This window comes from Haemaphysalis longicornis, unplaced genomic scaffold (assembly GCF_048455015.1).
Source record: "Haemaphysalis longicornis isolate Haplotype H1 unplaced genomic scaffold, Haemaphysalis longicornis Haplotype H1 scaffold_2, whole genome shotgun sequence".
NCBI classification, from domain to species: domain Eukaryota; kingdom Metazoa; phylum Arthropoda; class Arachnida; order Ixodida; family Ixodidae; genus Haemaphysalis; species Haemaphysalis longicornis.
This window is the reverse complement of record NW_027526295.1, coordinates 130,891,305-131,178,197: the sequence shown is the minus strand read 5'-3', so window position 1 is coordinate 131,178,197 and position 286,893 is coordinate 130,891,305. Positions and strand designations below refer to the sequence as shown.

At 49.0% G+C, this 286,893-nt stretch overlaps 4 protein-coding genes and 1 long non-coding RNA gene across 17 annotated transcripts in view; 3 read left to right on the top strand and 2 right to left on the bottom strand.

The window, feature by feature from the left end:
• Positions 1–5,147, bottom strand: part of LOC144169224 (uncharacterized) — a 9,722-nt gene extending 4,575 nt beyond the window's left edge. The window contains exons 1-3 of one of the 2 annotated variants that reach the window (XR_013322395.1): positions 4,833–5,147; positions 4,374–4,461; positions 3,167–3,290 (exon numbers count right to left, since the gene is read on the bottom strand). This is a non-coding gene — a long non-coding RNA (uncharacterized LOC144169224). Of the gene's footprint in view, positions 1–216; positions 3,291–4,373; positions 4,462–4,832 lie in introns of those variants that run through there. The other variant, XR_013322394.1, reaches the window with a different exon arrangement.
• Positions 5,148–5,472: 325 nt separating this feature from the next.
• On the top strand, positions 5,473–103,620 carry LOC144169222 (rho GTPase-activating protein 23-like). 4 transcript variants are annotated; one of them, XM_077698278.1, is made up of 23 exons: positions 5,473–5,783; positions 59,616–59,730; positions 61,633–61,798; positions 63,749–63,781; positions 64,582–64,759; positions 66,348–66,402; positions 66,922–67,951; positions 72,853–72,918; positions 74,008–74,116; positions 75,492–75,555; positions 78,683–78,709; positions 79,700–79,834; positions 81,428–81,505; positions 82,309–82,506; positions 86,370–86,577; positions 86,773–87,227; positions 89,383–89,472; positions 90,549–90,674; positions 91,303–91,426; positions 91,916–92,282; positions 92,467–92,876; positions 94,804–94,958; positions 96,107–96,242. In XM_077698278.1, exons 2-22 carry the CDS (start codon positions 59,683–59,685, stop codon positions 94,950–94,952), a joined length of 4,116 nt encoding a protein of 1,371 aa, XP_077554404.1. In that variant the 5' UTR covers positions 5,473–5,783; positions 59,616–59,682; the 3' UTR covers positions 94,953–94,958; positions 96,107–96,242. The 4 variants fall into 4 exon arrangements, with proteins under 4 accessions (XP_077554404.1, XP_077554403.1, XP_077554401.1 ...); XM_077698275.1 differs by lacking the exon at positions 94,804–94,958 and having other exon boundaries at positions 5,475–5,783; positions 96,107–103,620; XM_077698277.1 differs by lacking the exons at positions 72,853–72,918; positions 94,804–94,958 and having other exon boundaries at positions 5,474–5,783; positions 96,107–103,620.
• A 5,646-nt stretch (positions 103,621–109,266) lies between these two features.
• On the top strand, positions 109,267–147,271 carry LOC144169221 (proline-, glutamic acid- and leucine-rich protein 1-like). The gene is made up of 17 exons (XM_077698274.1): positions 109,267–109,458; positions 110,091–110,155; positions 114,672–114,777; positions 117,232–117,369; positions 118,852–118,923; positions 121,860–121,919; positions 122,513–122,678; positions 123,821–123,956; positions 124,768–124,858; positions 125,749–125,843; positions 128,801–128,896; positions 132,432–132,573; positions 132,671–132,779; positions 135,766–135,821; positions 139,321–139,817; positions 144,216–145,260; positions 146,756–147,271. Exons 1-17 carry the CDS (start codon positions 109,357–109,359, stop codon positions 146,816–146,818), a joined length of 3,039 nt encoding a protein of 1,012 aa, XP_077554400.1. The 5' UTR covers positions 109,267–109,356; the 3' UTR covers positions 146,819–147,271.
• A 6,356-nt stretch (positions 147,272–153,627) lies between these two features.
• Positions 153,628–272,115, bottom strand: LOC144169219 (uncharacterized). Of its 9 annotated transcripts, none has more exons than XM_077698265.1 (42): positions 272,002–272,115; positions 268,523–268,621; positions 267,929–267,997; positions 263,158–263,388; positions 261,456–261,611; positions 258,590–260,230; positions 256,556–256,807; positions 255,652–255,873; positions 251,288–251,593; positions 225,872–226,022; positions 223,226–223,521; positions 221,323–222,659; positions 220,854–220,959; positions 220,401–220,495; positions 218,054–218,074; positions 213,916–214,044; positions 205,613–205,785; positions 204,408–204,572; positions 203,714–203,893; positions 202,329–202,541; positions 200,379–200,429; positions 199,021–199,253; positions 197,985–198,104; positions 196,716–196,901; positions 195,016–195,231; positions 193,324–193,731; positions 190,298–190,501; positions 188,391–188,534; positions 183,223–183,357; positions 180,764–180,808; positions 177,779–177,865; positions 176,623–176,850; positions 175,888–176,127; positions 173,774–174,179; positions 170,995–171,387; positions 168,911–169,107; positions 165,171–165,275; positions 164,550–164,709; positions 163,642–163,864; positions 161,274–162,292; positions 157,098–157,242; positions 153,628–155,154 (listed from the first exon to the last, which is right to left on the bottom strand). In XM_077698265.1, the coding sequence occupies exons 1-42, from the start codon at positions 272,035–272,037 to the stop codon at positions 155,046–155,048; spliced, it is 10,932 nt and encodes a 3,643-aa protein (XP_077554391.1). In that variant the 5' UTR covers positions 272,038–272,115; the 3' UTR covers positions 153,628–155,045. The 9 variants fall into 9 exon arrangements, with proteins under 9 accessions (XP_077554391.1, XP_077554395.1, XP_077554393.1 ...); XM_077698269.1 differs by having other exon boundaries at positions 213,916–213,969; XM_077698267.1 differs by lacking the exon at positions 180,764–180,808.
• Positions 229,114–242,927, top strand: LOC144169218 (uncharacterized). Its single transcript, XM_077698264.1, has 2 exons — positions 229,114–229,480; positions 239,859–242,927. Exon 2 carries the CDS (start codon positions 239,915–239,917, stop codon positions 240,983–240,985), a length of 1,071 nt encoding a protein of 356 aa, XP_077554390.1. The 5' UTR covers positions 229,114–229,480; positions 239,859–239,914; the 3' UTR covers positions 240,986–242,927.
• Positions 272,116–286,893: the final 14,778 nt, after the last annotated feature.

Here is a 286,893-nt window from a genome sequence, read left to right as displayed (position 1 = left end):
TTCTTTACAAGGATTTAACCTATAACCACTCCTCCCTGGCTTGGCTCATGTACAGTCATGGACAATTCAAATGCGAAACGCAGAGCGCATGGCCGAAGATACTGGTGTCGTCACCTGGCAGCGGCCGTGGGAAATGCACGGACATGTGCAGTTGAGATGATGGGAGCGAGGCTGCGTGTCCCAGTGCGATATGTTGCCCCCTCCTCGCTCGCATGCTTGCCTTGTCACCATGCCACAAGAGCGCTGCAAGCACTGCATGTACTACCGCCGCTGCAGCTGAGGGTCGCGTTGAGAGCAACGCGGCGTGTAATTGCTAGCGGGTGTGGCCAGTGCTTGCGTGGGAAACGCGTGCATGCTCTCGCAAGGCATACTGTTGAGCTCATCATGCTTTCTTGAAGAAAACCAGCGCGCATAAATGGAGACAAAAATAAATGCATGCCGCCTAACTTCTGATGGCACCGCATTGTTTTGCGTTCGTAGTGCAGTGGCTTGGGAATTGAACAATGAGCTGGCCGCCAACAAGAATGCGCCTTTGTGCAACGGAGTCCAGGCTGAGTCACTTGGCGGATTCAGTGCTTGTAGCAAATAGATATACCACAAGAATTCATGTCCAATCATATACATTAACTGCAAGCATTGTGTGGGCTGGAAAAATCACTGGCAGAATTCTAATATTCACAAAAATTAAGAAGATATGCAGGTCCAACCATTCTATAGGCCAGTTGCTCTTGCACATCAATTTTGGCGGCCCAATTTTTTTCGTTTTTTTTGGCAGGCACCTCACTTCTTGTAGAAATCCGCGGAGCGGGCATTGCTGAGCCTGGTGTAGGCATTACCCAGGTGTCCATCGTTATTTGATCAAGTTACTGCCTTCCATATGCAAAGCTATGTCGGCAATGTGACACCGGCACACACGGGGAGCAGGCGCTCGTGTGAGCCGAGCACACAGTCACACAGTCACCGCAGATACTATCTCGTGCCGCATCGCTAACAATTGTTTTCAGCGCTCTGGCGGCATGGTGACAAGGCAAGCGTGCGAGCGAGGAGGGGGCAACATATCGCAGTGAGACATGCAGCCTCGCTCCCGTCATCTCAACTGCGCGTGTCTGTGCATTTTCCACGGCCTCTGCCAGGTGACGGCACCGGTATCTTCGTCAATGCGCTCCGCGGTTCACATTTGAATTGTCCATGACTGTACAATGCTTAAGCTTCACGCACATACTGTACTTGGTACAGTTTCATTTACTAAAATGAAGCTTCCAGCCTCTCCCTGATGTGTCTGCAGTCCACCCAAAATGCACAGCAGGAAAACCAACTTTTTCTAATGACGATCGTGGGTGAAGTGAAAAAACATTGAAATGCTTCCCGTGGTCTGAACTGAACCTAGGTCCCTCGTGTTATTTATTTATTTTTTATTTATTTAGATAAGTGCCCACAAACAGCATGACGCCTTCAGCGTGGTGCACAGAAGAAACAAGGGAAAGGATAGAAAAGGGAGATGTGTACAATGGGGAAAAAAGAGTATAGTAAAAATAACATCAATGGATCAAACATTATGAGGCTGACTCACACGATTCTACAACGCAAAAGAAGACACTCAGAACACACTCAGAAGATGTGTACCATAGCGAAAAAAGAGCATGAGAAATGAAAATAACCTCAATGGAACAAGCATTACATGGCTGACTCGCCTGATTTTACAACACATAAGTACACACTCAGGCTGTAGATGAATTTTTAACAGCTTGCACAAAAGTGCTGTAACGATCAAAGATACTCAGATCAGGCACTTCAAGTGAGTTGTAAAGGAGTTGCATTCTCTGGACAGGACTTTTATGATTGACGTCAGGATAAAATAGCGGCGAGGAACGGCATCGTGTGGGGACATGAAAATTGATGGAAGTTAGCAAATCGGCAGAGTCAACAGCTCCATGAATGAGCTTGTGAAGAAAGCACATATCGAGGAGTGTTCTTCTGTCACTCAGTCTGCTTAATCCAGTGTGGTCGAGTATTCTGTCATACGTGTAATATATTTTCCTGAAAAGGTAACGATCATAATAGATTCTAACAAATCTCATCTGGACTCGTTCCAGAGACAGTGACAAGTATTGAGGAACAGAGTTCCATACGACCGAGCAGTACTCTAGCCGGGAACGTACAATAGCCCGAAACAGGGACAAATAGCAGGTAGGATCAGTGAACTCTTTCGTGACACGTGTTACGAGTCCAAGGGATTTCATTGCATCGCTGGCTGTTTTTTCAATGTGGTGTTTAAAACTTAGTGATGAGTCAATGTGCACACCCAAGTCCCGCACTGTTGACGCTCGAGCAATGGAACCCCCATGCAGCTTATACAAAAATTGAATCGGCACCTGTCGACGATGGTATGATATCACATTGGTCTTTGATGGGTTGATGCGAAGCATGTTTGCTGAACACCATGCTGACACGGTGTTGATGTCATCTTGTAGAAGAGAGCACTCGCTAGCCCTGTCTATAGGCCGAAAGATCTTAATGTCATCAGCAAAGAGGAGCATTTCAGAGTGTTGCATGCGCTCAGCCAAGTCATTGATAAAAATCAAGAACAACAAGGGGCCCAGGTTGCTTCCCTGAGGCACTCCAGAAGTTGAGCGAAATTCACCAGAGAAACAGCCCGAAACTCGCACAACGTTTGTACGGTTAGACAAGTAACTTTCAAAAAGCATCAAGTACATCTTACATATGAAGCTGAAGTCTATCCCGTTGCGCCATTCCAGCACAGTCGAAGCAATTTGGATTTGCATGGACATGGAAAATTACACAGAAAATGCACACCTCCATCTAACAACAACGGTTGTACGCTACGGAAGGTCATTGATTGCGTGCATCAGTAAAGCTCTAGAGAGCACAACTGCAGTGCAGCAGACCATCCCAATAAGGAACAGGTGCTCAGTACTGGGCTGGTTAATTCGGTGTTGGACTTGATTTTGCAAAGCTTCACGTAAACCGTTTTTGTCGTTTCAGCAGATGGGAAGTTGATTTTTTATTATTAAGTCTTCCCGTCAGTAACTAGGCCACAGCTACATATTTGGTTTTCATACTACCAGGGTGGTCTGCGAGCACACGCAGTCTGCCTGCTGCTAATTTCGAGTGTACCACAAAAACAGCCACTTGTGGAGGCATTGACCTGCTTTCCATGGGTACCCAGAAAGGATGTAGACCAAGGCTTGCGCTCCAGGCCCTGCACCAACTTCATAGGGGCCAGGTCCAAGCACTTCTTTTTTTCCACTGGAAGCCCTCCTATGTAGATGCTGCAGGAACAGGATTAAATGCTGTGTCAGAACAACTGAAAGTTGGGTAGGCTAATATTACATCTTTGAAAAACAAAATGCGTAAAAGATGCCGACGTGGAATAAGATCACACAGGACAACCCACTACAAGAAAAAGAACACACACCGCATCGTCCTGTGTGTTGTTTTCTGCAAAAGCAAAAGTCAGAAATCTCTGCTGCATTGTTAATAACAAGGATAATCCGAGGAAAGGGAGAAATGAGTGCGGTGTTAACCATGCGCAGCTTTTAGTTCGTTGTGCAACTGGCATGATTTACAGTATTCCGTTGTCATGTAAGTCCGTGTATGTGGGCCAGACAGGACGCTGTCTAAGTGTCCATCTCAGGGAGCATTTGTTTACGATCCCGAATTCAACGGGTGCAAATCTTCCTGCGCATTATAAAAAGTGCGGGTGTCGTTCTTTGTTTGCTGAGACTGTGATGTTGCACAGGCATAATGATCAGATTGTTAGGGAACGGATTCAGGCCTTCTTTATCGATGAACATAGCAACAAGTGTGTCAGCAAATCGTCTATAACTCTACACGGGCAGGAGCACGCGCTAATTAGCACCATATTTCTTCAATCTATTAATTCTTTCGTATATAAACTTTGTGTTTTTCAACAAAACGGCAGTTGCCAGTAAGTGCTTGTGTGTGTCCCTCCTGCCTGTACACGTTATTTGTGCACTTTCAAATTTTCAATGGCTTCATGCCCTGCCACATACCATTTGTCCCATACGCAGCTTCTTCCATTAACCTTCAATGTACACTTTACTGACAGTTGCTCCTGATGCCTCCTCATAAAGGGCCCGAAATGCCGCGTAACCTTCACAGCCCTTAGGTTGATCTGATTCTGCCGCCGTCATTTGGTCTATCCTTTCTCTCTCCCTCTCCCGTCTTTTCACGCTTTTTTTTTTTTCCTTTGGCCGCAATATCCTTACGTTCTCTGTACAGAGGCGACGTGTCCAATTCCTCTCCCGCAACGCAACTTAACTGCACGAAGAGCTAGAACTCTGATGCGTGCTACTCGCGAGATTAACGCTATCAAACACATGCATACTTACGATCGAGGCACTGCACTTCAAACATCCAGGACAGCGCTTCGGGGAGTACACGCCATCGGTTCGATCAAACTTGAGCAGTTATGGGCTCCTACACAAAAGGAACAATGAAACGCTTGAAACTGCGGCCGGAGTGTGAAAGGACATAGCATCGTAATTTGAATTTAGCGTGTGCTGCATACTTGGGCGAGAAACAGGGAGTGGGAAAAGAATCCACACGTACGTTGGATACACGAAGCAGGTGTTGGTTTGCGCGCCAACGTCTGGTTTGTCGTTTTCCACTGTGTCTGTTCCTCGCCCAAGTATGCAGCGCACGCTAAATTTGATTCAAGATTATACAAAAATCGTTAGGAGGCCGAGCTAGGCGGCCACGTAAGCAAGAATTCACGCAGATTTAGGGTACACAGTACAGTGGTATAAACACAAAAACTACAACAAACATAAAATAACGATGTTACTGACCTTGCTCGGAAAATGAGCGCATAGATGCCCTCTTTTCCGCTCTTCCGTGTCTGTGACAGCAAACACCAGAGACCGGCATGGCTGATCTACGCTGAGCTCAGGTACAGGAGGCGATGGCTCAGGCTGCAAGTCTCTCTTGAAATGTCGCAGTAGATATGCCGGATACGGAGATCGCACAATACTAGCATTCACGGTATATTCACGCCACGCATCTGCAGCTTCATTTGGTAGCAATCAACACAAACACACGCTGGGTACTGACAGCACAGATAGTTCACTCGGGGGGCCCAGGGAAATGCTGCGCCTACTTCAGCGTTGTCCCTAGGCGCCATGGAAGAAGAAAAGTTTTTCTTCCTCCATGCTAGGCGCTCAAAAACAAGTCAAGTGACGTCACGATTTGATCACGTGATCCAAGGATTTCTTTCCTCCTTTTAGCCGCTTCGGCCATTACGGCCGCCAGTGGAGAGTTTTAGTCATAGCCGGTACTCAATCCTAGTGAATCCAAATCCAAAGCCCTCTACTCTTCTCCCCTTTTCCTCTTGCTGCGCCGAAAACTTCCGACGAGGGTCGCAACGCGGCGCCACTGCCGCGAACTTTTCGGTGCTTTACGCTGCCAAAGCCTGAAAGGGCTGAACGACTGAAAGCGCTGAAAGCATGCCCTCCTCCACGGCCTTCGCTACGGTGGCTAGCGAAGGCGGAAGGAAGGACGCGAAGCAAAAAGAAAGTCGGCTCTTTTTTTCTTCGGTCCTCTCCTCCGGCTACTCTCGCCTCCAGCGCCGCAAGGGTAAACATGGCGGGTCCGTGCGATCGGGTTACTGCAGTTTGTAGATTTGTTGACCTTTAGGTTTCGTGGCCCCCGGGAACCGCGGATCGTGGCCGCATTCGCTATGAAGGACCATCTTGGGATTACGCACACCGAACATGCCGCCCACCGTGCGCCCTGTACCAAAGGTAAGCCTCGTCGACGCACGAAACGGGAGCAGACCGCCGTCGGGCTGGCTGACACATCGTGTGGGGGGACGACGACGGGCGCGATCAATAGCGGGTCGTCAATTTCGGTTTGGCCCCCGGCGATGATACGTGACAACACGCCGGCCCCTCACACTGCCTCCGATGGCAACAGGACCTGGTTCCTGTCCATCCGAAGCGTCGGGAAGCGAGGTCGTGTCCGCACTACTACGGTACGCGCTGCGTCGTCGCTCGCAGGGTCCAAGCGGGTCAGCGTGATCGGTCGGCCCGTAAAAGCGTTCAGCGAGCGGCGTTTCAGTTTCGTTCTGTAGCTAAGGGCTGCTGGATTAACCGGGTCGTTGCGCTACGTTGCGATCGGGTTCCAGGTTCTCCAGAACGATCCAACGTTTCGATTGAGCTCGGCATGGTTGGAAGCGCTCCCCATGCACATCTAATATGGGTAGGCGAAACGGCGACATCGCGCTGCCTGTTGTAAAAACCGTTCTCCCATGCACATATGCGTGTTTTTTTTTTTTAATCTATGTGTTGCACCTCGGGGCTTCCCCTCTTTTGTATGGGTTTCTGTCGTGGAGGGGAACCCCGGGAATTTTCTCGTGGTCGTCGCGTCGCGCGCACGGCACCCTCCGAGTGCTCGGCAGGCTGAGCCAAGACTGGGAGGGTAGAAAAAAGTTTTCGAAAGTAGATCAATACGCTAGCGCGCGTCTGTCTGCCCCCCACCCTTCGAGAGCGGCAGCGCAGCCCTGCTCGTTTCTTCGTCTGTCGTCCCTCGTGCCCCTGTCAGGACGACGAAGGAAACTGGCAGGCATGCGGTGGCACTGAGGGAGGCGCAGGTTAACGGTACTTTTTTATTCATTCTCGCACCCGCTCTTTTGTGCCTTTTCGCCTCGGCGAAGAATGTAGGGTCGTTTCGGACTCAACGACCGACTGGGTAGCCGAGAGACGCGTTTTTTTGAGGCACGCTCGCGCGCACGGAGCTGCATTCGGCGATGCAGAGCCTACGACTAAAATAAATGGGGACGACGGCGCAGACGATGAGAAAGAAAAATGCCGCCCGCTTGTCTGTTGCACTTACCTGCGGCTCTCTATTCCTGCTTTTGCAGTAGTAACTCGATAACCGTGTCGCTTGCGCGTTTCAAAATTCCTGTCGCAGTGCTGCTGTTGATTTTTTTAACTCTTGGACGCGGGCCCCCGAGTGTGCAGGTTGTGTTATTGTCGCTTCTATTCGCGTCGCTTGCTACGAAGCTGAAGAACGAGACGAACGCCAACGACCACAAAAATGTGGAAGCTGTCGGGAATGTTTCCGTCTGGCCGCCGGAATGCGACTGTTGGCGTGAGCGCTTGCGTCGAGCGCTGCACATGCGATGTGCTGCTGCCCGTTACCAGCTCAATGAACGCTCAGGGGTCACGACACACGCCCCCTTTTGACGCGCTTATTATAATTACAATCGCTATGCGCGGTTTGAATCTGGCGGTCTCTTCTTCAGTTTCGGGCGCCTCGGGCGAATATGAGAAAATGTACGTATACGTCTTATCTTTTATGATTGTTGAAGGATGACCTGACTTTAGGAACGACCTATCAGCTGTCGTCGCCTGCGACGTGCGTCCATCGCCATTGGCGAACGACCATGCGACATTAGGAACTTGACCGCAAAATGCCTCGTAATCTTGTTGTGCGAAAATTTGTCCTCACGTCTCACGTGACATAGACGGCAGGAGAAGAAATTAGCGCAATATTCGTAATCGATTCTCCGCAAAGTTCCTTATATGATGCGTTCGCATAGCAGGATTTGTGGAAGGTCTGACTGGGCTGGCTACCGTTTTCGATTTATCGTTTCAAATCTTACACTATTACCGTTTCTTTGTAAATGATCGCTTCCCGTTCGTTTCTCAGAGATCGTCTTCCACATGTTCGGCCGTCAAAAGCACCGGTGCGGCGCCGTACGTGTACTGAATCGACAAACAATCGGTACTGCGCAATCTCGTGCTGAGATCTGCTTCGAGTGCGTACTTGTTTTGCTTAAACAGGAACCACAAACTGGTGCAAGGAGAAACTCGGCATGATCCTTTAGCATCGCATATTGCTGAAATTTTGTCGTACTATCCAGAATTTTTGGGAGACGTTGGAGCTCGCGAAAGAAAAATGATAAGAAATGGCGGGGTTGCGCATCTACTGTCATTGGTGCGCCCGCATGCTCCTGCCGCCTTAGTTTAGCCAGAGTCCTTCAATACATTGAAGGACTCTGGTTTAGCGTTACTGTTTACGAAGAATAACGGAAAAAATAGGAATAGATCTGCATGAACCATGAGGACATTGTAAAAGGAGACAGATGTGATGGTTATCATGCGCCAACAGTTACCTGACTTTGCCTGTATTTATTAAAATCCTGACACGTTAAATACACGTTAGACACGCGTGGAAAACACATGTAGCGAAATTTGTGCAATTCACTACTAGTAGTAGTGCTTGTGTTGGTTGTATAGTAGTAGCAGCAGCAGCAGCGGTAGTGCGACGCACTGGTCACCCTCTAGCGCGGCGGACACCTGGATAAGCTTATTCAATCGCGAGCATGCCTTATTGAATTTGCTCTGAGAGGAGGGGTCGGAGGAGTCGACCTTCAAGTCAGTTCCTGACACGTCGGGCTTAATTATTTGGATAGGCTGAATTTACTTTTCTGGCGATTGTGCTTGTAACGTTTGGCCGTAAAGAAAGGAACATTTTCTGATGAAAGTTTGTGGGCCTTAGAGATATTGAGGGGTTTGTGCAAGCATGGTTAACCCTACCCCATCCTCTTTTTTTTTTTTTTAGTTTTGTTACCCTTAGTGGTAAAATGTCAATATATTCGGTTTTGTTGGGAGACTTACGCAACAATAGGAATGTGCTCCACAAATGTGCTCCACAGCAGTTTGAGTTTACGATGATTTCGCGAAACCCGACTTTCATTTATACGAAACGAAATTCCCAAGAATAGCGGAATTCGTTTTAGTTTGCTTGCATAGTCACTTCGCACTGGCAGGTGATCCTTCATTGGGGCACGAGAATGAGTGTGATAAATTTGTGTGAGCCTTAGATGGATTTGTAAAACTCGTTGTTTTCCCGGACGCGGCGGCGCTTTTCTGACGGAGACGAAAAGTGAAAACGCCCGTGTGTGTTGGAGATTTTGGCGCACGTTAAAGATCCCCAAGGGGTCAAAATTAATCTGTGGAGTCCTCCACGGCCTCATAATCAGACCAATCATCGGAAAACACGTTCGAGACACGTGGTTCATTAACTTTTCTCGGTGGCGAGAAATTTTAAAATCGTAGAATTTGCTTTCAAATGTTTTATGTCGCGAACCAAGGCTTTTATGTATCAAAATACGGAGGGATTTGAGAACGTTTGTTATTGATCGTTCTGTTAGGAATCGGTGGTAACCGTACACACAAAGCAATATAAGAGCACGTTTAGCCTTTGTAACCGTTTTAGAGGGAAAGTTTCCAGAAGTGACGAAAGAGGGTGAAAGAAGACGAGCATGAACATGGTATCTCTGCAAAAAATCTGTAGACACAAGAACCATATCGATAACTTACCGGGCCCAAGGAATATGAGAAACGTCTGAAAACACATTCAGGCTTTCTTATGCGCGCACGCGCACACGTGCGTCTGTAGGGGCGAAATTTAGGATTAAACTTAGGGCTTACATTTAAGGGATGCGCTATCAAATTTTCATGTTTCGGTTTGGTTTGAGCGGTGACAAATCAGTCAAGCATACCAGACGCGTTCGTTTCGTAGGGCGTTGTTCCCAGAGCGTGGTTCCTATAAGTAACTAAATAGTTACTGTGGCAACGCAAATAACCGGGAGCAAAAAAAAAAATGAAAATACGGAACCTGGCACCGTGAGACGCGTCAACGTCGTTAAAACAAATACCGCAGACCGCCGCTTAGACAATGTTAAGCCGAGCGCGGTGTACACAAGTGCTGCAAAACTTAGCAAGGTTATACTTTGCTCTAGCCGCCAAATATGCGTTTCAGGAAATTCCCGTCATATGAACGAGTGTCATATCGAAAGAGCGCGTTATGACTCCGCCAGCCCGTTCTATGCGACTCCGCCAGACGCGGGTGACACACGCCGTATAAACTTGCCCGTTATTGCATCAAGTCCGCCTCCGGCATCAACCGGCCTGCGCTCAAACTTGTAAGCCATTTGGTCGCGAACTTCTCCGCTTCATACTCGGAACGAATTGCGTTTTTTTTTTTTTTTTATCGTGCGGCAAACTTTGGAGTAAAAAGAAATCAGTTCTGAAACACACCGTTTGTTTATTACGACAGCCGAACCTCGTTGCAACGACGTAGTATCGAGACAGTAATTTATTTCGTTATATCCGGTATTCGTTGTAACAGTATAGCTAAAAATCAGTTCAAACCAATGGGTGGTCCGGCTCCCGCAAAACTCCCCGATCCAGAAACGCCATATATTAATCTTCGAACCTACTCTAAAAACAAGGTAACCCTTATCTTCCTCCTTGTGCCATTTCGGGCTGAAAGAACCAGAACACGAAACGGGAAATTACAACGGAACAAAGTTCACTTAACACAACAAGCCTGCGTTTTTTTTTTTTTTTTTTTTTTTTTTTTTTAAAGGGAGGGTGTGATTTCATGTCTGGTAGTTATTCACGGCACTAAGCAGGATGAAGTTTTCCTCAGTGTCCACGAACGAAGGGGCATTTTCTACTTCCGCAGTTTCGGACGCCGGGAGTTTTTCCAAGTAGCTTCTCAGCCTACTGATGAAATATTTCTTGGTTATATCCGATATTGGGAACTATACTCTCAGAGTTTAGCTTTCGTTATAAAAGAATAAGTGTCGTTGAAATGAAGGGTGACCAACCAATGTTCGTATTCAGTTCGCCGCAGCCTATAATTCGCTATATCCGTGTTCGTTATAACGAGCTTGAACTGTATATGACGCTGAAGAAGATACAACTCGTCCAATACAACTCTTTAGTTTGTTCTCATGTGTGTTGATCAGCCGTAACTATAATTAGGGTTGTTCGTTTTCGGGTGTAATAAATTTTTAAAACCTGGGGTGAAAAATCGGGTGATATTTTTCGCACTGATAATCGGGGAGAAAGGGGGTTTTTTGTTTTGTAAAATCATTCCAAACTTCGGGTTTTTCCTGTTAAATCTACAGACCTGTTAAATCTACAGACGTACTATGTAATACACTCAGTTTGTTTTATCAGAAGGTATCACGGGCGTCTTTTTTCAGGGGAACATTGCCTTGACACTGGTCCAGTTACTACTTACGTAATTAGTGTGCTAAAATTACTCATGTGGACCTGAGTGCATGTTTCTAATACACGTCTCTAGGTCGAATGCCACAACGCCCGCCCCTTTAGTCAGCTGCAGTCATGTCTGGGCTGGTGTTGGGAGTCATCTCGCGTTCAAAAGGCCCCTAGGTCGGTTCCCATCCAAATCCAAGTTTACTCAGTTTTCTTTTCAGTTCATTAATTACTTTGTGCGTCTGCAAAAGCTTCCAACTCTAACGCGTTATTAAAACTGGTGCTTGTTTCAAGCTGGTTATTGGGGAGAAGACATCAGGGTTTTTTCTTGCGAATACTCTCAGAAATTTGGTGTTTTTTTTTCGGAATGAATCAATAATGATGACAGCAAAGAGCATCGGTAAGTTCTAAGAAATTAAAACATTTTATCCGCAAAAACCTGGTCATCGATTTTTTTTTCACACCCTCGTTTACATACATTATCGTCTGCATGCGAGATATGTCGCTCTCTGTTCGAGACCTGCGGGATCTTTGAGCCTATCTCAGCTGGGAGAAAGTTCTCTCGACATCAAAGCTTCTATTAGCTGGGAACTACAATGTTAGCGCAGGATGCTGCATTTGCCAGCCTGCGGTAGCGGCATGACAACACTCAGAGTTCGAAAGCTGCGTTTGTGGGGCTTGCTTCCAGCACGTATACTGGTTGAGAACGGCGGACCGTCAGCCCACGGTTGTGGAGATCGCTGCTTTGAAAAGGTCCATTCGTGGAGACATCGGGTTTAAACCGATTCTCCTGAAATATATTCGGGGTGTAAAAATCGGCTCTTACTCGAAGACGAATAACCCTAACTATAATCCGTGGCGATATCTGTGTCAGCCTATCGCGGCAGGGTTCGTGGATGACGTCACGAGTGAAGTTGACACGTCATGAAAGGGAGCTTGATTGATTTTATCGATTGATGATGAGGTTTAACGCGCCGACACTACACAGGCGATGAGGCGCGCCGTAGTGGAGGGATCTTTAACGTGCGCTTATAAATGCCGAACGCACTGACGTTTTCCCTTTTCGCCTCCATCAGAAAAGCCGCCGCCGCGGCCGGGATTCGATAACGCGTCCTCGTGCTCATCAGCAGAACGCCTTACCCACTGAGCCGCCGCGGCTGGCTGTAAAAGGAAGCACCGATGAGCCTAAAACTCTGTGTTGACGGTTCGTCGCTGCTGGAGGGATTCGCGCCTCGCCAGGGTGGTCCATCTAGGCCGTTATGAAACTGGACAATATCCCACGCTTCTCTCTCCCCCTTCTCTCTCTTGGTATTAGCTCACGGAGAAACGAGAGCTTTTGGCGATCCTTATGCACGCGCTCCATTGGGTATTTGCAGTGCTCCAAAAGGCTGTTTACAATTTCTTCGCGTGTACGCCATAAGGGTCACACGGATCTCCATCAGCAAGACAACCACTGGTTGTCTTGCTGAAGGTTGTCCACTGGCAAGACAACCCCCTCCTTGTCATGCGCTTTCCGAGTTGCTATTGCTGGCCTGAACGCCGCCGTGGCGAAAATGAACTAAAAAATTCGCTTTTGACGCAGTTGGGAACGCACCCGAATGTCTTACTACCTCGGCACTACGGTCACGCTTGGTTCGAATTTCGGCACGGTACGAGTGCTGAAAATACCCCCCCCCCCCCCCCCCCCCCCACACACACACACACACAAAACGCTCATTGCGCGCACTGCATGCAAGCTAAATTTTGGGTGCTATATGGACGAGAGAGAAATGGGCGACAGGGTCGGAGGAATATACGTCTCCCGAAAATCGCTTTAAGCGGCTCTTTACCGTATGGCTGCAAATAATAATCAATCCATCCATCAATCAATCAATCAAGCTTGATTTTCGGTGCCCAGGAACAACCCTAGGGTCTTGGTACTGGTACGCCATATACAAACATTCATAAAAACAAACTAAAATCAAGACGACACAACACACAAAACCATATAACAGAAACAATAAAGTAAAAATAGTTACAGAGATCCCAGAAAGCAAAACAGCAAAAAAATGGAAGCCTAGTGTTGGAAGCCATGACGCTCGGCCAGCAAAACGTTCAAGGCACGTGAAAAATAGAAAATATACAAGGAAATACTCAAATAATAATAGTAATAATAATAATAATACCAGTACCGAGTTTAATTTCTGTTGCCACCGTCGCTATCGCTAATTAGCAATCTCAGTTGCGGAATGAGTGACGTCGCCTAATTCTGCACCCGTTCGGCGGCCGCGGTGGTCCCAGGAAAACAGCTGCACGAGTTGCGATGCAAATTTTTTGTGCGCAAATTACGCCTTGTTTTCACCCTGGGATGGAAGGATTTACCCTACAGCCACGGTGTCGTGACGTTACTGAAACAAAAACCGGAGAAAGCGCTTTAGGGAGACCACCAACAAACCGAACCTGTATTGTATTTCGTTCCGGAGTAAAGCCGAAAAACCGACATCACGGCTTTCGGTTTCGTCACGTCATTACTACGCAACTACTTTACCGAGCTCGCATGTCTGATTTTTAAGAGAGAGAGAGAGAGAGAGAGAGAGAGAGAGAGAGAGAGAGAGAGAGAGAGAGAGAGAGAGAGAGAGAGAGAGAGAGAGAGAGACGGTAAAGTGACCATGGAGACAACGTAGAACTTTGCACCATTCAAGAGATTGACTTGGCAGAATAATAAACGTGCCAAGCTTTACGCAAAGCGCACCTAGTTAAGCTAGATGGTTAGGAAAAAGCGTGTATTGGGGTGTGATTCTTGGAGAACCCGAAGGTGCCCTCGCTATCTTCAAGGAGGAAGAAACTGCTGCTGGAGTGCAGCCTCAGTCGACGACCCTGTCAGGCCCACTCGGCAGTGCTTGTTTGCTTGAAGGGCTCGACAAGGAGTGGTGACTTTCAAGGGACGCTAACGCAATGCAGTCGTGAAAGGGTAGACGCAAGCGCTTCTGTACGCTTCGGCACAAGTAGCTCTCGGCGTATGAGAGCCACCACCCTGCTGCGAGCGTACGACGGGAAATCCCTGCGCGGAAATTTGTCTTATCAGGTCAGATGTACCTTTGTCGCCGCCCACTCTATGACGTGTTACTTGTGAGATCATCTTGCACCAAGGTATGATGTGGATATTGTATACGCAATATACCAAGTGCGCCGGCTGTGCTCTTATTTTAATTGCAACTTAAATTCCCATTGTATTTTACGTGTGCCGAGTAATTACCTGCGTAATTCGCACTGCATTATCGCTGCTCGTTGCAATGGCCCTTCCATATTTTGGATTATAATTTTGTTTTCCTCCTGGTGCAGGTTTGGTTAGTTTTGATGATGCGAATTTTGGATAATGCGGATAAATCCCGGCGCCCGGTGAAATTCTCACTGTCGAGGTTTTACTTAGCAGTCCTTTTGAGGCGCCCCAGCCTGATCGATCCCATCGCCTCGGCAAAGCTAACCAGTAGGGAGACGAATAAAGCGCTCAAATTCTGAGCTCCTCACCCCGAGTTACAGGAATAGAAAATATACATTGCTGCGCTGCAAAAGGCGTCGGAAGACGAGACCGTTCCGGCCGCTCCCGCCACGCTTATGGTCATTATAGATTCAACGAGTCAGGACATTCTCTAGGTTACGTGATGCCCGAGTCAGAAGATCCAACGAGTGAAGAGATCCATCCCAGTCACTAGATCCAATGAGTCATTACTCGGAATCCTCCCGTCAGTCCACGCCCTTACCTCCTCTCTTTCCCCCTATTCCTCCGGATCACGGGAGCCGCCCGCAGGTCACTTGCGATGATCCGCTGGTGACCGATGGATAGATTTATGGAGGGAAAAAATGCTCGAGAGTAGGCCGTACTTCACTTCTTGTGAAGCCTCTCCGGCCGTGGCAACAAGTCCACGTAGCCACGCACTAACCTTTCTTCATTCTCCTCTGCTGTGCCTTGTATTCCCCGCCCATAACTCCGGTTCAAAAAGCGGCTGATTATGACACGCGAACACCGAAAAAACGTGCAGACGCCGCGAAACCTCGTGCAAACCAGCCGCACTCGCCTTCGCCGCTTATCGCACTCATAGCTCTGTCGCAGCACCTAAAGCCCATTTATCGGCTTGCAGCACCGTAAGAATTGTCGGCGGCATTTCGCCAGATTGAGCCGCCCTATAGCTGTAAAAATCGGGCAACACTGTTCATGAGCCTCCTTTCAAGGGACAGCCAGCCGATTTTTGTGGGGTGTATGCGCTTTGTCCCAAATGAAAGGGCGTCACTTAATACGTGCACAGAAACGGTTTTCCGTTCAGTGTCCTAGATCGTTTGACAGCGGAATTGGTTCATTTACCAGCCCTGAGCACGCTGCCGAAACGAATGCTGGTAAGTATAGTGAACCGCGCGGCAACATCCATGCTGTTCGGAAGATGGGAAGATGTGTTTAAACACTTGTCCCCGGCTAAAACAGTACTAAAGCGCAGTCTTTATTCCATTACGCGATTTTTTTAATCACGGAGTTGTTTGCATTCGAATGGCAGTGCCGCGTTCAGACACTACATAGCGTCGCCTTTCAGATTTCAGAGGTATAGTGCCAAATTAAAATCATTTTCGCCCAGTTACATTTCCTGTAATTCGTTTGGGATACAAGGGGCCTCTCCTAAGCTTTTTTTCTATTCATGGTTAGGTCACTAGTGAGGGGTCACTGGGTCATCACTGCTGGCCTACCAGTGATGACACGCGGGTGGTCTATAATTGGCCACCAATATGAGTAAGCAGTTACTCACCAATGACCAGTGGATCGGTGACCCATAGGGAGCAGTGGCTTTTCTCGCTGATTCGGTGATACAGACATCAGCTTCAACCTACTTTTCCGACCTCCTTCTGAAGGGGGCTCAGTGAGAGCATTCGGAAGCCCATGCGAACCTGTTCGTCAGAAAAACGAGGTAAAAGCAAACACAATTCATATATAACCTGTTTGCACCATATATTGTTTGCAGATATAGGCTCTCTTGTTCTAAAAAAAAATAGATTCACGCATTCTGGCTGATGTCTTTTCGCGCTGCAGTAATTGTCTGCGTCAGTAATGTTTTTGTGATAGCGGTTCAATCATGTGCCTTGGTGTTCTGGCGTTACTTATTGTCCAAGTAGGCAATCTGCTCTAAAGCGTAGAAAGTCTGCTCCAAAAATTGCTCCCACGCAACTGTGTTGCACTCGTTACTGCATTCCGTGAGCGTAAAACTGCAGCCGCCGTCGCGGGCGCTGCGGGAGACGAGTGTGTGCTTAACGAATCCGTTACCCCGACGAGTGCGCTCGTTGTTTGGATGCCTGGAGGCGAGCGCGGTAATTAATTACCGGCTACAGCGGCCCTTACGCAATCAAGCTCGCCGCAAGCGAGATGGCCGCGCCGATATGGCTGTCCGTCGCCACTCTCGTTTCCATCCATTTCCTCGTTATGTTTAATCCTCGCGGCGTGTACGGTCGTCTCACGGAGATGTTCCCGCGCTATTTTGACCGGTTGTCGCTTTTGAGGGCAGACAGAAAGAAAGAGAGAGAGGAAAAATTTTTTTACAACGAAGCTGTATGTGTCACGGTTTCCCCGTGCGGCGTCCGTGTACGAAGTCGCGTCGACAAAGAATCGCGCGCGCTCGTTCCAGGGCTGGTGTAAAATTCTCTGTAGCGCTCAACCTCATGTAGGTATCTCCAAATCAAATCAAATCTTTATTTTTCTCTTCAGAGAGAGAGGGGTATAGGAAACGGGAAAAGGCTACCGCCCATTTTATTTTGTCCGGTGCGGTTTTGTAATATGCAATAGTGTTCTCGTAGCGTCTCGAGTGCACATAATTTTATGCAAACAAGTGTTTTCCTTTATATACTTTCCTATATTTTCCTTTATATATATATATATCTGATGCGAAGGCAAGATAACCGCTGGTCATTAAGGGTAACAGAGTGGATCCCTAGAGAAGGCAAGCGTTGCAGGGGGCGGCAGAAAGTTAGATGGGCAGATGAGATCAAGAAGTTTGCGGGGATAAATTGGTCACAGTTGGCACAGGACCGAGGCAATTGGAGAATAATGGGAGAGGCCTTTGCCCTGCAGTGGGCGTAGATAGGCTGCTGATGATGATGATGATATATATATATACAGTTATGAAATGAGGGGCTCGTAGAGGAAATACAGAACGATAGGTCGGCAGGCTACAATGCCAAATGAGTCATAGGGGTGTTGTTCGGTTCTTTTTTTTTTCTTTTTCTTTTTTGCTACGGTTAGTTAGTTAACATTTTTTAAATATACGCAAGAAAGAAAGAAAGAAAGAAAGAAAGACAAACACGCGCCCAGACTGGGGACCGAACCCACGCCTTTCGATTTGATCTCGAATGCCTTACCAATTCGGCTATCTGGGCGACTGGGTTCTCCTTCACTTTCTGGGGTATTTATATTTACTAGAACTGTATCTGACGATTGAGGGTGGTTGCCAGCGCCACTCTGACTACACGGGGAGAAGGGGCCCTTCTTTTCAACCCCCGGGGCGTGACTCGAACGTCTACAGCCTGTCATGAGCGGGTGACTGGCGGGAAGCCCTCTTATGCTACCTTGGCATCAAGGCTGCTAGAACCGAGACCCTCGCTAGGATTTCGCAGAATAATATAGAAGGGCCCCTTCTAAAAGGGCCCCGTTAGGGCGACTCTGCCATTACGCCTAGGAGTTTCGTTCACTTGCCATAAAAGCTTCACTGTGAAGTTGCAAAAACATTACGGAATTCCCGTCTGCTGTCAATGCATAACCGTCTACGGAGGGAGTATGTTCACAGAAAACCACTGTAACTTGTTGTATCGTAGCTACCCGAAATTATATGACGTTTAACCGCTAACGCGTCTCTAACTTTACGCCGTGTTTCATCTACATTTCGTCATCACGTATAATTCACAGTGCAGTTGTAAAAATTGCGGAATTCCCGTCGGCTGCCAGTGCATGGGCTTCTCGCGGGAGCGAACCGGATAGCCCCACGTTTGTCCGCAAGAATATAACTCTGGTCCTTCGAAGTGTTAGTCGTCTAATTATCTAGGAAGTGGGCCCAATCGGAAATTACAAACAAACGGGCTTTGTTTCGTGCGCTCCTTGGCCTGCGCCCGCAGCTTCGCTGGTATAATCCTCCTTCGAAAAGTGGAAGGGCAGGCAGTCTGAATTTTTGTTTTCATCTCCTGTTTTGGACACCGTTATTCCCCCGGTTGTTTGTTTTTAAAACTGATCCGACGTTGTTTATTTTGATTGACGGAACGCTGGTAGTACTCTCGGTTACTGTTTCTGTGGTTATGTTTGGTGTTTTTGCGTTAGAAGGTCTCGCGTGCGCTAAACAGTGCTGACACTGTCAATGAGTCGGGCCACTGTGCAGTATAGTAGGAGTTTGGAAAGGTTCTGCCTATATGTTATTATACTTGTACGTGCAGTTCTTTTTGGGCACGCACAACTCAATCGGGGGTTGGAAAAGGCTTCAAGAAATTGACCAATTGACCCCCCCCCCCCCTCCCATAAATTAACGTCGAAAAACCCGCAGGGTCTTATCGAGATACTCTGCGCGCTTACAAATTAGAAATGCTATTTTATAAATTACCCCGCGTCATGCGGACTGCTTCAACCTCTCATCATCAAGTGTTATGGCACGGGTAGGCGCTGTTTCGTCTGCCACGCTCACTCCCTCTTTCCTGCTACACGAGCGAGCAGCGCACCCCACGCCCGGTTGTACGCGCATAGCCCACGAGTCCGTGGTGGCTGCTGCAGACATAATAACGGCGTGTCGGTATGGCGCCAGCTTTTTCGCACGACTCGGCCGCCCCTTGGGCCCCTTGTTGGAGCGCAGCCACGCGCGCTCATTGTTTTCGCTTTTCCGCTGCTGCTGCCGCGCGCGTAGTGCGTCGCAGGTTATGTGTACGTATTCCTCTCTCTCTCTCCCTTCTCAATTCGAGATCTCTTTCCGCCTTCCCCAACCCCGTGCCATTCTTTTCTCCCCGCGCCGCCTTTTTTTTTTTTTTTTTTCCCTTCACTTCTTTCTGCAATGGCACTCATTGTGGTGGGTGACTAAGCGTTACGTCGAGTCGGCCTGTGTGTGCTCAGCTGCTAGCCTGCAGGGTGTAAGGCTCGCGGAGCGATGTCGCCGAAACGAAGCTGCCCCAAATCGCATCCTCGCCCCGCTTCCACGCGGTTCATGCAGTATTGCGTCGGAGTGCCAAAGTTCCTCGCTTTCTTCGACTTCATAACAGAGCCGCCTAACGCTCTGCGCATGCGCGAGCCTTTGTGCGGCGGCACTATTGTCGCTCCTATTCATTCGAAGTACAGGAAGTGCGTGGCGCGCCCATTTAGCGGGGTGCCTGGCACCTCCAGTTCTTATTATTGAAGCCCCCTTTCTCTCTCTCTTTCGGGTGTATGTGTTGTGTGCGTGAGAGAGAGAGAGGTAGAGAAGGCTTTAGTATTAACATCTGGATATGGCAGATCGAGAGAGAGAGAGAGAGAGAGAGAGAGAGAGAGAGAGAGAGAGAGAGAGAGAGAGAGAGAGAGAGAGAGAGAGAGAGAGAGAGAGAGAGAGAGAGACGCTTAACCTAAACGGGCACTGAGCTCTTTGTAACCGGCCAAATGAACAATGAACACCGTAGCCAACGTAGCAAAGAACACCGTAGCCGCGGCATATGCGTCTCCTCACCTTTCGTCCTGTCTCAAGCGCTACTTACCGATGTATAAACACCAAATACTATGCTGAAATATATTTCTCAGTCGTGCGCTGCCGACCAGACAGATCTCTCTCAAATGTTTACCTTCAACGTCGAATCTTTGACGCCGGAGGTGCACTCCGGGTGTTCTGCGTGTCGTCCCGCGTGCATCGGGATCTATCTCTTCATTCCACCTTCGGTCACGCGAAATGGCGTCGTGCTCCTTTTCCTGCGACAACCCATAGATGTAGCTGCAGTTATTACGTAGCTTCCGACTGCCCGTATACAAATTGCAAACCCTCTCGAGCCTCTCGAGCATCTCGATTTGTCTGTTGTGGCGATCGCCTGTTTTATTTTCGCCGGACGACGTGTTAGTCCCCCATGTGGGTTGAACGAGCCGCAATATTCGCGCATTGTACCAAGATCCTCTTGGCGTGCGCGGGGCCCACGCGAGGCGTTCGGTGTCACGGATGAATGGCGTTACGTAACAACACCGGAGGCGTGCGCGGAGTAATAAATTTAGTCGGGCGCGCGGCGGGCGCATACTACATCGCACGTGCCGCACCGCGGAGTGTCGCAATACGCGATACTGACGTGAAGCTCCAACTGGCAAAGCCCACGCAGACGCCGAAAGTGACACGAGTCAGCGCGCGTGAGGTTTGTGGGCCCGGTTGTGGCAGTGTGGAAAGGTCTGACGTTGCGCCTTCTGTTCAAGAGCAAAACGTGGGGTGTTTTGGCGTGAAAGAAGCCTGTCATTGACTCGTATTGTCTTTTTTTCGGTGATGTGAATACAACCGTCGATAAGTGGGACTTGATAAGGGTAGCATTCTGGGCACGTTGGTACTCCATAATTACACCAAATAATCGCGCAAATAACGGGGCGACGCGGACGGAGTGAGGCCGGACATACACGGCGCGAACTTCAACTAGATTTTAGTGCCACTGTGTGAACCTTATCAACTTCACAAGGATCGACTGCGCATGCGTCAGCATAGAGAGAGAGATTAAACGTCCGGCGATGCGGCAGCCAAGAAAGCCAATTCCTTCTCGGTGAGCGCGCAAGCGAGGGCGAGCTGACACATTTATCTTCGAGTACAATTGCTATCGCCTCAGCTTCCGTAATTTCTCGCGTAAGCTGCGTCCTGCCACGGGATAAAATCGTGCACTGGTCAAAGATAGGTTTACAGCCGCGTTATAAACAATGCGCAGTCGGAACGCGACAGTGCCAGATTTAGTGTAATTGCTGTGCTCGCGTAACCAACCGGTCTTTCAGGCAACGCCCGGTCTGCCATAAGAAATACACTTGCCTTACTTTATTCATAGCCAACAATGCTTGCGGGCCAATTTTGAAATGCCGCAAACTGTATTTTTAAGTTATCAACGTCAATTCTCGACAGAATAGGACAGCTTGATAAACAGAAACGCACTTCGAACAACTTATTTCTTTGCAACTGGATGCCCTACCTCGATGTGTACGGACTGCTTCATGAATTGAAAGCGTGAGCAAAGCAAATTTCAGCGCTGCCTCGATACCGAGTTTAGAGTCGAACGTCACTTGTAGATTAAAAGGCAAGGTACCCTAATAGCCTTTGTTTACCCCTGGTAAAAAAAAAAAAAAAGCTGGTCAAACCCTCCCGCAAGAAAGTAAAGAATTGACCTTCCAAACAGAAGCTAAACACTTGACCTCTCGGCAGCTTCAGGAGGCAATTAATGGAGAGCAAGAATTTGGTACGGTAACCTAGGTTGCCAACTAGTATTGTCGGGTGTGTTTCTTTCTGGCCGTATTTGAGAAACTCTGGCAGTAGTGGTAACGCTTGTTTCTTGCGCACCAATCTTGGAGGTACAACTCTTGTTCGTCACGCACCGATCTTGCAGACAAGTCCATTGTGCTAACACGACAAGCGTTATTGCCAGAGCTCCCTTATTTAACTCACAAAAAATGCTGTCTCTAATCCCCTATCTCCTACGAAAGCCAAGCAAGCCACGAAAGGAATGTGCTCTTTCGAAGAGAAATAGCTCGCAATTTGTCTCAAGGCAGCCGATCACCGCAGGTTAAAAAGAAATTGATTGTTTTCTGCTGAAGGAATGACCCCAAAACCACGAGATGTACGCGAACCCCGGACGCTGCCGTCCGCCTTCCGATGCTTCTTGGAGCTGCGTCGGCGCCGATATGTGGCGAGCATAGACATCGGCGTTGCTGGCGCGTCAGCTCGCATTTCCATGCACTTTGGCGACGCGCCTCAACGCGAAACGACGCCGACGCGTCAAAGCGCGGAAAATACGCTGCATGTGGCTTCGGCTCATGCGCGCTAGCAGACGACGCCCTTCGCATGCTCCGCCTGCAGCGGGGCATTCTTTCCCCGTATCGAGAGGCTTCGCGTACACGACGAACAGAGCGACGTTGCCTCTTGGGTTTTGTCGCCCAGCTTTCTATATACACCACCCGGGACGCGATTCTCTGGCGCTGGACTTTGGGGCTGCGGCGCCACCAAATGTGGGGCACTAACCACCTACCCGTACACCCTTTTTAGCTGCGTTTTCTTCTTCTGTGGCGGACTGTATGCTAGCTTCTGCTGCATCTTTTCGTTATCTTGGAAGCAATTCAAGGACGCGCGCGGTTACCGCTCAATTGGCCTAGCCGCTTCTGCCAGACGGGATAGATTGCTTTGACCTCGCACAAACTGACCAGACTTCGAATCGTGCTGGCTCGGTACCCTTACATTTTTCTTGCCAGCCGTTCGCACTCGACCGCAGCGAAACGCAGAAGAGCGTCTTCTGCGCCGAGATTTCGATGCTTCTGTAGTGGTTTGAAATCGGCTGACACTGGAAACCCAAGACGATAATTTGAAGACCGCACCGCTATTGTCTTTGGAGTTCGCATATTAGACGCTGAAATGGAAAGCGGCGCCACAGAAAGAACGAAATGAAAGTGTCTTTCTTTCCTCGCCGTTTGCCTTGTGACTTCATTTCGAGTGCGAACACGTACAATGTTTCCCAACACATCCGCCCCTTCGCACTACGCGTCGGCCGTAGTTGTCCTCTGTTTCAATAATTTCGTGCAGCACTGTCGAAGGTACGTCCTGGCGGCAACCAGTGCAGAAAGTGTCGTCTGTTTCCACGAGGAGCGAGCGGGCGACGCGTCTCGGCACTTTGCCCTCGACAACGCTGCACGGAATTAGTGGAGCGTGGCTATTCGCGGAGCAGGATGTCCGCAAGGGTGTAAGCTGGTGTCTGCGGCGTTTCGTTTACCCGCTGGACGACGCGAGTATCCGTACCGCAGACGCGCTGCAACATCCCGTCTATCGATTGATTGACTGGTTGATTGGCTGACGCAGCGCTGGCGACGAGGCGCGTCGTAATGGAGGGCTCCGGACTAATTTTAACCACCTGGCATCCCGTCTATCATTACTTTTAGTAGGTGTTCACTTGTTGCGAGTGAAGACTCCACGCTGGTAACGCCATCATCTGCCTATACATGTCCACTGCGGGGGAAGGCCTCTCTTATGCGACCACTCCTGTCCAGACTCAACTGAAGCTTATGCTTTGTTTGGATATGTTATTCAGACCAACGTGACTAGTTCGGACGCTCCTCTGCTTTTTCCGTTCATTCTGACACTGTTTGTTTGTTTGTTTGTTCCGAGTAAACTTGCCGACTTGCTGTTCATCGCATCCCGTCGACGGGTATATACAGTACTAGTACCAAGATCGAAGCTAGGTGGTGAATTGCAAGACCGTTCAAAGCGCAAAACGTAAAACGAGGGACGACGAGAGGCACAGGGACGCGCGCTAAACGGTTGCAATGGAACGGTCTTGCAATGGAATACCAACTTGCCCAGAAATCCGCCTTATCAGGTGGTGAATGCCTGCAGCTGAAGCGAATATTTACCCGAAACCGAAATTCCGCCGCAAAACAATGCGTTTCGTTAGTGGAATCGGGCCGAGGAGCGTCGCTAGGGCTAGCGGTGTTCAGCTTCTGGGCGCGTCTCCATGGCTTCACTGTTTGCTGTATATCGATGCGTTTTGCCATATTAGGGCGCCGTTTGTTGTAGTGGGTGGATATACCGCGGAGTTGGTGCTACGGGTTTTATTTACTTTACCGCTTGCGATTAGTCAAAGCTGCTCGTGTTCCTCTCCTTCCGCGAAACGAGCGATGGTGTGGGTTGGGCGAAAGTTCGCGCTGACGATGCCTTCTAAGTACAAATCCGGGCATCTCGCTCTCCGACAGCAACAAAGGAAAAAAAAGTGCGCTTTTAAATACCGGACCGCGCTTTAATTCCAGGTGCCTAAACCACGTTGTTCACACGCGATGTCGGAATATTTGTCACCTTTTCCCGTTGCCATAAATCTCCGCGAGAGTCCCTTTTTTAACACGGAAGGAGCTCTTTCTCGCTCCGATTTGGTAGCGATGCACTCGGGACCGTGCTACTATATAATGGCCAAATTTATGCAGCAGCGTAGCGGCGTGCGTCGAAGTTTCAAAATTTCCTTTTTTTTTTTTGTTTATACAGGCTTCGCCGCGATCGATTTGCTGCGTAACTCCTTGGCTGCACAGTCGAGCGTATACCGGCGCGCCGGTTGCGGTGCTTTCATTCGATGCACGCAGCCGTGTGCCAGAGAAGTCCCAGATTCTCTCTCTCAGGGGAGGCACCGAAAGCAAGTGGGCGCTTCGAGGAAAAACAAACTGCAGCGATACGCGCCAGTGCGTGTGCCAGCGGGGGAGATTTATGGGGCGCATTTAAATACATTTGAGGGCAACCGACGGCATCCGCATTCGAATCGCAGCGGGGCGTGCTGTGTCTAAGAGCGAGTGTCAGTTCGTTCGGCGATGCCCGCTACCTGCTCAAAGAGGAACGGGGTTGGAGGGGAGGGCGTGAAGGAATGAAACGAACAAGTAAAAGGGCATCGTTTCTCACGGAACTGTGGCCAGAGTTTACCAGCGCATGGCGGGAGAGGCCCGTTAGAGGAAGGCGTTGTCCTTGAACGTGGCGCATGCTCGCGTGGCCTTTAGTCGGGCCGCGTGATACGGCTCGGGATAAGGAAATTAGGGCCCCCGGAAGGGCGCCGCTGATAAGCGCGGTTAACTGCGCGCGTGTGAGTACGGCGCCGATACAGCAGCGCTTCCTGGTCGCGCTTCGCAAAGCTGCAGGCGCGGAGCGCACGTGCGTCTCGTGCTTCGTGCATACACGCACGACCGATTTCTGTCGCTCTAGGTACGAAGGGCTTAAGCGTTCGGAGTGGGCCACGCGCTGTTAGAAAGCAGTAGGCCGTGTGACAAGGTGCAGGACTCCGGCTGTAAGCGCGGTGGGCCTAAGTAGTAACATTAGTAATAAAACGTGTGTCTGAGCCGTTAGGGTGACAGGTCGCCAAGGCGGCGGATGTACTGGGAAATGTCGTTAAAGAGACGCTGGGCTTCGTGTATGAGCCGTGTCGAAGCGGCCTGAGCCGTGTGGAATCAGCCATGCAAGGAGTGAAGATGGGGTCGGAAGGGCTCACTCAGTTGGTTATTTTATTTTTGAGTTTCAAACGCGCTATCTTGTGAGGCATTCGTTTGAAATTGAGATGCTGCAAACCATTCGTTTGCGCGACTTTTCACTGTACTTAATTTGCTAAAGCTGACTGGGATTAGAGAAACGAGGTGTTTGCAGGCGTCTGTAATTGTTCACTTACCGGTTACTAATTCGCACGCCGCGGTTCGCTGCTTGGCAGAATCCTGTTTGCCCTTTGTTGAAGCACGGGAGCAGTGTCTGGTCGCGCGGCCTAATTTTGTGAAAAGCCGTGGATATTGGGAATTCTGTCAAATTCAGTAATTTTAACAGCGGCGCTGTTAAGCTTGAGCTTAATCCAGTGGCGTTAGCAAAAAAAAAAATACCAAGAAAAAAAAATGCGCCGCCTGTAACGGCTGCACCATTGCAGACAATGTATTATAACAGTGAAGCCGGCTTTTGCGCCTGCTCGATTGCGAGCACAAGGGACATATGCGTATGCGTATCCTTACCATATTATTTTAAAGGTGGTAGTCCTGGCTACTTAAACGCAAAAAAAAAAAAAAAGAAAATTGGCGCAGTGGTGCAAGGCTGGAGAAACAGCGGGGCTGGGAGTCGACATAGCTTCTTCCCCACGGGGTCCGCTGTTATTGTGGGGCACAGGCGGGAACGGCCTTGTAAAATCCGGCTAAACTTGGCCTCACCCCTCGTTAAAGATCCCCAGGTGGTCAAAATTCATCCGGAGCCATCCACTACGGCGCACCTCATCGCCTGTGAAGCGTCGGCGCGTTAAGCCCCACATTCATTCATTCATTCATTCATTCATTCATTCATTCATTCATTCATTCATTCATTCATTCATTCATTCAATCAATCAATCAATCAATGACCTCACCCCTCAACACTTAGCCTAGCGTAGCAAGAACACCGCAAACCCTAACGAAACCTAGAAAAACTTAGCGAAACCGCAAGACGCAATAAATAGGTCGACCCCCAGCTCCGCTGTTTCGATAGCCTTGCACCATTAGTGCAAACTACGCCATTTTTTTTTAATTTGCAGTTAAACCTACTATAGCCTGTCGTTACTCCTCATTAAAACACTGAAACAGAGAAACTGAGAAACTGCGCCAGAAAATTCCAAAATTGTGCATTTTTTCATCGACTTTTTTAAATAGATTCTAAAATAGAGATGAATATACATCGATTGTGCCCTCCAGCCCTGGAATACTTTCCTCTTATGCGAAAATTCCCGCTAAGGAACCTCCCCGTGTTTCGCGTGAGAAAGCACGTGCTGTGTACGTAAACTCGAGTGCGAGTGCGCGCGTATAACATCTTGACCTCCCAGGTTAAGCGCACACGTATAGAGTCAGACTAGTAGTCATTGAAGAAGAAGATGCTGATGCCTACAAACAGGCCCGACCGATTGCGCGGCTCTCGCAATTCCTTTCCGCTGGCGAAATGCCAGTCGCGCACCGTGTCCGTGCATGCATACGTTCTGTGTACCTCGCAAACGACAGGAAACGCTCGGGGGAGACGACAAATAGCCGCCGTGTGTACGGTTGTGTGTGTGTACTGCTGCGTGCATGGTACAAGGCGGCTTCGATAGGGGCGGAGGTCGACTCGGGCTTTTCTTGCCTTGCGAGCTGCCTTTTAGCCGCGTGCAATACCTGCAAAAGAAAAAAGAAAGTCCGAAATTATTTCGTAATTCACCGTTCGACACGCGTCATCGTTGCGCTTTGTGGATGCTTGATATGCATCCAAGACATACGGTGCACAGGCAAGGCAATCGGGGTGCAGACGCTGTTAAAGCTGAGGGCGGCGCCTAATTATCATATGCGCTTAATTTAGGCTGTATAGCATAGTTATATGACGAATGCTACGCGGCGGGAGGACATAAGCGGGCGCATATGTCTCCAGACAACTAGTGCCAACTGATCTGGCACTGGGCAAAATTCTTATTGTCGGTGTCGCCTGGTGAAAGTCTTACGCTGTGGCTCCTTCCTAAAGTAACGTTCTTCGTTACTTTCGAGGACACTTAGAGGACAAAAAGAGGACATTCTGCCAGCTGAAAGGGCATTTTGTAGTGGTCCACCAATGACGGCACAGTCAACGGGCGAGCTATAGATGGTGTGACCTCTTACCACTGCTTATCATGCGTGCGTGCGTAAGTAGAACAGGTATGCTCAGTATACAACCGACATTGTCACTCCGCGGCCGAGCATGGGCAATGCGCGCGCAAAACAATTTTAGAATGACTGCGACGCCAAATGAACAATTGCAGTGCGTAGCATGGCATCGCACAACTACGGAGTGGTATTTTGAGAATAGTGGAAAGGTTAGAAGTCTTTCAAAATTCCGCGTAGGAATTTGCGAACGACCCGTGCCTTCTCGCCGCGGCAATGTTGCACTCACATTTCGGAAATAAAGCAGGCCATATGACAATGCAGGTTTGATTAACAATTTACAATGCTCAGCTTTGTCCGCCAGCGGTTCGCTGGTAGTGGTCCGGTGTAAAACCCCCTCCATGTTGTGCAGCTGCGAGAGAGAGAGAGAGAGAGAGAGAGAGAGAGCAGGACAGAAATATATAGGACGAGGGATTCCGTAAGGACACATCAAAGATGCAGTCCTTATTGCCTGCGCTATTCGGCTATTTGAAGGTGCTTTATTATAGCGCCGAATGAGGTCATTGTCATTTTTGTACGACAAAGGAATAAAGAAGTCGATTTCTTTATTCCTTTATCGTACAAAGACGACAATGACCGCATTCGGCGCTATAAAGCACCTTCAAGTAGCCGAATAGCAGTTTTTCTCATGTGTAGCGCTGTTTTTACTTACGTTATTTTATCGCGCTCTGTGTGATTTTTTGTGCTTCCAGACTATATATATATATATATATATAATCAGAAAATGGGAAATGAGGGGCTCCGTGAAATAAGACAGAAAATAAGGATTGGCAGTCAAGAAAACCTCGGAAAGCAAAGGGGAAGTTGTGGTGGGTCATAGAAAGAGGTGAAGAATTTTTTGAGTCGATAAGAAAGTGGTGAAAAAATGCCCGCCGAGTGGGATCCGAACCCACGACCTCCAGAATACCGGTCTGGTGCGATAACCACTACGCTACCGGCGGGGCTGTTTCCCCAGCACTTTCTCGGGTATTCATGTTAAGGTATTTTTGTTTCCTGCACTTGTGGGTGGTAGCCAGCGCCACTCGGACTACTCGGGGTGAAGGGGACCTTCTTTTTAACCCCCGGGCCGTGACTCGAGTGTCTACGACATGTCGAGAGTGGTCGACCAGCGTTGAACCCTCTTAAGCTCCCTTTGGCACCAAGACTGCCAGAACAGAGGCCCTCGCTAAGCATGTAGCGAATCAGAAAATGGGAAATGAGGGGCTCCGTGAAATAAAACAGAAAATAAGGATTAGAAGTCAAGAAAACCTCGGAAAGCAAAGGGGAGGTTGTGGTGGGTCATAGAAAGAGGTGAAGAATTTTTTGAGTCGAAAAGAAAGTGGTGAAAAATGCCCGCCGGGTGGGATCCGGCCGGGTGGGACCGGGTGGGATATATATATATATATATATATATATATATATATATATATATATATATATATATATATATATATATATATATATATATATATATATATATATATATATATATATATATATATTAACCTGTCAGATGTTCAGTATGAGTTTAGTGTTGACCTCCCATACCCGAGCGGAGTGTAGTTTTCGGCTCGTGCAAGGAACTGAGTGATCTGTGTCTGCGGGGTCTGGCTGACGGGGCCAGTGACGTCGTGTGCAGGCAGGGACATACTGTGTACATTCTAAGCTCTGCATACCCTCATCTTTGAATGTGGTTTGCCGGTAAATGCAGCACGCCGTTTGGGGGGCTATTGGCGGAATGCCGTGTGGATAATAGAAACTGAAACGAAGAGTGGGTTAAGGAAACTCAAGCAAGAGAAGGCGCAGTAAATGGACTCGTGAGTGGCTGAAACAATAGGGCATGCAGTTGCGATTTTGGAGCTGCACGTTTAGCCAAATTCCCAGTTTTCCCCATGCGTGCGGCTCTTGGAGACCATTATTAGGCAGTTTGTGCACTTTTCACAACGGAGGAGAGGAATCCCGGAGAAATTAGGGGAAACACGCCCGAATATAGTTACGATCACCACGCGACACCAATTGCACGTGGCTCGGCTCTTCGTTTGAGCTTTTTTTCGTGTGCATATATCGTTATTTGATTTCCTACATTCTGTATATCGCTAAAGAACTCCTAAGACTGAGGTTTCGCTGAGAATAGTGGTGTATGCGGGTCGCAGACTCATACGCTGCAGTCAGCCCTATAACTTGGCGCGCATGTCCGCCCCCCCCCCTCCCCCTTCACCCTTAAAAAAAAAAGAATAAAGAAAACAGGCATCCCGAAGCTTTCCTCAACGCTAGCGCAAAGTGTATCACTTGGAGAGTTAGGAGTAGTAATATTTGTTGGACCTTTTTGTATGCCATAGAAAGGACAGTTTGGCTATATGGGCGTTCCTCAATCATCTGACCAGAACATGAGCCCACGTGGTGTAGTGCGGGCGAGATAACTTAAAGGAGTACTGACACGAAATTTTTATGTTACGTTTTTTTCTCTGCTATGCGTGCCTACCAGCCCACTAATCATAGAATGACAGATTCGACGGTTGAGCGCAGCGTAAACATTCATTTACGGCGTCGTTTATTCGTGCCAGTTTCGGTTTCGACAAAAAAACGCCGAGCGGCCGCCATGACAGCATGTATCACATGGCGTCACCATTCTTGCCGTATCGCTGCCTCTCTGGAAGCGCGCGCGAGAGAGCGCACGCGCGCGCCCAGACCGGCCGAGGTCTTCGCCGTCCCCACAGACCTGGGCAGCATGACGTCAGTCCCAGAACCATGACGTGTACACACGCCCGAGCAGCGCGCGCCAACCACAGCCAGCGCGTCGGCTTCGTCACGGGAGCCCCGACGTCGGCAGTTTGGGGCACGTAGCAGATGATGTCACGTCGGCCCGCTCTGGGCTTTCTCGTGCGGGCGAAGATTAAAATGGATTTTAAATATGTTTCGCTGAACGGTTGCTGTTGAAACTTGCTGGGAGATATCTCCTGATAAAAAAGAAGCGTTTTACATAGTTATCTCAGCTTTGAAACTTCGTGTCAGTACTCCTGAATACCGCAGCGTGCGCATGCAATTATTCAAAGCAACGGCGATCGCGAAGTCTGCGGTATACGCTGAAAATCACTCGTGCCTGTAATGACGTCAAATATACGTTCATGAGGGAGAAAAAAAAATAACAGGCGTCGATTTTATCACGGGGAGAAAATTTTAGACAGCCTGGAAAAAAAAAAGTTTGTTCGCTATCGTGGCGCAAGCCGGGAAGATTTACGGGTGAACCGATTATAGACGCTGCCTCTCCAAGGCCGCTCTCAGTATAGCAGGGCTAAACAAACACGGAATGGGCAAAGTTTGCGTGCGGTAAGACATCCCCCGCCGATAGCGGCGCGTCTGTGCGGCTTCGGCGGGTGTAGTAATATACTGGGTCGTGAGTTTGGCGCCAAGTTTCTCTCGCCGCGCGGTTTATTTGAACTGCCCCGGGCCCCGTCCGCGGCGCGAAGGAGTCCGTTATTAGCCGTCGGCTAATAAAGTGCGCCGAAAGGGGGTATGAAAACAAAATCGGAAGGGTAAATCCAGCTGTACGCTGGGGCAAGGGACGTTTCGAAAGGCGTGCGCTACAGAGTGAAACTGTATAGGGCCGCAGCGCTGCTGTGTATGTTTTCACAGCCCAGTTCTCGCGGAAAAGCGGGCTGACGCCGAAAAACAAACATTGCCTTTTTTTTTTCCCTTTAGCTGTCCACTGTGTTCCGCATGCCCGGATCGCCCGCGCAGTGGTTGAGCCGATAATAATAGCGAGCTATTGAGGCCGACTTTCGTTGGGTTTTTTATTCTTTTTTTTTTTTAAAGTTTGCTGAGCTGGCTCAGTGGCCGAGCGGCGCAGCGGCTGTACTTCTGATGGAGGCGAACTGATGCGAGCAAACGAACAATTTTGCTGCCCTGGGTTGGAGATGTCTCTGTACTCGGTTTTGCGGGACCCGGAGCCAGACTCGATGCTTATTCGCGCCAATACAAGAATGCATTTGGACTACGAGTTCCGCGTGAGCCTGCTTGGTATTCGGGGCGTTGATGCGAAGAATCGAAGAGAAGCTTGCTTTGTTTGTGGTCGTAGCGAAGATTGATGTGGTTGGATATCGTTTCATCATAAAACTGAAGACAGTAAAAAAAGACGCAGACAGGAGCGCTGCCCCAACCCAAACGATAGTTGGATATCGGTTATAGGGCAGATGTTTCGTAATACGGTGGCTACGATGTTTCTCGAAGCCCATTTTAAATGGGCAATGACGCGATGGGCCCATTCATGCGAGTAAAAAGCAGGAATTTTTGTACCAAAAAATTCCCCCGCATTTCCCCGTGGGGGAGAATGTGAAAGTGCGAATGCACGGTTGTCGGCCCGCTTGCGGCGCTTGCGCTCGGCCCCCGCAGCCCACCGCCTCGCCGCCTTCTCTTCCATCTCTTCCATCGGGTTTGTAGTATCACGTGTACACCACGCAGTTATCAAGCCGCTATAACGCCGCTGAGTCGCCAACGCACGCCGCTGACGACGTAGTTTGAATGCGTTAAAGATATAAGGCGCGTTACTCACACTGATATCAGCGTGGCGTCCGTGGCTTAGTCGGTAGAGCGTCGCGCTGCGGCCGCAAAGTCCTCGGATCGAAACCTGGCGCCGGATGCTGTTTCTTTCTTAAATATAGAGGAGCACTGCGGACGCCGCCGCCGCCGCCGCCGGTGGATGGTTTGGGGTCGCTTATAAAGTGCATTCGCACTTAAAATCTCTTAATGGTGTTGCGGCGAAACGGTAACTCGGTTTGAATGCGGATGTGTGTGGGAGGAATGCTGTCGCGAATGCGAAGATCAGTCATGGAGGGTTCTTTTTTTTTTAACTATCGCCTCGAAGAAGCAGAGATTAAGCAAATAGACGAGGGTGTGGTTTGCATATCCATCTTTCACTTTTTCGCGAACCATCGCCCCATTTTAAGGGCTGAGGCCTCCGGAGGGAGCTCCACTTGAGCAATCATTTTCTCATCTTTCCAGAAACCTTCCCGCGCTTTTCATGCGAGGGAAGGGGAAGGAGCCGCCGGATGCGAGTTTGGATGAATGCAGGTGGTCATAGCGTGTGTTACCTGTGGCTGAGTTAGCCGGTGCTTTGTCAATGGGCATGCAGGCGGACGCCTTTCGTGAGCTTTTTTTCACTGCGCTTTGCCTTGTGCTGCGAAGTTGCCATCACACCGCTGGCAACTAGTTGTTACCGGCGGGCTCCGTCTCCGTCTCAGCCCGGGCTCCGTCGCCTCCGTCATCTGCGATAGCGTAGTGAAGAGCGGCTACCAAAAGTTGCTGCCTTGGTGACGACGAAAAGAAGCCGAAGGCAAACTTAACTGGTTTACTGTATGGCGAGAGATGAGCCGAAGCAATACAGGAACAGCACCCTTCCGGGCGAGGTTACAGTACAGGACTCGAGCAGAGCGACAGCATTGATTCGCTGCTCCAAAACGAATGAAATTTTGCACTCGGAGGCACCCTGTATTTATGCCCGATGCGCTAACTGTCACAGTACTCCTAGTGCTTTCTAAAGACACACACAACGCTACCCGCCGGGGTGGCTCAGTGGTTAAGGCGTCGTGCTGCTGAGCACGAGGACGCGGGTTCGATTCCCGGCCGCCGTGGCCGCCTTTCTGATGGAGGCGAAAAGCAAAGACGCCCGTGTGTTACGAGATCCGAAGCGCTCCACTACGGGGCGCCTCATCGCCTGCCTTGCGTCGGCGCGTAAAACCATACAATCAATCAATCATACACAACGCTCTTTCCAGAGTTCGTGAGGGGGTATCGTGAAGGCGTACTTGCTGCGACGAGCAAATCACGCAGTGCCGCTTCGTGCTGGCGATAATTGTCCCTTTAATTCTTAGAGGACATAGCTGTATCCTTTTTCTCAAAGAAGGGGGGGGGGGGGGTTCTGGTGAGCTTACGTGCTGCCATTGTTTGATGCGTGATTTAGTCTCTGGCTCAACATGATGCACCCCCAGCATTTACCGGTGGTGATAAGGGGCTTATAATACAGTGCCGGTGAAAGCAGGGAAAACACGCAGAGGGTATTTTACAGCCGAACGAAAATATCGTATCGTGCGGGTGTAAATTCCTCAGCCCGCCGGTGGGACGACAAGGACGCCCGTTTCGCCTACTTTTCTCGGAAGTAGTTTGCAATTTAGACCGACGGAAATTTTAATCCTCAATTGGCGCAAACACACTAATCAGCGGCGATCATCACATCCACGTGCAGTCCGCGCTTCTGTGTACTTCACCTTCGAAATGGAGGAAGCGATGTCATGTCGTGGAGTTTTCCTTGTTCTTAAAGGAATCTCGGTTCGAAATGTGGGATGAGTCAGCACTTTCAGCGGGGGGTGTTTGTTGACTTATACGCGCTGGGGACGAGAACATGCGAGTGTCCTTGTTGAAGGCGCGTTGTACGTATACCTCTGTATACGGAAACCGGGGCGGCAGCGTGGGTGCGCTCTAACGTTTGCAGACAGCTGTTGGCATATCAACCGCACCGGCGTTGTACGGGAGCCCCGCAAATGCGTTTAACTGCTACGGCTCATAAGAGGCGCTCGGCTCATTTCCTGTACAGGTGATAACGGCGCTCTAAGCGAAAACTTCCGCTTCACTCGGGCTAGATACATAATAGCTCGCAGCAGCCGTTTTATAGTGGGAAGAAATCTTCGTAGACGACCGCCCTGGTATCACTTTTATATGCGCTGAGCATATATCTTGACGAATCGCCGCATGGGTTCGGCATGGTTTTTTTTTTTTTTTTTTTGTACTCGTTTCGTGAGCTTAGCTCGTGACCTTAGAAAGCGGCTGCATCCCAAGCTCGTTTTAACGCAAACAAGCTAGAGCACATTCCTGCATGCTTTGCCGCTATGCAGGCTGGCGTCGCGAGTGCCTTGACGCATGGCTTGAAAGCAACGCTTCACTGCTTTATGGAAAGCGTCCTTTGGCAATGTAGCCGAAAGGGTGTTTTTCCCCCTTGTCATCCGCGCTGAGCAGAGCGGGAAATACAAAACAACCTTTCGGGTTAAAAAAACAAAAAAAAAAAACGAGGTTCAGCGTCCAACGAACATGTTGATGAGCTTGATTAGTGGGAGAGCTGTTGTCTCAAAGTGGCCCTAAGAAGTACGCCGTCCGTCCGTCCGTCCTGTGAACGCTTTCAATCGGCGTATGATGTATTGTCATTTTGTATCAGTGCTGTCACCCGCCGCGGTGGCTCACTGGCTAAGGCGTTGTGCTGCTAAGCACGAGGACGCGGGGTAGAAAAAAAAGGAACGAAAGCAAGTCTCTTTGCTGAAACGTTGGCGACAATCGTGCTTTTACCTTGTTCAAAGTTTCCTCTGCTTGTGTTCTCTACCATCTTCAAAAGTTCAACTGCTCCCTGGATTTCGTATATATATATATATATATATATATATATATATATATATATATATATATATATATATATATATATATATATATATATATATATATATATATTGTTACGGGTTTATTGGTGCTCAGGAACACCGAGGAAGCAGTCAGAAGACAAGGGGCGATGCCGAGCCAGCTGAACCTCTTCTTCACAAGCTCCTTTTGATGATGATAGATGAGGTGTGCCAAAAGCACGGCGGTGATGATGATCCACGATAATGCACGGCAATGGCGCTGTCAGGGAATGTCCCGTAGTCTTCGCTACAATTTCCCCCCGCGGAAGAAGACGCCATCCTGGCGGCGAATTACGGAGCAGACGAAACCAGAGGCTCGTGGTTTGTGTTTTAAGCGCTGCACGTGGACAGTCTCACGCCCACGGCGGCGGAGGTCCGTAGAGAGGGCCATAGGCTCAACGATGTAGTTTACTGGTGACGTACGCTCCAAGACGCGGTAGGGGCCATGATACTTGGCGAGAAACTTCGTAGACAATCCCGGGGTGGTCGAGGGAATCCATAGCCAAACCAATGACCCCGGCGAATAAGTTGGTGCCACAGCTGTGTCGTCGTGGCGAGATTTTTGCCGCCACTGGTCTTCAGCTGTGAAGGTTTTCGCGAGTTGTCGGCACTCTTCCGCGTGTTTGGCGGCTTCTGATGCTGGGGTGCACTCCGAGACATCCGGACGATAAGGAAGCACGGTGTCGAGAGTGCACGATGGTTCTCGTCCGTAGAGTAGGTAGAAAGGGGAGAAGCCGGTTGTAGCCTGTATGGCCGTATTGTACGCGTAGGTCACATAGGGGAGAACAAGGTCCCAGTCATCGTGGTCGGAGGAGACGTACATGGACAGCATGTCTCCAAGAGTTCGATTAAAACGCTCAGTGAGGCCATTAGTCTGCGGGTGGTACGCAGTTGTTGTGCGGTGGATAGTACGGCACTCAGTGAGGAGCTTCGCGACAACATCGGATAAGAAGACGCGTCCTCGGTCACTTAAGAGTTCTCGAGGCGCTCCGTGGCGCAATATGAAGCGACGTAATAGAAAGGAGGCGACGTCTCGTGCTGTGGCGGTAGGCAGTGCAGCGGTTTCAGCATACCGCGTGAGGTGGTCGACCGCAACAATGACCCAGCGATTCCCGGCGGCTGTGTAGGGCAAAGGCCCGTACAGGTCAATGCCTACACGGTCAAATGGTTTCGCCGGGCAAGAAAGGGGCTGCAGCGGACCAATAGAACGTGACGGCGGTGACTTGCGGCGTTGGCAGGTCGCACATGATCGGATGTACTTGCGCACAAAGTTGTACATGCCTCGCCAATAATAGCGCAGGCGGATACGCTGGTAAGTTTTGAGCACCCCTGCATGGCCACAGGTGGGATCGGCATGAAGAGTGTCACAAATGTCGATGCGCAGATGACGAGGAATGACAAGCAGCCACTTCCGTCCTTCGCTGTCGTAGTTGCGGCGATATAGCAACTCGTCGCGAATCGTGAAGTGCGATGCTTGCCTGCGCAGAGCCCGAGATCCGTGAGCGGGTGACGTGCCAGAAAGCAAAGAGATGAGGGAAGCAACCCAGGGGTCTTTTCGCTGCTCTGTTCGGATGTCGGAGAAAGAAAGTGGTGACATGTCAGCGTCGTCAGCACGGAGGCACCCGGAGTCGTGGGACACTGACATTGGAGAACGGGAGAGGGCATCCGCATCGGAGTGTTTGCGGCCGGATCGATATACAACCCTTATGTCGTACTCCTGGAGCCGCAGAGCCCACCGTGCGAGCCGCCCTGACGGATCTTTTAGTGTGGACAGCCAACAAAGTGCGTGGTGATCTGTGACCACGTCGAAAGGGCGACCGTACAAATAGGGCCGGAACTTGTCCAGCGCCCAAACAATGGCCAAGCACTCCTTCTCCGTCACGGAATAGTTGGATTCGGCTCGGGTAAGGGTGCGGCTGGCGTAGGCAACGACATATTCATCAAAGCCTGACTTTCGCTGGGCCAGTACAGCGCCAAGGCCGACCCCGCTGGCATCAGTGTGGACCTCCGTAGGCGCGTCAGGGTCAAAATGCCGGAGAATAGGAGGTGACGTAAGAAGTCGCCGCAACGTCACGAAGGCCTTTTCACATTCAGGGGTCCACGCAGAGAGATCGGTGGAAGCGTTGCTGAGTAGCTGCGTCAATGGCGCAACAACGGTGGCAAAGTTGCGGACGAATCGTCGAAAGTAGGAGCAAAGGCCTAGGAAGCTTCGCAGTGCCTTCATAGAGGTCGGCTTGGGGAACTCAGCAACAGCCTTGAGCTTAGACTCGTCGGGCAGGACACCGTCCCTCGAGACAACGTGACCCAGTATGGTTAACTGCCGTGCAGCAAAGTGGCATTTCTTGAGGTTTAGTTGTAGCTTTGCGCCGGCCAGACAGGTCAGAACTTGCTCCAGGCGCCGTAAATGGGTGTCGAAATCTGGGGAAAAAATTACGACGTCGTCCAAATAGCAGAGACATATCTTCCATTTTAGTCCGCGCAAAATGTTGTCCATCATGCGCTCGAAAGTGGCAGGTGCATTGCAAAGGCCGAACGGCATGACGTTAAACTCGTAGAGTCCGTCGGGTGTTATAAATGCCGTCTTTGCGCGATCAGCCTCTGCCATAGGCACCTGCCAGTATCCCGAACGCAAATCGAGCGACGAGAAGTACTCAGCTCCCTGTAGGCAGTCAAGTGCGTCGTCAATACGCGGTAGAGGGTAGACGTCCTTCCTGGTGATCTTGTTGAGGCGGCGATAGTCGACGCAAAAGCGTATAGATCCATCCTTCTTCGTCACTAGAACGACTGGTGACGCCCAGGGACTGTTTGAGGGCCGAATAACGTCGCGTTGGAGCATGTCATCCACGTGGACATCAATAATGCGACGCTCTTTCGGAGAAACACGATAGGGTCGTTGTCGTAGCGGTGGGTGCGAGCCAGTGTCTATGTTGTGTTCCACTGCTGATGTTCGGCTGAGCGAGGCTTTCACGCAGTCAAAAGACGATCGAAATCGTTGAAGAAGTGCCAGCAGCTTAGCTCGTTGAGTTGGGGCGAGTTCGTTGTCGATGGCCTTACTAAATACGTCGGAGTTAGATGCGTCTTCTGCTGACACTGGGCTCAACTCCAGAATATCAAGGTGAGGTGGATCATCGGGCACGTCAACTACGGCATTATGATCGACAGGTTCAATCCAGCCGAGCGTTTCACCTTGCAGCAAAGATAACGGATGGGAGTACAAATTTGTAACCAGCATGCGGCTAGCACTAGCGTGGGTCGATAAGAGAGCGGACGGCAGCGGAAGACGCCTGCGGCGGTTGAAGAGCACAGATGGCGTAAAGAGCACAGTGGCGTCAGTATAAGAGGCACAGCCCAGAAGCACGGAAACAGAGCACTGCGGCGGAATGGTAGTGTCCTCGCTGACGACAAGTTTAGCGGCGTTCGCTTTGTCACTGTACACGTCACACTGTGAAGTAAACTCAACCTCCGCGCGCGCACAGTCAATGACGGCATTGTGGCGAGCGAGGAAGTCCCAGCCCAGAATAACGTCATGGGAACACGAAGGTAGCACGATAAGTTCGATTATGTACAAGAGGCCTTGGATGGTGACACGAGCTGTGCACGTCGCCAAGGCTTGAATGTGTTGCGCGCTCGCAGTACGCAGCAAGAAACCACCCAACGGCGTCATCACTTTTCTAATCATCCGACAAAAGTTTTCACTAATCACTGACACAGCAGCGCCTGTATCGACTAACGCCTGTGTTGGTCTGCCTTCTACTAATACGTCAATAACGTTCAGGGGGGAAAAACGAGGCCTTGACGAGTTCGACCGTAACGCAGTTCTTGCCTCAGGAACTGCGGTTGCTAGTTTTCCTCTTCGGAAGCGGGTTGCCGTCGACGCATCGGAGAAATAGAGCGGCGACGCGGAGACGACGAGCGACGATTCCCAGAAGCGCGGTGGTCAGCAGGTGAGGGACTGATATGATATCCATCGGAGACGTCGTGGGGGACTGGCGGCCTGTTCGACAAACCATAAGTCGGCGGTCGGAGAACAGCCGTGGCTGGCGGTATGCGGCGGCAATATTTCGCGACATGCCCGGCATAACGGCAAAGGAAACAAATTGGGCGGTTGTCGCACGTTCGCCAGCCATTGTTAAACTGGGCAGGAGGCCGAACTGGAGGAAATGGGGTCATCGGTGGTACCGGGCGCTGATAAGTTGGTGCGGCCTGACGTGGAGGGACTCCCATGGTGTCAGCACACGTCATAATTGGCGCCGGGGGCGACCGGGCGGCAGTTTCTGCATACGTCATCGGCGCGGTTAACGCAGTCATGTGATGAGGATCCACAACGGCAGTACGCGGCAGGGCTTCAGCTACTTGCTCCTGAATCACCCTCCTGAGTGTCGGCACAACAGGGGACGGAGTCTCGGCAACGCAAGGCAGCAGAGAAAGCTGACGAGCGACTTCCTCACGGACAAGTTCCTTTATGCGCGACATCAATGAAGGGCTTTCGGGGTCACCAATCAAACTTGCTAAAATGTCGTCAGGAGCTGAAGGCCGCCGCGTGAGGCTTCGCTGCCGCCGAAGCTCGTCGAAACTCTGGCAGAGGTTTACTACGTCAGCAATTGAACGTGGGTCCCTCGCCAAGAGCATCTGAAAGGCATCGTTGTCTATACCTTTCATGACGTGCTTGATTTTATCAGCTTCGGCCATGGATGGATCGACACGCCTGCATAGGTCCAGAACGTCCTCGATGTAACTGGTAAACGTTTCACCAGTTTTCTGCGCACGGGTGCGCAAGCTTTGCTCTGCGAGCAGTTTGCGCACGGCGGGACGGCCAAAAGCTCTCAAGAAGCGCGTCTTGAACTCGGACCAGGTGTCTATGCCCGCAACGTTGTTATTAAACCACGTCTCGGCGAGTAAAGTTAAGTAGAAGCCCACGTTGTTGAATTTCATCACATCATCCCACCTGTTGTACATGCTCACGCGTTCGTACGCCGACAACCAGTCTTCGACATCCTGGTCTTCCGCTCCGCTGAACTTGGCAGGATCCCGTTGCCGGGTCGCGCCAGAACAGATGATGGTTGGGGCGGGAGGAACCACGGGCGGGTCAGGCATGGCCGTAGGGATGGTCCGACTGCGAAGTTCCAGGGTGGGGACAAGGACCCCGCACTCTCCACCAAACTGTTAAGGGGTTTATTGGTGCTCAGGAACACCGAGGAAGCAGTCAGAAGACAAGGGGCGATGCCGAGCCAGCTGAACCTCTTCTTCACAAGCTCCTTTTGATGATGATAGATGAGGTGTGCCAAAAGCACGGCGGTGATGATGATCCACGATAATGCACGGCAATGGCGCTGTCAGGGAATGTCCCGTAGTCTTCGCTACAATATATATATATATATATATATATATATATATATGATTCCTGGACACGCACGCGCCGTGTGTTCAGAGACCTTATCGGAGCTTTTCGGTCGACCAACCTGTCTACGGGGAAACGCATTAGTTTTTTGGCAGGACGTCGTCGGTCCCACTAAGAAAATACATTTCGTTTTAATAAAATTCAGCGGCCTTCTACATTGCCTGCAAACGCTGCGGTCTTCGCATTTCAGAAACGTGTTTGCGGACCTCGTAATGACATCTGTCATGGGCGGGGCGTTTTTGTGCTCGCTAGGAAAAACGAAGCGTTTTTTTTTTTTTTCCTATTGTGACGTTCGCACGGAAAGTTAGGCAGTCCCAAACAAACATTTGGCATCTTGCCGCTGCTGCCGCAATTGATCGCTGTGCCGCACGAGTGGCGCCTCAGCACTGAATTCGCACGTAAATTTGCACCGTGTATGTACGTAGTACGGGCTATAAGGATAATAAAACAACCAGCATGGAAAACGGATGTTGTCTCTTCAAGGCATATACCCAGTAACTCCGCACCGTGTCGAGGTGCGATATATACACACGTAACTACGCTACACGGTGTATGGAACGCTCCGTCTTGGACGTAGTTGCAGTGTTATACGCCGCCTGATATATATAGTCAATTCCAAGAACTCTCAATCGGCGATCCCTCGTGCGCGGGCACATTTCTCGGAACGGCCGGATTGGCGAAGCAGCCGGATTTTGCCCGCTGCGTCCAAGCGATGCCGTAGAATAGATAGAGGAGGAGGAGGAGGCTGCGCGGTTGCGCAACTCAAGGTTACGGAATTCAAATCTAGGAGTTAATGGCGCCGAGTCTACATGCACCTGCGTTGGGAGGATCGCCGCAGTGAACTGCTGTAGGGACTAGTGTACGTCGCCTAGTGATCCTGAACGAAGGCCGTAATCTTGTAGGCAAGGGCTTTTTTAAGAAACGATCATACACGAGACAGAGGGAATGAATCAGCCGCTCAGGTCTCTGAGCCTCTAGTTCCCGTTGGACTGCAACTATGGATGAGACACGTGGAGCGTATTCACATTCGGCTCCGTAAATTGATCTCCCTCGCATAGCGTGTGCAAACGGAAACGTTGCACAAAACCTTCTGTCTGAGTTTTAGGTGCGGAGTACCTTAGGACCGCACAATGTCCGTCCGCGTCCGTGCGCATAGCATTTACAATCGCAAAAAAACACACAGGCACCGTCAGGATTCGAGCCTGTGTCTGGTAGACGAGACAGACTTATAGTTCATACCATAAGCTAGCTGCAGCACTGTGGAGGCTACATTGTTGTCCCCCTCAGGGCGCCTAACTCACCGCGAAGGAAGCGACAAAAGGCGCCGGGGCCTTGCGGTGCCACTTGCCGAGAGGGGAGAAGGGAATGTCCTTTCAGGACCCCCTTCACGGCGAGTGAGGCGCCCTCGCTGGGCGCACTATTGATAACAATGTAGCCTCCACAGTGCTGCAGCAGTCATGTTACCCATTGGGCTACAACCGCGAGTTAGTACCCGAGAGAGTCAAACGACTTACCCCCTCGCATGTGATGGTGCGGAGTACCTCCTAGTGCCCGTCCGCGTCCATCCGTGCGCACACCACCATCGAGCGAAAATCAAGCGAAATTTGATTTGAGCCGTGAGTTGCAGTTTCATGTAGGGAATAATCAAGGTGCAACTCACGACTCAAATCTAATGACGGTCGGGGCGCAACTTGGATGCCATTTCGATACCCCGTACTCCGCACCCTCGGCATCATCCACGGAGTGGAGATGCTGCCAGTTTTGCTTCAGCTTGAGGTGATTGAAAAGCTTTCAGAGTTTAATTTTTCGTTTTTTTGCCTTTCTTCCTTCATAATTGCGTGACTTCCTTTTTGTTTTTCTGCCTATTTGGCTGCCTGCGTAAGCCAAGGAAGAAAAAAAATAATGCTTCTTAGGCGCGTGAAGGGCGTTCTGCGGGCGTGCGGCGCAGAGCTCCCGTACCAGGCAGAGGGGGATCCTTCGAATGTGAAGCAGCAGCCAGCCAGCCAGTGCAAGCGTCGAACGTTTTACAGCCCGCGGCATCGACCCCCCTGGCCCCCCTTGCCTCCTCTATGGGTTGATGTTCGTTTGATACCCTGCAGGGTCGGGAATCGGGGTTCGCGGAGTGAAAAGATCGTGCGCCCTTTCTCCTCCGCTGGCACAGAGGAGGAGGAGGAGGAGGGTCTCGATTCTTCTCCTCGCTGTGACGCGAGGACGGGCCCATATTTCACTCGCGCATCGCGTGTTGCATTCCTCGAAGATAGACGAGGCCTTCTTCGCAAACGCGATTCGCCCGAGGCTGATAGTCTGTGTGCCAGCGATGGTCCCCGTGGCGCGACACTTCTTGTTTGCCGTCTGGGCCATCTCGTGCGAAGGGATGGAAAAGGAGAAAAAACACGGAGCCGCCGGATTCACGAAACGTTTCGGTTGCATTTTGTGAAGCAGTATACTACCGTTTTTCGCGCTCTGTATGAGGCGTGTATCGGGAGGATTTTGTGCATGATCCTGTGGTGCACAGTTCTTCCAGCATGTGTGTGCGGCGATAGATAAAATGCACGTTCAAGATCCCGGAGTGGTCAAAATTAACCCGGAGCCCTCCACTACGGCGCGCCAGGGGCGATATCTCAGACGCACCCCCCCCCCCTTCCCCAATAAAAAGGGGAAAGAAAAAGATTTGCAGTGATGGAACGTGATAGCGCTTAGGATTTAACAACATATGGACATGTTTCTGAAATTTAACGATAAAGTGGTTTGTATTTTGAAGTAATTAAATCTATATAGTGAGGCTACGCTATAGGTATACTTTGTGGCATCAGATATTTACCTCGCGTAATTTTTACGAGAAAGAAATGGCTGCGGTTTAGCTCAGCTAACCTTAAGTATGCAAAGGCTTGGCTTAGTCTGGTTTAGTCTTGGTTTCGCTTAGTTTAACCTTTGATTTAGCTGTATTGCCGACCATGCCTCAAAGCCGTTCGGGTGTGTGCAACGCTCACAGAAAGAGCCCGGGCGAACACGGCGAACGCGGCGGCGTTCATTCGTGGCGAACGCACCGTTCCTCTTCGCCGGGCGCGACACGAGTCACGTTGCCCGAGACAACCCAACGCCGCATGCACGGGAGGCTGCGGGTTTGGTCGGCTGCCGATCAGCTGAGCGGCCGCTCCCGTCGCGGCCGCCGCCGCAGGACGACTTAAAACGGACCCTTCTGCGCTGCGCCGACAGCGGGACCGGCGAATCACGCGATGCGCTTCGAGGGGTGTGTCGTCGGGGGTGTGTCTCCGGCCAAAAGGTCACCTTGCGCATCCTCGGCGAAATCGCTGGACGAAAATAGTAAAGCTTTGCTTTAAAAAAACAAAAAAGGAACGCGTTTATAAGGACAGATGAGAAGGACGATGCAACCAGTATGCCGTCACGCTTCGTGACAAAACCCGAAACACGTGCTTTAGCTGGCAGCTTGCCGCATTAGCTTAGCTTCTCTGCACCCTGGAATGTTCCAGTTCGGCCTTTGATTTGTCGTGTCCGTGCTTTATTCGCTATCTGGCAGTTTGTTTTGTGGACCGTTAGTGCGTATACTCGCCGACCTCTGGCCGTGTTATTGCCTGCTTACCTGGTGCGCTGGAAGAAAGCGGCCTTATGGCGACGTCGCTGGCCAGCAACTTCTTGCGGACTTTCAAACTTCAATTTTTCCCTGCTTTGCGTCTCGGGAGAGAGGGACGCAACGCGGAAATAGTGGGCCTCCTCGATTACCAGTCCCGGATGGCCGGCGGGCTATCCAGGACTGGTAAATCGAGGAGGCCCAGTATAGGCCCCTGGTTACAACCGTGTCGCCTTGCGACTCGCTGGCGCTGTACGGACACCTCGTTGGCTGTACACAACTTCGCGTTGGGCGACCGTGCGAGAACGTGGCGACGTCGTACAAGCAGGCGGATCGTTTGATACCCCTATTCCTACAACGTGAGAAACGCAGCTTATTCTCTGCCGAGTGTTTTGCATATGCAAAGAGCACAACAAAATGAACAAAACGTGCTAGACGGGGAGTAAAGAAGGTGCCGGAAAGTGTCCGCCCCTTCTTCCCCTCGCATTGTTTTTGAAAAATTCTTAGCACGTATGTAGACAAAGACAAGGCCGCAGGAGAGAAGGGACACGGAGCGGCGGTAACTTCCAACTGGTTTTGTTCGAAAAGGTATACGTGCTCGTAAGTACCCACGTTACATTAGTATCGAACTCTCGCCGCCAGTGCCTACGGACGAGTAGAAGCCGCTCGAAAGAACGTGGACTCATTATCAGACGGACGAAGCGATTGCACACTCGCCCAGTGCTGCTTTTATGAACAGTTCATCCTCATTTCAGGCGCAGAGAGGTAGTAGGCATATAGTTCACTGACAGCACGAGGTTCCGTTATCGGTGCTCGACCGAGACGTATTCTTCTTCTCTCTATTTCTTTTTTTGCAATTTGGCGAAAAGCCCCAACTATCGTCCACAAGATAGCCCTCCACAACGGCGCTGCTCATAGCTTGGGTGCATCTTCGGCGTGCACACGAACCCCAGCTTTTGTTTTAACACGAAAGTGTTTTATTCCCGGATACACGAAGATTTCGCTGACGTCATATCCGCCACGGAAGTGACGCCAGTGGAACGAAGCAAGTGGCCTGTAAAGGGTGCACCCCTGCACACAGGGTCTCCTTGCGGGGAAGCAACCTCCAGTACTAAAGAATACGTTGTGGGTTGTTCATTTTCGGGTTTTATATTTTAACACGAAAGTGTTTTATGCCGGGACACACCCAAATTTCACTGACCTCATAACCGTCACTTCAATGACGCCAGTACAAACTTACTTAACTAGCTAGTTTAAATCAGTATAAATGGGAATCACTAAGCTCACATGCCGAATTGTTTCGGTGTCCGCGCTTGTGTCGCGTGGTGATGCAGCCCCGAGCTAGCACATCGGGGTGGCCAGGTTCCGCTGTCTGACCCTTCGAAGGACGCTCCTCGCCGTTTTCTTTCTGCCGATGCACGTCCGTGCTACAGCGGCAGCGTCCGCCGCTCTAGCCCGGCCGTAGCCGACGCTTCTACGTTCCGCGAATTCTAGGTAACGGCCGGCAGAATCTCGGTTTCACTCTTTTTAGAGCCACGTGTGTGAATTCAAGTGACGTCGCACGGGCAGTTGTTGTGGGTGTCGTTTAAAGCTTTGCTTTCCAAACAATTTCACAGCGTGGATTTGGGCCAATTTTTTTTTATCTCCGTGTGCGTTCGTCTGTGCTATGAAGTAATTAATCTTAACGCCGCGTAATTTTTCTGCGAAGGAAAACATAATGAGCACTTTATGGAAAAGTTGTCGACCTCTCCTCTTTGGCTTCCCTTCTTCCTGTATTCAATTCCCCTCTATCACCAGGTGGTCAAAATTAATCCGGAGCCCTCCACTACATACGATGCGCCTCATCGCCTGTGTAGCGTCGGCGCGTTAAACCCCACAATCAATCAATCAATCAATCAATCAATCAATTCCTCCCTCTACCCTCCCCCCTCACGCACTTAAAAAAAAAGAAACATGGGAAAATCATACTGGTATTTCGCTTTGAGCGCGTTTATCCCAAAAACAGTTGGTCCGTGAGTCCGTGGACGCGTACCAACGATGAGGTTGGCCATTATGACGAGGCGGGCTTGCGCACCATACGCGTGCAACCTTTTCCGGAACCCTAGGCGCTGTGCGTGAGTTCTGTTCGCGGGGCGTGTCTCCAACACCATGGCACGGAGCTCAGCAGAACCGCTGTGCTGCTTAGCGGGAATTGAACACCCGGCGGGGCGAGACCGATCACTTGGTCGGCGCGCATTAAACGGGCGAGGAGACGGAGGCGTCAAGGGAAAGACAAAGAGACCGAGCGGCGTGGAATAACTATACTACGACAGTGCAGTCAGTCAGGGAGGGAGGGGGGGAAGGGCGAGAGAAGTCCGTCGGCTGCGCGCCGCCCGGGGGGCAAAGGTCAAGGACGCCGGGTCTCGTTGCGCCCGCGTATAATTGACCCCGCCGCCGTTCGGGAATTATCTGTCGTGCGCGCTGAGGGAGCGACGAAATAGCTCAACGGATTTGTGCCCTTTGGCGGGGGCCTTCCAGCGCGTTCGAGAGTTGCGCCCGCGTCGCGAACGGGGAATGCGCACGCGGTCTCGAAGGAGAGAGGGGACAATATTTGCTCTGCTCTAGAAATTTCGAGGACTCCTGGCTCTGTTCCTTCTGTGCTGGAGGCGGTTGCTGTAGCCGCTGTGGGACAGCTCGACGGGGCATTTGAATTTGAGCTTAGAGGTCGTCTTTACCAGTGGGGGTTCTTAGCGCACGCTTTTGTTTTTCCCTGCTAGCACTAAGCGCCCAGATTTCGGCGAAAAGGCAGAGAGAGAGAGAGAGAGAGAGAGAGAGAGAGAGAGAGAGAGAGAGAGAGAGAGAGAGAGAGAGAGAGAGAGAGGGGGGGGGGGGGGGGGGGGGGGGGCGAAAGCTGCACGGAATAGAGAAAGGCGTGCGCGAACTGAGGGACGCGATTTTGAAACTGCAGGTCGCGACCCTTATTTTCGTGACGTCAACGAGCGTCCCTTGCTGCAACTGGGTGCTGTAGGCTTCTGTGGGGCTGTCACTACAGTTTTACTATTTCGAGGCGGCGCGACAACAACCGCAGCTGGCTAGGCGACTGGCGTGCACAAGGCATTCGGGCAGGATCGTAAAGATCGTAGTGTTTGCTGCAGTGCCTCTGCTAAATTGTTATCGGGAAGTTTTTTCTTTTTCTTCGTTCTGCGGACATTCCGTATTTGCCCCGCTTCGCGCTTGTCGAAAACGTATCGTGTGATCTGTAGGGGAAAAAAAAAAATAAAATGCCGGCAGGCCTGTCCCGTAAAATGCGGCGTCCATAAAGTGCGAACGCAAACCTTTGACCGGGCAAGCGGTTGGTTGAGTGAGCGCGCCTACAACCTGCCAAGCGCAAGGATAACAACGATAACAATCCATGCAACGATAACCATGCGGCCGTGTCGTGTTCGGATCGGAAACGCGTCGTCGTGGCACGCGAGGGCAACGCTGAAAGGCGCACGAGCACGAAAATGGCGTCTCGAGCACGCGAGGCGACTCCAGCTCCGCTAGTGCGGTAACATTAATCAATTTAGTCAAGTTATCCGTCCATACCGCGTAGTTGCTTTTGGTATCCGCAGTTTGTTTCATTTACAGTTACTTTCTGGAGTTTGACCAACCCCGTTCGTAATGAACCTCGATACAACGAATTCCCGATATAACGAACCTTGATTTGACAAAACCTCACCACATGACAGTTGTCGTTCGCTTAGATATTTTTGCTCCATTTGAAACCTCCAACTCCCCCCCCCCCCCCCCCCCCTTCACTTTACCGAAATTTTCATACCTTCCGGGGTGGTCCAGTGGCTAAGGCGTTGCACTGCTGAGCACGAAGACGCGGGTTCGAACTTCGCTGTGGCGTATTTTTTTTTAGACGGAAAGGGACAAACGATAGCGCCGGTGTTGCATGATTTGGGCGCATGCCCTTGGCTGCCTGTAACCCCACAGATTGTTTTTGAACGTTTCTTGACGAATTTTTTTTTTTTATCGAGCTCGGCCTCGTCGTGTGGTGTTCAGACTGTATTTTACTTTCGGGAGGAATAATACGACTTGGAAACATTGCCCCTAGGGGATAGGTTTGCTTTCTGAACTTTTATGAACAGTCGCGCTTGTTACGACTCAGAACGCTTTTTATTAGTATTCACAGCTTTACACAAGCTGCGTTTGGTACCCGGGGCTCAAAACCAAGACCGGATTAGGTGCACGACATACTAATGCATCGAAATTCGTAATAATTGTCCCGAAAGGAGTCATTGGTCTGACGATATCTATTGAATTCTGAAATGCGCTGGTGGTCATACTAAGCGCGAATGTAGTTAAAACAAAATACGGAAAATGGTTAAACGTATAACGCATGGCATTTAACACAGATTTCGCGAAGGCTCCACCTGTAATCGTTATAATAGCGTAAATGGAGATAATCGCGCGAACGAAATTTTGAAAAACTAAAAAAATAAGAAAAATGTTTAAAAAATACGCAAAATGGCGAACCGTGTAACGCCCTGGATTTCCACAATAACGCAGATTTCGCAAAAGTTCCACTTCTAATCGTTAAAATAGCGTAAATTGAGATAATTGGTCGGACAGGATTTAGAAAAACCAAAAAAATTGGCTGGAAAAAACTCGACGCTCAACACCTGCGGCATAAGAATGCTACGCATTTAGTAGATAATTCTCTGAATTTCTGCAGAATTTTTTTTTGCGCAACTTGATCCACAGGAACAGGAACATTGAACTGTCTCATTCTGTAAACCTTTTTTCAGTTTCTATTGTGATGAATGAATTGGTTGAAGTTTGGCGATCACCTTTGTAATGAGTGAATCCAGTCGAAATTTTCAATACTAGGCAATTTTCCACGCGCGCGGCACGTGCTGTCATCAGGCGTCCTCTTTTGACATGTATCCTCCCTGTGCTTAGGCACAGTAAGACATGTCTGTGTTACAACATTCCTGGAATACTACAAGTTTTCACGCAGCTCGGGTTGGAGCAAAGATTGAAAGGGTGCTAGTTCGAAGGTGAATTGGTGCGTATGAATCATTGTTAGCGGTGTAATTTCCGCTGTAATTGGACAGGCTTTCTGCAGAAAAATTACAAAAAATGGAAATCTCGCGCCTTCAAGTTAGCGCATAAAGATGATTGATTATACGGTGTGGGTAGCTTATAGAGCGCTAGCTCACAACTGCAGTCGGGACAAAAATTTTTTGGAAATCTCGCGCCTTCAAGTTAGCGCATAAAGATGATTGATTATACGGTGTAGGTAGCTTAGTTTATTTTTGAAGGATGGCGGAGAAATTGTACTTGAAAAACTGGAAAACCTGTATACGCAATGCCTAATGACCGCAATGGTACCGCAATCTTGGAAGAACGCGAACATCATCCTAATCCATAAGAAAGGCGACATGAAGGACTTGAAAAATTACAGGCCGATCAGCTTACTGTCAGTCGTCTACAAGGTATTTACCAAGGTAATCGCTAACCGAATCTCTGCAACCTTAGATTTCAGTCAACCTAAAGAACAAGCAGGGTTCCGCAAAGGTTATTCAACAATGGACCATATTCACACGATCAATCAGGTGATAGAGAAGTGCGCTGAGTATACTGAACCCCTATATATAGCCTTCATAGATTATGAGAAAGCATTTGACTCGGTCGAAACCCTAGCAGCCATTCAGGCATTACGGAACCAGGGGGTAGATGAGCATTATGTAAGAATACTAGAGGATATCTACAATGGGTCTACAGCTACCATCATACTCCATAGGGAGAACAGTAAAATACCTATAAGGAAGGGTGTCAGACAAGGAGACACAATCTCTCCAATGTTATTCACAGCATGCTTACAAGAAGTATTCAGAACGTTGGATTGGGAACAGGTGGGAGTAAGGGTTAATGGAGAATACCTCAGTAACCTCAGATTTGCTGATGACGTTGCCTCGGGGGACGAATTGCAAAGCATGCTTTCCGCACTGGGCGAACAGAGTAGAACCGTGGGCCTGAAAATTAATATGCAGAAAACTAAAGTAATGATCAATAACCTCGGGACAGCACAGCAGTTTGAGATAGGTGGCGAGGCAGGGGAAGTGGTAAGCGAATATATCTACTTAGGCGAAGTTGTGTCCCCAGATCCCAACCATGAGGCAGAGATAATTAGAAGGATCAGAATGGGGTGGGGTGCATATGGCAGACATTCTCAGATAATGAATAGCAGCCTACCATTGTCGCTGAAGAAGAAAGTGTATGACAGCTGCATCTTACCGGTACTCACCTACGGGGCAGAAACTTGGAGGCTCACTAAGAGGGTTCAACTTAAATTGAGAACGACTCAGCGGGCAATGGAGCGGAAAATGATAGGTGTAACATTAAAGGAGCCATGAAGAGAAAATGCAAGTTGGTTTTATTCGAAAGATTTCGTGTTTTATACTGCCCCCAGCGCTTGTCCGGATAAAAACGGTACTTTATTCACTGAGAAATTAAACAATTTAGGTTAAAATTTTGATTTTCCTGCTCAATCGCGCGTTTTCGTGGTCCCAAGTGACATCACTGAAACCGACCGCTCTGCAGCCTAGAGTACCTTCATTCACGCATCCGCCGTACAGGGTAGAGACACGTATACGCTGGCGCCGCCATTTTCGGTTGCTCGCCCGCCGCCGAAGCAAGTCATTGTGTCAAAACCGCGCTAAAATTATCGCCGCAACGCGGTTTACTGAAGAAGTTTGAATCATATTGTCTGTTTCGCGTTGCTAGGTCTCGTGGGAAACGAAAAGAATAACGCGTTGAGCCCGGCACGGGACCGCTCAAAGGTCGTCTCCACCCTGTACAGCGGTGTTTGTTCCCGCGTTTCTTTACGTTCCGTAACCTAGATGGCGCCACCATACCGTGGCAAGCGTTTGGTTTGTTTTTGCCCGCATTTAAACCTGGCTTGTTTTTGTTCTGGGAGAAAATATTCGTTCCCTGAAACAGTGCTCGCTCGACAAATGGGGTCACGTAAGACACCGTTGCTTGCGTCAATCGGCCAGTGTCGTCTGAGACAACCCCAAGCCCCGTAGTGCTGTGCAGCGAAACCAAGCATGCTGTGCGCAGTACGAACAGCAGAACGCATCAGTACTTCTATGTTTACATGTGCTTTCGTAACTTCCACTGTTTGTCCCATCATTCTTATTGCTTTGTAAAGAATGTGCCCTAAATTTAAGCGCAAATCGCTCGTTCGTCTAGTTTGTAAGTTCTACCTAATTTGCGTCTGCTTCTGCCAGCCTCCGCCAATCGCAGAGCTTAGCTCATGTGACGACATAGGTTCTGTTGCGGGAAATGAGCTGGTGGGTCGCATGACCATTCCCGTTTTTCCTAATTATGTAGCTTCTTTGAGCGAAGTTTACGTTAAAAGTGGTGTCAGTATGATTCTAACGAGACAATCTTTTGAATGAACCAAACTTGTGTTTTCTCTTCATGGCTCATTTAAGGGACAAGAAGAGAGCGGAGTGGGTCAGGCAGCAAACTGGTGTTAAAGACATATTAGTAGAAATTAAGAAGAAATGGACGTGGGCAGGGCATGTAATGCGAAGGCAAGATAACCGCTGGTCATTAAGTGTAACAGAGTGGATCCCTAGAGAAGGCAAGCGTTGCAGGGGGCGGCAGAAAGTTAGATGGGCAAATGAGATCAAGAAGTTTGCGGGGATAAATTGGTCACAGTTGGCACAGGACCGAGATAATTGGAGAATAATGGGAGAGGCCTTTGCCCTGCAGTGGGCGTAGATAGGCTGATGATGATGATGATGATAGCTCACAACTTCAGTCGTGAGTGAGCGCCCGTTAGCGCTCCTTTGTTGCGTGCCGTGTGGTGTTGCCCCACCAGGTTCAGTTTGTTAGTTAATAGAGAGTTTTAGCAGCCCGTCTGTTCCGTCGTGTACGTAGTTACCGTGTATACCGGGACCCGACTGCGCCTGCGCGCGCGGAAGGGCGAGGAGGCGCACTCCACCGTGACGAATGCGCGGACATGGGGAGGGCCGCCTGCTCGCGGAACTGATCCCCCCCTACCGCGACGAATGCACAAGTGGCCAGACGGGTCCCGGTCAACACGGTAGCACTCCGTATGTTCCGCGTTGTACGTGGTTACCGTGTTGACCGGGACCCGTCTGGGCACGTGCATTCGTCGCGGTAGGGTCCCCGGGATTAGTTCCGCGGGCAGGCGCAGTAGGGTCCCAGTCAACACATTAACTACGTAGACGACGGAACAGACGGACTGCTAAAACTCTCCAATTCCTCGAACAAGACAGGTGCTTGCCCGAAAAATGCGCAATGCCTGCACGAAAAAATACGCTGGGTGACCGTTTGAAAAAGAAGCCAGTGCCTATAATTGGCCGTGATTGACTCGGGCGCCTTAGTGCGCGCAAAAAAAGAAAAGAAAAGGAACGACGAAATCGCCTTCGAGTCCGCCTTCACCTTCTGACAATTTTTAAGGTTAAAGGAATAATAATAAAAAAAGCAGACATCAGATCCGCGCGTCTTTTCTCAACGTCGCGATCCGCGCGTCGTCCTCCGCGACTTCTGGGCCATTCATCAGGGAGGTCAAGCGAGTAGCAGCGGCCGGCCGCCGGCCGGACGGACCGTAGTGTCGGGCTGATCGACCACTCCGGCGGCGGCCTCGATTCGCGACAGAAGCGTGTCGCAGCGGCGTTGCGCGCGTAACCGGAGGAGCTAGCCTCCGCGCCGGTGCTGCAGCGAACAAAAGCGCAAGGAGGAGGAGAAGGAGGAGGAGGCGAGCGAAGTGTTCCTGTTCGGCCGGCGGGGTCGGTCGGGTTGAGCGTGCGGCGGCGAACGCGATCGGAGGCGACGAAAGCGGGGCAGATATCCGCTGCTGCTGCTGTCTGCCGGTTTATTTTTAAGCCTGACCCAGAAGCGGCTACGGCGGCAGATCGGCGCGCACGCGGATGATCATGATGATGTCGAGAAGGGCCGGGTGGCCACCTTCTTGGGCGTGCGTCTCGACTGTGCGCCTGTTATTACGCAAGCATTAAGCGCGTATAATAAGTTAGGCAGTGGCCTGGTCGCCGACGGGTTGAGCCAGCGTTCGTTTGTAATGTACGTGCAGTAGCGTGGCCGTGCCGGCAAACTTTGGAGGAGAAATGGTCGCGAGTAACGGCGTCTTTATGTAGAAGGGTCTGAGCACCCTGTTATGAAAATTCACTTCTTAGCAGTGGCGCATAGAGATGTAGTACTCCGATACACATTAAGCAATGACCAGTGGAACTCCTCTTTTCTGGGAAGCGTGCGGGTAGGGTTAAAATGCGTGCACTGGTACAGCCAGAGACTGTTTCAAAAGAAGTAAAATTGACGTAGTCCGTAAAACTGCGGTTCATTGAAAAATTTTTATTACGTAGGCATAGCATGATTTCTTGGATAAGTAACTGAAGGACTATTACATAACGGAATGCCCTGTTTCTCCCTCTAGCTCTGCTCTCGGCTTGGAGGGGCCATGCAGACGAAATACAAGTTTGTTTTATTTGAAAGATTTCATGTTTGTTTTATTTGAAAGATTTCATGTTTTATAGTGCCCCAGCAGTTGTCTGGATGCAAGCGATGTTTTATTGACTGAGGAATTCATCAATTTAAGTTAAAATTTTGATTTTCCCGCTAAATCGTGTGTTTTCGTGGTCTGCAATGATATCACGGGAACCGACCGCTCTACAGCCGATTGCGAAGCCTTGTTTACCGTTAGTGAACCTACGTGGCGTCACCATACCACGGCGAGCCGTTTTCTGTTTTTGGTTTGTTTTTGACTGTTTTAAACCTGGCTTGTTTTTTGTTCTGGGAGAATATAATTGTTTCGTGAAACATAGTGCATACGTACATCGGCCAGTGTCGTCTGAGCCAAACCCCGCAGACCTGTGGAGCTAAACCAAGCATAGTGCGCGCAGTACAAACAGCAGTATACGCATCGGTACTTCTATGTTTGCGTGTGCTTTCGTAACTTCCACTGTTTTACCCACCATTCTTGCTGCTTTAAAAAGAATGTGCCCTAAATTTAAGCGCAAATAGCTCGTTTGGCAAGCTTATAAGCTCTGCGTAATTTGCGTTTGCTTTTGCCGGTTTCCGCCAATCGCAGAGCTGGCTGGTATGACATCATAGGTTCTGTTGCGGGAAATGAGCTAGTGGGTCGCATGGCCATTCCCTTTTTTCCTAATTATATAGCTTATTTGAGTGAAGTTTACGTTAAGAATGGTGTCAGTATGATTCTAACGAGGCAATCTTTTGGATGAACCAAACTTGTGTTTTGTCATCATGGCCCCTTTAAGTGTAAGGATAGCCATGCTGTTGAAGTTTTCATTCTTGTACATTGTGCACATGTCAGAAAATAAATAACACGAGAATTAATGTGTTTCTCCAACTACAGCAGTAATTTTATTCTGTGTTGCCTGGTCAGCAGTTCATGTTTTGTATAGCTGCAGCCCTGCAAAGTCCTTCCAATTGGTTAGTGCACATGGGAAGCACAGATGATTTATCTTTCAGGTACCACTTTTACTAATCCAGATGGGCATTGAATGAAGTTCAAGCAAAACAGTGCTTTTATTCCCACAAAGTTTTTATACGACCTCAAGTGCCACCCATGCCTCCTAAAATAAACGTGGACGAAGTTGTCGAGATTTTCATCCTGTTTTCAATGTTTGGTACGCACAGCATGTGTAATTAAACTACCGAATACATAATCATGTTGTAGAATAATCCTGACTCTTCTCAAGTCAGTTGCTTAGAAGATTGTTGAGCTACCTGTGTGAAAAAAATTTACCATCTTTTCCTAAAGAAAGTTGAGGGAAGCGCGAAAGCTTTTTAACCTCCAAATTGCTTCAAAAGCGCATCCATTCAATCGTCAAACCCTTAAAGACCCAAATCGCGAACGAAGAACAAACTCACGGGACGATTTTTCGCGCACTAAATAAACGCATCTATGAACGGTCTAAATGTGTATTCTGATACGTGATTTATGGCATAAAGGTGTACTTTTGTACTCCTTAACGATCCATGCGTGTATTGTATGCTTATCTAGAAACGTTCCTTTTTCACGATTTCCCAAGTAACTGTTTTGACACAATGGAAGCCTGTTTTCACACACGCACTGTGTGTACAGAGATCTTGTCAGAGCTTTCCGGTAGACCAACCGGTCTATTGGGAAATTCATTAGTCTTTTTGACAGGATGTTATTGGTCCCACTAAGAAAGCTTTCACTTCAAAAAGGTCTCGTTGGTTGCGACAGACATAGAAAGGCCGGTTTTCTATAGCACTCCTACTTGCCGTGGTCTCTGAAGCTCCGGGGTTGTTGAATGCAAGCCGTTGCATCCCCGTATATGGCTGCAGCGGTCTTTCTGTGCACAACACCTACCTCCGAGGACAAAAGGTTCGCTTGTGTCGCATCCCCTTGCTCCTGATTGGCAGTCTTGGCTTGCACTCAAGAAGAACCCCTCCGTGGGCAAAGCTGCCTGTCAATGGCAGTGACAGGTAAAACGAATGGCCGCCACTGGATGCCTCCGAGACGACCGGGGCCACTGAGGGATGATTAAGGCTGTCTCAAGGAGTCCACACGGCTGTCATACCTTTGGCTGAACCTCAGTGTTGTGCAGTTGTTTGTCGCTATGACTCGAAGTGCGGTTATGGGAAGCCTCCCACTGCGTAATGTGCTGTGGCTTTCGTTTCTAGTTTTGAATTGGGGGCTGTTTGTTGTCCCAATTCGTTGACGGATCTTGGTGCTAAAATGTCGTTGTGCGAATGGCACGCTACTGTCCGTTACTAGTTTTGTTTGGAGTCGTCCTGGCAGCTGTGCCTTCGCGGTAATTTTTCCAGGAGCTACTGCATCTTTCATTTTTTTTTAGGCGTGTTTTCGGTGTTCCGAAGACTGTCCATTTCTTTGGAAACTGCCACTACTGTCACTCAATCTAGCTGCAGGAAGGAACAACTTAAATGTGAGATGTTGTTGAGTTTTATGTGAGTTGTGAGATGATGTTGAGGTTTCAGACAGACAGGGGGCTGAATTTAGAGAGAAAATGGTGAAAATAAAGAATGTAAGGCATGCACCGATGTCACCGTGAATGCAGAATTTTGAATTAAAAATGAATCGAATTTTGAAGGGTGTGGTATGAAACAAAAGGAGGAGGAAAGGCAAGTATGGCTTTATTGCAGCTATCTGCCATTGCTTTAGAAACAACAACAAAAATTTGCAACATAGGTGCGTAATATGGGAGCTCCCAGCAACCATAATTGCTTGCTGCTTATTGATAACATCACAGTGTGGCAAAAACAAAGGTACGCTATGATTTGTGGCCTGGAAAATTAGGCTTGGTGTGCTATTAAGTTATGCTATGTTCAACATTAAAAGTTGAACGAGAAATTTACTGTTAAATTATACTAAATTTGCTATTCCATTTTAATTAAAATATGAAGGCAGGAGATTAAAACTGCCTATGCGGCAATATTCCTGTGCCCAAAATAAGGGACCCCTGGTGGTCTAAATTAATTCATAGCACTCAACTATGACACGCCTTGTAGCCTAGGTGTAACAATGAGTTCTATTGCAATAGATACCTTAGTATACCCTATACCACTGGGTTTCTGGCTTTATTTGTATTTACATATAACTGACAATTATGTTCGAGAGGTGTTTTGTTGCGGAAGCTTATTCCCTGGGGGAAAAATCAAGTGTTAGCTAACACTTTATTTTCCCCCCCCCCCCAGGGGATAAGCTTGTTTCGAGCTCTGGAAACAATTAATTGTTTACAGAGCTCGAAACGTTGTTATGTGTACATGGATGTTCTCAATTGACGGACTATCAGGAGTGTTGATGATGCCTGTGGTGTCATGTCTTTTATTATAAGGCTAGCTGTTAACTCGTATGTCCGCCACCAGTTCTCGGTGGAACATGATGCAGCTATCTCATTCGGGGCATGTCGCTGCCATCTGCTGCCTGGCTTCCTTTTCTATGCATCATCAAAATATCTTATCCTCCTTTGAGCTGTCAGAGGCATGAGGTTTCTTTCTTGGCTTGCGATCAGCAACTGCCATCTTAGGATAGCGGAGCTGCTTCTGGCTGGTACTAGCCTTGCCGGTTGATACCGGTCTTGAAAATTCTGCATGAAAGTTTTCTCTTGTCTTTTGTGTTGTTTCACACTGTATAAAAGCTGCTGCTCTTTTTTGGGGGGGCGTATTTGTTTTTGTACCTCGTTCCATATTGTGCCTTGGAGTTATGTGTGGCACATACGTGTACATAAGGAATGCATCTGTACGATAAACTCGAAATAATGCCGCCTACTCAGTGAGCTCTGTTAGCAGTACCTCTCGTGCATTGTGTCACATCTATGTTTGCGGTTTTGTCACTTCACTGGGGTGAAAATACTATTCAACGTAACTGGTCCAACTTGTCTAAGAATGCGTTCATTTGCTCAAATTTCCTTTATGCTCCTTAAACACACCCTCGAGATATTTGTGAGTTAAATTTGGGTTCCAGATATAATCACTCTTGTTTTTGTGTTCCCACTGTGTAATAGTTATAGTGGCAGTAGTAGAATAACTCATTGAGGGGGATGGTGTGAGGCCTAGTTAGGAAGAAGGAGTTAAGTCTGAGTCAGCTCGCTGTGTTGTCCTTTTGGCTGCAACAGTCTTTTTTGTTTGCTTTCTTTCCTTTGCGTAGCTGGTTTCATCCTTGTTCCCATGGCTGGTACGGAACAATAAATCTCACTTTGACTTGTTGCAAAAAGACAAAGTGCTGTTTTAGTCTGCTGCAGCAGCGGCAGTTGGGTTTTCTGGCTGTTTGATGTACTCTCTTTTTCCTTTTCTCTTGAAGCGAAAAGAAAAAGAATAAGGAATGGACATTCCAACGAGTAAAGTGTTACTGCCAGCAGTGCGAGCAAAGGTTTGAAAGGAGAATTCGTGAGTGAACCAAATAGCAGCGGTGCTGTGTGTGAATAACTGAACGCCCTTCATGCCGACCTGTCTCTTACGATTCATGCAGTTTCGCTTTTAAAAGTCCTTCGCGCGAACATTACGTAACGCACAGATGCCCTCCTCAGGCAACAACTGCGCACTGACCTCGGCAAATGTGGTTTCATGCGAGGGTGTTGTTTGTTTGTAGCATTGCATTCCCCCTCTCCCTCCTTTGTGTCCTTTACTCCATTGCCTTCATGGTCTCACAACACGCGCTCCTTCCCTGGCCTCCCCCGCCCCCCCCTGTCCTCTGTCAAGTGTAGCACCGGAGGGGGTCATTACAACGGGCGCAGGCTCTCGACAATGGACCTCTGTTGTCTTGCCCGGCTTTGGAGGCGGGGAGGGGGAAATGATCCCTGTCATGGTTCCTTGAGCAGTTTGTGCGTGCGTTGTCCATTGTCGTCCACTTTGGAGAATGGAAAAGGGGCTGAGTGGTAAAGGGGTGTGCCGGCCAGTCTCTTTCGTCGTGGCCTGTCATTCGGCCTGTCATTACCTGTTGCCAAACACACTTTGAAAAAATTCACGGTTTGGATGGTGTCGTGAAAACACTGGGGCATGCGTGTCCCATCTACTTTTCACTGGGGTCAGCTTTGTGCAGTGGGCTGGTGTTTGCTTGCACCACTGGGCTCGAAACAGTATTATGTAGTTTGAAAAAAAAGCTGTACTGAGGCCACTTGCTCGTATGTTCCTCTTTGTTTTGCGTGATGAAAAGAGGGCTGTAGGATGGGAGTTCTTGTTTTGTACCCATAGCACCGTTACTGTCTTCAAAACTAATGCGTAGCAAAATTGTCAACACATGACCTGTTAATCCATGTCAGTTAAGGTAATTGTCTCATTAAAAGTCGATTTTTTTTAGTACTGGTTAACTTTTTGGGAATACTGCGTGCGTGCAGCCGTGGCAGATTTCGGCGGCTCAACCTGCCGAAACAGAGATCTAGTTTCTACTTTTCCTTACTTTCCAAATTCTACACTGTTTAGGACAGTCCTATGAGTTTGCTTCCTTGGTGAGAACCAGTTCAGCAAAACTGAAGGTACCGAACAGTTAATGCTTGTCATCTATTTAACATGAAAATTGAAAAAAAGAAGGGGAAGAAAAAAAAAGGTGCACAGTGGATGGCCTGCATTATGTGTTCACCTGGGTGAACCCAAAGTGAACATTGCCTGCCTTTTGCGTCAGTAATACAGGTATCAATGCTTATTGCGTGTCCTTCTTGTTTACTTTGTGTGTATTTCAATTTTTGCAAAGTCTGCATTACCAAGCTGTAAGGCAGCTGGTTAGGAAAATGGCTGGTTTACTTAGCAAACTGTGTATAAATTGCTTGTAGCCCAACTACATTTTTTTTTTAGTTTTCTGAGATAGTATTGTTTGGTTACATTTTCAGTGTCTGACGTTTATAAGCAGGCTCGTGGTTAGACGTAAGGTTTTGATGAGGTTGTCTGTTACGGTACCTCTATTTATGAATCATTTGCAAAAGTGCCCTGGTACAGTATTTGGTACAGGCTTGTAAGCCATGGTTGCACGATCTTTTAGTCTTTAAGCTAGTATGTGCTGCTTGTCTCTTTCTGTGCCAGCCCATCAGATGTTTTATCACATACAGACGGTATGTCGCAAGTGTAATTTCAAGACTCTTTATGCGCCATCTCGACTAAACGTAATTTCAGTTTGTATACGCGTGTAGATGTGCCATTTTTGTGCATGCACATGAACATTACAAGATGAACATTACGAGAACAGGCCGAGATGTTTGCTCCTTTTGTACAAGTGGACAGTGCCTTTCACTGAAGTCTCAACAACCGCCTCTTGTCTTTTTCTTCTTGCGTTTTACAGAGTGGGGAGGGATGTGCAGCAGTGGCAGCAGCAGCATCTTCTAGTCTGAGGGCCTCCGGAGGACAGCATGGTGTCCAGGGGTGGGGAAGGTGACGTCCCGTCTTGGACAGACAAGGTGAGTTGGGGTGGTGCCGCCGTCACGAGTGATTGAGTGCTCCCCGTGAAAACAAAAACTTGATTTTGTTATAGATCACAGCACAGGCTGTGCTTGAACTGGGGTTGTTAGGTATTTCTTTACATGGCTCAGCATATTTCAGCAGGAAGGACTGTTCTGATTGCTTTAAGGAGCCATGAAGAGAAAATACAGCTTTGTGTAATTTGAAAGAACTAGGATTCAGTATCTCACTCAGCTCCATTAGAGCCACAAAAGATGTTTTTTTAACAAAAAAAAAACAAGAAGTATTTAAAAACTTTCAAATTTCGCGCCACAGTGACGTGTTATAAGCACGAATGACATCATATGGGCCAACAATAAAACAATTTTCAGTGCATTAACTGCACGTTAGCGTTCAAGTGATGAGGTCAAATGGAACTAGAGGCCCCATTACAGACGTCTAGTCATGTGTCGTCGCGACAGGTCAATTAGGCGGCCGCCAATCGCACAAACAAGGTTCCGTGACATCATAGAAAAGTTGCGGGAAATTGGCTAGGGGGTCGCGACTGCTTCACACGTTTTCTTTAATATCTCCGTTATTTGTTAGAAGATTGCAATGATATTGGTATCATTGTTATCGAGACTAAGCAGTCTTTCTAATAAACCCAACTTGTATTTTGTCTTCACGGCTCTTAATGGCCTTGTATGAGATCTGAGAAGTAAAGTGAAATTTCTCTTGAGTGAACATGTTAGTACTGAATGAGAAAAATGACAGCAATGTGCTTTGTGTTAGGAAGGAAAAAAAAAATGGATAAAACTGAAAGGATTGGAGATTTCAAAACGTGACAGAATTTGCCAGCGAGAGCGTTTTTGTATAGCCATCAATCAGGAGCTGTCTTGTGGGGGGCTCACGTAGAGTTCATTTTCGCAATGTAGTATACCATTGTGCTGAACAGCTTGTTGAGAAAAGCACATGAATAACACGGGCAGGGCAGGAGACGTTTGCCAGGAACAGAACTTTGCATGTGCTGACGTGCATCTTAGGCGCTCTATATCCTCCTGTGCAAAGCAGTAAACCGTCTGGTTTTTAACAAGCAATGAAACGAAGGAACAGAAAGAAGCCAAGGCAAACCTTAGCATCTGAAAAATGTACCCAGTGCTGAAAGTAAGTTTTTATTTTTTTAAGACTTGGATTGGGAGCCTTACAAGGACTAGTAACTGGTGTTTGACGGGGAGTGGTTGGGTTTTAAGGAAACAGTTTTCCTGGGCTGAGTGGCCAGAACTTTTTCATTAGGGGCACGGCACAGGACCACTTGTTCAAACGTTGACGAAGCCAGCAAATTCTTTTTCCGCGATGATTAACTTCATGGTCCAGGCAGCTGTCAGTGAGAAAATGGATGTTTGGAAGAAAGTAAAAGAGGTATTGTTATAACGAATGCACTATACAAAATTATTCTACGAACCCTTTTTAGTAGGTGCATGTTTCATAGTAAACTTGCTAGCTGTGGTCCTTTATCAAAAACCTCGACGGTGGCTGTGATCAGGGACTGCCAGTAGAGGGCTATCCTAGCCGCCGGTAGGTGTTTTTAATTCTGTGGTACCAAAAGCATTGCTGCCTGCTGGGTGCTTGGCGAGGGTTTTGATGGCTCGCATCTGTGCGCACGTGTCTCCGTACCAGATGAATCACGGTTTCGCTCCTCGTTGCACTCGGGCTAATGACGATGGGAATAGCTGTCTCCCTGCTGTAGTGGGATTGTGTCTCTCATTCCACCCCTGTGGTTGCTAGGTGTGCTTTGGAGGAATTTCCCGTTTGGAATTTCGGACTGGTCATTGTTGCTTCAGAAGGGGCGCTACTCTGTAGTTTCCCTGATACTGCTGGAGTTCACCCACTCTTGTCTCTTGCGGCGGTCACCCCCTTCCCAGGACCAGGCGGCCGGAGGAGGAGGAGGGGGAGGAGGGGGCACGAGGGAGGACCGGCAGGCATGGCACGGCCTCAAGACTGTGCTGCTGGAGCGGTCCAGCCCCAGCGAGGACTTGGGCTTCACGCTGCGCCACTTTGTCGTCTACCCTCCCGACACCATCAAGGCAGGCTCCTCTTCCCACTGCCTTCCTCGTGTTGCGCTATTTAAGGGGGGACACCCCTCTTAAAACTATTTCTTTTAATTTTTAAGTAAACTCTGTGAAACTTGTCAGTCTTGCTGCCTTTCCCCCACTGATTTCAAATATGGCATTATTTTTTTAGTTAATCAATTAGGTCCCGAGATAATTAGAGGTAATTAACCATTTTTGGAGGAACAATAGACAAAACTGTGTTGGTCAGAAAACTGTAATCTTTACATTTTCAAACTATGAACCCTGGTGAGTGCAATAAGACTATCAGTTTTTTTATGCGTCGCTTGGAACTAATTTTACAGCTCATTAAACTTCAGTGTTTGAAGTTGGCACTCAAAATGGCTCCTTGCCAGTGTTGCCACCAAGGTTTAATGAGCTGTAAAATTAGTTCCAAGCGACGCATAAAAGAACTGATTGTTTTATTGCACTCACCAGTGTTCATGGTGTTGGAAAATGTAAAGATTAAAGTTTTCTTACCAACACAGTTTTGTCTATTGTTCCTCCAAAAATGGTTAATTACCTGTAATTATCTCGGGACCTAATTGACCAACAAAAAAAACAATGCCATATTTAGAATCAGTGGAGGAAAAGCAACAAGTCTGACAAGTTTCACAGAGTTTACTCAAAAATTAAAAAAGTTTTTTTAAGAGCAGTGTCTCCCCTTAACGCCAAACCATTGCAGCCGGATGTTGTGTAACCGGTGTTCCAGCTGGCTTATAGGGGCCCTGAAAGAGGTTTTGCTTATACATGGGTGTTTCCATTTTCAGGTAAACCAGTGCCCTAGAATTTTGTTAAAGCGACGAGTATTAGTGGAATTAGTATTGCAAATCAAAACAACCCCGGTTGCGCTCGTCTGCTACTGTGATATTCTGCGTCGCAGCTCGCTTTGGGACGGGGATTTCTGACTTCCTGTGTTCCGTCTGCGCCGTTCTTTTGTTTTATAATTCTACTTATAAATCCTGCACTCATGGCTGGAAAAGCTGACTGAAGGAATGGGATGGGACTTTTACGCTTCCAGACCACGCCGAAAGGTCACGCGAAAAGAGAATGACCTTGTCATCGCGCGTTCGCGGCGATGACATGTCTTGGTACATGGGAGTCTAAAATTTGCGAGCGAATGGCAAGATAATCGCCTCAAAATTTCTTAGAGTAAGCACACGCGTTCCGAACCGACGTTGGTTTATATATTACTTAATTGGCCACTAGTTCATGTCAATGTCGAGCTTGGTCGTGTTGTGGTAACGCCACGCACACGCGTACAAAGGCAGTAGTAGTATTCCATTCTGTTATTCCGGTCGATTCAAAACACTTGTAATCGTAACATAAAAGCATCCAAAGGGTTGTACAGTATGGCACGGGGACTTTTTTTTAGAGTGCGTCGTACATTGCATTTCCCCCTCCCCCCTCTTACTTTCCGGGAAACTTCTTCACGACACTGCATTTATCAACTACTAGACAAGTATACCCTAAGCAATATTGCGAGTGGTCTCGGAAGAGTAGTGTGAGTTTTTGGGCCGTACATGCCTGCCCCTTTGTTTGACTGTGAATATGAATGCACAGAACAATTAGTCCACCCTAGCTTTTTCCCCTGATGGCCTGAGGGCCCTTTTCTCTCTGTAAAGGCTGTTCGTTCATAACTGCAATATGTGGAGGGTTTGGTTGCCGTCTGCGGCCCTATATAGCCTGCCTTGTGTCTTGTTTAAGTGGTAGCTGGGTGTCACATGCCTCTTTTTTATTTTCCTCATTATACAGCTTATTTTAGTGAAGTTTGTGTTAAAGGTGGTGCCAGCAGCGTTGTTCTAACGAGGCAATCTTTCGAATGCACCAAACTTGCATTTTGTCTCCAGGTGCAACTGGAATTGCCTCTCTTGTGGACTTTTCTCCTCCTAACAGAAATTGCTCTTTTGTTGGGGGCATTTGCAGGCAGCCCGGATGGCAGGGAAGCACCCAACGGTTGTCGGTGAGTAGTAGATGTTCTCCATTGTGGCACGCCCTTCGGCTTTTTTTTTTTGTCTTCTCACCTTTACTGTGCAGCGCATATTGAAATCCGTTTTGCAGGCCCTGTCTGCCTTTCATGCTCTAAACTGCTTAGCCCAGTTTGTTTGTTTGCCACATTTATATGAGCTCTGCGCTGGCTGTCATGTCAGCCTGTTGAGCCTGCCTGAGGGGTCATTGCCCAGAGGAAAGGCTTCTGGCATTTAAGTATGCTACATGCCTGTTCGGATTGATCGCTGCATCTGAGTGATTAACATGAGCATGCACGAATTTCTCTTGTGAGTAATTTGTTACTGTAACATGTGCGCTCCTTTCCTTTCTTTCTTAGCTGTTGTAGGGTCCAGGCCACTATTCCCAAACCTGCTCGCTTCCACATTGCCATGTGGATTTTCCATTGCGTGGTTAATTCCGCTTGGAGATAAGGCCTCCCATTTGGGGAAAGTGACTATAGAATAATTCTTGGCCTTGCTATGGCACTGAAGCATTCACATAAAGAATGTCCTTCTGGAAGCTCTGACTGCATTTTTGTTCACATTCCTGCCGTTTTTAGATGACTGTTTTTTTGTGTTTTACCACTTAGTCACTTTGCATTTAATTTTAAAACAACACATTCAAGGGTTTCGATAGATTCTTTTAGTTTTGCAGTTGAGTAAGGGGCATGGCGAGTGACTCTGCTAATAGCTAATGGCGACTAGCAGTGATGGTGGGGGGCCGTGGGTGAGATGATTCCCCTCTCGTTCCTTTCCTCTCTCTCTCTTTGTCCAGACCCCAGCTGGGACCAGCACAAGCAGGAGGCCATGGACACCATCTTTGTGCGCGAGGTGCAGCCGGCCAGTGCAGCCGACCGGGCGGGCCTCGTCACGGGCGACCGCATCGTCTCCATCAATGGCCAGCCCGTCACGGGACGCTCCTATGCCCAGATTGTCGATCTCATCAAGAGGGGGTCAGTGCCTGCCTCCTCCTCCTTCTGATCCGCCACAGCCACGGGGTTTGTCGGCTCTCGGGAACCACCCATTTTTTATATACCGTATTTTTGCGATTCTAAGCACCCCCCGTATCTAAGCACTCTCTCCTACCCTTGGAAAAAAATTTTGAAAAAAAGTTTGCATGTGAACCTAAGCTCCCCCTTTCTAAGCAGCTATCACAAGGTTGATTCTATATGCGGGGAAGCGGGCAGTTTTCGATTAAAAACAACTTCAATGGTACAGAAGATGACCCACAGGGAAATACTGAGAGCGACGGCCCTGGGGGCACAACAGACTCGAGTAGTAGTGAGGGTGACTGAGTATCAGACGTAAGTGGTGGGTTCACGGTCTGTGCCTATTTTTCTATTGGATGTTTGCTAAATAAAGCAGTATTCCTTGCGCCCGTCGAAAAAGATACCGTACGGCCGTGAAAAAAAAGGGGGGCCGAGGGGGTGGGGGGGATTTAGGTTTTTCGAATCTGAGCACCCGCCTCACTTTGAGTATCGCAATTGTGGAAAAAAGAGGGTGCTTAAAATCGAGTTAATACGGTATATTCCTTGATTGTATGTGTGTGCTACGCACAGACATCGTGTTGTCTCATTGTAATGGTCATGACTCAATAATGTGTGGAGTGGGGGGAATCCTGGTGCACCTTCTCGCAACAGACATTGGCGAGTCATCTGGGGAAAAACGGGTCGATTAGTTGACGTCATAGGAGAGTGGCGTTTCATTGGCCTGGCGTGTCGGATGTGTCGTAAATACATCCATCATCTGTCATCATATTCTATGTTTCGCCCAGGAAGATCAATGCTTTGCCTCAGCATTTCGCTTGCTGCTACATGGCCTGTAGTTGTTGATCAGGGTTGATGAAGGGGAAAGGAGACTGAAATGGTGACTGGAACGGGTGACATTGAAGAAGCAGTGGGGAAGGGGAGGACAAGAAGTGGTCCCTTTGTTGGCACATGCTTTGGAGTCTGTGAGGACATAAACCAGCAAAGCAACACCTCCACAACAGCGCAAAGTGTTTGTGCATGAGTGACATCTTTGTGGAGCAGATCCTTGATCATTTGGAAGAACATTCCAGACTGCTCTTACCTTGGCGTTTATTTCCTCCCCCAATTGTTGTCTCCCCCTGAAGCCTTTTCGTTTTGCCGTCTAGGAAAAAATTTGCCTTACTTCAACCTTACAAATCAAGTTCACAGGGTTTTACAACAGGGTTTTCCTCAACCTTACAAATCAAATTCACTGACACATCCACTGTGTATTGTTCGTGAGGAAAGTATCGCAGTATGTGGTACTGGCGTGGGAAACAAGCATGAAAAAAAAAAAATTTCTTTTGGGGCTTGGATTTGGTAATTTCTAGCCTTTGGGAATTACTATAAAAAAATGGGGGGGGGGGCTTAGTTTTGATTGACTTGTTTTGGCAGGTATTCATCAGTTTCTATCTGCCAATTTGTGTCGCAACTTTCGATTGGGGCTAAGAAATCAATGGTTCAAAATGCAAGTGTAACTTCTTCCTCATTGCTCTTTTTTTTTTTTTTTCTTTTTTTCTTTTTTTCTCTGCAGAGGCCTGTCTGTACAGCTTTTGGTCGTGCCCAAAGAAGATGACATCCTGCAACTTGTATGTACTGCTTGCTAAAAATGTGGAGTCCAGTGCTTCACGCAGTCACATTAAGGCACAAAATTTGGCACTCTTTATGAAGCTGTCTTTGTGTCACAAAAAACTCAATGTATATAGAGGAAAGCATTGTTCGATGTGATCCTGTACAAATTAAACGTGAACACAGAAATGGGAATCAGAATAACGCAATTTCTTTTGAGACAAGTTGAATGGGTCTGCTACAAGAATAAAAGATGGGAATAGTGCTTTCTAAACAAACTAAAGTTGTACAAACATTTGGCATCCACAAACTGCAATCTGCTGTTTAGTGCGTTGGGCTTACCCATATTAATAGACTGCGAACTATGCACTGGCCAAAGTCTTGTAATCTGTATGAGTAAATCTATTCCCGAAGCGTTTGATTCCTTTCTTTGTGGCTGCATGCTCACTTCTAAATTTAGCACAATGCTCACGTATTTATAAGAAGGGGAAGACTGGGCAATGCTCATATGTTTTCTTCCTTTTTTCCACTTCTCGCAGTACTTTGCCAGCGCCGCCTACCAGCCAGTGCGCCGACCGCCGTGGCAGCAACCTTCCCAAGCTTCCTCTCCCCGCCCCGCCACCGACGCTTCCTCCCTGCTCTTGCCCCAGCAGCGATTGCGGAGTATGCCCTCTTCCGAACCGACCTCGCCCATCCACTGCGGCCCGTCAACACACTTTCGACCCGTCAACCCAGCGCGGCGGCGCTTCTTCGGCCTCGACCCGTCTCCACCGCCGGCCACGACCGCCTCCGCAACTGCAGCGTCTCCACCCCAGGGGACGACGCTGGGAAGCGCCACTGCCCTTGACCAAGGGGGCGGCGGAGCGAGTGACCTGCTCGCCTCGCAGCCCATGTCCCTCAGCTACCCGTCCTACCGAACGGCCGAAGTTGGCGTGCCGCGGCCACCCACCTCGTCCAAGATGCCACCAAGCACGAGCGTTCCCATGCACCTGGGGACGCAGTTCCTCAAGCCCGAGGACTCCTGGCCCGCCCCTTCACGCCAAGCGGACAGTGGGATCGGAAGCGTCGAAGACACGGACCCTAAACAGGCAGCGATGGCGACGTCAACATCGACGCAGCCGGATTCGGTGGCCTCCGACGAACAGTCCTCCCTGAACCTTGTGGCCCAGCGGCTGCACCTCTTCGAGTCGGGCGGCCTGCTGGCACGCTCGCTGGAGCGCATGAAGCTGTACCGGAGCGAGCTGGCGCGCCTCACGTCCGGCTGCCCCGTGCCCATTGTGTCAGTGCGGGCGGCCAAGTTCGAGGAGATGGACGGCTCGGGCTCGGACGGGGGCCGCAGGGGGGACGGCGCCTCGGAGACCTCGTCGACCCTGTCGGCCGTGCCGCCCCCGACGATGACGTTTGACCGTCTACTGCCGCTGTCGTCGCCGACGTCGCGCATCCCCTCGTTCGACCGGTCACCCGACAGCCCCATCATGGAGGAGGAGAAGGGCTTCTCCTCTCTTCCCGACCCGAGCACCCTTTCCAGGAGCAGCGAGGGGGACTTGGACAACGGGGATGCCTACCAGAGTGAGTCTTCTTTGGGTCTGCAGTCACTCGCTCGGGGATGTCTAGTTGGTCGCAAGTTTCCTTTAACTCTTTCGCTACCGCAGAAAATTGACCAATTTTTAGGGGTCCAAGAAAACATTTTTTTTTCTGCTAAAAAATTGATTAGGCAGTAATTGCAGGAGCACGAAATGCAGAATATTTAACGGCATTTCCAATAACACCAGTTTTTTAAAGGTTTTCATATATCATAGTTGTGAAAAAAAATATCAAAATCAAAATTTTTGTCAAGTTGTCAAAAAAAATGATAAAAAAGGAGTTGTGTATATCAAACCACCGGTAGTAGAAAAAAATTAAAATATACATTTTGTAGGGAAACATTTCAAAAACACACCCTAAAAAAATTGTCGACTTGTGCGGAACAGTTTTTGAGATATAAAAAAAAAATGTTAGCACGCACGGTGCTCGTGTCATGCGGTGAAGCCCAACCTCTAATTCAAAATGTGCAATTTCGGGTGGTTCCCTGGGATAAATCTGGCGGTTTGACGTTATCAGAGGCACCAATTTGCCCCCACATAACATAAAAACATCTTGTCAATGGCTGACTTTGCATTTACAGCGAGCACAATATTTGCGACAAGCACTTGATGCGGAAAAAAACATGCATGAAGTTGAAAACGGAACGCCGTGGCTGATGCTTGTTGTCGTTCACGGTCAGTTATATCTCAAAACATAAAGATGAGCTTTATTATCATCTTCTTACTCGCAATTGTAGTCTTGCTCGCAAAAATGAGGTACGATGAGCTAGAATCGGGCCCTGCGATCTTTGGCCGAGTAGCAGCTGCGCGCTGAAAAAGATCAGCACAACGAGCCTCCTCTATTGCAGCGCCACCTAACATTTTTCAAATGAGACAGTACAAAAACTTATCAGAGACTCCGTCCGAATAGACAGTTCAACTAAGCAGCAACATTAGACACCCGGATATACCCTTGCATGGAAACGAAACTGGAAGGCGAACAGCTGGCAGTGTAAGACCGGTTTGAAGCGCTGTCCTCGGCGGAACAGATATCTGGCGACTGGGTGTGACCTTTTGACTTGCATCTGAAGTTCTTATCGCAGAAATCGGGTTAGGGTGGGGGGAAATCAGGAGCGCCGTGCTTAGTTCGAGGATCAGTCGCGGACGCTTCAGGCGCCATGGCAGGTAGCCTTGAAGTTGGGTAACTGCGTAGTAGCGCTAAATATGAATTTCGCGATGCAGAAACGAAACCGAAACTGTTGTAAACTGTTTGCGAATGGTCCTGGGGTAAGTAGAACTACCACGGTACATAGAACAACGTGCGCAAAGGCAATAAAACTGCCTAAAATCATAAAGGAGCTTTGCAACCAGCCACTGCTTGACATTTTCAGCCGATTTCTGGGATTATTACTGTCAGAGCGCGAACCTGACGATTGAAAATCGTTCTCTAGTTCCCCATTCACGCCCTGATAGCAAAAAACAAGCGCTGGTACAGAGTAATTACGAGTTGCACGAATTCTTCGTTGGTAGCCGTGACGCGCGATGACCACGCCCCTTTTCCATACCCAGGTGATTCAAAAGCGTATCAAAAATCACGTTTCCGTTGCAAAAATGAAAACAAAACTGATTTTGAAAGGCCATTTTTTGATCTAACTCCGAACAGCTTTACTTGTTCGAGAAACGCCTGGAATGCTATGAAAAGGCGCTCCCAAAAGTATCGATCAAATTGATCGATTTTGATAGGCGCGGTAGCGAAAGAGTTAAAGGGGCCACGGAGACAAAATTTTCATTCACTAAAAAGACCGTTTTGCCCGGATAACAGTGATACTAATTTTATGTCAAACTTCAAACAGATGATCGATATTTCCGCCGATTTCTCTATGAAATTGCACAATCTTGTTTGTGCGATGGGTGGCCTCCAGCCAAAGCCACCACCAAGCAAATTGACTGCGATATTGTAGTGGGATATCTAGTTCCGTTTTGGTCGTATCACTTGGATGCGAACGAGCACTCTACACACTGATAACTGTGTTTTTAGTGACGGCCCATATTACGCTGCCCAGTCCTTAGTATGTCACTGTGGTGCAAAGTTTGACAGTTTGTCAGTATTTGTTGCATTTTTTTGGTTAAAAGACGTTTTTTGCGGCTAGAATGAAGCTGAGTCAGTTCTTTCAATTGAGCAAAATTGTATTTGTCCTTGGCTAGTGGCTGTCATGGTACAAGATCAGTACATCAAAATCAGCTCTGAGAAAGGCAGGCTCATTTTGGCAGTCGGATAGTTCACGTCATAATTCGTGATTGGCAGCAGTGTTGCCTCCACCTGGCGACAAGTTATCCTCAGGCTGGTACCTTGTCCTAAGCATCCTTAGATGCACAGAGCACTCTGCTTGGCACGTTAAATGGCCTGAGGTCAGACGCTGAGCGTGTGACGTAGTTTTCGCCCTAGGGGCCACCCCCTGATCCACTAGTGCATGTGTTTTGCAGTGGTGTGGCATCTAACCTGGCCAAGCTTGCACAAACAAACCAGAGGTGTGTGGTACCTGTCAGGACAATTTTCTGCAGTATTTTGTGAGCCTTGCGCTTGTGGCAGCAAATTAGCGAAATTAGTTCTGTACCTATTGATCGCACTGTACGTGGCGCCTGGAGACAGTTGGGTAGCATTGTGGCACTGGTCAAATACAAGCGTGTGTTGTTTATTTTTCAAGCACGGCAGCTTTGACCTTGACAGGTTTCACCAGCAGGCATCCCAGCAGTTGAGGTGACTGTGCTCACGTGCCTATCTGTAGAACTATGGGAGAGAAGGAATAGGAATGGTGGTTAGACAGCTGAGCAGTTTATGGAGAGGAAGAGGGGTGGTTTGGTAGTCAAATAGCCATCCTACATGCTCTGAGTACGCTGGAAAGTAGGGCATTGTCTGCTATTCCTGCAAGCAGAACTGTTCGGCTATGCTCTCATCAAATGTGCCCTGGGATGTGTTATAATCATTAAATAAGAAGAAAACTATGGTTTTGGCCAAATACTGATTGCAAAAGCTTTTACTGAAAGCTGAACACCTGCAGTGTTTAGGCAGTCTGCTCACGCGAGTGAGCACCAGTAAATTAGTATAATGTTCTGCTCACTTTTTACAATTTATCCCGATCTCCGGAAAGAAACCAAAATAATTTAGCTTCGTGCACACTTGTTTTAGGTATGTTTCAGCTGCCAATTGAACAGCTAAAAAATTCTGTATTAGCAAGGCACACATTTGAAACCAGTGTGAAAGAAGATGGGAGCTCCCGTATTACTCGCGTAATGAACCCACATTTTTTTTTTCCCCCCCATAAAATTCGGCATGAATTTGGGGGAGGGCTCATTATGTGGGAAAAAGTTGTGACGGATTCTAAAAGCTGAAATTTCAGACGATAAAGATGCTAAGAAAAGCTCTGTCCAATCCCTACCTTTCCAGTAAAACACGTAGGTAATTATTTAACCAAGTTTCCTTTTTATTCACAACTTGTTGGTGGCCCCCTACTTGCCATCGGAACTGTCCTCCTCACTTGAGTCGCTTGCGGCTGCCCATTCATTGTCGGCCCAGAGCGCATCGTCTTCCGTGCTGTCAAGGCACTCCAAAGCTTCTTTTTCCGCACCGGGAAACTTCTCTTCTTTGGGCCCACGAAACACACGATGATCCCTGTTCATCACCCAAACCTAGCGTACACGCACTGGGTCAACACTGAAGTGCCGCCCAGCCGCGCATTTTTCATATGCTTCAGCAAATGCTCCACCACCTTCAGTTCAAAACTGGCTGTGTAGCTCATGTACTCTGCCATTGTATGCCGCACACCAGGAGCGCAAACAAAAAGGTCAGGACATAGGTAAACAACGAAACCATGGATCGTAATGGACATAGCTAAACAACGAAACCATGGATCGTAATGGCGAAATCGTGGAGTACGTTTAGTGCTTTGTTCACACGCTGCCGAAACCAGCCATAGCAAAGAGCAGGGAAGAAGTGCGGACACTGTTTGGTCTTTGTTCGCACGCTGCATTTCTTTCGTGGCGCTATGAGCAAGAAAGTTTTGTTTTGTGTTTAGCAGGTGTCATTCCGCAAGCAGACCATTTTTAAAATTGTGAGCCACATCATTTGCTTGCGTCTCCGGCTACTGTTGAGAATATTTTTTTTTTTGTTAGAATGCCTTTGTAGCGTTTCTGCCCGTACTGTGGCATGATATCAAGTTACTGCGATCGTCAACAGCATCAGCAACCATGCCGAGATAAAAACATGTTGAACAGTACCTTTTCTATTACTGCTGTGCTGCATTTTTTATGGAGGTAACGAGAAAGTGCATTTTCAAGAAGAAAGGGGGTTGGGGGTTCATTATGCGAGTGGGTTCATTACGCGGGTAAATGTGGTACATAGATGGACTCTCCACCTATGGACCTCCACCTATGTTATCGCTTCTTTGTCCCTTGCACTAGTTTCATACGTGCAGCTTTATTAATTATGTGTGCAATGCCTTTTTTGTGTATTTGGTACTACAGGGGGTTGCCCTGGCACAGTACCTTATAGTAGAGTAAACAATACCGTTAGAGTGGGCTGTCTGAGTGCTGTGCTGTGCTGTGGTGCTGTGCTGTGCTGTGGGATGTCTGAAAAGAATAGTACATATGGCGCTTTGACTACATTTGCTTCTTGCTTTCCTTAAAGCGCATTGTTTGAACTCAGCTGTGCTATCAGCAGCACAAATTTCCTAACTTCTCTTGCTGCTTCCTTTGGAGAGGGGGCAAAAATTAAAAGAAGAGCTTACCCTCTGCTGTCTTTCCTGAAGCGGTGGCAGGATAAGTTCACTTGAGCAGCGTGCACGTCGTCATGCGGTGTACTCATTTTTTCTCCCGTTCCCCCTTGCTCCACTCCTAACCCTGCCTTTACAGCGGATGGGTTTGTCTCGGCCGACGTTGCCTCGTCTGTTGTGTATAGGAGAAAAAATGGTCCTCAAGGTAACGCCTCTCCCCTTAACCTTAACCTCCCTGCACTTGGGAAGCATGCTGGCCTGCATCTTGCTCTCTTTTTTTTCTTTTTACTCTTCTGTTCTTGGGAATGATGTTCCCCCTTACTGCCTGTGTCGTCCCCTCGCACAGCCCTTGCGTTGTTGTGGCACAGGGTACACGAAACAGTAAGATTACACACAGCTTATAAACGGAGCTTATTGTTGTTGAGCTAGCAGTCTAGGGAGAAAATTTGGTGTAGCATGTCTCCATCCGCAACCTGTGAGATTTGGGACGTCTGTGAAGTGGCCAGCTTTATTTATCAGACATATTTTTGTTTCTGTTACAAACAGGTGTGCTGAGCCACTAAATTAACATGTCCCGAGATTAGTTGGACTGAGTTGTTTCATATTTAAGTGTCAACAAAAGCGGCAGTCATGATTTTGTCTTTGTTTGTTCAAAAACATAATGGAAACACAGTTTCCTTAAAAAAGAAAAAAAAAAAGCTTGAGGTGTGCAGCCATCCAGAATCCCGAAGTTACGTCTCTTCTCCCGTAATTTTGAACCATACGGTTCGTAGCTTCCTTTGCCAAACGAGGCCCAGTGCCATCCAATTTAACAAACCATTCTACTCTACTCTGCTCTGCACCCCTTGGTGCTCATTTCTTGGGCATGAGAAACCAATTTCTGATAAATATCCCAAAGCATGAAGTGGTAGCATGGGCATGAGCACGTGTTTGTAACAAAGAGCGGTGCTGTCACACCCCCAGCGTGTTGCGTTTAAGAATTCAAGCAAAATCATTTGCATAGCTGTCGGCATTTCTTATGACTATTCTAGACAAGGCGAGAACAATTTAGAGAACTACGCACCACTACTGGTGTCAGCCTGCTTCATTGCTTACGAGACCGCCCGAGTAATTGGTTTTCTTCGTTGCAACGGTAGTGTGGCACTTCATGCAGTCAGCTGTAGCAGTTTGCATGGTACGTGTAGCGATCTTTCAGGTGTACTCAACTAGCCGTGTGCCTGCTGCTCTCCCCCTCGTCACTCTTCCACCTCCTCTCCTTCTCCTCCTCCTCCCTCTTCCCCCTTGCGGTGCGCAGAAGACAAGGCTCACCCGGCGCGGCGAACGTCGTACCTCCGAGCGACTGCAAACGAACGGCTCCACCTGGAGTCGGACCACAGCGAAGACGAGCAGCACTCCGTTTCCAGGTGAGGGGGAGAGGGAGGGCCCCCGTGTCTCTCTCTCACACATGTGCTGGTGGCAACACTTGCCCTCTACTGGTACATGTACCGTAAAGTTCCGAGAGAACGCAAAGCAAAGAGACACAACCCGCCCTAATTTTCTACTTGATATCTCTGCAGTTTTGGTTAACGGTGCGGCCTCTTTCTTGTAGTTTTAACGCACCCAACCCGAAAGTTCTCCCATCCCGTATTTTTTACTGGATATCTCTTACCGTAAAGCTCTTTCGAAACTTTACGGTAATTTCACTTTGTTGCAGTCTAAGCTCTCGCAGTCAGTGTCAAACTGTGTTTTGTTCGATACGCTAGTGCAAATATGAAGCTTTGCAATGAGTCTGGCACAGCGTAGTATTGAATAGTGCAATGTTTTATTGCGGCTGTTTGTCAGTGGTCATTATCAGTTTCTTGCTTGCACGGATTTTGCTTTGCCAGTGCTCACTACTTCTGCCTTTGCCTCTTGTCTCCCTTGTTCATGTGATGTGCTAGAGGGAATGGGAAGTAGTTAGTGTGATGTTGCCTTTTTCCTCTTCTTTTATAGTCAAAAAAGGCCTATCTGGATTTGTGAGCTTACAAATTTCTCATGTAGGACTACTATAGCTAATCATACAGTATCATGGGCACTCGTACGGTAAAGAAAACTTGCGTTTTATAGAAATTTGTAAGCAGCTGACGCCTGCATGGTACATCGCACATACACTATAGAAGCTTGCCTCATGTTTAAATTTCACTCCGTTGTTTTTTTATATATCAACAGGCTTTCCGAACATCAAGCAAAGCTTACCCCAAACAAGGTTGTTCTCGAGATCTTTCGTGTGAAGCCGTACTGTGTGGTTCTTGCTAAGTGAAGCTTTCAATGGCAGGACATCCCACCAATTGGCCCTCAAGACATAATTTGCTAGGCTGAAGGGAGAATTGGAACACCTGAAGGGATGGTCACGTTGATTGGGAAGCTTGTTCATATTGTATGCTCTCAGGGATTACTGGCCACCATTTGTGAGCTGCTGGGAAGTATTTGTAAGCCTGGAGTTAAATCTTACGTGCATTTTTCAAGGCTGAATTAGGTAATGCACAACTGGTTTGTGGTTGCAAGTCGTGACATGTGGTGAATACTTCGGAAGCATTGAAATGAATGTTACTTTTATCCTTTCTTAAATACTGGTCAGGGGTGTGTGACTGGCTTGTGGGTACATTGAATGGCCCATACTGTCAGCACCTGTTTCACGTGTATTCTTTCTCAATGCCTACTGGATGGGGCTCCAGCTTCCGTGTTTCGTTTGTGAACGTCATTATTGCCCTGACTCGACATGCACTGCAGTGTTGCCTCAGTGTTTTCTTTCCTGCGCAGCACCTCGTCCACCCCAAGTGGATCTCATCGAATCCAGAGGCTAAAGGCATTCTTTGGCGACAAGGTGAGGCCTGGCACGTTCTCGGTCGACGGGGTGGTGGTGACAGGGTGGATGGGGAGACGGGCTGCTGAGGAAAGGGGGTAGTCCCTCTAGTGGTTGTTGCACAGTTGCAAAAGCATTTTGGTACGCTTGCAAGACGCCAAGAAAATCTCATCTGGTAAACACGCCGGAAGGAAAATGGAAGCACAAGCAGTTGACACTGTTAGCATCGATTGGGGGATAAAAAAGTGCCAGTCGTGCTGTGTGCTGTCTGTGGTCTGGGGGAGTCGAGCAGGAAGTAATTGTGTTGTAAAAGGCCTATTGTTGTGAAAAGGCCCATTGTGGCAAAGGCAATCTTTTGTCATAGGGGCATGGCTAGAGGGCAGTTTGTAAATTCTTGCCTTAAAGGAAAAGGTGGAGTATTTTTATTACCATCCTTGTGTAATGATCGTCAGCTGTAGCACGTTCACCACAGATGACACAAAGGCATGTCTTCCATTGGTTTTCAGCCTCTCCTAAGAGGACAACAAACCTGCGCCTGGTTTGTTGTCCTCTTCTTCCGTCCCGTCCTTTTGCGCAGTTTTATTGTAATTGCTTGCTAGTGGGTGTTTCTATTTCGTCCATCTAGCGGCCAGAGTCAGTGTTTTCTGCGATGCATGTGCGGGCAACCTATGTTTCACAAAATCGAGGAATTGCTTTGCCCCAGTGGCACGAAGCCCGCTAGGTCTGTCTTTTTTTTTTTTTTTTTTTTTGTAAGTAAAATTTTACAGTTGCGCGGGTCATATTTCTAGGAGTTTTGCACTGCTAGTATGTGTGCAAAATGTATATTTTTCAATTTTTTTTTTGCTTATTTTGTGTGTTTGTCACAAAACTTTTCTGTGGTAACAAATAACAAGCAAATTGGTTTTGTATGAGTAGTCGCAACCGAAAGAAAGGTGGCAGGAACAGCAAATTGTCCGAACCGTGAACAGCTGTGTAATAGTATGTAGAAAGTAGGCTGCTGTTTAGTTTGCACGGGAAAAGGTGTAAGGTGTGCCAAATTCTGCTTAATTGGCTCATTATAGGTGCTATGTTACAACAAACTACCTATGTGGCAGGTTGCTAAAGAATCTTCCACAAGATTGTGTTCAAGTTGTTTGTCCAACTTTGAAAGCAGCCTGAGGGTGCCCAAAGCTTGCTAAATTGTGGCTGCCTTATAATTTTGTCTGTCATTCGTCTCCAGCCACTATGTGACTTCTGCAAAAAAAAAAAAGTTTTTGTGAGGGGAACCTGAACATAAGCAATTTGAATGTAAAAGATTTCAACTGTATTACCAGTGTGTCAAGCAACTGATACAATAAAAAAAACGATAATGTGAATAATTGGTGTTGAGAAAAATATTTCTATCGTATAAAATCTGTACTTATTAACAATTAATCTAGCCAGAACACATAGAGGACTTGCATAGCCAGCTAGTATTTATATTCAATACTTGAAGAAGTCAATTACACTTTCTCTGTCTCGTTGCCATAAGATTATTGAGCTTGCATTCTGAGAGAAGCATGTTCTTTGAACACCACCTACACAATTGTCTGCACAAATTATTCAGCTTCATTGCAACAACAAGAAACAAGTTTGTATAAAATTGATGCCTGGGTGTGGCAGATAATTTCATTGGGGCTTGTCATGTCGAGTTGGATACTAGTGTAGCTGGAAGACACCTAAAAGTAAACTGGACGCTGGCTGTCTTGAAGATCCTCAAGGTACTCAGGATCCAGAGTTGACTGGCAAAATCTAAAGGCTTGTGCCTTCCAAAAAGAATCAGTTTTTGTTTCTTTACGCAGTTTTGAAGCAGGCTGCGATGAAAGGTCAATTGATTAGCACGAGCAAAATATTTTATTTTTAACGGTGTGATGTTGTTGCGCCCAGTGTAAAGTTCTAAACCAAACATAAGTAGTTGGTTGTGCCCAGAGGGAAATAAATGTACCACACACCAGTGTCCTCACTTACGATACTCACCCGCATGATGAGTGCTCATATTTTGCAAGGTAAGTTCTCTTTTTGTTGTTTTTTTTTTCCCCTCGCAATATTGACCTTACATCCGCTTTTCATCTACACTTTGACAATCAGTTATTAGTCACTGCAAACCATTCACTGTCGCGTTAAGAACGCATACTATGTAATCTTTTGTGCAAAATCAGGAGCCAGGGTATCTCTCTGTTATCTGGAGTCATTCCCACATGCGGAGTTTGGCTGTAGCTGGTATTAATTCACTCTTGCCATTAAGAGACGAGCACCTCTGCATTCAAGGCAGTCAGGTAATGGCTGCCATGCTAGTGAAAGCAGGTGAAGAAATTTTTACTGCTCAACTGCTGCTTTTTTGCAACCTCTTTCTCGCTGATTGCATGCTGATGCTGAATTTCTTTTCTCCAACTGCTTATGCTTAGCATGCAATACTACGATGTTTTTAATACCCCTGCTTCAGTAGCAGTCTAAATCAGAGTGTCATTTGAAGCGAACGTAATTCGACTCTGCTGGCAAAAATGTGCTGTGCTCGACGACATCTAGTCTGAAGGCCATTTGAGCGAATTGAGAACCACAAGAGCCTGACATCCTAAATACTTAAAATTCTCAAGCGCACATGCAGAATACCTGAGTGCCATTGCTCTAAAAATGGGTATTTGAGGGTACGTGTGCACTTCAAAAGAATAATTTGCTCATAATCATTACACTTTTGAAGTTTTTTTATTCTTATAATTATTATGGGTGCAAGTTATGTTGACGACCTATGTCGATGTTGGCAACCTGAGACGGAGACGTAGCAAATGAATAAAATTTGTGTTTGCATTTATCGCATAAATGCAAATACAAAAAAAAATGACGTTTTCTTTTTTTGCAAAGTTAAGCTTTGTAAATGAATTTTTTTTTTTTTACCAAATTATGGAACACGGCTTAAAAAAACTGGCACCACTGCAACATGATAGGTGACCACTAAAAGCTTTTAACTGCCGTTGAAAATTGAGCATAACGCCACTCAGTGCAACGGCCATTCAAAGTTTCGAATGTCGTTCGGCTCGGATGTCATTTCATACGTCAGGAAAAAAAGCGTTGGCATTGCAGTAAAGTTCGTTTCATTTTTCTTCTTGTTTTTTCCCCACTTTGGGTTTTTCAGATGTGCTTCTTTTGTTTCTGCAAGAAGGTATTCGTAATTCGTAAGCTGTTTCTGATCATTTCACTGGCCTTTCTCCTGTACCATCTTTATTGCCTGCTCCTTAGTGCATTGTTGCATCTTCATCTTTCCGTGTCTTCTGCAAGCACTCTGCTCTTTATTACTCTAGTCTTGGGTGCTTCTCTTGGGCTTCTATGATGGGAGTTGCACGCTCTAATATATCTCCAGCTGTGGTGTTGACATTTGCAGTCACATGTTTTATGCTTAGATTTTACTTTATGCATTGCTTGCCAAGTAAGCAATCCAACTGTTGTAGCGTCTTGACTGAAAGTTGGCAAATAGTACCTGTATGTAATCTTACTGCAAAGGCTGCAACACTCAAGAGTTGGGTCTTCACATGAGAAGTTCTGCAACTGGTATAGTATATGGTCTGTATAGTTTTTGCTGGTGTCATGATAAATTTGTATCCGAAGCTTAGTACTGAATTTGGGCGCTCTTGCATGGGTCATCTGCACGGGTGTCTGGTTGGAATATGCAGTCGACCACCACCACCACCACCTTTTATTCTCTCGTTTTTACTTCTTTGTGATGTTGTTCTTGGTACACATGCACAACACTACAGCAGAGTCCATACTTTGTGGCACTGTACATTTCATTGAATACCGTCGTGTGTCGCATTGTTTTGGTGATGGTGTAATGGCGATAGGGGAACAAGGTTAGAAAAAAAGATGCGCAAAAACAATGACTTATTTTTAGGTCAGTTTACTAGATAGGTGCACCTTACCTGTACTTAATATTTCACATTAGAAAGTGTGCAGAAAGGGCAGTTGTGAGAGTGCCCTTAATTTTTGATGTGCTTGAAGGTAACCAGAAAGTTGGCTGAGTTTCTAGTACAGACATTTTATTCCTGTGCTTTAAAGTAGAGTAGGAGGAGGGCAGCTACCGTGGCCGAAGTTTATTTCCCCACAATTGCGCGTACTCCGTTTCTAGATCTCACGAGGGCTTGCGTCGTTGTTGCAGGCTTCGAACCCGTCGACACCTGTGGGGGACGTGAAAAACGGAGCGGCGGAGGAGCAGCCCCTGCTGCAGCAGCCCGAGGTGACGGGGGATGTCCAGGGATGGTTGGCCTGCAAGACTGTCCTGGTGGATGGCAAGGTGCGTTCCTCCCCCCCCACGGTCTCCTCTTTTCAGGGTTTTGGAATGTAGAGTTGAAAACAAGTGGGTACATGAGCGACATGGTGAAAGAGAAATGCAAAAGCTTACCACAGTGGAGGGGTGTGTGAATGTTTGGTCAGGGTCACTCGATCTCCCCCCTGCCGAATGATCCTGTCCACCTGTGAGAGTGATAGCCTTCTTTCACTCTGCCCCGTCGCCTGTGGCGCTCGCTGTTGGCGACACGGCGGTGGAAGCAGTGGCAGCAGCTCAAAAACATAATTGGCAGCGGAATGAAAGCAGATTCATCCTACGGTGGTCCGAGGGGGCCAAATAAGAAGAATACTAATGGGTCATTTTCGCGTACTATATGTGACGCAACATGCTGCAGTGTGTTATCAGACATGCCTGAAAACATGGCGGTGTTTGTCTGGTGGTTGTCTGTGATAACATGAATGATGGGGAACCTCGCCTCTTCGACAGTTCAACAGCTTTCCTTACACTGACTGTCAGGTTACAGAGCCGGTCATGCATCAGGTTCCTGGTCAAAAAAATACCCTACGGCGATAACATAAGCTGTGGAGAGCCCCCGCGAGACAAAGCGAAAGAGCCTGTTGGCTATTTCGGCAGTGCCACCAGTTCAACGTTTACAGCCAGTGTCAACAAATCAACAAGCCCAAAAATTTTTTCAACTTGACCTTAACTTCCCCCCGCCCCCCCCTCCCTCTGCATTGACATTTTGAGAATAATGATGAGGCTGCAGTATGGCCCTTTTTCTGACCGCAAGCTTTGTCTCTCCACTTGGAGTGGTTCCTTTATGCTTCTTGTGCCAGCCTCTCTTGTAGAAGATCCAACGAACTGTCACAGCATGCTTCGACACGGCAGTTTCGGCAGTTTTCTTCCCTGCACATGATCGTAACCTTTACAAAGTGTCACCTTCCATAGCACACATTCCCTCAGTGTGGGCTCCTTCCAAGTCGGCTGCACCTTATCAAAGTTGATGGTCTGTTTCATGACAAGTCTCACATTCCTATCTCCTCATTGAAGCAAGCATATTCATATCTCTGATTATCGATATATTGAACAATTTGCAATCCCTTTGGAGCTCGATATATTTGGTTTCAACTGTATATTTGATTCGGCTGCGAATCGAATAACTGTGGTCGAGGAGTTCAAAAATTTTCAAAGCTCGAAAATGCAGATGAACAGTTGTTTCAGTGAGCTTGGATACATGAAGTTATGCCTTGTTGAAAACGAGAAATTCTTAGCTAAAAGCGAAGTCATAATATATTCCCTGCAAATGAATTAGAAATAGTTAGAAAGTTGATGTTTCATACTTCGAGCACTCGCAGACGATTATTGCAAACATGCTCCAACTTCCGTCCGTCGTAACCTACAATGCACCAATGGTGTATTGTACCAATGGTGCCTGCCAATGGTGTGCACCAATGGTTTGCGGCGTTGTAAGAATAGAGACCAGGTAACTGCATCTGTACTTAGGTGCATCTGATCCAAAAGCCCTTCCATTGATGATGTTCATCAGCAGAGTGGTTTTTTCGTAACCCCGATCTTCATTGCTTCCTTGGGGCCCTGCAGAGGTCAAGCGACCGTTCCTGGCGACCCGTCTGGGTGGTCCTCAAGGGAGACAAGGTGTACATCCTCAAAGACCGAAAGGTGGGTGGTCGCCCCACTCCCTCCTGGCTGCTGCCTGGTACTGCATGTTCCTCCTCATGGAGGAGGCATGGTACTGGGGGGGGGGGCACTGGGGGGGGCACTGGGGGGGGGGGCACACAGGTAGCATTACGCTCGGGAGGGGAGTAAGGGCTCAGTTTTTCCCTGAGCCTGCATGTGCCATCTCTGGTGATGATACACAGTGTGCCCCCCTCCCCCAAAGAAACTTTGTTGTGTTCTCTTTTCATGGCAATGATATGCCAGAGTTATACTGTACATCAAGCTGTACATCGAGTTGCAGTTTTGCAATTGACGTTTCCTTCGTTTGTTTCTTTGCCTCGACATGAAAACATTTGTGCTTCTCGAGGCATACCTAGTCGAAACTAATATCTCCAGTAATAGTGTGAATCTGCGTGAATGCCCAATAAACCGATTGTGGATTTACGCGTATGGCAAGGCGGTTGCCTTGCCTCACTCACCCAACTCCTCACTCACCCAACCCCTAGGCATAAAGGCTTGAGCACTTAGCCTAAGGGCAAACATATCCTTTTCTGCCCTACACCACTTTTTCCTTGTTGCATCCACAATCCCTCAAACCTGAATGTTTGTCAGCATTCAGAGCACAGCTACGAACAATTCAACTGGAGACCATACGCTCCTCTTCGTGCATTTGTGCAGGAATTGTACGCAGTGATGCCATGTGGGGAATGAAGTCCTGCTGTAGCGTAGTCCACATGCCTGCCTAAGCGTGTGCAAACTCACTTTGTGGGTAGTGTTTGTTCTAAACCCTCAAACTACCCTTACAGACGATCGACTTTGCCGAGGGCTCGCGGTTGTCGGTGCGCACGACGATGAGCGACGTGGCGCGCGACTACACCAAGCGCAAGCACGTGTTCCGGCTGCGCATGGAGTCCGGCACGGAGTACCTCTTCCAGGCGGACAACCACAGCCGCATGATGCAGTGGGTCGACGCCCTCCGCCAAATCACCGCTGAGGACTCCGAGGTGGGCTGTTCTTGCTGAGCACCATCCGTCCGTTTCTTCATTTATTTTGTCACCTGTTATGCATGAACCCCTGCACTTTAAAGCTCCACAATGTGCGTGGGTTTTCGCATGCTGAGGGTGGATATGCATTCATTTTTTGTCTACATCGTGTAGGGTGGCAGCTGTGCAATACGTTATTATATATGACCGTACCCAAGTTTTAGGGGCGAAGCGCCTTAGGGGCTGGGGCTGTTGGCATCTCCTGTCGTCGTCGTTGTCGTAATCGTCGTCTCATGTTGTCACGGTACTAAAACCGGAAAACTCGTTTACGCCTCGCGCTAGAATGTAACGCGTACTAAAAAAAACACCGGGACACTCGCTTATGCCTCGCCGCTTCGTAACGCGTACTAAAAAATCCCCGAAAAACTCATTTACACCTCGCGCTAGAACATAATGCGTACTACAAAAACACCGGGACACTCGCTTATGCCTCGCGCTGGAGCACTTTGTAACGTGTATTAAAAAATCCCCGAAAAACTCATTTACACCTCGCGCTAGAACATAACGCGTACTACAAAAACACCGGGACACTCGCTTATGCCTCGTGCTGGAGCACTTCGTAACGTGTACTAAAAAATCCCCGAAAAACTCATTTACACCTCGCGCTAGAACATAACGCGTACTACAAAAACACCGGGACACTCGCTTATGCCTCGCGCTGGAGCACTTCGTAACGTGTACTAAAAAATCCCCGAAAAACTCATTTACACCTCGCGCTAGAACGTAACGCGTACTACAAAAACACCGGGACACTCGCTTATGCCTCGTGCTGGAGCACTTCGTAACGTGTACTAAAAAATCCCCGAAAAACTCATTTACACCTCGCGCTAGAACGTAACGCGTACTACAAAAACACCGGGACACTCGCTTATGCCTCGTGCTGGAGCACTTCGTAACGTGTACTAAAAAATCCCCGAAAAACTCATTTACACCTCGCGCTAGAACGTAACGCGTACTACAAAAACACCGGGACACTCGCTTATGCCTCGCGCTGGAGCACTTCGTAACGTGTACTAAAAAATCCCCGAAAAACTCATTTACACCTCGCGCTAGAACGTAACGCGTACTACAAAAACACCGGGACACTCGCTTATGCCTCGCGCTGGAGCACTTCGTAACGTGTACTAAAAAATCCCCGAAAAACTCATTTACACCTCGCGCTAGAACGTAACGCGTACTACAAAAACACCGGGACACTCGCTTATGCCTCGTGCTGGAGCACTTCGTAACGTGTACTAAAAAATCCCCGAAAAACTCATTTACACCTCGCGCTAGAACATAACGCGTACTACAAAAACACCGGGACACTCGCTTATGCCTCGCGCTGGAGCACTTCGTAACGTGTACTAAAAAATCCCCGAAAAACTCATTTACACCTCGCGCTAGAACGTAACACGTACTACAAAAACACCGGGACACTCGCTTATGCCTCGCGCTGGAGCACTTCGTAACGTGTACTAAAAAATCCCCGAAAAACTCATTTACACCTCGCGCTAGAACATAACGTGTACTACAAAAACACCGGGACACTCGCTTATGCCTCGCGCTGGAGCGCTTCGTAACGTGTACTAAAAAATCCCCGAAAAACTCATTTACACCTCGCGCTAGAACATAACGCGTACTACAAAAACACCGGGACACTCGCTTATGCCTCGCGCTGGAGCACTTCGTAACGTGTACTAAAAAATCCCCGAAAAACTCATTTACACCTCGCGCTAGAACGTAACGCATACTACAAAAACACCGGGACACTCGCTTATGCCTCGCGCTGGAGCACTTCGTAACGTGTACTAAAAAATCCCCGAAAAACTCATTTACACCTCGCGCTGGAACGTAACGCGTACTACAAAAACACCGGGACACTCGCTTATGCCTCGCGCTGGAGCACTTCGTAACGTGTACTAAAAAATCCCCGAAAAACTCATTTACACCTCGCGCTAGAACGTAACGCGTACTACAAAAACACCGGGACACTCGCTTATGCCTCGCGCTGGAGCACTTCGTAACGTGTACTAAAAAATCCCCGAAAAACTCATTTACACCTCGCGCTAGAACGTAACGCGTACTACAAAAACACCGGGACACTCGCTTATGCCTCGTGCTGGAGCACTTCGTGCTTCAAAGACAAGAGACTTTTACAGCTAAGCTGTATACCTCTACCCCCCAACGGTTTCATCTTCATTGGCAAAAACTTCAAGGCACCAAGAATACACTTATGCACTGCATGCTTCTCCCCTCTCCACGTTTCATGTTAGCGTAGATGGCCCGGGATATTTTTGATAATATATGCACTGATGCCAGCTTACACATGTTTGGAGCTGTGTAAAAAGGATTAGATTGAAAAGCTGCTATTCAGTATATTCACCCACCTTTAACAGAATGGGGGGTGTCTTGCAAAAGTCTCTGTTGCGCTCTTAAAGCACCTAAAATTGGTGCATCCATACTTGCAAGTTCCGTATGTTCTACACAAAGCGCAGCAGAATGCGCCACATGCGATGGTGTGAAGGGAAATTTGCAGCCTCTGAGTTTAGCACATAAACTATGTAACAACTCCTGTGACAAACAGGAAAGCTTACAAGTGCCTGGCTGGGTTTGTGGTGAGAAGAACTGCAGCCGTGTGAGGGAAGAGGTGTCGTACGTAGTTCGAAGGACACCAACGGCCTCTGTGCAGACAAGTGAATCCTTGCATCTTTGTAGCCTGTATTCAATAGTGAGGCATGCATGCAGGCAACCATGTGAATGCGCCGTCACTGGTTATGTCAGGCTTCGTGGCACGGCGGTACTTGTCCATGCTAAGCGCATGATATGAGTTGGACATTCCAAGCTCTAGCCCGCCAAACGCAAAGTAATGCCTTGATTCCAATGTGAGTGTGATTAATAACAACTCTGTTGACATTACCATTGAGAATCGGGTGGAAACGGAGCAGACGACGCACGACGGTGTTATTTTTATTCTTCAACACGCGGCTGCAGTGGCATAAGCCGCGCCATGTCCGTGGCGCTTCGGCACGTCCGTGGCCATTTCAGTATTGCCAAGCGAAGAAATTGACAGCTAAATTTTTCAATGAATACCACGTATAGGAGTGGTCCCACCTCCTTTTTGAGATGGCAAGCAAGTCGATGGCTGCATCTTCAATACGTTTGTGTCAGCATCTTGTGCAGTGGACAATGGTGTGATGTGCCCTTTTCCTTGAAGGCCAACTGCACGCAAAATTTTAACCTCCTAAAAACGTTATTTCCGCATAGTCTGCCTAAACAGACTGCAGCATACAAAATATGACAGCTGAAATACGTTTCCGCAGCGCAAAATACCATAAAAAATGGAGATTTTTAAACCGAAATTGAGGAGGGCGTGGCCATCACGGCCAGGCTGAAGTGACGTTCCAGCCGCCCAAGTTGGCGAGCCAGCGGCGGCATGCGGCCGGCCGGCCTTGGCTTTTAAACCTGGGCGCAGTGCCCTCGCCACAGTCCTAGGAGAAGCACGCCCAGCGGAGCTCGACTGGCTCTCCTGCCTGGCCGTAGGAAAAAGTGCAAGGCCCGGCCGGCCACAATCTCACTTCTCCTTCATGGCTATCCGCCGGCAGGTGCAGTGTCGCCTGATAACTAATTAACAACGCACTTCACGTGGTTACCAGTCATGTCCCAGTTGGGTTGGTGGCGCGTACTGTACGTTCAAAGTAAATTTAACCGAGGTAAATTTTGAGTGCAGTTGGCCTTTAATTTTGTTGCTGCACTATTGCCATCACAGGCTGTCTGCACATAGAAGCCGCAGTGTGTGGTGGTCGCTTATCGGATTTCGAGCACCTGCCATCTTGACTGTGCAGGTGGAGGAGCTGATGCGCAGCGACCGGTCGGTGCTAGAGAAGGCGCAGGCCTTTGAGCAGCAGCAGCAGCAGGGCTGCCTGTCGCCCAGCCACTACCCTCCTCCACCGACCGTGGTGCGGCCGGCACCCCGCAAGCTGGCCCTGCGTCATCGCTCGCCTACCTCGGGCTCCTCGCCCCGGGTGAAGTCCCGACGGGCCTCGCTCGGGGGTGAGCACCGCAGCCTGTGGCCACTACCTTATCTGGGCTAGCTACTTTTGACCTCGACTGTATTTGACACCCTCTAGAACGGGTGGCCGTCCTGGGGAAGGAGGGCGCGAGTGATACGTTTTGTAATTTAGCCCTCCAATGTGGAGTTCCCCAAATTTAAAGCTCCCCATCCCTGTTCCCTATCTGCGTCCCCAGACGAGCCCTCGCTGAAGGCGGTGCACATGTGGCGGGGCAAAGTGGTGCACGGGTGGAAGAAGTTCCACGGCTCGCTGGCCTCCCTGCCACCCAAGGGGGGCCACAGCATCGGGGTGCCCCTGCACGAGTGCCCGCCCTCGGCCGAGCACCCCTGCGTGCCCTGGTTGGTGAGCCAGTGCTGCCGCCTGGTGGAGGCCAAGGGCCTCGAGACGGTGGGCGTGTACCGCATCCCGGGCAACAGCGCCGCCGTGGCCGCCCTCTCGGCCTCGGTCAACGGCACGGGCGCGCCCCTCGACCTGGCCGACCCCCGCTGGGGGGACGTGCACGTCGTCTCCTCCCTGCTCAAGGCCTTCTTCCGGCAGCTGCCTGACCCCCTGGCGGGCCTCTACCCGCGCTTCATCGCCGCCGCCCGCGTGCCCCAGGGGGCCCAGCGGCTGGCCGCACTCCGGGCGCTGGTGAGCGTGTTCTCTAAGGAAAGAGCTCCATGAAAAAGCTGTTTGCATCTGTGCTGCTTGAAATAACTCACACATATCACATCGAGGCTGAGAAAGTGTACGCCGGGCTAATATTTGAAACCTCTGTTTCTAACTACGAAGCTGTTTAACAAATCGTACTTTTTTTTTTGTCTGCTGTTAAAAATACCAAGAAATTTCCGAGCGTACACACCTAAGCATGTGCCTCGCGGCGACTGCCAGGCAGTTAAAAAAAAAACGAGAAAATACCGAGCACTCGTGTACGTACCTCCCAACGACTGCCCAGTGTTCGCAGCGCACGTTTGCCAAGCCAAGCCAAGCATACCCACTTAGGGAGATTGGCCAAGATTGGCCAAAAGAAAACAACTCCAGAATTCGCCGTAATCGGGGCAACACTTGCTCAGAACGAGAAAGCCACGTCATAGCGTGCGCCCCTCCCTCCGAGGTGGTGTCCAATGATTATCACTTGAAAAAAAAGGAAGGGAGCTCAATTAGACAGTCCAATCCCGCTACAACGATATTGACGGGACGTGCGAAAAATTTTGTTGAAGCAAAAATTCGTTGGGGCGAAATCTGCCCCAACACACCACGGAAAGGCCATAAAAATAGCCCCGTATGTTTCCGCATTATTGGCAGCCTAATACAATGTTTAGAAAAAAAAGTGACGTGCAATAACGTCATGTTTATTCGGATAACAAACATACCAATGGTTATGTTTTTTCACTGCACGCAAAGTACGCGTTACAGAGGGGGGTGAAGAAATGCAGGCACAAAACATATTGCTGTACAACAAGGCGTGCCCACCGAGCTGATTACTTGCAGATAACTGCTAGGCCGTCGGAAGCCCCCCTCTCGCTTGTGGCAGGAGCAGTGCCATTATCTTATCCTCCGAAAGGGCACGGCAGCTACTGACCTTGGCAGGCAAGACGCGCGCGCTTGCATTTAACATGACGGCGCGCTCGCGACTAAGATAGGGTGGCTTGGCTTCAAGACCGAACACGCAAACATGATTTTTCCTCTTGGCTATGAAGAATGGTAGAAGGAAAACGGCAAGGACAGCTGCTCACAACGCATACATGACGGCGCCGCGCCAGCAGCAGAGCACATTCGTGCGATTTCAACTGAATATAGATTGGCTGAATCTCCGGCTTGGCAAACCGGCCTGCCGCCTCATGTAAAGACGACCAGCCACATCGTTATCACCATCAAACAATGGTGTCCGCCAATGACTTTTTTTTTTTTGTTTTGGTTGGCGGTGTGGGCGCACCGCGCATGTTTTCGGTGAAACTAAGCGTCCTGAATGTGTAAAAAGTTACAGATAGCTGGCGCTATGCTTATTTTATTGTAATGTTCAAACCCAGCCCAAATCATCTGAAATTTCGTTGAAGCGAAAGCAAGCCTGACAATTGGTTCGTTGTGGCGAGGACTTGTTGCATTGACTTCAATGGCTAGCTGACGGGGAATTGGAAATATTTCGTTGATGCGGAAATTTCGTTGAAGCGAGTTCGTTGTAGCGGGGTTCGACCGTTGCAACAATGATGGAGTAAAGGTCGTTGCGGCAACGAAGAAGCAAATCGGCTGCAGTCGGGAACTTAAACCGTCGTGATTGTCGTGAAGGTTGTGTACAGCTTCGCTACCTTCAGTTCTTAAAGCATTAGGGTAAGCTTCCTTCCTTCTATTTTTTTTTTTTTTTTCGTCTTTCTTTTCTGGTAGCTGTTAATGGCGGACATCGCAGGGTTTTGTGCTGTGCGCATTTCAAAGCCTCCAGAGGTTGCTTCACTGCAAGTACGTGTGCCATAAAGAAAGCCAACTTCATGAACGAGTACACGATGGGGCTGACTGAAGGTAAAGCAAAAGCAACCTCGTACTAGCATTTGAGCATAAAAACTTAGTGGTGTTGCTGCTTTCAGTATGCTCACTACATCTCGAAGGGCGCTATAGGCATTATATTTACAAAAAGGATCAGTGCAGGCTTACAAGGCGAAGCGAAATCTCAACTTTACGGGGCTCTCAACAAAGGCAGTTCCAAGGCTTCAGTGATCAAGAGTGCTGAAATCTTGACAGCTGCCATTGGTAATTGCCGTTGATTTTTGTGTGGTTTGGTTTTCCCATTCTCTCTGGACTTGCCATGCTGCAGGTTCACGAGCTGCCGGTGCACAATTTCGAGACCCTCAAGTTCCTCATGCAGCACCTGAAGAAGGTGGTGGCCCACAGTGAAACCAATAAGGCAAGTCACAGCCGATTCTGGCCCTCTTATTTCGTTTGATTCGCTGCCGCTGTATGACGAAAGAGAAAGATAGTTTAAAATGCAAATCTCATCCGCCGCGGTAGCTCAGTGGCCAAGGCGTTGTGCAGCTGAGCACGAGGACGCGGGTTCCATGCCCAGCTGTGGCGGCCGCTTTTCTGATGGAGGCAGAAAGCAAGAACGCCCATGTGTATGAGATTTCGGCGCACGTTAAAGATCTTCAGGTGGTCAAAGTTAATCCGGCGCCCTCCACTACGGCGCGCCTCATGTCCTGTGTTGCGATGGCGCCTTGAACCCTACAATCAATCAAAATGCAAATCTTTCTCACATGCTTGCCTGGGTCAAAGTCCAAGTCCAAAATCCAAACTGCTTCGACCATGTCCGAATGACGCAGTCGGACTGGCATCGGCTTTATAATGCGGGAGACCCAGGTTTGGTTCCAACCACGGAAAGCACTTTTTTTCTTTAGGCGCTTGATGTGCCTTTGCTTACCACGGTTTTGTGAAACCCAGTGTGTGTAGTTGGCTCTCCTGCACTGCGTCTTGCTTGGACAAACGATGCCATCAGGGATGCATAGAAAGCTGTGCGTCCTCTTGGTTCTGTTGCTGTTGTGTGCGCCCCTGCATCTATGTTTCATCAAGTCTAGATGGGAAGAGAGTGGGTAGCAAAATACATTGACTGTGTTACACTTTAGTAGAAATTTGCGTAGTTGCCATGCTCAAAGAAGGATTTCGTATGTTCATGCATATGGTGTTTTCTGTCAGATTCTGTTCTGCCCCTCGTACCAAATCACAGGGCATTGCAAAGATGTGTTGATTTGTGATGAAAATGCACTACTTTCGAAATCAATGGGTATCTGAGCTTCAGCTTTAATTTGTTTGTAATAAAGAAGCTCCTTAGAAGTTTCTTTGGCCTGCAAAGCTACTTCGAAGAGGATGTCCCTTGACTTGAGCACATGTCATTTTGCTTGGTGAAAAGATGAGCCAAATTATTTTAGACAGCGGCCACCCACGAGACGGAAATGTTACGGTCCTCGTTTTTTATTTTCCGATTCGCAGATGGAAGCGCGCAACCTGGCCATTGTTTTTGGGCCGACGTTGGTGCGCACAGCTGACAACAGCATGCTGACCATGATCACGGACATGTCGCACCAGTGCCACATCACCGAGGCACTCATCAACTACGTGAGTCTTCCTTCTTCCCTTCTGTGCAGGGGTACTACGACATCTTTTCATAGCTTTCTTCTCGAGAGTTGAATACTATTGAGGGACCTCTTTTCCTTTCTTCAACTGATGGCATGTAGCAAAGTTTGTACCGCTTTTTTTTTTTCAACGCTCGTTGTCTGTTGGATGAGCAGTGTGAATTCTTGTTTTCTATCCTGTTGGTGGGTTGAACTTCTTGGGTTAACTGAAGCACACAAGTGTCATCTTAGTGTGCAAGAACCAGGATATCTTTTTTCCCTAGTGGTTTGTTGCCGTTGCAGAACGACTGTCGGACTTTTTGTTTAAAAGCGTGTCCACCGAGTTGCCGTCACTTTTCTTCCCAGAACTTCGAAAATGTCAGAAAATATTTCGTGTTACTGTTGTAGGGGCAGGCTGAGTGAGCGTACAAGATCTGCGTTTTTATACGAAGCCCCACCTTAATAGCCTAAAGCGCTGCACTCTTGTGTGCTGGTGCTGCCTTTTCTTTTGGTTTGGACGACTGCACTGTTTCACAGTGGGCGCAGCCGGTCGAGTCAGGCTTTAGGGTGGAGTTTGTGGGCAGCTGTTCCAACAACTTAATTGGGCCTCGCGGGATTGGCTCGCATTGCAGGCGGACTACGTGTTCAGCCCATCTGACGAGGCTACTGTCCCGGACCTGCCAGTGGACGTGGCTGCCCTCTCCGACACGGACTCTTCGGTGCTGCTGGGCAACCTGCACAAAGTTGGTGCCCAAGGTAAGTTGGTGAGCTGGCCCTGTCTGCAGTGGGATAGAGGGGCGTGGGGTGCTTTTGGGGATCTGTTGGCAGGGTTTGTTTTTCAGGAACTGGTCTAAGCGGCAGGGGTGGACGCTCCTCGAGGAGGGATGGTGCTAAGGGTGGTGATGAATGGGTCACATCTCCGATACAGTGCCCCAAAGGTGCTCCTGTGCTTCTAAGGAGCATGTGTGGCCTTGCCACGTAGCTTTGGTGTCATGAGAAAACAGCCAACGTTAGCGTATGTGTTTCTAAAGGCAGCCAAAGGTTTTGTGTTCTTTGTAGCAAGGCAACCTTGGGGGCTACCACAGAACAGGGTTTGACAGAACTAGGGGGATGCAAAGGGCGACGTAGAGGTTGCAATGCACCAGCAGCCACGGTGCATTCAAATGCCCACGTTTACGCGTCCCTCGATCCTTCGATGTGGCAGTGGAAGTGTTTGAGTGTGGCTGGCTTTTCCCCCTCCTCCAGCGTCAGGCAGCAACCCAGAGGTGTCCACCCGGGACCTGGTGTCATCGCTGGTGAGCGCAGCCAACCGCAAGCTGCGCCAGCGCAAGCTCTCCCTCACGGTGGACACGTCCCCCGGCGTCGGCCTGGTGGGGCCCACTGCCCCCCACCCGCACAAGCCGGGTTCGCGAGTCAAGGACAAGATCCGGGCCTTTGAGGGCAAGGCCGAGGAGCCCAGCTGCGCTCAGCGGGTGGCCAGCAACGGCTCCCTGCCCGAGGAGAGCACCTCCCCGCCCCCTCCACCCCACTCGGCGGGCTCCAGCAGCTACCCACCCTCACCCACCAGGACCCTGCTGGGCTCCCCGCCACAGACGCCCTCCGTCTGCTCTGAGTGAGTGGTGAAGCCTTTGCTGGCACTCACATTATTGCCACCTGCTCTCTGACACAGGCCGTATAAAAGGGCCTATGACCGTGGCGTCGTAATGCAATCAAGAATTGTTTACACGCGAAGCAAAGGGAGTTTGTCTTTTATTTTTAAGCGAGCATGCGCTGCACCCCCTGTCCCACTTGTGCAGAGACCTGTGCTCGTCGCTGGCCAGTGGCAGCGCCTCTCCGCGCACTTATGGCCAGCTGAGCGCGCTGGCGCAGCAGAAGGTGCGGCACCTGGAGGAGGAGACGCGCGCGCAGCTGCGGGCCTCCTCCCGTCGCTGCTGGCCCCCGCCGGGGGCCTGCCCCGGGGGCCCCGCCCAGCGGGAGCAGATCGAGCGCGACTGGCAGCGCGCCAAGCAGGAGCTCGAACGCGATGACCTGCTCGACTTCCTGGCCGACGAGCCCGCTGCCTACCTCCGCCTGCTCGGCAGTCAGCAGCAGCGCCTCTCCCCCGTGCCCTTCAGCCCCCTGGCCGCCTCTGCAGGGGCCTTCTTCCGGTCGCCACAGCCGTCGCCGCCGCAGCTGTCGCAGGCACCGCCGCCATCCATGAGCTCAGGTCAGCCCCCACCTAATCGGTTTCCCATTCTCAGGGTTTGACGCGCGAAAGCCCTACCTGGGTTGTGAGGCACTACATAGCGGAGGGCTCTGGTTCAGTTTGGACCACACCACCCCAAAGTCTGTAACAACGTGCACCGAACCCTCAAGACATGGACAGTGTTGTTTTCCTCCTCCATCAGAAAACGAGTGCCCCCAGCCAGGATTGAATTGCGTCCTTGGGCTGAGCAGCACAACACCTCAGCCGCTTGGCCACTGAACCACTGTGGTTGGACCCTGCTCCTCTGTTGTTGATTTCTTCACTAGTGGCCTACCTTTTAAATTAAATTTTTATTTTTATTATACCGTATAATGCGGAATATAGGTCGAGGCGGAATATAGGTCGACCCCCTTACCTTGTAGCCGAAAAATGCAAAAAAAAAAAAAAAATTAGGTACCAACCATTATTTTATTGAGACTATAACGTGTTTCGTCTCAGATTACTCATTTAAAACTGTCTGAAGTATCGTCGGACGACTGCTTCTGGCTCGCTGTCGCCCACACAGCAGGTCGTCCTCGGTGCAGTCCAGGGAATTGCTTATGCAGCACTTCAACACTCGCAAGACCATGTCATCGTGAAGCGAGTGCAAAGTATGGGACACTCGTGTGCAGACCGGAGCGACAGCCAGTCTGTGCAGGCGGTCAGCAAACATCTTGGGCTATCCATTCGTAGAGACATCGCACGGCGCTAGCGGACAAAATTTGACCCTTTGTACAGCAGCACAGGTGCACAGAGCAGCGCCCATAAAATGAGGCCTTCCGAGCGTTGCATACCGAGAGCTGCCCCTTCAGCTAACGCCGCTAGCAACACATCTTTTGGTGATACCGAACTGGTGCAAGGCGGACACGTCATTGGCCTTGGAAAACCCCCAACTTTTCTTTTAAATGCTGCTGTACACTGGCACCAAGTGCCTAAACTCATTTTGAGCAAGAAGAAAATTGCACGCACACATTCGCTGACAGCGAGAGAAGCAATAAAACAAAGATGGCGTCGCGTCCGATTGATGGTGGTGGCGATGGTGCCTTTGGGGTTTGGATGGGCTTGATGGGCTGCCTGGTCGCCAGATGACAACTGCCAGTGACTGGAATATAGGTCGAGGGGTGACTTTTCGGCAAATTTTTCTGTAAAAAATCTCGACCTATATTCCGCATTATACGGTACTCTTTTTTTCCCCATTGTACACATCTCCCTTTCCTATCCTTTCCTTTATTTCTTCTGTGCACCACGCTGTAGGCATTATGCTGTTTGTGGGCACTTATCTAAATAAATAAATAAATAAATAAAAATTGCAGGCCAGTCTGTATGCCCTGTTTCATCGAGGGCTTCGTACAGCAATGGAGCATTGCCAGGAGACTGGTGTGGGCAAAAAGTGTGGGCGTCTAGCCACAATTGCCTTGAAAGTAAGTTCGTGTCTGGGCGTCCTATGAAATGTACCCATATATTTTGCAAATATGCATAAGCACAACTGGAAGTCGCTATGTGAACAGTTGTAGTTGACGTCTTTAACAGTTTCCATGGAGTGCCAGCGACGATTGAAGACGTGAGATTGTGTACAGCAAGCACAATTGTCTGCTACTGTAACATGTGTGCAGCTAGCTGCACAGCGAGCCTCTGGCCATGCCTACCAGTGCAGTAGGTCCCACGACGATGGTTCCTCTGCTTCTCTGCTTTGCACTTCTTCTGCTGAGGGCTTATAGGGTAAGAAAGTTCAGGGTTAAATGATGGCAATGAAATGATGACCAGCACAGGTGCTGCAGCTGGGGGTAAGCGGATCTGTGCTGTTGTCAGCCCTACACCATGTTGTTCGTGACCATTCATCGCACTAGCACGCACATCCTGGGGCTAACGCCCAGCACGGGCGTGGCCATCTTGCCTCTCTTCTCCCCAGAGCCGTATCGAATTCCCGAGCGGCCGTCGTGGGTGCCGTGGTCGCGCCATGGCATCTACGGGCTGCCCGATTTGGGGCCTGCCTCCGCTTCCTCGTCGTCCTTCCTCTCGAGGCGACGGGCCAGGTGGCCATTTGTGCCCAGTTGGTAGAGACTGGTGCGTATTGGCACGTGCTCGAGATGGAGGCCTGAGCCGTGCCTGCGGCGTGTGCGGTGGTAGGAATGCGCTAACCGCCTGTGCTTCCCAACCTGTGCTCACATAGAGAGTCCCTTGCCGTACCTCTGACAGTTAACACCTCCTGAAGCTGCCACAGTTTGGAGTCGCTTTGCCATGTTGCAATGATGTTGTGCGCATCGTAGTATGGTGTAGTGGACATTGATAGTGTTTTTCGTATGCATCACATTTTCGGAGAATTATAAAAGCCTACCAGGAGAGTCTGTACCTCATGACATGACAAACTTTTTGTACATGACATCACTAATAGCACATTTGAGTGAGGCCAATCAGTGCGAAGTGCGCATGCACTATTTCTGAGAACAACTGTGTAGGAAATTTTTTTGTGAATGCTCTCGCCTGATCTCCGCAAATATTAAAGCAAAGCTTTAGTGTTCTCACTGATGGCATCTGTAACACAAAAATGCCCTGCAGGAAAGCCAACTTTCTCTGACAATGATGATGAATGATCGTGGGTGAAGGGAAAGGAAAAAAAAATGCTTCAGTTTCCAGAATCGAACCTGGGTCCCTCGTGTTATGAAGCCAGCGTCTATCTGATCGCTCCATTTTGACATGATCGAAACTCAGTCCAAACTCAGACGACAACAAAAGAATCCGTCACAATAAAGCTCCGCGTTCAACCGTCGTCGTCGTTAGACGGAGAGGTGTATGATTCAATCTTTGGAAAACAAGAAAATATGGGCCAACAAAACAGATTCTTATTTTCAAATATGGATGTGTTAGAAGCAGTAGTTATTTCCCAGCACGCTGTCGATGTCTTGCTCTTGAGCTAGACACAAAACTTGTTGTGGACACCATTGGGTGTGTCTAGTTGCACCCGACTAGAGTGTTCTGTGCACGAGTGTGACGTTTCAGTGTCGAATCTAACACTACAAAGCACCTCATGTGCTGTGCGTGCAGTGACACGTTGCAGAAAATAAAATGACTAATGATGCCCAGCTGCAATGCAATGAATACTTAAAGTTTATTTGTTCTTTTGCTGCTAAACTAATTGGCTGTGCTGCAGTTTTTTCAGGGGCTCATTAAAACATTGCCTGAGCATCACTGTTGTCTTCTTCTTTTCGGAGCAGAACCAACCGGAAGTGGGGAGGACTGCCGTGTGCCCACCACCATCGACGACGTCCAGACACCCAGTAGCTGCTGCTCGGAGACATTCCAACAGTTCGCAACCTCGGAGCCCATGGAGTCGCCGCCGTCCGACCGGGCGTCTTCGCCTCCCCAGCAGCAGCAGCCAGGCCCGTTCAACTCTCGGCACGAGAAGGAGAACATCCCCCAGTCATCGTCCGGTGTGACAACCGGGGTGACGTTCCGGTGCAAGAAGCAGTGCCTGAACGGGGCGTCCACCCGGTACGCCATCTACCGGGTGGACGACGAAGCGGCTGCGGCGGCAGCGCAGCGGCCACCCCAGCAGCGGCACTCGGAGAACGGGGTGGTGGCGGCGCTGGTGAGCCGTCTGGTGGAAGGCGAGGCGGTGCCCGTGGTGGCCAACACCGGCACCCGCCGCCGGCCCCTGTCCTCCATGGGGCTGCAGCGGCGACACACCATCGGGAGTTCACGCGACGTCAAGTTCCACCCGTTTCCGACCACCGTGCGCAAGGTGCCCAGTGGCCAGAGGACAGAGGACGGGGGCTGCGAGTGGAGGCGGGCGGCCAGCCTGCGGGTGGCCTCACCCGTCTGAGGGCTTCGTCGCTCCAGTTTGTTGGAGATCATCATCATCATAGGGGAGGGAGGATGGAAGCCCCCTGGCTGCAGGAAGGTGCAAGGGAGAGCGGTGTGGGCTCCCTCTTTGGTGTGAGGGAGTGCAGATCATCAAGCCCACAGCTGGTCGTCCGCTCGGGAAGCGTGGTGGAGCAGTTTGTGCCTAGAAAATCGGCCCCCTCTTATGCTTGGGAAAGGTTAGGTTCAACTTGTGGGAGGAAAAGCTGTGCCCCGACGATTTTCATTGGCATTAGGTCGTGCCTTGTAAGCAGATGCATTCTTTTGAAGTAAAGCTTTCTTAATGGGCTCGAAACACCAACCATAACAACTATCAACGTATCAATGTTCATCAAATGCTTGAGCCGTTCAATAAGCAGTCAATAGGCCCTATAACAATGCACAGGTGTGGCATACAGGATGCACCGTGAGACATGCGCATTGCCTGAATAAAAAAGGGGGGCCCTGTGCTTCAGACAACGGTGTTTTGCATTTTCCAGGCACGAACTGCTCCACTCGTAGAGTGCTGGAACCAAAGCTGTCTCGAGCCACGCTGCCTCCAACACAACTCAGATCGGGGAGTACAACGCGACCAGACCCGGCGCGCAAGCTGGCTGGCCGATAGGCTCCGTGTGTTTGATCCCCGACAAAGCGGGGAGGGTGGGGGGGTCGCTTTTTTTCACAGAAGCCCCGCTGTGGGTGCCTGTGATGCAGTGAGATCTCCCCGCTTTCTTTCTTCTGCATTCTCACTGTCTGGGCTTTTTTGTGTATGGCATTTTTTTTTTTTTTTCTTGTTTCGTCCCCGACAGTTGTCATTTGGACGAGATGTGTTCGTTTTTGGCCCTAAAGTTCGTAGGCGCTGACATGATAAGGAAGGCGGGACTGACTGCACGTGCCTGGCCAGGCAGGCATGGGAGGGCGCTAGAGCCCATGGCAAGTTCTTTACGAGGACTATGAGCTGCTGCACACATTGTGTTGTTGGTCTCGTACACAGCACCGTTGTTTCCTGTGCCATACCAGCGAATTCTGCATGGCATTGTGTTTCTACGAAAGCGAGAAACTTTCAGCTTCATTTCCATTAGCAAACGTCGGCGTGTCGGAAATGAGTGACTGGAATTGTTTGAGCGACTGATCACGCGCCGGTGGCTCACTCACATCCTGTGCATTCTGTCAAAACGAAACAAAAGTGTGGTGCAGCGGGACTATCTGTCCTGTGCCGAGTTTTACTATCATCAATGAAAGCGACTGCAGAGCCAGTTGTTAGTGACTGTTTTGTTCCTTGTCGAAAGGGGTCGTTTTCCCTTTCAGCTGCCCCTTAGCGTAGGCCTCGTCCTTTCTCTTGTAGAGCTCTGCCGCCTGCCTAGTGTTCTGATGCAATGATCTCATTTGCCGGTCTCGGTTTAGCGCCCCAGGCCAAAGAAAAGCTGTTTGTGGTAGTCTTTCAAGCATCCTAGGCCACTAAGACGAGTCTCAGCTTCCGTCCTCCGCTTGTGTCCTCGGGCAGTCGGGAGGAAAATGAGTTTGGCGATTATTTACGAGTTTTTAGTACGTTCTAATTTTCATTGCGTGGAGACTGAGGAGAGGGAAGTAGCTGCTAGTTGTATTTATGTTAAACAGGAAAGCGAAAAGTGGCGTATGCTAGGAAGAACAAGGGTGATAAGGATTTTTAGAACAAAAGTTTGCCACAGGTGAATGGCAAAAAAACTCCTAGGTTTGTTCAGGATGTTTGTGTTCCATGAAGCCATTTAAAAAAAAAAAAAAACAGCTCAACAGTACGTGATTATTTTTTAAGCGCCAGCTGTTTGCAAGAATTTATTGTCATTGTGGAGAATAGTGATTTCAGTACAAGGGAATACCACTGAATTTGTCTGTACTGTATCAAGTATCGGATGTGACTTAGGCAACAATACAACGTACAAAGTATTGTTAAAAATTTTGCCACGCTCACACAGATATTCAGTCTGGACAATTTAAAGTGAAAACAAGCACTTCTTTTTTAAAAGCTCTTAGTTCAGGCAGAAAGCATGACAGGGTTTCAAGAGAGAATGTGCAAAATTATTACCGGCAATTTGCCACAGGAAAGGTAGGAGGAAACCCAAACATTGTGAACCTTTCACTTCCCCCCTGCTAGCAATGAAAGATGAGAGCAATGATTATTATTATTATTGTTGTTAATGTGCTCTTGGGTACAAATGTCAAACTACAGCAAACGTTCCATCAACTACAAAGTTCGGCAGAGAGACAAATTTTTCCCCAAACGTCGGCGTACCGCCGCATCCACCAGATGCATTATTCTTTTACGCAAGCTCGCTTTGGGGTGCTCTTCCCCTCTCAAGTATCTGACTACAATCCATCCCGTAGCGGCTAGCTACGCCATTTCATCAGCCACACGCGTCAAGTGCTCGCGCAATGCCGAGAACCGAATCTCAGTAGCGTCCAGTGGATCAAAGTCGCTGGAACAGGAGCTGGTTACAAAGTGTACAGTACCGTACGACGCCCCTTGAGCCAATGCCTGCCACAATGTAACCGCGGATGCGATGGGAGGGGGAGGGGGACTTTGCTGGCTGTCAGGTGCGGTCGTGGTGTGCATCTCGGATCCCTTGCCCTTCTGTAGCAAGGGCCCAGTGCGCGCTAAGTGTGTGCAGACGCATATGTGAGCACACCGTCTCGACGATGTAGCCGTGGTTGAAAGGTCGGTCTGCCACGGCCGGACCTGGGGAGTTCGCGGAGCCCCCCCCGACGACGTCCACTCTGAGTGTCGACAAGTTCCTTGTGTGCTAGTGCTGTTGCTCCTTGTGTATACGGGCCCATACGGGGCTGTGATACGGGGGATACGGGAGTGGGGGTGTTCTGACTGGCCGTCGCCGCTGCAGTCTCGAGAAACTACAGAACTGCTTTGCGGGCCCTACCTGCCACTGGATACCGGTACACTAGGGAAGACTGCTCTTTCCCGTGCAATTGTTGTGAAGACAGATGTCCCCAACCTGTTTCTTTCCCCTGTGCTGTTGTCTTTGTGCGACACAATGCTTGTGTTTGTTTACAATGGGTGGTATTGCGCTCCTTTGAGATTGTCTACGCCGGGACGTTAGTGATGAATTTTTGTGTGCTTTGTGTTAGTGTGTGATGCTTGTGCAGAAAGAGACGGGCAAAGGAGGAAAAAGCTTTAAAGAGTAATATATTGTAGTGTGCGATTCCAAAGAGACTTGCTGTGCTGGTCTGGGTAGCTGCTGAACAGCTAAGCAGTGTATATTTTGTGTTCCCTACACTCGAGCTTAGGTGAAAGTTGTGCGCGCAGGACTTGCTGCCACACCAGCAACCCTTGCACTTCACGCGTTTCCTTTCTCTTTACTTTCAATCGTGTGTTGAAGAATGCGGGGTCGGCTTTCATGTTCTGCCTGTTTCTCATCCACCCCTCTTGTTTCTACATTTATTACTGGGTATTTGCACCGCACAGCAGGAGAGGGCACTGTTAGTTGCAACGTTTGACGTAGCGCAGCTGTCTCGAGTAATCTGTGCATAAAAAATGCAGCTTTATGCTAGACGCATGTGTGCATACAGAAAAAAAAAATGTGGTGCTGGAAACTCGTCGAGCAGTCTGGTGTACGCCAAAGCCCCTGAAGGTTGTGCGAGTGAGAAATTGCTGAAATTTCCCATTTTTCTCTAATAACCTTGCCGATGTGCTAACGTGCTTGTTTAATGCGCTTGTCTCAATTCTCCCAAATTGAGTTTTTTTTTAAATGTGCGGAGCACTTTAGGGGCTCGCCTTGTCGCCGTAGCTCGCTCTAACGTTCGATGGCAAACGGCTGCCAGAATAAGGCGGCGCCGCAGGATAACGGACCCAAGTGGAGTCCGGTGCTCTGTCGTAAAGTGTCCCACCAAGGTTTCGAAAACTAAGCGGTTTAAGTAGTCATAACCATTCGAAACTCGTGAAATGATGGCGCTTGTCATACGTGTCCCCGTTGTTTAGCGCAAAAAAAAAAAAAAAAACTGCAGGTACATTTGACGCAAAATATATGTAATTAACTGGCAGCACCCGCGTTCATTTATTTCGGAACGCTTGTTGGGTTGGTTTTTGCGATAGTAAGCGAAAAAAAAGGGGCAGTGTAGCGCCAGCATGTGTGCTGGAGGAAAAGCAAGCACAAAAATAACAACTCCCGCTGGTGCAGTTTCAGGCAGGGGGCGCGTGAGCACTATGGAGGTGGGAAATTTTAATTGCTTTGGGTGGTACAGCAGTGAGCGAATGGATAATGGCGCTACAGTGCATTATGTCGAATCACGTTCTCTGCAGTTCCGTCAGTTTTCGCGTTGAGTGGAACGGCTTTTTTTTCTTTTACCCCTCCTCTCCTTCAGTTTCGTCTTCGTCAGACAACAATCCAATCTCCTAGTCTTCAGCATCCTAGCAACTTTTGCTGTTGCGCATTCGCACGTGGTGAGATTGTAAGGGATGGTGCCGTCTCCGGTGCAGCGGTTGGGTTAGAAGCGGTGCTGAACGTGGGAAAGTGAGGCAGGTAGATGTTCAAAGTATTTTCTCTCGCTTGTCAGATGATGCTCTTTGGAAAGGGAAAAAAGGGTGGGCATCGAAACAGCGCCGTTCTTCGTGCCCCTTTCGGGGTGCGTCACATTCCAGTCTCCTCTCGCAGCAGGGCTTGACACTGAGTGTCTCGCACAGGCAGCTGCCTTCCTTGTCTGACGTCCTTCTCTGTGTTGTAGGGGGTGTCGTCGTCGTAGCCCGATCATCTCCCGTCATGCCGTTGGCATTGTTTGTTTGTTTTCTTTCCCGCCACGAGGCAGGGGACGCACGTCATTGCGCTTTTTCTTCAAAGTATCCAGAGGGATCGAGTGAAGCGGCGGCTATTCGTGGGGCAGTGATGGCTGGTGTACTGCTTCAGTTTTGTTTAAGTTTTTAGAGTTTAATAAGGGAAAAAAAAAACGAAGCCGAGAAAAAAATGAAAACAATGGGTGACATGGTTGTTGATGCTTAGCATATTTATTCTTTGTCTGATTCACAGTGTTTTTTCGTGTTCAGTAGAGAGAAAGAGTGTGTGTGTGTGCGTGTGTTAGTGATTTTTTTTTTTTTTTCATTCGCTCACCCGAGTCTAGTTTCATCGCCAGGTAACGACACATTTTGAAGTGCCTGGAAAGGCCAATCCCTGCGGTTGCATTGCAAATAGTCTGGTGCACTTCCTTCGACTGAGCTTCCGCTCTGCTAAGATGATGACACAGATGGCTGCTCGTTCACTCATTGAAACATTGCTTTGCAACCCCCCCACACCCTTTTTTTGCGTGTATTTTTCGGGGGCAGTGCTTCCTTGCCACCAGCAGAAGGCAGCCTAGTGTGATAACTTCTTTCATTGTATGCGGCCAGTTTACTTCGTTCACTTGAACACCGAGAGTTGGGAGTGTGGCTTTTTTATTTTTCTTATAGTCTCAGCAAGCATTGTGTTGGCTTGTCGCATGATTCAATGCAGCAGCTCGTCGTTTCTTCTCAGACCTACACTTCTATTTGTGGGCGGGATGCATTTAGCGTTTTTTTTTTTTTTCCTTGCACTGTACATTGAGCACACCCGTTTTCGCGACTTTGTCTGCGCGTGCTCTTGTTTTGCATAGCATTTTATCTCGTGGCTGCTGCGTTGTTTTTAAGGGAGTCCGCATTTTTCACTTGGGGGCGCATAAAAGCAAACGACGTTTAGGTAACAATTATAAGTGGCCGATGCACTCTTTTGCTGTGGCCGTTATGCCTTGTTTTAGCGCTGATGCAGGTGACTGCAACAAAGTGAGGGAAGTAAACGGGGCAGAAAGTACGATCATGCATAGCTTCGTCATGAAGCGTGCGGGATTTGCAAGAGGCCAAAAAAATGCAACGCATACATATCTTGCACGAAGCTGGGTGCATCTTTTGTTGCTTCTCAGTGCACCGTGACATATGCAAGACATTTACTGTGGTGAACATTAGCTCTTGCTTGTTTACCTAGTGCAAGTACAACATCATGTCAAAGACCACGCAAAAGGGGAAAAAATGTGGAGGGTGAAATGTTTTCCTCCATTTATGTCCCTGCTTTAGCGACATGCCTGCTTTGACACTGTACTGGACTACTGACCTGGCATCTCCTTTTTTTTTATCTCGTTTGTCTTTCATAAATTATGAACTGTACAACGGTTGTCTGGAATTATTTTTTCTTCTCTAAATTTTCGTTTCTGAGTAAGTCTGGCTGCATTGTCAACCTGCATTGCCAGGCAGCATTTTTTATCACAAATCCCTCCCATCCCCCCTCCTTTCGTTTCTTTTCGTGATCGTTGATGTCAGGCTACCCGTAGAAACTCCTGTTCTCGGCAAGTAGGCTTGTGTAGGAACGCTTGCTGGCATTTAACCTGACGTTGATCCCGGCTCATTCATCTTGCCGAAGTTTGGAATCCCCTGACGGGAAGTGCGAGAAACATTTTGTGCACGTCTTCATCCGACAGGCTTTTCTCCGAAGCCGTCCCTGCAGTTTGAAGTGAACAGAGGAGGGTTGGAGTGCGCGAGAGTTCATCGTGTTTTGTTGGGAGTTTTAGCATAAGTATGAACAGCTTCCATGCTTTGTGTCCTTGCTCATCGACGAAGAGTCGTGTGCGTTGACCGCGCACACGCCACCGAGTTTGGTCTGCCTGTTGGCCACAGCACTACAAAACGAGTGGGCTTTGCCTGTAGCTCCACCCTACATATGCGGCACAGCAAGCATCATCAGCCTGTAACCGTTCAAAACAGATTAACTTAAAAACAACCGAGCTCTGCTTTAGAATCATGCTGGCCCCCCTGTGGCCGAATAAATTTTGCATCATGTAGATTTATGTATTTTATGTACAAATATGTAAATTCACTGAACTGAAATGAATAAATTATTGACATTGAGTCGCTGCCGTTTGCTGTTGAATCATTCTGCAACCAACTTGGTGGTTCTAGGGGGTTCAGTAGTCGTGGGGGGTGATTGTGCTGCTGTGGAGTGTGCATGGAACTGCTTCGTGTGGGCCGGCAGCAGTTGTCGTGCAGGTGGAATCTAATTGGGCAATGCTGTGCCTTGAATGGTTCATGACATTTCGAAGTAAGTGTCACTGTTGCAATGCAATGAGCTTGTTTCTAGACCTGCTTTTTCACAAAGCCTACTCCCCATCGATGTGAGAGAGGGCGAGCCTAAATACTTAGTCTATGCTTTCCATCTGTGCGAAGTGTTAATTGTTTCCATTAGCTACACTCAGATAGGGAAGCTGTGCACAGCATTGCCTGAATCAGTTTCAACCCCGTAACGGAAAATCTGATATCTTAAGCCTAACAGTTCTTCGCCAGCATTCTACCCTGGTGAGTAGCTTCAACTTCTTCAAGTTGTTGAATATTGCCGCGAACCATGCATTGGATTTGTTTCTTTGTTTTGTTTTTACCGCCTGCCTGTGCCGGGCTGTGTTATCCGCGCATTCCATTCTTCCTTATGCCACACAGGTTATCTCATTTGGTAGGGAGAATGTTTTGCCCTAAAGTCGCTAGCCTAGAATAGTCTTCTTTGATCTACAGTGCTCTCAATGTAATTAGACAGTTCAAGAAACACCCGCGCCAAGCGATAAATACCCGCAGAGCTGATGCCACGGCATTCGATTCGCCGGCACTCGCCTGCGCACGTCACTTTGTTGACTGCTGCTTGACCATCTGAGTATTTTTTTATGTTGAATTCCAATGGCAGATCCGGAGCACTTTCGGAGCTCTGTCTGGAGCAGACGCGTTCCAATGGCAGATCGGGAGCAACCAAATCCTGTTCTAGTGGCAGATCGGGAGCGTCGTCGTGGCTGGGATCACTCCGTGGAGCAAAAAAAGTTGCTCCGCCGAAATCGGCGGAGTCGGCCGGAACTCACTAGGGCGCTTACTTTTGCCGCGTGACGTCGCCAACGTCGCCGCCGTCTGCGCTTCCGGCCAGTGCTCGCCTTTTCTGCCTCCTCTAGCCGTGCAGCGGGAGATGAACGTGCCCGCAGGAAACCGACGAATTCGGGAAGGCGCAACGCAAAGGATGCTGGGAATTTCCTGTTCCTGTCACGGTTCAGCACTTTGCTCCGGCGGGAGCGGGTGCGTTCCAAAGGCAGCTTCAGAGTACCTGCTCTTCGCGGAGTCGGTGTGCTTCGCAGTAGAGCATGGTGACTGCTCCGGATCTGCCTTTGGAATTCAACATGAGTTAGGGGAGTACAAGTTCGCTCCAATAAACTAGTTTTCCTTCAAGACAACTGCATCATCTTTGGCTTCGTCACAATATAGTGTGTAGGCAAGACAAAAAAAATAGAATCATTTAATGCAGGAAAGCTAGCTGTGGTTTGTAAAGTTAAGCTTCATGTGGCTTCACGTCACTTAAATTCACACACGGGGCTCTACAAAAGAGTGGAACCAGAGATTCTGCCAGCTGTTACGTGAGATTCGCGGAGGTGGCGGCCTGAACACAGCAGCGTCAACCACGGCCGGGCTAGAGCAGCGGACGCCGCCAGTATAGCCCTGCCGTAAGTTGGGAGAAAGTGAAAACGAAGAGGAGCGTCTTTCGAAGGGCGAGACAGTGGAGCCTAGCCCTCCTGATGTGCTAGCTCAAGGCTACACCACTGCGTGACACAAGCGGAGACACCGAAACAATTCGGCATGTGAGCTTAGTGATTCCCATTTATACAGATGTAAACTAGTTAGGTTAATAAGTTTGAGAATTGTGAGAAAGCTGAGGGAACTCTTAAAATAGCTATTTATCAGAACCAGTTGCTCCTTTTCGCCTTTTGTAACCTGTTATAACACAACCGAATTGATATTCACCAATTTAGAAAATGGAGTTCCATTCGTGGCAAGCCGTGCACAAAACGTAGCGTTTCTCTAGAGGCCACATGTCTGTATGTGGTCTATACATCTTGTTTTCCTGCCCTGCAGACCAATCCTTAACGTATCTTTGCCATACGACCACTTAATTCCATCGGGTCCAGGTTACCCAGGAGGTGCTGTCAAACAAGTTAAGCTGTGCGAAGGAAGCACGCAATGGACGCAAAGGTGCGCCAAAACAGCCCCAAAACAACCGTGGTTAAAGTAGACGACAAAGCCAACGGAATGGGGCCCGCCGTCACGCCCGCCGGGGGGAGCAGGCACCAGCACGCAGGGAACGCTGGGTAATAGCGCCCATTCGCCGCGCCATCTACGCTGTGCTCCGTGAGTGAGGGACATTAAGAGCGCGTCAGAAAGAGTGAAGTCGGCAGACCTCTTTATCTTACTCCGTGGTCGCCTCCAAAAAGCACCCTCCCCTCCGCAGCCGCGTTGGGAGTTTCTTGTGGCGTATGCCACAACAAAGCCGTTGGCTGGTAACGTAGAAAGCTTTGCTTTAAGAAAATTGGATATACACGGGAGGACCTGATGAATGTAAGCCACCAAAACTCGCCACCAGACCACTCGGTCTGTTCCCTCCGGCGGCGCAAGCCAGTCTTGGAGAAAAGAGGGCACAGGTGAAAGGGATGATGAATCGAAAGCAGTGGTTGTGAACCAGAACAGTCCCAAAGAACATGCAGCGTGTTGGGAAAGCCATAACACGTAGAGCGTCATGCAGGGCTGCAATGGCCTTCTAATCGATGTAGTGCGTGTGGGGTTGGAAGGCTGTCCGTTTGAGCTTGCCGGATAAGACAAGCATCTGCCCGGGGTAACAGGTGAGAGGGAGAAGGAATAGTCTGCCTGTCCCTGATTAACTGTTGCACAGACTGGCGTCGAAGTAGACGGGCTTGTCGCGCCTGCGTGGGTGGCCGGAAAGGGATTGGCCGGGGCATCTCCAAGTCTCCCGGTTGGGACGGAGCACGGGAGAGCTGATGGGCCAGCTCGTTGCCCGGAACGCCTGCGTAACTAGGAACCCAGCCCAGCACATAGCTAGTACCAGCGTGTTTGGTCAGATGAGTGCGGAGTGTAAACGTCACATTAATGGAAAGCAACTGCTCCTAGAACAAGCGGAGAGCATCCTGATGTCGCTGAGGATTCCGTGGTTACTGGAGTGGCTAAGGATAAGATTGCGTTGGTGATTGCTTGGGCCCCGAGAGACGGGGCGGAAGGAACCCCCAAGTATCTTTTCTGCAAGGGCGGGTGGGCAGGAGGGACAACTACTGTGACCCCGTGTGCGTGTTGGGAAGAGGAGGAGGCATTTGTGTACTTCACTGTTGCTAGATCGCCATAGCGGTAGCGAAGAGCACATGCTCAAGCTCGACGACGTCCTGGATGTGAAGTTACAGATACTACGTTCATCGGAATGAAAGGAACTGTTATGTGAGGAAGGGGATACCAAGGGAGGGAGGTATGTCGCTGTGATGTTGGGTAAGGAAGGTACATCGTATTGAAGAGAGGATAGGCAAAGATGGCCATGCCAAGTGAGCTGGAGACAAGTGTGTTGTGCCGCCAAATAAAGATCAATTTTATCTGACAGTGACGGGAACTGCTGAGCAGCCTCCAACTTAGCGAGGGGTGTATATCTAGGGACCCCTATAGCATAGCCCGATGGGTTGCAGGCCGGAGGAGCCACTCAAGCTTGGACCGCTGCAATGACGTTAACTTTACGTATGGCAGGGCGTAAAGAATGCGAGTACATATACTGGAGAGTCCACAAGTCGCGTATTATCGTGTTCTCGTAGATCTTGACGACATCGGGTCAGCCGGCTGATGATGTTAGTGAGTTGGTAATCTGAGCTTTACATCGATTCAGCCACTGTGAAGCCTTCCCATCATCCTGCAGCTCGAAGCCGAGGACACGCAGCCAGGCCTTACATATGGAAGAGGGGTGGCATCAACCATGAGTTCTACTTGAGAACGTTGCTCGTTAGGTTAAAGCCCGGAAACGTTCGTCAGTGACCACGAGGTAATTTGACTTCTGTTGAGATAGTGTGAGACGTATACACTTGACCTGAAAGAGTGGACAGCCAGCCTGCAGTTTGTCAGAGGGTTCAGCTGGACTGCCATTAGAACACCAAAGGGTTATTGTCAGCGTACAGTGCAAAGGAGAGATTAAAAATGGAATGAAACCAACGAGGCAGGGATGAAGTGCTAAATTGAAAAGAGTAGGGGAAAGGACAGATCCCTGAGGAATGCCCCTGGTGGGAGTCCAGGGGTGTTGGCGGTAGTTTACGAACACCAGAGAGTGAAGTCGTGTGGTCAAAAAATTATAAACATAGGGGAGCTAGGGGTAAGTATCTAGATTTTCTCAAGAATGGTGCAGAGTAGAAACTGCATCGAGCACCTTGTTGAAGTTTAGACTCGCGATTGCTCTCTAGGGCTGCACTCAGATATGCGTACACCTTGATGCGCAGCATTGTATCTGTGTTGACCTGTGAGCACAGAACCGTCATGGTCACATGTTCGAGAAGCCAATTGGTTAGACGATGCAGGACAATACGCTCCATCAATTTTCCAACACAGGACAGAAGTGAAATTGGGCGTAGGCTGTTCCGTGCAAGTGATTTGTCTGGTTTGGCACAAGCAAACGCAAGGACTATGCACACAGTGTTTCGTGAAAGTTTTCTTTTCCTTAAGATTTCGCAGCCTGCCGTCTAGCTGGATGATCGGATTCATCCTTTCGTTTGTGCTGAGCGGCACAGACATCAGACAGCCCGGTCGGTGTACCATTGATGTCAAAACTGAGGGACTAAATGCCAGCCAAGCAGCCAAACCTGGAAGAGGCTGCTTGCAGGTCGTTCCGCAGCATCATCTACCTAAAAAAAACTGAACTGTTTCAACATAACGTGATGTAACCTAATGCATCCTAAGTACAACGTAATCTGACCTAAATGAAATCTAAAACTGACCTAACCTATCATAATCTGGCAAAACCTAAATGGAGTTTTTCCAATTTCCTTTCACCCAATAACCGCATGATGGCGTGGAATGATCTTCAAAAAAAGTCTCTCCCGTCAATCCCTCTCCTAGTCACGTGGTTCGCTTGCGCTGAAGCGCAGGCACAGACGGCCAGCTGGCGCTGAGTGATCAAGCGCAGGCGAAGCAGCCGTTTCACCCTCGCCTATAGTCACATGGTACCGCAGCAGCGATGCTCCGAGCGAGAGAAGCGATAAGAAAGAAAGACGCAGCTTGCGTGCCGGCGGATGAAACTCACTTGCGACGTGATTAAAGACCTTGAAAGATGTAGCATACGTAGTAGAGCCTAGAAGTGTTCTGTTGGTTCGACGAAGGCGGCGCCCACACTGATGAAGTTATGCGGTTCTGCACTGAAGTAGAGTTAGGTGCGGAGAAAATTCCTGCTATTAAGCACAGCATAAATAAAAGAAACTTATTTGCGTTCTCTCCTTTTTTCTTTCAACTTCAGTTAGTTTGCACCTTGAAAAAGAAAAGTCGCAGTTGGATTTGGAGAAGTAGCACTAGAATTTCGTACACAATTTAGGCATTAAATAAGACTTTATTTAAATATAAGACTACTGTTTGAGTGAATATACAGAAATAACAAGCGCAGGAACAACGAACTTGTAGTTCTTGGCGACGTCACCCCATTATGGCCTGGTTTTGCAACACGAGCGGGCTTCGTCTGGCAACTGGAGCACGTAAACACGCTGCGCTTGGTGGTTTGGTATTGTAGTCGGCCGCAGTGTCGAGCTCGAATATTTGAGCATGTTCACGGTGCTCGAGCGTTCTTTCGACTCGAAGCAGTCACCGAAAGCAAAGCTAAACTTCCTTGAAGCCTCGATTGCCAACTCCAACTACTTCGGACAGGTATGAGCGTTTGCAGTGGCTGCCTCGCTCTTGGAGCGTGCGTGCTGGTCGCACGAGAGAAAAAAAGAAAAGTACTAGTCTTCGCCAGGCTTACGGTCTCACGTACATTTGCGGTAAATTAAAACCACTCCGACGTCTGGAGTGTTGCCGAAGCTGTTTGAGAATCATAGGTGCATCTGACAGCCAGCGGTGGTGTTTGAAAGTAGCGGCGATGTTGGCATCGGGAATCAACAGCACAAATAAAATGGCAAAACCGTGCTGCACAGTTTGTGTCTAAGCGGGACTTCAACGCGGTACATTTTCGTTAAGAAACATTGTACTTTTTTCTTGGTGCAACTTTGAAAAGTTCTTCTGTTCGTGAGCCGCACACGTGCATCGCGTATTACGCATGCCTGGCTCGAGAATCGGAGCAATTTTAGGAGAGAAAAAAAGCAGTAATCGCCCTTTTGTGAAGGCACAATTGCATTTTACTCTTTATTAAACCAGCGAGCGTCTATCGGTTAGCTCGTGGAGCGTTATTGCGGGCACTTTCAAAGCCACACCGGGGCAAGGAACTCAACGATTGCTTTGCGAGACGTCAGTCAGCCTGTCTTTAGCTGATTCCCGTTACAAGTTTTTATTGTTTTTTTCAGGGCGATGTTACGCCAAAGATCGTCGCGACCAAAGTAAAATCACTGCTGCAGGGACACAAGACCAGGTAAGCAGCTTCATGCATCTTCCATCCCTTACCTCTGCACTCGCTTCAAGCTGCTGTACCAACAAGTAAAAACCTTGTCTCATTCAGATTAGGCTATGGTTAAACGAACTAGGTCCAGCTACCGATCACTTAAACGCTTCCAGCTGTTCCAACAACCATTCCATGATTGGTCTACTACACGACCCAACTCACATCTGCCCGAGAGAGGTTGATTGCAGCCGGCAGTATTTATGGAATTTCTTGCCGATTTCTGTGTACAACCACTGTGTGTACTTTCAGCTTTCCTTGAGGGAGTTCTTGTGTTGTATTCTCATATGCGTAGTCTTGGCATCGTGTATAGGGCCCGCGCAGCCAGCGGCCGCTTTGTTTGCATTCCTGAGCTGGGGGGACGGGTACCTTAGGCGGTGTGGGAAAACAGAAATGGATCGGGGAGTGCGACAGAGTGCACACTGAGCTGCATGTGCGGTTGTCAGACAGGCTGGGTGGGCCGGCGGCCGTCTCCCTCTGTTCGGGAGTGCACGAAAGAGCGGACACTCCCACAGTCGTTTCGCAATGTCTAAGGTGGTAAAACTGAAAGAAAGGCAAACGTCCAATATTCTTGCGTGGTCGGCTGCCACAACAGTAACAAGAAGTCGGAAGAGAAAAATCCATCCTTGAAATTCCACATACTCCCTGGAGCAAAAGCGCACCAAAAAGAAAGATGGCAAGCATGGATAACTGTGGCTCGAAAGGTGGAATAAGCTGGACATTTCCCATCTTTCAAAATGCGAAATAGTGTTCTAAAATTATTCTAAGTCCCCCCCCCATTTTCTTAAAAAATGCGTGCTACCAGTGATTGTTTTTCGCTATGATAAATGAACTTTGGAGTTGTTTAGCTGGTGCTGTCCGATAATGTCCATATGCGGCGCAATAGGTTCACACTCTGCATGAGTGAAATAAAAAGTAGTTTCTACCAATCTACCTGGCTGTATTGGCTGTGTTAAATCTTGTTATTGTAACTTGTGTTCTAGACGGGATTAAAATGAGATGACTGCTTGTTCGTGGTTTGTTTTATTTTTTCCTACATTAACTAGTAGTTAAAGGGTTATACACCACATTCTGTGTATTAATATTAAATAATAGTTATACACCACAAGTTGCTCTGTGTTTCCACGAACTGTCACTCTAACCCATAGTTGTACTCTAAGCAGATCGGTCTGTGTGGCGAACATTGCTAACAAAAATTCCTTCAAAGACAAGCAAAATGGAAATGTGGTGTTGTAAGCGCACCCATTTAATAGCGTGGGCCTTTTTAAAGGAACCATGAAGAGAAAATGCAAGTTGGTTTTATTCGAAAGATTTCGTGTTTTATAGTGCCCCCAGCGCTTGTCCGGATACAAACGGTGCTTTATTCACTGAGAAATTAAACAATTTAGGTTAAAATTTTGATTTTCCCGCTCAATCGTGCGTTTTCGTGGTCCCAAGTGACATCACGGGAACCGACCGCTCTGCAGCCTAGAGTACCTTCATTCACGCATCCGCCGTACAGGGTAGAGACATAACGCTGGCGCCGCCATGTTCGGTTGCTCGCTCGCCGCCGAAGCAAGTCATTGTGTCAAAACCGCGCTAAAATTATCGCCGCAACGCGGTTTACTGAAGAAGTTTGAATCATATTGTCTGTTTCGCGTTGCTAGGTCTCGTGGGAAACGAAAAGAATAACGCGTTGAGCCCGTTGGCCCAATTGCGGCGGCACGGGACCGTTCAAAGGTTGTCTCCACCCTGTAGCGGTGTTGGTTTGTTCCCACGTTTGTTTACGTTCCGTAACCTAGATGGCGCCACCATACCGTGGCAAGCGTTTGGTTTGTTTTTGCCCGCATTTAAACCTGGCTTGTTTTTGTTCTGGGAGAAAATATTCGTTCCCTGAAACAGTGCTCGCTCGACAAATGGGGTGACGTAAGACACCGTTGCTTGCGTCAATCGGCCAGTGTCGTCTGAGACAACCCCAAGCCCTATAGTGCTGTGCAGCTAAACCAAAGCATGCTGTGCGCAGTACGAACAGCAGAACGCATCAGTACTTCTATGTTTACATGTGCTTTCGTAACTTCCACTGTTTGTCCCATCATTCCTATTGCTTTGTAAAGAATGTGCCCTAAATTTAAGCGCAAATCGCTCGTTCGTCTAGTTTGTAAGCTCTACCTAATTTGCGTCTGCTTCTGTCAGCCTCCGCCAATCGCAGAGCTTAGCCCATGTGACATCACAGGTTCTGTTGCGGGAAATGAGCTGGTGGGTCGCATGACCATTCCCGTTTTTCCTAATTATGTAGCTTATTTGAGCGAAGTTTACGTTAAAAGTGGTGTCAGTATGATTCTAACGAGACAATCTTTTGAATGAACCAAACTTGTGTTTTCTCTTCATGGCTCCTTTAATGTGTCTTTCATATAAGGCAGCTTATTATTTCCAGGGTCAGAAATAATACATTAACCAGAATCAGTCACGTTTATGTCACACTTCCTGCAAGCCAGATGTTCTTAGTGCGAACGCATGAAGGAAGTAGCAAATAAGAGAAAAATGCGCTGTGACAAATTGAACAGCTGTCGCCTTGCTGACGAAATGACGGCCGCCCAACAACGTTTCATCCTGGGAAACCGCTGGGGCACTCGGCCGGTCGAGCATCATGTAGCACAGTGGTTCTCAAATGAGGGTCCGCAGACCCCAGGGGGTCCGCGAGAGCATTTTAGGGGTCCGTGTAGCCTGCCTCAAAACTTTTTCCCCCGCCACTCTTTCCTCGATTGTTGCCAGCACTTGCTTGCATTGCAAACGGGTGGCTTCGCCGCATTACATGTGCGTTTAGCTTCTCCGCGTAGCATACATTTTAACATCTGCTTTTTGCACAACACGCCAGCTATGAAAAAAAAAAAGTCAGAAACAAAAAAAGGCAGTGTATAGGTGTTTAGATGACTTTTTAGATTCAAGAGCAAACTGTTCAACATTATGACGTGCATTGTCATTAACGTCAAGCAGAATAGGCGGGCATGGGGTAAGTGTGTGGGCGACTTAGGCTGCAAGTGCATATTGTTTGACATTATGACACCTACCAACATGTGCTCCGTCAAGGGGTCCCCCATCACTTTCGCAAGCACAGAAGGGGTCCCCGGGGCAGTCATGGCTGAAAACCACTGATGTAGCAGACGACAAGACAAGTGACGGCAAAAATGAACTCGTATAGCTGTTCTATGTATGAACCGAACCTGGTGAACATGTGCTAACGTGTATGGTTTCATAAATTGAAAGAAAATTTTACCTGGACCTCATCTTAGCTCGAGAAATGCAGCACGCGCGCAACGAATAAAGCACATGCCAAAGTGGCGGTGGCTCCTGCAGACTCCTGGAGAGCGGAGACTGCAGCGCCTTCCGGCCAACTTTCGGTAGCCTATGGCTAGTCCCTGCTTTCAAAGCAGATCAGGAGCTCACGTTTTGTTATGTGAAGTCCCACTGAAAGCTGCACTTGAGCTTTGTGATGCGCCATAGTTGAAAGGGGCAAAATGGACCTTTTTCCAGTACCGGTCCTCCTAGCGGCCTCCACGTTGAACTGACAATGGCAGTGAGGCACGGCCCCCAAAAGTTTGGGCTTTCCGAGAACTCGTGCACAGAATATCCTGGTCCGGCAGTCCCTCCCGCACTTGCCAGTCACCTGCTCCTTTCACATGAATGTCACAGTATCAGGCACACGTCCCCACAGCTAATCTGCAGTGGTCGAAGCGCCCCTTTTTCTTTACTTTTTTTCCCATTTTCGTTACTCCCTCACTGGCACCCATGTGCTCGCAGCGTGGTCAGCCCCAAACGTCTTTGCCCGTTTCCTTAGAAAGCCTTTTTTGTGTGCACGTACGGACTCGCCACGAGCTGCCGAAAGAGAAAAAAGAAAAAAACTGGCAGCGCTAGACAGCATAGCCGCTTCCCAAGCAGAAAGCTGAGGGGCACCCTTTTGTTTATATTGCCAGAGGCGCCTGCCAAGAATGGCGGACAGGCAGATCGCTACTGGAAAAAGGTCCATTACTGAGACCACCGGTGTTTGTATCACACTGAGTAATGTGTATGCCTGGTTCCAGTGGAAATTTGTCCGTACACAGGTCAGGAGGTCCCTCCGGCACGATTGCATCCTGCTCGATAGTCATGATACTGGCTAACGTGATGTGCGTTAAAATACCCAGTTGTGTAGCATCATCGTGCCGGTTCTCGTAAACGATAAAAATGGGTAAATCATTTTCTTACGGCCCTGAAAAGCAAATTTTTTATGCTGTTCCACATAGCAAAACGAGAGCTCAGGTCACAACAAAAGGCCAACCCGGTCCTCAGAGTAATGAGAACCTGAACCACCAACTTAAGTTGTGGGGAAGGTTTCAAGCACAATCTCATGTAAAGCTTCCAGCAATATGTTGATCATTGGAAGATGTAGGTGCAGAGTGCTCAAGGGGCTTGTGTCACACAATTGCTGCCGGGCGAAGGGTGCACTCATTGTCTCCCTGCTCTCTGCCTGCAGCCACGATGGACTGGTGCTCCTGGACTGCTACCTCAGTGCATTTCCAGCCAGCCTGGTACAAGAGGAAGCGCTCTCCTGGACACGATCCATTGTCCACCTCCTTGCGGTGAGCCCCACGCGGGCGGGGAAGGGGAAGGCAGTGGCCCCATGGTGTGCATGCAGACATCACAGAGTGTCAGCCTTGGGGTTGGGTGGCCTTTCTGGTGAAAAGGGGTGGAATGAAAAAATCACTATCCCAACCATTCGTGGCCTCAGATCTTCTCCCTTAGCCCTCTGCTTGACAAGCTGGATCAGTCCTTGGTGGGCGGTGGCACTTGATCTTCTCCAACCCACCGTGGTGGCTCAGTAGCTAAAGCAATCTTGGCCGTGGTGGCTGCTTTTCTGGTGGAGGCAAAAAGTGAAAACACATGGTGCTCGAGATTTCGGTGCATGTTTGAGATGCCCGGTCGGTCAAAATTAATATTACCGCAGCCCACCGCTACGACGCGCCTCATGGCCCAGGGGTACCTTCAGTGCATTAAAGCCCCATATTCAATCATTCAAGAGGGTAATAGGGGTGGGGTCACCATCTCGCTCTTCATGATGGATGGATGCGCAGGCACACAGGATAAAATTTCTGGCAAATATCGTAATAAGGTGTCTAGCCCTGCTTTTTTTTTTTTCCAACAGTGCAACCATTGTGGCAGGCATAGAATGTGGGAATGTTAAGTTCATCCCTAACGGAACTGCACTGGAATATTGTTACATTTGTCAAATTTCCATTTGTCAAAAATGACTTGGCCCTGTGCACAGAGTTGATGATACTTGATGGTACTCAGAGACATCAGAACGATTGTTTTGTTTATCAATATAAAGGAAAAAGCAAGCCTAACTATATATCGTCTCAAATTTTGAAAGTTGTTTTGTACTAATGCCTTGCGATATGAAACAAATTATAGCAAAATAATTAGCATGTGTGTTGTTATTAATAAGTGCAAGATCGGTTGTTGAATGGCGATACTTGCATTTGAGATCAGTGAAGACAGAGGCGATACGGGTTTCCAGAAAACTGAAAAAATTTTGTATAAGACGGGACACCCTCTGATGTAGGGCTGAAGAAAAAAGAAAATAGGCAAAACAGTTGACATAAGGACATAAAACTAAGACAGCTCCTAGTCGTTCAGTCATGGCAGTCGCTTTTATGGTGGAAGTAGAAGGCAAAAATTCCCATGTGACGAGATTTTGGCGCACGTTAAAAATCCCCAGGTGTTCAAAATTAATCTGGAGCCCTCAACTATGGCGTGCCTCATAGCCCATGTGTAGCGTCGATGCATTGAAGCCCTTAAATGAAGTCCTAGCTGTGACCACAGTTCTCAAACACGCGAAATGTGAGTGTGAAAGGGGTTGTAGTAAGATTTTTTGTGTGCTTTGTCTGTGTTAAGTAGACAAAATTGTGGTCATTGATACTAGTAAAAAGGGGGGGGGGGGCTTGTTGTAATTTTCATCACTTTCTGTGGGTACCTCGGCCCAAGTACATGCCTGAAAGAGCACATAAAACACCGTGCTTCTTAAAAAAAAAATGCCAAAGTGTAAAAGCTGGTTGGCCTGTATTGGCAGATACAAATATATTGCTCTCAGCAGGAGCCGCTCGTATGCAGATAATGCGCAAGGCTTGAAAATGGGTACTATTGCAAGCCCGCACGTCGTCAACACTATAGCAGGGGACGTTGCTAACTTCTAAATGGTGGTGCTTGCATAACCGTTTTTCCAGAACGGCTGGGTAAGTGAGCCCCCTGCTAGCATGAAATTAAAAAAGGAAGAAGGGGGGGGGGGGGGAGGGGGGGGGGCTATCTGGGGATCTGTGTGAGCATGCCTTTTCGAATGGGCACAGACTGGGTCTGGTGAACGTTACCAAACTGACTACCTTGCTTAAACACCACAAGCAATCATCACGGCTGTTCCAGTTCTGATTCAGGCTGAGCGTTCTGCCTTGGGCACGGTGGGGCTATAGTGGATTTGTAAGAGTACGTGCGTGTGCTACATGATCTCACGGCCAGCAATATCTGCGACAGCCAGTGCCCCATGGGTTTGAGCCATCGCTGCAGGCATCTAGGTTGCGAAGCTGGCGGGCGTCTACTTTACTTCACTGTCCGAGGCAGTAATGGCGCAGTTTCTGTGCGTTAGGGTGAAGTGGTGCCACCCCACAGCTGCCTTACGAATCTCACTCGCAGTTTATCATCTATTGGGCACCCAATACAGGGAGCTGACATCCTGGCCCAAGCAGTGGGGGTGGAAGACTTGCCAAACAACCCTAGGGAACAAGTACTAAGAGGGAGGGTGGGCAGAGGTTTTTGTGCCAGCCTCTGTCCTTACTCCAGGCATGTGCACCTGCACTCATTATCCTGACGTTTTTTTTTTCACTCTGCGTAGGAGAGCCCGTGTAGCCTCCTAGTGTAGCAGCGCTGCTCACGATGACTTAAGGGCGTGGCCATGGCCTCTTGTCTCTCTCTCTGCCTCTCCTTTCTGCGAGGGACTGTGCCAGTCAGTGACTCATATTCCCGTGTGGCTCCTGTGTGTGCAGGGCAAGCGGCCGCGGAGTGCCCAGCGGGCCGGGTGGCGCCTGCTGTGCCGGCTGCTGCCGCTGCTGCCCGGGGACGTGGCAGGCATCATGCCCGTGCTGCTCGAGCGACTGCTGGCGCAGCTGGCCGCAGACCGGGAGGTGAGGGGGGCCTCCTGTGTGGGGCCTGCAGTGGCACAGAACGTTAAAAAGACAGGTCAGCCTTAGACAGGTGCTTAGACAGGTCAGCCTTACGCATTTGCTGGGCAAGCAACCAGGCATGGCATGAGGAAGGGGTCGAGGTGGCAGGGCAGGGAAGCCACACAAGTGGGCACACTTTCTCCTTTCCTGGCAAGGTTAGTGCTTTGAAAGAGATGATGCCCACAGTTGGGAAAGACAACCTGAAGAACTGCACGGGGCTGGCACACAAGTGGTGAGCAGCTTTGTTTTGGAGCTGCACTGAATGTATTGGATGTGTCTACTGGGTAGGACCAGTAAGGAATAAAATAGGGTTTTGGTTTGTCGGCTAGGAAGTTGCCTGATAACTGGTAATAACTTGTTGTGCTGTCACCTGTATTATGTCCATTTACTATCTTGTATTGGTGGTTGGCTGGGATGAAATAATTTACTTTTCGCAGGCTGAACGAAGGGGAACTTTTCGAAAAGTGCAAAGTTGCAAAGGGCTCAGTGAAACAACCAGTTCAGCGGTTTGTGCAAAAAATGACATTGTGGAAAAAAAAATTTGATGGCCTAAGTAAAACACAAGTTTCAAGTAACCAGCCAGTAACCCCTCAATAGACCATGCGTGCTATGAGTGCCTTCACGCATTGATGCTAATGTGATGCACCACATGTACACTAGTGGCCTCATTTTTGTGCTCTTCTGATGATTGTTATTTTGAGGTCGCCGTTGCTGAGAGAAGCTTGCGGCATTTGTGTTTTCTTCTTTTGTTTAGGCTTGTGAAGGATGATTGAGAGATAATGCTGCTTGCTGAGAGCACAAGGGGAAAAGAACCGTATGTACCTAAGTATTGTCGTAGATAGATCTTGTTTATTAAAATTGGAGCAACCTAGCCAGTAGCAGCTCTGTTTCTGTGGCAACCTTCAGAGTCAGCGTGCCTTTTTTTAAAGGTGGGGAAGGCAGTGCATAAAACTCGAAACATGATTGCATTATATTTGGCAGTGTAGTGGTTAGGGCGCTGTGCCGATTGCGAAGCGCACAATTGCAGGTTCACTCCGCCCAAAGAAGTTGCACACCCCTCCTCCTGGTTATCTGGGAGGAAACATGCCACAGTGTTGACAAGCTCATGGGTACACAACTGAGTGCAGTGCCTGCGTGTGCTTCGCAAGGTTGTGCTCGTGGTTGTGGAAGCTGTCGATTGATTACCCACCAGGGACAGAACACTGAAACTGCAGTGTTTGTGAGGTTTGGGGGCAGGTTAAAGAACGCAGCTTAACCTGTGGCTGTCCACCATGGTGCTCCTCACTGTAAGCCACACGTAGATATTGGTGTGTAAAGCGAATTTTAAGTGCCCAGGCACTGAAGCCCTTGTTGACTCTTGGTGGCCAACTGCTACATGTGGACTTGCCAAAGTTCAGCACGGACCTTCGGATCTTTGCCTTCCCGTCCCTTTGTCTCTTGCAGCCTGAAGAAGGGCCCCTGAGGTGCCTGCTGGTCTGCATGAGGGACTACGGGAAGCTGATGGGCTCCATACATGTGGGTGAAACACTTTTTTTTGCCCCGCTTTCCCCCTTCTTGCACTATTACGAGGCCTGCTTGAAGTTTGCAGAGCAGAGTGTAACTTGAACTTGCTTGGCCATGTGTCCTGTGAATTGGAGTGCCACCTTGCTTTTCTGACGAAGTCACTGGTGGCCTCGAGCGTCAAGTGCAAAGGTTTTGGACAATGAATGAAGGGGCCATGCAGACAAAACACAAATTTGGTTCATTCAAAAGATTGCCTCGTTTGAATCATACTGACACCACTTTTAACGTAAACTTCTCTCAAATTAGCTACATAATGTGGAAAAAAAAGGGAATGACCATACGACCCACTAGCTGAATTCCCGCAACAGAACCTATGATATCATATGCCCAGCTGTGCGATTGGCTGAGGCCGGCAAAAGCAAACGCAATTGAGGCAGGGCTTATAAGCTTGCCGAATGAGCTATTTACGCTTAAATTAAGGGCGCATTCTTTGTATAGCAGTAAGAATTGTGGGCTGAACAATTAAAGTTAGGAACAAACACGTAAACACCGAAGCAGTTAGTGCGGCACTTTGCCGGCTGACCACTAACACAACTGTCGGACACGGTGGGCTTGTCTGAAACAGCACTGACCAACTGACAAGCGGCACGGTCTCTTGCGTCATCATGTTTGTCGAGCCATAGCCAAGGTTTTAGGAAATGATTAGTATGAACCGTAATAGAAATACGGCAGTAGTCCGGCCTGAAGCAAACACTTCAACAGTATTGCAACGCCACCTATGAAAGTGGGTGATAAACAAAATAACCAAACACTGGCACTTCAGCCGTATTGCAGCACCATCTAAGAAAATGGGCGATAAACAATATAATCAAATGGCCACCACTGAAATGGGAGCAGCCCTGGTCAGCAGGCTATATTTAGTTTTAAGGCCTTGCTCCTAATACGACGTTGTCGATATCACGAAAACGCGATTTAGCGGGATAATTAAAATTTCGACTTTTATTTCATTTCTCAGTGAATAAAGCATCGTTTGCTGCTGAACAAGCACATAGGACCCTGTGAAACACTAGATCTTTCGAATGAACCAAACATGTATTTTGTCTGCATGGCCCTTTAATGACGCACAAGTGGTAATACCGCTGTCTACTGTCACAGGTTCCAGGTGGTGGGTTTGAAGACGCTACAAAAAATTTGTAGCTCTCGTCGTTTTGTGTATGCACCGTTGGTGAGGCACTTGCATGTCTCACATTACGGGCTTATGCATAGACTGGACACACCGTAGAATTTCTCGATCCAGCCGACTGCACCTGCTATTTGTATAAGTACAACTCGGTACTGAGAAACTGTGCAAAACTTGTTTTCGAATAATTCTTTTTTAACTGGAGTGGCGGGGATATTTGCCAGGTACTGCTTTGGTAGGCAAGCCTTTTCACTTTTATGGCTCTAAAGAGGCACTGGAAGTTTGTGCAAGTTTTTGAAAACCATCTAATCTTTTAGTGCGTCATGCAGATCCCCGTGGCCACTTATTGCTTTCGGAAAATAAAAAGCCCCAAGGTAGTAGCGTCCTCAGAAATGGAAAAGCATTATCTGATCAATGCAGGCATACTATGCGTAAAAGTCATGTATGTAAGAACGTGACAGTATAGGAAAACAATTTTTCGTCATTGTAAACTAGCATCTGAGTCCGTCTTATTAAAGAACCAGCAACCAAAAAAAAAAAAGGAAATGAGGCCACATAATTAATAGTTGAGCTTGTTATGTCATCTCTTTATAGTTTCAGTAGGAATGAAATGTGACTTGTGTTTCACTGATGCCAGTGGACAGGATTTTTACTGCTTAGGGTGCCTATTTGCATTGAAATCGATCCCAGATATATCGAAGTATTGCTTATATTGAACAGCCCAGACATCCCCTTGGAAATCCCATGCAAATGTATAGCACTTTATCATGCTCTGGGCGACGATGATGACTTCTTGCACGTCCCGTCTTGGGTGGCCTTTGAAGAGACACTAAATAAAGGCTGAATGAAATCCCTTTTAACTGAAAGGTCCTACGTTTTGTAGAACGGTCAGCTTTTGTTCAACAAGCAGCGTTACGTTATTTGCTGAGAATTAAGTAAATAAAGCTGACATTTCTCTCTCCCGTTTTCCTTTCATTTTTTTTCGTGACGTAGCCATCGCGCAACAAAGTAGGAGCGAGGCACCGGTGTAGTCTAGAGTGTAAACAGTTGGACCTAGGCGCTCTCGTGCCGGCAACGGTAGCTTTTACGGCTCTGAGTTATGGCCGATCATCCGAGAATGTTGCTGGCTGCGGAAGCTGGCTTGGACTTGGACTGATGGAACGAAAAATTCTTTTAAGCGCCCGGTGTGCCCCCCCGACACCGGACACCCAGACCCCATCAAGTGGCCCCCAGCAAAGCCCCCTTCAATAGCAACAAGCGCTGTTTCAAACGTTGGGCAAACATGGCTGCCCTACGGCAGCTGAGCTTGCAGCAGTGTTCAGCATAATTTGTGGCCGTGGCAGCTTAGTGGGAGGAACCGCGCTGATAAGCTTGAAGGCAGTTAAGATAAGGCAAGTGAAGCTCTCCGACTTTTTTCGTGCTGAATAAAGTGATGTGGTTGCTGCGTCATGTTTTGCATTTTCCATGCTTTGAGGAACAAATCGGGGAAGGCGCTGCTTGTCGTGATCTCGGAAGGCTCCCAGTGATGTGCAGAGTTTTCAAATAAACTTCCGATGGGCATATTTTATATTTTGAATTATTGATATATCGAACTATTCCGCGGTCCCCTTGGAGTTCGATATACCCCAGATCGACTGTACCATTGAATGGCAGGTCTAATGTGTGCTGGTCTGAAAATCCATGCATTGCTGTAACAGCCTTGTTTGGGGACAGTGGGTCAGGTCAACTTGTTTTTTTTTTTCTTTTCTTCTTTTTTTGGCCCACTCAGGATGCACTGGAGAAATCCTTGCTGCGGCTTCTGGTCACTTGGAATTCCCAGCCTGTTCAGGTGGGTGCGGCTTTTGTCTATCTGGTGACATTTTGATATTTTTTCGTGCCTTTCCCGAAACAGTGCTAAGTTATTTGTATGAAGGATTTCATTAGACTTCCCTGGCTATTTCATTAGACTTCCCTGGCTTGTAATGCCATTGTGTGTACGGAGGCATTTAGGGGAGCATTGTGGGAGGTATTGCTCCTCTCTCTATCTGTCTGTTGGTGGGAGCTTGGCGGGATAGGCAGATCATTTCACTAGCCATATGAGAGATTGTTTGCATTAAAGGGGCTTTTGCACTTTTGCAAAAGGCTTTTGCACTTGATTTACGCGTTCACGACAGTGCAGCACTGGTGCCGCCGCTTGTGCTGAAGCAGCCCAGCACCTTTTGTCGGCTTCTACACAAAGTCTGCCCCTGCTCTTTTGTGGAGTGATAACAGCAGGCCTTGAACTAGTTTTGCCAGTGTTCACATAATTGTTAAATGGAGTAGTGAATTGAGAGCCAGGTGCCGCTGTACTGGTGCAAGCAGGGGGACGCAGCGATGCGGGTTCTGTTGTGGGTGTGGCTTGCGGGAGAGTGAGGTGGAATGCACGTGCTGTGCGGCGTGCAGGAGCTGGTGTGCGAGTGTGTGGCCCTGCTTCCCGGCTGCTGCCGCCGTGCGAGTGGGGGTGGGCCCAAGAGTGGGGCCCCCCCGGAGGCCTGGTCTCGGCAGCTGGGGCGCCTCGTGGCCACCGTGCACGCCACGCTGGACAGCCTCTTCCAGGACCTTCACCTGGGTGGGTGCCCCCCCCCCCCCCCTCCAACTGCTCCGCGAGTTGTTGGGCTTGCTTCGGCAGCACTTGGCAGGTTGACAGCTGGCCGCGGCTCGTGGTTGCTTTGTAGCGGCGTCACAAGTACCGGGCGGGAAAGCCACTTGTCCGGCTGGTGGCCACTAGTCCATTTGTAACAAAATTCGAGTACCAAGGAAATTCCATCGTTATAACTGATAATCGTTATAAGTGGGTTGAGCAAAAAAAAAAGAAATGCAAAACAGAGATCAAAACATTTTATTCGCATGCAGGCAAAGTTGTACTACTACTTACTTGCAGAAAAGATGCCGTAGCTGGTGGGCTTTGTTTGCTTTGCGCGAAGCTGGCACTTATCTTTTTCAAGAGCACCTATAGGTGCTTCACCTATTTGAGTGAAAGGTCCTTGGCGGAAACGAAGTCCCTGAGGGATTGTATCATGTGTTGGGCCTCCTGCGAAGACCCTACTTGAGTAGGATGCTCAACCGGGTCGTCTGGGTATCACTGTCAGCGCTTTCCACAGCACGTATCCGTGCAACGATCGCCTCTTCAGTGAGGCACTCAGACATTTCCAAAACATCGACCCCCACGTCCCTTCTGCGGGAAAGCAGAGGCAGTTGAAGAGGCGCCCAGTCAAGTTCAAAGCGGTGAGCATGTGTCGCAACAGGCGAACGTAGGTGAATGTGTGAGCGAGTGGGCAAGGGGACGATGGCAAAGCGGTGGCACCAGGAGGAGGGTTCAAGAGAAAAACTGCTCTCGCCCTCCTCTTGCTTCCTTCTAAGCGGCGCAGTCGACTCGCTTTCTGAGGGGCGGAAGGGATGCAAGGCGCATTGCGTCATGCGGCGCCTGCCGTCGGTGCGGAGATCTGGCAGCAGCTGGAATTGTCCATGTGCGGTGTAACCGGATTCAATCGTGATATCTGATATCACGGCACTGGAGCATTGTAATAAGCGGTTCGTTTTACCATGGAATACATACAAAAGTGGACTGTACAATTGTGTGCTGTTCTAAACAAGTAGTGGTGCGTTAATCTTTGGAAGTGATAGTACAAAGAGATAACCACGCAGTGTGTCTTCCCTCTCTTCCCACAAGTGGAGCGTGCTTTTGAAGAGGTGCCTCCTCCCTGCTTGCAGACAAGGGTCGCCCCCAGGCGGAGAAGGCGGTTCCCCTGGAGGTGGCCAGCCTTCCCGAGGAAGGCCACCAGGCCAGCCTGGTGTGCTGGCGACGCGTCGTCAGCCTCCTGCGCACCATCCACGCCATGCTGCTTGGGTGAGCTTCAGGGGAGGGGCCATTACTGTGCTTACCCGATTCTAACGCACCCCCGATTCAAACGCGCACCCAATTTTCCTGGCAAAAAAAAAACCTAAAAAAATTGCACCTCTGATTCTAACGCATACGGAACTTTGTGACCCATAAAAACGAATGCGAGAGAAACGGGCGATTTATTTCCCGAAGTAATCTCTCTTCTTACTCCTTGTCGCTCTCCGAGAGCTCCTTGTCGCTTTCTGCTGACTACAACATCTCATCCTCGGTGTCGCTAAGCGCGTTAGCGATGCCACACTACTGAACGAACGTTCAACCATGGTCGATGGGATCGTGGCCCACATCTTGCACGCCCATTTCGCGAGCTTCTCCAGAGGGGCACGCTTCAGCCGACCGCTCGTTTTGAACATGTGGGAGCCGCTCGTAAGCCACTCGGGGAAGCGGCGCACCTTCGTTGCTGCTGCTGCCATTGCTGTATCAAGCACGCAAGTGGAACAATTTGACGATTTGTGTGAATGCCAATAGAAAAACCTAGGTTTCCTGCGTCCGAAACATGGATGGTCTGAAAAGTCGCTGCTAAATGTGGCTAAAAGCTTTGGCACCATCTTGAGATGGCAATGACGATGGGTGGGACAAAATTTCCACTGTTTCGAAAGTTTTGGTTTCATATTCGATTCTAACGCGCATGCAACTTTTCTGCCTATTTTTTTCGGAAAAAAAGTGTGCGTTAGAATCGGGTAAGTACGGTACTGCCAAGGGTCTTTGTGCGGCAGAAGACAAGGAGGGGCCCCCCGTCTTCCGGGTGTGCCTTGTGCAGGTCCTCTAGCCTCCAGCAGCCCGTGCAGATTCCGGTGGAGGACGTGCTCGAGCTGGTGCACCGGGTGCTCGCTGCCCACCTGCCTGTCAGGGTGAGGAGGGCACAGCGTTTGCAGTGTGGGTGGAGAACGGGGTGGGAAGAAGGGGGCGGGGGCTATGATGAGTAGGATTACTATTGATATATCCATTAAATGGGGCAGGCAGACAGCAGTCTCCTGGTTAGATGTTTCAACCTCTTGTGTTTTTGCTAATCGGACCTTTCATTTTATTTTGTTTGTACCAGTTTTGTAGGTGCCTTTTTTTTTCCCCCTCTTGTCTGAGAAGTAGGGTGTGCTTTGTCTTTGAATTCATGTACGTATCGCCATGCTCTGCAGCCTGTGCCTTGTTTGCCGTCTTTTTTTTTTTTCTTTCCTTTTGCGAACTTTTTCTAGTGGTTTTGTTAAACTGCCCAGTTTGTGCTTGATGTTGAGTTAATTTTGCGTGAAGAAGGGTTGCTACCAGGATTTTTTTCGCAAAATACAGAACTGTTGTGCACACTCAGTGCGCCTGTTATTCAACTCGAGCATTGTTCAGGTCACAATGGGAGTGGCTTCGAAACAGTCGCTCATTAGCTCTGGACAACAGTCGTAACAGTGCATAAAATATGATTGGAGGAAAAAGAGGGCAGTGTCAGTGCCCTTTGTGAAACTTTTCAACAAAAGGTAGTGGCATGAAAGCGGTGCCAAACGGCCCTTTGGGGAAGAATCAAACCTGGTACCTTTTTGTGGCTGCGTTTTGCGTGTCAGAGCTCGATACGAGAAGCAGCAGCAGTGAGGAGCTGTTGAAATTCACAGGGAGACCAAGGAAGTCAAACAGCAGCAGAAAGCTACTAGTAACATTACGAATCTCTTTCCTATGGAAGTGTGTCCTGTATGGTTGGTTGATAGGTCGAGGTGAGTCTAGCCTGGTTGAGTCGTGACCCTTCCCCTGTCCTTTTGCGCAGCCTTCTGGGGCCACGGCGCAGGCCAACCTAGTGGCCAGCATCTTGCCCTCCATACAGTACGAGGCTGTGCAGCTGCTGGGTCAACTAATACGCTGGTGAGTCGACTGGTGTGGGAACTCTCGCAACCTCTCCTTGCAAACTACATAAAAACTCCGCTTGGCTTGGCTTGGCTTGCGTGAGCAGTGTAAAGGCCCAACCACATGCACGCGTAAAATCGACGTGCTCTCACTACAACATACGCCTGTGGTGACATACGCCGATTGATGACGCCGGAGAGGGCGAGTAACCACATTAGAGCACTGCACGGGCCCGGGCCGGCCCGAAAGCCCGGGCCCGACCCGGCCCGCGGGCCGGGCCGGGCCGCCCGAAGTCGATTATTGGTGGGCCCAGGCCGGGCCCGGGCTCTATGCCGCGGGCCCGGGCCGGGCTCGGGCTTGAATTCATAGGCACGGCCGTTAATAAGTCCGACGGGAAGTGTAGGAAAGAGCATCAAAATGAATATTCTTAGTTTATTTTTGCGCGCTTCTTGCTGTTAGTTGCACGCATTATTTTGAAAACGTGTTTTGCTAGGTCTGATGGTCACTATACTGCAATTTTAATGACATTTCTTGTACAGCATCAAGATTTTCTATTTTGTTGTATAACATACCGAAGATACGATTACAAGGAATGCCCAACAGGGAAAGGACTTAATTCAGACATTCTGGAGCTGTGCACCTATGTCTATGTATGTACACGTGTGTTTTAGATATCGCACCAATCAAAATGCGGCTGCCCTGGCCGGGAATCAAACATGCATGCCAGAAAAACACCACCGCTTAACGACCACTGCATGTGAAGTACTTCAACGCGCGTACATACTCGTTGGTTCAAATGCGGATCAAAAAATATCAGCGATACCAACTTGTGGCCGAGACAACTACATGAAGTTGCCAAGAGTCTGGTAATCAAAGGTGATGATGTCTCTCGTGTAAGAATACGAGCTATTATTACGCCGATGTGGCGTGAACTGCAGACGGTGCAAGCTAAACTATGTGCACTTTTAAACCCTTATTTTTTGCGTTTCAGTTCATCACGTGCTTGTACAGACTAGATGCTCCATCTGATCGCCCGGAATATAATAAACAAACTTTCTTTAGCGTCAAAGACCGGGCCTGGTCACACACGCGTGGGTCCTCCCTAGGCCAAAAAATAAATTACCGGGCCGGGCCGGGCCGGGCCCGGGCTTGAGATGGCGGGCCCGGGCCGGGCTCGGGCCGGGCTCACTTATGAATGCCCGGGTCCGGACCGGGCTCGGGCTAGGTGTTGCGGGCCCGGGTCGGGCTCGGGTTTCGTGAAGCGGGCTCGGGCCGGGCTCGGGCCTTAAAATCAGGCCCGTGCAGTGCTCTAAACCACATAGGTGCTGCAATGCACGTGCAAACCCAGCACACACCAATGTGCCGCTCAGTGTGGCTAGACTGCCCCGGGTTCGGCTTTGTGGTGACCAGTTCAACGTCAGTTTAACTGAAATAAAACAAATAATGCTTATTGTCACAGAAGTACGTATATTTAATACAGAAACAACTAAAGCAGTTCTTTGGACATTGAAAAACCCTAAAAATTAGTATGCTTACTTTGCAGGCACAAAATCCTCCGCTACATTTGGTGTAAACTCCCTTGATCCCCATAGTTGCTCGTTGCATCACGTGTTTTCTCCCGTTGTCTGCATTCCATAATTAATAGTAAAGTGAGCTTATTTGTCAATTAGCTGTCTTGTTATGCGGCCACACCGCCAGAGGTTGACGTCGACATCGTGCGCCCGAAAGTTGGCGTCGATGTCTGGCTGGCTCTGACTAGGGTGTAACAAGCGTCTAGTAATGTATTTGGTGTACGCCGGAGTACTCCGGTTCCTTGCGAGCTTACGCAGGTTTACGTCGTTGCGCGAGTATGTCAGTTTTACGCGTGCATGTGGTCGGTTTTTAAGAAAGCAACCAAAAGTTTCTGTTCGGACATACCGAGCAAATACTTGATTAAGGCCTTCCCAGGCCTCCTCTGTGCAAGGAAGAGGCACATCCTTGCCAGGCCTCAAGGCAGGGCCTATTGTTTCCTCCCTGTTTGCTCGTTGCCCCTAAATTTTAAGAGAATTCTTGCTCGCATTTTGTGGTATCCCGTTCACCTCCCTGTGGCAACGTGTTGTATACCGTGTATTCATGTCCTCTGAAGAAAGCCTCTGTGCTTATGGTAAGTCTCTCCACACCTCTTTTTTTTTTTTTTTTCTCTTCTGCTTCCCCTTGCTCAGTATAGTGCATAGTAGACCAGCAGCCACGATAGCACCCACTTTTTCTAGTAGTGCTAAAGCGCACGGTGCGATAAGAGGTAGTCGAGCCTTGTGTCATCTAAGCGCCTGTCTGTCTTTCCCTGTGGCTGCGTTCAGTTCAGAGTTCAGCATGTTTTGTGTTCTCGTCTCGCGTCTGGCTTTGTTTTGTTTCAGCACACTGAAGCTAGCCAAACTTGTGTTGTCATTCTGCTGCATTTTGAGACAGTTTGCATACCTGATTCAAAAAAGGGGCATGGCTCATAGACTGTGTTACTCACCTTCCTCCTCTTTGCCCCCTATTCAATAAAATGAAGTCTTACCATGCCGTGATTCGTACCTGCTGGTTCCCCACTGCGAACGCGCTTTTGGGACAGTTGCCTCCTCATGTGCTGTCTATGCCGTACAGTTGTGGAATACAGTCGGGGTGCTGCTTGACCAGACAATGTCACAGTGAGAACTAGTGCAGGCTGCGAAGCTGAAGCTTCGTGGCTCTGACATTGAGGAGGGTAACAACGGCACCCGATGGACGAGACGATAGCGGCTGCAATTCACTCCATGGCTGTGCAGCGTGGTATGCTGATTGTAGCGGCCATGCAATTTCTTTGTCCGCAACAGATCGCGTTAGCTTGGCCTGCGCCAAGTGCTTGGGATGCTACCTGGCCGCTCTATGAAGTGGTGTGGCCCTCCTGTCTTGTTCTTGCTCCACGGTGTGAAAGCAGTGTTGTTCCCTTTCTTTCTCTACACCCCCTCCTGCAGCTGTCGACAGTTGCTGGCGCCACATGCGGACAACATCGTGAGTCTCATTGAGGAGGTGGTGCTGCGTACCACCCAGGATCTCTCCAGCGACACCAGGTGGGTGGCTGGCACCGTGGGAGGGGCCGTGTTGGCCAAGGCTATTCTTTAAGGGGGCGCAGTTTTCAACTTCGGAAAATTGACCAAAACCTCGTTTTTTTGGAAGCCACATATTTGGCTTCTATGTTTTCTATTCTGTGCGTTTGGAAAGTTTTTCCTCCGGAAACTGTCGAAAAGTGGCATAGAAACATACGTTTGTCAGCTGCGCTGACAAAATATCAGCACTAAAGGGCGAAAAATACCGGGCAATTTTCAAAGCGCTGTACGTATGTCCACAGCTGGGCCACCGGGCGGGGTCGTTTCGATATTGTCAGATCGGGCAAGCACTCACTCCTCTTTCCTTTTTCAGTCGCAACCTTCAGCTTCATTCATTCACAAACGCATGAATGGCAGAAAAAGAGAGACGCAAAAATGAATTAAAGAATAGATGCTGAAGCCCAATAGGCCCTCCGGCCAGCATGCGCTGAAACGGCCTTCCCAGTTGGGCGTTGCTGCAGCAGTGCAAGATGGCGGCCACACAAGCTGTGTTGTGCGTGATCCCAGTTTATGTTATACCGTAGCCAGTTCGCGGAGAGTGAAACACGGTGTGTGCGTTTGCGATAGCGGTTTGTGAAGTGAACCTTTAGTCTGATTTGCAATGTTTGCACGCTTAGTTATTGCTATGCTTGACAGTGGGCTCGCTAGCCTTAAGGAAAAATTGATCAATGCGTCAAAAGCTGCGGTGCGCACTGCATAGCTGCTGTGTGTTAGAACATCGCCTGAATTTGCAAGCGATTGCGATTGGACGCCAGTAGTTGTAATTAATGCCTGTGACATTAGATTTAACCTTAATAGCGACCTGATAAGCCATATCAGGGCTAATCAAAGTGCGATATGTTGCGGTAAATGTACGCCGCAGTGCACACGAGCCGTATCGCCTTTTTTGTGCAACGTTTGCCATGCACTCCTAGTAATCATGCAGACTGGTCTGAGTTAGGAATAAAAATCTGTTCACGGCTTTAAAATTTACCTTGCTGTCGCAGCATCTTCCAGATTGAATTCTAGATTGAATTTTTTAGGGAAATTAATAATATACCAATGCATACATCTATAGATTAATGCATGTTGGCTGTGCTGTGAGAAATATTGGATGCTGCACCTGTACCACACGCCGGGGGTCTTGCCTAAGTGAGTGGCGCCCCGTGCACCATCATTCGCGCCCATCGGACTCCCATGGCCGCCGGCGATACTGCCGAACTGCTGACGGGTGAGCTACTGCCGTGCGGGTTCTTCGGAACCGACGCCTAAAAAGGCTGTTCGCTCGCTGTGACCCGACGCTGCTGACGGGTGAGCTACTGCCGTGCGGGTTCTTCGGAACCGACGCCTAAAAAGGCTGTTCGCTCGCTGTGCCCCGACGCTATCGGTTGCTGGCCCGCGCTTGTAAGCGTGTGAAGGGCGAGGTTGAGTCCGGGGAAAAGGCGCGCCCAACCACGGTCGGCCCTCGATTCCACTGAGAAAAAGGGTTCTCTTGGATATATCGGCACCCGGAAACGAGTCGGAAATGTTTCCGTGGCTGTCCGCGGATCTAGAGATGGCCTGTTCGGCGTTTGTGTCGTGAAATATTCGACCACGCTTGCAAGAACGCATGGCTCTGGGCCCGAGTAGGATGGTCGATGTGTCTCGGTCGAGAGGTCTTCGGATCTCGCTCATTTGAACGCAGTGGGGCCTCTTTATCGGGTCGAGCAGTAGTGCCAGCTGCTCCCCGTTGTGGCTTCGACCGAACACGTCCCGCCGAAAGGGCTCGCAGCTGGTGCCGTCCGCGGGGGGTGGTCCGTGACTCGGGTTGGAGGTTCACGAACGGTGGTCGAAACTTGTGATGCGTGGAGGTTGTCTCCGTCTGTCGAGTTTCGCCAAATGCGAAAGCATTGCTCCGCAGAGCTGTTGTTGCGGTGCGATCTCTCTGGAATGAATTTTCCCCTCCCGCCGTCTTTGTGGGTGGGGGGGTGTTTGAATTTTGAAAGATGCTGCGTCGCTACGCTCGTTCTGCTGTTTACCTTCCGGATCGCATGCCTAAACGGGAGTCGGGGGTAGCCCGTTCTCCCGCATCGTGCGCCGGAGGAGGTTAGGATTTCTACCTACAGATGACTACCGGCGTCGCGGAGGACGGGAGAGTGCAAGGCTCCCTATTCGCGCGCCGGGAATATACTCCGGGCTTGGCAAACCCGGATGCAGCAGCCGAGAGCACTGCTCTCTGGTGGCTTTTTTTGTGCACTCGTCATCCTACTAGTATGAGTATGAGTACTAAGTTGCTGCACCAGGTAAACTATGAAACATAAGGGAAGCCAAAAGTCAATTTTCAAATTTATCTATAAAAAAGAAGTTTTCCCTTTTGACTTGTTCCCATGGTGACAACGCTGCATAGGGAAGTTGTCTGGTGCAGTACAGGCAACCAAATCAGCTAACCTACTTTGCATTGAAAGCCATCTCCCCACCAATTTGGTCCGCAAACTGGGCTATGTACTCTTCACAGAGGAGCTGAAAATGACATTTTGTGAAAAGAAAAGGCAGCAAAAAAAAAAGAGTCCAATTTCAAGGCAAGGCATTCCGTAGCCCCATGTTCCAAAGAACACGAAAAGCTATATCCCCAGTGACTTCTGATAAATTAAATCAATGTTGCAACTTTGGAAGCCATTTTTCTCAAAACAGCTTCTTTTTTTTTTGCCACCTTTTTCGCTTGTTCCAGTGATTTATTCGTGACTGCTGGATCTATTGTGGTTCCGTTTTTGTATTGCATTCCTTGATGAACTGTTCAGGTTGTGACATTCTTGGTTTCCCAGGTTTACTTTTTGCAAATTTTTTATTGAGGTAGTTGTTTGCAGTCAACATGCCTGTTGTACATTCACCTCTAAAAAAATCAAAACTAGAAAGAATTGTGTTGTAAATAAAAAAATCTAAGAATGTCACGACCTCGTCTATTCATTTGGGAATGCAAAACACTTGGAGCAAATTTTCTGTCGTGTTTTATTAGCCGCTCAAGCTGAGTACAAGGTGAGCAGGAAGAAAATTTTATAAATAAAACAGTTTTCAAAATATTACTTCGAAATTGTTGTGGTGTTATCACAGAAACATTTCCAGTTGCTGTGCCAATTTTTATCAAAGTTTGCAAGGAAATTGGAAAGTTGGTTTCGAATGCCATGCCCTCCCCTTGAGAGTAAACCAGGGTCGTTGGGGAAAATGGTCCGGTGTGTTTCATGCACTGCATGAAACTTCTGACTTTGCTACACAGGTTAGGTAGATGGGCAAGAAGTTTGCACAAGCCTAAAAAATGGGAGGCAGGCTGAGGCTCTCTCACGCTAGACTCGCTGAAGCCACATGGCAACGTCTAGCAGCGGACCAGTAGTGTTGGGCCATTCAAAAAAGAGGTGCACCTCTTAGGCCATGCGTAGCTTCGAAATGTGAAAGGCCGATTTGAGTTGGAATGAGAGAAAAGTTAAATGGTGCCCCTCATCGACCTCTGGCTCTCTGGCACCCCTGTCCTGTTCCTCCTGGGATGCAGACACCTGCGGCAGGCGTGCTACGGGGCGCTCTCCCTGTGGCTGCAGACGTCGCGGTCCCGGCTGGGCCTGGGCTCACTCGTGGAGAAGCTGGCCCCGCACCTGCTGCAGGACATCGAGCCACTCGCCCAGGCCGCCGTGCAGGTGGGTGCTGCAGTCGTACACCTCTGCACGCTAAATAATCACAGGGAGGAGTGTGGGAGAGTGCTGGCATCAATGCCGGGCCCTTTCCCTTGTGCAGCTGGCGTCGAGGAGCAGTGCTGCCGAGACGCCACATCGAGACAGAAACAAAGTTGAGGACAGCTTCAACCTGGAGGCCTTGGCACAGCTCTGCGAACACGCCCTCAAAGGTAGCCACTGACTTCGCTGCTCGCTGTCTCGTACTTTGTTTCTTTCCTTTTTTGGACTGCTCTCAGAGTTTGTTGGGTGATGGAGGGCAGGAAAGGATGCGCATCACCACTTCAATTTTCCCTCTCTGTGTGTTTGTGCTTGCCTTGCTGGTGTGCTGTGGGGAAGCTGCGGTTGGAGCATTGTTTCAAGGAAGAAGGCAGCACCAACCCTGCTGGATTGCCAGCATGGTGGGAGAGTAGAAGAGGTGTCTGAACAGTGCCATCTCGCTGTAGGCAGAATGTGCCTACTTGTGTGTTTTGACTGTCCACCATTGATATTGTAGTAATCGCCACTCATTTCCATTTATTGCAGACAGCGGCAAGTGGTTTTTTGCATCGGGCTTTAGTGTGAATGCATTAAATTCCCATTGAGTGAAAAAAAAACCGGTGCCAGCGTCTGGCGTCTCTAGCTGCTTTTGAACTACCATTGATTGCAGTGCGTTCTATAGGGTGCACTATGGAATAAAGCAAAGAAAGGCACCGCTCAAGCACACACATAGCCCACGTGGATAAGTGGAGAGTGTCTCTGGTTAAGCCGGTCCAATTTCGGCGTGCGGTGCGTGGTGAAGGCATCGCAGAGCTTTGCACAGAGCAGAGCATCCTTCAGCGTTAAGTTGGAGACTCAGTGGCGTCCAGTTTAACATTAAATCTTTTTCTTTAAAATCTTAAACTGGGTGCTTAAATGCTAAACTGTTAAACTAGAGGGGTGTGGTTGATATAAAAAACTTCTAGTGCTCTAGACCCCCCTAAAGCAGAAATATTCATGTACAAAAATATTTGATTTCATTCACAGTCAGTTTCTACGATTTTTATTCAATTCACAGTCTCAAATTTGATATTTGCGTATCACACCAAGGGCTTGGTTGTCCTCGGAGTTTATAAATGGTTGTATTGTTTCTCCAGATCTCTCTGTCTCTCTCGGCGCGCATGTATGTGTGTGCGCATGCATGTGTCAAGCCTGGAGCTGGTAATTGCAGTAGCCCATTAGTGGTGTACTGCTGTCTGGAACATAGCAGGGCAGTTGTGGCTAACCTTGACTCTTCCCTGACACGTGGTGCAATTGACTGTGCCACTAGGGTCATCTGTACAGCGCATAGGTCGGCAGGTTCACTTACGAGTGCGCTCACACCCCCCACTCACCACTCATGAGTGAGCGGTGTGAGCCTCGCCATCGTTTTGGACTGGCGAGTGCGAGGAAGTGCGAGCCCCACGGGCAGTGAGCCCCTCTCACCACTCGTGAGTGTGAAAGCAACTGGCAAGGAGCCCCACTCCGCACTTGCGAGTGCACTCGCGCTACTAGTGCCATTTAGGGGTTGACCGCTGTGAGTGCCACTATTACGCTTGTACTTGCTGTTGGCTATTAATCGTAGGAGCCGCTCGCTGTGATGGTTGTTAATGGCGGAATTGCTTTTAGCTTTGGAAATACAGTAGAATCTCGATGATACGAATTCGTCGGGAGCACGCGAAATATTCGTATCATCGCGAATTCGTATGAGCCAAACAAGCTAAGAACAAGAAAATGAACACATACATACTTTATTGGGCATAACTACTTGCGGCCGAAAAAGTCCGTAGTGTTCGTTTGCACACTTTCCTGCCCTCGATATCACCGAGAAGACCTGCCTGAAAGGAATAAAACCGTCTAGCGGTTTCGTCGCTTGGGCTGCCGGCACTTACGATGCGGCGCAGAACATCGACAGCGAGAAGGGCTTTCGACGTCGACGGCAGTTGGTCACACACGTCGACGCTTTCACCGTCACTGTCACTCTCCACGTCATTCACTTCGTCGACTAAGTTTTCGATATACCTTAACCCACAGGTCGCAACGTTTTCGTCGGCGGTGACGAAGTCTTCAGCAGAAGCTTGTGTTTCCAGACTCTCCCAGCCTTCAATCACCAAGTCCTCATCGGGTTCTTGATTGCCTCCTGTAGGAACCGCGTCTAGTCCCGTACGAAACCCACGTTTGCGAAAGCAGGTCGCGATTGGTTTCGGGAGGTAGGTGTGGAGAGGAGGGCCCGTGGCCGCTGCCGCCATGGAGGAAGAAAAACTTTTCTTCCTCCATGGCTGCCGCTCGGCCGGCCGGCCGAGACTGGAGGTGAAGGGAAGCGGGTATGAAAAGGGGCGGCAGCCCCGCGCATTAGCCACGGTCGCTTATCTTCCCCTCCGCGACGAACTGCGCCGCCTCCTGTCTCCTCGCAAGCGCGCGCCGGTTAGTCGCGCGTTCGTATCATCCTCGAAGGCTTAAGAAACTGTTCGTAATATCCCGAATCATAGCGTATTCTTTATCACATAGTCCGTCCAAAACATTCTTGAAATTCGTATCATCCCGAAATTCGTATCACCCAGAATCGTATCATCGAGATTCTACTGTATGTCGTCATTGAGCGCCTACTATAGGGCACCCTAGAATTAATTCTCTGGTGGCGTGTTGGTTTAGGTATACGATTTGTATGGCCTTGTGACGCCGTAATGCACTAATACTGTTCGGTTTTATGACTCATTTGAGGGTCTGCTGCACACACTCGCGTGTGTTCATTTTGTGATTAGGACCCCAAGGCTGAAACTGTGTTCATTGCGTGAGCTGTGACCTTCCCCTTTTCCCCCTCATCCTTGCTCCCCCGAGGGCCTCATGGCCGCTCGTTTAATAAAGTGTTTCTCACTCACTCACTCACTCATGTGCGAGGGGAGATGACAAGTGGTGAACACGAGTGCGAGTGGTGATGGGGAATTTTGAGCGTGAGTGAGTGCGAGTGGTGAGCGTGAGTGCAAGTGAGTGTGAGTGGTGGAGGGTGCGTAGTAAGCCTGGGTGCGAGTGGTGGGGGTGTCTGCTGAGCGTGAGTGCAAGTAAGTGCGTGAGGAAAAATATATTTTTTCTGTGTGAGTGTAAGTGAGTGGTGCCCAGTTTTGCCGAGGTACGGTACAGCGTGCTCTTGTCTCTGCTTTTCAGCACTGCAGAGCCTGGTGTACACGTACGGGACCATGATGGAGCCTGAGACTGTGCTGGTGAGGCTGTTGCGTGTTCGCACTATGTGATGGCTTTCGTTATCGGGAGTGCGTGTTTGCACCACTACGCCTGGCGATAAAAGTCCTGAGGCCCTGCCTCTTGCCACTGGTTAAAGCTTAATTGGTTTATGGTATTACTGGATGTGAGAGGGCTGTATCAAGACTGTGCCAACTGGTTCTGTTCGCCTACTGCTTGAGGTTATCAGGGTCTCACCAGTGTCTGCTCTGTGGTAGCAAGGCAGTAAGGTGCAGTAGAGGAAGAGAAGGCAGCCAGTTCTGTGCTGCTGCGGCAAACACGGGGAAAATAGCAGAGCCTGTAGAAGAAGATGAAGTAGAAAGGAAGTGAGAAAGAAGTAGCAGCAGCTTGGAACGGTAACCTACAGTCTCTGTCTTCTCTTCGTCCGTCCCTTAATTTACATTTGGTGCCGGAATCCCGTGCGGAAACGTCTTTTCTCTCTGCACACGAATGGTGCGGCCGTCTGGAATGTATGGCCCTGAACGAGACGGGTGAAGAGAGGAACGCCACAACGATAGAGCGCTTCAAGGTGAAGCTTTCGATGAGACTACCCGACGTGTGAGGCAGCTAAATGAGGCTCGCAGCATGCTCGACGACGAAAAGGACATCACCAAGCTCCTCAGGATGCATGATAGACTCTCTGCTAGCAACGCCGAGATCGTCAGATACAGTGAGTTTGCCCCCCGTGTTACCCCGGGTGATACCGGGCTCAAAGCTCTAGTCCACCACAATGACCTGGCCGTCAAGATGCAGCCGATCTTCGCTCTAAGATGGTATCACTTGAACCATGGCTAGAACGCCTTCTGCAAGCGCCAGTGGCGAGAATCATGCTGTTATCTCAAGGAATTTCCGGTGGACCTCGGCTGCGCCCCTTCCAGTTGACGCCAACGGGGGTGCCAATCGGTGCTGAACTGTGGAAGGGACAGGCAGCAGCCAATGCCCTGGAATCGTCTATTTTTCTATGGGAAGCGTTGTGTGCGCAGTACAAGAAAGAAACTGGAAGCGAAAAATTCTCAAGCCTGTGCCTCCGGATTCCGAACATCAACGGGAAGCGTTGGTAACGTCCAACGAGCACTTTTCCCATCAGCAAGGCAGTACTCTGTTACGCATGGAACGGTTGACCTGGCATAAGCGCCGCAGGCTATCACAGCTTCGAAGACGCACTCCTATCACGGAAGTGTCCAGCAAGCCAAGAACGAATAAGACAGCAGCGGAGCCATATTGCATTATCATCATTGAAGCACTGCCAAGTACCATGTCTTGGTCGGACTCAATCTCAAAGCAAGGAATGATGTTCATCACACTTAATGTGAACGATTTACCGAGCAAAGATGCAGGGACTGACCTAAATGTTCCTGCTCATAAGGAGGTGCTACAGCTCAAATCCATGGGAAAAAAAGGTGAAACGCTCCAACAACCGACCAACATCCCCGCCGGAGCAGCACTGGGAATGGAATGTCCGAGCTACCCGAATGAAGAATTGTCATCCGCTCGTGAGCCTGCACAGACCAAATCAATAAGCGTCCAAGCATGGTCAAACAAAACGCCCTGAACGCTGACCTCGCCTATATTTGAGCTGGGAAAAGTGTTCCAAAACTTCAGCCTTACACCAAACTGACACGAACGGAAGGCGAGACTAACCTGTGATAGAGGAGGTATTCCTGATAGAAGTGGAAGCGACATTGCCCAACTGCCAGGGCCACTTCTCGACTACCGAGGCCCCAAGTTCACTACTCCTCGAAGAAAATCGCACAGGCCGTCATCTCTCAAGCCCCATACCGCGGTCGGTGCCCAGAAAAAAATGGTCGAAGAATCTACTATGAGCACTGAATTAGTGGCTGAAACACTCACCACGGAAACAAGTGATCAATCTAAAGGGCAGAAGGGGTTGTCACAGAATAGCAACACTTCGTGTGCCTTCCAGGAAACCTTCAAGCTGGGAGGAGGACTTGACACTCTGGAAAAGTTACAACTCAGTTTGTCTGAAGGTAGCAGACCACCCAACCAAAGACGTTCCAGCGAAGTTCCTGGTCAGCATCTTGAAGACAGCTATTGAAGCGTCGAAGACTGTGGAAATGGACTGGTCAAACAGTTCGTGGCTCAGCAAAAGCATCAGCTCGATCACGTCTACAAATACTACTGCTGCCCAACGTAGAAACGTAAATTCTTTTCAAGCGTCTGGCCGCATAGAATTGTGGAAGATGTCTGCACTTCACCCCAGGTTCCTTGCAAAGCAGTATCGGGGTGACCACGTGGGTTCAAGGGTTCGGTACTACTTGGTACGCTCTCCCATCAAAGGCCAAAAAAGAAGAAAAGGAGAACCTAGTCAAGCGGATAAGTTTGTATCTCATTCCGGCAAGAGAGCCAAGGCACTACATATGAATACAGGGACGGCTCTGAAGACTGCTCTGACCATGGTATAACCGAATGTGGCGAGAAAAGAGTCTCTTTACAAATGTCCTTGCTTTCATGGAAGCACGTCCGAAAGAAAAGGCAGTACCAGGCTGCAAGAAATGTCAGCTGAAGCATCTACCCTTACTACAAAGACAAAAGTTGTAGAAGGTTATCTTCAAGGAGGACTTCAAGCTTCGTCCACACAAGCTGATCGCAGAGGAAACATCGACCAAAAGAACAGTGCTGAACTGCATCAAACTTTTCTATGGCAAAGACGATGTGATAGAAACGGACATGATTGGTACTCAGAGAGGTCAAGGTTGTTGGACAATTACAATTTCTGAGATAAGGACTGCATCTTCCTGCACTTGGGAGGACGTTGAACTAGGGGTTCGCGGGATTGGGCATGCATCTTCCGGGGAGGGGGAGTATGTAGAAGATGAAGTAGAAATAAAGTGAGAAAGAAGTAGCAGCAGCTTGGAACGGTGGCCTACAGTCTGTCTTCTCTTCGCCCGTCCCTTTCTTTACAGAGCCAATGGAAGCACGGAAACTTTGAAATGAAGTGTAGCAATTATCCCTGCCAGTAAATGCTTTCCAGGCAGTAAACAAGTGATTTGCACATCTGCTGGGATACTTCTACAGATTGTTTGGGGTTATGTAGCAATGAAGTGTGCAAATTTCTTCTTCCATGGTACAAAGGTAGCTATGTGTAAAGCTTGGAGCTGGACTACAGTAGAACCCCACTGGTACGCCTTTAAAAAACGTGAGGAAGAAGCGTGCTATTCGGGAAAATGTACTATGGGACATTTTTAGTGTTCACAGTTAAAAGTGTAGTAACTAGGAAATCGTATCAACCAGGAACATATCAACTGTACTTGATAGCGTGGCTGGTATAAGAAGGCTAGGCTGTGAGCCCCCTGTGGAGCTGTACTGATAGCCTAAGCGATGAATTGAATGTCGAGTGACAGGAAAATAAGGTTGTCTTGAAGGGGTGGCAGTAAGTTACCCTAAGCAGCCTTGGTGCAGGTTCGTGGCTTGCAAAACGTAAGCGAGCACCCCGTGTCCCCACCCCCGCCGCTGCTGCTGCAGGAGCTTCAGCGCAGCGTGGTGTCGCTGGTGGTGCGGCTGCAGCAGCCCGGCTGCCCCCAGCCGCAGCCGTACCGCAGTGCCCGCTGCCGCCGGGCTCTGTACGCGCTGCTGCTCTCGCTGGCCACCAGCCCCGGGGCGGCCCCGCCGCCCCTGCACTGCGCCCTGCGGCTGTTCAGCGGGGGCCTGCGGGACACCTGCTGCGAAGTGGCCGAGCTGTGCGGGCAGGCCCTGGCCTGCCTGTCCCCGCCGCACCCCCGGGGTGCCGGCCCCGTCTCTGCGCGCCCTCCGGCCCTGCGCTGCTACCGGGCCTCGTGGCTGCTGCGGGAGGCCGGCTGCCAGACGCTGCCTCCGCCACCCCTGGCCAGCGTGGGCTGCCAGGCCGTGCCCCCACCCACCCCGGCACCCCGCTCCCCGGCCGTCCCGCCCCCGCAGCCGCTCAAGCGCAAGTCCACCGCCGCCACCCACTTCCGGGCCAAGCGCACCATCACCACCCTGGGGTGGGTGCCCCTCTTCCTCCTTTTGCGTGCGCGCTGGGGGAGGGGAGTGGGGAGGCGTGGGGGCCACCCTTTTCGAAGCACCCTCCCTTGCCACCTGGACTGTGCCTACAGGCGAGGGCCACAGGGAATTCATGGCGCTCCCCTCCTAGTTTACCACTGCTTTGGGGCAGTCACCTAACTCCTTGTTAGTGATGTGAACAAAACTTGCAGAAACAAATTCGGGATGTAAAAAAGGTATGTGCCGTATTTTGACAGAGGTAGCCCGCACCAATGATTGGCTAACCTTAGCAGAGAGTCGGGTTGAGGGTTGCAATGGTGCAATGCACGGCCTCTTCAGCCTTTCGTATTGCCATAGAATCCTTCCTTCCTAATTTCTAGTTTCTCTGTCCTACAAGTCTCCAGAGTTTTTTTTTGCTTCCATTCTTTGTGCCCACTTTGTCGTCTCTGCTTCCTTTACCTGCTTTTTAACTGTAGTCAGGGGCGAGACAGCTGCGCATTTTGTGCAGTTTTGATACGAATTTGTTTCCTTGCGCCAGGCTGCTCCAAAAGCTTGAAAATTGCAAAAATTGCGCCAAACTGCTCCAAAACAGTCTCTGAGCCAAGGATTTTAACGCTCACATCAGAGTCAGTGGGGGAAAATGCTTACTGGCTGCATAATTTTCCAGCACCTCCAAGGTGATGCTGTTTGTAAAGGTTGAATAGATTGGTCATTAAATAAAATCCGGCATAAAATTGTCCCGAGATACTTTTTTCGAAAAGTGCGTTTTTAAAGTTTTCCCATTGGAAACCATTGCAAAGTCCAATAGAAAAAATGCTTATGTGTACTGAGGCGACAAACTACTTATGCAAGTTGACGAAAAAACGGCAATTTTCGGAGCGCCCCATCTCCGGAACGATGTCAGCGGGCGCCGCCATCTTGGTGTGGTGAAGATTGATAAACATAGCCGCCGGGTGAAGCAGTTGCTCATGGTTCCGGCAGAGTGCTCTTCACTGAGTTCTACCGTGCTTTTGGTTAGGGGGTGGCTGGGTTTACATTTAGTCGTTTGATCTGCTGCGGGAAGTTGCGCGACTCGAAAGACCGGAGTTCATCAAAAACAACGTGGTGCCCGCAAATTTGCCGTGTTTCGGCCTTGAGTATGAGGCGTGCTTGAAGTGAAATTTAGTATTCATTGCGTTGTTATAAAGCGATGTTATTGCGGCCTTTGACAGCGAGGTTGTGAGCGGCGGGAATGGGACTATCGACACTGCAGAAGTGGCGGCGCAGGCTACATTGCCGAAAGTGTTGAAGCAGTGTATGATAGCGGAACAGGCTATTATTGCACGCTAGTAATAATGGTTCATCTATCTAGAGTGAAAATTAATGCCAAAAGTGAGTGGCTAAACATACCAACGTTACTCAAATTACGATCGTAGTGAACGTCCACCTTGGGGGTTCAAATGGGAGGGCTGGCGGGGTGGGACTACTGTCACCTTGCTTTGAACAACTTTTGCCGTGACTCTACACTCTTGTGTTAAGCCGAGTCTGGGATTACAAAAATAATAATTTCGGCATTCACATGATAACAAAAATGCCTTACGATTGCATAGTTTTTCAAGTCGATATTTTCAACCGCGCTGCACGCTATCTATGCATAGGGCCTAAGGATTTAAAAATGGTTTCTGAAAACGTAGTGCAGGAGAAAAAACTTTATTCAAATGCTTTTTTAGTGTTATGAACGTTCAAAACCGATTAAAAAGTGCACTTTTCTCCCCGAGGTTGCCTAAAATTTTATTTTTTAGGCTCCTAAGGTGACATAAATGTCGTTCTTCTGCTCCAAATCAAGGTTCTTCTGCTCCAAAATCGAGATTTTGCTGCTCCAAAAACTGCTCCCAAATCTGATTCAGCTGTCTCACCCCTGTGTAGTGTAAACCCCGCGTTCCCATATCGACTTTCCGTACCGCTTGGTCAGCTGTCTGGTCCTCCGTCTCCACCGCGTATGCATGCTCCTCATATACAGGTACAGTCTACACTCGTTAGAACGGACCCTCTGAATCTGGGAAAAAACGTCCGCTGTACCCGAAGTATGCAGTATCCGATCAGGGGGGGGTATGAGCTCTAAAGTGGGTACTTCGACCGATATTGCATATGCATAGTACATACACTTTGTTCTTTCTACACGCCTGCAGCACCTCTGCACAGTGTTTGCGCGAGGGCAAAGAATCGCGTAAACACCGTTTCCAAAGCTTAGCACCGGCACTTGGAAAAGGCCTAGCGCATGCAGTCAATCGTGTAAAGGCACATGATAAGCTGAGCAAATAAAGCAAGAATATAACTAGGCGCAATTATTAACCAGCTATAAAACATCAGTCGGGGCCATCAGCATTAGCTAGGCTGTTTTAAATCTCCTCACGACGAGGCAGGTTTTCCCGAAACCGTTCATGAAACAAATCGGATCGCTGCCTGACGTTCCGTCAAAGCAGCTTCCACATTTTTAGCGATTTTAGTGTACAGCTGTAAAATCGAAAGTAAGACCAGTTGGACTGCGTACGGTTACCAGCGCACACAATAAATGGGAAACAACCCCCCTACTTGAGGCATTCTTACCTATTTCACCGACCGGAATGGGAACGATGCATGCGTGGGAATAATAAAAGCCGAACTTCGCTGAACCCGAGTTTTTTATTACATAAAAAAACTGACGAGGGCAGACTCGCCTCTGAGTGCACCACTTCGAGCATTCGATAGCCCTGTTTTCAATCTCACTGGAGTCGCGTTTATCGGCAGCGGCCTTGTTCTTGACGGTAGAGCGGACTCGGACTGTCTGCTTAGACAAGCCTGTACTTCTGGCGATGTCGGCCTGTTTTTCCCCATTATCGACAGCGCTAATTAAGCTTAATTTATCCGACAGTGAAATCAGCTGCCGTGCCACTCATGCTGCTGGTCGCACAAAAAAAAAAGCCACTGGCACTGGCTTGGCTTGGCTGCGCCAACGACCCGGCTACCAGCAATGTTGCCACACATAAGTTTTCTTGCCAAAATAAACAAAGAAAAAGCACATCGGGTGCCGGCCCCACGGAAGTCCGCTATAAATATTCAGTCGAAACAATTTTCGCCTAAAATTTAGTCTGTTGTAGCCGATAGTCTGCTCTAGCCGGGTCCGTTATGAGCGGAGTGGACTCCATTTAAAATGCATGGGGACCAGACAAATCAACAGAAACTGTCTGTTGTAACCGAAAGTCCGTTGTTGCCAGATCTGCTGTAACGAGCGTAGACTGTACTTACGCACTTGCAGAGCACGCTTGCGGGCTTGCGCACTTGCAGAGCACCACCTGCTGTGTGTAAAACAAACCTTCTTGCACCATAGAAACGCTGCAGCGTTGGGACAAAGCACAAAACGTACTCCGCATTCTTTCCCGGCTCTTTGCTATTCCGGCTGATTCTGGCGGCGTGTGAACAAAGCACTAAACATAGTCCCCACTCCTGTGCTCTTGCTGTTCCGTGACGTCGCCATTACGCTTCGTGGTTTTGTTGTTTAGCTGTGTTGTGACCTTTTTTTGTGCTCCTGGTGTGCGCCGTACAACGTGCTAGTACATGAGCTACACAGCCGGTTTTAAACAGAAGGGGGTGGAGCATTCGTTGATTCACATGGAAACCACGTGGCTGGGCGGCACTTCAGTGTTGACCCAGTGCATGTATGCTACAGGTAAAAATGAGAGGTTTTCGGGCGGTGAACAGGGATCTCCGTGTGTTTCATGCGTCCAAAGAGAAGTTTTGGTAGCATTTCGGCTGGCGTACCCGCAAATTTTCCTGCCATTTTTTCGCGGGGCTACCATGGTTGCCAGACCAGGACTGCCCTCCCCTTTACGGACTGCCTTTATGGGCCCCATACGTTTGTAGTACCTCCCGTGGGGACGAAGCGAAAAAAAAAAAAACCTGGCTCGAGCCCGCGGCGCGAGAGCGCAGGGGTTTGTAACCAGAGGTGGTTGACAGATCTTGACAGATCTTGGGTTGACAGGTGCGAATGGGCAAGGGGACAATGCCAAAGCGGTGGCACCAGGAGGGGTGTTCGGAAGGAAAACTGCTCTCCCTCTCCTCTTGCTTCCTTGTAAGTGACGCAGTCGGCTCGTTTTTTGACGGGTGGAAGGCATGCGAGGCGCATCATGGCTCGCAGTGCATATTGTCAGCGCAGAGAGCCATCGGCCGCTCGAATTTTCGGTGCACGCTGTAACCGGATTCCATCGTTATATCCGATATCACAGCATTGTAATAAGCGGTTTATTTTACTGCAGAATGCATACAAAAGTGGGCGGTTTCATAGTTGTTCATTGTTATATCCGATATATTGCTATGCACGGTATATTAAAAGTGAACTCGACTTGTTCCCTGTGCCTTCTTCCTACACACGCCCCTATGCGCAGCCCGATGTACCGGGGCGGCAGTGAGGAGGCAGAGCTGCTGTCCGACGAGGACGGCCACGAGTACATGGACTTCCAGGAGGAGTACGAGGATGGCGAGCTGGAGAAGCTTGAGGCCGCCCAGGGCCTGCAGGCGTGCCACCGCCCACCAGTCAACGGCCAGGGCCGCCACCAGCCCTCTTTCCGCGAGCGGCACCTCGGGGCCGCGGGGGGCCGTCCCGGGGGCCGGGGCCTCGTTCCCCTGCCCGAAGACACCAGCGAGGAGGAGGACGAGGAGGGCTGCTCTGAGGACTACGATGAGGAGGAGCTGGAGGACGAGGAGGAGGACGAGGACGAAGGCGACTACATTGAGGAGGAGCACAGCATCGAGCCCATCGAGCTGGAGAGCGACGAGGTCGACCTGCCACCCCCACCCGCTGGAAGCGACAGGGAGGCCATCCGGGAAGCGGGGCCCACCGTGGTGGACGTGCCACTGGAAGAAGACCAGGAGGAAGCCGCTGCGGAAGCCGAGCTGGAAGCCGAGCTGGTGGCCGAACCAGAAGCTAGGCCGGGAGCTGAGCCAGAAGATGCGCTGGAAGCTGAGGCAAAGGCCGAGCCAAAAGCCGAACCGGAGGCTGAGCAGCCGGATGCCAAATTAGAAACTGTGACGGGGACGACGCTGATCGAGGAACCGAGCCCCAATGATGTTGCCACTCCCGATGTCGCTGCTGCACCCGCACCGAGCGTAGTTCCGGAGGTTAGCATTATTGTCGAGGACGGCTGTGCTGAGGAGGTGGAGGAGGTAGAGAAGTTGGAGAAGTCGCCCCTTCCCACTGCAGCAGCTGAGGCGGCTCCCGCTGAGGTAGGGGACGCAGCAGCGGCTCCTGAAGTACCAGTCGTTGACGAGGAAGAAGTGGCGGTCATCATAGAGAATCATGCGGGCGAAAAAGAGCCCAAGGGAGCCGAGTGTCCGGAGGAGTGCGAAGAGGCCAAGGTCCCTGCCTTGTGCAGTGAACCCGCCTCGGAAACCACTGCGACGACGGTATCCATCGGGGATGACTGTGAAAAGGTGCGTGGCTTTGTTGCAAGCTTAAGTTGGCACACTGGCCTTAGAAACTTTTTTTTTTTTGCTTTCCAACCAATTGTGATAAAACTTTATGGGGTTGTTCAGTTTCTTAAGTTGATTTCAAATGTCCAATTAGTTGTTATGTTAAGGTAATTAGTTTCCAAGATGATTAAAATTCGTTCTTGATTGCTCTTATGAGGAAAAGCTTTATAACAAAAAATTATCAGCAAGGCATGAATAGATACTAGAAGTTGTGGTTAACGTTGATGCTTGGGCAAGTTGGTGTTCCATAATCTTGAATTCACAGTGCAAACAAAAAACAAGGATGGTAGGGAGAGCACGACACACAGGCGCTGATTAATCACTGAAGTTTATTGCTGTGACATCTGGTATACAGCATAAATCAAGGAAACAAACAAATCGACACATAACACATGGAAACAAAATAACAAATCCACCACGACATCACTACCACCATGTACTTGCATGCTGTCTAGATAGGTGATTTCTTTTGCTGATAGTGTGACAGAAGGGACACTTACACACTTTTCTTCTTTCATTGCTATTTCATGAGCCTCAATAATTTCCCTTTTCAGTTTATGCTTATTTTCTTACCATATCGCAGTATTATTGAAGAAAGGCTCGCATTATTGAAGAAAGGCAATGACCACTTTTGCACTTGACCGTAGATGACCACTTTTGCACGTTGCAACTGTGTTCCTTTAGCCTATCGTTAACGCAACTCCCCGTTTGCGTGATATATTCTCTGCCACACAACAAAGGGATACTGTAAACTAAGTTTGTGGCACATGGGATGAACTGTTATTGATGCTTCTTTCTACAAACGGGAGAACTAGGGTATCACTATTAACATGTCTACAAAGCCTCGAAAGCTTATCAGGAGCGGGAAAAAGGAGCAGGCCCTAGCTGCTTAGGTGCTACAGCAGCTCACGAATTGCTCCATGGCCAAGCATCCATGAACAAATACGTGCAGAAGAGAGCTTGATGTTTATGCCAGACTGTGGGACAGTTGTGAGGTGACTACGAGGTATGTGACGGGAGTGAACAGATGGCTTTTTGGAAGAAGACGCTGAAGCAAAAAACCATGACATGACTAACCAGTCAGGGCCAACAGTTTCCGTCGAGCAGCTGAAGAAAATGAGGCCGAGATAGCTGCTATTGAAAGGGAATGTGAAAACTTGGTTACTATTTTGTAAGTAATGTGAGAAATAAAATTTTACTGGCACTCCTTAATTATACCTTTTTACATCACTGAAATCATTGAAATGTCTTTGACGTCGTCAGCCAAATATTCTCTACAATCCCTGAGTGACGTGCAGCGATTGTGCTTAGGTACTCCCACCGGACGAATTGGCTGTGGGTGGCTGTCAGGCTGTAATAATGCTCCCCCTGCGTCTGCCAGGCAGCATTTGCTCGTGCCTAATCATACTGGGTGAGAAAGTGAACTTGACTGAGGATGTGTGTTCTGCGCTTTCAGGACGATGAGCCTGAGGTGGCGGCGATGCTGCAGGACTTTGTGGACTGCGGGCCAGACGAGTGAAGACCCTTGCCCCACCTCGTGCCTCTTCTGATCTCGGCGGAAAGCAGCCACCCTTCCCCAGTCTGCTCTCCTCCAGCTTTCCGCTCATTTCCTCTCCCGATTCGCCCTCACGTGTTTATACACATATGGCCGTGCCCTCTGTCGGTGCTGCTCACTTGGCTTTTCTTCTCATACACCAGCACGGCAGGGTGGGGGCGTTGGAACCACCCGGCTTGCACAGGTGCTAGGTGGATCTTGCGTTCGTGTTGGCGTGTGTGTAACGAAGTTTGTTGGAGCCATGGAGCGAGTCATTCATGGGCCCAGACTCTCGTTCGTGATTGTATACTATGACGTAGCTTGCAGGCCTGGACGGGGGTCATCGCGGCGTTTCACGGTGTACGGGGATTACTTCTTGTTTTTGTCACGAATAATAAAAGCGTTCCTTCAACTCTGCATCCATTGGGCAGGGCACAAGTGCTGTGTTTCACTGTGTCGATGAACATCGTTGTATGCATCGCGCCCCCGTGCAATTGGATGGACACGGCCTCAACAAGGTGAGATTAACTCCCGCAATTCGCATGAGCGGAGGGATCTTTGAGGTAGGTGTTGGTTTGACATCTTTGGCCTGAGCTTGGCATTCACAAAGTTCAGTTGACGCTGTAAAAATTTAGTGATGTACTTTTCTTCTGAAGTTTCACGGGAAAAACCAATGTTCTAGTTCTGTGGGTACATTGGTACAAGCGGGGTCTGCCAAATTCAAAGTTACTTCGTGGGAAACACATAGAAACTTTAAAATGCTGACTCATATGTGCTCACTGTATCTCAGGTCTAGCAAGATTTCAGTTTCTAATTCATTTTGAACAGTTAAAGGGGTGCAAATAATCGAATACCCACTCAAATCAAATCTGATGGCTTTGAGCGGATAAAAAATTCCGGTAAATTGAATATTTAATATACTGAAAATGTAATTGAGAAATGAATGCACGTTTAAAGATGGCCGTAGAGAGTTGTGCTGTCCACTGAAGGTTGCCAAACGTGCAGTACTTTTTAACGGCATGAGACGTTCTTTGAGTGAGCTAGGTTAATGCAAAAATTTGTATTTTGTAGGCCCTGTCAGGCGCAAAAGACGACATGCAGTCCTCTCTGTCCATTTTCGTCACCAATAGGAAGTTGCAAATCTCGAAGGCCACAGGTGGCGTGGTTATGCTGTGGAAAAAGTCTGGCCGCACCTTTGTAGGCATGGGCTTAATTGCTGGAGAGCATTTGCTGGATTACTCATGCTGAATTACTCATGCTGAATTACATGAGTAATCTATGAAAGATGCATCATCAGGCCGCAGCCTTGCATGCTGAAACGGATGTCGAGCTGTTCCTGGGGAGGCACACTGGAAAGACGCGCTGAAAGTTGAGAAAAACATTAGTGGAAAGTCTAAAAAAAAGTCAAGCTTCACTGAATTAACGTTGCAAACGCTGATGTTAACAGCAAAGATGCCTGGCATTCCCTAATCGCAAGGCTAAGCTTCATAGAACCTCTCAATGCCAGCGAGAGTTGGGCTGGGCCAACTTTCGCTGTCGCTCTCGACGGCGCCTTATCCATTTTCAGTACATTTGAGAAACAACCGCCAAGCGCACTCGTCTCCGAACCATCTAGACGCGCGTCGGAGTCCTTCCCTTGACTTCGCCCACCTGCGCTCGGCGTGTGCTCTTACTTGCGTCTTGACTCCACATCTTTGAACAAAAGCCAAGAAACCACACTCAGACAAATTCAAGGAGGTACTTTTCCCCACCCCATCCGTATGCATTTACTCTTTCCTACACAGTACTCTGATAAGTCGAAATTCTGCCATGAACCAGGAGCTCTGACACATTATTCGACTGCACAAAAAACTCGGACCTCCGCCCCTGAACCCTTCCCCTGAGCAGTGGGAGATACTGCTGTCCAGCTGTCGACCTGAGGACCAGCTCCTGCTTGTGACCAGGGCTACGGCAGCCTGGACAGCACATGGGCTCCTGGACTGAGGAACCTCTCTCTCTCTCCACCCGCCTGCGTTTGGCGCCCATTTCCCCTGCCTGGCGCTTGCTCTCCCCCTTGCCAGGCTGTGCCCTCTCCACATCGCACGTCGGCCTCGTTCTAACCGAGAGAATAAGGACACCGAAAATGGAGCGAGCAGGGAAGCGGGGGAGGAGCGAATGGGGAAAGTGTGAGGAGGAGGGCGGACCAATGCTGAGGGTGCCCTGCGAGACGTGCTCCACGGCGCATTTGCTGATCACTAGATCACTTACCGAGACGAAAATAATACTGCCCGCAGGGGTTTATCCGGAATTTCAATTTTGGGGGGGTGTCAAAATCATCCTGGGGTCGTTATAGCTATGGGGGTGTGGATAAATCCCTGGGCGGTGTGCTCGTGGTTGTGGAATCTTTGCGGGGTGTCGAAATCCTTCTGGGGGGGGGGGGGGGACTGTATAAATCCCTGGGTGCCCAAGCAGAGGCTCAGCGCCACCGACGTCGGAGCACAGAGGTGCACGTCCCTGAAGCAGCAGCTATGTGTCGTCGCTGAGAGGACTGCAGCCCGCGTTGCTTTCTAATTTTGCATTAGGGAGTAGTAATCGTCAGTCATAGTTTAACAGCGGAGCTGGAGTTGCATCCATGCCTGGAGTTGCATGCTCAAAACCCAGTGCAGCAAATCGGAGAGGAGGAAAGTGCTTGGCCAAGTGAGAAAAATGTGAGGGAAGGCGGCGAGAAGGAGCCGATGAGCAGGTGTGAATAAGAGGAGTGCGCGCCGCAAGAAGAAAAAGCGATTTCTGTGGTAAGAATTGAACCTGGGTCCCTCGATGAAACCGGCGTCTTTCTCAGCATTTCCTCTGGATTTCCGCACGGGCCTTGGCTTTGGAGTGAACAGATGTTTAGCTGCGGAGGCCCGCTTCCTGGATTGGCAGCGCCTAGTGATGATGCAAGCTCTGACATGCGGGTGTTCTAGTTGAGAGAGACGGCGTGCGCTTGGTGACGTCAGTGTCCAATTTCAAATAAAATGGATAGACCTCAAAAATGCCAAGTTAAAGCTAGTGAAGACCACCATCTCCGCTGTTTTCTCAGTCTTCACGTATGTATATCTCAATTGCGAAGGTGGCCGAATTTTTTAACAGCGATGGGCCGGCGAACGTGCACCTCGCCGGTTGATGATGTGATGTGCACGCCGGCACCAAGGTAAATTGCCGGCACCACCCCAGCTTTGCCTCGCCGTGCCCAAGTGGAACGATCATGCCGCTACTTGTCGCAGGCGCGATACAACTGAGCATGGGTTTTGAACCGCATCGCAGAATGGCTTGCTTTGAAAGAAGCCAAAAGGCCAAAGCAATAACGGTAATTAACTTCTTAATTAGCGTCACACCCGCCTGACCACGCAAACGGTACGTGGCTACCGAACCAGTTCACAAATTTTGAGCAAACGCTCGTCCCCGTGCGCCCTCCGTTACTCTTTTGGGGGGGGGGGGGGCTAACGACGACACCACACAGAAAACTTGGACGAGTTTCAAGCATAACCATGTATAAGATAGGTGGAACCACCAGCTTCGCTGTTTACCACTAGTCTGCGTCACTAGTGCGAAGGTACCCCAATTTTCCTTGTAGGCATCATCTGCTTAATTGTCCTACAGGTATGCTCAATAGCTACCAATTTATAGCCGAGCACTGCCCCGAGGTATACTGTGCAGGCAACCGCATGAGGTGCAGAGCAGTAGTCTAACTTGGTCCCTGCATGTGGAAGTAGCGCAAAATTAAAATTGCAATGGAAAGAAAAAAAATTCCCGCGCCTTCCCGCGAGGGGAACACGAGTAAATGCAGAGCATTGGGGCCTCAGTACTGATTGAAGGCAGTGTTGCTTCCATCGCTTCTTCCGTGATGCTGGAGTAGCAGACACGAGTAAACGTGGGCACGAGCGTCAACCAAGGAAGGAAGGAGCAACGCAGTGACTGAAACACGAGCGACCGCTAGCCGCTATATTTGCAGCGCGCGCAGTAGAGGGAGAGCAGTACGGGGGGGAGAGCACCCATGCGCAAGCAGCGCGCGCCCTTCCACGCCCCACCGCGCTGCTATCACGCACCTGTTACGCCGAGACCGCGACGGAGCGAACGGGCTGACTACGACGCATGCGCGCGCCAGCTGCTGTTGAGAGAGAGGAGGGAAGGAGAGGCGCACCTGCTGCGGACGCGGAACTGTTGACACCGTCCGACGCAGGAACAGGCGAGGCCAACAAATGCTCTGCATTTAAAAAATTGGCCTCGCATCTGCTTGCTTCACTGCAAAAGCTTTGGAAAGACGATAGTCTTCTGCTAACCCCACTGTGTAACTTTATTTCCTCGTGCTCTCCCCTCCTACTGCATTTGGAAGTTCATACAGTTCAATTTTCCTGCTCGCGCTCAATCTGTGCGCATCTTTTCCTTTGTCTTTTGTTCTGCTTGAAGTAGCTTGAGCCAGCTGTTCTGTTTTGGTGTTTGCTTTTATCTTACCTCTCTTCAACACTGTCACACCCCCCCCCACCTCCACCCCCTTTTTTTAACAGCGACGAGCTGTTTAGCAAACCATAATTTTGTGTCCGCAGTTAAAAATACCAAGAAATTGTCAAGCGCACACACGTGAGTGCGGGCCTCGTGCGGGGTGACCGCCTGTTAACAAAACCAAGAATATGCCTAGCACTCGTGTGCGTGCCTCGCAATGACCGCCCAGCGTCCCAGCTGTGCACGTTTGTCAATCCAAGCATATCCACTCGAGTTTGACCAAGATAAGATTTTCCCCCAAAAAAATCCTCCGTTAGCCGTAATCGTGGCAACACTTGCTTGGAACGAGAAAGACATGTCATAGTGTACACGCCTCGAAAGTGATGTCCAATGATTATCTTCTCCAAAAAATGAAGGAAGCTCACACTTATAGCAACAATTAGGGAGTAAAGGTCGTCGTGGCAGTAACGAAGAACAATCGTGAACTTAAACCGTTGTTAGGGGCTTAAACCGCTATCAGGGACTTAAACACCACCCCCCCTGCCCCCAGGAGGATTTCGAAACCCCCCAAAAAGATGCCACAACACTGAACCCCCCCACCAAGGTAATAATACACCCCCTCCAGCATCCCCCCCCCAAATTGAAATTCTAGATAAACCTCTGACTGCCGCGATGGCCGTGAAGGTTGCGTACAGCTTCGCTACCTTCAAGTCTTGCACGTTAAGTGTGGGCTTCCTCGATTTTTTCATTTTCTATCACAAAGACCAACCCAGCATGCATGTATTCCCAATTTTAAAAAAATGCTGGTGCTCTTGGTGCTGCATTTATATTTGGCCTCAAATATGTCCGAGGTCTGCTTTGCGCCGCATAACGTTGACATGTATGAACTGTGGCAGTAGTTTTATTGCAGGGAAGCTAACAGATATGGGGTAAATTTTTTTGGCAGGTGAAAAATCGTGGCATCAAGTTACACAAACCACAACTTATATTTAGGGACTCCCAGAAAGACTATTGTATGGCAGCTAGACAACTGTGCTACGTGTGTGAAACGTTTCCTTGCAACAAAGCTTGGGTGATACTAGTACTGATAATCCGTGGAGCTCTCACGAAACCATCCATCACTTCCGTCCTCGTCCTCCACTGCGTTTTCCAGAAACTTCCAAAGTTAACTGATCATCATACATAGTTCACATGCCGTTGATACCCATGGCAACAACTACAAAGCAAGGCCGCACAACTGAGAGGTGACAATTGAAGCAGTAATGGTGCACTCTCTCATTGGCACCTCCCTCATAGTCTCGGCTGGAAAAAAGCGATGCTGATCACTGGCTGGCGAAAATCTGGCTCGGGGCGTATGTTTTTCGCTGCGTTTGCCTGTAAACTGGTAACCTAGCATGGAGGTAAGAAAAGCTTTGCCAAGGCCCTGACATCACGGTTCCTGAAGATGCAGAAAAAAAGGCAGATCTAGGATAGGAGAGATGATAGCACTTTGTTTTTGATCGGTAGATGCTTGAAGAAGCTAACCATAAAAATGTTCTGAACTTTGAGCTGTACAAAAAGCTTTTATATCATGTATGTGCCTACAGGTTGGTTGCAATCATGAGTTTAGGCACCAGTCACCACCACTGGTCAATTTTCACTACTTTGGCTTTAGCTTAAGTGAAAATTCTTTGTTATTGATTATACAAAATGTCATGCTTGAGAAAAAAATGGTTGACGGCCTTTTTAATGTGCTGTTTTTCCTTTTGAACCAAGTTGGACAATGTACACCGTCCCAGTAACACTCTGGCACATTAATCAGTGGTACGTGGCCCCTTGGAACTCTACGGAGCATCCAACCGGTGCTGCTGCCCAAAGCACGTAGAAGCAGGTACAAAATGTCTTTTTGCACATAGCTTATAGTTTGTGGGCGCAATGTGTAATGGTAGGACTTGATCATTTAACTCGCATCGATTACACTTTTTAAAGGTTACACAAATTAGAACGCATCAATCTTGTAAAGTTAGAGGTAGCCATACTCTCCTACTTGCATTTGTTGGAATCAGAGTTACATTCCTGGATGTTCCTGTGTCCCACTCTTCTCTTGCCCCCAGGTATTCATAAGCTAGAACCATTTATTAATGGCTACATTACATCAAGAACCAGTTGTATCTCAGCTGAGAAGCTTCATGCTAGCTATAGCCTAATTGGAACCAGTTGATGCCAGATACATACCGTTTGAAACCGGTTCAAACCAGCTGAATATTTTCACTAGGGCAGTGTTGTTGAAAACGTGCACACACACAACATTCCTGAAAAAAGAACTTGCACTGCAGACACACAGATAAACACGACAATTTTCAGTATGTACAAACGTTTATTTGCGACACCATCAGCCGCTGCCATAACCCGGTCCATGAAATACACAAGGTCCTGCTCAGCGCAAATGTCGCAGCTAAAAAATATACATCTCTATATATATATACAGTGTGCCGAGTCACCTGCAGATGGTGAGAAGTAAACCAGGCCCTAAAATGCGGTGACTGGCTTAAAAAATATACCCCAAGATCAAGCAGCTTCCGAAGACTGTCCCAGCACGCTCAAGGGAAAAAAACGAGAAAGGCACGAACCCGGGAGGTTTTCTTCTTCATTTTTTTTTGGCAGGTCAACATGGCAGGTACACTCCACAGACTTAGCTGAGAACACAGTGAGTGCAGAGCAAGAATCTGGCATCTTTATCTTGCTTGCAAGCAAGAGAAAGATGCCAAACAGTTTCAAACTGTTTGGCGCAACTACATAAAGCTACCCAGAGGCTTTTTCATTCAGAGTTCATCCTACGTTTTACTGTATGTACATGCGCGAGCTCTGTGAACTTAGCCACACTGGCCGACAAGGCTGCAAGAACACATCCTCCCGGAAAATAAAAAATCGGAGGATCCTTGCACTAGCGGCTGAAGATCATAGGGTGTAACATAACTGAAAAGTGCAAGACAATCGCAGACTAACAAGAGTCTTCCGTCACCACCATCATCAAGCCGTCAATGCACTACCTCTGCATCTGCTGCACAGCTGTGTGCACGTGCCAGTAAAACAGTCACAATGCACATCAGAAATTTGCAACAAGCAACACTGTGCGTTCACTCTTGCACCAAGAAGAGTGCATACTGTATTCAGACACATGGTCAAAAAAAAATTTTTCACTAAAAAAAGTCTGCCGTTAAAAAAAGCCCCGAATTACGCCGTAGTTGACAGGTGTAAATATGACACGTAAGCACTTCTTCTCCTTGGTGGGGGCTTCGAGTGCTCGACAAAGAGCACTTGAGCTTGAAGGAGACCCCAGTACCACCAGATTACAAAAGAGGGAACACAAAGAGTGTTCACGGTCACAGTCCATGCCACTATCCATAGTTCCTGCCATGCCCAGCAACACGTACCACTTGGCCCCGACTAAAAAAAAGAAGGCCCACACCCTGTCGCTCCATCTCACACTCATCGTCCAACGACTAGAAGAGAGTCGAGCACGTTCAAACCAGAAAGACCTGTTGCACGCATAAATTAGGCACATTTTCCACACTACCCCCACACAACGGGTGGCAGCGTTATAAAAAGCACACAAAAAGAACAGCTTGGAGCAAGATGATGCTGTGGGTGGTTCGCTGCAAGCACGCGTCTTCTGGCGCTGCTTTGTGCGTTCAAGTGCGAACAATCACGTGTGCGCTAGAAACTCCCGTCGCAGTCCCCGTTGCTCATGACGTGGCTGGGGTGGGGCCTCGTGTCAGCAGGGGTCATCGGTGAGGCCCAGCTGCTTGTGCAAGTTGTCCAGCCTCTCCACAAACTGCCGCATGCCCACCGGCCGCGGGGTGGACCCGGGTCGCACGGGAGTCCTGCACCAGCAATGGCAGAAGATTATGAAAACAAAGTGTGGCTCCCAATGCCGGCGGCGTAGCTGGCAACCACTGCCCGATGAGTGGGACAGTCACTCCCTTTACTCCAGATTCCAAGTTATCATAACAATCCACACCAACTAAGACTCCTCACTGCGACCCTAGTAGAACAACGCAACATCGTTTTATGCTGAATTCCAACGGAAGATCCGGAGCACTTTGAGAGCAACATTTTTTACTCTGTATGGAATCAAACACGTTTCAACGACAGATCTGGAGTAAGCAAATCCTGTTCCAATGACAGATCGAGAGCGTTGTCGCAGCCCAGGTCGCTCTGTGGAGCAAAAGTTGCTCCCCTGAAATCGGTGGAGTCGGCCAGAACTTGTGATATGATGCCTTGTCTTCTGCCGTGATGTCGTCGTCTGCTGTTGCCCTACCCCTCTTTTCAAGCTAACATGGTGCCTGCTCCGGCAAATGCGCGCAACGACTACAGCCACAAGGGGAAAATACTATATTTACTCAATTATAACGAGATTTTTAAAATATTTTTCGCTAGCTGAAGTCGACCTTTGCGTTACGATCAAATAACGAAATTCAAGTTGCCTAAAAGGTGCAATGATGCACCCAATTCTCATCGACGGCTACAGTTCTGGCCATTTGCAATACATGTTAGCAATATGTGCCAGAGCTATACTGGATCCACTACAAGCAAAGACCAGTTCTCTTCATTTTCTTGTTTTTTTTCCTGCGGTAGTAGTGACAATATTGATGGTGTGTGCAGCGCTTCATTTTTGTTTTTGCGTCATACTGTGTGGAGGCCTCGGTGGTTTTCGTTGCCCTCAAGTGTTTCAACTCTAATTCTGCCCCCCTAATGATGGCAGCGTGTTGCACTCAGTCCGACACCCATTTCAAGAGACACGTTATTTTTTAGTGGCTGAAGAAATCGGCAATTCAGCTGTTGCCCAAAGACTCTATGTATCGACCATCTACGGATGGCAGATCCAGCGGGAGCGCCTCTTCATGTGCGAACCCTGCTGAAAAAGTTTTTGTGGGGTTCACTACGGCTGCCATGTCGAATTGGCAAAGTGCATCGCTGATTTTCACACGGAACAGTGCAACTGCCTCAGGCTGGTCAGTGTTGAACTGATACAGCTCAAAACAAGCACTGTTGCTAAGCAGGTGGGCATCTTGCAAACAAAGTTCAAAGTGTCACAGCTGGCTGTCTAGTCACAGTGTTTGATAAATTTATGAGCTTTCCCATGCTTCCGCTGGCCTTGCGCGAGTACTTTGGTAGTTCTCTCTCTTTTTTTTTTTTTTGACGCGACAAAAACGTTACCTCTTCTGTTACTTTTGCGGTTTTATTATTTTTTTTTCTGGATGCAATAAAAGCGTCACTTCTGTTACAATCGTGGTCGTGTTACAATTGAGTAAATATGGTAGATGCTGCCCGCTGGGTCGCGTTTATGCTCACAACACAAGGAAAGTGAGTGGGACTCAAACAGCCAAACCCCGTTTTCAAGCGGCGGGAACCCAGCTGGAGCAGCAACTGGATGAACATGGCGATAACTGCCTTCGGCGCTACTTTTTCCATATTTTTTTTGCCTGCCTGTGAAAAGGCTTACGAAACTTTCGTCACGGGCAACATAGGACGCTGTCTCAACTAAAGTCTCTCCATCAGCAAAAAGCCGATGAAGGGACTTTAGTTGAGACCGGGAAAGGAGAAAATGCTAGCAGGGAAGCAGACACTTCCCAGACATAAAGGCTGCTGGGCCCGTCATGCATCGGCCGATGCATGTGCCCGTCATGCATCGGCATTTGTTCCGGCGAGAGTGGGTGCATTCTAAAGGCTGTTTCGGAGTACCTGCTCTGCAGCAGAGCTCGGCCACCGCTTTACATCCGCCGTTGGAATTGAACGTTAGTCGGCCCCTAATTAAGGACCCCACCTGGGTGATGGGGGCAGGGGCAGCCTTCTGCTGAGGACTGTGGTCGCAGACGCCTGGCTGGTGCTAGCCGACAGCACGGAGGACTGGGACGACCGTGCGGTGCCCATGGGCGAGTTGGCCGAAGATCCTAGCTTCCAGGGGCCCCCTGGACGACCGAGAAGGGGGGGAAGGACGAGAGGAGGTCAGCTTCCTTGCAGGGCCTCCTTTCTCACAACAATCCGCTCAGCTTCATGCTGGCCAAGTCTGTTCAGCCGAATTTCGCCTGCTTTGTAAATGAGGAGTTCTTTTCCGAAATGAGCCAGATCCAGAAACCGAAACTAAATCGGATAAAAGTGCAGTGACAAGAAAAACTCAGCAACATTCCCATTAAAAAGGGGTGGCAAGAAAATAGTGAGATAACACCCTGAAAACGTGCATGCAGATCGTAATTCGTATCATAAATGAGCCAGGTCCAGCTGTTTCACGGATCAAAACGAGTCAAATCTATTTGCCCAATACAAGTTTGCTTTTGACTTGACTGTTCAGACTGTTTTGTGGGTGTTTCCGGATTTTTTTTTTTTCGCTTTCTAAAGCTGGCTTATGAATTCAGACGGCAATTAAGAGATCGGCGAAAGATTTGTCCTCAGATGTCCACGACGAAGTGAATGGAAGAAGAAGTGAAGGAAAAGAAACTGAGAGATGTGAAACAATGATTTTGTTTCGTCTCTCCCGTCCCTCTGCAATAACTCTGGTTATATTTATTTTTTTACTCTCATATTTACCATTTTAGTACTGAACTAAATAGCCGCTGCTTACCAGCCATAGTGAATCCCCCCCCCCCGCTGATGGTACAAACCAGTTAATTAAGGTGAAGAAGAAGATATGAGCAGCCTTTTTGTGAAGTGTTTTAGAAATTCATGGTAAAGCAATGAAGAGCTCGCTTACTTTGTGAGTGCCTTCAGGCGGGCCCACGAAAATTATCCTAGAAAAGAATTCTAAAAGAGCTACTAATGGTGCCAAGAGGGCTCACCTGCTCTGTATGTGTAACTCCACTGTTCTTGAAGCCCTGTTGTATATTTTTAAGGCCTTTTCCACCACAACTCAATTGTACCAGGCTTGAAAGTCTATATAAAGTTTTCGTAAGAATGTTGCATTAACTGAAGTGTTTCAATTCAATACGAGCCAAATACAAATTTATCACCCCAATATTGCTCAAATTCATGGTATAATATTTAAGTACTTGTGGCCATAATGTTCCCTTAGCTGACATGTAAAGTATATCGTATAATAGCTTTGACGCAATTGCATTTAGGTCCAGTAAAAAACTTCCACGTGTTTTTAAAATTCGCGTTAGTTGAATCTGGCTCATTTTGGAGGGAAAAACAAAAATCGCCTCAAATGACGCTTGCATCCACATGCTCTTGCACTAACATGTGATCCCGTGGTCTACTTTCACTGTGGTCAGACATTTTATAGTTTCAATTACGGTGTTCTTTTTCAAAAGCTGTCAGTGCTTGGTTTAAACGACTTTTTTTGCAAGTACTTTGCTACCAAGGCTAACGCGCAAGCAAACTATGTTCAGTATGTTGGCGCCAAGTTCCACAGTTTCGCTGTGCATTCCGGGGTTCCCTGGGGGTTCACCCTTGGTCCTCACCTTATTTGTTAGCTGCACACACTTACTTCAACGGCAGTTTACAGGAATGGAACTCTACCATGCAGTGAGACTGTAAGGCAGTCACAAAACAAAGTTTTGCAAGACTTGCAATATTACTGGTATTACGTACATTTGAAACAGTGTGCAGCTAGTTGTATGAGAGAGAGAGAGAGAGATGTTTTTTCACTGACCTCACTTTAAAGACTAGCCAACTTCCCCTAAAAGAATTTAGGGTACAGGGGGGATTAAAAGAAATGCGAACAACGGAGCGCACAGCGTCCGACGCATGCGCACTCCTTAGAGAGCGTTTCATAGTGTGGCCTACATTATTGGGAAATGCTTTAACGAGAGCCGACGCCGGTCGTTTATTTGAGGCGGCTTTTCACGCTGCGTCGCCACTGAGCAGGATGATCGTTGAAGAGCGTCATGCTAGCTGCAATCAGCCTGCTGCGCGCTTGGCTCCCAAATGAGTAGATAACAGGATGCTCAGTGGTGACAGAGCATAACAAGACGCTTTAAAATAAATGGCTGGCGTCGCTTCTTTATCAAGCATTTCCTATAACAGTAGGCCACACTCTCAAATTCTCTCAAAGAACTACGCATGCGCGCAGTTTACTGACAGTGCAGCCAGACGGTGCGGCATGCGGCGGAGGCTGTGTGCTCCGTTGTTCATATTTTTTTTAATCCCCCCTGTACTTCTCTTTGTGAAGAAGTTCGGGTATAGAACATGACAACAGGTAAAGAATGTAGCCATACATGTGCAAACTTCCAAATCTGCCTCTTCACCTTTACTGAGATGGTCTATTCTCAGAGGTCGCCCCTCATTGTCAATTTTCATGAGGTACCGTATTTTTGAGCATATAATGTGTTCCTGCATATAATCTGCACCCCCACTTTCAGCCCGCAGAAAAAGAAAAAAATCCTCGCGTATTACCCGCACATTTGATACAGGAAAGGCTGCAACGAAGATACTGCTCAAGCAACACATCACATACTATGTGATACCTATGTGATACATACCCCGACGTCGCAAAGCAGTCCTTTCTGGAGCGCGTAACCCTTCGCGCTCGTCACCTCACTCGTGGCGCCCAAGCTCGCTACATGCCGCAAGTCAAGCGTGAACCGCATGGTGCGTTTTTGCACGCGATTCGCACACCTCGGCTTTGCGCGCACTGTATTTTCACGCATGTATCGATGATTTCGCGCCCGCGGTAGCTCCTACCTCAACCAGAAAATGACGCACGACGCGCGTGGCAGGATGGAGGAGCCTGACGACTTGTGAAGCGCTCGAGACAGCCGGCTTAGCTCCGCCGGAGATGGTTAGGCTTAGCACCCCGGCAGATATTTCATGGGCGCTTTCACTAGCGCCGTGGATGATGTTTTATAGTACCGTTTTCGCATGCCTAATCAGCTCCTTTACCACACAAGCAACTTAGCATCTGCCTTGAGAGGCATTTTAAAGAGCGGTTAGGAGCGGTCGCTCAAGCGGCCTCGCCACTTTGTGGCCACAGTCGGCCACGCCGCGAGAAGCATGCGGGGTTTCGCGGCGGTGTCAGCAAGCAGAAAACAACGGCCCGGCCGTTTCTAGAGAAAGAGCGACAAAGAGGGGAGAGAGAGCCGTCACTTGCTCGTTCGGCAGTCGGGCCCCTCGCCGGCTCGTTCGTATCATCCGCCGGGCCGCGCAGGTCCATTCGGAACAGCCGAAATTTTTTCCCTTTGCTAACAATGCAATTTCGCCAGGACTTTTCAGAAATTCGTATCATCCCGAAATTCGTATCACCCAGAATCGTATCATCGAGATTACACTGTACACTGACTGCAAGGCGAAAGTCACAATTCACTAATAAAATTCAGTTGTCAGAATGCACTCGTCCTGGTTTTTTCTTCTTTGCCCTTGTATGCTTTGCGCAATTGTTGCAATGGAAGGCTCAGTCAGTGTTACTGCGTAAGAGCTTCAGGGCACAACGCACATTCTCGTGAAGCTGCACTAAAGGAAAAACTTCCCGTATTATCCGCACCCCTACTTTGCCACTGAAATTTTAGCATTTTTGGTGCGGGTCATGCGCGCAAATACGGTATGGTGATTACGATCTTCTCTGGATGATACATAGCTGCTCTGCAGGAAGGCAGCCCTGTTCCTTTAGCGGCACAAGGCACACAACTCTACTGCCTACTTATCTGTCCCCCATAATAAGCAGAATAGCACCCCTTGTATCGCTCCCCACCATGGCGAGGGGGTCATGATATCGATGATTATTATGATGACAAAACATTTGACTGCTGTTGCTGCAAAGCTTCGAAGACACCTGCTTTAACGTCACCTTGGTGGCTGAAGTGGACATAGGGAGGAAGAAAGAAACACTACACGGCACTAACTTGTTCCTTCCTCTGTCCCTGCGTTGGAGTGCCTTGACCGCCAAGACGAACACCTACCAGCTAGCCTAACTGTCCATTCTGCTGGTTTGAGGTGATGTTTCGGGAGCCCTCCTTTGTCGGAGAGACGAGGGAAACGAGAGGAAGGAAGGGGATGGGGACGCACGTACCGGCAGGCACTGAGCGCACCGCAAGCTCCACCTTGTGCATAAGCACGGGCGTGGGCGGAATGCAGGCTGCTAGGCGCCACTTCTGCACCAGGTGCTGCATGCGGTGCAACGCCACCAGGGCCTGCACCGCCGACCGGAACCGGAAGCGCGGCGACGGGGGCAGGGAGGAGGCAAAGCCCGAGGAGCCGCCGTCGGCCGACGAGTGTGAGGACGAGCCCGAGGGCAGGGGGGCCTCCTCCACCGAGTCCTGGCGGGCCCCCCGCGGGTGCTGGTAGGCCAGCAGGTGCTGGAAGTAGCCCCGACCGGCCGTTGAGGAGTGCAGCCGGAAGCCCTGGTGGTTCCTGAAGTGCGGCACTCCGTCGTCCTCCGAGCTGTCCATGTGGAGGAGTGCCGGCGGTGACGGGGGCGGGCGCCTGGTGGCCAGCATCCGCAGGGCCATGTCCTCGGTGGCCTGGAACCCCTGCAGCAGGCTGAGCAGGTACTGCTTCTGGTACACGAGCGCCTTGCGACAGCTGTCCGCCTTGCGGTACTTCCAGTACAGGCAGTGCAGCAGGCGGCACATGCTGGCCGGCGGTTCGTCCGACTCTGACGGGGCGGCGGGCCGGCCCAGCAGGTCCTGGCTGAGAGCTAGCTGACGCAGCCGCGAGATCTCCTCTTCCGCCCGCAGCAGCGACTGGCTCAAGGTCAGCTTCTCCCGGTCGCACCGGAAGTGGCTGCCCCCTGTCGCACTGGCGGCGTCGTCCTCGTCGCCGAGGAACGCGCCCTCGGCGTGGGTGGTGCCCGAGGGGAGGCCGCCGCGCATCTTCTCGATGTCGCTCAGCTGCTGCTGCCGTGGAGTGCTACACGCGGAGGAGCTTGCCGTGAGCTCGCGGATCACGCGCAGGTCCTGCTCGTGGGTCAGCGCTCCACGGCAGCGCTCCAGCTCCAGCGTGGCCTGCAGCTGGTTGAAGTGCGCCCGCTCGGCGTTCACTGCGTTCAGCATGTTCTGGGCGTGCAGCTTCTCGACCTCCAGGGAGCTCCTGCAAGAGGAAGGGGCAGCAGAGAAGACAAACTTTTCGAGTCTGTTCGCTCTTTCTCCTTTTTTTTCGCAACACATTCTTCATTAAGATAGATAGACCTTTTTTTGGCTAGCCGAATCAGCCACGAAAAAAAATTTCAGCAGTCACTGGTGGGTTGCTGACGCCCTCATGCGTCGCACATGAGACCCCGCAAGAAAGTTTATGGGGCACGAACCCGTTTTCACACTTCTGACATTGCCTGTGTTAAAAGAACTCTGACACCATACTCGGAATCCTAAAAAATGATACATTCGCTTCAGTAGTTTATCAAGATGCCGTCCAGTAATTTCTGCAGCCAACCGCGCTGGAAAACACATCGAAAATCAATTGTATTAAGCCTGGCCATGAGCTACCTCAGATTTCCAGCAGCCCCTTCCACAATCGGAAACACTCCCTGCACTGCTGCTATTGGTGCTGTCATTTACCCATGCCGAGTCTCTTCAACGGCATCATCAACTTTCGCAAAGTAGCAAGAAATTAACGCTATGTTTTCAAAAATCAATTGAAGGCCAACATCACAAACAGAAACTCAAATGTGTCCCAATTAAAATTAAACCCACTAAATAATGCGTAATTACACGACTCTAAAAATTACTTTTCAAATTTCCCGCAGCCCAGTTGCCGCCGCAAGCCAATGCAGGCCACGTGAGACCACGACAGACGATGCGCAAAACGCTTGTGACGTCACGGGTTCTTGACTGATACGCCACAACCTGCAGCTTTGTGGCCACAACAGTGTGATGCAATACCGTCCAACATGGCTCTGTACTGCTGGTGACCGAAACCTAAACTGGTTTAAAGAAGTGCATTGCAACTATTTCTACACTGATTTCTGACTGGCTTTTGCTCGATATTCCTTATTAGCGGGAAAAGAGGTATTGTTTGCAGCGTAAAAACCAAGAAGTAAAAATTTGGAGTCAGTACTCCTTCAATAAGTAACTTGCGCTGCTCTGCTCCCCAGAGGTGTATTTTGTATTCAGGACACTCCAATCTGCTAATGCAGGCCAACCTGCTTTTACGCTTGAGTGTCACCTTAAACACCTCTGTAAGGTCCCGTGCATATCCACAGAGCGCCATTCATTCATCGAGGCTCTTTAAAGTTAGCTTCAATACTACATACGCATTAACTGCTGGGAAGACGCATTTTTAGAGGTGATACAGTCAGCCCTATATGAAAACATGCATCCTACATGCCTTTTAATGAACACCATTTTTCCCCGCGTTACACGTGGGGCGTTTTCCTCGTGGTCCCCACCGTGGAAACGCTCACTGTGTGTCAAAAACAGAGGCGAGCAGGACAAGAGACTGGCCTGCAGTGCAGGGCCTCCTGCTTGTGGGCGAGCGCCTGGCGGCGGGCGTCCGCCAGGTCGGCGCGGCAGTTGGCCAGGGCCATCTCCAGCTCGAGGCACTGGGAGCGCTGGCTGTTGAGCTGCGTCAGCAGCTCCAGCGTCTTGGCCTGCTCCCCGTCCGCCCGCTGCTTCAGCTCCTCCCACCGGCCACGCTCCTGGCGCACCTGGCCCTCCAGCGTCTCCACTGCAAGCACACGCAAACCACGGGCCAGGGCGGTCGGGTGAGCAACGTCGCTTCAGAGCAACAACACTTCTGACTGGAACAAGCTTTCAAGAGACAAAAGTAAAAACACTGACTGCATGCTGGTATGCACACCGTTGTGCCACTTCTGCAAACAAATGCATAGCTGCACTTGGTTATTCATGGAAGCCAACCTTGTGAGGTGATGCTGAAGAGAGAACAACCAAATTGTTACTCCAGCTGCCTTTATAGCAGTTCTACTGTCCCACTCATTTCTCATCCTGCGACAAAGTACCGTTTGTGGGCACCCAGCTATGCAGTTATGCACCCAGCTATACACACTGTAGAGCTACGTGATTTTTTTTAAACTTTGTTTTCAATACAGTTTTTTCCAGGCTAAATCAACATCACGCCATTCTTATCATGTCGCCAAGTCATATCAGTCCTCCCCTCCCTGCACTGGCACTTACAAAACCCAAAACATGCTGGAAAAAATTGTCGCCACTACCAGCCAGCGAACCAGCCAGGCTTTATGACCTTCACCTCCGATGCACAGCTCTCAACCTAGCATGTCTCATAGTTCTTTTTTGGCTCTACAATACCAGTTCACTACTGTTACACAAAATCTGTTTTTCCTAAGATCTCCAACAGCCGTCGGCAACCAGTGCGTCATCGAGGTGTGCCTGACCTTTGGCCCTGAGCTTGAGCTCCCTCTGGTCCTGCTGCTCCCTGGACAGCTTCATGCGCTCCGCGACTTCGTCCAGCTCCTGCTTGTGAGCCAGGCGCTCCTTCAGCAGAGTGTCATGCAGCTGCTGGAACTCTTCTGCTGTAGGGCCTGCCATCTGTGCCTGGGTGGTGAAGGAGGGCATATAAAATCCCAACCAGCGCTACTTGGACTTACGCATTGACAAGTTGAAATAAACCCCTCCAATATTCTCCGAACTCCATAGAGCTCGGCTGAGCTGCGTAGCTGCTTGGCAACCTATGCCGATGACTACCAAGATGTTAATTTTCAAAAGAACAAAGTAACTTTCAGCGCCAATTCAGTTCTCTGCCATGATTTTGAAGACAGACGATTAGGACAAGAAATTTTTCTTTAGGCGCAATGGCTGTAGATGCACGGCCGGACACCAATTTCAATGGCACTGTTACGAGGGTGAGCAGGTGTGCTTATGTCTCGTATTTCGCCAAGTGATAGTGCATGTGTCAATATCAATTGTACAAAGTCTGCAATGTCTCAAGTTGTGAGGAAATGCATCTCCGATCGCCGGCATGGTGGCAAAGCCTTGGGCAGCAAGCACGGCCTTACGCTATTGACGGTTGAGGCAGAGCTGTCAGCCGCCGTGCCATCGCTGTGCTCAGGCGGGGGTGTCAGGTGGCGCTGGAGCAACTGCCGCTCCGTCAGGGACAGCACCTAGAAGAGGACAAGAAGGAACGGGGTCATGACCCCAAAAAGCACAATGTCATGACTAATCGCTACTTGTTTGATCACACCACCCGAAGGGAGATAAGTAGAGGTGTGAGAATATTCAAAACTTCGAACACTTTGCGCATAGTGTTTGCTATTTGATTCGGTTCCCAGCACAGCTCTACCATTCAGGCATTTGAAATGTGGAAATAAATAAAAGGCGACTATGCCGCACGACGTGCAAACTCAAGTTTCACCGCAGAACATATATCTTTGGGTTGGTGTTTTTGTGCAACACCGAAGCTGTGCAGAAAGGCCTAGCGCATGCAAGTTTTGTGCAAAACAAGCGAAAGCTAGCTCTGGTTTATGTCAGCTGAAGTGGAATGCTGCTTGTGTAAAATTCCCATGAAGTTTCCTGTCAATATGATGGCACAAGTGCGGAGTTAATAGTTACAACTGATTGGCTTTGAAGTAATGCAACACCAGACACTGGCGTGCCTAGTTTCTTTTTAACAACTGTAGACACCAGTGTAATATACCGTATTTACACGATTGTACGTCGACTCGAATGTAGGTCGACCCCCCAAAATTGCATCTCTAAAAAAAAAAAAAAAAAAAAATGTGAGCGCCGCCTAGAAAATTGTATCACAAAGCGTGGCCTCCGCGATTTGCTGCCAGCGGCGCCGCCGGCAGCAGATCGCATTTTGCGCGGTAGATGTTAAGAAAGAAAAGCTTTTGTTTAAGCACCCAGAATAACCATGCGCTGTGGGTTGAGCGGGAAAAACACATTCGCTGCGAGATGACAAACATCGAAGCAACTGGCAGTGGCCACTGCCGCACAATACTAAAACAAACAACATGGCGGCTGATGGAAGCGGCCGCACGCGGTTTACTTTTGAGCGACTAACCTCCCACCATCGTATTCGGAAGTGTACCGAACAATGTGATATGATACGGGCTATGTTACCGCTGCAAATTGAATCAAGGGATTCACTAATACTCATTTTGTTTATTAGAGACGAATAAAACGCTTCTTGACGCGTTTTAGCACGCGATTCGTGCGCGTCGGCGTTGCGCGGGCGGCTTTTTCACGCCCGCGGCGACAATTCTGCGCGCGCAGGAACCTACTACTGCTTTTAAGTTCTACTAGTTCTACCTCGGTAAAACGCGCGCCGAGCGCGGCAGCGGGAGGAAGGAGCCTGACGACGCGCGCTCTTCAGTCGGCTGGCGCCGCCGGAGATGTTTAGGCTTACCACGGTGATGGATATTTGATTGGCGCTTTTCCTGGCGACGCGGATAATGCTTTATAGTGTCATTTTCCACCACATTATCAGCTCCTTTCCTGCACAAACGTCTTCGTTTGTGCCTTCAGTGATACCTTAAAGAGCGGTTAGAAGCGGTCGCTGGAGCTACGCGCACCTCTTCGCGGCTGGTGCCGCCATGTTGCCGCCGCCGATCGCGTAGCGCGCAGCATGCGGGTGGTATTTGCGGCAGCGTCAGTGCGGCGTATTTTCGCGAGCAGATAACGCCCCATGCGGTTCACAGTTTAGACCATAATTATGGGAACGAGGGTGCAAAGCTGTCCCCACCTCGTAGCACCCCCGATTTCTCGTTTCTCTTGCCGTTACTAACGGTAGGCGGTTCAACTTCGATTCTAAGTCGACCCCCCCAACATTGGATTGTGAAATTTGAAAAAAAGGGTCAACCTACAATCGTGTAAATACGGTAGTTCTTGTCTATGCAGCCTGTGGAGGAACCAGCATTTTTTTCGTGGGAATGTGCACCAAATTTTTGTTTCAATGCTTTGCCATCTTGTATTAATACTTTATTTTTAGTTTTCTTATACCAATTTTCTCATCAAGCACTACAGTGCATGAATACAGTCTACGCCCGTTACAACGGACCCTCTGAATCCGGAAAAAAACGTCCGCTGTAGCCGAAGTATGCAGTATCCAACGGGGGGGGGGGGGGGGGGGGGGGGGGGGGGGGGGGGGGGGCTATGAGCTCTACAGTGAGTACTTTGACCGATATTGCATGCATAGTATATACACTTTGTTCTTTCTACACGCCTGCAGCACCTCTGCACAGTGCTCGCGCGAGGGCAAAGAATCGCGTAAACACCGTTTCCAAAACTTAGCACCGGCACTTCGAAAAGGCCTAGCGCATGTGGTCAAGCGTGTAAAGACGCAAGATAAGCTGAGCATATAACGCAAGAATATAACTAGGCGCAATTATAAACCAGCTATAAAACATCAGTCGTGCCCATCAGCATTAGCTAGGCTCTTTTAAATCCCCTCACGACGAGGCAGGTTTTCCCGAAACCGTTCGTCAAACAAATCGGATCGCTGCCTGACGTTCCCTCAAGGCAGATTCCACATTTTTAGCGATTTTATTCTGGTCATTGAAACAGATGTAATGAAATAATCTGATGACGGTCAGCTGTAAAATCGAAAGTTAGACCAGTTGGACTGCGCACGGTTACCGGCAGATTGCACACAATGGATGGGGAACAACCCCTACTTGAGGCATTTCTTACCTTTTTCACTGAACGGAACGGGAACGATGCATGCGTGGGAATAATAAAAGCCGAACTTCACTGAACCCGAGTTTTTTATTACATAAAAAAACTGACGAGGGCAGACTCGCCTCCGAGTGCACCACTTCGAGTATTCGATTGCCGTTTTCAATCTCACCGGAGTCGCGTTTATCGGCAGCGGCCTTGTTCTTGATGGTACTGCGGACACTGTGCTTAGAAAGGCCTGTACTTCTGGCGATGTCAGCCTGTTTTTCCTCGTGTTCAACAGCGTTAATTACGCTTAATTTATCCGACAGTGAAATCAGCTACCCTGCCGCTCATGCCGCTGGTTGCACAAAAAAAAAGCCACTGGCTTGGCTTGGCTGCGCCAACGACCCGGCTGCCAGCAATGGTGCCAGACATAATAGTTTTCTTGCCAAAATAAACGAAAAAGCACACCGGGCGCCGGCCCCGCGGAAGTCCGCTATAAACGTTCAGTCGAAACAATTTTCGCCTAAAATTTAGTCTGTTGTAGCCGATAGTCTGCTCTAGCCGGGTCCGTTGTGAGTGGAGTGGACTCCATTTAAAATGCATGGGTACCAGACAAACCAACAGAAATGGTCTGTTGTAACCGAAAGTCCGTTGTTGCCGGATCCGCTGTAACGAGCGTAGACTGTACTTAGACGCGTTAAGTCCTGATTGCCTATGTTATCTCTTTTTTGTAGCTACGTTTTAGAAGCTCTATATGCGCCAAAGCAAGGATATTAGCATTAAAAATACAGTAGACTCTGGTTAAGATGAACACTTTTGCTCTCCTGTAACCCCCACAAAGCAAAAAAGCCTCAGCTAAAAACAACTTTCTGGTAATATGAACAAATTTTCACGGTCCCTTTGAGCTCGTCTTAACGGGACTCTTCTGTATTCAATTCGATTTGCATTCACTTTTTACTATTCACACCCGATTTCACAGTCCCAATTTGATATTCGCACACCTTTAGGAGCAAGGCTCGCACCTTTCAGCAAGAAGAAAACCAGCATAGAAAGGGCACCCTTTGAGACTACTTTTTTGTGTGTCCTGCGCATGACGGTGTGCTTGGGGGGTACCCAAGCCGGTGGCGCCACTCACGTGCAGTCCCTCGCGATAGATCTTGGCCAGCAGCTCCCGCAGCTGGGGCGACAGTATGGAGTCCGAAGAGGCCGCCTCTTCCATGGTGCTGGCTGACGCGGAGCTCGAGAGGCTGCCGTTGTCCGAGGACGGGGTGTCTCCCCTTGAGGAGCGCACCAGGGCGGACATCCTGTGCGCTCGCAGCTTCATCTTGGCCCCTGGGGGAGGGAAACAGAAGAGAGAAAATACGGGTTTTAACGTGCTGAAGCTACACCAGGGCTATGAAATGTGCTGTGGTGGAGGGTTCCAGATTAATTATGACCTCCTGGGGATCTTTAACGCGTGCCAAACAAAACACGGGCTCTCTTACAGCTTGCCTCCATTTGAAAAGTAGCAACTGCGACTGGGACTGAACCCGCATCCTAGGGCTCAGCAGCACAATGTTTTAGCCACTGGGCCACCACGGCGGGTGCGGGGAAAGGAACAGGTACAACCACTCTTGGTGACCCCCAAGACAGGACTGGCACACCCGCACGTGCCTTCAATCACATAATTCCCTGCCTTCAACCACGACTCGAGAGACACTGCTATCCTATGCCTATGGAAGCACGTTAGATAGATTCCCCCAATGCTTCCAGTAGCAAGGGTGATTACAGATTGAGAAATCAACCTGAAACCCAGTGTAGCACAATACTTCCCTACGTGTCACACGTGAGATCATTTGGCAGGAATTGTGGCTCCTCTTGAACCCAAGTGCAGGCCACATCCACCATCCACCAGCACAGTGGACAGGGGCAGCTCTCTCTGACGTTGACACGACAGTCTCAATCTGTTTCTCTCCCCAGTAGTGGTGTTCGGTTAGTTTAGGGCATTGAAAGGACTTTCTGAAGGGGGAAAGAATATCCAGAGTATTGAAAGGGGTCGGAAGGGATGTAACTATTGTCTTTGGAGGATTAAAAAATAAAGCAAGGAAAAAAAAATCTGCATATCCTCGGTAAGCACACTGGCCTCTCTGCCCATCTGAACCGTGAAACTGACGTCCTTTACAGCCTTGACCTGCGCCCAAACTTCCTTTCACTGTGGACGCTGACGGTAAGAGGGCCGAGGATGTTGCTGCATAATCACAGCAGAAATCTGCTAAGATGATAGCCGGTAGAATTTCAGCACGGCCTCGCTCATCCTCATCGACCTATGCAAATCCATTGCAGGACGGAGACCTTGTGTGCGTGAGCGTGTGTGGGCCAAACAACTGCGCCTGCACTTGAAGCCAGAAGCATAGAGCCGTAAAGAAATGAGGTTTCCTCTGCGCCCCATTCAAAGCTATCCAAATCATAGAAAGGAAGTGTGATCTCTGCACAAGTATACATGATACATTTCACCACAGATGACCATTATACCCTTGTCATGCAGACACTTTCAATCTGGATTGAAGCGAAGTGGGATTGACTTTTTGAGTGCGCTTGACACACTGCCGCTGCTAAAGAGCATGTTTCAATCCCGACTGAGACTTGTGTATGCCAGGTGGCGCCAAAAAAGGTATTTTGCAGCCAGTGTCAGGTTATCCTGTGCAGCCGTGCCAAGGCCGTCCATTGTTGTGCCGTTGTCTGTAGCAACAGCTGCCACGATTTATGCTGTGGTCTGTGAGCCCTTCTTTTGCAATAACGGCTGGCTTCCAACAGTGTTCTTCAACTTCACTTTTTTCCCGCAACTACAATACTGCAATGTTAACTAGCAAAGCTGCTGTACAACCCTTTGTTGTATAAGTACGAATACTTATACTATCTCACGCTTGCTTGAGTTAAGTCCCTTGATGCAACTTGTGGCGTTATTTGAAGCTGCCACCTTCTCTGGCATTACTTGGCGGGGATGAGACTATCACTGCTCCCTTCCGATCATGCCTGGAAACATCAATCGCACCTGGGGAACCAGGATTGGGTTCAAGCAGGATTGGGCTCATTCGCAATTGAAACTAGCTGTGTAGCAGCACTTGATCTGGATTGGCTCAACTGTGGCTGAAAGCGCCCATGTAACAGGGGCCTTAGCCTCACACTCCCTGTACAGTGAGAAAAAGACTGACACCATTCCCTCCACTGCCCCCGGCTCACCGTCCAGCTCGTGCTGGAGGGCCTCCACCTCACGCAGGTGCTCCTCCCGCAGGGCCTGCGTCTGCTGGGCGTGCTCCTCGCGCAGCCGCCAGGCCAGCTGCTCCTGCTGCAGGAGCAGGCGGCCCTTCTCGGTCTCCATCTGCGCCCTCAGGGTGGCCTCCGTGCGCCGCAGCTGCTCCCGGTGGGCCTCGTCCCGCTGGGCCCCCTCCGCCTGTGCCCGCCGCAGGGACGCCTCCAGCTCGGCCCGCTCGCGCTCAAAGCCGGCCTCCAGGGCCCCCGCCCGCTCCTGCTCCCGCAGGGCCTCCGACAGGCGCCCTCGCAGGCGCGACACCTCTGCCTCCAGCTCCACCATCCGGGAGGACAGGCCGCCACTGCTGGCCTGCCGCTCCTTGGCTGCAACGGCAAGGGGAAAAAAGAACACGTGAGGGGGCACATGGGATCGAGGGACTGTCACGCGAGGTGCGGGACAGTGTAAGGGGGGGAGTGCAGTGTGGTGTGGTGCAGCAGCAGTGTCGGTGAATGGCTATGCCGTGGGAGCTGTGAAGTGCAGGACTAGTGAAAATAAACTTGCAACTGTCTGGACAATACTGTAACTTGTTAACGCCCATCGTACTAACAATGAAGAACTTCGCAACAGGGAGAAGGTGGGTAATTGTGATGTGGGCCTGATGTGGACATACACGCACTGCCCCACTCTGTTCAATGCGAGCACATGGTGTCTACATGCATGTCGCATGCATGCGGTAGCCTCCAACATATAGAGTCAAACAGAGTAACAAAGTCAGCAAAATTCGTAATTTACATTGAAGTTTCGCTACATTGAAATTCAGGGTTAAAATGAAGTGTTAACCGCGTGAAGCAGTTCCTGCAAACGAAAACGTGGCGCGCATGCACGGCTGGCGCACTGTTTCTGTCGGAGCTTAATCGTCTACGTGGGCATCAGCGTGAACCGCATGTAGCATTTTCTGCACGGAAAAATGCGCCTCGCAAACCACAGATGCGCCGACGCAGCCGCAGAGACCAACAACACAATGCGGGTAGCTCCAGCAGCTGCTTCTAACCGCTCACTGACACACAACACGAGGGGCAAACAAAGTTGTTCATGCGGGAAAAAAGGTAATAATGTGGGCGAAATTTGCACTGTAAAATGTCATATGCGCCGATCAAATATCCTCTGCGGTGATAAACCTAATCATCTCTGGCGGGGCCAGCCAGCATCCCCAAACGCTTCGAAGCTCCCGCCATAGGATGTGTGCCTCCCCATTAGCGAAAGTCGGCAGGCTCCTCCCACTGTCGCACGCGGTGCGAGTCACGTTCTGGCCAAGGCACAAGCCGGCGGAGGCGCGCAATTGTGGACATGGGGGTGAAAAAAACGCGTGTGCAAGGCTTATAAAGACCCACAAATGCTTTGCCGTGCACTTACTGGAATGATGGAACCTAACAAGCATGAGCGAACTCGAATGAAGGGCAAAGTGGTGGCCGCACCATACACGGTTTGTAGGCAAGGAGTTTGTAGACAAGGAGCTTGTTCACGGACTCCATGGCTCACTGCATCCGCAGCACTGGGCGGCTTGTGCCACCGTTTGCGTTTTATCAAGACCCCGCTTCGGCCCTTGCCTCTCCCAAAATCTACTTCTACAACCAAAATTTCATGCCTTGTTGTCCATGAAACTTTGTTACGTCGAAATTTCAACAAACGGGGGGACTTCTTTACACGAGGGTGAAAATACATGGTGTGCATACACTTGAAGTTACAAAAAATTCTGTGGTTCGTTACATCGGGGGTTTCGCTACACTAAAGTTTGTTACATCGAGGTTTGGCTGTACGGTGTCTCTTGTAACGGGGTTTTACTAGTGGGGATGCTGAGAAGCCCATAATTTGAAGCCTGCTTTGCAAAGGCCAATGCTAGACTGGGATATCAGAGTGTAGCAGTCAACGAGGCAGCACACCTGGGGCGATACTAATTGAGAAACTGCGGCAGGATGTTCGCAGGTCATAGCGTAGACTTCCAATATGGACCAACACATACTGAACACCCATGGCAGAATGTCCACAGAACGGGTGGGTCAATGGTGGCTGCCATGCCACTGAGTGCGAGTGCAACTTGACATGCTCTTCTTTGCACAGCTCAAAATCTCACGGTGCAGCCCTTCTTGCCAAATGGCATGCCACCAGCGGCACCATTGCTGAGGGTTCATCATTTGTGGACCGTTTCACTACTATGAACATTGCTGCTGGCTTTACCACTCAATGGCCCATTTATTGCTGTCATATTAACTTAAAAGTGGGAGGAGGTGGCAACAAGGGCAAACCAGCTGAAAGCAAAGAGAGAAGCGAAGTGAATGACGGAGAGCTGGTGAAGGAAGGAAAGATGGAAAAGGAATGAACAGTGGGACGACAGAGCACAGAGAGCAGAGATCAGTCGTCAAAGGCAGGAAAGAAAAGAAAAAAAATTTAGAAAAATGTCAGGAAGAGAGTGAAAGTGTACTACGCCATAGCTGAAACAAACATCGAGTGAAAGGGCAAGAGAATCAGTGTGAAAGGTGGTAACAAAGCCGATTTATCTCTCACCCACCAGGGCTACTTCCAGTTTCACGTGAGCTCCTGCATTGTATCAACGGACTATTTAACACATTGTTTCTATGGAGAGTGTGCCAAGAACACGGCAGTCTGCTGGAAGGAGTGGGTTGTCACATAATACCAAGGGACACGCAATCAAGGTTTTACCCTACCCTGGGTCACCACTCCCAAACCCTTCCGCCCCTCCCCCACTCTGACCTGGCGTCCTGGTGTTCCGGTCCACCGCCTTCTTCAGCTCGGCCACCTCGGCCTCGTGCAAGCTGCGCAGGCGGTCCACTTCCTCCTCGATGCGGCGGCCCACCAGGCTGCTGATCTCCTCGCGGGTCCACAGCTCGGCTGCCGGGGGGTCCGTCTGCTGCCACGCATCGTGCTGCTCGGGCCGCGTTTCCGCCGCGTGCTGCCACTGCGCCTTTTCGGCCTCGGCCGACTCCTTCAGGCTGGCCACCTCGTCCGCATGGTCCTTGACGAGCGCCGTGCGCAGCGTCTCCAGGCTTCGCTGCAACTCGTCGGCGTGAACCTGCCGCAGGTGGCGCTTCTCCTCGTCAAACTGCTGCCGCAGGGACTCCACCGTGCTCTGGTGGCGAGCACCCATCGCCGCTGTCTCCTGCGCACACACAGTGCGTTGCACCAGGGGTAGGTCAGGGGTCAGGGGTCACTAAAACTTTGGGGGTACAAAAAGGCCCATCTGATCTTTTATGCTGGCTGTCGTTAAGGAGCTGCTTTAAGCGACTGACTTGGAGAAAAAGGGAGGGCCATCTGGTCTCTTACGTTGGCACACCTGTAGGAGCTGTTTTAAGTGCCTGACCTGTACTTTGATCTTTCCCTGTTTCATTCACCCGTCCTTTTGCCAGTCTGAAATCTGCTTGCTTTTAGGCGGCAAAGCCCTCAAGGAGCCCACACTGAAGGCCTTGTAAAACAGAACCATAAAGGTAGGCTATGCAGCATGACATCTAGAAGGTCAAGGGAGTGCTAAGAAGCTACAGATGAAAGATGACTGGAATGATGCAGTGAAAGTCACTGCGCCTTTGTCGCTGCATCCTTTCTGCCATTGTTTTCCGTCTCCATCCCACCCCCAGTGTGTTAGATTTTTTTTTTTTTTACTGTGCACGCAAGATCTGCCTGACCACCTTGCTTATGCTGCCTTGCACGCCACTCTTGCACCAACCAGTATCCGCCTTACAGTGCCACTGCACTGCATGTGGGGCTGCTTTGCACAGCTGGGCACGTTTCTGTGGCTCGTGTTGTAGGCTCAGGCACAAGGGAGGTCAACACTTGCGGCATATCCAGAGCCAATCAGACAGAACACGCAACACTGTGGACACATGCATAAGGCACTGGTCAATACTGCTGGTGCCATTAACCACTTGCCACCATGTGCAATGCAGAAAATCAGTGGCCTTCCACAATCATTTCTATCCCTCCCTCCCTCCCTCCCTTCCACCTCATGGCTTTGTTTTTTAAATGGTATCTCTGAATAAGGAATTCATCGTGCTAGCGAACATGTTAATGTTCGCTAGTACGATGAATCCCTTAGTAACAAACTCGCCCAACTTAGCGCATTAGTGGTATACTTCTGAAACGGCACGATGGTAGAAATTACAATCTAGGTGATATGCCTGCTACAGCAATATACAGCAAAAAAGCCACAACTTGTTGAGGCCACACCTCTGCAAAGAATTATGCCACTTCATCGTACGATCCTCCAATATTTCAATTCCAAATCCAAGTGGAATCGAAACGTTACCGCACTCCGATCTGAACATCAGTCACATAAATCAGTCTATCCAATTGCGTGAAATCTGGCCAAGTGTGCCATCAACTCGGATGCTTCACGTGCGCCACGACTAATATCGGGATTAAGGGGGCACACTGGTCTCAAACACTTTATTTTTTTTGCTTTCCAAGCAATTTTGACAAAACCTCATGGGCTTGTTCAGAAGTCAGGGGCAAAGAGAAGGAAGGAAAGTGCACCACCGATATAAACCTCACAAAGCAGATGTTAGCGTGCTGAGACTCAAACAAATGGCAGTATAGGTGCCCTCAGGGGTGCTCCGCTTGCACTGTACTCTTTGAATTCTAAATACACTGCCTCGGTCGTATCTAGATGTATAGCTGTTGCCCCGAAAGGGTTGGTACCTGTGCCCAGCACGCACACCGCCTTCACAGTGAGTGCAATGCGTCTGCGTCGACCACTCCTACTGCGCTTGAGAGAACAGGGCATCAGCACCGGAATACATTGTTGCGGGGTCCCTGTGACAACTCTACTCGGCACAGCAGGAAGGAACTTGGAGAAGGGAAGAATGGGCACGTGCCTGTTCCAGGTAGGAGGCCATCTCCTTCTCGAGGTCCGTGCGGTTCCACGAGCGCAGTCGGCTGGCGGGACTCTGCTGCTGCTGCTGCTCCATGCGCAGCCGCTGGGCCTCCATGCGGGCCCGCCACGTCTCCTCCAGGAGGCGGATCTCCTCGTGGTGCCGGCTCTGCTGCTGCTCCCGCTCCGCCGACACCGCCTGCTGCAGCGCTGACGACGCCTCCTCCCTCGGAACGCTCCGCGACTGGGAATGCCAGGCAGGGCGCTTTCGTCAGGGAGTCAGCAAACCGCAAGGCTTAATTACGCTCTCTGTTCCTCATACACAGGAGAACGGGCCTGTACGGGTGCAGTTGAAAGTAACCAGAGCATGGGTCGGTGAACTTACTAAAATCTGTCAGCCATATGTGCCCGGCCAGCAGTGTTTAGGTGAGTTTTTAGAAGACACCGAGTTTGTAACTCGAGCACATGCTGACAGAAGCATAACGGAGAAGTTCTCTCAACTTCACAAACCCACGCAAAGTTCACTTCTGACTCTCCCAGTACTTGGGCACAACTTCCACGCTTCAGAGGGGATGCCAGGTCTTCAAAAGATCGCTAAGCTGTTCACAGAGCTTTGACATGTGCCCAGCCATACGAGACACACGGCAGAAGCTAAACTGCCCAGCCTGTGTTCTTCTATCGGATGCTAAGGGAAGTGATAGCAGCCGATTCCAGCGCCGTCTTTCCCAGCGCCCCGTACCAGGGTCTCTCGGAGCGTGAGCAGCTCTGCACGCAGCGCCTCCTGGGCCTTCTCGTTGAGCTGCTGGGACTCATGAAGCCGTAGCCGCAGCCGCTTCACATCCACTTCGTACGACTCCCGTGCCCGGGCCAGCTCCTGCTTGAGCCGCTCCCGCTGCTCGCTCCATGCGCGCTCCCGTGACACCAGCTCTTCCTGCAGCGAGCACACCTTGTCGCGCAGTGGGGACACCTTCGAGGGGGGGGGGGACACATAGTGAAAAAATAACATTATCTTTCAGTTTAAACACTGTGCGACTTCAAACTGCGAATGCACAAACAGTCATCTCTTAGCCACTTCACTGCCAGAAACAACATTATTCTTCAGCTTAAACACTATGAGACCGCAACGCTTTTACACGCGAAAATCGTTTTCAATGATCTCCTCAACTGGAGGCTGGAGTGGAGGAGGTATTCAGAATACGGGAGTATCACAAGTTGAGTGTGGGAAAGTAGCTGGCAGGTCACCACCCTTTTTCCTATTTTTCCTGTTATAAGTCCCATTTGACTGGGGTTTGTGTTAAAATTGGCACTACTGTAAATCTGACACAGCAAACTTTCGAATGAGCAAAGTTCCATGTTGTCTTCCCGGTCCCCCTAACATAAGGTTACAGTTTCACGGCCTATAAATGAACAAGGAAACAAGCGAAGTGTGCTAGGTGGTTGATGACGCAAAGGTAAAAAGAAAACGGCCCTCTCAACAGAACAAGGGAAGAAAAAAATGCCAAAGAACTTATACAAGAAAGGCATGAAAATACATTTGCAGGACGACAAAAAAGAACAAAACTAAACTAAGCAATTTAGTAAAAAAAGAGTCCCGAAATACAATTTCTGCAAACAGACAAAGGTACAGCCAGTGCGGCCATTACAGCTCCCTCAACTAGAACGCAGCAAATTGATGCGCTTTTCTACCTACAAAGAGGACATTATTGAGGGCCTCAAACAAGCGATCGCGCCCCTCCCAAACGAACAAAAACATAGCGGTGCAAACAAACCGAGACGACGCAGCAGGCAACCGAATTTCCCCCACCTGTCCGCAGCAACCCAACCCAAACCAGAACCTAGTTACAGAGGTCCTGGTTTAACAAACTCTCACCATCCAGCCCTGCGGCCAGACCTACCTGTGTCTCGACAGCCTGGTGCAGGGCCTCGATCTCCTCATCCCGCTCTTGCAGCATCGCTTGCAGTTCCGCCACGTCCTGCTCTTGCTGCACCGAGTAAGCATCCACAGCACCCACGTACACCGCAAATAAGACATCCACCCTCCGACCTCAAAGCCTCGTGTGACAGAGAACTCAAAAGCAAGAGCCCGTGACACCAGCTCCAACAGTCACGGATACGTCTTTCCACCTAGGACCCCCGTTCACAGTCCCTGCTTGAAGCGGACGCCTCAACTATTAAATGCTAATTTTCTGCAGCAAAAAGCAAGCGAATGTAAAAACTACCTGTGAGAATGTCTTGAGCGGACATTTACAAATGTGAGCGGACATTTACAAATGTTTGGGAAATTTTAGAGGTATTTCTTTAGTTGTGCGCAATTCTAAAGACCCTGATAATTGTTTACCAGTAGTGCTCAGGCCTTTCAAATTCTTCCCTGGAGAGACTTGATGTCACATTTACATATGCAGGTGACGAACTTAAAACAATAAGCTTTACAAATCGACAGTAATAAAAACGTGTGCCTTTGACGTGGTCAAAGCATGTTCAGGCTACCACATTTCAACCCATCGTCATACTTTTGAGGATATTATGGGCACACATGCTCATTACTATGGGTGCTTACATTGTTGACCATTATTACTTTCAGCCTTTGGTGCTTGAAGGCATATCTTTAGTTCCTCGGGTAGGTTCTCCAGAAAACAGCTTTTAAACGAATGCAACATACAATCACTAGTACAGCTGCTGGGCTTATAGAAGAACCACCATGCGCACATTAAAAACAGAAAGCATTCTTTGAGGAAGACCACATGCATCACTGCAACAGTACATGCAGATGCCGCAGCACATGCAACGTTGAAACAAGCTTCCCGAAACACAAGTTGCCATGAAATGCAACATCTTAGCTTATTTTATGAAATCCTTATACGTAGGGGTGTGCGAATATCAATTTTTTAATTTCGAAGCGAATTCGAATAATAAAAACAAAGTTCGAATCGAATCGAATATTTTTCGAATATTTTTCGAATACGAATACTTATTGTTTTTTGTAAAATTAATGTTTTCACCATCTAGAGACACAAAAACTGCAACTTTATTGCACAACAAATCACACAAAGTAAAATTAGGAATTACACAATACCATTGCACTCAGCAGGTTAAGGTCTGCACTCACTTAAATGTTAACATGGAGAAAGGTTAACTGCTCGAAATGTTCGGGGAGCAGTGACAACCTCCTGCTCGTCACCACTTTACCAGATATCGAAAACAGCCGCTCACTTGAGACACTAGTGGCTGGCATGCCCGAGCCCGTGCACATTGCCGCGCGCTGATACAGTAAAAATCTTGATGATACTAATCTCGCGGGACTGCGAAAAATATTCGTATCATCCGAAATTCGTATGAACCAACACAGACCAAAACATTTAGCGCTGAAAAAAGTTTTCGTTTATTTCTTTTCCTACTTTCGCGTGAAGAAATTCGTGATTTTTTCTGCATTTTTTAACCCCCGTGTCGCAAAGCAGTCCTTTTTGGAGCGCGTAAAGCTTCGTGCTCGTCTCCTCACTCGCTGTGCCCAAGCTCGCTACACGCCGCAACAGCCAAGCGTGAACCGCATGGTGCGTTTTTGCACGCGATTCGCTCGCCTCGGCTCTGCGAGCGCTGTATTTTCACGCCCACATCGACGATTTTGCGCCCGCGGTAGCGCCTACCTCGGTCAGAAAATGACGCACGACGCGCGCGGCAGAATGGAGGAGCCTGACTACTTGCGATGAGATCGAGACAGCCGGCTTGGCTCCGCCGGAGATGGTTAGGCTTAGCACCCCGGCAAATATTTTATGGGCGCTTTCACTAGCGGCGCGGATGATGTTTTATAGTACCGTTTTCGCATGCATTATCAGCTCCTTTACCGCACAAGTAACTTCGTGTCTCCCTTGAGCCGCATTTTAAAGAGCGGTTAGAAGCGGTCGCTCGAGCGCCCGCGCCACTTCGCGGCTGGTGCCGACGCCATGTTGACGCCGCCGGCCGCGCCGCGCGCAGCGTTGGGGTGGTTTCGCGGCGGTGTCAGCGCGTTGGGCGTGCACAGAGCGTTTTCGCGAGCAGAAAACAACAACCCGGCCGTTTCTGGAGAAAGAGTGACAAACAGGGGAGCGAGAGCCGTCACTTGCTCGTTCGGCAGTCGGGTGCCTCGCCGGCTCCTTCGTATCTTCCGCCGGGCCGCACAGGTCCGTTCGTAACAGCCGAAATTTTTCCCATTGCAAACGATGCAATTTCGCCGTGACTTTTCAGAAATTCGTATCATCCCGAAATTCGCACCCCCGGAATTGTATCATCGAGAGTCCACTGTAAATAAACACCGATACAGGCACACTCTGAATTTCTTTTTTTTTTTTTTTAGTTTTGGGTGGTTCGAATATTTCGAACAATAAAAGTGTCGTTCGAATCGAATCGAATACCAAAAAATTCGAATCGAATATTCGAAGTTTCGAATATTCGCACACCCCTACTTATACGTCTTGATGGATGAAATGCAGTTTGTGCGTCTGTAAAGGCTCGTAGACACTAAGTGCAACCATATACAATAGTATTTTAAGCAATGTGAGAAGCCAATTGTCAGAACAAGCAGAGAGAAAACATGCAAGACCTTGCCGTAAAGGATTGACGAGGGCACATTTGTTTTTGTGTGACATGTGCATGCAAAAAAAAGATCCCAGTGAAGTCAAGTCTCAAAGAGAGGAAAGTGAAAACTGACGGGACAAATCATTCTAAATGCGTTTCCCGTCTCTCTCAAAAGGACCCAGGAGCTCAACAGCAGTGAATGCAGAAGAACCACGTAGAGCCAAATAGAACCACAGAACCAAAGAGAACCAGTTACATCGCCCAGAGTGCACCTGTGAGGGCGACAACATCACAGTGGTGGCCTCCCCCATGTGTGGAGGGCATTTTCTTACCCTGGGTAACGTGGCCGCCTTTGGTGTTTTGTCTACAGGCTGGTCCTTTGTCAAAAATGTGCACAAAAGGAAAAAGACACACAGTCGGGAACTACAGCCACAGTGCACGCCAAGCTACGACTTTTCAAGAAACACTTTAGCAAAGGGCTTTTTCTTTATCGCAAAGCCTAAAATGCTCATCAGCCCCCTAGAGAACACGCTACACTAGTTGCGAAAAGCCATCAGATGCTGCTCTGCCCCCATGCAATCTGCAATCACTGCTGGCACACACTGATGTGTATACTGTTGCAAATGGATACACAGGCAACAAGGGGAAAATAAATACTCCACTTCTTGTGCACGCTACCAGGAATTGATACAGGTACCCGTTTTCATTTGAGCATGTACAATTGTGCTCATATACATGTGATCAAAAGTGACAACTACAGGCATTGCCTTTTTCTTTTGTCAGAAGGGACCTTAACACAGCCAGGGAGTCAGAGAGAGAGAGACAGAGACAGAGGCCAGAGTAAAAAAAAAAAAAAAAAAAAAAAAATCCTCGCATAATAGTGGAGTGTTGGGGCAAGACCAGACGATCGACATCACCTGCTGACGTGTGATAGCTGAATGTACGCGGTCAGCTTCCCCCCCCTCAACCTGTGAAGTCCACCCTCCTCCCCTCTTATCAGCTAGCGACGAAAACACGAGCAAAGAACGAGGACATAAAGAATAAAAGAAAGGCCACGACCGAAAAAGTATACGTGGTCCCGTGGCTGACCATTTGGCGTGGCTTTCTCCGGCGAGGTCGCAGGCTGCCCAGCCAGTCAGGCAACATGCCTTTGTCTACACTTAGAAAACTGCCCCTACAGCAGCCCCGTCCAGTGCACGCACGGGCAAACACACACCGACCGTAACTCTCCCCCCAGCACAAGCCCACGTGCTGGCCCCACCGACAAGGGGAGCCCGAGTGCAGCCGCCCATGCGACGGGCAACGGCCACGGGCCGGGGGGATGGCGCAAGGTGGGCTATTTTGGGCAGCTGGCTTCCTGCCCCCATGGTCTGGGCTCTGTTTAGACGCACGAGGGAAGGCTCTGGCGGACAGCACGGCATGCCTTGGCAGACCACGCACGCTGCCACTACAGCTAGCAATACCACTGGAGCGCGAATTCCAGACTAATTCCTCACCTGCTGCCCTCGTGCCGGAAATTCCTATTCATTTTCAACCAATAGGGGTCACCAATCCTTTTTTTTTTCTTCACTTCTCTACTTCCAGTTGATATAATGTAGCAAATGTGCATTCCAGCTAAGAGAGAGCAGCACTCTGCTACCTGTTTTATGGGGACAGGGAGAGGAGCTATCACTTATGGTGGCTCCGGAAAATAGACGCACAAGCGACATTGGATGCATCCAATGAAGGCAATTCTGGAAAGCAAGTCCCTCAACAGCAGTTTCAGTTCAAACGAACCTATCAGGACAAGACAGGGCACGCTGACATTATGCAACGGTTTTGAGAAACTGAAAGATGGTTCTCGCAGAGTGTCGCTTCAGAAGATCTTTCCCTTGTACCATCAAAAAGACACTTTGTGAATGAAGGGAACGCTCCACCAACAAATCCAAAAACTGAATGAAACGGAAAAAAAAGAAAGAGCCAACCCCTACTTTAACCAGTGTACACTGCCAACGTGCTGCAACACAAACTACGCCAGCAATGCGCAACCTCGCTATTCCGTTATGGTAGTGCACCCATGCTTAAAGAACTCGCCACTTGCAATGTGTCGTCCTTTGAAAAATCAATGCACAAGCAGATCATACACAAGATGCTCGATTGTACACACGCAGCCAAGCTGAATTCACAAATGGCTTTTTCTCAAGATGCCACAACAAGCGGTACAGTACCATACTGTGACCGGCTCCTTGCATGTCATGCCGGGCTGTTAATAATGATAATAACAGCAACAAAAAAGGTTAGGGGCTTAGCAGCCCGGCCTGTAATAAGAAGAGTGATGCCGTATTTTCCGGTTTATAAGTCGCACCTTTGTACAAGTCGCACCCCCCCCCCCCCCCAAATAACAGTTTTCCAGGGGGAAAAAAAAAAAAAAACGTATATAGGTCACACCGGTGTATGTATAAGATGCACAAACGAAAATTTCAGAAAGAAAACGCGACTTATACACCGGAAAATACGGTATGTCCAATCCCAGTCCAAACCTTCAACTTTTGCAACCCCGTCACATTTGAGCCGGCGCCCACAGTGGCTACAAGGCACATTCGTGCACAAACAGGTTGTCCTTTCATGCAGGCACTCCCGTTAGCAAGGCTGTTACCACAGGGTGAAGACCACCTTCCTAGAAATTACCCAGCAGCCCCTTTTCACATTCCCGGATTGGATGAATGAGTGTCACGCTGTGCTCTGTATGCTTTTAACCAGAGGCACCACACGTGGCGATTCTACCTCTCCCCACGCTTTCCCCTGCCCTCACCTGAGCGCTGCAGGCTGCCTCCAACTGGGCGGACTGCTCCAGTGCCCGCACTTTCTGCTGAGCGGCCTCCAACACCAAGAGCTGCGGCAGGCTCAGCTCCGTCGCGGTGGCCCTCGTGCACACGGGCTTCTTGTGCTGCAGCGGTGCACCACCACCACCGCAAGGGCACGAGTGAGTGCTCCCTGCTCTCCACTCCCGGTCTTGAGTGCAGCACAGCCTTTCTTTTCGTTTCTTTTTCACTACCACCTACAAAGCCTCGCTTTGTTCCAAGGCTCGATCGTTGTCACACGACAGCCGTTTTGGTGACGGTGCACTGCAGGTTCAGTGACGTGCCAAGCTGTGTGCAGTCCCCTGACAATGCGATGCAAGACCGACTTGCTCAGTTTCTAACTTATAGCTACAGTTGAGCCAACTTGCAATGAACTTAATCGTCAGTACAAACTCGCTTGTTACACCTGCAGTTGTAATATGTGGAAACGTTTACGGAAAGACTCGGGAAGTCAGCACAAGCGAAGGCAAAATTTACTCTGAATAGAAACAGCTAACAAAAAAACATCGGCGATGACCACTTGTTTTGACGAATTGGACAGGGGCCATCGTGGCACACTTTCAACCTGTCCAGCGTCGACCTGTGCTCAATATTTCAGATTCACATTAAGCGCAACCACAAGCTGCCTGCGACAAGAAAAACAGTGCAGTGTTCACAAAGGCGCACAACTGCATGCACCCTAATGAGCGCAAAGGAACACACGAAACAAGATGTGTTTCGAGCCTTTTAAGCCCAAACCAAAACGATGACACGTCTTTGAGAGTTATTTTACGTTCTTTCCTTTCCTCTCCTCCTTCACGGTCACACTCGCAGAAAGTGAGTATGCGCATGCTTCCCACTTTCATAGTGCGGAGCTCTCCTGCACTTCCACGGCGCCCATTTTCTCCTCAGCTAGGGACACCATACGGCAACATTTACTTCCAGCAACCAGTGGCAGGAACTCGCAACAGCGACATTCTTCACCTTCTTTTTACCTCTTTCCCCTGCATCTTTCCCCTTTAACCTAGAGCACTAGAGGCCTTTTTGCCCTATTACAATTTATGTGCACACAATTACAGTCTCAGCTACACTCCCACACAAGCATACTATACCATCTATACTATACTATACTATCACACGCCCTTTTTGGGTTCATGTTTGACTCTTGGGCTCAACAGCTGAGTTCTCCTTACTTTGTTTAGCAACTACTCAAATTATTCACTTAGAAATTATTTGTAGAAAATCATCATGCACTTCGCATTTGCTTTGAAGGCCAAAATCAATAATTACAAGTTTTAAGTGCACCTTGTAAGTGCCTGAGTTGTAACGACAACCTTGTTAGGCAAGCAAACATATTTTGGGGAGATGATCATTTGCTGGGTAAGTCACAGGGGGGATTTTTCGCTCCTGCTGACACACCTATCATTTAATCAAGCCCCACTAGAAATACTGCACAATACCTCGCATGTCCCTATATGCGCAGTACAGTGAAACCCCGATGGTATGCCTCCAGTCTTACGGTGACCCGCTTCTCATGACGGATAACTGAGATCCCAGCAAACTCCCCATAGAAACTATGCATTAAAGGCCAAGTGCACTCAAATTTCACCTCGACCAAATTTGTTTTCGTAGTAAGTACCCCCAAAATCAGCTGGGACACGAGTGGTAGCCCCGTGAAACGCCTCGTTAATCAGTCAGAATCATTTAAAAAAATTGCCCCCACCTCCCCGAAGGGAATCGTGAGGAAGTGCGAATGCATTTCTTGCGCCGAGAGTACACGGCGTAGTAATTGTGCCATCGCCTTGAGAGGCGCAGTACCGGCGAGGGGGAGCTGTCAGGCGAGGGGAGAGGCGCGCGCCGAGGGTGAGTGTAAACCTAACGGGGGGAGAGGCGCGCCAGCTGCAGAGCATGTGACGTCACGGCGCGAGGAGAGGGGGAGCAGACGCAAAGGCGCCAGCGCGCGGTCACGTGGGAGTGTGACGTCACGGCGCGAGGAGCGGTGCGGGAGCCGGCGCGGGCGCGCGCAGCCACGGCGCGGGAGGCGGAGCGCGCGCGGGTCACGTGGGGTGTGACGTCGCTGCGCCGTTGCTACAGACGCTCCTCTCCGCTCCTCGCGCCGTTGCTAGGGGAGAGGAGGAGGAGCAATGCGGACGGCGGATTCAGGGTCGCTTATAAAGTGCATTCGCACTTAAAACAGAGCCGAAACGGAAGGCGTATCTGCTGCGACGAGCAAATCACGCAGTGCAGCTCCGTGCTGGAGATCACTATAGCCTTCGTGGTGCTTTCAGACGCAAAGAAACGAGTGAAAGCGTTTATTGAAAGTGTTGCAGGGTCCCTTTAAGCGACATGGTTCTAAGACCGATGAAAGTCTCAAAGGGATTTTGTTTGGCTAGGGACCGGCCTGCTGCTTGACAAAACGCTGTTAGTCCGTAGTTGTTTTAAGAAACACTGGAATCCTGGATTCCTGGGGGGAAACGGGGCATTCGCACTTATTCCTGGCCAATCTCCCACGTGGGTATGTGCCATGTCAGCGGCCAGGCAGCGCACGCCCATCTCCCCCCGTTGCTAAGGAAGACGAAAAGCGCGCGCACCCGCAGCTGTTGCTATGCGGACGGCGGAAGGTTCGGGGTCGCTTATAAAGTGCATTCGCACTTAAAAAGCTCCGCCGCAGACCACGCTGCACCTGCCGGCGGATCGCGTAAACAGCCATGACGCGCCTGTGACGTTCCAGCGGATGGGGGCTTTTTCCTCTGGCCAACCACGCAGCTGGAGAACCGGTCGAGCTCTGCTGCGCACGCTTCACCCATTCGCAGCCTTGTGCGCGCGTAGAGCTTGTGCACAGACTTTCTCCCAAGCTGGTGACCGTCCGGCCGCTTGCTGGATGGCTGCAACGTCACTGCAATGGCCGCGCTCTCTTGGGTTTCAGTTTCAAAACCGCCGATTTTTGCTGGCCGCTTGCGGCGTCCAAGCGCGTATTTCAGCTGTTGTATTTTGCATGTTACTTTCTTTTGAAGCAGGCTATACGATTTTTTAAGAGGTCGAAATTTTGAGTGCAGTTGGCCTTTAAAAACCCTAATGATACAAACGGTAGCTGCACGTGGCCCGCTTCATACGATGGACCCTGCCGAGGATAAACCGACGTTTTTCTCGTCTTTTATCGCACTTCGCCGCTTTGTCCCGATGTTTGTTTATTCTTAACCCCCGTTTGATGCTGCTCAATGTGCAAAGGTCCGTACGCAGGCCAGACCACTTGCTGAAGAGATGCAAGCAAGCAAACGGGTACTGGGGGGGTGGGAGTTAACCTTGGATGGCTCCACGCGGCAGCAGAAAGCCAACGCGCAAACCACGAGAAGTCTTGGTGGCCGGCGGACTGTGAATTTGAAGCTCCCATTGAGCTGACAAACGTGAAAACAGATACGAGACCTCACAGTGGTGACCAACACCCGTTTTCCTTGCCTGCTCCATCTAAGTTTCTTCCTTTCACAACGCTCTCACAACGAGCGAGCGTGTTGTCTGCTCCAAAGCCCAGTTTTCTTTTTTAATTTTTTCTTCGAGCCGCCTGCGCTGCGAGGCTCCGCCCCTCTCCAAGTGCCCGTCGCTTTGTGCTTGCCTGCTACCTCGCGCTTGCGTGCTGTCGAAGGGGGACATTTCTACCGGGTTCACCGTGGTGCCTGTAAAATTACACACGCACTTCTTTGTAATTTGAACATTATGTCGGCTTTGAGCTGCCGATAGTGGCGTGAACCAAAAAGAACAAATAATTAGGCGCTCACTGTGTCGGCAATTCCGGTCTATGATATGCGCTCGTCCCACATGGAAGCAAACCGCCCTATACCTCCAGCCCTTCCGCTGACATATCGTTATCTTGGCTGTCATACGGAGGGGGGCCCTGAAACTTATAGTAATCGATAGGATCAGAAAGAACAGGAGACACAACGGGATACGTGGAGACATGGAGCAGCGTGCACAAAAACAAAACAGATTTATCGTCTTACCGAAGTGTGTGTGCAGTGTGGCCAGACCAGAAAACAGTTATTTCTAGTTGTGTCCACCTGGTTCATGTCATTTTCGTGCTCCTCTCAACCATAGAAACTATTATTTCTTTAAATACCGGTATAATTACTTAACAAAAATAAAAACATTAAAAAGTTATATTTATTAAGCGTACTTTCATGTCTTAAATAAAAAAAATTTGCAATAACCTCGCCCCCAGATGCCTTTCGCTGCTCCTCCAAAAGTGCGATCTCGAGGGTCTCTCCAAACGAAGGATTTCCTCGGAGGGTCGGCGTCACCACGTTTAAGAAATGCGTAGAGACCTCGAGTGGAAGTGTTGCCCTATCCTCCACTCGATGGAGTGGAGGAAGCACTTTGAGTGGAGGAGGGATTCAGAATACGGAGGATAGTGTGGAGTGGAGGGGAGCACAAAACAGTTTTTTTTTTTCTTTTTTTTCAAACTTGGTATTTTAGCAGCAGGTTTACAAATTACGCGAAAGTGCGCAAAACATAGTAGTTCAAATAAGTTCTTAGCCTGCCTATTGTGTGAGACCGTCTACTAGGCCGCCATTTACCCGTACCCTGGTCGCATGACACCCCCTTCATACGACGCATTCGCGCGGGCCCTTCAACGTCGTACTATCGGGGCTCCACTGTACTTGTTAAGCCATTCAAAGGTCAGACATGTCCCCAAGCGGTGCAGTGTGATTAGGCATTTGGGAAATGGCAGCTATGGGGAGACTGCACGCTAAAGCATAAGAGAGCATGTCCAGTTAACCGAACAAGCAATGAGGGTTAAAGGGGCCCTGAAACCTACAGTTGGAGCTGTGTGATCCTTACATTATGAGGTCAAAAACAACACTCGAGCCAAATTTTACAACTCTACGAAATATTGAAACAGAGGAAGCTATTTCACCGCCTACTTTGACTACCCTGAACAATTACTGTGATGACGTCCTTCTTTGGCCCCAAGGCATTCGGAGGCCTCGCCGCATCCTGTTTCGGGGCCCCTTTAATCCACGTGATAAAAGTCAACGAGAGCGGGTGAAAGCGAGGTGGTAGTGGCTCCAGCATGAGCGAAGCAATGTGAGTGAGTGAAGCGTGCGGAGGAGGAGGAGGAGGGGGGAGATGCAGACAGAGCAGCCACCTGTGCGTGGGGGGGAGAGAGGTCTCGCGTGAGGGTGCCCACGTGGTGCAGCGGCCTGGGCTGGCCCCGCAGGCTGGCCACCACTTCCCGCTGCGCCCTCAGCTGGCCCAGCAGGCTCGTCGTCTTGTCGGTGCTCAGCTGGAGCTGCTCGCACGCACCGCCACCACCACCGAGACGAGGAGGAGCGAGGAGGAGGACAGGAGGGTGAGGGAGCGGTCAAGTCACCGACAGGGCGGCAGGGAGGAAGAGAAACAAAAAGAGGCTGCGCATAAGTGCAACACAAACCAGAGACCGCAAACAAAAAAAGGGGAAGCCAAAGCGTGCAGTGAACAAAAGCAGCTTGATTTCACTTCGTAATACAGGGCAGCACGATCAGCAGCACTCACCGATTTACCGTCACAAGTAATTTCCTCCTGACGTGTTTAGGTGCTCGGGACTGTGTGGCCTTACAGCTGTGTAGCATGCCAATAGCTCCATTTATCAGCTGCTAAGGAGTTTAACTAAGCAAGTTGATAATTTTGGCCAACACACCTTACTGAGCAGCACACTTGGCCAACATTGGGAAGTTTGTCAAGTTGCCGTAGTTACAGCAAGAAACACACCACCTTTGCTAGCACTCATTAATTTAATGGACATCAGCTGGTGCAAATAACCCTCACGGAAACTAGAGAGGAGTTTGGAAAGGCTTAATGTTAGAATTGCTGCTCTTTAATTATCCCTTCCCTTGCCAGACTGCCCTGACCAGAATGCCCACTCCAGTTTTTTTAAAAAAATTCTGTACTAAAGAAATCCTCATCATAATTAGGAGGTTGGGTTGAGCCATCAATGTTAATTAAGAATGACCAACCCGATGGTTATAAATGTAAAAAAAAAAGTAAAAAAGAAAAATTAAATTCCTGAAAGCTAAAATTAGACAAAGAACAGCCTAAACTGCAAAAAGTAAGAATTTTTGCCCACACCCACAATTAAAAACTCCTGTTCTTACCAGTTAATGAAATTACAGAATGCTATACCAGCGAAACCTCTGTTCAGCTCTCTGCCAATCAACAGCGGCAGTCTGACTTTGCCATGTGGTGGTCCCTTGCCTGAACATTGTCCTTGGCTGCCAAAAATGCTCACAATTGCTGTTGGCTGTGTGTGCCACTGGGGTGTGCAAAAGATCCGCCGCAGAGCACACACTTTCGTCAAAAAATCACCAGAAATTCATACCTTTGCAAAAAACCAAACAACTTGTCGAAATAAGAATACTTTAGTGAAATTAAACTCGTGGACCACTCCAAACGTTGCTTTCATATACAATGAGTGCACAAATCATTGGTGTCTGTCCATATTAACATACTGTTTGATGAATTCAATGAATCTTGAAGCTCGTTTTGTCAGCAACACTCATGTGGTCCTTCCAAGTTTCTTTGGGCCAAGTGAACCCAAACCACATGGCTCAAACGGTAAGCGTGGCTGAAAAAATTAAAGCCAGTTCTGCACCTGTGAAACTTGCTGAAACAGTGGCATGCTGGTGGCCACCTTCCGTAAAGGAGGGCGTCGCTCACAATGCCACTCGCCGCGGTATTTACGTATTCGAAGCTCACAGTGGGGTACCTTCACCTGGACGGCTGTCGAGGTGCTGGTGACAATGTTGGCCCAGTGGTTCACCTTTGCCTGGACAGCCGTTGAGGTGGTGGCGCCAACTGTCGGCCCAGCGGGGCCCAGCGGGGCCCAGCGTGTTGGGCCTCAATGAATATTGCGAGCCCCTAAACAGCTCCGCTGTTAAAATATCTCCATCCCACTCCCTACTTTGCTACTACCGGGATCCGCGACAAGTCAGCTATGCTACTGCGCACGAGAGGGGGACAACAGACAGAGAGAGAGCGGCCGCCCAGTGCTGTGGCCCTTCCCATCACTCCCCCCACCTGGTGCTCGGCCTCCTCCCGGGCCTCCTTCTCCTTGAGCAGGTCGTGGCGCAGCTTCTGCAGCTGCTGCCCAACGGGTCCCCCGCCCGTGCCCGCGGGGGCCAGGCCCAGCCGGGCGTCCTCCACGTGCGCCTTGAGCGCCGACACCTGCAGCAGCTGCTGCTGGCTCAGCTCCTGCAGGGCTCGCTTCTCCCGCTCCAGCTCCTGTGACAACAGCAGGGCACTTTCCATTGGCAGGGGGCCCTCTTCTTCCCCGACATCCTTTCTCCACCCATTCACTGGCATGGTCACAGCACAGAAAGGTGGGTGCAGAGCAGCGGCCGACCTTAATGGCGCACGATTCGATTTACCTAAATGCCACCCCATTTGCATGCTTAGCTTGTGACACCAGCATCAGTCCATACCAAAGAAAAAAAGGAAACAAATTCAGAGAATTGTCTCCTAATGTATAGCATTCTATGCCACTTCTGTAGAGTAGGAGTTCTTCTTTACAGCTAGATTTGTGTATGAGCAGCCAAGGACATTGGGTTATTTTATTGTTGGTAATTTCCTTTTGTTTCTTTTCACCAATGATGTAAATTTATAGCACTACAGTGGTTAAGTGCCTTTGCTTTTCCAATTTTGTTTTTTTCCGCAGCTGAAAGGCATAGTGCAGGGTTGGCCCATTTTTGCTACTTTTTATTCGTATTTCCAACATTCTTCTCCGCACCTTTTTTAGTTTAGTCTTCATTTTTTGGAAGACACACGTCAGGCGCATATTTTTGAATTTGTCAGATCGTTTCTGTAAAAATTCTGTTGTTTGTATTTCTCTCATTATATTTAGTTTTTCAAAATTCTGTGACAAATTACCTCCACTTACACTGTTTGTTATGACGATAACATGTGTTACTTCCACCAGTTACGCATTTCCGTCGAAATGCAGGGCACAACACGGTTTGCTCATTTTCACTATTTTTTCATTCATACTTCCAACGCTCTTTTTTCCGGCCATGTTTTGTTTAGTCTAAGGCTTTTGTAGGAGGTCTATAAGATGCATATTTACGATTTAGTCAGGTCACTTTTGTAAAATCGAAGAACGTTCATTAGAAGGGATGGCTTGAGGTCGCATGAGGGAAGAAGGTGGGTGGTACAAATTAATCAAGCTCTGTGAAGGGATTAAGAAGGTTCTTATTATGCAGCCCTTGGGATGGATCCAGTCCTCATACCTCAATTAGGATCACGCCTGCTTCCCCCGCATGACAACTCAAGCCTGACACGCGCTGGTTCTATAGCCAAAGCAACGCAAGCCAGTGCAGCAGCCCTTTTCAATGATAGCAACTGAGGAACACACCTGATTGTTGTAAACTTGTTGAGCTATCCCATTAGCCAATCGTAGGGATGTGATTGAACAGAAATGCACGCTTAAAATTGTAGTGAAGCAGTTGCTAAATTTTGGCACACCGCAATGCCTCTTTTCACAATGACAGCCCATGGACAGTGAAGCAGAATAATTTTAGCATGTACCATATCAGCAAGCATTACGCAAAGAATGTGCCCTGAACACTGATCATTACAACTTTGAGCTTTTTTTCTTCTCTTCTCCTTGATCTCCACACTAAAAGCCCACTCACAATTTATGATTAGGAAAGTGTGGCTGGAAAAAAAAAAACATGCTTTATGAAATGCAGCTTGCTTGCTTGCAGACAGCTGGGAATAAAGGAAAAGAGGCTGCTTCACAATTGATATAAAAGGCATAGTCAAGCCAAGTACACAGCCAGGCAGACACCAAGTCGCATGAAAACACAAAAAACAAAAGCTCACAATAAGGTCATCCCCAGTGCTGGCCAAACAGAACGGACAACAAACGGTTGCTAGGGGCGTTGCTAAGGGTGGCCAGCTGAGAGCACCACCATGCCACTATGAAAAAAAAAAAAAAAAAAAAGGCACAACTGCTCGGACCTTTTTCTCTTTTTGTTTTAAAAAAGCTCAGGCTGGCATTTAGCAAAAAAATTTGTGGCATAAAAGAAAAAAAAAAAAAAAACAGAAAACTTTTAAACCGCGCATTGCAATGCTGAATGGTGTCAAGGGGAAAAGGCTGCAGATTGGTCAGCAGCTCATGCCTCACCACCTTCCAAAAAGTGCATGGCCCTATGTTTCCGCTCTGTTCACGTTTTCCAAAGATCAAGCAACACATTGTGAATCGTGACCATTACAACCTTTGACCATTTGGTGTCGTCCACACCAGCTCGTTAATAAAAATGCAACAACAAGAAATTGGAAAAGCAACGCGATACAACACATGCCACTAATTTGCATGTTAATCAGACAACAGCCCGAATTCCCACATAGGTGTGATGATAAGCCTTTGAGCATGATTTTTGAACGGGTGCTGGAGTTCTCGAGTGGGACATTATGGGTGTTCCACTATTTCCTTGCACTAAATGATTTTTTTGCCAAATGCACTACACAGAGAGTACTTGGCATCGGATGGCACTTTATTATTAAATTTTTTTTTCGCCATCGATTGGCCCCATAGCCCTGAAATGCACCCTACACCAGGATGTACGGTACTTTCTGTCTCTCGATGAAGATGTGAGCTGCTAGATGCACTTACCCAGCGCTGCACTGTTCTGCATTGCACTCTCTGCCCTTTCTCTGTTTCAGTCGCAAACAATTGTGCCAATATATAGGAGGCAAAACGGCCCATTGCGGCAAGCGTGGGCGAGCAACCGGATAATGTCACAATGAGAAACAAGACGGACTGCCAAGCTTCGTAGCTGCGACGGCGAAGGAGAGGGTAGCGGCACCTGATGGGTGAAATGATTGCGGCTGCAATTCATTCTGTGGCTGCGAAGTGCAATGCCGAAAGTGGCGGCCGCACAGCTTCTTCAACCGCAGCAGATGCTGCTAGCGTAAGATATGACGAGCGCTTGTGACATAATCTGGCCGTGCTAGGAAGCCTCGTTTCACCTCCTATCTTGTTCTTGCTCCGTGGCCACAGCTAATCAGCTTGCATGACCTTTGGGTAGGCGGACAAGGACCCCTACCTCCTTGTCCCTGCGTGCTGTTTTCAGGGCCCTGCGCAGCTGGACGTTCTCCTGGAAGGTGTCCCCGACCGCGGCCACCAGGGCGTCCACCTTCTCCTCCAGGCCCCGGAGCTCCTCCCACTGCAGGGCGCTGGGCGAGAGGGCGTCCCGGATGTCGTCCGCCGACAGGGGGCGCCCTCTCCCGGCGGCCACCACCGACAGGGAGTGGCTCGAGGACGAGGAGCAGGAGTCCTCGCTGCTGGCCGCCCCCGAGGCGGGGAGGACCGCCTCCCGGGAGGCGGAGGGGGATGCGGAGGCGGAGCCCCCTCCCGCCGGGGGACTCAGCGACTGCACCAGTTGGCGCAGGGCCCCGTGGGCGTCCTGCACCTGGCGGATGCGGCTCTCCACCTTCTCCTCCAGCGAGCGCACCTTGTCCCGGGAGATGGCGGGCAGGAACGACAGTCCATGATTAGTAGGCCGTGAGAATTGGGGATTTGAATTCGGGCAACAGTACTCAAAAATGCATTTGTAAAGTCAACCCGAATTTCTTGTAACACACCAGGGAAACGTTTGCACAGCTGAGGGTTGCAGGGAGGGGGCGACTATGTTTTACCTTAGACAGCATTTAGCCAACATGCATGAAGCAATTGTGCAGATGTGCACGTTTCTTACAATAAAAATGCGCTTTCTGTGGACTAGAATTTGAACTGAATTTTTGGGGTTTAACTTGCCAAAGTTACATCTCGGCTATGAGGTGTGCCGGAGTGGAAGGATCCACACCAATTTTGACCACCTGGAAATCTTTAACGTGCGCCCAACTCTCAACACACAGTTGCATCTGCTCTAGTCGTGTCGGCCACCAGGGACAGGATAAAACCCGCGTTTGTGGGCTCAGCAGCACAATGGCTTAGCCACTGCACCACCGCGGCCAGTTGGCCAAGAATTTGGCTAGTGAGCTTGAGCACAGGAGAAGACCTTCTTGGTTCGGCAGAACTTTGCAATGAACACTGATGCCTTTGCTTCATTCAGGTCTGCTAAAGTGGGACATTTCCCTACCTAAAACTACTTCATATTACTTAATGGGATAACGTGGCTTTGTGCACTTTATCATCAGGGGCTTCTTGAAATGCACAAAGCACAAAATTCAGACAAACCCAATAAAGCCAGACAAGGCACGAACTCAGCCGTTACCATTTGGCCCGTCTCCCTCTCGTTCTTGCTCAATTTCTAACTCTCACCACTGTGTACACAGTGCCTTCGGTAGTGACAACAGAAGGCAGCCCCACACAAGCACTCACAGGCAGGCAGCCACTGCGAGAGGACATCTCTGGACCAACTCGTAGCCACCCAGACAAAGCTTTAACACGCATTGATATGTTCACAGTTGCTGCATTTCATCTCCAGAATAGCGCAAGTGCCCTGATCAAAACACAGCCTGTGGCATCATCTTCAGCAGCAGAGGAGGGCAGTGTCTACAACCAACACGGCCAGGGTAGCCCCACATTCCAACTGATGCAGCCCAATGTCCAGTCGCCTGCGTTCCTTCCTAGCCCATCTACACTTTCAGCGTGAACCAACAAGCCCAGAGCAGGCAGGCCACGACAGAACTCCACCGCCCTGCTCAACACGGCGCTTGTTCAGAAGACCGTGCGAGATGGTGCATGACGAGGAGGATGAGGAGGAGGGGAAACAGCGCCTCCAACCCGCCCGCACCTGAGCGCGGAACTCCTGGAGCAGGGAGCCCATCTGGGCCATCTTGTCCAACTCCTGGGTGCGGGCCTCCAGCTGCTCCTGGAGCCGCCGCAGCCGCTCCTCCAGGACGGCCGACTGGCCCCGCTGGGCGCCCCCTCTCGTCTTCTCCAGCTCCTGCAGGGCCTCCTGCTCGCCCGCGCGGGCCTCCGACAGGGCCGCCTCCAGGCCCGACAGCCGCTGCACGAGACGGGCACTGGTTGTTACCGGGGAGCGCACGCACTTCTGACGCAAGAACTGATGCAAGTCAGTCCCTCCACACGAAGCACACACGTACGCTTGATACTTACACCAGTTTGCTTTGAGCTATAATAGGCACTGGAATTAGCCTCTTATATTTCACTTCTCCGTATCGTCATATCTGCACATCTTCTGCCGTTCTTCCTCGCCCACTTCAGCCTGCTCCCACAGGCAGTACCGTTTACCCATCCCCCCACACAGTTCACTCCCCTTCCCCTCGCTCCTGTCGATAATAGCTTTTCAGCGGGTCACCATTGATTACCGCAAGGTTACCACCAGGTTACTGATGAATTAAGACTACTGAGAATTAAGAAGTGCTGAGAAGAGATTGAATGATTCTAGGGTTTAAAATGCACCGAAGTACAATGAGAAGAGAATTCCACACACTAGAAAAGAGGAAGAAAAGCATATTTTACACTGGACGAGAGGACTAGTTCGATCTTTCGTAATTTTTACTGACAAAATGGCCATGGCACTCAGTAACCTTACTGAAAACATTGGTTACAAAACTTGCTTAGAAACAGAAATGCTGAACACATGCATAGTATAGCTAGAGGCGAGTAGATATTCAGAACTTTAGGCACTTTGTGAACTGCATTTGCTATCCAATTTGAAGAGCACTCCTACCTTTCGAAGCATTTTATTTTTCTTAATGCTGCAAAGTATTTCTTTGTTTTTTTTTTTTCCTGCTCAAAAATCACATGTCGAAGAATAAAGGCTGGCTTTGCCACACGAACGATTTTGAAGTTGGCTTTTCTGCACAACACCGCAGCTCTGAGAAAAGTCTAAACAAAAAACCAAGTGGGACACCACCTACACAAAAAACGCAAAAATCAAACATTGGCACGTGATGTTGCCCGTGGTGCTGCAAGTGAGTGTCTGAGCGTTGTTGCCTTTTGGCTGTACCTGCAACAGCATGCCTAGCATTAGATGAAAGGAGGGTAAAGCTGGTCGAATATATTCTGTGAATTCAAAACATGCTGGGGAGCTCAGATTTATTCCCTAAACTGCCTAGCATGTTTTTGTACACCTGATTCGCCACTATGTCTAATCTTTCATTCATAATTTATTTGCTGCATTTTTCTTGTCGAGCATTAGAAAATACACACACACACGTGTAAGGCTCCACCTTCTTTCTCCCCATGCATATCAAAGATATTTGTACCTGAAAATATTTTATTCAATTTGTAGGCTAACAATTTATTTACGCACACCTTTAATCATGGCTCAAATTGATGAATAAACCGCTTTGTGTGCTTCTGTACAGATACTTGCAAAGGAAAGGAAGGCAAAGGAACCCCCAAAATCAAGCCGACTTCTACCAATTACCATACTTGATTAAAACAGGCAGGGAGGAAGCCTTATGTTTTGTTCTTTCAATGCCAAAGACGAGGGCACAGCCACATCCCAAGTAGCATCCGTACCAGGGTGAGCTCGCTGACGGAGCGCGACTTGTCATTCACATCGGCCTCCAGGTCTCGGATGATGTCGCGCAGGTCCTGTATCTTGTCGTCCCGGGATCGGACTTCGGCCTCCAGCTGCTCCCGCTTGCGCTGGACCACTCCACAGTCCTCCACGCGCATGCGCAGCTGCTGCTCCAGGGACTCAATCTGGGGGGAAGAGGAGAGCACAGGGCTGCCTCTAAACTCACTCACGGACGACTTACCCCTTACAGGATGCACGTAAATCATTTGCTATTCAGCACTCCGAGCACTGCATACCGTATTTACTCGAATCTAACGCGCAACTTTTTTTTCGGAAAAATAGGTCCCAAAATCACATGCGCGTTACAATCGAGTATGGCTTAAAACTGTGGCACCATATCGACATCGACATTTCAAGATGGCTGCTTGACTAGTGAACGCGTAGCCAGTGCTTCGTAGTCGGCACGTTTGCCTTTGTTGTCTGCATAGTCTTTTTTTGCGTTCCTCTGTTCTTTCCGCCATGGAATTCCCCACTGCGAAGACACGGCGGGTTCACCACGATGCTGCGTTTAAGAAGAAAGTAATCTTGTGAGCGGAAAGTGATAGAAATCAGGCTGCATCACGTGCGTTTAGTGTTTCAGAGACTTGCGTGCGGGACTGGCACAAATCGAAAGAGAAAATTTTTGCAAGCAAGGCAACGCGGAAAGGGTTCAGCGGACTAAAGAGGGGGCGATATCCCCAAATAGAGGACCCGCTGGCGAAGTATGTGCAGCGGCAGTGAGCAGCTCAGAGACCCGTTAACGCTCGAGCTGCCGGGGCGGTGCTGCCCCGGACCGTCGTCGTGGTGACCGTCTTGCCAGCAATAACCGGCACGTTTCATTTCGTGCCACCTTTGGAATAAACCTTGCTTGTTCCAAGTGAGAAAAAGTTGCATTTCTGTAATAAATAATGAAAGTCTAGTATGAAAGTCTAGTGCGCGTTACAATCGAGGACATAGCATTTTTTTTCTTTTTCATACAGCAAAAACCAGGTGTGCGTTACAATCGAGGGTGTGTTAGATTCGAGTAAATACGGTATTTCTGTAGAAATACTGAAGCTCCGTGAAAGGGAAGCAGGTGCACAACCACTGATAACTATGGGAGGCACTGTGTGAGTCTATGTTCAAGCAGGACTGACTGAGTAAGCAGAGAAATTTTTCGAGAGATGCCTAGCTGCTTAAACTGTGTGGGATACTCTTGGCAAAGGGCATTCTGCACAAGGCGCACCCACCTCCTTGGAGAGGCGCTGCTCGCAGTTCTGGATCTTCTCCTTGTCCTTCAGCGCCTCCTGCATCTTGGCGAGCTCGTGGGCAAAGTCCTCCCGCTCCTGCTCCCGCTCGTGGGTCTGCTCCTGTGATAGAGCATGGAGGAGTGTCCAGTCTCATGATCACGCATATCAACCACAATTGACATCCACTAGGCACTGCGCATGCCAGGTGGCCACAGTAGGAGGGAAACCGTGTTTGCAGAACCTCATTTTCGATGGAATGGGCAGTGCTTGAGAAAGTCCAAATGGTATCAACAAAAAAAAGGTGAAACCTTGGCTTGGCATTTTTGCACCCTCTGGTGTTAGCCAACACTTACTAGGCGACGTGTGCCATTGTGGCTCAGTGCATGCTTGGTTTCAGGTGAACACCCCGAAAAGGTACAAATCTTGTACAAAAGAAAGTCGAGGCTAGGGGCTCGACTTTGCAGCATACCTATGGCTATGTGCAGATCCTGTTCTGTGACAAAAATAAAAGAGTGGGAGCTTGTGCAGTAAAACTACTGTGGGAGAAGGTTTTAGCCTTCAGAGGAAGTTCCTCTGCTGCATTTTTGAGCTCTGCAAGCCCAACGGCTATATTAAAAAAGTACTGAGGCCGCGGCGGATGCATAGATGCGTAGCCAAAGGCATTTGACAACAAGACGAATAGCGCAGCCAGTGTAATATTAATCAAAAGTAAAAAAGAAAGAAAAATCCCATCGCGGCATGAGCCAGAGGGCTGGCACATTGCCAGTGGCAAGTATGTTTCTCTAGCAGTTTCTTTGGTGCCAAGGGCTGAGAAAGGGCTCCATGCGATGACACAATCATTATCATCATCGGGACTGAGGGAAGAGAGGGAGGTGTGGGGTGTGAGAGAAGTTAGGGCTGAGCGAGTGAAACAAAAGAGTTAGTCGGTCTCACGTATCAGAGTTTAGGATCCTCACTGAAAAACGTGCAACCCTAACGGGCGACAGGGGAGACAGCCCGCGCGTATAAAAGGGAGCAGGTACAGGTGCACACCCACCTCGATGAACTTTTTGTGGGAGAGCAGCTGCTTGTCCATGGCGTCGATCTGTGCATGCAGGTCAGCCACCTCGAGGCGCCGGCCCTCCAGGAGCTCCTCGCGCTGTGCCGAGGCCTCCTCGAGGGCCGCCTCCAGCTCGGCCAGCCTGCTCGACAGGGCGTCCCGCTCCTGGTCCTGGCTCAGCTGCAGGCGCCGCTTCTCTTCCCGCAGACGCTCGTGCTCCTCCAGGAGCCCTGTTAGTTGTCGTGTCGCACGCGCGCGCACACCGCCACAGCGACCAAGAGAGAGGAGAGGAGGGAGAGAGGGGGAGGGGTGGAAGAGCAGAGGCAGAGCACATTTACACGGAGCTGCACGGATGGACAAAGCCACAGACACTAGTCAGCCGCTACGGCACAGACCCCTCGAAAAGAGGCGCCTAATGGATGCGGGGACTGTCAAGCGCTGGGTATGCGCAGCAGACTGCCCGCCTCAAGTAAAGCAGCTGTGCTACAGTGGGCCCCTTCTTTCTGGGCTTGAGCAACTCACTGTGCAGTGCTGTACTTCATGAGCTGCATTTCTGCACATAAGTCAATGGAGCATCACACAGAAATTAACATTTCCCAGGACAAAGGAAACGCGTCTTGCTGTGGCGCAAGTACTAGTATCAGTTACAAATACATGCTTCTATCTTAGTGTTACTGGCAATTACTGCATTCAAAGCCCTGGAAAGAACAAAGATTATACCAATAACTGACCTACTAAGATTACATTACATGTGTACGACATTCTACTGCGGTCTCCATTTTTCTGCTTTTTTAGCTATCCACAACAAGGGCAAGAACCGAGATTTTCACCCTAGAAGGTGGTGGTGGGTTGTTCCTCCTTCACAACGTCAAAAAATGGCTTACTACTACCTCTCAGCTGCACTGCGAAGCCCCGGTGCCAGCATGCTGCCAAAATGCTCTCTTGCATGCATGTTCTGGGGCCGGGAAAAAAAAAAAAAAAAAAAAAAAAAAAAAAAAAAAAAAAAAAAAAAAAAAGAAACACCTGGCTTTACTGATTTTATCTCAAGATTAGGCCACTGCCTCAGGGCTCCACTTTCATGCATGCAAAACAGCGAGGCACTGTCCCACACCATGCACGGGTTAGTGGTTTCCGTGACAACCCCATGGTGCACCTTCAAGTGCCGGTTCGAAACGACGGGTCCAAACACATCAGGCCAGTCAGTGCAAAACGTACAAAGTGCAGGCAAACAAAGGAGCAAACGTTAGTGAAACCCAAAAACACACCATGCACCACCGTGTTTTAAAGTTAGGAATGCAGAAAACTGCCAGAACAAAAACAGAGCACAGCGCCACGTGCAGCCAATCGGCACCAACCTTCAGACGCCTCAGTCGGTGCTTGCTCAGAAGGACAGGTTGAGCATGGTGCTTTAGAGAGGATGCAGAGAGAAAAGGACAGAGAAAGAGAGAGGAGAAGAAAGAAAAGAAAAGAAGACAAAATAGAAAATGAATGTCTCAAAAGATGCAAAAAATAGGAAAACTGTGCAGAGGTGCAACAATTCCACTTTTGTCCTTTTTTTGTGGTAGTGCTCTCCAGACAACAGCTATCATGAATTGAAATTTCACTGGTCTACTTTTGCTTAAGCAGTAGTTTATGACTAAAAAGTTGCGCTGAATAAGCAGTACTATTCTTTGGTATGCACTATTCTAGACTCTGTCTCGGTTTAATGAGGTTCCGCTGTATTGCAAAATACCAAAAGGAAAGGAAAAGGATGCGGAGCCAGCTTACTCACTTTTGACTCACACTGCCTGCGCAGCCAACACAATTTTGGCATTTCATAACAGAGTAAAATACGATGGCAGTCAACTTTTACTACGTCACCAAGTTTGGCCCTTTCAGAGCTGGGTGAGGCACAATCCTCAAAGGGAGGCACGAAGACAAAACACAAGTTTGTTGAATTTGAAATAACTAGCTTTTTGTAACTCACTCACCCATGAAGGGACCCTGCAACACTCTTTGTGCAGTGCAAGTAAACCTGCGCGACGTTTAGATTACACTGCCGGGAACACCCGAGCCAAATCTTGCACGTGCACGTGAAGCGGTAAGCGCGCAAATCGCCGTGAAAGACGCGGAAAAACCAACCGCGCTCTCTTCAATTCTCCTCGTTATGCACCCCTGGCATGGCCTAAACAACGTCATTCGGGCCATGGCTGTCCTATCGGCTGTCGCTGGTCAGCTTCGCGTCTTATTTCTCGCATTTCCTGCGATGACCCGCCGTCATCAGCGCTGTGTACCAACCTCTTCTATGCCTGAACCTGTACGTGTAGTTTTGGTGTTTCTTTTGTGTTTTGAGTGCACGTGCAGTTTGAGTGAGGAACTGAATACTCCCCTTTCAACGAGACTACTCGACAACAAACGTTAATGGCTACAATAATGCCCTACCAGCCTGAGCGCACGCTCGCAAGCAGGCAGCCATGCCTGCTCTTTTGTGGCACCATATCGGAAATATACCCCTTCACGTTGTGGATAAAAGGAGAAAGCTCCCCAACATGTGATATATTGAAGGCCGTTGATGGGAATGCCATGAGCCTCCCCCTCTCTGGGAGAGAGTGCGCAGCTTTCGTCACATTGTCCGTGGTCAAGTTGAGAGGGAACAATTATGCGCGATTTCTAATCGCGCGTAGTTTCGGTGATAGCGAATGGATTTTCATAATTCTTGCGGGAGGAGCTCGCTGGGACAATAGACTTTACCCCAAAATACATTCCGAGTAGTCGATGGTAAGTGTTGCAGGGTCCCTTTAAACAAGAAGACAAAAAATATTGATAAACTCAAATTTTGCGCTACAGTGACAAATATGGGCAGGAGTGACGTCATATGGGCCATCACTAAAAACATAGTTGTAGGTGTGTAAACTGCACGTCAGCGTTCGAGTGATGCAATCAAATGGAACTAGAGGGCCCACTACAACCGCCCAGTCATATTTCTTGCTGGTGTCTTAGACCCGTGGCTTCCAATCACACATACAAGATTCTGCGACTTCCGAAAAGTTGCAAAAAGTAGCTGAAGAGTCGTCGCTGCTTCCGTTACTTTTGTTGATACCTCCATTGTTTGTTTGAAGCTTGTGGTGAAACTGGTATCGTTGTTATCGGGCCAAGCCAAGTGAACCAAACTTGCGTTTTGTCTTCATAGCCCCTTCAGCCCATTGCCCGTGACGTTATCTGGACGCCCTAGGAAGCGACGTTTCCCCTTCTGTCTTGCTCTTAGCGGGCAACAACAGTGGGCAAAGGTGAGAGGAGGAGCAGGTGGGGTGTGTCCTCGCACTCACGGATCTGTGGCTCGTGCAGGCCCTCGCGCAGCATGCGGCGCTGCTCCTCCAGCAGCTGCTGCTGCTCCCCGAGCGACTCCCGGGCGTCCTCCAGGCGCTGGGCGCGCGAGCGGGCACTGCGCAGCTCCCGTTGGAGCTCCAACCGCTGCTCCTCCAGATGGGACAGCGCGTCCTCCAGCCGCTGCTTGTCCGCCTCCAGGGCACGCACACGCTCTGGTGGAAAAGGTTTCCTCAACTCCTCCTCCTCCATTCACTGGCATCTGTCAACTTGGCAAGCTGCGCATTGCACTGAGGGCGGGCCCTGTGCTACCTGCCCACACAAACCACCACATTTTTCCAACAAGGGGGCTTTTGGGTGTGAGGGCTGCCTTACCACATGGAGAGGACCCTTCACCTCACATAATGTGCCCTCACACTGACACTGCACCGACGTGTTTCGGGACAATTTCAAAGGCACTGCAACAGCCACACGGCCAAACATTTCATGCTTCTTCCTAAAAAAGTACTGACACCAATTTTCGGCATTAATATTATTGCACAGTTCGCTTCCTTTACTCAAAAGAATACCCTGGCTGAAATAGGAGCAGCCTGCGGCGCCATGAACATACTTTAATTGGATCTCCTTTATTGCGCCGACGGAACAGCATGCAGAGCGGCACTCAGCAAATGGGCATCAGCATGACATCACCCCGTGGTGGCCAAAAGAAGCGACGCGGACAGGCTTGTCAAAAACTTGTGACGTCACTTCACGCACGCGACCCCGCGAGCGGTGAGCGGGCACCGGTGCATTCACAAACGGGTGCACATAGCCAGAGCTACAGACATAACTGCTGCCCAAAAAGGCACTGTTGGCAAAAATAAAGTTCCACACACGGGAAAGGAAGCGATAATATAGCCCGGAATCGCAATAGAAGTCGCCATCAAGACTTTCATTGAAAGCGGTCATCGAATTTCCACCGCAATAGTAAGCCTAGCACCTTCAGGCAGCTCAGCCGTTCAGCTACGGCGGCGACGCGGTCGAAATAAGGACCGCACCGGCCTCCGCAGTGTTTTGATGGCCGCACAAAGTGGTGAGGTCATGCCGGGATTCTGTCATATGCGCCTGTCAGGATGAAAGCGTGGGAATATGAAACAAACGATTTTCAGGCCGTTCAATGTAATTAATTATCGTGCACTGAAGTATTTAAAGTGGTATTTCAGGTTCGCCAGACCATTAAGCATCGATAAAAGCAATAAAAGTGTAACATAAAATTTTCGTTACACTACTCCTTTAAGTACAATCAAGACATGCATTGGGGGCAGTGCTCCGACCACGAGTCTAAGGTGTGAACACTGAATAACAATGGTCACGACAGCTGTACACCGCAACAAGGCCCCCCACCCACCCTGTGTGTGCAGGAGGTCGAGGGCGAGCTGGTTGTGCAGCTGGCTCTCCTGGCGCAGCTCCTGGCAGAGGTCCCGGTTGCGCTGCACCAGGCCCCGGAAGTCCTCTCCCCGGTGCTCGCACACCTCGCCCAGCAGCCGAAGCACCCGGTCCACGGCCGTGCGCAGGCGGCGGCTCGCCCCTGCGTTATTATGTCACCCCCGCTTGCTTGGGGTGCTGGCAGCCACGGCATCGATTGAACACCACGCCACGAGTGCCCCTCATGGGCGTCTTCTCCCAGGGCCAATGTTCGATCATATGCGCACGACATTAAGCATTAGTGGCCTTGGGCGTGCACTGCCAATGCTGTCAAAAGAAATGCACAAATCAGCTTCTAATCAGCTTGTTGCTCCAGAACTTGAGAAAGCTTTCCCCCCTCCACTACAATGTGCTCTCGAAATAGAATGAATGCTGCCCCCGTTTCCTTAACCACTCAGTCCATGGGCCGAAAGTGTGGCTAAAACAAAAGGCAGGTCCCCTCAGCACACCAGGCTCCACCCTAGCACCCTGCAAACCCCAACACTGGCCAAGGGTGCTTGCAAGAAAACTGAGGAGGTGCTCAGTCTCAGTACCATGTGCTGGGCCCAAAGTTTGCCTTTCACTGAAGCTTCGTCCCCTACCCCTCAGACACGTGCACGCCAGACGGAATGACTGACCGAGCACGACGTCCTCGCCCTCCATCTCGGTGGTGTCCTGCATGCCGATAGCGGAGGCAAACATGTCCCAGGTGCGCGGGGTAAGGTCGGGCCCATCCTCGCACAGCTCCGACAGGAAGCCCTCGCCAAAGTCCTCCTTCGAGCCCTGCGTCTGGCAGCTCAGGCCTGCACACAGGGACGGGGAGGGAATGAGCAGGGGCAGGCTACGAGCTAGGACACTTGAATCACTTCTTCACACTGGCCGCTGTGCTCAAGCGGCGTAACGGCAGCAGGATGTGCACTGGTAGTATATCAAGCACGCAGCAGCCCACTCTGTTATCAAAAAATGAACTGCGGCAGCCAGAATTGGAAATATTTTCTCCCAAATCCCAGACAAGATCAAAATGCTCTTCTCTTCATGACTGATCATTGCCCGGCCTCATAGGCAATTGACCTATGCTCTGGAGCACCAGTGTTTGCGAAGGATGGGGCCAGCAAGATTATTTTAATAGGAGAAGGGAACTGCTACGATTGCACTCTCAACATTGCACATAAGAGTGGCTGGTGAGTCTGTCAGTGCATCTGACAATGTGAGTGCCCCCAGAACAGACTTTGAAGTGTCCTGCCAAAGAGAAACTTTGCTAGATGAATCTGGCTGAAACAGTTTGCTATAAAGACATACATAGCGAAATCTACACCTCAAGTGAGTGCTTACAGTCAACAAGCATAAGTTCAGAAGTATTTTTAAGCACACTACTTTGCGTTGCATTTTATATTTGTGGCTTCACTGCCACAGGGAAAGCTGACCTAGCTTTAATAACCAATAGTAAGCAGAACAACACCCATGGATGTTCTCGCACACCCATCTCACACACACATGAAAATAAAATGCGGTATGGATGTCCCACTAGACCAAACCCGGTTGTTTAAACAGCCAAGGAGGCAGCGTGGTACATTTCTTCACAACTGAAACAAGTGCTGCACTAAACTCCTTCAGCCGAAATTCAGAAAACTGCTAACTCAGATGTTTTGGTGGGACACTTCGAACAGACAGTTTATTCAACCAGAACATTCACTGAAGCAATGTTTGTTCACAAGAGAGCGTTCACTGGACGCTCGCCCTGGGGCATAAAAAGCCTCATTCCATCATTGTGAGGAAAGGACTCCTGTACACAGAAGAGTCAACGGGGAGTAAAAAAGAAAACACCCCTCCAGACTGGACTCACCCCCGAGGCTGGAGTAGTCCTCGTCGGGGGCCACGTTGGAAGAGGCCGGGGAGTCGACGCGCGACAGCCCCAGCTGCCCCAGGGCGTCCTGAATCTCCTGCTCCGTGTCCACATACGTCTTCACCAGGTCCGACAGCACATTCAGCAGACGCGTGTTGGTCTGGGCTGTGTGCCTGCAATCCCGTGGGACCGGGAGAGAGGAAGGGACGGAAGGGTGGGAGGAAAAAAAAAAAAGAGGGGGAGTGGGGAAGGACAAACACACACACACAATGGAGACAGCTCGTGTCGGGGAGGACTCCCTATCTTAACCTACTCACACACCAAACCGCATGCACATCCCGATCCTGATGCCCACTTTTGAGGCTTTTTAGAGGGGCCATGCAGACAAAACACAAGTTTGGTTCATTTGAAAGACTGCCTCATTAGAATCACACTGACACCACATTTAACGCAAACTTCGCTGGAATAAGCTATATAGTTAGGAAAAAGGGAAATGGCCTTGCAACCCACTAGCTCATTTCCCGTAACAGAACCTATGATGTCATACCAGCCAGCTCTGCGATTGTCGGAGGCAGGCAAAAGCAAATTAGGCAAAATGAAAATTAGGCAGAGCTTATCAGCTTACTGAACAAGCTATTTACGCTTAAATTTAGCGCACATTCTTTTTATATCAGTAAGAATGGTGGGGAAACAACGAAAGTTACGAATATGCACAAAAACATAGAAGTACCGATGCACACTGCTGTTGGTACTGCGTGCACTTTGCTTGTTATAGCTGCACAGCAGTGCAGCGCTTTGGGGTTGTCTCAGACGACAGTGGCTGATTAGCGCAAGCGACATTGCCTTACGTGACCCTATTTGTCGAGCATACTCCATGTTTCACAAAACGATGACTACCTACTGCAACAAAAACAAGCCAGGTGCAAATACGGTTAAAAACAAAGCAAAGGTGAATAGCAACGTGGAGCAGTATGGTGGCATCATCTAGGAGGACTGATTGTAAACAAGGCTCCGCACAGTACCAACACAGTGCGCTTCCGCTCTAGCCTGCCCATGCCGCAGTCCCTTGCAGGCTGAGCAGCACACTGGAAGTTCATTTGAAGGCCTGTGCATGTGACGTAATGGCAGACGTCACAAAACACAGGATTTGGCGGGAGAATTAAAATTTTAGCTTAAATTGATTAATTTCTCAGCGAATAAAGCATCCCTTGCTGCCGGAAATACACTGGAGGCACTAGAAAACAACAAACCTTTTGAATAAAACAAACTTATCTTTTGTCTGCATGGCCCTTTAATGACACTTGGAAAAAAAAAAAAAAATTCGGTAGGGCCACAGCCCTTTTTTGTACACCTACAGCGGCAAAGAATTCCCCTAATTCAACTGGAGTGGCCAGTTAACCAGCTACTTTCAGGGGCATGAGAACTTTAAGGTGCTTTGCAATAGTGATGGCTGGTACAACTGCAAGCTCCTTATAATAGCAGAAAGGAGCAACTACTAGGTATGTGGCAGTGGTACGACAATAAAGAAGTAAAAAAAAAATTTCACCGAATACTTAATATTATATGAACAGCTCCCAACTTTCCTCTCCCTTTGTAAGGAAGACTACAGAAAAAAAAAAATTATGCACAGTGTTATAAAAATGAAGAAATATGGTTAAAAAAAGTTAAACCAGGCCAGGACTTTTTGGTGAGAAAGAAAAAAAAAAAAAAGAAAGGCAATATCTGAGATAACAAGAGAATGTGCACACAAAAGGAAAGTGGGCAGCAAATTTTGTTGGCAGGAAGCTATAAAACACGAATTGCAATCTATTTGTCATCACAGGGCTCAGATACAACTGGCTCTCGTTAATTAGGACCACTAAAATTTGGTCAAATTTAGTGAAGATGAAATAAACCAATGTCGAAATGGCTTAGTACCTAACAAAACACTTAAGTTTAATCCAATTATTTAGCAACAGAATCTAGTTAACAGGGTTCGATTTAACGGGAGTAGTACAATCAGCCCTTAAAACAAGCTGCAGTTGTTTTTGGAAGACTCGTTGTATTACTGGTAGTAATTATTTTTCAATTTCTGCTTTCCTATCACTCCCTCTCTGTCTGCAATTCCCAGCCATGAATATTTTTGTGAATTTACAGGTCCTCATTTGCATCCAACTATCCTACGTATGGCTTGAATGTTAATTAATTTGGCTTCTGGTAAAGCTTTTCTTTTTTCTTCTTTTCCCAATACTAATGCTTCTACCGTAAAGGCAACAACAGCTGCCTTTACGGCAACTTTATGGCATGACCTATTATGTTACTCAGTGAATTTACGAGTGGGGACTAACTTAAAAGAACACTACATTCTTCTTGTTTCCATTAGTTTTAACACCTGACATTTCTTTTAGGCAAGCTAAATTCCAACAAACAAAACAATGATGTATTAAATTTACAAAGAAAAAAATATAGTAAATTTAATGTTTCGTGAGCTGTCCTTTGATTTGAGCCACATACTACACACATGCACATATCCACACGTGCACACAAAAAAGATGTGTGGTTTGAAAAGCTCTACACCAAAGTTAAGCTTGCCATAGGAAACACACCTCAGCACAGAACGTTTTCAGCAACCACTGAACCACTGAACATATATATAAAAAAAAATTAAAATGAATCAATTAATGTGGTCAATGCAACTTTCAGAAAGCCCTGAAATTTGCGAAAGAAAAAAAATGCTATCAGTAACAAGCCTCAAAAACTGACTTTTCAGCGTGACGACTCTGACGGTCACCTCTCAAAGCAGTGACGCAAACAAAACTGCCATTTTTAAAAGGGTCCTGAAACCTACCCTGAACATGGTCAACAAAACTGGTGCAACAGTGATATTACGTGCTAAAGGGCAACTGAGTTAAATATTGGCTTTTAGTACTACTGTCAGTTGCCATCCCGCATTGTGTTACCCTGCATTGACCACCAACATGAAGTTCACTAGAAAACCCCAAAAGAGCACTAACCTCAACTCATTTCAATGACCACCAGCTCACAACACAACCACCCATTTTGTCCTTCTTTTTTTGATATCAGTGACTAGAGTCGACCCCCAAGTCTGCACTTTGAAAGTATCAATTGTAACCATCCTTCTATATTTTTTTAAACCGTTTCTCTGTAACACCTTGGGGTAAATAAAGAAAATTCAATATACTTTAAAAAAAAAATTATGTACTTTCATAAAAACTCAGTTTCATTTCAGTCATGATGTTCAGAACGTGGATGTAGAAAACATGCTCTCATGCTGGGATGTATTTTCCATGGAAAACTACAAGAGCTGGTGTTTCATCCTAGGAACAACGGCTATTTCGCAACAAGCTCTAAAAAAAAAAAAAAAAAAAAAAAAAAGCGCCCACGCGAAGAAAGCAAAAAAAAAAAAAAAAAAAAAAAAACCAGACACAGAAAAATTAGACACTTGAGCAAAACTGCCGGTGAAATTGCTCTCCCTGCCGCCCCCTTTTCTACAGTGCCCAAGTTTATGTTTGTTTATACTACTTTTCCCTCAATGACCATACAAGAGGCACGTTAGTCATAATACTATGTATATGTTTATACTACTTTTCCCTCAATGACCATACAAGAGGCACGTTAGCCACAGTACTACCTATATGCACTTTCATCTGGTGCTTGATTTGTGAGGACCCTACCAACCAACCACCACCCTTGGTTGTAGCTCCCCTGCTCACTACGCTTGAAATTTCGTACAGGGGCAGACTTCATTCGCTTGGTAAAACCGCATGGCAATCAGCAACACTGTCTCAGGCATTCCAGCTCTTTGGGCACTTTTCCAGCGGCTACTTTGGCCCAGGGAGCGCTGTTAAATAGAAGGTCTTCATAAGCAGCTCTTCATAAAGTAGCCAAGTGCAAAAGGGTCAAGACGCGACCAGCAGGGTTCTCCTAACTTTGCTTACACACTGATAACTGAAAAGGCGGACCAATGAAACCAACACGGCTTCTTGCGGAATTAGCCAAGCCAAAGGTAACTGTACTGAAAGCGCTTCCGAAGAATGTGATCTATTTCAGTACACTACAAGGCACCATATTTACATTACTAGCAGTACTACGAGCTGCCAGAACAGGTTAATGTCAAACTGCTAGCTTAGACAAATCAAAATGTTAAAAATGAATGCAGTTTTCATTTATTTATTTCATTTAGTAAGCCTGATTTGTTTCAATAAGAAATTCACAGAGGATGCATTCATTCCTATTAAGTGTAACACAACAGCTGTACTTGGCCACCATTTTTTTCTAGCACCAACTTCAGACATGTTCCGTGTACCAAACATGCAAGAGGAGCCGTTAGGAAGAAAAGAACCGAGAAAATTACAGCAAGCAAAAAATTTATGCGAAGGTAAAAAAACTTTTTGCATTAGCTCTCAAGCGAAAAATGGGAGGAAAGGCCACCCTTGTGCAGCCCAAGGCACACAAAATTCCAGGCTGAGGAAACTTCCAACAGTTGTATCATGCAAAGCGTCAGTAGAAAGGCTTTCTATTTTCCCGTAAGATTACAAAAAAAAAAAAAAAAAAAAAGAAAGAAAGGACAGCAACACTTCGCACATTTGTAACCTGCTTTTTAGAGTCTCTTCTTGTCAGCCATAGTTAAGTGACAAAAGAAAGGAACCACAGAAAGTGACCAAGCCTGAAAATGCATTCGACATTTTGGACCTGATTACGTGTTTCTTGCTCACCCATATGCAGTTCCGAAACGTCGAACACACTTTCAGGCTTGGTCCGTTTCTGTGATTCCTTTCTTCATTGCCATGCCTGACCAGACTAACTTTTACCGAACCACCCCAGACTACATTAAAGGAGCCATGAAGACAAAATACAAGTTGGGTTTATTAAAAAGACGGCTTAGTCCCGGTAACAGATATCAATATCATCGCAATCTTTGAACAAATCACGGAGGTATTAAAGAAAACGTGTGAAGCAGTCGCAACCCCCTAGCCAATTTCCCGCAACTTTTCTATGACGTAACGGAACCTTGTTTGTGCGATTGGCGGCCGCTTAACTGACCTGTCGCGATGACACATGATTGGACGTCTTAATGGGGCCTCTAGTTCCATTTGACCTCACCACTTGAATGCTAACGTGCAGTTAACGCACTGAAAATTATGTTTTATTGTTGGTCCGTATGACGTCATTCCTACTCATAACACGTCACTGTGGCGCAAAATTTTAAAGTTTTTAAATACTTCTTGCTTTTTTTTTGTTAAAAAAACATCTTTTGTGGCTGTAATGGAGCTGAGCGAGATACTGAATCCCAGTTCTTTCAAATTAAACAAACTTGTATTTTCTCTTCATGGCTCCTTTAAGTGACAGGAAGGTTTAAAAAAAGGAAAAAAGGAAAAAATAAAAGCCAGACACCAAGAGGGAAAGCAAAAAGACAAGAAAAATAAAAATAACCCACAGTGGGCAAATACAATGTGCTTCCCCAACCACATTTTTATCTATCTATTTCAAGCCAGTCAAATGCATATGCACTGCCTACATTGCTATTCTCTGGTGCACTCTGTTGCACCACAGAATGACCCTTGCTGACAACCCACGCATCAGTGGTTGTTATCCCGCCCCATAGACATGTCCCCCCTCCCCTGCCCTAAACCGATAAGAGCTCCCTGCCCAATGGTACGCGGTGTCCCCAAATTCCCTTCTCCTGACAGTCTCCCTGCAGTGCCGTGCCACTCCATGCTGAGACCCTTGTGAGCCCCCCCCCCGTGCTGATTACTCTGGAGAAAAGTACGAGAAAAGAGAGGAGGAGGGAAAGTGGGGAAGTCGGAACAGCACAGAGCTGCAGCGACACACAGAGAAATGCATGGGACGACGGAAGCAGAGAGAGAGCGAGAGCGAGGGGAGTGCTGTCCTCGGTGACACACAGGCTCACTGTACGTGCTGGTGCTGTTGCCCACTTCAACCCACCAACGGAAACCACGACTGTGGTGCACCTCTTTGGCCCTCCTTCTCCCAAGCCCTGACCACCCCCCACACACACACAGCAGGGATGGCCAGCTTGCTTGTCTGCCAGCACCTAAGCTGCACATTCCCTTCCAGCAGCAGCCCAATTTAGACTGAAATCTCAAGCCGCTTGGCAACGATGAACAACCACACTGATCTCTTCTGTGAAAGCCCCCCTCCCACCAACGTCCTTTTCTCTCTCTCAATATCCTTTCCCGACCCAGCAGGAATTTTCAGCCACAGCAACGAAACAGTTATACGGCACATGACGACGCGAAAAGTTCTCATAAATGAAGCAGCGATGGCACTGGGCTCAAGTAGTTTGAGATACATAGCAAAAGATAAAGGTTAAGGTCAGCGCTGAGATGCACACGGTAATCCTAAACTACCGGTGCTGTGATAGAGCAGAATGGTAAGTTTACATAGCTAGGTTGTACTAAAGCATGGTGTGTGGGTGGCATTATTAAGAAAATCCAGTTCACTATTCAACAGCTCTGCAGGTAGAAAAAAGGGGCCACGCATGGGTGGCATAACATTTGACCTGAGCTCTACGGGATAGGAACAAGCAGCGAACAAGCTTCCTCCACGCTGTGTGTGTGTGGGTATGCATACCATCTGTGCAACACCTCTCAGTATACCCGGCGCTTACATATGCACCTATGCAGGGTCAAATGTTTTTCGACAAAGCAAAACCTTACCATGTGATGTAAACAGAAATGCAAGTTAGTAGTAGCAGGGCATTTCGAAGCAAGCAGAAATAAAGAGAAGGGAAAGGCCGCAACTACAACCCAGAGATAAACAAACTAAAAGTATAAAACAGATATTGGGAAGGGGGTGAGCAAGGAGCTGACTGACAGCTTTTCACCAATTAGGAATGCAACATGTGCCTTGCCGTGTTCACAGCCAAAGGTAAACACGACCTGTCTTATTACAATGGTCCCAAATACGCTAAATTCACAACTACTAAATTTCGTTTGATGTGGCGTTTAGAGCCACAAAAAGCAGCGTCGAAATGTGTCTACAGATTCAAGGCGTAAAAGGCCCCCAAGAACGTTATTTTTCAATCGTACATTACCTCCAACAAGTTACCCTCTCTCAAAATAATATATACTTCTTATACTGATATAAAGCATAATACCCACAGGGAGGGGCCCCATCATGCAACTGTTAATGAAACAAGGCAAACCAAGAGTTCCAAAAGGGCGTCAAACAAAAACCACCAATGCAAAGCAAGGCAGAACCAGTTAGCAAAAAAAAAGTATAGAAAGAACATGCGAAAGAGCTATAACTTGCAAAGAAAAAGAGGCATAAGAGGCACAGGCCAGGGTATGGTGGGAACGGAAAGAAGATAGCGACCCACAAAGCAACCACCAGATAAAGTGCATAAGGTGAACAGAACTGTGCCAACAAAAAGGCAGGTATGACTACACAAATTCAACACACAGCTTTCAGGCTAGTTACAGCAATCTAGTGATTTTTTTTTTTCTTGTACGATAAAATATTCCCATTAAGGCCGCCACCAATGTGCTGCCAGTCATCATCTCCTCAGTGCAGCCCTGGCTGCAAAAAAGGCACTGCACCTCAAGGGGAAACCAGGGGCAAAATAAGCACGAAGACTACCTATATAGTACACAGTGTAAATTAGCCCCGCTTGCCCAAAATTCTATTCACTGCCTCGCAAAGCTATCAATGCCTTACCAGCCCAATGTCACCAGTAGAGTACAGTTAATGCCCTCTCCTTGCCTGTCCCATGGAATGCTCAACACTCCAGCCAGGTTCTCAGAGAACACCAAATAAAGAGTGATTCTGACCACTTTGATGGCTATCATGTATTAACTGCTTGGCTCAGTGCTGCACACAAGTAAGCACGATATATGCTTAAAATGCATTTACTGCACAGAGCCAACTTCATGCTGAGCTAACCTGGGAACACAAATACCAAGCTAGTGCAATTCTACCATGACAATGCCTGGTGGCGCACTGCGGTACCTCCACACTATCGCGCCAGCATTTCGTAATTAGCTAGCAAACGGTAACTCTTAAATCTATACGCTGCCCCAACCCAAACCCATTCCCCATCACTAGAGTGCAGCTAAGAGTGCACTGGGGTAAAATGATGCCTGCACTGGCACGACACTGGTGGCGGGATAGTGGTGCACAGACGTGCCAATCGTGAGACTGGCAGGGCAGGGCCAGGGAAAAGGCCGCAAAGGAGGCAAACACAAAGGGGAAAAAAAAAAAAAAGTAACAGAAAGAAGGCAAAATGTGGAGATACCCCCCTTAGAGAAAAAAGGTTCCGAGATTTAGAGTGATGCACTTACAGCTGCCAAGACTGAATCTCATTGGCTGTCAGCCCTGAGCCTGCGAGCCACTCCCTAGAACAGAAGACATCACCACTGCATGTGGACAGCGGGCTGGCTTTCTCTTCCGAGAACGGACGACAGGGGGGGCTTTGCGGGTGGGAGGGGGGGGGAGTGGACGCAGGTCGAGGAGGGGAAGACAATGAGAGGGAAAGGGGGAACGAGAGGGAGAGAGAAAAAAATCAGGGGAGGGGTAAACGCAAACAAAAAAACGGCACAGTGATCAAAGGGAGGGCGACAGAGAGAGAGAGAGGCGTGTGGGAGGATGATGTGGGTAAGCAGGCCAACACAAAAGAGAAGCAAAATGGGGTTAACAGAGGAATAACAACAGAGGTTGGGCCATAGACAGCACACCAAGGTGAACATAAAATATAAACAGCAAAGAAAACAACCAATCAAGTAAAAAAGGCTGAGTGCCTGGGCTACCACTAGTCAATAGCTGTTCATCTTGGCAGACCAGCACAATAGAAAACAAACATACCAGGCCTCCCTTCAAACTTTCTGGACAAGTCTTCGTAGTTCACTGCCAGTTTTCCATTTTGTGCAGACCGGGGCATTTTTCGTGTTCTCCGCTTGCAGCGTTAAGGAAAGGCCGCGGATATGTTCTCCACTCGCCCGCTTTGCCAGCAAAATCAAGAGGAAACATTCTTCTGTTGTTTGTGTTCCACTGCACTGGTCTGCCATAATGAACTGAGAACACAGCCGTCTGATTTAGAGAAATTCGCATTTCTTGTTGGGCACGTCCCATGCCTGGTATTGTGTTTTCTACTCTACCTACTAGGTTCTAAAAAAAAAAAAAGACACTAGTGTTAAAAATTGCCCTGCAGTAGCACATATGCCTCCAACAACACTTCAACCTAGTCTTTACCAGCCACCATTTCACAGTGGTAGCTTTTTGCAAATCAATAAGCTGGGTGAGTTGAAATGGCCCCTTTTAAAAAGCAGGGTAAAAAGATGACGGAAAACTAAAAAGTTATCTTCTACGTTACTTGTTTCCTCACACTGTTTTTTTAAAGTGCCTTCCTTTACTGCTTGTAAGGAATGCATGCTTTTTTATGCACTAGTATTTCTGTATGCAACTGTTAGGATGTAGGTCTGCTCCTTGCTGTGACTCGACAAAAATGCTAGCAACAAATGCGTCCTCCCAGTCCCCAGTCCCGTTCCGGATCGAGCTTAGCTTTGCTACACTAATGCTGTATTCGGGTGGTCCCTTTAAAGTGCTCTGCAGAGCGCTCTGAACACCGGCTGCATTTTCGGGTGGTCAAAATCGAGTGCTCGAAGTATGTTCAGTTGGTCGTCTCAGAGTGTCGTCCTCAGACTGCTCCGACTTCGAAGTGGGAGCACCTCCAAGATCTCGAGGCGAGTGGTGACATGACACTGGCTGCCGAGTTGGATGTTTTTTGCAAAGTAGCTGCCATTTCACCGAGGCCCAGCCAGCTGTTTGTCGCAGGAATGTTTAGTTGGGTGTGATGTTTTTGCTTTTCACGCGAAAACGTGCCGTACCCACGATGGATGCACTGACGCAGCTGCTTATGCCACCCATGCGGTGCTGGCGGGGGCGGAAACAAGCCGTCGTCCAGGTAGCTTGAGCTACCGCTTGTTACCGCTCTCCAAAATGAACTTGGAGCCGCAAACACAGTTCCACATGTGCAAAAAAAGCCGATAATGTGGCTAAAAGTGGCAATACAAATCGTCATTCTGGGCGCTTATGAAAGCCACCATCAAATATCTGCCACAGTGCTAAGCCTAAACAACTCTTGGCGGCCCCACCGGCTGCTTATAACACGTTTGGACCTGTCTGAAAATGGCCCGACAGGCGCGCTTCATTCTATTAATGCAAGTAGTAAGCCCCTCCCACTGCTGTTGAGGGCGGTACTGGCTGCGTTGCGGTTGGGGAGCAAATTCTCTCACTCAATTCGAGAGTGGCCTCAGCATCCAAGTACTCTGAGCTAGAGGATCAGAGCGACCACCCGAATACAGCATAAGGCAAAGACATAACTGAAAGGGAATGGGCATACATTAAGGTGACAAGGAACATGCTTCCAAGAAAGCTGTTTCAGCAGGAACTACTTTGAGTTGAGCTAGCTGGTTTGCGTGGGCATTTAACCCTTTCGAGTCACGGATGTATATTGTTACGAGGCGAGGACGCGGAAGAGAAGAATGTATTTGAAGTATTTACACTATTTACAGGAAGAAAGGCTGGGCTGCCGCTAACATCAGAACGACCCACAAGAGACCTCGTCGTCTTCCTCTACCAACAACCGTCGCTGGACGCATTGTTCTTGCTTGTGGACCAATCCCTCAGAACTACATCGTTCGTCGTCCGCTAGTTTGCTCCGTGGCAATATGTACGTCCTCTGCAAACACCTTTAAAATGGTTAATGACGTACATGTACGGCATTGCTTGTATCTTTAAAAAGCACGCCTTTTTCGCCAACTTCGCTTGCTTGGCATGTGCTGCCACAATTCGGAAATACGTTAAATTTTTTTCTTGCGCCGATGGCTCTTCTCTTTATTTTTTTATGATTTACTTCAGCGGCACGCCGGCTATCGCTTGCGCATCCGCTAACGAGGGGGCGTGCTGGGTATCGCCCACCAAGTACCCCGGCACCTCTCGCTTCTTGCGCCTGCCACAGACCAAGTTCGCCTGCAAAACTGATGAGGCTGTTTTCTCGTTTTTTTTTTTTTCAATTTATTTTATGAGCGGTGCGCCGTCTATCGCTCCCGCATTTGGCCGCGCGCAACCGCGCGTGCCAGAGTGTGCCGGCGGGTTCACAGCGGCTCGTTTTGGTATCGTCCTCCGGGCGCTTCGCGCTTTTAGCGCCCGCGAAACTGATGTCTATCTGATTTTGATTCACTCAAAAGGTGCCGGCTTGTTACTCTCTCGTTTTTATTTAGAATTTTTCTTCTGTAACGCCATCATAAACCACATGTATATAACAATACAAATGATTTTTTTGTCACTTTACGGTCACCCAAACAAATTTTTGATTATTTTTCCTCGATATAGATTTGTCCGTAGAATTTAAATCAGCAATAAAAAGAATCGACCCTGGGGGTGAAAAAATTTGGCGAAAAAATTCGACCTTCAAAGGGTTAAAGGAGTACTGGAGCCAAATTTATGTCGTCTAGTTCTCTTAACACTAAATGCAACAGGTACATCTACGTCATTTCAGACTCTCAATTCACATCAATCGTTTTATGTTAACACTGAAGGCAATAAATTTCCGCTCAGTGCAAAGCTTCAATCTTGTATACATCACCCCCAACAGGATAAAAAAAACAAACAAATGGGGGTGGGGGAATTACTGTATCACTAAGCATGGAACAACTATGGTTACACAAGGTTTACAAAGTTAAATCTAGTGGCACCCTTCACCTTTGTATAGCCTCATGCATACGACTTTAGTTCAGAATGCAAATACAAAGCCCCCCCCGTTCCTATGACAGGGATCCTGACACTCTACAAATGGCTCCCAGAGAAGGTTCAATAAAAGCTGAAGCCTAGAGGCACCACTATATACAAGGCAGTCACTGCACTCCCTACTTGCATGCCATCACAAAGTTCACTGCTGCATCTACATTCTACTGGGTAAATATACAAAGCTCCGCTCAGAATTCATGCACATTCATTTGCCATATGGCTTCTGACTTTTAATTTTGAATCAAATCCTAACTACAGTATGTGTTCTTCCCTAGAGAACTTTCAGGATTTACTGCCTAATGACTGGAGAGCCAATACGCTTTTATCACCAAGGGTCAGTGCCCTATAAGTAAGCTAAACAAGAAGAAAAACAGTGTTGCAAAATAGAGTATTGCGTGTTCACAAATGTTTCCTTGTTAGGTCTGTGCTTGTGCACCCCCCTCCCCATCTAGTGAGTGAACTTACTTGGTAACAGAGTTCAGCAATTCACACAAAATAAGCTAGCAAACGAGGTTAAAAAATTGCAGGTATGGCCTTGGAGGATTACAAGAAGGCCGTTTATTGTGAGACTGGTGGTGAACCAGACGTGAAGCGGTTAGCATGTGTAATAAACGGGTAGTATATAAATGTAAATCAAATAACAACACGAGACGAGCATAAAAGAACTGTACTCACATCTTGAGAAGCAGGGCCTTACTGTGTGAGTAAACACAACAGAAGGGAGAAAAAATAAAAACAAAACGTTATCTCAGTCTCCTGATCGAAACAAAAGCGTTTTCCCGTGGGTGCAGCAGCAAAGCCGAGTGCGGGTGGGCGGGGAGCACAAAAGTGCAAGGTGCCAGAGGTGCTTGGGTGTGTGCGAGGCATGGCACATTGATCGCGTAGATTTTAAGGGCAGGGCCATTATATTTGACTTCAGCCCTGCCCACTGGTAGACCATAGCCGTCACTCTGCCTCGATCCTGTTACAACCTTGCCTGCTAGGACAGTTCTTTCAGCCCGTGGAAATAGGAGGGCTGATTGTAAAGCTTCGGGACCGATTAATTCGCAAACACAAAATTGCAACACAAAGCCTTCCATTTCAATTTTTGGTTCTCCATTCTATAAACGACCGAAGCATTCGAAATCGACTGCTTTGTGACCATCAATGCTGTGGGAAGGACCTCTTTTAGCTTAATTATTTGGAGCCCTCGGAATGTTCAGAAATCGCGTGGCTCATCCAGACTGACCGCGTTCTAAGAACCATGAATTCCTAGTTACAGAAGCCAATATTAGGATAATAAAATTACCAATTCCTCAACTAACAGCGCTTTTCTAAGATTAATTCCTCAACTAACAGCGCTTTTCTAAGATTATTATCAGTCAATGTGCACCTACATGTTGCTCCCGTGGCACTGACTGCACTGAATGAAATCAGCAGGACAGTGCCAGAGTACTGGCCATCTCACCAAGATGTATCACAAGATGATTTCTGGGCACACTAAAACGAACTGCACTGAAAGACCTCCTCCGATGACAATTTGAATAAAAGAGTCCTAACCACTATGCTAAGAGGATGTCACAGTCTGTTTTCAGTGTTTATAGAATGCTGTGAATCAAAAAAAAGAAAAAAGGTATTGCATGTAGTGGGGGGAGGGGGGTTAAACAAAAGGCATGTCGAGTCACTTGACTGAACAAACAAATCGTTCCTGAAACCTTACATCAGCCCTCTCATGTTAGGTGCATCAGTGCACCTTTTACACTGCTCTGCCTATAACCTGCAACATTTATGGGTTCGCTTGTTTGGAGGCATGACCTTTCAACAGCCATAGCAGGCGTGATCTTCAACAGGGGGACCAGGGCTGAGATTACTTTCTGATTTGTCTGCTTTCCACCTGCTCTCTCTCTCTCTCACCAACTCTTTGAGTGGTCAAGCCTCAAATGGTCAACCCAGTTTAGAAGTGGCATACACCAACCAACACAATTTGGTTCCCATTTTCTAGAAATGTGGCAGTAAATGATAATACAATGCCTAATTTTAAAATCCAGCCGAGTTTTATCCCCTAAATTTTAAAATTTCTCAGTGTTGCAGGTTTCTTGTGAAAAATTTGCAGCTTAAAGTGCTCGCGGAAGTAAAACCTACGTACAGTTACTCGTGTTACCTTGTCCTAGCTGTTCGAAAGCACACAGTCAATATGAAGGCCAAAAACTTTGCCAAGCTTTTTTTTTTTGCTTCAAATAACATGACAATTGCATTGAATGCACACTGGTTGCACTAAGTAATGTCTGTAAAAATGAAGAGTTCCGTGGGCCACAGACTACTGACAGAAGCCCATACTTATTTTGCTAGGCTTGCTTTACTGTGGTAAATTAAACAATTTGTTGCCACATTGCCTTTGCCTTGTTGAACAATTTAAAAAAAAAAAACAATAAATACTGTCATCTTTTAAGCTTATTTACAAAATTTTGTTACCCACAAACTTAAAGCTTTAGTGCTTACATTGGGCTTTTGTTTATAAGCTTTTTCCAGTAACCTGCCTGTGCTTGCACCACAAAATGACTGAAAACGTAAACGTACACAATCTTATAATGTACATCCATAACTTAACATACCCTGGTAGGTAATCCGAACATCATCACTTTCACCAGCACTTTTAATCCTCCAAGCCTTTTTAACTACAAGACCTTGATTATGGTCAGAAAAAACTCACCTTTACTTTCACTGGCAATTCTAAGAATAGTATACTACTCTGAATGGCTTCTAAAGTATGAGTGCACACTTAATAATCTGCTTCACCGGGCAGAGTTTAGCACCTCAGTTTTATTTAATTAGTTTGCACCTTTACAATTACAACGTAGATTGCTGCATCAACAAACTGCTGAAAAAGAAGGTCAGTAGTAGGAATGCTAGTGAACGAGAGGGGCGATGAAAAAAAGATGCTGTTGCCGACAATCAGAAGCCCAGACGAGAAGACAGAGGAGACAGCATGGGAAAGGAGGAGGAGGAGAAGGCCGGAAGCAGTGGGTGAGACCGAGAACAATACCTGGGAGAACGTGACGTAGCCCTGATTTCCTTGGAGGCAAGCTCATCCTGGGCTTTCCGAAGCTGTTCTTGCAGCTCTTCTTTTTCCGCGTGGAGCTGGGTGAAAAGCGTGAAAGCTTTGAGGTAAGTTCCCAGGCAATCGTCGTATACGCACACAGACAAATCATTACCAGGACGTAATCCAACACTTCCTGTAACTCACTCAACACTTCCCCTATCTGTGCGAAAATTACTCGTTTTGGTGACTTAGAAGAGCGCAATCTTATTTGACTACTGTCGCTCCAAGTTAACCAGTAGGTTTGACGACTTGGCTATCTGGCAAAAAAGAAAAAAAAAGAAAAAAAAAAAAAGAAAAGGTTCATGTCCAAATTCCGGCTTACTGCAGGGGCTTGGGAAGTGAAAACAGCAATGTCTGCCTCAACATTTCAGAGAGCACAACAGCGAGACAGCCCACCTTGTCCACGGCTCCACTCAGGCTCCTCAGCTGCTTCATCAGCTCGGACCGTTCATACAGTATGTCCTCGACGGAGATGTCCGACCACTCTGCTGAGTCTTTGGCACTGGTGGGAGAGGGAGAGCACGACGTGATGCTGACATGTCACAACCATGTGCTTACACAAAGCAGGCCAACATAGTACAGGCAGTAAATATATTCTCCAACCAACTCTTTTTTTTCACTGTGTCAGAAGTGACATTGACAACTCTCCGCTGTACTTGAGGACAACTTCCTGTGGCAATGCAGGCAAAGCTAGGGGGGTGAGCCTGTGCACAAGCACTGGTCCACTACGTTGTACTGTCTCATTTACTCGATGTCTGCTCTGGCATCACTTTCAGCTTGGGTATCGTTTAAAATAAGGAGACACGAATAGCTACAGAAGAAAAAAACAATGAAATGCGACAGAGAAAATCCTGTACGTGTTCACCTGTTTTCCGTAGTGGTAGTAGTTCCAGCATTCTTTGGCTTTGACTCGCCGTCCTCGTTCCTGTCTTCCGGACGCTTGCCGTCCAAGCTATCCTGTGATGACGACTTGACACGGGCCTCCGATGCGGCTGCTCCGTTTGCACGCTCCTCCTCCGCTTCTGCTGTCCTCTTCGCCACCTCCAGGTGCGCCAAACGCAGCTCTTCCTCCAGCCTCTCCAGCTCCGCCTGAAGCTGCCTTGCCCTCGAGGCATATTCTGCCTTTGTAGTCTCCACAATCTCCGTGTAGTGGGCCTCCAGCTTGCTCTTCAGCTCCCTCGCGGCAATGGCCCTCTCCTCTTCCGAGCGCTGCTCCCAGCGCGCCTTCTCCCTCTCGTGCTGCTCCTGTAGCTTCTCCAGCTGCCCGCTGTGGTTCTTCTTCAGGGCCTCCACGGCGAGCTCGTACTCCGCCCGGAGCGAGTTGGCGATCAAATTGTGCTCCGTCTCCAAATTCCTCCGCGCCTTCCGCTGCTCCTCTTCATAGCCGGCCCTGACATCCTGCACTTCCCGATTCAGGCTCTCCCTGAGCACTTCGATGTTGGCTCTGTGCTCGGACTTGAGCGCGTCAAGCTCGGCGGCGTGCTTGGCCTCCAGGCGGCGCTCGAGGCTCTCGAGCTCCTGGTCGCTCTCGAGCCGCTGCGAGCCGAGCGAGTCGGCGTACTGCTCCACCTGGTGCTTGAGCAGCTGCAGCTCTTCCTCCTTCAGCTTCGCCTCTTCCTGGAACTGCTCCTCCATTTGCCTTTGCTTCGACTCGGCCTCTCGGAGCTCTTCCAGGACGATCCGGAGCTTAGACTCGTACTCGGAACAAACCACCTCCGCCTGCTCTTTCTCCCTGGCGAGTTCAGCCTGCACTGTTTCCGCCTCGCGTCGCAGCAACGCATTCTCTTCCGCGAGCCGCCGAATCACAGTGGTCGGGTCTACCGAGGTGCCTTCTGAGCCAGAATTGGCAATGCCTTCTGCGAGCTCTATGATCTCGTCCCGTTCTCGCTTGAGAGTGTCGAACGCTTGCCGGAGAGACTCCGTCTGCCGCTGCTCTTCCTCGAGCGCAAACGACAACCTCTCGAGCTCCGCGTTGTGCTTCTCGATGAGCGACGAAGTCTCCTCTGCAATGGCGCTCGCCTCTTCTTGCTCCTGAGCGGCCTGGTGGCTCAAAGCCTGCTCTTTCTCCCGTAGCTTGCAGCGCAGGGCCTCCAGTTCCTCGGTCAGCCGGTGGCGTTCCTCAGCCAGCCTCACCTCGGCCGCTTTCTCCAGCTCCTCCAGCTCGGCTCGGTGTTTGCTCAGCAGCTCCTTGGTGCGCACCACCTGTGAAAGTTCAGGGGTCATCTTGCTGCTTGGGTACCAATCACCGTTGTAATTCCAAAGGCAGAACGTTGACAACACAAAAAGGGCAGAAGAATGCAGACATGAGGAAGAGACACATTGATGAGGCACACTGAAGAGACCAGTTAGTGCCTGGCACCTCTCCTGTTTACAGCCTCATCCTTGTGTATGCGTTCTTTTGCGCTCATTGTCATGTCAAAGTTTTGCCTTTTCCTTTCTACTACTATGCATTACTACGCATTACTTTGCATTACTATGCGTATTACTATGTGTTTTTGCATTACTATGTGCAGACGCAAAAGAGGCCTGCACTATTCATTGTCAGTGCTCCAAGATGTTGGGAGGTCTGTGCAGACAACGCAGAGCCTTGCTTAAATAACATGTTTTCACCACCTAGCCCAAACTCCTGCATTTAAAAATGCAGGCAGCCCAGCTAAACTGCAACGCTACGGTAACTTCATCTCCCATGACGTAAATCCCCGGCCCACGCTGGAAGAAGAGGCCCCGACCCCAGCAGCAGCCCATCGTGGATGCTGGGACCGACCAACCTGCTCGGAGAGGAGGGCGGCCTTCTCCTGCGAGTGCTGCTCCTCCAGGGAGGCTCTGAGGGCCCGCAGCTGCAGGTCCTGCTGGTGCTGCAGGGACGCCGGGTCGGGCAGGTTCCCCCCCTCCCCCACGGGCGCCAGCTGCTCGCACAGGCCCCGGTAGCGCTCCAGCGCTGCGGCAGCCTCCATGTGGCCGTGCATCTCCTGGTAGGCGCCCGCCAGCCGCTCCAGCTCCCCACGCAGGCCCCCACGCAGGGCCTCGCCCAGGCGCTGGAACGACTGCACCAGCTGCTCCGCCTCTGCACACGCGATTTGGGAGCCGTGCTCAAACCTCCCATTGTGGAGAAGTCACGCGCTTTGGACGAGTCCCGTAACGACAAAGAGGACAAAGGACTGGTCTGCGGGCAACACACACTGGATGCGAGTAGCGTCACTAAATAAGGCTTTTAGAGTATCGGCACTCTTTTCTCTCATTGTTATGTGCCGCCAGGATTTTCATTGGTCGGTCGACACGACGTGATATTTGTTTACATATGGGCGCAGCCATTTCGTTTCTGGGCGCCTCTCCTCTCTCTCTCTGCTGCACGGATGCTAGAGCGGCCGGTTGCACTTTGCCCGCCACAACCGGCAGCGGCTTCGTTGGGAGAGATGGCAACACTGAAAGCCAGAAACAAAATGTCCCCCAGACGCTTCCGGGTGTACGAAGTGGTGGTACTCTTAAGTGTAGCTTATTTAGTGACGATAGATGCGGGTTTTTTGTAAACTTGGTGGAACAAAACGCTCACTGACATCGATGCACTGTTTTGCGTTCCCTTTATTGGGCACTACTAGAAGCCAAAGGGAGGTGCTTCCACAGAGCACACGGGGTCCCAAAACTGGAGCAGGGCATTCACATGGGGTGCATTTCTTTAAGTCAAAAACCCTTTCTTGGCCTCCTGTGCATTCCAAAACGCTCAACCACTTCACCAGGGCTTCAGGCTGCCCAAGCATTGTGACTGATCCACTCATGGCCGGCAACTAAGGCTTTCCTTCAAGATGGCACAGTTCAAAGCTTCCTTTCTTGCAAACCAGCTAAACGGAAATGCTTCTGCTTTGCCACAGCTCTCTTTACTAACAAAACAACCACACCAAATCTTCATTACTGATGTCTGCTTGTAGTAGACATTCAGAACTGCATTTTGAATTCCTTTATGGCCACATCGCCCGCAAGTTTCCAACTCCAGACTACAAGCTTGGTTCCCACCCCAGGCTGAAAGTGCAAGAATTTGAGGACGACACCAGTGGGGGCCAATGGGAGCCCTGCTAGAACAGCAAAAAGAAAAAGAAAAAAAAAAAAAACATTAATGAAAAAAATTGGAGGAAGAGACAACTACAGCGCAGTTAGTTTCTGCCAGCCCCTGTGGTTGAGGAGCCTAGCCCATCTTTGAGGTTCTATATCTGACTAAGAAGTAGAACAGGCTGTCACACACCATGAATGTGGGGGACACAATACCTGGCACAGTCCACTCATTTTCCGGGTTTCTTACAGTTCTCACCACCAACCAATATTTACCGTAATGCTCCTTAGCAAATAGCGAACATACAGCAAATTATTGCATTCGTATGTTTTAATACATTACCTGCTTAAAATATATTTTGGTTTCTGCTCACAAGCACACTACTCGGATTAGTATTCAGGAGCAGTTAATAAGCAGTGTGTGGGAAAACATTAATTCACTATGCTACAAAATGTTCTGCTCTAAAAATAACTGCTTGCTCTAGAGAGAAGGAAAAAAAAAAACAGTTACTTTTTGAGAAAAGATTGTGGCCAAAAAGGTAGCAGCACAGGAAAAATACTCCAGACTGGGCTTTGTGCTTCTGCATTCAATAGAATTCAACTGTGTTAGTTGAACTATGTAGGTAATGCCTCCCCTAACAGGATACTTTAAAAGGTACTCAGGAGAGCAAAAAATCAAAAACAAGAGGGCACCGGGCCTTCTGTTGTTCAAAACGCTTCTCCTCCAGCTTGTTTGGAGAGACAGAGAACTTCACAGTGCAGAGGTATGGGATACCACCAAGCTGGTTGTGGAGGGTCTTATTTCATGTCATTTTTTTTTAATGTTTTTACACTATGCAGCTAGCCATACAGCGGTTAGCCAAGCTTTGAAAGATCCCACGCATGGCATTCGATACATTGTAGCTAACGCAGAAATCCAAGTGTACAAGACACCAGGCTTTTCTGCCAGCCCCTTTCACTCATTCCTCGCTACACTTACCCTCTCAACCCAGAAGCACACAAAAAGAAAGAAGAAACGAGTTCCCTCAAAGAAGTTGCTGTAACTTGAGCACACCGTATTTGTAACTGATCAGTGCTCTTGAGGCCCAGCCTGAACATGTCAGAGCCTTGCCCCACCCGAAAGAAACGCGACACCCGACGGCTATTAAAAAGCTCGCAGTGTGTCGCCCTCCCTGCAATGTCCTGCTTCGACAGCTTCCAGCTGGCCCTCAAGACTGGACCCACCCCACAGCTGTCTGCTGCTGCCTTTTGTCATTTCACCATCGTGCTATACTGCAGCCCCTGCTGTCTCTCCAAGTAGTGAAATGCTTGCTTCCACAGCTCATCATCGCGCCGCACCCCTCCGACCAAATATGGCAACGTGTCAAGCGCACCTTTGGCCGACTCGAGGTGTTTCCTGAGGTCGTGTACGAGTGCCCGGACGTGTTCTTCCTCCTCTGGCACTTCCGAGGGGTCCGCAGATGCGGCGGTAGTAGGGCCGCCTTTGCCACTGGTGAACTTCTCCTTCCATTCACCGGTAAGCTTCTGCAGAATGAACAGAGGGAGAAGGTAGAGGAGGGGGATAAGCACACTTCGCCTCAAGCACAACCAACAACAAACTTGCGGAAGTGGCAAAATCGGGACAGGCACAAATTTGCTTCCTGATAGTTTTGTGCTCACAAAACAGCCTGAATGACAAGCATAGTGAGGGCCGGGCAGTCATTTGCAATGCCATCCATCCTTCCCCCCTCCCTCCCTCTTTCCCTGCAGGCTTTCCACGAGAAAGTACGATGCAATTTCCACAACCCTGCAGGAAGGACTGAATTCTATGCAAAATTTATGCAGTGTTGCCCGGTTCGGTGAAAAAAAAAAAAAAAGAAACCTGCCATTCTGGTCAGTTTATTGGAATAAACATGTCTACGCAAACAGAAGCACAGGGATAAGAGCGAGCAGCTTGCATAATTGTGATAATTGTTGGCACAGGCAATGTGCATATCAGCTTTCTATAGCTTACGATATTCTTAGTAAGGGAGGATGTAGCACTTCCCCACCAATTAAAAAAAAATAATTCCAATGAGACTGCTAGCTAGCACAGGAGTAACTGAAACTTAAGGAGATCAGCCTTACTACTCAGCACAAAGCTGGCCCAGCTATTCAGTTGTAAGCACTTAACCCTCAAAGAAGACAAGTACTGCTCATGAAATGCTAACACCAGGAAAACATGGCTGCAAAGCCACAAAACAGTCCCACCGACCGTACGTGCGCAGAGGCTGTTTGAAATACTTGCTTACCAAGAAATGACCGCAGAGTGGTTAGTACATCTTTACTGATTATAGATGCGTGAGATGTGTTCAGCGGGCAATAAATACTGGTGAAAAGCTGGACCAGACTAAACTGAAATAGCTCCCATTATTTCATTCAGGCCAAAAAGCTCAGAGATCATGAATTGGTGCATACTAGTTGCGATACCAACAACAAAAAGCTGCTACCAAAATGAATGACAACATGCCAGAACTAATAGCACAAACATCAGTAATGTATCCCCGGCTATTCTGAATCGACCCTCGGGTGACAAACTTCCCAGGCACCAACCCGGAGAGTGCCGAAAGTTGTGCTGGTATGGATCCCGATCACACTGCAAGCATCCACCGGAAGCCCACTCTGCACACATTCATTCAAGCGGGGCTAAGCGAACGGTTACAGCATCTCTGCTGATAGGGCAGGAACAAACTTAGGCGGGGAACAGCCAAAACCAAACAAACACACCCGCCACCTAGGCACGGAAACTACCGATACATTGAGATAAAAAGACGAATGACAGATTAAACGAGCAAAAACCCCAAACAAGCGAGCAGAGAAAAAAAGAAAAAGGGCAAAAACAAAGTGTCGCAAGTGGTCTGCGGCGCGTTGCCGCCTTTCGGGCGGCGGCAGACGTTGCGCTGCGGCGGGCAGGCCCCCTCTCCCCAGTACAACCGCCTTCCCTCCCCCTCCGGCCGGCTTTAGTACAAAGCCAGACGCGGCGGGCGCTAACGCGCGATCTCGTACAGAGAGCAGATGCGCGTGGAGCAAGGCTTTTCTGTTGCGGCTGCCCCTTTTGTTGTAATGTCCTTCTTTTCCACCCTCTCCGGCACAAACGTGGAGGGGGGTAGGAGTGCTAGGAGGCGGCCGAGCCAAACGGTCGCTCCGAACCATCTGCCCCCCAGGGACCGGGAGAGGAGGAGGAAAAGGGAGAGTAGCGCTTCGTTGTCCGACCGTGCAGCCACGCGCCCGCTGTTGTCCCCCCTTTGGATATATAAACCCCCCACTGCCGGCGTGGGGGAAGGAAGGAAGAACAGACGAAGAAGGCGCAGGTAGGCAGCGTCCGCCGCCCTCTTTCCGCCGGCGGTCCGCATCGGTCGCGGCCGGCTGCCCCCCGCCCCCCTCGGACTGGCACGCGTCGCCGCTGGACCAGCGCGCGCGCGCGCGCGTGCCAGGTGCCGCTGGCAGTGCTGGCGCGTTTGGCTGCTCTGAGAGGTAGCCGTTGCTGGATTGCTGCACTCTTTTTCTCTCCCGAGGGTCTCCTTTCACCCTGTTCAGCTTTTTTCCGCACCCCCGCACAATTTGAACACCTCTGCAGCCCATGCTTGAGGGTGGTATGGTTAGATCTAGCCTTTATTTAGTGACACCAGTTAGAGCGCAGCTTGTTCGCATAACATGTCGGAGGGTCAATGTGGGCTAGTTGTGAAACATGCCTTCTCTAGCGCTTTTCCAGTACTAGCGACCTGATGGAGAGTAGAAAAACGCGCCAGCACTCACCAATCAGTGCGCAGCGCATTAGTATTGTGTGGCGTATTATCATCAGCCCTTGCCCAGTGTGTTTTTTTCCGTGCACAAAGTAACAACTGTGTTTCTCCGCACACCTTTCCATCAAACTACGTTTTTCCCGTCGTACACATCGGGTGTTCTAAGCACTTTCTGCCGCACCGGAAAAAAAACGGCCCGACATCCGCGTCCTCGTGCTCAGTACCACTGCGCCCGCGGACGCCACAGCGAAAACCCGTCGCAACCCGTCACATCGTCGTAGCAGCAACAAACGACGTTTCGAACCAGTTCCGCTCAAGCGTCGCGCGTACGTCGGTGAATGAGAAGCAGCGAAAGAGAAGAAAACGAGAGAAAGTGCCCGATGTCTCGAGTAACAGCCGTCAATGGCAGGGAGTAAATGGCCGAAGGGGAGCGAGACGCGGGGCGCCGTACGAGAGTCAGGAAAAAAAAAAAAAAAAAAAAAAAAAACAGCAGTGCCGCGCGGGGCCAGAATAGAAGGACCGGAGTGAAAGAAGGATAAACGCCAAGGACGCCGCGACGATTGGGCTCAATCAGCGTCAACCGACTTCGGGCCCCGAAGGGGTACCGCTACCCACAACACGCACGAGGAAAAAAAAAAAAAAGCGCGGATAAAGGGATCGCCAACACGGGCACCAGCGAGGGCTCTAAACGTCGCCCCCGGGGTTACGAACGCAGCCGGGAAAGCGGCAACACAGAGAATAAATAAAAGCAAGCCGCGTCCACACCACACGGCGCGCGTCGAACGTGGAAAGGGTGAATGGATGCGGGCTGTTGAGGGAGAGGGTGCGAGAGGCTGCTCTAGCGTTGACGTTCTCGAACGAGCGCCCGCTCGCCCTCCCCCCACCCACCCAAACCAGCAGGCAGGCCGCGTTTCGGCGGCCGTTGGTTGCAGCAGCCCTCCCCTCTCCCCCATCGCAGCGCGCGCTTCGAACGCGTGCCCGCGTGTTCTGTCGCACACCGCGGTGGCACGGGAGGGACCGTCCCCACAAGAGCCCACCTCTCGCGCCACGAAGCTTCGACATCGGGCGCCCATCATCGATCGTTGCGAAACCCTGAGTCACGACGACGCGGCGGCGGCGGGGGCCCCTTCTCCGAGGAGGACGCCCACAGAAGAACACCGGGAGTTTACCACCTAACCACTGAACGGCGGCGCGGAATACGCTACTACGCAAGAGACAAACGTGAGTACGCTAAGGCGCGTTCTCGCCGCTCGGCTTCCTTCAGGTGTGGGTCCGTAGCTAGAGTTGCGTCTGGTAATGTGTAGTTAATAACAGCGATTAATCACGGACAGTGACTCTGGCTAGTCCGTGAGCAGTTTGGATGCGGTTGGGTAAAAATCGCACTCGGCTGCCGTAGTAAGCGGGAGATTTGGCGACGCTGCCAGTAGGCCAATGGCCGCCCGGAAAAAAAAGAAGAAAAAAGCGAATATTCCATTCCTTTGAACAGGAATAGCGCGGAACACAGAAATGTGATGAAGGATAATTATCCGCAAGAGGATGCGCTCACAATTTTCGCTCATCAGGGATTTGCCTCATCATTTGATGAGGCAAATAAGGGTGAAGTGGTACGTGAGAAGAGATCTTCCTTTAAGGCCAGGTACACATATCACATTCTCCGACAAGAACTGGAGGGGTAGTGGGCAATACCCTGTAAGAGATGACGGGGAAACGTTTCACCTTTTGCAGCGATGGTCGCGGATCGCTAATTTATTGCGCGTCACGACTTCACGAGTTGCACAAATACCTCCTGCACAGAATTATCTCCGTTGTTTACGTTTCGCTTTAGGCTCGCTCCTATCAGCTGTAGCAGTTTTTTTGTTACTATAACACTACGACCCAAGAAAGAACAAGCTCTTCGAAAACAGCGCTGCCGTGTGCGCTACTTTCACGTGGCTTGTGGGCGCAGCCGAAACAGTCCTGTGGCTGGTCCGACGAAGAACAGAGACATACTAAGCGTTCGGCGTCAAAATCAAGTCCATCGTGTTCAACCCGAAAGATCACTCCATCAATAATGCAACTGATTCCACGAGATTCTGCTCCATAAGACTACGCATCCGCTGTGTGCAACGCATTGCAGACCCAGAAGGCGTTTGTTCTGTGCACAAGGCGTCCCGAATGGCGTCTTTTGCAAAGTCAAACAGTTAACCCCCGCCACACAGACCCCAAACTTCCTTTTTTGGTGTGTGTGTACCCTAACTCGGTGCAATGAGCTCCCAGCACGCAGTTGCCTGTAGAAATCCCACTCGCCCATCTCCTTTCCGTGAAAGAAAATATCAGCCTATTTGGTGAACCGAGCGTGCCTCAAGAGTAGCTCAAAATCAAAATCTTGCTGTTGTTACAATGGCATGACCTGCAACAAAACCCATAGAGAACAACACGTGGCGTTTGATGTAACGACGATTGCGCGCCCACCAGTCTCATCATGGCGGCAAGAACGCACAAGTTCTGGATTTGTCCACGAAGGTGCAACAGGTAGGCGGAAACCATCGCCTCATAACTCACGGCGCACGTTGATGGTGTTGCAAGACCAGAGGCTGTTTTCGCGGCTTCGAGCAGTCTGATGGCCTCTAGCCTCGAAGCATCTCACGCGTACCTCTGCAGCGCAGACATGACAGGAAGGCGCTACCTGGTGCAACAACCGAGACTTTACACTTTATGGCTGCAACCCCACGCATAAGCGGGTGAAATATATATATTTCGCCTGCTTGGGCAAGTGACGCCGTCTTGCGCCACAGACGGCGGCCATCGCGGAACATTTGCGCGTATTTCCCTAACCTTCGGTCCGTGTCTTTTAAATGCGTAGCATTCTTTTCCGAGTACCCCCACAGCCAGGACCCGTGTAACGCCCTGCATTTACACAGAAATGCAGATTTGGCTGAAGCAACTCCTGTAATCCTTATTATAGCGCAAATGGAGATAACTGTTCGGACAGAATTAAAAAAAAAACAAAAACAAGAAATCTAAATTTTTTCTCACAAAAATGATCTGACAAAATCAAAACTATGCATCTTATACATCTGCCCCCCAACACCGAAGAATAGACGAGAAATGTCCGCAAAAGAACGTTGAAAAAACAAATTATAAGATAGCGTAAAGGGGCTAACTCTGCAGTGTGCCTTCATCTTCGGGAAAAAAAAAAAAATCACCGTAGTGAAGACGCTTCATCGCTATAATGGTACAAATTTACGTTATTGGCAAAAACAAAACAAAAGAAAACTTAGAAATAATAAAATAATCCAACGTATTTCGCTACTCAGCCATTTATGGCTGTAGAGAACTCACACTTAGACAAGCGGCATAAGAATGCTACGCATTAGTAGAAAATTCTCTGAATTTGCGCAGATTTTTTTTTTTGCCTCCGCGGATTCAATGTAGAACGCCCACAGCTCCCGCGCGTGTTCGCGTAAGGAGCACTCTTGCCGAAGGGGAAGACGTCACCATAATCGTGGCGGGAAATTCACAAGGGAACAAAAAAAAAATAAAAATAAAGGGAGGTCTCGCGGGCTTCATCCAGGGATTCATCCAGAATTTCGATATTTTGGGTGTGTATAAAGCCTCACTCGCGGGGTGGGGATAATGTAATGCAGCTGTTTCCTGGAGGCGTAACCAAACTGGAAGTTGGCCGTCCCGTCACAGGCGAGCGGCAATTTCACCAGCTTCCACGGAACCACTCTTCGGCGGGCCTGCACGAGCGCTGGCGACGCGATGCATTATGGGTAAAAGGCACACCACTTTATCCGGATTGCGTAGCGCCAACACAAAATTTTAAGTGAGCCGTCAGGGATGGTTCGAAAGGCTTTTCGTCGCCAGTAGTAAGTGCCGACCGGGGACTGGGGCCGTTCGCGCTTCGAGAGTTGCTCGGCGAACTGCATGCATCAGCGCAATGCAGGCCGAGTATCGGGAGGTCGCGACTCGCGACAAGCATAGACCTGATAATTATGGCGTCAAAACGGGCAGTGGTTACGTTTTGGGACAGCAATCGAGCGCGGCGTCGGACCCCCACCACCTCGTAAAACAACTGCGGGGCCTTTCGTCGCTCAGTCACTTCGACTACGTATATGGCTTATTGAGGGAGTGAGGAAACTTGTCATACAAATGCCAGCGTCCTGGATACGCGGCTACAGCTCCACGTACTCCTTCGCACAGCAAAAAGGACCGAGTCGGCACAACCCAACTTTACTCTCTCTCTCGTATCACGCCTTCAAACATCATGCGTTGACGCGCAGTCAGGCGGTCTCCAAAGGCATCGCTGCATTCGTGGTGTTGCTGCTGCTGTCGGCGATGACAAGCAGCGCTAGCGAATCGCGTCGTAGTCCGCCTGCTGGGAAAGACCACAATATGGCCTTCTACCCACAATGCATCACGCCGCCAGCGCTCATGCACATTCCCCATTCCTTCGTTCTTCGTGATTGACTTGATTTAGATTACTACTTCTCCTTGACGTACATTTCTGCGTCCCAGAGCTCCAAGATGCCACGCGCACAAGTTGCGCATTTTGGTGCCCTTCCGTAGAGTTTGCCCACTTCGTGTGTTACAGCTTCTTATTCCCGTACACTGCAATTCAGTCTCGTTTGGCGTCTCCTCATTGGCGTCCCCCCTGAATTGACGCAGCCTAGATACACGTTACAGCCGCACCTCCTGCGGGTACGTAAACAGTCAGAGCGGAGGTTGGTGTCACCTTGGAACCGATAGAACGTACACAAAGATCACCCTAAGGTGTAAGGCAGTCTGCGCAGAGATGCCCCTCGCCCCCCTCTTCAGGCGGGGGCATGATTTGTAAGCAAACCGTGTCGTCAGCCCACGACCAGAAGGAGCTTGTTTGCGTGTCGCAGTCTACGCTGCGACCCCATGCGGCCGCGCCCAGCGTGACTCCTACCGCGTGTGGTCGATGCGAACCTACGGGGGGGGAGGGCCACAGGAGTGCTCAAGCATCGGTCACGAGTAGTCTGCGCACGCAATTTTTAGGGGGGGTCCTCATTTGTTTTGCGACTACGCAGAACGTAGCCGTTCCAAGGGGTCGTTGGAGCGTGAGCGAGGAAGATAAGGGTCGCGCCACATTATGTAGCGTTCCAGATCCGATACCGTTCAGTTCAGGGTCGGCCAAGGGCGCCACTTGAGGTGCCAAACTGCTTTCCCTTTCGCGGCGTTCTGCACGTGGGGAAGGAAAGTGTCTCCTTGAGGTCCTGCCAGAAAAATAGCAGGTCTCTGCACCCTACCTGGGCATGGTTGGTACGGGGGGTCGAGGGGGACCACCAGGTTGTCACCCGCACCGCAGCGGGACTTTTTGGAGGACAGTTAGAATCAATTACATGGTAAAAACGCAGCCTATAGGTAATTCATCGAAGCAATGTTTTATTCACCCTCGATCCGGCGATATTTCGGTCGGGCGCATTTCTTTTTTATGGTGCGCCGTAGACATGTCGCGAGAGAAGCACACTGAAGTCGCTACCATCTCCGTCTCGAGGTAGTGTGTAGATAGACATATATGCGCACTGCTATGGGTGACTTTTTGTTGCGGACCGATACTTTCCTAAAGGCTGATTGATTGATTGATTGATTGATTGATTGATTGATTGATTGGTTTGTTGTAGGATTTAATGCGCCGACGCAACGCAGGCGATGAGGCGCGCCGTAGTGGAGGGCTCCGGATTAATTTTGACCACCTGGGGATCTCTAAGGTGCGCCGAAATCTCGTACACACGGGCGTTTTGGGCTGAACATTAAAGGCGCGTCTATCCGAATTTCCGGGCGCTGTGTTGATCGGGTCTGTACACGCTGATGAGATATAGAGGCGGGGGGCAACACGCACGGCAACAGTCGATTTGCTGTTCCGCATAAAGCGACCAAGTGGTGACGTCAGAGCACACCCAAAGCGAGTGCAAAGCCGTGGCTCAACGTCCTCCAAGGCGCACCAAAGCTGTTGCTGTGTTCAACCTTAGATATTGTGGAAGTGTTTTATTTATTTATTTGTTTGGACCCATCAGACAAACAGCCCTTTCGCGACTCCGAATATATACCGCGACGTAATGCTCTGTAGGGTTGCGTTGCCGCGCTGAGTTGCAGCGGTCGGTAAAATTTAAATGCTAACTAATCGACTAGCCAAGGTACGAATATACAGTGGCAACTTATTTCGCTAGCTTCGCTTCGATCGCGTACCCCTCCCTGCCATCCATCTCTGTAATTGTACTTCCTTTTTCCGTTCTTTTTTTTTTTCTCCCGAATGTTGGAAACGGCGAAAACATGAAGGCTCCTTTGCGGAGTTTTTCTAGTAGTGAACGACCTGGGAATAATGAGACGAAACAAACGATTCCCCCCCCCCCCCTAACCGCTCCCGTCTGTAGAGATTAGAGATGCCGTGTTTAATATCAACCTTCGCATAAGGTGCGGAGTCACTGCTGGATCTCCTCATTGTGCTACATTTTCGCCGCCTCAAAAAAGGCGCCTAAAGCAATGCGCAGACCATATATAGTAACGCGGTGCACATGCGGTGTGAACGTCCCCTGTTCCCATTGGCCTACGCAGCTGTACAATGACAGCAACTCTATCGCAAACTTCGAACAAATAATTGAGATATTAAGGAAAACATATGACGCAGTGGCGACGCCCCAGCCCCTTTCCGGCTAAGGACCTTATTTCCAGCAATTCCTTTATGACGTCACATTATGACGCCGCCGACCGAAGCCACCGCCAGCAGGACGGTTGTAGGTGAGGCCTCTAGTTGAATGCTAACGGCGTGCAGTCAATACACTGACAACTGTTTTCAGTGCTGGCCCATATGACGTCACTCCTGCCAATATTACGTTACTGGAGCGCGAAATTCGAAAGAGTCTCGTTATTTCTTGCGTTTTCTCGGTTTAAAAAAATGTCGTTCGTGACTCGGATGGAGCCGAGTCAAAGGTGGATCCAGGAGCCTACTTTTGGGGGGAGGGGGGCGGTTACATAATGCTAATGGGAGGGCGCAACCAACCGAAATGTTATTTGTTCTCAGTTGCACATTCAGTGCTTTTTGTAGCGCAAGCTGCACTACGCTACCTCGGGGGTGACCAGTTTTGCCCTTGAGCGCTGTAAGTCAAACCACACCCCTTCCGTAACCGCCCGGCACGGAGCAGCGGCCCGATAACGGGGAGAGATAGGCGACCAGGGAAAGGAGGCGTGCGCGGGACGTGGCGGAGGAAGGCGAGGAGGCCGCCGCCGCAGCGATAAGCGCGCGCCACGAAGGAAGGCCACGAGGCCACGTGCGGCGCAGAACCGTGTGCGATAGAGGAAGACGAACATCCAGTTGTGGTCCCTCGTACAGCGGCGAGGCTTAAACAACCCCGTAAAAGGAAAAGAGGAAAACAGCTACTTTTGCGTACAGCTTCGCTACCTTCAAGTCTTACGCATTAGTGTGAGCCTCCATTTTTTCATCAACATCTTGCACACAACCGTGTGACCAGTTCGAAAAAGCCCCCATTCTCGAGGCGGCGCTACTGGCTGGATTAAGCCTTGAACGATCGTCTGCTGTTGAAGGGGAAAAATTGGCCGAGGAGAAAAAGTGATTAGCACGCCCCCACTAAGGCGGTGGTTGCGCTGGCCAGTATCACGCCCAACAAAAAGTTAGAAATGAGGGGTGCTTTGCTCGCCGGGGACAGCGATGGCAGCACTACGGTCTAAAAAATTTACACGTGCCGAAAAATCTGTGAAGGGTGTGGAATGGGACGAGGGGGAGGGGGGGGATTAGTCACTGGCTTTGTGTGGAAGGAGAGAGGCAATCCCCCCCCCCCCCTCACCGGATCAGCCACTGAGCTGAGTGAGCCACCACGAGCTAGGTTATTCAAACTAGCCAAGATGAAACGCCCGGACGCATTCTATACGCAAGTCCAGACCGCACGCGCATAAGGACGAGCGTTGCCTACCGGCCACGCAAGAACAAGTCTTCAACGATCGAACAGATGCGTATCGCGCGAGACGGCGACAAAATGCCCGCCGCCTGTTCCACCTGGCGATCCGGGCGGCCACGCGCTCGCCACGAGCCTGCGCTTGAGATTTCTTCACGGGAAAGAGGCAGGTGCTCGCACGATTCATTTCCGGCGCAAGACGCCAGGCGTCTCGTTTAATGCGAGGGGAATTTCGTAGCTGTGTGCTGACGGCACCAAAATCGCAGGCACCGCCGCTCCCGAAGCAAGAAATTACGCAGTCACGACTCCTCTGCGATTTTGATTTTCGCCATCGGGCTTTGAAAAATCATTCACTGGCCGTCCACTACAGCGAATCAAAACCCAGGCCGCGTTGCGCTGAGGCGGAATTCCGAGTGGTGCACTCTTAGGCAAAAAGGACTAAAAGTTCGTCCTTTCGGGGACTAACGGCCTCTGCCACAATCATTAGTCCCTTTGGGGACTAACTGCGAGGGGACGAACGGTTAGTCCCCCAACCGGATGGTCCGTTCCGATACTCCCCAAGGACGAACTGCGTAGAGTGCAGAAAAAAGAAAAAAACTACGGCACCGGCAGGGATCGAACCCTGACGCCCGGAAATATACACAAGGAACCCGACGCGCTATCCGCTGGACCACGCCGCCGGGCGGAAGCTGCGGTAGATAATATTCAAGTGTACAGCGTGTAGTTCTGTGCATAACGCAACAGATCCATTGCAACAGGTGCCTGAATTTCTATCTGTGCAAGCGAACGTGACCGCGTTTTGCGCCTTGCGCTTAGCGCTTTGCTAGGTTTAGGGACTATTGCTCAGTTCGATTCGAAGTAGAGCCTCACAACCATAGTTTTTCTCGTAAATAACAATCAACTCGTCGTCGCCTAGTTGAGATAGGTAGCTGGGCGATCGAACGGCTCATTTGTTTCCGCACAAATTAGCGCAAGCTAAGTGCTTTCTTAGTTCGATACATATGTTAAGTGATCTATGTAACGTATGTGAAAGGTGTCGTCTGTGTGAGTGTCAGAATAAGGAAACATGCCATATTTTCCTGCATCGGCGAAAGCGAATTCGGTGTTGCTTAGCCTGAATTCTTCAAATTTGCGTCGCTAGACGATTGCGACTGGGAAATGCAAGCGGGTTTTACAGCAGTTGCAGCATTGTCATAGCTTTGGTGCCCAAGGCTATTATGTACCGAGTGTAAAAGATAACTTCGAGTCCCTTACCTGTAGCGAGCATTTTTGTTTTGCAGTTGTCATCAGCAACATACGTTTTTTCTCGTGTGTTAAACATATACATATTCATTAGGCTCAGGAATCCACTTTTGCTATTGTCACTAATTTTTTCGCTACTGTTAAGGCGCTTGAAAGCTTTCATTGGCCGTTATTACCTCGCACGAATCGTATGCAACACAGCGTATCAACAAAACCTCGCCGAGAAGCGTATGGCAATCGCGCTTCGCCGCTCCTTGCCATTACCCGCCGCTCTACCTACCCTCGGCGATTTTCTTATAACTAACATCAATATTTTCTCCGGTGGCACCATCTAAAGCACCCAGTGACTGCAGTGGCTTGTGTTTTGGAAATATAAAACTGTTCGCAGACATATGCGCGAAAGGGCAACGACGACGCCATTAGGGGATTAACGACGCAGCAAAGAGACTAATTGCATGCGTTTCGTCTTCCCGTTACTCCTTATAGATCGGCGGGGACGAACAGTTAGTCCGCATTTATGCACACGGCACGTACTCTGCCGCAGATACTCCCCTTGAAGATGAACGGTCGCCCGCGAAGACTAACGGCTGTATTTTAGTCCCTATTTTAGTCCTTTTTGCCTAAGAGTGTGCTAGTTTTAAAAATGCCATATAGGGGAAAAAAAAAAAAAAAAAGGGTACATTTGGGCGTCCCGTTTCAAACGGTGGCGGGGACAGAAACCAACGCATCACCCCCGTCTTGTTCGCTTCGCGTCACATATGTGCCTTCTGCTCCCAGCGAAGTGGACACAACTTATAGAATTCCGCTCTTGCTTCCTGTGGTTGCTTCCAATAAATAATTCAATCACTACGCCACGATGTCGCGATCAGCGATACAGAACGGTGGGCGGGGATCAACAAACGCCATGCAGCGGGCAAACGAATGGGGTGCTTGTGCTCTCCTGCAGACTTCTGGCCTATGACGTTTGGTCTTCGGTTTCGAAGCCGACGTTTCTCTACCAAATGCCGCACTACACATTATCGGCCCGGAAAACTAGATGGAATAATGAACTTTGCGCAAAGATCGAGCGGCTCGCGGAGGGTAGGCAGCGAGTGATCAGATGCCACTAACTTCTCGGCATCAGGACATTTTTGGACTCTCGCGAGCGGCAGGAGCGACCTGCCTCCGTTCGGCCTAAGATTGGACCTCCATGATAACTGACTTCAAGCACCACTCCTTTCCTGTGTAGCCATTCACGCGCTAACTTTCACTTAATTGGCTTACTTGTAATGTGAGCGGTAGTACTTGTTATCAGCAAAGTTAAGGCGCTAACTGCACGGTGCGCCACGGTCTCGAAACGCCTACAGTTCCGTGCACCAGCGCCGAAGCTACGCGGCGTACACGGAGGTAGATTATTGCCGTAGTACAGTAAAACCCCGTTACAAGAGACACTTGGTTATAAGAGACATTTGAATGAAAGCGCTTTGCTTGGTTTCCCTATGTTCACCATGTTAGCAACATTGTATACAAGAGACCTTGGTTACAAGAGGCACGTTTTTTGGTTCCCTTGAGTGTCTCTTGTAACGAGGTTTTACTGTAGTAGTAGAATAATTTATTGAGTGGTACGGCACGAGGCCTAGTTGGGGTAGGGAAGGTTGGGAGTCCCGCAGGCGAAGCTCCGTAGTGAGCGAGCAATGTGGCTCTTCGGCGTCGATTCGCGGCCGTATCCAGCATTCGCAGGGCGGATTCTCGTCGCGGATTGCCTTTAGGATTCTTTCCAAGTGAGGCACAACGAGCTCATTCGGCGGCTTTGTTGAGAACTGCGTAGGATTCCCCGCAGCTTGTGAAGTGAACTCGCGGATATTGTGCGCCTTCCGCCTACCGCCGCGCGCTCCATATACTTCAGGAGCGGAAGCGCCGAGTTTCGCGCAATTTTTCACTGGCCTCAAAAGCGGCCCGAGCGCGCAACCCCGTTTTTCTCCCACTTCCCGACACGGAATTCAATGCATGCGCGGAGGGACCTTCCTCGAGCCCCGTACACTGCCCGCTCTGCAGGAGCGCCTGAGACAAAAGCGCTCAGCAGCAGGACACGCTCGGATGATTTCGATACGGGCGCGGAATGCGAGGCACGCAGGCCAGCCACGCCTTTGTTCTCATCGAGGAGCAAAGGAGGGCTTTTCAATCCGGGACGAATTAGAGTGCGCGGAAGACAACAAACGCCTCTGCTCACGGAAAAATTCGGTGGTTTCAACGCGTTCTTCCGTTCTTTTTTTTTTTCTTTGGCTATTTTTTCCAAGCTTCCTGGGGCCTGCCGCTTTTTTAATGAGCAGCCGTACTTGCAATTATTGAAAGCTCCACATGTTGCAGGCTTGTGCGTGCACGCATGGCCGCTAGTGCTGCGGGCAACTCTTCCGCCGCAAGACGTGAAGGAACGTGTTTCCCCTCCTGTTGCTGTCTTTCAGGTAACCTCCAGATAAGCAGAGAGCGGCCATCTTCGACGCCGACGCGTGGTCGCGCGATGGCCGTCCCTTCCACGGACTGTCCCGCGGGACGCCTGCACGCGTTCACGGCGGCGCTGAGCGAGTCGGACGCCTTCGTGGTGCTGTCCGGCGCGGCGGCCGTGCTGGCAGCCGGCGTGAACCTGACGCAGGCGCTGGTCATCATGTGCCTGGCGTGGCGCTCCTGGAAGTGCGCCTACCATCTGGCGCTCTCGCTCTGCGGCCTGCTGTCGGCCGTCACGCTGCTGTGGCACGCCGTCGCGCTCCGGCTGCCCGACGGCGGCTGCGGCGCCGCGCCCTCGGCCCTGTCCGTCGCCCTGCTGGTCGGCTACGTGGCGCACGTCACGGCGCCCGTCGTGCACCGATGCGTGGCCGACACGTGGCCCGGGGCCTTCGCGGGCCACGCGCGCAACCGCGCCCTGTGCGCGCTGCTCAGCGGATTCGCCTGGTGCGAGACAGTGCTGCTCGCGGTCACCGTGCTTTCCGACTGGCCCTCCGGCAGCAGCCCCCAGCCGGCTGGGTCGTCATCACCGGCCGATCCCTGCTCCCTGCCGCACCAGTGGTCATCCGCCTTCTCCACCTTCGTCTGTGCGCTCTACACCCTTCACGTGGTCGTCGACCTGGCGGTGCTCTTAGACATGACGGCGTCTGACTCCAAGAGGGCCCGCAGCATGCCCCAGCCGCTGCCCACCATTGCGGCCGCCACCGAGTCCTGCCACCGGCCGGCCATCGGCGAGGACGAGGACGACTTCTTCGGCGAGGGCCCCGCCCGCAACAGGGTCGGCCTGGCCATGCTGTGGTGCAAGTTTGCGCTGCTGCTCTTGGGCACGTTGCCGCTCGTCGTCATCATGTTCTACCACATGGTGGCGCTCGCCCCCACCCCTCCCCCGGCGGGCGCTCCACCCTGCCCGACCTTCAGGGACACGCTGCCCGTGTGGACCCTGCTCTGCACCGTCCTGCTGGGCGTGACCATGCCGCTGGTGAACCTGTACGCCGACCCCGTCGTGTCTGCAGGCTCCCTTTACCTCATCCGGGGGCTCTGCTGCTCGCTCAGGCGGCACAGGCGCGTCACTCCCATCAGGCACGCGTGAACACTCCCCCTGTTGAGGTCGCCAACATTGTGGACTCCATACCAAACCAGCATAGACCTGCCTTTCAAAACATTTAAGTGGTGTGACTTGGGCTGTATGCAACTCGTGACCTGACCGTCAGCAAGCCACAGCGAGACTGGACCAGTCTTCGTACTGCAACGTTGTTTTGTGCTTCCTGAGTGGCCTGTCTACTCACTCTGGACCACCACATCGACGTGACCACCCACTCCAAGAGTTTCGCCGAGCAAAACAAGGTGATTTGACTGTCTTCACAGGGTTACTAATGCAGACCACCACTGTGGCTGGCAAGGAGGCTGCAAGTGTCAACACACGTCATGCCTGGCATTTCCCCCTTCAAACACAAGGGCCATTGCTTTGAACTGTCACGACAGTATGGCCTCAAGTGCATCATTGTTTGCGAGTTGCTCGTCATACATTTTGGCGTTTCTTTTAGGGGGCTGCGCCGTACCACAGTTCTTGCTGCTGTACCTCAGACGGGACTACCTCGTACACGGAACCAGTCTGGTGTCAACTTAGGCGTGTAAATTCACAACTTAGAGTGACCGCACACTTGATGGCAAATAGACCCAACATAGGTCTGGGACATTACATCTCAAATTCTACTGAAAGTCAAGGAAGCTAAGTCAGACTGTACCGGAGGTGTGGATATGTGCACAGATGTTGTGTCCGAGGAGTCTTTATCGTGTTGCTCAGAGTGCTACAATATTTACACATGCAGACATTTGATGCTGTGAATGCTGGTGTTTCATGTCTTCTCATAATGTAAATAGAGATATCGAAAAGAAACAATGCTGGAGCAACAGTGGTAACTAGAGTGGTTTATTATCATCTGCAAACCAACCTTGCATATATATATGCCCCCTCAATCTGCTCAATCATTTCTCGATTATAACAATTCTAATTATCTGATTCAAAACAATTAATGATTTTGCCCGGAACCATATGAAAGCCAAAAATTGTGCTACACTAAGAGCTTTCCTTAACAGTCATTCGGTCGAAAGGGGCACCAGGTGATCGATGTTTCATTCAGGCATGTCAAGTGGCTGCCTGTGTGTTAAGTCCAGCACGAGGCAGATACAAATCAAAGGGGCTGTGGTGCTCACAGGTGCTAAGAAAGTATTTACCCTCTTATACCCAACAGTGTTGTATGAAGTCTCAGCCTGCTTCTGCTGCTGCTCTTGTGTTTTGTTTGTCTAGTCACACTTGTCATGTCGCAACGCTATCAGAACACTTCACATATCAAAACAAAGCAGTTTTCCTGAAAACAGGCTATATTACCTGCGATGGCCTAGCTATCATGGAAGTGGACTATTTGACGGCTAAACAGCAACTGCTCACTCACAAAGGTTATCTATGTAAAGAGACACTATATATATAAATGGAAAGAAAACGAAAAGAAAATACATGTTCCAGTGAGAGCAACGGTTCGAGCAAAGAGCCAACTGTCAATGGTGTTCAAAGTCTTCGACATCTAAATCCATCCCCTTGAAGTGCCAATCACTTATTCCAAAAATATGCACAGCGGGTGTATTTTGGGCATGTTTCTTTGTCAAACGCTAGCATGCTTGTAACCATTCCCAACCTCCTTAGGTGCTCAAGTCATTTAGTAATTTCAAACGCATTCCTTCCTGACCTGTGTGTCTTCTGTTCATGCTCATCTGAAAAACATTAGCGTGCACCTGCAGTATGTATAGTACTACCATTACGTTTGTCCATGAGAAGCCCGTCAACTGCTTTTGTATGTATACTGAGCAAGCCGCCTGTCACTTTATCATTTTATGTTTTTTTTTTTTTTGCTTTTGTACATGCTTGCCACCGTCACCATCGCACATTTTCTGTTTAGTCACTGGTTTGTGATCACCACTGTCTAGTCTAAAAGCACGTATCGATTGTCGTTGAAATAAAAACTTCACTGGAGTCACCCTGAGCCTATCTGAATTTCTTAGATACCTAGCAGCACACATTTGGGTTTTATCTTCAACACAACTAAATCCGCGTCTTGTATAAATTTATTCCGAGTTTTCCTGCCTTGGAGAAATAAGCCATATGCGGCAGTTTCATGTCTTTCATTTGCCTCGCACTGTTTGTGATGCAGAGTAGAACTAAAAATTCTGAAGCAAGGCAGCGGTGCATTGTAGTAGCCTTGTCGGTGAGGATGACAGTTGTTGCCACAACCCTTTGCAATGGGCGAAGACGGGTAGGTCCAGAATACCGCACAAAATGCGTGCAAACAAAAAATATTTTGCTCATGATCACAGGGGTGAGACAGCTGCGCATATTGCGCCTTTTTGATACAATTCCATTTTCCTGCGCCAAGCTGCTCCAAAAGCACGAAAATGGCGAAAATTGCGCCAAACTGCTCCAGAAGAGCCTCAACGGCACGGATTTTGATGCTCATGTCAGTTTCGGCGGGGACGAAAGCCTCCAGCATCCCGGTCACCGCTTTTATCGTCGGTCAATCGCAAACACAGAAATGGCACAAATAGAAAGACTGAAACAAAGCAAGCAATAGCTTCTAAAACTCCATTCGCTTTCCGTCCGGGTTCGCTGAAACGGCCTTCTCGATTAGGCATCGCTGTGGCAACAAACATTGCCGCTGCCTGATCTGGCTGCTACCAACGCACTCAGTGCGCATCGCCGATATTTTCCCTGGTTTATGTTACGCTATCAGCTGGGTTCCAGTCTATTCATTCTATCTGTTGTGGCTCTGAACAGTGACTTTAACGGGGGGTATGGTTTGAGATTGGTGCCAGATTACGGGAAGTTGCGCGGCTCGAAAAAAGTTCATTGAAATGTGGGGCCTACGACTTCGGTGTGGTTTGTCCTTGAGTGCGAAACGCGGTGCGTGCGTCTATAATCGGGTTCGTGAAGTGAACTTTTTGGCTCGTTGTGGTGTTATAAAATGTTGGTGTTGCTGTGCTTTGAAGCGCGATCGCTAGCCTCGGGGATGGAACGGTCAACACGAAAGTTGCAGGCATTGCTGCGGCGCCACGACCTGTTCAGGCAGCGCCCAATAGCTGCAGGACTGCATGTTTGCCACAGCACGTGACTAATAACACTTGTGTATGTGAAGTGAAATTTAATGCAAAATCTCGGTGGTTAAACAGTAACGCTACCCAAATGACCATGGGGTGAACGTGCGCCCCGGGGACTGAAATGGGTAGGCTGATTGGGCTATGCGACCGTTAGCTCGAAGTTGCTCAACTGTTGCCGTGACTGCAAGTGCCGCGTACAGCATCAACACAATATCACTAGTTAGGAAGAAGGTAGTGCAGTTAGAACTTTGTGATACTCTTAAAAAATTCTTTCACGTAAGGCTGTTTCAGTGTTCTGTGTATTCAAAACTGATTGGAATGTCTACTTGACCCTTCATATTGCTGAAATTATGACTTTTTAAGCTCACAAGACGATGTATTAAATGTCCCTAACTGCTCCAAATCAAGATTCTTCTGCTCCAAAATAGAAATTTCGCTGCTCCGAAAACTGCTCCCAAATCTCTTTGGGCTGTCTCACCCCTGTGATCACTTCAAGGTGATAGATGACCTACAGCGACAGCTGTCGCCACACAGCTACGTGATTGCGACCATTTCCCACGGAGAAGAGTTAATATGGTATGTCTGAAATTGTAGCTTTACTATGAGGTTAAAAATATCACTGCCCTTCCAGTCCGTGAAGAATGATGACCAGCGAAGCTGAGCGCAGTAAAGGGAGTGCACGAAACAAAACACATTTGCTTGCTATTTGCGGGTGAGCATACTTGCTGGCCAATTAGCTAAATGAAACTTAAAGGGCTCGAGCTGTGCAGTCTTTGCTCTCTGCTCAGTCAGGAAAGCTTATAAATTAAGTGAAGCTTGCATCCCAGCCTTTCTTTATGGTTCAAGCGAGCAGACACAACCCACTTTTTAGCTTATTTCAAGGGTCTGGGAAGTCACATGTCATCAGAGCCACCGCCGTCCTATTGCTTGGTGCAGTAGCATCACTGTCTTCACTACGTGGAAGCTCACAAAGCTCACACTTTCTGCCATAGAAAGCACTCGATGAAAATGCAGCATGACACCGAACACTTGCACAGGGTAAGACTCCAAAGCACCTATGTGCTGCTCTATAGTGTAAAAGAAGTGAAAACACAGGAAACATTTACTATGTACAAGATGGCACATCCTGCAAAGTGAGACAAAGTGCATTGCAATTCAGACATTGAAATTCAGACAAAGCGCATTGCAATTCAGGCTTGCCGGCCCAGGCCTGACCACAGCAGTGACCGCATAAGCTTGTTGCAGAGAAGCACATCACTGTTGCGTGGTTGGAGTGACCAGCCCCAAACGGAGGAGGAAACGTGCACTTCCAAGCAACAGGTTGAATTTCAGGTGATGTCGATTTTCGCTAGTTGTAGAAGGAACGGAACTAGCCACCCAAGCTCATAGCACTTTGCAATCAAGACTAACATTGTTCATACCACGCGTCGCTCTTCCTTCATGTTTGCACCAAAAGAGAGATAGAAAGAGAAAAAAAAAGCGGAAAGAAGAAAAGCAACAAAAAAAAGTCAGCCACAGGTTGTGCTGTCTGCCTCCCTTTTTTCTTTGTCACGTTCTTCACGCTAGCTAAGGAAAATGCAGCCAAATACCGCACATTACAAAAAATGCTGTCGTCTACTGAATACCCCTTTCCCAGATGATGATGATAATGGCTAAAGTCTCACGGTGATGGCAGATGCCATTTTGCCTGAGTAACTAATTTAACTTCTCCTTCTTCAATCGCGTCACTGAGTACTCTGCCCAATGAATGACTGCTAATATTGTAAAAAAAAAAAAAAAAAAAAAAAAAGTCAGATGACTGCCACAAGCTTTTCATCTGTCGTAACCGAAGTGAAAGTCCTTTTCTTTGTAAAGAACGTGAATGTGAGTCACTTTGTAGATGCAAGGGTCCTGGTCCTTGTAAAAGAACGTTAGATGTACAACATTGCTTGTTGAGCTGCACAAGATAATGCTCTAGCTAACGGATCCCGTTTTCGTACCCCCCTCCTCCTACTCTGTCCCCTTCTCTTCAGAAATGTTACCAGGATTCATAAGGAACTCGCACAGCACAGCATAACTTATCAATGGCCTTCAGTGCATTCTGCAGATTTTGGCTGCAGCATGTACCCTACCCTGGAGGGTACATCAAGCAGGTTTGCAATGTGGCCAAGGGCCCTTGTGACATACGTATATAATGCGAGCATTTGTCCAATTCTATCAACTCCAGCAAGGGAACTTTGTGTCTCCATCAAAGAACTCGCAAGTTTCCTATACAAAAAGAGTGACTGGCAATGGGACACAATGTGTGCACAATTATTGACAGCCTGCCTGGAGGTGTGTTCAGAAAGTTTAAGTGGAGGAAAACAGGGGTGTGAATAAATGGGGAATATCTGAGCCACCTAAGGTTTGCAGACGACATTGTCTCGTTCAGTCAAACCAGTCAAATTGCAGAGCATGCTTTGCCAATTGTGCTTAGAGAGTTTGGTTGCAGGATTAAAAATAAACACGGAAAAATCAAAGGCTATTCAATGAGCGTGCCAAGGAACATTCCTTTAACGCAGGCAACAAAATATTGGAAACAGTATGCGATTACGTCTATCTTGGGCAAGTCATAAGTGCTGATCCCAATCATGAAAAGATAATTACCCGTAGAATAAGCATGGGGTGGGCTGCCTTTGGTAGGAATTCTGAAATCCTGAATAGTAAGCTTCCTCTGTCACTCAAAACGTTGGTACCGTATTTATTAGATTATAAAGCGGTCGCGATTATTAGGCGAGGGTGCAGTTTGGAGAGTAAAAAAAAATCGCCATACACACATATATATATAGTACTGAGCTTCGAATATAAGGCGGGGTATGACTTCGAGACCACAGATTTTGGGAAAAAACCTTGCTTTGTATTCGAATAAATACGGTATATAACCAATGCGTTCTTCCAGTATTGAAGCACAGTGCAGAAACTTGGGGTCTCACTGACTTGAAAGGAAACCTAGATCGACCCAACGGGCTATGGAAAGAAGAATGCTAAGGGTCACGCTTAGGGACAGGAAAACAGTTGCATGGATTTAGGAACAGACTTGTGTGGAAGACATTCTAGTTGAAATTAAGTGAAGACAATGGGTATGGGCGGGTCACGTAATGCGCATGAGAGACAACAGGTGGACCATCCGTGTAACGGAGTGGTTGGCAATAGACCGTAAACACAATAGGGTTCAGCCAAGGACTCAATGGAGGGATCAACAATGAAAATTTGGGTAAAGGGGCGGACTCAGCTAGCACTCGATAGGCGTGGCTGGGGAGCTTTGAGAGAGGCCTTCGTCTTGCAGTGGCCACAGCCAGGCTGATGATGAAGAATCCTTTGCTCAATGCACACATATCATCACTGCCTCCAAGCCACAACTGATCACCACCATCTTAGTTCCCGGCCAATACGCCAGGAACCAAATAAGTGCCGCCACTAAGACTCCTTGCCTGGCCTCTCAGCAACTTTTCCATAGTCTTCAGTAGGTTTTGCCTTATGCTGCTGCGTGTTTACCCAGACTGCACAACGATCAGGACACAGCTGCGGTGGAGAGGCTTTGTGACGATTGTACACTAATATTTGGCTGGATATACACATGGACAGCCGCTATTTTGCATCAGATTCTGTAATAAAAAAAAAAAGGCTGCCTTTTCCCACAATCCCAATGAGGTGAGAATGCAATAGTGCTTATCAGCAGTAATGCTTATCAGCCTTGCTTCTTCTCACTCAGCCCACCAGTAAAAGGCCAACTCAAAGCATCCCTGCGGTCCTCAGCAGCCTGAATTGTACGCAGGCTCTGTTGGGCACTTGATTTGCCAAAGCCCGTTTTTCACATTCAACAGAAGCCACCCTCATATGCTGCTGCTCAACTCCATCTTCCATGCAGTGAACCCATTTTCTTCCTCTTTTTTTTTTCTCTCTTTTTTTCATGGCCCCATATCAAATTTTGGGGGCTCCCCATGCCAAAGCTACACCTGGGTGACCAAGCGCGGTGTAGTGGAGGGCTCCAGATTAATTTTGACTGCTATAGAGTTGCTCAAATGAGCACTCCGCTTTCACAGCCTTTTTTCACATGGGAGAATTCCACAAAACACCAATCAAAGCTTACAGCCGAGTGCTGTGGTGTCGTCCAGTGGCCGGCATCACAGTTAGGCGAGAACGAAGCGACGCCATGCAATAAAACCCCGAGAAATAACGTGGAATTTCTGCCCAATGCACAAAGCCACAAGGAATCTTTACCCCCCGTGCACACTGCTCGCACCTTTGCAATACTGTCTGTTAAAAAGACTACTAAAAAACTGCGCAAACAATTTTGTGATCAGGAAAGGCCGCCTCAAACGAGATGTGTTGGTTCTTCGCATCCACTTCAATAAAGGAAGCAATGAAACATGTGTTCTATGTATAGGTTTTGTTTCCGAACAAATGGAGGCAATTGCAAGCTTGAACATAATGTAAATGGAAGCATCTCTGAAGGCCTCTCACAGCAACACTTTGAACAACATTCCCACACTGTAGTGCCGCTGCAACTACTGTGAAGAAATGCAATGACTGGTAACAGATTAGGAAGCCTTCAGTTCAGTATTTACCTCCGCTTCCTTACTCGTCAATGTCGCACAAGTTCAACTCACCGGCACGCTCCCAAAGATGACCATCCTCTGCGCCACCTATGCCATTTGATATTGCAAGCTCCTTTTTGTAGTGTCTACTGATGACGACTGTCACGTGTTTATGGTCCAAATGCACACTGGCTGAAGAGACGCTCTTTTCAGTTGCACGGTTGTAGAAACAACAACTGCTGCCCGTGGCCCCCCCACTTGGGGTAGCACCACCAAAATTCTGCCTTGAATGGCCAGTTTAGACAAACATCGAGCGGCCACAGCATGCTTGTTAAAGAACCCGAAATCACACCTAAGTGCATTTGAGAAGTAGCCAGCCAGGCTTTCACCAGGCCTGTTAGGCTGTCGAGAACAAAAAGGGCTTTTGCTGTAGTTGACCTCGTTGTCAGTTCCGCCTCACTGTTTTCACCCATTCTATGACCAGCTCGCCGAACATCCATCTTCTTTCTTTAACCCAGACTACGACACCCCGGGGGAATTTTTTTTGGCAAGACTTTTATCCAAACTAGGATGGAAGCTTCCTTCCATTAGCAGTGACATAAAGCATTACTGTGCACCTCTGCCGTTCGGTGCCAGCCGTGCACCCTATAGATGCCTTTTGACACACTTGGTTTCAACCGCGCAACTTTCTGGCACATGGAACCAGGCACGGGTCTAGTCGGCGTTGCTGATCTGTGACTTCCTCCGAAGTGTGTAGGTATTTGGCTGGCAGCATCTGGCACAACATCGTTTGATGGCAAATGGAGGGTCGGTGCAGTTCATAAAATGCCGAGGCCGTCCTCGACTGGCTTGAATGTCCATGGTCCGAGCGACAACGATTTATTTTACACCGATTTTTTTGCGCTGATACCGCATAGCTGTTGCTCCTAGTGGTACTAATGTACCGTCGACAAGGTCTTCTTCAAGTTTTCGGTAACCTGCACTGCTTTTCACGGAAAGCCATTGGGGTTTAGGTAGCCTTGGCGAGGTCTTGCATTTGCGGACACCGCAGTGCATGCAGTTTTCGTCAATGTCGAACATGTGCCCAGCTGCCTGTTTACCATGGTCCTCAGCGTGATTTAGAACCTGAAGTATGAAGCTCGCAATGTAAGACCACCTCTGCTTTAGGTACTTTAAAGGCGCCTTTGTTGTAATAAAGGTGGCTTTATAATTTCCCCCCCCCCAAATTTTTGCCTCTTAAGTTACAGGTTATACACGAAGGTGGCTGACCCAGTAAATAGGGCAGTGCAATTCCATTACATCTACGATTAAAGACACCTTTGTCAGAAAGCTAAATGGGGTGGTAACTATGATTAACGTTTATATCTGATACATGATAGAGAGACTGAAATGGTGGTAAAAGCTGCTTCCTGAGTATGTTTCCCAACTGAACAACTGGCAGAAAGCACCTTACATGCACGCTACGTACAAAAAAAAAAAAAAAAAAAAAAAAAAAAAGGGGGGCAACTTTCAAGGGCTAAGGTACTTGAAAAAACAAAAAACATACCCACCAGGTTCTCCTCACACCCTGCGCAGATGCGGCAACCTATCCTACTACAGGCCCATTGGCGGATCCAGAGGGGGGGTCCAGATGTCCTGACCCCTCCCTTAATTTTTGAACTTTTACCCCCAATACGATGACCCCTAAGGTAGTAGAAAAAGTCTAGTTAACGATTTTTGATATTTCTTAAATTTTTCCTTTACCGAAATATTTGCAAATAAAAAAGACTCCTCCTCCTCCTCGTCCTCATTATCATCATCATCATCACTGATTGACGCTGACCCCCCTCTCAGAAAAAACCTGGATCCGCCCCTGTACAGGCCCTCCAGCAGTGACGGTCGTAAGCAGTGACGGTCCCATCTACATCCTATTGTTCAAGCATCATTCCAAACAGGGAACCCCACTGCTGGCGAAGACATTGCCATACCCTCGGCAATTGCACCCACACCCTCCCCCACCACCACATATTTAGTGACTCAAAAACGGACCACGGATCTAACCACAGCTCTAGAACCAGATCCCCACTTGCTTTCGAGCTCCTGCTTAAGGCAATAAGGCAAGACCTCACTCCAGTGAAAACAATATGAAATAGGTACATGTCCAGGCTGCAGTGCCCCGGGGTGGGCTCCCACTCGCTCGAAAATCCCCCTCTCATGAACAGCAAGGGCCCCACATTGCCCCGGTGTTTTGTGCTCCGCCCACTAAAGACTAGCACAGGTCTTTCTCTCTCTCTCTCTCTCTCTCTGCTTTGCTCCTTCTGGCAGATGCACAACACACAAAAAGAGACAGACTAGTTTGCAAACAGACAATGTAAAAAGGCCGCTCGTCAAAGGTCCACAGTGCTGTAGCAGCACTCACTTATGTTTTCTCGCTTTTAGTCTGCCTTGCTGCAAGTTTTTTTTCCCTACAAATCAGAACATACCTGCAAACAACGTTTCCGCACACTGGTAATGTAAGTGGTATCCCCTGCTTCCCCGTTCCCATTCAATACAGACTCTTGCAATGACTCAGCATAAAAAAAAGGGGGGGGAGCTCCCTAAAATTGTCCGTGCTGACGAAATGCAAGCTTCCATGGCATCCACATGGCCAATGGGTGCTCCCTCGCCCTCCTCCTCACTGACTGAAACAACAATGGTGGCCGTCCACTCACGCTGATGGCGGTGTGCAGGTCCCTGTCCAGCTGCTCCTGGAGCAGTCCAAAGAGGGCTTCCGTCGTCCTCTGCTCCCTGCCGAGCCGGTCGTTCAAAAAGGGCGCCACCGCAATGGGGCCCTCCTCCTCTGTGGGGTCCTCCCTGTGGTGGCGGGCCCCCTTCTCCTCCTCCAGCAGGGCCTGGTACTGCTCCCGGAGGGCCGCCTTCTGCTCCAGCTCCAGCCGGGCCTCCTGGGCCTCGCGGTCCACCTGGCTGCATGAGGACAGCGTCTCCCACAGGCGGTGCTTCTCACCCAGCAGCCGCTCCTGGGCGCCACGAGAAGAGGGGGAGCGTGGTGCTCAAACAGGAGGAACAACAAGTGCTGCTATAGTCACTCGAACTTGGTTAGTCTGCCGTCCGGGCCAGTTTTGCATTACCAGGGGTGAGACAGCCCAAAGAGATCTGGGAGCAGTTTTCGGAGCAGCAAAATTTTGATTTTGGAGCAGAAGAATCTTGATTTGGAGCAGGTAGGGAAATTTAATACATCGTCTTGTGAGCTTAAAATATTATAATTAAAGCAATTTGAAAGGTCAAGTACACATTCCAATATCAGTTTTGAATACACAGAACACTGAAACAGCCTTACGTGAAAGAATTTTTTAAGAGTATCACAAAGTTTTAACTGCACTACCTTTTTCTTAACTAGTGATATTGTGTTGCGGATGTACGCAACACTGACAACAAAATTGCCGTTAACATTATCAAATTTAAGGGCTCTGCAATTCTGGCGTTTTTTTTTTACCGCTTCAATGCTAAATTTATTATTTTTGTAATCTCAGGCTGCGTTGTACGAACGAGTGTAGTCACGGCAACTGTTGAGCAACTTCGAGATAACGGCCGCATAGCCCAACCAGCCTACCCGTTGCAGTCCGTGGGGTGCACGTCCACCCCGGTGATCATTTGAGTAGCGTTACTGTTTAGCCACCTAGATTTGGGCATTAAATTTCACTTCGCATACATCAAGTGTTATTAGTCGCGTGCTATGGCAACCATGCAGTCCTGCAGCTATTGGGCGCTGCCTGGACAGGTCACGGCGCCGCAGCGCAGCCCGCAACTTTCGTGCCGACCGTTCCCTCCCGGACCGAGGCTCGCGATCGCGCTTCGAAGCTCGGCAACACCTCCGCATTTTATAACACGACAACGAGCCAAAAAGTTGAATTCACGAACACGATTATTGGCGGTGAGATCTTTGAGTGGCGCCCCCTGGCTCTAACGTCGGCTTAGGGATTCGCGCCGCTGTCGTCTGCTACACTCCGCTTGTGAGGGGCAACAGTGCCTGGGCTAGAAATCACCCGCTGTGTTGCTGTAGTGCGTTAAAAAGCGTATTTCTAGCGACTCAGTTATTTTGCCAGCTTCTGACGCATCTGAATAATTTGAAGCTGTATCCCCCACAAGTTTGCAACACACGAAGAGATAGAGAACAACTTTCTTCAGAGTATCGGTCAGAAGATCGTGTGTAACTCGTCCTTTCTTGCTTATTCGCGAGGATCAGCGATCAAAGCTTCTCGATAAGTATTTAAAATGCGTAGGCTTCCCTGCAGTATTTTTGAGATGCTCCTATGAAGACTCAACAGTCTAATACTACGTACCAAGCAGCGGCCTCTACACGCTCATCGCACAGCAGGAAATAAAGCGGCTTTCTTCTGTTTCTTTCGTTGTTGTCTTGTGTCTTGTATCGGATTAATGTTTCTTGCTTTTTTTTTTCTGCCCAACGCATTAATTTTTCTGCGTCGTCACCAACTTCTTATTAGGAGGTTTCGGGATGTTTGGGAGCCTCACAAAGGTCGTGTGGACATTTCCTTCATTTTGTATGGCATACATTCCCTTCACAAATTGGCTTTCATTACGGCTGCGTGCAAGAAGGTGCATATCCGCAGCGTGCTTTGTTTATTCACATGCAAATACAATGAGAAGGTTTGTGCTACGCCACCGCGATTGCGCCCTAAACAACGTGGTCCACAGTACTCGAACGCGGCTTTTGTGCTCCGAATTTCTATCGTAATTATATCGTTATCATAACGAACTGACTCTCAACTCGAACAATGATGACATGATTACGATGTTGAAGGCATGATATACTCGCTAACTAACGTAATAAATAGTATACCTGCATATATTACAAGACTCGAAACCGAAGAAGAATTCCAAGTAGCTCTTTATTGCTTTTCAACCTTTCCAGGCGCGAAGAACAAATCCTATTCTACTCGGGATGGCGTTCTATGATTTGAAGAAAATTACTTTTACTCTCTTGTCCTGGACTGAGGACCCGGCCCATTAACCAGATCGATTTAATTGTTAAACAAAGTTTTCCCCTCCTCCTCTTACTCCTCCTCCTCCTCTTGAGTGCAGTTTTCCTATAACGCATATCCGAATATCGGGAAGATATGGCTGTGCAAAATGTTCTGAAATATCCCTCCAGGTCTTAACAAACATATATATGTTACTACAAATTTAACGAAGACGTGACTCGTTTTGCTCAATAAACCTCCATACTGGTTAGATGCCTGGTATAGAATCAGCACGCGCGTATATACACACTGGGTTATTTGGAACTCAACCTACAGTTTTTGCAGTCTATTGTGCATGTCGGCAAACTTTCATGCCTTGACAACGTAAAGTGATGTGACAAAACGCGTTCCAGCGTTCGGCAAGGTTGCAAAAACTGTTTTAGCTTACATATATGATTACCGGGAATCGTGATGCCTTCTGCCAAAGCCGACAGCCCTGAAGGCCTAGAATTTGTTTTGGTCTTCCATTTTCGCTTTTGTCGGTTATTAGCGGCTGACTGTTCCTTTTGTTCGAATGCTTACATGAGAAGCTGACGCCTAGCTCCGACTCTTCGCGCTCCGCACAGGACCGGCTTCGCAAGGAATGGGGTGGCGCCGGCAATGTTTCTCCCGTAGCGGTATCCAAAACTATACTTTAATTGACACCATGAGCTAGTGTATGCGATTTTAAGCCTATTATTATGATAAAAAGTTACCCACACGCCAATTCTGGTGCGGACAAGCATCAGACGTTGACCGAGCCCAAAGAAACAGCAGGGAGAGCGATCCTGAGTGAAGCAGACGACAAATGCGAGAATCCCTAAGCTGACGTCACGGAGGCGCGCTTCGCAGCGCCGCCCGTGGTCGCGCTCACCGCCAATAGACGCACGCACCGCGTTTCGCACTCAAGGACATACCGTGCCGAAGTCATAGGCCCCACATTTCAAAACTTTTTTACGAGCCGCGCAACTTCTCGTAATGTCGCACCAATCTCAAACCATATCCCCGCGTTAACGTCACTGTTCAGGGCCACAATTGATAGCATGATAGACTGGAACCCAGCTGATAGCGTAAAATAAACCAGCAAAAATATCGGCGATGCGCAGTGAGCGCGTGAAGTAGGCAGTAGCAGGCAGGTCAGGCGGCGGCCATGTTTGTAGCCACAGCGATGCCTAATCGGGAAGGCCGTTTCAGCGAACCCGGACAGAAAGCCAATCGTGTTTTAGAAGCTATCGTTTGCTTCATTCCAGTCTTTCTATTTTTGCCATTTCTGTGTTTGCAATTGACTGACAATAAAAGCGGTCACCGGGATGCGGGAGGCTTTTGTCCCCTCCGAAACTGACATGAGCATCAAAATCCGTGCCTTTCAGGCTTTTCTGGAGCAGTTTGGCGCAATTTTAACAATTTTCATGCTTTTGGAGCAGCTTGGCGCAGGAAAATGGAATTGTATCAAAAATGCGCAATATGCGCAGCTGTCTCACCCCTGCATTACAACGGTGTGTCGTCGCAGTGATGAAAATGCGCAAAAAACAGCACACCGGTTGCCACAACGCTTTTTCATTGGACTGACTATGCTTGCCATTGCGGCATTTGTAAGAATTAAATTGCTGCACTTACTTTTGCTTGCTTGAATCATTTTTTCAAGGAATTGAAAGGGAACTAATGTCGTCTGCCTGCCCGCCCCTTTAGGCTGCGGTTGTCTGCCCTCTGCGGTGAGCACACGATCAGAGGCGTGCACAATACTGTGCAGTTTTAAAATTCCTATGGAAACTTACTTAGACAAGAAAATGAGGGGAAGAAATAATAATGTCGGGGCAGCTGTCACAAAACAATATAGTTTTTGGAAAAGTGTGTCAGAAGCAAAAAGGGCCAGAGCACATTGAAAGGGCACTGTGGCCGACCGGTGCGTTGTTTGCCCGAGGCTTTCATCCCAAAAAAGACCCTTCTGAAGGCCTTGGGCGGCAGACTAGCCAAATTTCAAGGGACTACACCGCTGTGGTCCTCGAGAAACAGGGGACCAGAAGAAGGTCCCTCCTCCCCACCAGCCCTGCCCTCACCTGAGCGGAGGCCAGGGCGTGCTCGTTCTCCACCTGGTGGATCCTCAGGGTCAGGGCCACGAGGGCCTGCAGCTTCAGCTGCAGCTCAGGCTCCAGCTGAGGGAGCAGCTGCTCATATTCCGCCTGCTGACGCTCGCGAAGATCGGCCAGCGCCGCGGCCGCCTCCGCGGTCGACGCAGCCTTGGGTTCAACCGGCACCAGCTTGGCCCGCAGCTGCTCCACCTGGCAGGGAGCAAGAGTCGGAGAAATCACCCATTGGGGACACAAAACCAGAGACTGGCTTTGGCTTGACTTTGTGCACTGAAGGAAACGCTAACTGCGGCGGCCTCAACTTGGGTATAGTATGAAAAGACAATTGCCTGCAAGCTTTAAAGCTTCAGTTTTCTTCCGTGTAAAAAGACAATCTTCTGCACGCTTTAAAGCTTTTGTTTTCTTCCGAGATGCACAGAAGTGCTGAAGATGAGATTAAAGATGGGGGCATCAAGGCAGCGTACGCACAATGTGAAATTGGTGGCCATACTTTCCAAGGGCCTGCAATACCATGCTAATCGATTACAAAGCAAGACTGGGCCTCAGGGCAGGTTTCGAACGCACAACCAGCTACGACACACCGAAATGTCACATTTTACGCAACTATGGAGCGTGTGTCAATCAAAGTGGACCTACTCTTTAAATGGACTTGCTCTTCCACCCCATCCCGCGGCATTCCTTTCCAACCCACACAATGTTGCAAGAAAGAAATGCCCACCTTCCCTTTGCCCACATCTTGAGAGGGTGGCCCTAATTTTGTGCGAAAGTCCACATGCACTAGATCAGGTTGGCCGGCCCATTTGGCAAGCCGGACAGGATGCGGGGGACAGCTCTAGCCTCTCAAAAGGGGCGGCTTCCCCACGCTGCCTCCCACCTGTTCCGCGTGCCTCTGCTTGAGCGCCGCAATCTCGGCCTGGTGCGACTCCCGCAGGCGAAGCAGCTGCAGCGAGGACTCGCGGGCCAGGCACTCCTGGAAGGAGAGCAGCTCTCGGCGGCACGAGTCCTTGAGGGCCGCCAGGGCGGCCGACAGGCGCTCCCCGTACTCCGTGTGCAGCTCTTCCCGCAGCCAGCACAGTTCCAGCTGCTGGGCTGCCCGGCTGCACAGGTCCTGGTTCGACAGCAGCAGCTGCGGGGAACACACCAAGGGCGGTCGGTCACAAGGCATACGCAGCAATTGTAATACACAAGTATTACCCGTCGTGAATTATAACAATTTTCCGGCATCAGCTATGCAGCTGAATGAAGGAAGAGGAGAGTGAGGTTGTGCTCTAGCTGAACCACCGCCATCTCTGAACTGCTTTTACGTTTACGTGTCACTGGCCGTACTGTTATTGTAAATAAATACTTCCCGCAACAATATACTTCACCACACCTAAACAATCAAAGCAAACCCATGATTCATGCTAAGGCACAACATATGTAAGCCATGGCAGCTGTTGGCGATGAATCAACTACACACGTTTTCCAGATTGGATTTTCTCACGTTTTACAGGGTGACATCTGAGTACCACATAGCTGCATTTCATTATATATACAGTAAAGTAACTAGAATTTGGGAGAGCCTTGTTCTCGATTTTCATTAACAACAGAATTGTGTGACTGAGATTGATTGAAACATGCGCCTTCGTGAGTGTCGGAAAAGTACAAGGAACGATCCACATTAGCACTTGACAAAGTACTGCTGCTGAGGTGGTAGTTGCACACGCTTTGAAGATACTGATACTCTGTTTGGGGGAGGGGGAAAATAAAGCAGACAAAACCCAATGTGGCTAAAGCTTTCCACATTGTTATGAAGGATAAAGACTGCGTTAGTCAACCCTCGCTTGCTTAGTGCGAGAAAGTAGTAGCCTATCCAGACATGACCCAGATCCCTGCTTCCACTTGGCTACATTTTCATCTGCGTGTATTTTGTGTCGCCTAACTATGTTGCCCTGTCCCCTACATATCTTAAGGGGGGACGTGGCAAGTAAAACTATTTTTGTTAATTATGGACCAAATTAAGTCAAATTAGGAGATTTTATGTAGTTCACTGACCTAATAACAAAACTTAAATCAGTTTAAAAATATCTTCTATACTTTTTGAGTTACCAGACTAATTACCTTCACAGAGCTGTCACAAGATTAATTAACTAATTAGGCAAGAACTCAACAAGATTTTTATGTCAGCATCACCAGGAAGGTCCATTCTGTGCAAAGAAGCTATTTGATTATTGCTTTATCTCCTTTAGGTATCCAAAAAGAAAGACAAAAGTTTCACTTTCCTTTTGGTATGAGACTATTTCTGATTTCGAAAGGAAGGTGAAACTTTTCTTGTTCTTTCTTTATGCCTAATGAATATAATGCAATAATCTAATAGCTTCCTTGCACAGGATAGGCATTTCTGATCACACTGCTGTAAAAATGTAGTTGACTTCTTGCCTAATTAGTTAATTATGCTGATTGCAAGTTTCAGGTAATTAGTCTCCTAACTCAAAAAGTATAGATGGTATCTTTAAACTGATTTCAGTTTTGTTGTTAGAATGGTCAACTACATAAATGCTGCTAATTTGATTGTTTGGTCCATAAATAAAAAAGTCGTTTTACTTGCCACGTCCCCCCTTAAGTAAACTGTGGTTGCGAGTTCAGCACCTGTCCTGCGTACCTTTCCTTTTGCCCCTTGTCAAGCAATATGCTGTTTCAACGAAATGAGCATTAATCAACTAGCCCAACTTGCCATCCTTACTGAAACTGATTGGGGCAATGTGCAGCAGTTTTTCTTGCCCAGCTGCAGTGAATGAAATAGCCTCGTGCCCGCGTGTCAGCAAAATACAGTCGCTTTAAACCAAACAGGCAAGTTACATCCAAATTACAGTCCTCCGTTACCTGAGGCATGCGGCAAGCAAGTTGCTGTTCAAGCCCCCCAGCTCACCTCCTTTTCCTCGAGCTCTAGCTGCATGCGCTGAATGGCAAGCGGCTTCATCTCCTGCTTCGTGCTTCCGTCGCTGCTGCTGCTCCAATCCCTCGAGCAGTCACCAACAACCTCTGTGCTGACCTCGTCCCTCTGCATGGCGTCCTTCCCACTCTTGGCCAAGGCACTTGTTTCCCCACAGTCCCCGCTCTTGTCCACCAGCACCCCACTGGACGCTGTCCTTGCCAGGGATCCCCCCAGCCGGCGCACCTCCGCCTCCAGGCCTTTCGCCTTGGCCGCCGACTTGGCCAGGGCCTGCTCCAGCTGGCGGCACTTGTCCAGGGCGGAGCGCAGGCGCTCGCCGCTGCTCAGCAGGCGGTTGGTGAGGTCCTTGACGGTCTTCTGGAAGGCCTCGTCCCTCGAGCCGAGGCAGTGGACGTGGCGGCGGAGCGCCTGCGAGAAGTCCCGCTCCCGCTCCAGCTGGCTGCTCAGCAACGTCACCTGGCACTTGAGGCCCTGGTTCTCCAGGAAGAGACGGCGGTCGCGGCTCGACAGGTCGGTGCTGGTCGTCCCCTGCAGCATCTCTTCCGTCCGGGCCACCAGCTGCTCCAGGGTGCCATGCTCCTGCTCCAACTCAGCCCTCAGCTTGTCGATGGTCTCCTCTGCGCTGCGCAAACGCTCCCTCGCAACTTCCAGGTCGCTCTCTGCCCGCTGCCGCTCCGCCGCGAGGCGGATGTTCTCTGCCACTAGCGCGTCGTAGGTCCCCTTTTCCTCCTCGGGCTCCTCGAGGTCCCTCGATGTGTCTAGGGAGTCGAACGAGAGCCGCTTGTCGAGGGTCAGCGCGGCACAGCTGCTCTCCAGAGCCGACCTGACTGCATCCACATCGTCCGTCTGCACAGCCGAGCTATGGCGAACCCTGTCGGGCATCGCCAGGAGGGAAGGTACGGGCGACTCGCACGAGGGCGACTGCTCGCCTGACAACAGCCGCGTTCTCTGCTGCTCCAAGGCCTTCTTCTCCTGCTCCAGCCGGATGCACTCCGTCTGGAGCTCGTACACCTCGAGCAGGCTCTCGTCCTGCACCTCTTCCTTGGCCCGCTGGTACTCGCTCTCCTTGATGGAACTCAGGGCGGCCAGGTTGCGGTCTGTCCGCAGCGACTTCAGCTCTTCTTCCGTCGCCAGCGAGGTCCGGCGAAGCTGGCCGTTCTCGGAGCGCACGACGGCCAGCTGTTCTTCCAGCTTCCCCAGCTCGCTTTCAAGTGAGGTCACTTGGGTGTGCAGGGCAGCTACTTCTGCCAGGAGATCGGACGGGTTGGGCACGGCAATGCTGTAGGCCTCGCAGGCAGCCGCGTAGTGCAGGCCCTGCATGGCAAACTGCTTGAGATCGTCGAAGACGGCCAGGACGTCGGCGAAGCTGTTGACCGGCAGAGTACGGGCAGTGATCCAGTCAGACAGGTGGTTGCAGATGACACGCTTGTAGCCGAGCAAGAGGTTCTCGTCCCCTTCCATGCTGGCCGGGAGTTCCGGGGGTGAGCTTGAGAGCTCCGGTAGCGAGAGAGGCGTGAGCGTGACTGCACATCCACCAGACCTGATGTCCACAGCAGCGTGCGACTTGGATTCACCCAGGACTAGGGGGCTGACATGGCACTTGATGTTGCTTGAAAGCTGATAAGAAAAGAATAAAGAGGAATAGAGACAAATCAAAAACTGATTTTTTTTCTTCGATAACATTGAAAGCAATGATTGAAAAGAAAGCAAACAACTTCAGCCCACTTTTCTTCCAATAACGGCTTTTCTCTCTCCCTCTAACAATACTTACAACAAAGTGTAGGCTTAGAAATGACAACGTTTATCATGATACAAGCAACAACAAGCAGGTGGAATGAACCATTCTTTGAATTTTAACACATATATTTCAGGACAAACCTTAGAATGGATCAAGTGCTTGACACTACCATACAACCAGGAACTGCCTTTCAAGAGTTCAGGTGAATCGCAAGGGTGGGCTTTAACACTCCTGTTGAAGTAATAAATGCAGTCTAGTTTCAGGGATGGTGGTCTCAAAAGTGATGGTCAAGAATTAGGTGGTCAAGTGTTTGGTTAAAACTAGTTAAAAGTTTGGTGCTCAGGTGAATAAGGTCGTCATGTTCACCAGCTAATGTGAAGGTTAGGTAGGTAGATAGAAAAGGGGGTTCCACAGACGAAGAATTGAGCAGCCATTGAGATCTCGTAACTCACATCCATTCCCAGAGACAGATCAGCAGAATGTCGCCACAAAAGTTCAGTGTAACCACACGTGGCAAAGGAGGGTCAGCCAAGCATATGATGCATGCCGCATTTACAAATGAATGAGCTTGCCAAGTCTCTCATTCAATAATGCCCCTGGCAGATAAGTTCAGCTTCAACGGAATCAAGCAGCAAAAAACATCTTGCAATAAACTTGCCCAACAATGCGTTTACATGTACACATGTTATCCCTGAGAACTGTTCAAGGTGAAATCAAGATCTACAGATAATGGGTGAACATTATAACTATAGAAAGGTAACTGCTGTTGGTTAACGTGTACTGCAGTAGCTGCAAGACAGGGTCTTTTCGTTTAATTCCCATTAAAGCACAGCTGCAATGGTCCTGGATTCTACCATTAACCCAATTATTTCTGCCAGATACTGCAGACAGTGTATCCGCTGTACAAAAACACTTTTGCCACATTCACTGGTTACGAGAAACGTGTGCCCAATGCTGGGTAGAGCAGTCAATAAGCACTATGGTTATGGAAACTGAAGCTTGTAGGGTCACAGCTTGTTCAGCTGCTCCAGCAGTGGTTAGGGGATGGAGGGAGTCAAATGCTACTCTCTGTCACTACAGCCAACCAGTAGGAAAATGTCGTACGTTGCCGCCTTGGTCGGCAGGCGCCGTGGCCGGGGGTGCTGCGGCCAGGCGGCTGAGCAGGTCCGTGCGTATCTGCTGCAGCATGGCAATCTGCTGCTCCTGGGCCTCCAGCTTCTGCTGCAGCTCCTCCAGCGCATCGTTCTTGGCCCTCAGCATCTGTGCCGCAGAGGGAGGGAGGCAAGACGGGGGCCAAGGGACCACGGTTTGCGTTCATTGAACTTTCCACCCGTGGGGCCCTCTTCCACCTTCCAGAATCAAGATACATGTAGACCGTGGCAGTGTTGAAGCCCAGAAATTGAGGGAGCACCCACAAGCGCAGCTTAATGGAAGGTCCCCACAGCCCTGGGCTTTCTTGGCTCTTTTAGATGCGGAGCATCTCATGCTTGGGGCTGTGTCCCTCCCTCCCTTGTTGTCCACCGTCCGCACTCTACTGCGCGTCTCTTCAGCCCCGTCAGCATTTGGCCTGACGTAAGCGCAGTCCACTATAAAAAGAAATAGTTAGGCGGCGCCCGGTTTTGACCCCACGACACTCTGGCCGCAACGGGAGGTACGTGGCACTCTTCCCACTGCGCTACAAACCGAGACGGGAGCACGTGCTACGAATGCGCCTTATGTCCTTCACTCATTCAAACTACGTCAAGAAGCTACTGATACAACGAAAGCACGCGAAGCTGAACGTCAACGGAAACAACGAACTGAAAACTACCGTAATGGGAACTTCAGTCGGCCCCATGGCTGCTTCGCATTCTACTCAGGGTTCCCCTACGGGAAGATGGTGTAATTTTTCACCAAGATATACCAGGCACATGCCAAAACATACAAAGATATACCAAAACATGACAAAACATACCAAGAGCATACCAGGCATAGAGAGAGAGGGAGAGAAAGAGAGAGCCAGGCACCCCTAGGCCTTGAGTCATAAGTACCAAATTTACACGATTCTAACGTGCACCTTTTATTGTTGCTAAAAATAGCCCTCAATTTATGTGCGTGCTACAGTTGGGCTTAAAACCGAAAATCAAAACAAAAACCGTAAACAAAACAGGGCCGTATTTTCATGCAAGACTTCACTGGCGGACCTGAGCATGGACATTTCAAGAACTTGAAGATTCTCAGGCAGAATTCCTATATTAGCAGAATGTGAAACAACAATGGCCCATCACGTCTAAAATCACTAAGGCCACGGCACATGAGGTCTCAAAGACTTTCAATGTTCTCCGCTCAAGTTTGGGGCAAGCAGGAGCTGGCTAAGCAAGTTTATGAGGCACAGGGGATTTTTGCTGCCACAGTTGCGTGCATCGAACAAAACGTACTGGAGCGTGAAAAACAGGCTAGTCTGTCATACTGAAGGCAAAAAACAGTGCAAAGAAACAGTACGCAAGACGAGAAGGAGACAAACAGCGCCCGTGTTTGTCTCCTTCTCGTCTTGCGTGCCGTTTCTGTGCGCTGTTTCTTGCCTTCAGAACAAACTGTCTTCTGCCAGGTACATGGTGTCATGTCTTTTGCATTTGTGCGGTAGCATCGTCGTTGAATGACCTTTTTTTTTTAATTTTCTTACGTAGGCCTAACTGCGTGTTACAATCAGGGGTGCGTTAGAATCGTGCAAATACGGTAATGGAAGGTGCAGTGAGCGGTCTTCACGGATTAAGAGCAATTATCCAACGTGAATCCGGGACGGAGACAACAAAAGAGCCCCACCCACCTGCTGGAGGTGGTGCCGGTGCTGTCCCGGGGCGGGGTCCCTGGCCTCGAGCAGCTCCATGCAGGCCTGCAGGTCGGCCTTGAGCTGGCTCACCTCCCTGGCCATCTCCTGCTCCTGCTGCGAGGCCTCCCGCTGCGCCTGCGTCTGCTCCTGGCGCGTCTGCTCCAGCCGCTCCGTCAGCAGGCGGATCAGCTCGTCCCGCTTGCTCAGCTGACGCTTCACCTCCCCCATCTGCAACAGAGGCGGCAACGGATCACGGAGGGAGGTTCAAAGGGACAGACAACCGAATTTTTGTGGCATGCGTGCCATCTAGCTCATATGAAACCCGCCATTTTATAGACTGGGGTAAGTGCAAGGAATTTCTAAATGAACAGGCGGAGATAATTTTAATTTGGCACTAAAATTTCAGAAGTATGAAAGGTGGCGACACGTAGTGACAGTACCTTAAGTGTCCTAACAACTCCGTCGATTTCAAAGCACGATTAACAAACCGCACGAAGGAACAGGAAAGGTTGCCTGGGACAAGTTTTTAAGCCCCTCAGTTGAAAGTGTGCTGCCGCACGGCCCATTGTTGTGGCTGCCATCGTTCCTTTTGGCGGGACACGTATGCTGGCAGATCTAAAAATTCCGATTTCAAAAGTTCTAGGGTGCTATCAGCAAAACCAGTTTGGGTTGAGGGGTTTTTAAGCGATTCCCTTTCATTTAGCACAAAGAAAATACACTTGACAAACAAAAATCGGTTGTCTGTCCCTTTAAGGAGATACCAAAGTGAATCGGCCAGGCTCTCATTTGTGCCTGCATTGTGCACTCCAAACTAGGTGATCTCAAATTTGGCTATTTGGGGGAAATGTAGATAAACCTTGGGAAAAGAAAGAAACGGCATGGACCCTTTGTGGCTGACTCACGGAGTGCCAGTGATGTCACACTATACTGCAGTGTGGTTTCAAGCTATTGAAGTCCTGAAATTTTGATTTTTTCACCATCTTTAGGGTTCATACAGACTCTATTTGTTCATGCACAGCTTGCACAGGTTAAATTTGTTCAATGCGTATTTGTTCAATGCGCTTACAACCCATTAATTTAATTCTGTGGATGTGCCAGTATGTCATCACAGTCGAGGTCACCAAATTGGTGACGAACACTTTGCAGGAAGAACAACACTTTTGAAGCACTTAAGCACTTTCCTTGCGAAGAAAAAAAAGGATGTAAGTCAGCACAAAAAGTTGTACAGAAATTTTGAGAACTGTCTCCTAATGCGTAAGCATGCATACGCCACTTTTCTGTTTCCTAAACTTTACATTTCCTTCATGCAATCTTATGAATTAAATTTTATTATTAACTGCGTGCTCAATTAGTAGAATGACAAATTGAAGCTTGCCATTTTTAAAGTTTCTTTTTACAACCCAATTTGGCTATGAGTAACCAGGTCGGGTGGCATTTCAGTGTTTTTTGTTTGCATTAAGAAACAATGAGTGACTTCATTTTGTCTGGTAACAATTCTCGTTTTCGTTTAAGATGCTTCAACACATTATTTACGTTTACACTGCTGTCTTAATTACATCAGTGCAGTGGTTAAGACAGATTTTTTTGATTTTGCACATACATTTTGCTTTTTGTTTTCTTAAATGCTTCCTAAAAAATTTACACGTATACTATTATAACAATCAAATGTCTCACATTCATCAATTATGCATTTTTGTGCAGGCAGTGCTTTTTGATTATTTTTATTTCGTCCATTTTTGCTTCTTCTATTTTTATATTTTTGTCATGAAAAAAAGTGGTTTTGATCGACCTCTGTAATTTAATTCACTCATTTTCATTTTTCCGTCTAGTTCTAACTTTTTCAAATTTTCCTTTATGAAATATTTCCCATTGATGCTAATATAATGATGAAATGTCATTTCTCTTGCATAAGTCACTTCACCTGAGTGTAATGCTTAAACGTATCGCAGCAGATGCTCCAAGTGGCGGCAAATTAAAGCATCACATACAGCACAGGAGCAGACCTGCAATGTCAGAAGTGCAGACGGCTGCGCCAGATACAGATGAATTCAGATAAGATGGTTGGCATTGAAGGTTTTTAAAGTAAAAGTAAACACAGGAGCCTGCCACACAGAGAGGGAATTTGAGTGCATTTTCGTTCATGGCTGCAAGGCATTATGAAGTTGTTGCGTGCAACGTTTGTCAGCAAACATCGGTTCACGCCGGCCTAGCAACATATTTTGGACAGCTCCATTCAGCTTTGGTTCTTTGAAAATGTGCTAACAATTGTCTAACCCACACCTTCCTAAGAGTGTAATTCGGTCACAACATGCCAAATGGCTCTCCACATCTCTCAGTGCCATAATTACTGCTTTGTGCATGGACCTGCCTGTCGTGGCCACATGTAATGCCATCAGAATTTCACTTCCTGGAAATGGTGTCCCAACAATGAAGAAAGCTGCATACGCAATGTTCAAATTTCCGGCATTTCTCTCTGCCAGACAATGCCTACAAGCTCCACAACGGTTGCGCACGTAGACAAAAAGCCTGGATAGGATGAGAGCAGGGACAGACGACCCCGCAATCCAAATTACAGCTGATGGCCCACTTACACGGGAACAACAGCTATTATCCCCCTGCTTGCATCATGGACAGATGTGTAATGCAGAGCTGCCAATAGAGGGCAGTGTAATGAGAAAACAAAAACAAAAAGCCATTGTAAACAAAAACAGTCTGCCTGCCTCAATTGCTGGACAAAAGAGCCCCAGCAATGCTGCACTAGTAGGTAGCCCAGACATAGCCACATTGAAAAGAATAGGAGACAAGACACAACCCTGGGATACCCCCCTTGAGACGCGTCTTTTTTTTTTTGCTTAGCACACTCCCCAACCATGCTTGCATGTACCGGTTTTAGAGAAAGCGGAAAGCCCACATGCCTGTGCTCAGCCTCGAGCACGCATTCGACTGATGCAAGCGCCTACCAGCGGAGCTTACCTACACTCTAGTCCCTAGCTACACTCCCTACTTAGAAGTCTCGATCCGCCCTACAGCCTCTGAGCTCAAGGCTGCAATGCGGGAAAAGGGGCACGCAGGTATTGCGTGTCGGTTAGTCAATGTCACTAGGTAATTCTCGCGGCAAGGAAATGAGCACGCCGCGCCCCTATAACAAGAAGCACTTTGCAGTGCCCACAACCTTGGCTCCAACCTTTCCTCGACTCTTTCCAGGTAACAAGTGTGATGCAACTGGAAGACATGCTTCTTCAAGAGCACCTCGCCTTGCCCCGTGTCAGTCGGTGCAATCAGATGTACTTATAGTAAGCAGCTTGTGCGTGATCTAGGCCTTTTTTTTTTTTTTGCCTACGGTATCTACTAAAAATGCAGGCCTTGGAATGCTTCCCATTGGCCCCTGCCTTCAGTCTTGTCTGAGTGCTTTTCTTAAGAAAGAATAGCCTCTCAGCTAACACACTTGCTACTGAGGGTATGCCTTAGCCATCAGTGTCTTGCACTGTGCTACGCAGGCCTCTGAATGCACTGTCTATCGAGTGGCACACAGTGTCTACCACAGGGTGTATTCGTGACTAAGCAGTCAACCATCAATTGAAAGCCCTTGTGTAGCACAGGTACGGTGCGCAACACCCTTGTCTATAACACTGAGTTCAACTTCAATTGGTTACATCTCAAAACTGCGGACTCAAACTTGTCACAAAAAACATTGAGGTCAAAATATATGGTCTAGACTTCAGAATGACGCAATAGTCTTCTTCAAATGTTTTTCGGCCAAGGCAAGATAAGGCTTTAAGTACAAAAGCTGTGTTATAGACAAGGGTGTTGCCCTCTGTACTAGAAGCTGTTCTGAGCATATAAACAATCATGGCTACAGACCTCTCACTCCTGACCAGGGACAAGATGCACACACCTGCTAGCTTAGTACACAACCAAGGGACACAGGTGGACACTGTATTACAGGTGAACACATGAACACGCCAGGAGACGATCTAAATTACGCTTACTAGATGAACAAGACATGCGCACGCAGCTCTCTCCACACTGGTAAGTAGGGACGCGGAACTGTCAACAGCACTATCAATGGTAAATGACTCATTGATTATAACATCATCAGTAGCATCTAGACTCTCACAAGACTATCGATATGGTGCCGCTGATAGTTGGATGTCATAGAACTAGCACAATAGTACCAATAATTTTCTTTCTTTCGATGAATTTTACTCAAGTTAGGCGATAAAGAACCGTCGCATGTTTTTTTTTAAAACAGTCTAATTTCATACAAAAACAGCATTTAAATGGAAACCGTCCACCTAATTATCAGGTAACACTTTGCAAATCACTGCGTAGCTTCAGAAGCAATGTAAATTGTCCTGAAAGAACGTATATCAGGGAATATCATCAAAAGCTAGTAATAACTGACTCTTGATCTGTTTCCTGGTAAGATGTTGTAATCAATTATGTGGTTTATTATAAGCCACACTTCCCTTAAACTAAGATGTCAGCCTCAAAGCAACAGAAACACTGGCCAATAGGATCAAATGCAATGCGCCAAATCTGGAGATACAGCCTTACAGCCACAAATTAAAAATAATGGTGAAACTTCTTTTTTCCTACAAAAGGTTTGTGAAAAAGAGTGGAGAAAAAAAAAAACAAGCTTATTTTTGTGCCCTGATGTTAATTCATAGATACAACAAGCGGAGATGAAATTTGGGGTTTTATTCTTATGTGCAGATAGATCTATGCAGTCACACGTTCCCAAAAGTTTTGTCCGACAAAGACTTACCTTTTTCTTGTACCTGGTGAGAGTTTCATTGAAGCCAGTGTCCCCATGCCTTGGAGAGAGTTCAAGCTCCTAAAAAGGAAAAAAAAAAAAAAAACTAAAGTTTCAGTGACTTTATAACTGGAAAATTTCAGCTAGGTTGATCCCTTTAAAAGGTAACTAATTTACCCTAGCCAAGCTAGTGGATAAAATTCACAGACAAGTATTTGGACATAATGTGATTATTCAGCCCTGGTACTGCCTTGAGCCCACGGCATGCAAATCAATGCACTTTCACCAGGAAGTTTTTCCAATATTTACACCACCCCACAATTTGCATCTGTCATGATGCAAATAAGTGGAAACTTGATGCGATGGTGTCGTCGAGTTTCCACTGCAATGAAAATTTTTCACGAGACATAGTATTTCATAAAAATCTCAGACAGGATTACTAAAATCACAGCGCAAGTCAAAGCTCGTACTTTTCACGGATAATTTGTGAGAGTCAACAGGTGTACGAGTGTCCGTTTGATTAATTTCTCTATGGAAATTTCAGAATATCGTCTTAGTGCTCACTTATACATGGATAGCGTCTGTGAGTGTAACCTGCACACGCACCAGTTTGGGCAGCTCTAAGGAGGTGCAGGATCCTGTGCTGGAGAAGCTTATGTTCAGGTTGTCACCCAGGCCATTGTTTATCCTTTCCACGGGCAGAGCCTGAAAGGAAAAAAAAAAAAAAAAAAATTTTTTTTTGCTGACTTTAGTTTCAGAACATACAGCAAGAAAGTGGAATCATTGGTACGATCGAAGAAAACAATTCAGGAACATGTACTAGCGCTTAGGACACGTTCCGTAGCCAACACCTGAATAGCAAGGCGCTGAATAATGACACTGACGGAAGCAAATGCAATGCAGTGCAGGAAGTCCAGAGGTTGCATCTCCAAGGAAGGACTGTATTTATCTAGACCAAACCCAATGCTTATCGAGTGCAAGTGCCACATACGGATAATTTTATGCAAAAATTAAAACTCGGCCCATTACTATAGGGTTTTTAATCTACCCTCAAATCTAGCAAAAAAAAAAAATATTCTGTGCACTCTTCAAATCGAGGCATAAGTGGCGAGCGAAAGCTACGTGTGGTATATGATCAGTTCGAATGCACGGCACTTAAAACAATTCCTCTTTGTCACGTGATAAAGAGGATCATGTCAGTTACAGCATTGTTCACATGACAAGATACCTCCAGCTTTGCTTAAGATTTCAGTGTAAAAAAATAACAGAAAACTGAATAAAAAAAAAAATCTAAGTGAGCAAGCAAGTGGTAAAAGATAGAATGCGAGTGTAGAGCACTTCCCCATCTTGGGTGCACTTCTGGTTTCCCAATGTCCCAACGGCGAGCCCGGATTTACACTTTTTGCTAAAGAAGTTAGCTTTCACTAGAAAGTTCACACATCACACACATCAGTGCAGGCAGTGTAGGGACAATTGAGCACATTTACTTTCATCTCTTGACCAACCCACACGTCAGTGCAGAAAAGAGGGACAATCACACGTTCACATTTAGCTCTAAATCAACCCCTAGTATCAAAAAAAAAAAAAAAAAAAAGAAAGAAAAGACGATGACAGTGACACGGTCTGTTTTTTGTAACAGCGGCATGTTAATGGTGTACGACGACTTACATTAAAACCCACAGAATAAATCCTGAAACAACTTCATCATTAAATTTAAAAAAAAAACACTCAAAACCGGCTGGGCTGTTACACGAAGGGGTTTCAGAAAGCTTCGAGTTAAATTATGCAACACATCCACAAAGGGAAGCACAAGGCTGCATACGTAGTCACGGGAAGCACCAATCTTCACTGGTCAGTGTGTCAAAAGACATCATCTCGCCCGCATCAGGAGCTACGCAACTGTTGCTGCTCTGACCGTGTGCGTTACCACGTCTGCAGTTTCATCAAGGGCAGCGAGTGAGAAGAAAGGGCAAATGACAAATTCCGTGCAAAACTAGACAAACCTGCCACAGAGACATTTGGCATGGCATTAAAGTTTATGGCAACGCTGCACTGAGTCGCAAAAGGGGTTGGCACGCATGGTTTAAGAGCGGCAGAACATCATGATGACGAGCAATCAAGCAGACCTTCACCAAGCTTAACCTCAAAAATGCCACAACCGTCTTGCAACTTGTGCAAGCAGACTGTTGGGAAACAATCCACAACACTGATGCCACTGTACCCCTCTCACACAAAGCAATCAGCACAACCTTCATGTGTGATTTGAACACGATCCGTGTCGCTGTACGACTGCTCACCCAGAAGCAGCAAGAACACAGCATCGAAGATTGCCAAGAATTCCACAATTACCGTATTTATTCGAAAATAGGTCGAGCACGAATATAGGTCGACCCCCTAAAAATTGAAGTCGCCGAAAAAAAAACTAATATATTCGATTATAGGTCGACCCATACTTTTAAGAAAAAAACTTGAGGAAACTTTTTAAAACTCCCATTTATTTACAACGCGGTCACCTCACTGGTCGGAGCCACACACTGCGTCGTCGTCGGAACTTGCGCCGCAGTTCATTACCCGCCCCCGCCCCCGACTGGCTTTGAAGGCTGAACGGCCAATCCCGCCTCGCAGCGCTAACTGTTGAGCTTTGGTCTGAATATCTTCGCAGGACACTCGGTGTCCTTTCGCACGCTCCTCTTCCACGTGCAGCCGGAGTTTTTTCTCGAGAGCATCGTGCCTCCCACCACGAAACGCACGACGCAGTCCCCTACAAGCAAAAAGTTCGTCGTCCCGCTGTTTCCGCCATCCCCTGATCAGCTTTTCATTAACGACTAACTCTCGCTGAGCGGCGCAGTTGTTCAAGTTCTCAGCAAACAGGATCACCCGCCGCTTAAAGTCCGACGTGACATCGCGAAATGCGCACGAGAAAAACGTTGTGTGCGGATATCACAACGAAGCAAACACCAAGAAAGCGCGTGAAACGGAGAACGGGAGATAGTAGAGACAGCGAGCGAAGCAGGCAACGCCGTTCCGTTCACGAGGTGGCTACGCTAGGTGGCGAAAGTCACCTTACCCCCACCTCGCGCTAGCCGCTACCGCGGCTCCGAAGACACCAAGCCAAGCCAATCTGGCTCTCTAGCCAGTACGTAAGCTCGCTCGCATGGAGTGCTCGCTCGTGTCCGGTTCGGCCGCAGGTAATGCGCGATAGCCGGCAGTGACTGTGGGTGGTTTTCTTACGCTGATTGTTTTGTTATTTTTTCCTTTATTTTCTTGCCTGTCTTTGTTCTGATGCTCCGCGCTGCCGCCTCAAATTGAGGAGCGCCGGGCGCGACGGAGAAACGGATCGCTCGGTGCGCTCGCCATTTTTGATCACGACTATAGGTCATAGAGATAATATACTCTATAGGTCGAGGTTCTTCGGTCACGATTATAGGTCGACCCTCAATTTTTAAGCACATTTTCGGAAAAAAAAAAAGGTCGACCTATATTCGAATAAATACGGTATGCCCTAGATGATCTGTCCTTCAGGTTGAGGATTACTACCAATGATGAAACTTGAGTTCGCAGGCACAAATTGAGGTAGCGTGTTCTACTGCCCAGTTTTAAGGCATTCAACAAAATGAGAAGATCTGTGGTGTGCGAAGAACTGGACGCTTCATGACGGCAATGCACTCTGTCACCGAGCTTTCCTCACACGAGCAAGTGCTCTGCCCGAACCATTATCACCGCACTTCTGCACCCACCCCGCCACAGCCAGATTTAGCTTCTGCACACTTTGCCCTCTTCCCAAAAATGAAGATTCAGGTCAAAAGTTGCTTATTTGATACGAATGCAACGACTGAGTGTAAACCGCAGCAGGTGCTTAATGCGCTTCTTAAAAAATACTTTCAGCACACATTCCAGCAGTGGCAAGGAAGATGAAATACTGTACTGCTGAGCAAGGGGATCCTTTTAAATGCATAGTGTATAAATGCAGATAAATAAACCACTCCCAGGAAAACAGAGCTAGTCTAAAGAAATTCCGACGCAGCCTCGTACACTTATCAATACGACTCACAAAACACCTCGGCCGGCCACAGCAGCAAACACACCTTTTTGCAGCGATCTGGGGACGTTGTGGAGGCCATGCTGGATTGGCTGGTGTTTGCAGATACCCGGCTGCCGAGACTGCCGCTTTCACTTGACCTACGACTAGCAGGAGATGGGCTCTGAAAATGGACAGGGAGCAAGCAGCAATTACCCAGGCCAAGGCCTTCAGCAACACCGATGAAGTCACTGCTAAACAACAGCTACTCTTGGACGACCTTAGGTGAGGATGCATGCGAGAGGATTGGTGCTCTAACTTAGCTTCTGTTATACCCCTGTCACACGGGCACTTTCAATCGCGATTGAAGTGAATCGCGATCGAGTTTTCGAGCGCGCTCGACGCAGTGCCGCTGCTACACGGCACGTTTCAATCGCGATCGAGAAGTTGCGCGGGTTGCACTCGTGTACGCCAGATGGCGCTAACAATGTAATTGCGGCCGGTGTCTGGTAACTTCGCGCAGTCGTAGGTATACGTAACTATGTAAATATTACCTCTCACTTATTTGGGTCAAGTTATTTGACACAATTTGCAGCGTTAGTTGAAGTTGTCACCTTCTGTGCCATTACTGATCGGGCACGAGAGTATCGCCGCTTTCGTTCGATCGCGCTTGGAAGCCTCGATCGCGCTTGAGAAACCAGGATTGAGTTCGAGCGGGATCGAGCTCGATCGTGATTGAAACTGCCGTGTAGCAGGGGCCCCATCCGGATTGAGCTCGATCCTGATCGACTCAATCGCGATTGAAAGTGCCCGTGTGACAGGGGTATTAGATACACTCGTTCTAAAAAGCTATAGTGCAAACACAGTGAAACGGAAGATGAACAATGGGATAGGTGCTCCTCAGAGGTACGTGCAACAAACTCAAGCCAATATGGCCCACTTAGTGAAAAAAAAACAGTCGCAATGTGCAAGAGGCCAACGGCAGCACATCTCTTCTACAGGTACAGAAGCCCGCAAACACGTATTTGTGCGTTTTCTCTGCCTCCCAGGTGACCCCGTGGAGCACGGAGAACAGCCAATGTGTCGGCAGAGGACCTCATCTATTTAATTTCAGAAAACTTTACGATACCTTGTGTGCCTCAAAAAGTGCTTTCCTTCATTTACAGATGCCGCTCGAAAAGGGGTGCACCAACGCCTCCTTTAAAAGAATCAATATCTTGCTTGTATTTTTTCAGGAAGACCAGCCCTTCTGTGACTTGCGAGTGATATGTGGGATTCATCAATGCTAAGCCATTCACCCCATCTGTTCACTTGCGTGTACACATGAATGCATGCACGTGCATGCAAATTATTAGTATATTTATGTGCACACACATTTACACCTACACACGCCTTCAGTCTTTCATAAAACGTGCACAGTGTGTATTCCCTCACTTCTTTAGCCACAGTCCCTACACCGTAACTTACAGGTGCAATGATATTGGTACAGCCAAAGATGGCCCCGGTATGACAAAGGTAGGTTGCAAGCCAGACCAGCTCAAGTAAGGTACCGAATATTTCCTCATCGCAGGGGCCATAATGACAATGACGGCTCCAAGGTGGTGGAAAAACGTTTTTATTTGAGCCGACAAAAATAAATAAAAAAAGGTGGGTGAAAATTTTCTTGGGCTAGTCAGGGTGGCCCACCAGAAATCTGTGAAATAGGTCACTAATGCATGAGGAAATCAAACCATTCAGCTAGAGCCATTATCCGCTAAACTAGTGTAGCTGCATTGGCCCCCTGACCTAGGAAACGGTATCACTGATTGAGATGAAAGCAGCCAAGGTCTTGCAAACGGGTCCCTTCGAACGTATGTGAACTGGACTACAGGACTGGACCATGTAAGTGCAGCATTAAACAATTCCTTAAACAGCATTAAACAATTAAATAATCCCAGCGATGCACTTCAGTTTGAATTTTTTTTTATTTCCCCGAAGAAAACTTCCCACATATATAACGCAGTCATTCAGCCTTGGCTTGCCTTGCAGCTCCCATTTCTTTGGGCATAAATAATGATTGCAGTGCTGTAACAGCTTCCCTCACTGCTAATTCCACTTCACTGCAGTGTTACTGTGTGTGCTGAGCAGCACCCTTTAAAGACAAATATCAAAGATAACAGCCAATGTCTCTCTCATAACAGCGAACTGCTGCACTCTTTGCATGTGGCGCATGTTTGTGCATATGTGCATGTTGAGAGAGGAAGGTGCAGCGAACCTTCTGGACGGGACAACTGAATCGGCTCCCTACCTGGCATCCCCTCAAAACCTTCTACAGATATCCCTACCCATCTAACTCCTCCTCACCACTACACATTCAACTCGCCTTTCCCGCCACTCACCTTCCTCACCCCTACACATTAACCTCCTAAAACACCTGTCACCCAGTCAGCTCTCCCTCCTAGCCTTCATCCAGGCTTCGCTTTCCTGGGCTTCACCCTAGAATGTCGTAACCCTAGAATGTCGGACAGCTACTCTAAGTACATTTCACTTTGAAAGCATAGTGGAAAAAAAAAAAAAACACCAGATGGCGCTAAGTGTGTTGACAATATGTCACGTGTCAACAGCTTTGTCTTCAAATTCGCCTTCATCTCCATTCACTTTTGAGCAATCGTGAGGGTCCCAAAGAAATCCAGTCTTTTCAAACAGACGCTTTCGTTGCAAAGCACAGCCGAAGTCTTTGAGCAGTTAACAAGAACAGCAATAATTTATGCAATGTCTCGCCAGGTGACCCCACTTTCCAAAGACCTGCGCCAGCAGTCACACGTCAGACAATGGCAGCTAACAGCACAGGCAGCCTGTGTTAAACCGCAACTCTACAGACCGCAATGGATTGATTGGCGCAACTCGGCTGTCGCAGCATTCGGCCCCCCAGTATGCTGTCCCAGAACGCTGTATCCATTGGAGGTACTCAAGTGAAACAAAAACAATGCTATCACGTTTTCATCCATAAATTACTAGCTAAACCCAAGCCTTGGCCATTCTCTCTTTTTTTGCACGCAAACGACACGCATTTTCTTTGGAGCAAGAAAAACTCCAGTACACATTTTTTTTCCTCGAGTGAGGGGTTGAAGTGAATTATGGCGCAAGGGCTACAAAAAATTGTGGTCGATTCTTCTGTCATAGGAATCGGTCAAACACGAAAGTGAAATGTGCAACGAAATCTGCAGATGAGCATGATTTGCGGGTCGGCAGCTGCCTTGTGGGTGTGCCTGGCGAGCGACTTCCTCCTGCTGGTTTGCTTCGGCAAAGGTGTACTGGCGTCATTTCCGTGACGGATATGACGTCAGTGAAATCTTGGTGTATCGTGGCATAAAACTCTTTCATGTTAAAATATAAAACCCAAAAACGAACAACCCTAAGTATAACGTACTCTTTAGTACTAAAGGTTGCTTCCCCGCAAGAAGACCCTGTGTGCAGGGGTGCACCCTTTACAGGCTGCTTGGTTCGTTGTACTGGCGTCATTTCCGTGACGCATATGATGTCCCTCAAATGTTTGTGTATACCGGAATAAAACACTATTGTGTTAAAAACCAACTGCGTATCTGCTCACTTCACTGCAAATGTCCTCAAAAGACAAGTCTTCTGCCACCACTGCCACATAACTGCCTCTGATCTCTCCTTCCCCCACATCTCAATGCTGTTCCCCTCCTGTTTCAGTCCTCTCGATAAATAAAACAGAGGTTCACTAAATTAAATTTTCCTGCGTCCCCAGTGGTGGTGCACCATCTGGTGGTGTGACCTTCTGCTGACGCTGCGCTTCGTATGAGCCCCGAGCCCAAGGCTCAAGCGCGAGCACTTTTTGTATTTTGTTGTTAAAATATAGTTTTGAAGGTGTTTCTTTTTTTGTTTGCTACTGCAAATATTATGCCCACGTCTATTTTTAATTAAAAGACTCCTGCTTGTATCAGTTGCCTATTGATGCCTTGCCCCAAATATCCCGCATGTTTTCTTTTTGCTGAAAAATGTAAAAAAATACGAAGTATGATTCCAGATTTAGCAATCTGGAAAGATTTCTTCCTTGTTCGAAAAAATGCAGGAAGCCCACACTGACGTGTAAGACGATGGTAGCGAAGCTGTACACAACCTTCACGACCATCCAACGGTTTTTACCCGCCGCAGTGGCTCAGTGGTTAAGGCTAAGGCATTGTGCTGGTGAGCACGAGGACGCGGGTTCGATTCCCGGCCGCGGCGGCCGCTTTTCTGGTGGAGGCGAAAAGGAAAAACGCCCGCGTGTGTGCGAGATTTCGGCGCACGTTAAAGATCCCCAGGTGGTCAAAATTAATCCGGAGCCCTCCACTACGGCGTGCCTCATCGCCTGCGTTGCGTCGGCGCGTTAAACCCTACAATCAGAATCATCATGACGGTTTAAGTCGACGATTGCAGCCGATTTGCTTCTTTATCGTTGGTACAACGACCTTTACTCCATCATTGTTGCTATAAGTGTGAGCTTGCTTAATTTTTTGGAAGTGATAATCATTGGACATACCCTGAAGGGGCGTACGCTATGACGTGTCTTTCTTGTTCCGAGCAAGTGTTATGATTACAATGAACGATGGAGGTTTTTCTTTTTTTTTTGGGGGGGGGGGGCAATTTTCGCCAATCTCTTTAAGTGGGTATGCTTGGCTTGACAAACGTGCGGCGGGGACGTTGGGCGGTCGCCGCGAGGTACTCACACACAAGCGCTTGGCGTTTCCTCGTTTTATTTATTTTTTTTTACTGCTCGGCGGTCGCCGCGAGGCACGCGCTCGCGTGCGCAGCGCACGGTATTTTCTTGGTATTTTTAACTCCGGAACTAACGATTTGCTAAACAGCTTAGTTTCGTAGTTAAATTTTTTAAAACTTATAGCCGGGAAGCGAAATCGACGGAACGACCAAAATTTTCGCGTTTCGGTAAAAGGCTACCGTCTTTAAAACGTTTATTTTCGAAAACAGGGACACCCAAACCACATCCATGACGTCCGTTTAAAAGTGTTTTTAAAAGCTCGTTCGGCTTTGGGAATACAACGCAATCCCAAGTAGTTTGAGGGGCGCGAGAGGCGACACACCTCCTAGCGGACGTTTATCGCTCGTCGTCCTTTTCACAACGGAGGCGAACTTGAGTTTCACACACCACGCGAAGAAATGGCGCAGAGCCAAGAAAACAAACCGCCCGCGTCACGGCGGTGGCGTCACCCAACTGCGCCAGCGTCGACGTCTCCGGTGTCGTCACCCGCTATATGTATATACGCGGCCGTGTCGTCAAACGCATCCCCAACTGGGTGCCGTTCCACGACGGTTCGGATTGCCGCAAAAGTGGAAAAACACGGCCTGTTTTAGCCCGGAAAGTGGGTTAAACCTAACGCTGGCGCGAAGCTTCTTGCCAAGCATGTTTGGGGGAGCGGATAAACATTACGGCCGGCTGCTCTAAGTGACAACGGTTGGGACTTGTTATGTAATGTCCCTAGAATATGCTCAATTAAAACGAAAACACTCAGGCGATCCCAGCCGAGTTCCGGCCAGCTGGCCGCGAGCCAATTCTAAATAGAGATTTTTCGAGGGGTAGTAAACTGACGAATCAAATTATCGCTGACGCGCAACCGTGTAACCCGTAATAGGCCTTCGCTGCCAATCGTCCATAAAATGAGAACAATCGGGCCACCAGGTCGACACCGACGATTGCGCCCCGCAACAGCTCGGTTTTCGTTTTACAGCCCAGCACTTCCGTATTGAGGCGCAAAAGTTATTGACACGCACTGGGACTCCTCGGTAATACTATATTACTCGAACGGAGGTGTGCAAATTTCATACGGAACACGAACAATAGAAAGAATGGTTGCTGATTGATTGATTGATTGTGGGGTTTAACGCGCCGACGCAACGCAGGCGATGAGGCGCGCCGTAGTGGAGGGCTCCGGATTAATTTTGACCACCTGGGGATCTTTAACGTGCGCCGAAATCTCGTACACACGGGCGTTTTTGCTTTTCGCCTCCATCAGAAAAGCGGCTGCTGCGGACGGGAATCGATCCCGCGACCTCGTGCTCAGCAGCGCAACGCCTTAGCCACTGAGCCACCGCGGCGGGTACAAAGGGAATTATCGATACATTGCGCTCAGAGGAGCAAAGAATTGCAGCAGCCTGCCATTCAAGCATAGCGGGAGCTGTCCCGCTCTTGTGACCGTGGGGCGGCCCTGCCAACCAGCACGCCAGCGCACAGGCACGGGCTAACTAGGCATGCTAGGGCGGGCACTCGCGGCCCAACAATGACCCCTACGACTGCTCTCGTCGTAAAAATTACGTCGGGAGATACATTCGTGTTTTCGTGCCCGTCTACGCTCGATAAGCCCCTCCCTTGCGATCCCCGCACGATAAACACGGAGGAGGTTTGCTAAAGCCAGTTCAAGTTTCCCGCGCTCCACTGCTCGCGCCATCTACTGGAACCCTTTGTTACTGTTGAACTTGGAACAATGCCACAAGGTCCAGGCTCGCGCGAGCTTTTTGTTTTCAAGGCATTGTTTTCAACGCATTTTTTTATTTGCTCTCGCAAAAATCAGGCACACATCTATTTTCAAATAGAAGAACACTGCATGCGCGTACCAGTCATGCATGTTTTCTTTTCGCTAACAACGTGTACAGGTATAAAACATTTCCATATTTAGCAATTCCGAAAGGTTGTGACTGTGTAAACTTATTTTCTTGCAGAGAGAGAGAGAGAGAGAGAGAGAGAGAGAGAGAGAGAGAGAGAGAGAGAGAGAGAGAGAGAGAGAGAGAGAGAGAGAGAGAGAGAGAGAGAGAGAGAGAGAGAGAGAGAGAGAGAGAGAGAGAGAGAGAGATGGTTGCAACAAGCGACGAAATAAGGTGCAACAGAAGAGCTCCGTCTCATGAAAACGTGCGATTCCCCTTCCACGTTTTCGAAGCACACACGCTTCCGCATCGCAATTACGCGAGGCGCTTAGCTGGCGAGCGTAGCCAACACCACCTGGCTTTTCGTGCACACCGCCACAAGACTCCGCCACCACTGGATAGGGTACTGGCTGTTTCATGCACATAGTTTCCCGCCTAAAAGTGAGCGCCCCGAGTACAGATGATTTCCGAAAGGGCTGTAAGGGCGAACAGAACCTGGACCACTGCTCCTTGCATTGAACACCTCAAGCCTAATTTAAACAGAGTTTGCTATGGGTACTAAAAGGCGATATGTTGAGTCAGTCGTTCAACTTTTGTCAAAGCCGCACCTTTCAATCTCACTCACACAGGTGCAAGGAGAAGAAAAATGAAAGCCACTCAACTCAACGTGAAAGCTGTCGGAAGTGCAGAGCAGTGATTCGCCATAATGGGCTGTAGCGTCGTTATCCGCTCACTGCTACCACACAATGCAATTCAAATTTCCCGCTCTCGCAGTGCTCGCGCGCCCCCTGCCTGAAACAGCGCCAGCGGGAGTTCCGTTCTATTTTGTGATTGCTTTTCTTCCCGCACGTGCCGGCGTTGCACTTCCACATTTTTTTCGCTTACTATCGTAAAAACTGACCTAACGAGCGTTCCGAACAAAATGAACGCGGGTGCTGCCAGTTAGTTACAGGGTGTTGCGACGATAATCGGAACACTTTAAAATTTTTTCCTGAGCTACCCGCCGCTCTGTTCGCGCTCAAACTTGCCACGAAAGTCGCAATTTGTGGTCTGTTTTGTTTGACACCGGGAACAGCGATGGTACTTACCTGTTTATCCTGAAAATAAATAAAAACGATTTTCGCTATGGGAAAATGGCGGCGATTTGGACGTGCGAGCTTGAAAACCGGGTTTTCTGATCGTCTGTTAGCTCATTTCTAGGTGCATTTTCTGATCGTCTGCTGCACCATTTGTCTCCGTACGTGAATCCCAAACATGCGTTTCACTCTGCATGGTGGTTCCGTCGTTCCAACATCAACTTGCCTTGGCTGGCACGTCCAAATAAGCCTCCGTTTTCCCATAGGCGAAAATCGTTTTTATTTATTTTCAGGATAAACAGGTAAGTACCACTGATCTCCACTAGAGTTGCTGGATGGCGCTTCGCCGCTGTCGCGGCCGGGCGCGCGCACGGCCACCGGAAGTTCAACGGCTCGTCCCGGAAGTCAGGCGTCTGCTACGCTTCTCACCCGCTGATAAGCGTCCCCATTGGTGTATTTTGGCATTTTGTTCTCACTTTATTGCATTTTGGCTGTACACATCGCGTTCAGATCGCAACTTATGCTATACCGAAATATGGGACGTTAATATGAAGCAGAATTTAATTGCAAAGGAGAACGAAAATGTCACTTGGGTCTTGGTTTGAGAGGAGACGACGCAGCTCTAACGGGATTTATGCTAGGAACTTATGCTAGAAAGAAAACAACGTGGGCACGGCGTCAGGCTGTAGCCGAATTCGTGCGCCCGTTCTGTCAAAACAGTTGTCAGTAAAGTGGTCACTGCAGAGCCTGCTGCCTGGGAATGGAGAGCTAGTTACACGGGCACAGTTAACCACGGTTAAGGAAAAGCGCGGTTAGACAAAAGCGCAGTTCGCTGCGTTACACGACAGACGAAACTGCGGTTACGTCGCTAACGATGGTTAACGCAAACTGAGCTTGGCCAGTTCGGTCACGCTAACCACAGTTTCCGCAGCCGCAGTGCTCAAAATCACACAATTCAGTTCGGACGAAAGTGGCGGCGCATCAGCGGAGGCGAAAAAAAAATCACCTGGCGTTCGGAAGACACGAAGGTTCTCAAACGGCGGGCGCCCCAAAGCTGTCCCCAAGACGCGCTTGCGTTCTTAGCATCGCTCTCGCAATCAGCGCGACTGCCCGTCAGCAGCGGCTCGTTTCCCGATCCGCCCGATCAACTACGACAAAAGCCGTGCTAAATTTGTAAATTCCGCGCGTCGTCCGCCAAAAATGGATATAGCAGGCAATCTTGAAGCGTTTTCAGCACTCGGAAACGATCGGCGCGCGCGTCGGCCGTGCCTGTAAACACGCCGGCGCGCCTGCCCGCACGGCACTGCTTGCGGCCCGAACCGGCCCAGACCACGGCAGCAACAGCTTATCGCATCGCCGCTCTTCGAAATCAATTTGATCGCGGAAAAGAACTTCCGCATGCGAGAAAATGGATGTTAGTGCGGTGAAAAATTGTGCTAAGCTGAAAGTTCCCAACACCGAACAGACCTAAGCAAACCAAGCCGGTTGCGAGCTGTTGGGGAAGCCCCTCTCTTCTCGCCGCGCACGAGTGCGTTGCGTTTGTGTCAGAAGCGAATGCTTTAACGATATTTCTTTTTGTCTACACTGCTTCTCTTTTGTTTTTTATCGTGAAGTTAAAAGTGTGCATTTATATTTGTTGCGCTCATAATCAAGTGACTCCGGTCACTAAACTTGCAATTTCGCGTGTAACATCCAAAACCGCAGTTTGCGATAACCGCGGTTAAAGTTTCGTAACCACGGTTAAACTTAACTGTGGTTACTTTCGCCGTGTAACTAGGGTATAAGTTTGCCACCCAACGCCGGTATAAATCCGGCTTAGAGCGAGGGAATCTGCGTAACAAGAGCTACAGCTTAAAAACGAAACTGATATGACATTTGCGTTTCGCTGCGTATCACGCACGTCGTACCGAATATTGTAATACTTCCAAGTGAAGCGTCTTCCCAGACGACTACTCTGGTCTGCTTGTGCAGTTGACGGCGCAACAAGCAGGCATTTTTGGCGGAATGCGTGCGAAACCAGCCCATGCGTAGCATGCGCTATGCTGGAACGGCCCGACTTCCGGGACGAGCGCACGAACTTCCGGCGGCCGTGCGCCAGAGAGCTCGAAGCGCCATCCAGCAACTCTGGTGGAGATCAGTGGTAAGTACCATCGTTGTTCCCAGTGTCAAACAAAACAGACCACAAATTGCGACCTTCGTGGCAAGTTTGAGCGCGAACAGAGTGGCGGTTCGCTCAGGAAAAAAATTTAAAGTGTTCCAATTATCGTCGCAACACCCTGTATTTAGGATTTTTCGGGTAAAGCCCGATTTTACCCGATTTTTGCACCCGTACATGTTTCGGTAGAGTCGGGTTAAAGCCGATTTCTGCCCGAATGGACCTTTTCAAAGTAGTGATCTGAGAAATCGTGCTCTGACGGTCCGCCGTTCTTATCCAGTACACGCTGGAAGCAAGCCCCACAAACACAGCTTTCCAACGCAGTGAGTATTGGCATGGCTCTACCACGCACTCGCTACTGCAGGCTGGCAAATGCAGCACTGACAATGCTGCGCGCATAGCTAACGAAAGCTGTGATGTCGAGATAACTTTCTTCAGGCTGAGACCCGTTCAACGATCGGACAGGTCTCGAATGGAGACCGACATGTTGCGCATGCAGATGATAATGTATGCAAACAAGGACGTGTAAAAAATCCACGAAGCTTTTCGTGAATAATATATTTAATTTATTGGAAGTTATCAATGCACCTTACTGTCACCATTACTGATTCATTTCAATCAAACGCAAAATTTCGGAGAGTATTTGCTAGAAAAACCCTGATGTGCCCCCGATTACCAGCTTGAAACAAACACCAATTATGATGCGTTAAAGTCAGGATGCTTGTGATACCGTCGGATAAAATAAACTGAGTATTACTTAGTACGTATCTAGATTTTGCCCGAAAAGAAAAACAGAATTTTGAAATGTTTTTACAAAAAAAAAACCGATTTCTCCTTGATTATCAGTATGAAAAATATCACCCGATTTTTACCCCCGATTTCGAAAAAATATAAAACCCGGAAGCGAGCAACCCTACATATATTTTGCCTCAAATGTACCTGCAGTTTTTTTTTGCACTAAACAACGGGGAGATGTATGACAAGCGCCAGCGATTCACGAGTTCCGAACGGTTATGAGTATTTAAACCGCTTCTGGTTTTCGAAGCCTCTGCGGGACGCCCTACGACGGTAGGCCGGGCTCTACTTGGGTCCGTTATCTCGCTGCGCCGCCTGACTCCGGCAGTCGGAGCGTTACAGCGAGCTACGACGACAAGGCGAGCCCCTAAAGTGCTCGGCACTTAAAATAAAGACCCGCGGGTGGATCTTTAAAGGAGCCATGAAGAGAAAACACAAGTTTGGTTCATTCAAAAGCTTGTCTCGTTAGAATCATACTGACACCACTTTTAACGTAAACTTCGATCAAATAAGCTACATAATTAGGAAAAACGGGAATGGTCATGCGACCCACCAGCTCATTTCCCGCATCAGAACCTGTGATGTCACATGAGCTAAGCTCTGCGATTGGCGGAGGCTTGCAGAAACAGACGCAAATTAGGTAGAGCTTACAAACTAGACGAACGAGCGATTTGCGCTTAAATTTAGGGCACATTCTTTACAAAGCAATAGGAATGATGGGACAAACAGTGGAAGTTACGAAAGCACATGTAAACATAGAAGTACTGATGCGTTCTGCTGTTCGTACTGCGCACAGCATGCTTTGGTTTAGCTGCACAGCACTATGGGGCTTGGGGTTGTCTCAGACGACACTGGCCGATTGACGCAAGCAACGGTGTCTTACGTGACCCCATTTGTCGAGCGAGCACTGTTTCAGGGAACGAATATTTTCTCCCAGAGCAAAAACAAGCCAGGTTTAAATGCGGGCAAAAACAAACCAAACGCTTGCCACGGTATGGTGGCGCCATCTAGGTTACGGAACGTAAAGAAACGCGGGAACAAACCAACACCGCTGTACAGGGTGGAGACAACCTTTGAACGGTACCGTGCCGCCGCAATTGGGCCAACGGGCTCAACGCGTTATTCTTTTCGTTTCCCACGAGACCTAGCAACGCGAAACAGACAATATGATTCAAACTTCTTCAGTAAACCGCGTTGCGGCGATAATTTTAGCGCGGTTTTGACACAATGACTTGCTTCGGCGGCGAGCGAGCAACCGAACATGGCGGCGCCAGCGTTACGTGTCTCTACCCTGTACGGCGGATGCGTGAATGAAGGCACTCTAGGCTGCAGAGCGGTCGGTTCCCGTGATGTCACTTGGGACCACGAAAACGCACGATAGAGCGGGAAAATCAAAATTTTAACCTAAATTGTTTAATTTCTCAGTGAATAAAGCACCGTTTGTATCCGGACAAGCGCTGGGGGCACTATAAAACACGAAATCTTTCGAATAAAACCAACTTGCATTTTCTCTTCATGGCTCCTTTAAGAAAGCGTGGGCCCCTATTTCCTCTCCCCCGCGAACTTACGGCTCGGTCCCGTGCGTGCGTTTTGCTGCAGCTTTAAAGGAGCCATGAAGAGAAAACACAAGTTTGGTTCATTCAAAAGATTGTCTCGTTAGAATCATACTGACACCACTTTTAACGTAAACTTCGCTCAAATAAGCTACATAATTAGGAAAAACGGGAATGGTCATGCGACCCAACAGCTCATTTCCCGCAACAGAACCTGTGATGTCACATGAGCTAAGCTCTGCGATTGGCGGAGGCTGGCAGAAGCAGACGCAAATTAGGTAGAGCTTACAAACTAGACGAACGAGCGATTTGCTCTTAAATTTAGGGCACATTCTTTACAAAGCAATAAGAATGATGGGACAAACAGTGGAAGTTACGAAAGCACATGTAAACATAGAAGTACTGATGCGTTCTGCTGTTCGTACTGCGCACAGCATGCTTTGGTTTAGCTGCACAGCACTACGGGGCTTGGGGTTGTCTCAGACGACACTGGCCGATTGACGCAAGCAACGGTGTCTTACGTGACCCCATTTGTCGAGCGAGCACTGTTTCAGGGAACGAATATTTTCTCCCAGAACAAAAACAAGCCAGGTTTAAATGCGAGCAAAAACAAACCAAACGCTTGCCACGGTATGGTGGCGCCATCTAGGTTACGGAACGTAAAGAAACGCGGGAACAAACCAACACCGCTGTACAGAGTGGAGACAACCTTTGAACGGTCCCGTGCCGCCGCAATTGGGCCAACGGGCTCAACGCGTTATTCTTTTCGTTTCCCACGAGACCTAGCAACGCGAAACAGACAATATGATTCAAACTTCTTCAGTAAACCGCGTTGCGGCGATAATTTTAGCGCGGTTTTGACACAATGACTTGCTTCGGCGGCGAGCGAGCAACCGAACATGGCGGCGCCAGCGTTACGTGTCTCTACCCTGTACGGCGGATGCGTGAATGAAGGTATTCTAGGCTGCAGAGCGGTCGGTTCCTGTGATGTCACTTGGGACCACGAAAACGCACGATTGAGCGGGAAAATCAAAACTTTAACCTAAATTGTTTAATTTCTCAGTGAATAAAGCACCGTTTGTATCCGGACAAGCGCTGGGGGCACTATAAAACACGAAATCTTTCGAATAAAACCAACTTGCATTTTCTCTTCATGGCTCCTTTAAGAGCCTGAAACACGGCGTTTCTCGCAAGCCCCTCAATCCCACCGCACCAACCGTGCTCAGAGCTTCAGCCACCTCAGTGGTCACGTTTACTTGCTTTAGAAGCGGTACTGGCTTCCTGTTCGTAGCCCACCAGTACAGGCATTGCAACTCCTCCATTTTTTGTCGCCTGCTCGCCGACCCTGCACTCGCGGCACACCACTTTAGAGCTCGTACTAGCGGTGACTGAACGCTTCCAAAAGCCGGGTGACGGATTTGACGTTTAGGAACGGTGGACGAGCCCTACTGCGCATGCGCTAACTACACATCAAAAACAAAAATCACAGTCGCAAGCCAAACACCTATGCACCGGTGCAACGGCAGACAAAAATCACGACGAGAAGAGCGCAGCGAGGTATAACAGCTGCCATTTTTGTTAAACCATGACATCACATCCGGCAAAAAAAGGTAGCTTTCATTGTTTTCTGATGTCTAGTTGGCGCATGCTCAGTAGGACTCGTCCACCGTTCCTTAACGTCAGGTGAGGCAGTGGTGCGAGCGCAGCGCCACCATAGCCAACGACGCAGCCGGCTCGGGGATCGGCTTGACGTTCCCCTGTCGCCGTGTGAACACGAATCGACTGAGCAAATTTTTGCGGACATGCCCCATCTACTGCTCATGCAATAATGACGATGATGATTATGACGATAAAAATAATAATAATAATAATAATAATAATAATAATAATAATAATAATAATAATAATAATAATTTATCCTAAATTAAATCCGAAGAATGAGTGATCGCACATGTTTCAGTGCGGTAGGCTTTTCCCGAACGCAGCGGTGTTTTGCAGAAAAGCCAACATAAGAAGCCGGGACGTGTGGTGAAGCCGAATTAGGATGCGACATTCCAGCGAAGCCAACTTTCTTTCGACCCATAATTTGCAATTCAGACAACCAGATAAGAGGAAACACCCCAGGTGGAGCGAGCCTCTGCGGATAAAATTTGACGTCCACATCTAGTCGTAGGTGACGCAACGCGCTGCACTTCTCCTACTTTTTTCGCCTGCGCTAATTAGCTAATTAGCGCGTAATTTATCCCACTTGCATCACTTGCATTCATGACAGCGAATGTCGCATTTGCGCCGTAACGAACAAGGTGCTATTCAGCCAGTTGATGCAAGCGAAATTAACATTATTCCGTGGTCTCACAGAGGAGCATTGTTTCTTCGCCACATATTTAGGCCGGTTATTTATTTTGGCTGGTTGTCGCGTCTCAGCATAAATGGGTGCGCCACACTCCGGCCTTTAAATGAACACATTTCATCTAAACGTCATTGCCTCGTGCGGGGCCTCGACTGCGCTTTTTTTTTTCTCGCGCGCCCAGGCGAAACGGGATTAAGATTTATGGAGCAGTTGCACCGGCTGCTGGGTTTAGTTTATCTTTAAACCGGGAACACCAAAATGTCGTACCGCGGGCTTTGTCCGATGCCATAATTAACAACGCCGCGTAATGCTCTCACCAGCAAGGAACGCTTTATCACGAAATGGGGACAGATGCGCAGCCTACAAATTTAACTGTAAAGTTAATTGTCTT

Bases quoted from the DNA above. Each gene is read 5' to 3' on its own strand.
- LOC144169222 (XM_077698275.1), top strand. From the start codon at position 59,683: ATGGTGTCCAGGGGTGGGGAAGGTGACGTCCCGTCTTGGACAGACAAG. The intron at 59,731-61,632 runs GTGAGTTGGGGT...CCCCCTTCCCAG, and splicing joins TCCCGTCTTGGACAGACAAG to GACCAGGCGGCCGGAGGAGG. The intron at 66,403-66,921 runs GTATGTACTGCT...CACTTCTCGCAG, and splicing joins AAGATGACATCCTGCAACTT to TACTTTGCCAGCGCCGCCTA.
- LOC144169221 (XM_077698274.1), top strand. From the start codon at position 109,357: ATGTTCACGGTGCTCGAGCGTTCTTTCGACTCGAAGCAGTCACCGAAA. The intron at 109,459-110,090 runs GTATGAGCGTTT...TGTTTTTTTCAG, and splicing joins ACTCCAACTACTTCGGACAG to GGCGATGTTACGCCAAAGAT. The intron at 118,924-121,859 runs GTGGGTGAAACA...TGGCCCACTCAG, and splicing joins AGCTGATGGGCTCCATACAT to GATGCACTGGAGAAATCCTT.
- LOC144169218 (XM_077698264.1), top strand. From the start codon at position 239,915: ATGGCCGTCCCTTCCACGGACTGTCCCGCGGGACGCCTGCACGCGTTC.
- LOC144169219 (XM_077698265.1), bottom strand. From the start codon at position 272,037: ATGGCCTCCACAACGTCCCCAGATCGCTGCAAAAAG. The intron at 176,128-176,622 runs GTACGGGGCGCT...TGGCATTCCCAG, and splicing joins TCACGCTCCGAGAGACCCTG to TCGCGGAGCGTTCCGAGGGA. The intron at 155,155-157,097 runs GTGGGGTCCTTA...TTGCTGGTGCAG, and splicing joins CCCCTGCCCCCATCACCCAG to GACTCCCGTGCGACCCGGGT.